Source organism: Cherax quadricarinatus, chromosome 77 (assembly GCF_038502225.1).
Source record: "Cherax quadricarinatus isolate ZL_2023a chromosome 77, ASM3850222v1, whole genome shotgun sequence".
NCBI classification, from domain to species: Eukaryota; Metazoa; Arthropoda; class Malacostraca; order Decapoda; family Parastacidae; genus Cherax; species Cherax quadricarinatus.
The window spans coordinates 16,985,249-17,262,748 of record NC_091368.1 but is presented as its reverse complement, the minus strand read 5'-3'; the positions used below and the strand labels follow the sequence as shown (position 1 = coordinate 17,262,748).

At 42.2% G+C, this 277,500-nt stretch overlaps 1 protein-coding gene across 6 annotated transcripts; it reads right to left on the bottom strand.

The window, feature by feature from the left end:
* Nucleotides 1-115,926: 115,926 nt before the first annotated feature.
* On the bottom strand, nt 115,927-266,753 carry LOC138854993 (gastrula zinc finger protein XlCGF57.1-like). Of its 6 annotated transcripts, none has more exons than XM_070101497.1 (3): nt 266,355-266,504; nt 134,728-142,076; nt 115,927-128,094 (listed from the first exon to the last, which is right to left on the bottom strand). In XM_070101497.1, the coding sequence occupies exon 3, from the start codon at nt 121,175-121,177 to the stop codon at nt 119,645-119,647; it is 1,533 nt and encodes a 510-aa protein (XP_069957598.1). In that variant the 5' UTR covers nt 121,178-128,094; nt 134,728-142,076; nt 266,355-266,504; the 3' UTR covers nt 115,927-119,644. The 6 variants fall into 5 exon arrangements, with proteins under 6 accessions (XP_069957598.1, XP_069957599.1, XP_069957596.1 ...); XM_070101495.1 differs by lacking the exons at nt 115,927-128,094; nt 266,355-266,504 and adding an exon at nt 266,649-266,753 and having other exon boundaries at nt 132,057-142,076; XM_070101494.1 differs by lacking the exons at nt 115,927-128,094; nt 266,355-266,504 and adding an exon at nt 266,545-266,644 and having other exon boundaries at nt 132,057-142,076.
* Between the last annotated feature and the right edge of the window lie 10,747 nt (nt 266,754-277,500).

Below are 277,500 nucleotides of genomic sequence, written 5' to 3'. Positions count from 1 at the left end.
GGGAACTGACAGGAAAACCAGTACAAGAAATGATGGACTATGTCGCAACAAAATGCAAGGAGGCAGAGGAGAGGTTTGTTCCCAAGGGAAGCAGAAATAATGGGAAGAACAGAACGAGTCCTTGGTTCACCCAAAGGTGTAGGGAGGCAAAAACTAGGTGTACTAGAGAATGGAAAAGGTACAGAAGACAGAGAACTCAGGAAAATAAAGAGATTAGCCGAAGAGCCAGAAACGAATATGCACAGATAAGAAGGGAGGCTCAGCGGCAATACGAAAATGACATAGCATCGAAAGTCAAGACTGACCCGAAGCTGTTGTACAGCCACATCAGGAGGAAAACAACAGTCAAGGACCAGGTAATCAGACTGAGGAAGGGTGATGGGGAATTCACAAGAAACGACCGGGAGGTATGTAAGGAGCTCAACACAAGATTTAAAGAAGTATTTACAGTGGAAACCAGTAGGACTCCAGGAAATCAGAGCAGGGGGGTGCACCAGCAAGTGCTGGATGAAGTACATATAACCAAGGAGGAGGTGAAGAAGCTGCTATGCGAACTTGACACCTCAAAGGCGGTGGGACCAGACAACATCTCTCCGTGGGTCCTTAAAGAGGGAGCAGAGATATTGTGTGTACCGTTAACAAAGATCTTCAACACATCATTTGAAACTGGGCAACTCCCCGAGGTATGGAAGATGGCAAATGTAGTCCCAATTTTTAAAAAGGGAGACAGACATGAGGCACTAAACTACAGACCTGTATCACTAACGTGTATAGTATGCAAGGTCATGGAGAAGATCATCAGGAGGAGAGTGGTGGAGCACCTGGAAAGAAACAAATGTATAATTGACAAACAGCATGGATTCAGGGAGGGAAAATCCTGTGTCACAAACCTACTAGAGTTTTATGACAAGGTGACAGAAGTAAGACAAGAGAGAGAGGGGTGGATCGACTGCATTTTTTTGGACTGCAAGAAGGCCTTCGACACAGTTCCTCACAAGAGGCTACTGCAAAAGCTAGAGGATCAGGCACACATAACAGGAAAGGCACTGCAATGGATCAGAGAATACCTGACAGGGAGACAACAACGAGTCATGGTACGTGACGAGGTGTCAGAGTGGGCGCCTGTGACAAGCGGGGTTCCACAGGGATCAGTCCTAGGACCTGTGCTGTTCTTGGTATATGTGAATGACATAACGGAAGGGATAGACTCAGAAGTGTCCTTGTTTGCGGACGATGTGAAGTTAATGAGAAGAATCAAATCGGTTGAGGATCAGGCAGGACTACAAAGAGACCTGGACAGGCTACAAGCCTGGTCCAGCAACTGGCTTCTTGAGTTTAACCCTGCCAAATGCAAAGTCATGAAGATTGGGGAAGGGCAAAGAAGACCGCAGACACAATACAGTTTAGACGGCCAAAGTCTGCAAACCTCACTCAAGGAAAAAGATCTGGGGGTGAGTATAACACCGAGCATATCTCCCGAGGCGCACATTAATCAGATAACTGCTGCAGCATACGGGCACCTGGCAAACCTACGGATAGCGTTCCGATACCTCAGTAAGGATTCGTTCAAGACTCTATACCATTTACGTCAGGCCCATACTGGAGTATGCAGCACCAGTTTGGAATCCACACCTAGTCAAGCACGTGAAGAAATTAGAGAAAGTGCAAAGGTTTGCAACAAGACTAGTCCCAGTGCTACGAGGATTGTCCTACGAAGAAAGGTTGAGAGAAATCGGCCTGACGACACTGGAGGCCAGGAGGGTCAGGGGAGACATGATAACGACATATAAAATACTGTGCGGAATAGACGAGGTGGACAAAGACGGGATGTTCCAGAGATGGGACACAGACACAAGAGGTCACAATTGGAAGGTGAAGACTCAGATGAATCAAAGGGATGTTAGGAAGTATTTCTTCAGTCATAGAGTAGTCAGGCCGTGGAATAGCCTAGAAAGTGAAGTAGTGGAGGCGGGAACCATACATAGTTTTAAGGCGAGGTATGATAAAGCTCATGGAGCAGGGAGAGAGAGGACCTAGTAGCAATCAGTGAAGAGGCGGGGCCAGGAGCTATGAATCGACCCCTGCAACCACAAATAGGTGAGTTCAAATAGGTGAGTACACACACACACACACACACACACACACACACACACACACACACACACACACACTAGTAACATACACAAACATGTGCACACATCTTCATACAGATACACTTTCTTACACAGCTGTTAAAAGGACATAAGGAAATTCCCAAGTATTAAATTTAAAAAAATTCTTTATAAACCTAATAGAGAAATGCAGTTAAATAGAATTTTCAGGCTATTAATTAATAATGAGAAATGTGGTGTAAATAAGTGACAAATGAGAGACGCTTGCATCAGATAAAACAAAGAAGACAATTGTAAATTATCTTACGAAATGTAAAGAGTTACCAGAAAAAAATATTATATATGAATCTCACTTTTTTCACATCTTAACTCCTCTAACATCTTCTGTATTATGAGAAAACATTGGTAACCAAATACTCACACACTCAGATATAACAATACAACTCTGATGAAAGTAAAATCTTCAAACATTAATCATTATTTTACACTTCCCATAACATTTTGTTGCCAAATTTCCAAGTTTGTATATTCAACTCCAACCTTTGTATTATCCTTTGTACCTGTGTACCTGTGTACCTGTGTACCTGTGTATCTGTGTACCTGTCTACCTGTCTACCATCTTACTATCATATTATAACCAAGACATTGCCATTGTTATTTTTTACTTATTATTCTTTTGGTACTTTAATTTGTGAATTTTATTTTGTCAATTTAACTCTAGTTATACTCTTGATCTTGTCAACAACCTATACCAGACTCTAGTGCAATTGAAAGTACCATTTCAATTTGTATTTTTATATTATAAGTTTATATTATAAGTCCTATTCTAAGATTGTTTTCATATCTTAGTGACTATGTTGTGTGCGCAATTAGTGTATATTTCAATTATATTATTGTTCAAGGCCCTTAACTATCTTTTGCTAACTAGTACCAACTACCTCATATATTTTTGTTTCTACTTTTTTTTATTATTTTGCTACCTTAACTTGCATATTTTATCTTGTCAATTTAAATCTAGTTATACTCTAATTCTTGTAAACAACTTATATAAGACCTTAGTGCAATTACAATTGAGAGTCTTGTGCCTTTTTTATATTATTATATTAAACTCAGTTGTACTATAGCTCATTCTAGCTCAATACATAGTCAATACCAAATTCATTATATTAGACCATAGTGTAATTACTAGTGAGAGTCTGGTGCTATTTTTAATTTGTATTTTTATATTATTAGAATAAACCTAGTTGTACTATAGCTCATTCTAGCTCAATACATAGTCAATACCAAATTCATTATATTAGACCATAGTGTAATTACTAGTGAGAGTCTGGTGCTATTTTTAATTTGTATTTTTATATTATTAGAATAAACCTAGTTGTACTATAGCTCATTCTAGCTCAATACATAGTCAATACCAAATTCATTATATTAGACCATAGTGTAATTACTAGTGAGAGTCTGGTGCTATTTTTAATTTGTATTTTTATATTATTAGAATAAACCTAGTTGTACTATAGCTCTTTCTAGCTCAATACATAGTCAATACCAAATTCATTATATTAGACCATAGTGTAATTACTAGTGAGAGTCTGGTGCTATTTTTAATTTGTATTTTTATATTATTAGAATAAACCTAGTTGTACTATAGCTCATTCTAGCTCAATACATAGACTATACCAAATTTATTACATTAGACCTTAGTGCAATTACAAGTGAGAGTCTTGTGCTATTTTTAATTTGTATTTTTATATTATTAGTTTATACCTAGTTGTACTTTAGCTCATTCCAGCACAACACATAGACAACACCAACTCTATTATGTGTATTAGTGACTATACTCTACATGACCAAAATGCTATAGCTATATACTTGTCCAAACTTCCCACCACTACAGATATCAGTACTAAAATTCAACCCACAACTCAGGATATAAATAACCATAATTTAAACCTAGAAGATGATTGATCCCGTTGACCCTGATCTAAACCTCCATAATCTGACACACAATCAAAACCTATTGGAAAGTAACTGCCTTTACTACACAGCATCACAAGCCAGCACTATCCTAAACAATGCTAAAAGTCTATCAGTACTTAACTACAACATCAGGTCCTTAAGCAAACACTATGATGACCTCCTGGCACTCCTTGAATCACTAAAGACACCCTTCTCCTGCATTATTCTTACTGAGACCTGGCTTAAGCAGGACATAATAGATATCTACCCTCTACCAGGATACACAGTAATCCACAACTGCAGACCATACCAAGTTGGGGGTGGTATTGCAATCTATTACTCTAACCAATTATCTTGTATTAGCGCCACTTGCTTTAGTGATGAATATGGAGAATACACTTTTGCTAATTTTACTGTAAAAAACCTTAAGGCGCCTATAACAATCGGTGCCATTTACCGGATACCCCACACAAACATCCCAAATTTCAGTGAGAAACTAAAGGCACTAATAACAAACAGACAAATGAATAAGCACCACCTTCTCTTAGCTAGAAACTTCAACATCAACCTTGGCCTACTAGATGATCAGCCTGTAACTGATTTCATCAACAATATGAACAACACACTTCTCATACCAACAATAACTAAACCAACCAGGCTCACTGAAACGAGTGCAACCATAAAAGACCACATATGGACCAATATACTAGCCCCCCCTTAAATCAGGGATAATCACAGATAGCACTACAGACCACTACCCTACCTTCCTCTTGACAAACATTAGTAAACCACCACTTGAATACAACAAAGTTTCATTTAGACTCCATGATGAGGCCTCAATAAGGAAGTTCACAGCTGACCTAGAGACTGTTGACTGGCCTACAGAATTCTCCAAGGCCAATGGTATTGACGACTGGACAGACATTTTTCTTAACAAATTACTTAGACTATACAACAAACATTGTCCTATAAAAACGAAACAGATCACAAACAAACGGCTTGGTTGCCCATGGCTAACCAGCACCATTCTGAAATCCATTGATAAGAAACACCAATATGAAAAGCAATATAGACAGGGCTTAATACACAAAGATATTCTTAAACACTATTCATCAGTCCTCACCAAAGTAATAAAGAAAGCCAAACAACTATACTACTCCAGTAGATTCACTGACACAAGAGGAGATATAAAAAAGACCTGGAAAACACTCTCTCAGATTCTAGGGACCCAAAAACTGAAAAAAAAACAAGAATATTGCCCTAACTAAACCTAATGAAACACCACTGCATCCCACTGACACAGCTAACAAGATAAACGACTTCTTCTCAACCATAGGTTCTAATCTCGCCAATAAAATCTCATGCACTAATGCCCATGCCGGGGACTACCTAGATGGGAATTTCCCAAATTCCTTCTATCTTGCTCCAACTGAGCCCATGGAAGTCACCGAGATTATAAAGTCACTTAAAAATAACTCAGGGAATCTGTCTCATGTCCCACCATTATTGTACAAGAGAGCGGCCCATGTCCTCTCGCATGCTATCTCATTACTTTTTAACAAGTCACTAGAAACTAGCACCTTCCCGAAACTACTCAAGATGGCAAGGGTTACATCAATACATAAAGGTGCTGACCCTACAGATTTAAACAACTATAGGCCAATATCAAACTTACCATTGCTATCCAAAATCTTTGAGAAACTCGTGCACAGGAGACTATATTCATTTATAATGGCACAAAACATACTCAACCCCTGCCAATTTGGATTCTGGAAAAATAAAAGCACTAACGATGCAATCATAAAAATGCTAGATCTGCTTTACACAGCATTGGAAAATAAGGAATATCCACTAGGAATTTTTATTGACCTAAGAAAAGCTTTTGATACAGTAGACCACGGCATCCTACTCCACAAACTTGACCATTATGGTATAAGAGGCCATGCGCTTGCATATTTCAAATCTTACCTTACTAATAGGTATCAGTATGTCACCATTAAAGACACAGCATCAACAACACAGCCACTTGATACTGGAGTTCCGCAGGGAAGTGTCCTTGGTCCCCTGCTCTTCCTCATACACATCAATGATCTTCCAAACGTATCTCAACACCTGAACCCCATTCTCTTTGCTGATGACACGACTTATGTCATCTCTCACCCTAATCTTGCCACCCTCAACACCATTGTGAAAATTTGTGTGGACTGCCTCCAAGTGAGTCGCCTACCCTGACAAACTCTGTTGACACCGAGCTCTGAGGTGGGTACCTCAGCCTCACAAGTGGCTTATAGAGCAGATTTTCACAAATGATTGTTATTGCAAGAAACCTCACCTGCATGCACGTATAAAGGACTAACTTACTTGGTGTTGCAGCATATATCCTGATCTTCAACTTCCTAAGCCTAGCTTTAGCCCCTTTGGACTTCCCCTTGGAAACCACGTGCAACCGGGAGCATTAATTCCTGCAATATTCAATCATAATTAGTGTCCTGCCTGCACCTCAGAAATTCCTATATCCCAGAGGGTATGTATCCCCTAGTATAACTATGCAGACTTAGACACTAGCTTCAGATGGCTCTGAGACACTGGTACTTACTGGGCATGCTCTCTCTGTAGCACGCCGAGCCCTCAGTTAACTCAACCCACAATCTCCTAAGACACTGGCCAGAACCTACGGGAAAAGGTGAATATCTCGTCTTACTGTATGGGCTGATGGAGGAGATCATCTACGGTACATCGAGGTGCCTCTACCAGATTTCCCCAGGTCTCAGATGTGAAGACACGTGGGGGCGCCGTCTGCTGTTCACGGCACGTCTTGTCCAGTCGGTGTCTATCGTAAGAAGGGCGCTATTCTGTCTTTGTGACCTGCGCCCCGCCATTCAAGCTAGGGCTGCCAGTTCTCCCTAGCTAACTTATCCTAGTGTTTGCCTACATTATCGGCCTATTACTACCTATGTTAAGGTCTTAGGTCTACTTTATCATTATCTACAGATGCCTTAGTAAACCTAATATTAGTGTACTACCAGTAAAACTACCTACTCCTTCCCTGAAGAGTAAATCTATAAATTAAATAAGCTTACCAACAACCGCCAACCAGAGAATGCCTTGTTTGGGAGGGTTTAAGGGCCGCTCGGCTCAGACGACCAGACGGCCATGCTGGATCTGAGCTGTGGAACTATTTGGACGAAATAAATTTCCACAACCATTGTTAATGAAGAGCTGATCAAAATATCGACTTGGATGACAGCCAATAAACTTACGCTTAACACTGACAAAACCTACTACATTATGTTTGGTAGCAGAGCAGGAGATGCGCAAATTAACATTAAGATCGACAACACTCTAATTGCCAGGCATAATGAGGGCAAATTCCTAGGCCTATACCTCGACAACAACCTGAACTTCAGCACCCATATCCAACACATAACCAAAAAAGTATCCAAAACGGTTGGGATCCTCTCCAAGATACGATACTACGTGCCGCAAACTGCCCTTCTCACACTATACCATTCACTTATATATCCATACCTCACCTATGCTATATGTGCTTGGGGTTCAACTGCAGCAACACACCTAAAGCCAATAATAACCCAACAAAAAGCCGCAGTAAGAATAATCACTAAATCCCATCCCTGGCAACACCCCCCTCCCTCCCCACTCTTCATAGATCTAAACTTACTCCCTGTTCAGTACATCCACACTTACTACTGTGCAATCTACATCTACAGGACCTTAAATTCCAATATTAACCTTGACCTAAAACGCTTTCTTGATAGTTGCGACAGAACCCACAGGCACAATACCAGACACAAACATCTCTGACATTCCCCGTGTCCGACTAAACCTTTACAAAAATTCAATGTATGTCAAAGGCCCTAAAATCTGGAACACCCTACCTGAAAATTCTAAAACTGCAGACACATTCATCACCTTCAAAACTACCATCAGAAAACATCTTATCTCCTTGATACACCCTGTCAACTAATTACACGAATACCACCTGGTGGTTAACACTTACACTCACTCACCCATTTGACCATAAACAGAAATATCAATCTCAGTCTCAAAATAATGAATCTTAACTAGTCATAAGTTGGCCTGTGATACTCCAATACTGAAACTATGTATAGTGCCAAAACAAAAACATTCACATTGCTAAACTCACAAACTAGTATTTAGTCACTTAGCTATAATACCAACTTACCTCATAATTTTGTAATATTTTAAACTTAAGATTTAATTTAAGTCTCCCCGAAATGCCTAGCCATGCTAGGTGTTCTAGTGGTACACTCTGTAATTATTATTTTACTACATGTAAACAATACAATAACCAAATTCTGTAAACTCAGCATTGTAATCCTTATAGAGAATAAACTTTGAATTTGAATTTGAATTTGAAACACAAAGACTCGACCTCCTGAGAAAAGGAATTTCAGCGACCATCTAATAACTTTGCTGGTAGGTCTTCTTAATGTCTTGTTCACTCATCTTATTATTTACTAGTATGTTTGTCTACTGTTTCAGTGTTTTATTTTATTGTTATTGTATGTTGTACGATACTTGAGTGTTGCTGTTCTGTTACTGTATTGTTCATATGTGTTACGGTACAATTCTCGTGTGTTGTTAATGTACTGTTTTTATGTATTACTGAATTGGTTTTTCATTTTACTGTATTATCTTGTGTTATTGTATTTTTAGAGTCATTGTACTTTTACATTACTGTATTGCTTCATTGTATTCCTGCTCTGTTATTGTGTGTACTTTTTTGAATCTTACCGTAATGTTCTTGCGAGTTTGTGTATAGTTCATTTGTGTTATTGTCTTGTTCTTCTGTGTTACTGTATTGTCTTTGTGGTTTACGGCGCCCTTTTTTATTTGTCACTGAAGTGTCCTTGCTTATTACTTTAATTTTCATGAATATTGCCATTCTTGTATACTGATGTAATGTTCTTTTATGTTCTTGTATTTTCCTATTACACCTCCCACAATCGTTTCTCCAACATTGGCATCCATGTCTTCCACAACAATTATGTTAACCCAAAATTCTCAGAACATTGACTAAACACTTCTCAGGATCCATGTTCCACTCTCCTCCACACTTGTCTTCTCTTAACCATACTAATACAAAGGCGCCGGTGACGAGCGGGGTCCCACAGGGGTCAGTCCTGGGACCAGTGCTATTCTTGGTATATGTGAAGGACATGACGGAAGGGATAGAAACAGAAGTGTCCCTGTTTGCAGATGACGTGAAGTTAATGAGGAGAATTAAATCAGACGCGGACCAGACAGGTCTACAAAGAGACCTGGACAGGCTGGATGCGTGGTCCAGAAACTGGCTCCTAGAATTTAACCCCGCCTAATGTAAAGTCATGAAGATCGGAGGAGGGCAAAGAAGACCTCAGACAGAGTACAGGCTAGGAGGCCAAAGGCTGCAAACCTCACTCAAGGAGAAAGACCTAGGAGTGAGTATAATACCGAGTACATCGCCAGAAGCACACATTAACCAGATAGCTGCTGCGGCGTATGAGCGCCTGGAAAACCTGAGAATAGCGTTCCGGTACCTCAGTAAGGAATCGTTCAAGACTTTATAGAGTGTGTACGTCAGGCCCATAGTGGAGTACGCAGCACCAGTTTGGAACCCATATCTGGTCAAACACGTCAAGAAATTAGAGAAAGTGCAAAGGTTTGCAACAAGGCTAGTTCCAGAACTAAGGGGAATATCCTGTGAAGAAAGATTAAGGGAAATCGGTCTGACAACACTGGAGGACAGGAGGGTCAGGGGAGACATGATAACTACATACAAAATACTGCATGGAATAGACAAGGTGGTCAGAGACAGGATGTTCCAGTGATGGGACACAGAAACAAGGGGCCTCAATTGGAAGCTGAAGACTCAGATGAGTCAAAGAGATGCTAGGAAGTATTTCTTCAGTCATAGAGTAGTTAGGAAGTGGAATAGACTGGTAAGCGATGTAGTGGAGGCAGGAACTATACATAGTTTTAAGACGACGTATGATAAAGCTCATGGAGCAGGGAGAGGGAGGACCTAGTAGCGGTCGGTGAAGAGACGGGGCCAGGAGCTGAGTCTCGACCCCTGCAACCACAATTAGGTGAGTACAAAAATAATCTCTCCCCAGTAATAAAGTTGATTATCATGGTAGTCTTGATCTCATGACAAAAAAAGATTTCATCTTGGCAAATTTGATTCAATACTTGTCTCTTACACCGCTGTTTATGAACTTGTAAGTTGCTGTCCTATATACTTGCAAAAACTAGCGACTACAAAAAATTCTTTGGCGCTTCTTTTTATGTTAAACTTGTGTTAAGTGATCCATACATCCTCTTCTCTTTATAGTGTTTGTGTTCTTCATTACTTAAACATTGTCTTCCACATCATTACTTAAACATTGTCTTCCACATCATTACTTAAACATTGTCTTCCACATCATTACTTAAACATTGTCTTCCACATCATTACTTAAACATTGTCTTCCACATCATTACTTAAACATGGTCTTCCACATCATTACTTAAACATTGTCTTCCACATCATTACTTAAACATTGTCTTCCACTTCATAACTTAAACATTGTCTTCCACATCATTACTTAAACGTTGTCTTCCACATCATTACTTAAACATGGTCTTCCACATCATTACTTAAACATTGTCTTCTACATCATTACTTAAACATTGTCTTCCACTTCATAACTTAAACATTGTCTTCCACATCATTAATTAAACGTTGTCTTCCACATCATTACTTAAACATTGTCTTCCACGTCGTTTACACATTTCCTGGTATAATCACTAGACAATACACAAATATCTGTTGAACATATTAAAAACTATTTTACAATAATAACATTGTGTCCGGGTGCTGTTGTACTGACCACTACCACACCCTTCCTGTACTCTCCCACAGCATTCCTACACCCTTCCTGTACTCTCCCACAGCATTCCTACACCCTTCCTGTACTCTCCCACAGCACTCCTACACCCTTCCTGTACTCTCCCACAGCACTCACACACCCTTCCAGTACTCTCCCACAGCACTCACACACCCTTCCAGTACTCTCCCACAGCACTCACACACCCTTCCTGTACTCTCCCACAGCACTCACACACCCTTCCTGTACTCTCCCACAGCACTCACACACCCTTCCTGTACTCTCCCACAGCACTCACACACCCTTCCTGTACTCTCCCACAGCACTCACACACCCTTCCAGTACTCTCCCACAGCACTCACACACCCTTCCTGTACTCTCCCACAGCACTCCTACACCCTTCCTGTACTCTCCCACAGCACTCACACACCCTTCCTGTACTCTCCCACAGCACTCCTACACCCTTCCTGTACTCTCCCACAGCACTCCTACACCCTTCCTGTACTCTCCCACAGCACTCCTACACCCTTCCTGTACTCTCCCACAGCACTCCTACACCCTTCCTGTACTATCCCACAGCACTCACACACCCTTCCTGTACTCTCCCACAGCACTCCTACACCCTTCCTGTACTCTCCCACAGCACTCCTACACCCTTCCTGTACTCTCCCACAGCACTCCTACACCCTTCCTGTACTCTCCCACAGCACTCCTACACCCTTCCTGTACTCTCCCACAGCACTCCTACACCCTTCCTGTACTCTCCCACAGCACTCCTACACCCTTCCTGTACTCTCCCACAGCACTCCTACACCCTTCCTGTAATCTCCCACAGCACTCACACACCCTTCCAGTACTCTCCCACAGCACTCCTACACCCTTCCTGTACTCTCCCACAGCACTCACGCACCCTTCCTGTACTCTCCCACAGCACTCCTACACCCTTCCTGTACTCTCCCACAGCACTCACGCACCCTTCCTGTACTCTCCCACAGCACTCCTACACCCTTCCTGTACTCTCCCACAGCACTCCTACACCCTTTCTGTACTCTCCCACAGCACTCCTACACCCTTCCTGTACTCTCCCACAGCACTCCTACACCCTTCCTGTACTCTCCCACAGCACTCCTACACCCTTCCTGTACTCTCCCACAGCACTCCTACACCCTTCCTGTACTCTCCCACAGCACTCCTACACCCTTCCTGTACTCTCCCACAGCACTCCTACACCCTTCCTGTACTCTCCCACAGGGTGAGAGGGAGTCAGGATCTCCACGTCAGGAGTGTCGCTCATGTATGACAGAGGGCGATTGTTTACCCGATTCTCTGCCTCCACCAATACTGCACTGAATTCCTCCAAATTAATTCTCTTCCTGTGTAGCACCTTACGAAGACATCTTTTCACTGTACCTATCATTCTTTCGTACAATCCTCCCTGCCAAGGGGCTCTGAGAGTAATAAATTTCCAGACACACTCTCGCTGGGTCAACAAAGATTGTACATCATCACTCTTATTTAATTCTATCAAGTGTTGAGCACCCGCTACAAAATTGGTGACATTATCTGAGATCATCAATCTTGGGCAGGATCTCCTAGCTGCAAATTTCCGGAACAGCTGTATGAACTGTTCTGCAGACAAGTACTGAGCCACTTCTAGATGAACAGCCCTAGTAGCTGTACAAGTAAATATACATACACCTTCAAAGGAACACCATCTGAAGTACCTGTTAAAATGATTGGCCCACTCTAGTCCACTCCTGTCACATCAAATGGTTTTACCAACTGCACACATTCCTTGGGCAATGGTGGAGGACCTGGGTACATGTAGGTTGTGGCATCCACCCGGCGACATATTACACACGACTTGATAACCCTTTTTACACTTTGCCGTCCTTGTGGAATCCAGAAGGTTTCCCGAATACAGTTTAAGGTATCCTGTACCCCACCATGCATCACGTTATTATGGGCATTAAATACAATCAAGGTTGTCAGGTGATGAGTTTTGGGCATATTCCCCCAATTCAGCATTTTGTAACCTGCCTCTGCACCTAATTACATCATCCTCTAAATACAGCCCCAGCTTTTCTATTATTGAGCCTTTCACAATTTTTCCTTCCATCATTAATTTAATCTCATCCCTGTAGGTCTCTTCTTGTACCCTCTGTAGCCAGTATTTCAGAGGATGGGGAAAATTATATGAGATATTCATCTTAATTATAAATTTAAACACTAACCTTGTCACGTTAATCAGCTTGGGTAAGGAAGAATACCTATTCATATCAATGGCTAAGGAAGGACTACTGACTGGCGCGGTGCTCACCGTAATTTCGACAGGAGCAATATGTGCCTTTTGCACCGGCCAGTTACTTTTGTCTACCAGCCAACTTGGCCCTTTAAACCACGATAAAGCACTCACAAATTTTTCATAAGTCAAGCCTCGAGACAAGATGTCAGCCGGATTCTCGTCACCAGGGATGTGATTAAAGGTTAACATATGCTGACCCAAACTACTATATTTCTCCTGCATTTGATTGATTTCAGCGACTCTGTTTTGTACGTACACAATCTTACTGTTACCATTACGAATCCATTGTAAGGATACCTCATTATCAGACCAAATTACGGTGTCACTGATATTTATCTCTCGCAATTTATTTTTTATATAATTGGCTAATTTGACACCTACATAAATGGCTGTTAATTCCAACTGAGGTAAGGTACGTGATTTGATTGGAGCCACCTTAGCCTTAGACATAACAAGAGAAATGACACTATTACATTGAAGTTAAGCGACTGCTCCATATGCCAATTTCGAAGCATCTCAAAAAATGTAGAGTACATTTTCTCCATCTTGACTGGCCACATTATGTGGGAACTTCAACATTGGTAATTTTACATATTCACTTATTAGTTCTTCCCACCTTTCAACAAATTCCTCAGGTAGGGTTTCATCCCAAGCACACTTAAACTTCCATGCTTCTTGTATCAACAGTTTTCCTCTTATTGTAAGTAAGACTCTCTTGGTTAATTTATTGTGCATGCTGTAGTTATTAGACTTTAACGACAACAAGTCTCTCTCTGTGTCACAAGTCAGTCCCAGCACATTACTACATTTAGACACTTCAACTCCACGGTTGTCTTTATTTATTTGAGCCCTTAAACTAGACGAATTACTGTTCCATTCCCTCAGGGGCATATTTGCACCTTGCATTATTTCATTAGCCCCTTCATATATGCTCATTAGTTCCTCTTCAGTAGACGTCACCCCCAGGAAATTGTCCACATAAAATTGTTTACCCATTACTCCACTCAGTGGACCACCCGTACGCTTAAGGTGTGCATTTATCGTTGCCTGGAGTAGGAACGGACTGGAGGTAGCACCAAACAATACACTCCTGAAGCGAAAAGTCTTCAGGGGACTAAGTTGGTCACTAGGATTCTCGGGACATAGGAACCTTGTGCAATCCCGGTCAGCCTCTTGCAGACCCACTCTCAGGAAAGCTTTACTTATGTCCGCTGTAAAGTCATAATTCTTAACCCTGAAGTTTAATAATATGTCTCCCAGTTTTTTCGTCAACGACGGACCTGTCATCAAACAGCCATTCAAACTAGGTACATTTTTGTTACTCCTGGCGCTACAATTAAACACAATCCTCAGAGGAGTGGTCTTAGAATCCTTCTTCGCTCCGTGATGTGGCAAATAGTGACCATAAATCTGGGCTTGCTAGGGAGGTACCTCCTCTATGAATTTATTATTTAACTGCTCATTAATTATATCATCGTAAGCAGCCAACAGTTCTGGTGTCTTGCTCAGTTCGCGGAGCTGAGCCTTTAATTGTCCATACGCCATCCTGTAATTAGTTGGTAGGTCTGGATGGTTCATCTTCCACGGGAGTCTCACCCAGTATTGTCCAGATTCAAATTTAACATCCTTCTGGTATTGTTCTTGAGTAAAGGAATCATCTGGACTTTCTTCATTTACATTGATCCCCATGCTGTCCAATTTCCATAATTTATACACAGGTTCAACTTCATCCTCTATTGAAGAATATTTACACTGGGGTGATATTTCATGAGTAAGACACACCGTAACTGTATTTATGGCTTCCTCCAGTCATTCATTATCAGTACGAGGAAGCCTGCCATATATCACGTGACCTCCTGCGGTCCTTAGAAGGGTGACTCCGCATTTCTTTGTCATACCCTTTACAAAGGTGGCATAATAGTCACTACCTATCAAAATATCTATTGGCCCCACAGAATCATTATTTGCACCTGAAGGTGCCAAATTTACCTTATATGAAAGCACGACAATCCTTTACATTATGATTTCCTAGACACCTGATACATCTAGCAAGCTCTTCCAATCTTTTCACTTTAACATCCCATGAATTATAGGCATTACAGTTCTTAGAGAAATGAGTACCGTTGCAAAAGATACACTCTCTCCTTTCTTTGCCTGACCTCTTATCAACTGGGCTACCCTTATTATGGTACTTACTCCTCTTGCTTTGATGTGAAGAACCACTATTACTGGCCCCTGTCAATTGATATGTGCCTACGTAACCCCTTTTAGTAGGTGAATTATGATTATTGATATTGGGATAAATTTTCCTTTTGTAGAACTTGACAGATGCACTGGGGTCTGTAGAGGTGGAATTCCAAGAGGTAATGGGTTGGCTGGTCTGCAGTTGGACAATTAGCTCCTGCAGGCCCACTTTTATTTCTTCCAACCCAAAGTAACCCTTGTGATATCTGTTAGATAGCCACTCTACTGTCTTGTAATTCAATTTATTCTGAATCAAGGCACTCAACAACCACTCTGCTCCCTCCAGATCATATTTATTACTCAAGGTCTTAAGAGTGCTTTCTAGTTTGATCCTAAATTGCTGTAAGCCATTACGGTTGTGATTTGGAGTCTTCAAACTAGCCAAAATAGCCACTAGATCCAGCCTACTTTGCTCCAAGTTACCATAAGTGACCTCCAACAAGTCAACTGCCTCACTATAGGAGTCATCTACATTTGGGAATGCTTGTATGAGAACATGCACATCTCCCCTTACTTGTCCTTTTAAATAGCATAATTTGGTAACACTTGCAAGATCACTCCTATCATGTACGACTGCTTTTAAAGATAGACCAAAACTCCTCCCAGTTTTCTCCCGGATTAAACACAGGCATGCATAATTCTGGGAGTTTTGGTAAACACCTCTGATTTTCCTTACTAGGTTGACCATCAACATTGTTTACACCCTTTACCTTCTCCAAAACCTTAGTTTTGAAGGACACGATGTTGTCCTCCACTTCATAATATTTATCCAGCAGCCGCTCCCTTTCAGCATCATCTGCACAATTCACCAGTAGATCTCTCTCACAGTCTTTATACCACAATTTATATGACTCATATCTATTTTCTAAGGCATCTAGGTGTAACTTTAATTCATCAGGGTTCATCGTTTCTTGTCCCATTAACTCCATACACTTGTTGTATGATTTAGTAACATGACCCTTCCGAGCTTGTAGTGATGCTTTCTTTACTTTGGCATCCATGGACTTGCTAGCCGCACTAACTTCCTCAGACCCAGCCATGGTTAGGGAATTAATAATCACCGATTATACAACTTAAGTAGACACCTTATGAGAGTAATTCTTGCACTTTACTCTTGTATAAATCCTAGCCACCCATGTGCTAGTAATTAATTGGGCAAATTATCATCCACCACACGACCGATTAAATTTGTGTACTCTATACCCACTTCCTTCAATCAGTCACTTAATTATTCAAGTAATTAATTCAATTAATTTTTTCACTGATTGCATCCGGTTCAGGAAGGACCAGCGGGCAGATATGGAAAATTTTATAGGGGTCACCTGTATGTACCTCAACATTATATACATACAAGTAATCTCATTGGGAGACAACAACCAAATTGTTTACAGTTGTGGAAAATTGCATTTAGCTGAATGTATCATTACATACATAACAGTAAATGAACAAAGATAATTATTATTCATCAGTTAGACAAGTAGGAATTTGGGACACCTAGGTCACAAAAAATGTCTCCCTTCGATACCTACCACTGTCATATCAACAAGTTGCTCTGGACCTATTAATTACAAATGAAATATGTATAACCAGGAATACTGGTAAATATATAAATTTTGTGGACTGTATATTAAAAATAATAAATGGTTATATATATACACAATTACATAACAGAAAGAAAATATATCTTAATATCACTCACCAATTTGACTGGATATTAAGTTGTATCATACTCAGAAAAACCTCACTAACTAAATTTATGAAAACACTGGCCAGAATTATACACAATTATAGAGAGCTTATCTGAGGTTCCTGGAGCTGTCTTGTCCAGTCGTCTGATATCTCAAGTTATGCAGGAAAGCATGTCCAACAATTTCGCCTCCTATTTGAGAGGTGTCAGCCCAATTTTAACCTCTAGAGCACGAAAATTCCTTCCCATTACACTAACGTTGTATCCAATTCAAAACCAAGATGGCGAGTCTCCTTCTGCGCAGACGCAGACTCTCCGTTTTCTATAACATAAATATTATTAAATACAGTATGGTCATCTATATACATATAAATACTGAATTTCTGGAAAATATATACAGTATTTTCCACACTGCTGCCGGCCGGAGTTCGTTGCTAAACGACTCAAATTGCTCATTTGACAATGGTGGAGGACCTGGGTACATATAGGATCTGGCATCCACATGGCGACATATTACACAACATTTAATCACCCTTTTTACACTTTGCCGTCCTTGTGGAATCCAGAAAGTTTCCCTAATACAATTTAAGGTATCTTGTACCCCACCATGCATTACATTTTTATGGGCATTTAGAACAATTAAATTTGTTAGATGATAAGTTTTGGGCAGTAAGATAGGGTGTTTAGCATAATCGCCCAATTCAGCATTTTGTAACCTACCTCTGCACCTAATTACATTGTTCTCTAAATACAGCCCCAATTTCTCTTTTATGGAACCTTTCACAATTTTTCTTTCCATCATCAATTTAATCTCATTTCCATAGATTTCCTCCTGTACCCTCTTTATCCAAAATTCAAGAGGATGTGAAAACTTATATGAAATATTCATCTTGTTTAGAAATTTAAACACCAACTTAGTTACATTGATTAGTTTGGGTAAAGAAGAATACCTATTTATATCAATGGCTAAGGAAGGACAAACTATTGGAGCGGTGGTCACAGTAATTTCAACAGGAGCAATATACGCCTTTTGTACAGGCCAATTAGCTTTATTTACCAACCAGCTTGGTCCTTTAAACCATGATACAGCATTTACAGATTTAGCATAAGATAAACCTCGAGACAAGAAATCAGCTGGATTCTCCTCACCAGGTATATGATTAAATGTTAACATTTGCTGACCCATACTATTATACACCTCTTGCATCTGATTAATTTCAGCGACTCTGTTTTGTACGTACACAATTTTACTGTTTCCATTACTAATCCATTATAAGGATACCTCATTATCAGACCAAATTACAGTGTCGCTAATATTTATCTCCTGCAACTTATTTCTTATATAATTAGCTAATTTGACACCTACATAAATGGCTGTTAATTCCAACTGAGGGAAGGTACGTGATTTAATTGGAGACACTTGAGCCTTAGACATAACAAGAGAAATAACACTATTACATTGAAGGTAAGCAACTGCTCCATATGCCAATTTTGAAGCATCACAAAAAATGTGGAGTTCATTTTTCCCATTTGGATTGACCACCTGGCGTGGGTACTCCAACATTGGATTTTTTTCATAATCACCAATTAATTCATCCCACCTGTTAATGAATTCCTCAGGTAGAATTTCATCCCAAGCACATTTAAGTTTCCAAGCTTCCTGAATTAATAATTTCCCTCTTATAGTAAGGGGTGACACTAAACCTAGTGGATCAAAACATTTGGAAACTTCAGCAAGCAAAACTCTCTTAGTTAATTTATTGGGCATACTGTAATTATTAGGTTTTAGCATTAACAAATCTCTCTCAGTATCCCAATTTAAACACAATACATTACTACATTTTGGCACTTCATCTCCAGGGTAATCTTTACTTATTTTGTCCTTCAATTTGGACGAATTACTATTCCATTCTCTCAGAGGCATATTTGCACTTTGCATTATTTTATTAGCCTCTCCATAAGTCATTAACAGTTCCTCTTCAGTTGACGTCACACCCAGGAAATTGTCCACATAAAATTGTTTGCTCATTACTTTACTCAATGGACTTCCCGTACATTTAAGGTGTGCATTTATCGTCGTTTGAAGTAGGAACGGACTGGATGTAGCACCAAATAATACGCTCCTAAAGCGAAAGGTTTTCAGAGGGCTAAGTGGGTCAATAGGATTCTCAGGCCATAAGAAGCGGGTACAATCCCGGTCAGCCTCTTGTAAACCCACTCTTAGGAAAGCTTTACTTATGTCAGCCGTAAAGGCATAATTTTTCATCCTGAAATTTAATAAGATATCTCCTAATTTTTCCGTCAACGACGGACCTGTCATCAGTCATTTAAACTAGGTACATTTTTGTTACTCCTGGCACTACAATTAAACACAATTCTCAGAGGAGTGGTCTTAGAATCCTTCTTCATTCCGTGATGTGGCAAATAGTGACCATAAATTTTGGCTTGCTCAGGAGGTACCTCTTCAATAAATTTATTATTTAACTGCTCAGCAATTATATCATTATAGGCAGTTAACAATTCTGGTGCCTTACTCAGTTCGTGGAGCTGAGCCTTTAAATACCCATATGCCATTCTGTAATTAGTGGGCAATTCTGGATGGTTCAGTCTCCACGGAAGTCGTACCCAGTATTGTCCAGATTCAAATTTTACGTCTCTCAGGTATTGTTCTTGAGTAAAAGAATCGTCTGGACTTTCTTCATTTACATTTATTCCAATGCTTTCTAATTCCCACAATTTATGCACTGGCTCATCACCATCCTCTATGAAAGAATTATGCTAGGGCACGACTTCATGAGTAAGACACACAGATATGGTATTTGTAGTTTCCTCTGGTCATGAATTATTATTACGAGGAATCCTACCATACATTACATGGCCTCCTGCAGTCTTCAAAAGGGTGACACCACATTTCTTTACCATACCCTTTACAAAGGAGACATAATAGTCACTACATATCAAAATATTTATTGGGCCTACAGAATCATCATTTACCCCAGAAGGTGCTAAATTTACATTATGTGAAAGTCTTTCTGTAGCTTTACTAAGCTCTACTGTAGATATTTTCTCTGGAAGTCTATCTACAATTACTGCATTAACACGTTTTTTCTCATTGCCCAACCTGACAGTTACATAAACAGTGTCATACAATTGAGCCCTTTTATCCGAGAGAAAACCAGATAATTTTAAAGTTGTGGGATCTCCCATCTGTACTTTCATACCATCAAGACATTTACGTTTTATAAAAGTACGCTGGGATCCCTGGTCCAATAATGCATTTACACTTTTAGATTTATGCCTTTTATCATCAACTTTTACCTGTAACACAGGTAAGGCTACTTCAGCAAAACCATCATTATTAACATTAGCAGCAATTTTTACATTAGCTACTGTTGTGTCAGGATTGTCAACATTGTCATTATTATCAACATTATCATATAGACCTTTACACATGACTATATGGTGTCTTCCTTTGTGACATTGATAACAGAAGTTTAATTTGGCATAACAATCCTTTACATTGTGATTACCCAAACATCTGATACATCTGTCAAGTTCCTCCAATCTTTCAACTTTATCATTCCATGAATTGTATGCATTGCAATTCTTAGAAAAATGAGTACCCTTGCGGAAAAGACAATCTCTCTTTTCTTTGACTGGTTTCCTATTAACTGTGCTACTCTTAGGAGGGTACTTATTCTTCTTACCTTGTGGAGAATCATTATTTCTGATTCCTGCTACTTGATATGCACCTATGCAACTCTTTTTAGGAAACGAATTTTGATTATTACTATTGGTATAATTTTTCCCTTTATGAAACTTGACAGATACCTCAGAGTTATTATGTGTTGCATCTTTAAAATGAGTTGGTTGGCTGGTCTGCAACTGAACAATTAATTCTTGTAGACCTAGTCTTATTTCTTCCAGACCAAAATAAACCTTGTGATATTTGTTTGAGAGTCATTCAAGTGTTTTACAGCTTAAATTATTCTGTACCATGGCACTCAATAACCAGTCTGATTCCTTCAGATTATATGTATTACTTAAAGTTTTGAGAGTGCTCTCCAGTTTAACTCTAAACTGCTGTAAACCTTTGTAAGTGTGATCTGGAGATTTTAAATTAACAATGATATTCACTAGATCCATCCTACTTTGTTCTATATTACCATAAGTGACCTTCAATAAGTCAACTGCTTCCTTGTAAGAGTCATCTACATTGGGAAAGGCTTGTATCAGTACGTGAGCATCTCCTCTTACCTGTCCTTTGAGGTAAAATAATTTAGTTACACAGGCTGGATCACTCTTATCATGCACAGCTGCTTTAAAAATTTACCAAAATTCCTCCCAATTTTCTCCAGGATTAAACACAAGTAAACATAGTTCTGGGAGTTTTGGCAAAGACATATTTGTTGGTGCAGACTGATTAACTGCCTGGTTCGCACATTTTAATTTATTCAAGGCCTGACTTTTACAAGAAAGAATCTTTTCCTCTAATTCATAATACTGATTAATCATAAGATCTACTTCACTCTCATCTACACAGTTTACTAACAAATCTCCTTCATATTTGTTGTAATATAATTTGTGTGAATCATATCTATTACCTAAAGCATCTAAATACAATTTTAAATCATCAATATTCACAGTTTCTTGATTCATTAATTCCAAACATTTATTGTATGCTTTTGTTACATGACTTTTTCTAGCTTGCAGTGATGCTTTCTTTGCTCTATATTCCATATGTTTGTCTTCTATATTAATTTCCTCATTTTCAGCCATGATGCAATGTATTAAATTCAACTTAATTAATAACACTGATTACAACTCACAACACTGACACAACCTACCTTTGAATAAATCCCAGCTACTTGAGCTCAGCAATTACATGTAAGGAAATAATATAAACTTCAAATGTACATTAATACAAACCTTTAGCCAGCCTTGGCTTATCAAAATTAATATTATACAAATTAACAAATCCTTGCCAGAATTTGGCATAGCAAAATTATTTTACACAATATAATCTTTAGACACACTTTTCTTATCAATTACACATACACTGATATAAATCTTGGCCAGAATTGCCTTATCAAATTAATATTATACAAATTAATATAAACTTAGCCAGACTTGACTTATCAAAATTAATATTGTAATAATTATAATCCACTACACATTAAGTAAATTTGTGAACTTAACATCCACCTCCTTCTGTTATTTCACATATAATTATTAAGTAATTAACTAATTAATGACTTCATTAATTACCTCCGGTTCAAGAAGGACCAACGGGCAAATTAAATTTGGAAAATTGCATTTAGGTGAATGTATCATTATATACATAACAGTAAATGAACAAAGATAATTATTATTTATCAGTTAGACAAGTAGGAATTTGGGATACCTAGGTCACGAAAAATGTCCCCCTTCGATACCTACCACTGTCATATCAACAAGTTGCTCTGGACCTATTAATTACAAATGAAATATGTATAACCAGGAATACTGGTAAATATATAAATTTTGTGGACTGTATATTAAAAATAATAAATGGTTATATATATACACAATTACATAACAGAAAGAAAATATATCTTAATATCACTCACCAATTTGACTGGATATTAAGTTGTATCATACTCAGAAAAACCTCACTAACTAAATTTATGAAAACTCTGGCCAGAATTATACACAAATCTAGAGAGCTTATCTGAGGTTCCTGGAGCTGTCTTGTCCAGTCGTCTGATATCTCAAGTTATGCAGGAATGCATGTCCAACAATTTCGCCTCCTATTTGAGAGGTGTCAGCCCAATTTTAACCTCTAGAGCACGAAAATTCCTTCCCATTACACTAACGTTGTATCCAATTCAAAACCAAGATGGCGAGTCTCCTTCTGCGCAGACGCAGACTCTCCGTTTTCTATGACATAAATATTATTAATACAGTATGGCCATCTATATACATATAAATACTGAATTTCTGGAAAATATATACAGTATTTTCCACAACCGTAGTCACCCCGTGTAGACATGTGAGAAAACTTAACCACCTCTGGTCTCTGCAGGTGGTTCCTTCGACCTGACAATCTTATCCATATCTATCCGAGACCAGTATGAATTGGATAGCACCCACAAGTACGGCGTTACTAATTAATTGCAGACTGTATAGATTATATTAGTTTAACTGAATGAAAGGCTGGAGGGTAGGTTGCACATGTATATATCCATCAAGAAAAAACACTTGTATATAATACCACCACTTACCAGATATTCTCTGGTGGTCACTTGATGTAGCTGGATCACCCCAACCTATCCAATTACTACATACCTAACTGACCAGTATCAGTCTGCTATAAATAGAAGGGTTACTTAACTGTGGGTGATTGATGCTCCTTATTTCCTCCATTCACTATCTCATTTCAATGTCCTGCTACACTGACACGGTTCTTATTCCAGCAGGACGAGGTATCCATTGGTTTGTCCCGGTTTAAAAGTCGTGACTCCATAAAAACTTCACTATCCTCGGGACAGGAACCACGAGGACTCCACGTATTCATTCAGAGTAAGGCGACTTATTTCACTTCACACATTCTCTTAACCTAGTGTTATTATCAGCGATTACATTACAATTCTCACGACGATTTAATGTCTCATAATTATTATGCACATTAGAGTCACTCCATTAAGATCTTAGACTGATGAGTGATGATTAAATCACAGGTATTTTCCCCTGGACACCCTCCATGGTGTCGCGCCAGTCACCACTGGTCCTACCATTATTCACTAATTTTACCACTTTATTACGGTGGTCCCATAAATCACGTTCCCTCACTCTTCACCAGAAACAGTTACTACACTTCCTATTATGAAGTGAGGCCTATATTAATCCTTAGGCCGCTGTGAACGCCAATTTCCGGGTCCCATGCTTTCCCAGCCTCTTAACTCCATTCAAAACACTCCCGCTCGTGATGCCCCGACTCGACCTCTCCCCTGCCCATCAGCGCAGGCGCAGAGCTTCCCTGTTGGTTCTAGTCCATTTTCAAATACATTTCCTGACCCACATCAACACATTAAACACCTATTAGGCACTAAAGCTTTGGAAATTAAATAATTTCCACAATCATCATCAACAAACATCTCAGTAACATCATCACCACCACTAAACATCTCAGTAACATCATCAACAAAAATCTCAGTAACATCATCACCACCACTAAACATCTCAATAACATCATCAACAAACATCTCAATGACATCAACAAACATCTCAGTAACATCATCACCATTAAACATCTCAGTAACATCATCAGCAAACATCTAAGTAACATCATCACCACAAGTAAACATCTCGGTAACATCATCAACAAACATCTCAGTAACAGCATCACCACTAAACATCTCAGTAACATCATCATCACTAAACATCTCAGTAACATCATCATCAATAAACATCTCAGTAACATCATCACCAATATAGATCTCAGTAACATCATCACCACTAAACATCTGAGTAACATCATCATCAACAAACATCTCAGTAACATCATCAATAATCTTCTCAGTAACATCATCACCACTAAATATCTCAGTAACATCATCACCACTGAACATCACAGTAACATCATCACCACTAAACATCTCAGTAACATCATCACCACTGTAGATCTCAGTAACATCATCACCACTAAACATCTCAGTAGCATCATCATCACTATACATCTCAGTAACATCATCATCAACAAACATCTCAGTGTAGACAGCCTGTACTGTCTGCCAGCTTAGTTCATATTTTGCGCCACCAAAGTGCTGCCCTCTGGGCCTGCTCCAGGTCTGTGAAAAGCTGGTCCCACACTCACTCACTCTCTCAGCGGCCTGGCAGCAAGACAGAAGGCCTACTAGTTCTCCTATCATGGGATGGCCCTCCTAGGCCATGGGCACAACACACTAGCCTGTGTACCCACCACGACATTACAAATAAAGTAAGAAGCCTCGGGAAGACACATCATTTGACTCCACGCCACTGCATCTCACCAAAATAATCTGGTTATAAATGGTGGGAAGCGGTGGTCGCAGCAGTTGTGTTTGCCCAGAGAGAGGAAGGGATGAAGTCATCTTCACTTCATCACCCTATACAAGAAGCATCCGTCTCTCAACGAGTTATCCTGATGTCGTGTCTGCACGTTTGAGCATCCAGACACAGGTACAAGCAGGATCCAGCCGAAATTTGCCAAATTTCTTCGAGAATTGTGACCCCACGCTACAGCGTCCCATGCTGTTTCTCAAGTCACGTGTTCAGCATCACTTGTATGTTGCTGTTGTTGTTCAGCTCAGCACAGCTGTTTCAGCAAGCCAGAGGTGAGTTTTGTGGTGATTTCTGCATCCAGTGTGTCTCCCTGTTTTGTGGGTGGGAGAGGAGGAAGTGGCTAAATCCTCCCTCGCCATACACTCACCCACGCTCGCCCTACTCACACCTCACCAGCCGACCACCACACTCCACCACTTCCCACTCCCTCTGCTGTGTTTTCTGCTCTTTTTCATTTGAATTCTTTGCCAGAGCTGTGTATCCGAGTGCCCGAGGCCACTCGAAGCTACGTGGATCAGCATGCCATGTAGATCACCAAGCCACGTGCATCAGCAAGCCATGTAGATCAGCAAGCCATGTGGATCAGCAAGCCACGTGGATCAGCAAGCCACATGGATCAGCATGCTACATAGATCAGCAAGCCCCGTGGATCAGCGAGCCACATGGTTTAGCATGCCACGTAGATCATGACGCCACGTGGATCCCGATGCCACATGGGGTGTGGGCGATGTCACGTGGATCTACAAGCCACGTGGGTTACCAAGCCAGATGTCCCAGGCCTCATGCTGTGATCTGTTGCCCGCATCACATTGACGTCACCCACGATGCTGCCCGACTTCATGACGTCATGATGTCTGCCTGACGTCACCTCGAGATGTCTGCTGACATCACAATGCTGCTGACATCACCTCACGACATCACGCCTGACATCACATGATGTCTCATCGGGTGTTTCAGTAAATATGTCAGTATTGTCGAGAAGATTGAGAGAAGATATATGTCGTGTGTTAATTAATTCCTCTCAGTCAATGTTCTCACATGTTAGTGTATGGCTTAGTGTCAGTTTTGTGCACAGAAAAGCATCTTTTGCTAGTTAAGCCATGTTGTACTGCATGTACCGCGGGTGTGTGTAAAGTTTTCTGTGTGTCCAGTGAGGTCTGCGGTCAGACCCTTGTGTAGCACCATTGTGTTAGTCACCCGGTGTGACCAGCATGTTTGACAGCTGATATCAGTCAGCCCCTGAGTGTATGAGCCCCCTTGTACAGAAAGCTCTTATGCTCGTTGTTTATAGATGTTCTGCAGAATTGTACCTGCTACGATTCCAATTGAGATTTGTTTCACTTCACCTCCAGACCTTCAGAGTGCAGTTATATGTAGAGAAACAAGTCTGGGGACGCTTAGACTAACCTCTGCTATAACTCCAACTGCCGAGAGAATGACACTCGTCAAGCCGCAGTTAGCCCTGTCAGCAGGCGCTGTGTCAGCCTCATGTCACAAGCTTCAGTGAGCAGCCTGCACAAAGATGTCACTTTGGCTGCTAGCTCGCTCACTGCAGTCTGGTGTATGATGTTACGACTCCCAGATGTTTCGCCCTGTCGTCTCTGCCACGACTTGCTCCACGACTTTCTCCACACTCGCCGGCAGTGACAGCCCAGTGGCAGTACCAGTCGAGAAGTGTCCTCCTGAGTCACTTGCCAGAAGAAGTCCTGCCCAGTTGCCGAGTTTTGTCGACGCCTCACTCGAGGGCACCAGTTTGTCGTGCCTCAGGTTGAGTGAAACCTGCAGTGACTCCTACGATAACTGCTTCACTGTTCTAGAGGAGACCGTACCCTGTTATGTCACAGCTCAGCCGCAGCAATGTCTCCTGTGTTGCAGTATCTGTCCAGACGCAGGAAGGCGTGCAGTGATGCGCTTCAATGTTCACTGCCTATGACCACGATGTTTAGCACACCCCACATGTTTTTTTCTTCCCTCCCTGTAGGATTTTTTTTCCATGTCCATATGTATATATGTTTTTTATTTTATGTTCTGTGCCCTGTTCCTATGAGAGAGAGACCGAGTTTTTTTTACCACCAGTATCGTCGCGTCGGGACAACGCGAGGTAGGTGGCTGAGCGAATGTAGACAGCCTGTACTGTCTGCCAGCTTAGTTCATATTTCGCACCACTAAAGTGCTGCCCTCTGGGCCTGCTCCAGATCTGTGGGAAGCTGGTCCCACACTCACTCACTCTCTCAGCGGCCTGGCAGCAAGACAGAAGGCCTACTAGTTCTCCTCTCGTGGGATGGCCCTCCTGGGCCATGGGCACAACACACAAGCCTGTGTACCCACCACGACATTACAAATAAAGTAAGAAGCCTCGGGAAGACGTATCATTTACTCCCCCGCTACCAGCTACACCAAATAATATCGTTATATCAGTAACATCATCATCAACAAACATCTCAGTAACATCATCAACAAATATCTCAGTAACATCATCAACAAACATCTCAGTAACATCATCAACAAATATCTCAGTAACATCATCAACAAACATCTCAGTAACATCATCAACAAACATCTCAGTAACATCATCAACAACCATCTTAGTAACATCATCAACAAACACCTCAGTAACATCATCAACAAACATCTCAGTAAAATCATCAACAAACATTGCAGAAACATCATCACCACTAAACATCTCAGTAACATCATCAACAAACATCTCAGTAACAACATCACCACTAAACATCTCAGTATCATCATCAACAAACATCTCAGTAACATCAACAAACATCTCAGTAACATCATCAACAAACATCTCAGTAACATCATCAACAAACATCTCAGTAACATCATCACCACTAAACATCTCAGTAATATCATCAACAAACATCTCAGTAACATCATCACCACTAAACATCTCAGTAACATCATCACCACTAAACATCTCAGTAACATCATCACCACTAAACATCTCAGTAACATCATCACCACTAAACATCTCAGTAATATCATCAACAAACATCTCAGTAACATAATCACCACTAAACATCTCAGTAACATCATCACCACTAAACATCTCAGTAATATCATCAACAAACATCTCAGTAACATCATCACCACTAAACATCTCAGTAACATCATCACCACTAAACATCTCAGTAACATCATCACCACTAAACATCTCAGTAATATCATCAACAAACATCTCAGTAACATAATCACCACTAAACATCTCAGTAACATCATCACCACTAAACATCTCAGTAACATCATCACCACTAAACATCTCAGTAACATCATCACCACTAAACATCTCAGTAACATCATCACCACTAAACATCTCAGTAACATCACCACCACTAAACATCTCAGTAACATCACAAAGCATCTCAGTAACATCACCACCACTAAACATCTCAGTAACATCACCACCACCAAACATCTCAGTAACATCACCACCACTAAACATCTCAGTAACATCACCACCACTAAACATCTCAGTAACATCATCACCACTAAACATCTCAGTAATATCATCAACAAACATCTCAGTAACATAATCACCACTAAACATCTCAGTAACATCATCACCACTAAACATCTCAGTAATATCAACAACAAACATCTCAGTAACATCATCACCACTAAACATCTCAGTAACATCATCACCACTAAACATCTCAGTAACATCATCACCACTAAACATCTCAGTAATATCATCAACAAACATCTCAGTAACATAATCACCACTAAACATCTCAGTAACATCATCACCACTAAACATCTCAGTAACATCATCACCACTAAACATCTCAGTAATATCATCAACAAACATCTCAGTAACATCAACAAACATCTCAGTAACATCATCAACAAACATCTTAGTAACATCATCAACAAACATCTCAGTAACATCATCAACAAACATCTCAGTAACATCATCAACAAACATCTTAGTAACATCATCAACAAACATCTTAGTAACATCATCAACAAACATCTCAGTAACATCATCAACAAACATCTTAGTAACATCATCAACAAACATCTTAGTAACATCATCAACAAACATCTCAGTAACATCATCAACAAACATCTCGGTAACATCATCAACAAACATCTCAGTAACATCATCAACAAATATCTCAGTAACATCATCAACAAACATCTCAGTAACATCATCAACAAATATCTCAGTAACATCAAGAAACATCTCAGTAACATCATCACCACTAAACATCTCAGTAACATCATTACCACTAAACATCTCAGTAACATCACCACTAAACATCTCAGTAGCATCATCATCAACAAACATCTCAGTAACATCATCAAAAAACATCTCAGTAACATCATCAAAAAATATCTCAGTAACATCATCAACAAACATCTAAGTAACATCATCAGCAAACATCTCAGTAACATCATCAACAAACATCTTAGTAACATCATCAACAAACATCTCAGTAACATCATCAACAAACATCTCAGTAACATCATCAACAAACATCTCAGTAAAATCATCAACAAACATCTTGGAATTTTCCTTCTGTAAGTCTTGTGACTGATAATCCGTTTAGCGTTATATTAATTGGATGATTTGCAGCTTTGTTTCCAAACTGAATGAAATATGTTTTATCAATATTCAGGGTAAATTTATTAGTCATCATCCAGGCAGATATTTTCTGCAATTCGGCATTGACAGTGTTGGCCAGTATGACTGGTTTTAGGTGGGAGATGACGTATATAGTGCCATCTGCAAACAATATGGGTTTGAGTAGCTGTGATGCATTCAGTAGATCATTGATGTAGATGGGAAAGAGGAGTGGTCCAAGAACACTTCCTTGTGGGACTCCTACTGTGATTGGTTGGGTGGAAGAGTTTGCACCATTTGTATACACATATTGTGCTCTGTTACAAAGGTATGACTTTAGGTAGTTGAGGGAGTGGCCTCTGATACCACAGTGCGTTAATCTGGAGTACAGCAGTTCGTGGTCGAATGTATCAAAAGGTTTACGTAAATCAATGAAAATGCCCAGTGGGAACTTTTTCTTTTTGAGTACGGTATATATTAGCTCTAGCATATGTATGATAGCATCATTTGTGCTTTTATTATTCCTGAATCCAAACTGACAATGGTTTAATATGTTGTGTGAGACGAGGTAGGAATAGATCCATCTATGAATTAATTTTTCAAAGATTTTAGAGAGCAGTGGTAAGTTAGATATTGGTCTATAGTTATTCAAGTCAGCTTGGTCACCTCTTTATGGAGTGGAGTGACCCTCACTATTTTGAGGATTGTTGGGAAGGTAGATGATTCAATGGATTTGTTAAAGAGTGTTGCAATAATTGGTGACAATACTTGAGAAGCTTTTTTGAACATATTATTATTATTATTATTATTATTATTATTATTATAATCAAGGGGGAAGCGCTAAACCCGGAGGATTATACAGCGCCTGGGGGGGGAGGGATGTGGAAGGCATTCAGGCTTAATTCGGGGAACTGGAGCACAGATCCAATTCCCTAAATCAAGAGCCCCTCACCAACATCAAGGAACCTTCCTTGAGGGGTTTTTGTACATAAAAGCAGGCAAGTTGTTTATGTCTCCTGCCGTGTTTTTAAGGGTGTTGATGATGAGCGAGACTTCTAGTGGGTTGGTTGGAGCTAGGAATAGCGTATTTGGGTAAGTACCTATGAGGTAGTCTGATGGACGGGTGTTTGAGCTAGATTTTTTCCTGTGGTGGAGAAGAAAACATTGAGTCTGTTTGCTGTTTCAGTTGGTGTGAGTACGGGTTCGTCTGATTTTGTTAGCTTGATTGTTTTGTTTTTGGATAACTTTTTAGTTCCAAGAATTTCAGATAGAGTTTTCCAGCTTTTTTCAAATTACCTTTGATGTTATGAAATCCATTTTCATAATACAAATTTTTAGATCTTCTTATCAGGCTGATAAGAGCTGGCGAGTAACGTTTAGACTGTTCTCTTAGTTATTTGACCAATTCTATACTGTTTTTCATATTTGTGCTTTGTGTTAATAGATTTGAGGATGCTGGGTGTTAGCCAGGGACTGTTCAGTCTCTTTTCTGTGATCTGTTTAGTTTTTTGGGGGCAATGTTCGTTGAAGAGGCATTGGGCTTTTTTTTTTTTTAGAAAATTACTTAAACATTCATTCATGTCTGTATATGTTTCAAGCTCATTTTGCCAATCGATGTTATTCATAGCTGCTATAAAGTTATTAACAGCTGTCTCGTTATGTAGTCTGAAGGTTACTTTAGTAATGTCTTGTGGCAATTTGCCCAGATTAGTTATGAGAAAGGTTGGGTAGTGGTCTGTAGTGTTATCTGTGATTATGCCTGATTTTAAAGGGGATATGGTGTTTGTCCAGATGTGGTCTATTAAGGAGATACTTCTCTCGGTGATTCTTGTAGGTTTATATATTGTTGGTAGCAACAGGCAGTTACTCACAGTGTTTGTGAATTCGGTTACTTGTGGGTCCTGGTCGTGTAGTATGTTTATGTTGAAATTACCTGTTAGTATCAGGTGGTCTTTATTCATGTGTGCATCAGTAATCATGTTTCCTAGCTTTTCACTAAAGTGGTAAATGTTTGACTGTGGTACTCTGTAGATGTTTATGACTGTGAGGGGTTTTTGCATTTCTTTTGATTTAAATTTGGCTATAATATATTCTCCATCTTCATCCCTTGTGCAAGATTTATTGATACATTCGAGTTGATTTGAGTAGTATATAGCTGTTCCTCCCCCTTGCTGGTCTGTTCTACAGTTGTGTACGGCCATGCAGCCAGGAATGGCATAGACATCTGTAATATCAGGCTTAAGCCAAGTTTTTGTGAGTGTGATGATTGATATATTGGAATGAAGGGAATTGAGTAATGCAGTAAGGTCGTCACAATGTGTGCTCAAGGTTCTGACATTGTAGTTAAAGATGGTTACGTTATTGTTTGCACTGAGTAATGTCTTTGCTTGGTCTGCTGTATAGTAATTACAGTTGCTGTTTAATTCGTGTAATTTATTTAGTAAAAAGTTTACATCAGGATCTATGCCTGTAATCATAAGATGAGAGTGATTTTACAAACTGGATTTTCTGAGTAAAATAATATAAGAGTTATATTGAATCTACAACAGACTTAGGAATAATACTATGTAAGTATTCAAAAACTTTTAAAAATATAAACGAACTAGGGATTATTATAGAATAGATAATTCAGTCATACACTTCGGCATCTAAATAGCACCTTAATTATTTTAACAAATGTGAGTTTATGAACTACATTAGATATTTACAGCTTAAATAAAGGAGCTAGTGAATATAATAATCAAAGAATGAATTAAAAAACAAAAACAGTAGCACCTGAGATAGTCAATAGCACCTGGAGTATTTTAATAAATGTGACTATATGGACAAGAGGGAAAAATATTATAACACCCACCTGAAAGTGGCCCTTTAATTTATTTATTTATTTATTTATTTATTTATTTGAACATGATACAGAGAACTACAAGGAATACAATTTTTAATGTGCAGCATGCCAAAGCCTCTTGTATGCAGAGCATTATGGGCAGGCTTAAAATTAACTTAAGATTACCTAAGCAATGATATATTCAGTGGTACAAAAATTATTGTAAAACAGATAACAATTTAGTACAAATGAGTATTATAAAGACAGGTCATATGGTCATTTACTGTGTTGCTGTGTAATCAGTAGAATGGAGTATTCTGTTAGGTAATGAAGTTAAATAGTAACAAAGTTTGATTGGGTCACAGGTTGACATTTATGAGATACAATAATGAGATACATATATGAGATACAATTTATGAGATACAATTATTCAGTATTTATTTAGTTGTGGGTGAGTAAGTGATTTTTGAGAAGAGACTTGAATTCATAAACAGTGTTTCTTTTATATTCACAGGTAATGAATTCCAGATTTTAGGGCCTTTTATGTGCATTGAGTTTTTGCATAGCGTGAGATGGACACGAGGAACATCAAAGAGTGATCTGTGCCTTGTGTTATGGTCATGTGTTCTGTTGAGGTTGGCAAGGAGATGTTTGAGGGGAGGGTTTATGTCAGAGTTAAGTGTTCTATGTATGTAGTAGGTGCAGTAATAAGTATGGATGTTTTGTATTGTGAGTAGGTTTAGAGTTTTGAATGTTGGTGGAGTGTGCTGTCTGTAGTGGGAATTTGTTATCATTCTGACTGCAGCCTTTTGTTGGGTGATTAGTGGTCTGAGATGGTTTATTGTTGTTGAGCCTCATGCACAAATTCCATAGGTGAGATAGGGGTAAATAAGTGAGTGATATAGTTCCAGGAGGGCTGACTGTGGAACATAGTACCGTATCTTCGATAGTATGCCTACGGTCCTGGAATTTTTTTTTTTTTGGAAATTTGTTGTATATGTGTTTGAAATTTGAGTCTATTTTCAAGGTGGATTCCTAAGAATTTTCCCTCTGTGAGTTTTGTGGTAGGTGATCCATTTATCATTATGTTAAGAGACACATCTGTAGCACTGTTACCAAACTGAATGTAGTAGGTTTTGTCAATGTTTAGAGTAAGTTTGTTGGTCCTCATCCAGGTTGATATTTTCTGTAATTCGGTATTTACAGTATTGGCTAGCATGACTGGGCTCGGGTGAGAGTAGGCGTATGTAGTGTCATCTGCAAATAGTGTGGGTTTGAGTAGTTGCGATGCATTTGGTAGGTCATTTATGTATATGAGAAAGAGAAGAGGGCCTAGGACACTTCCCTGTGGGACACCAACTGTAATTGGCTGTGCGGAAGAGTTTGCCCCATTTGTGTACACATATTGGCTTCTGTTGCTGAGGTATGACTTTAGGTAGTTGAGGGAGTGCCCTCTTATACCACAGTGCGACAATTTTATGTGGAGCAAGTCGTGGTCAACTATATCGAAAGCTTTACGTAAGTCAATGAAGATCCCCAGTGGGACTTCTTTTTTCTCTATTGCTGTATAAATATGCTCTATCATGTGGATAATGGCATCATTATCCACTAACTAAGAGTATTGTAATTACTAAATAAAGGGCGGTACAATGTATTGGTATATAGAGAATTATTTCAGGAGATACACAAATAACCCGTACATAGAAGAGAGGAGCTTACGACGGCGTTTCGGTCCGACTTGGACCATTTACAAAGTCACACTGACTTTGTAAATGGTATAAGTCGGACCGAAACGCCGTCGTAAGCTCCTCTCTTCTATGTGCGGGTTATTTGTGTATCGTTCCAGTCACGGTATTGTGCCTTTTTTTGTTATTTCAGGAGAAATGTAAAAAGGGGACTAAATTAAGTAGTGGTAAACAACCTTTAAAGGATAGATAGTCACTGTGACATAAGATTAATCTGAGAGTAGGATTTGCCTGATAGCATAAAGTTTGAGCAATTAATATTGCAAAAAGAATTATTATTTGAGATAGTTGATACTAGCTAGTGAAAGATGGTACAAGGAATTGCACAGTAGTGTAGTAGGAACATACACTAGTTGGTTATTTGTAGTTTTGGAGCAAAGGGAAATTTTGGTAAGATTATAAGAGAATTATAACAGTGCTTAAGTAGGAATGATTGGTAATACAAATATTATTAAAGAGTAAGTATCTTATTATCAAATAATAAATTGTGAATGGGAGATCTGGGAAGATAACACAAATTAGGTCACACAAGGAACTGTGTGGGACACATGAGATAATGAGGTAGTAAATACTATCCGGGAGGTGATAGTACAGGGTTTAGTTCAATAATGGCATAATAACATACACTAACGTAGTACAAAGATTTGGTCACTAATATCAGTCAGACTCTGCAATGTTTGCGTCTTGAAGGAAGTTTGCTAGTTCATTATTTGTAATATAGTACACACGGCCTGCATTTGTTTTTCTTACTAAAATTTGTCCATCACGTACAAAGCACTGGTGAATTTTATCATTATTCTCACGTTTCAGTTTTCTCACTCTGTACAGGAGCTTCTGTCGTTTACTTGTGAGACACTCATTTATGTATATATCTTTTTTTGCTTTAATAGATGAGCTTATTAGATCTTTTTTTCTGTCTTGTGTGTGAGATCTGACATAACACTTTTTCTCCCTTGGTTCCCTAGTAACCGTGATTCTTTTATTTCCGACACGGGCACATTAACCTGTAGGTGGTCACGTATGATCTGAAGAGTTGTAGATTTGCAGTTGGTATGGTTTAATTCACCAGGAAAGAGTGGACTGTTACTCACTACTGCATCGTCTAGCTTATCTTGCTCTGCCTTATCATCTTGGTAAGGAAAATAATTGTTCAATTGGGTATCCATATTTATTTTCCAGTCCTTGGCGGCATCTTCAACCTTCGTGTTTAGGGAAGTTATTTGATCTGTGTGACTGGCTATGACTGCTTGGAGGGTCTTGCCAAAATCAGTCATGCCAGTTGATGTTAGCAGTTGTTCAAGGCTTTTGATCTTATTCTCAGGGTGAAGTAATTTAGATTCATGGTTTACTATTGTTGCGCAAAGGGCCATATTTTCAGTACGAAGATTCAAGTTATCCACTGTTAGGGTGGTGATGTAATTGTTTAGAGTGTTAGGATCATTAGTCATTCCTGGGAGCGTATCAGATGGGTTAAATCCTATGAAGGTAGTAGAGGTAGAGAGGGAGTCAGTCAGTTGGTGTTGTAATCGAGTCGCCTTGGTTGGTGGGTGAGGGGGAGTCGGCCATGTTTGTTGTTGGTGATGCGTCGCTCTGGGTGGTAAGGGGGGTGGATGGGGCACCGGCGTCCTGTAAGTTTATTCAGGTATACACAAATACAGTTACATAGAATTATCTTACATAGCAGCATATGTGTAGGGAATATGGAATATGGAAGAGTCGATTTCTAGGTGCTGCCTTGTTGTTCTTAGTGCTGTTTCTTCTATGAGTTGGTCTCATAGTAGTACAGGAGTTGCTGTGGTTAGATGAAGAAACTAAATTAGTTAAGAGCTTGGAGTAGGTAGTCGTCTGGCAGCGGGGCTGTCTTGGAGTTTGAGGGGCAGTCTTCGCTTCAGTCGGTAATTTCTCGGTTTGTAGGTATCACTGTTGTTTATCTTGGGTCATGCTGGGTTCTATGTGCGCTAGTGCAGTTATGACTGCAATTAGGCCATCATAGAAGCGTTCATGGGCTCTGGCTGGTGAAAAAATGACAGAGCTTGCTGCCTCAGCTGCCGCTGCCGCTATGTCTTTGAGTACAGGCAACAGGTCCTACATTTATTCATCTTCAACAATGAAAAAAAAACCTTGGAAAATAAAGGAGAAAAACTAGTTCCGGTTTAACCTTGAGTACAAGTAATATCTCAAAGAATCTGATATTTCATTTCCTTGCTTCAATCCTGCAAAATCATCTATCACATCATCACAATTAATGATTTTCCCTATATAGGCATATTTGTACTTTGTAATAGGCTATGTAGAAACGAAGGATTTTTCTCTTAGGTTGCTGCAGCATGGTTTTGGTCATTAGTATTACCTTCTTTAGAGGCTCTATGGTGTCACCCCCTAAATAGTGTCACCCGGGGCGGACCGCCCCCCCCCTTACGATGCCTTTGCATATATGCAACATCTGGGTATCTTTATTATAGAAGTTTCGCCATCTTCTTAGGACTGAAGAAGCCACTCGTGGCGAAACGTTTCCTTTATTAAATGTCCTGAACTGTACAGGACGTGTCTAGTGTACTTTGTGTGGACTGAACCAAGATGCCCTCCATCGAGCAACTTTACCAGCAGCTTAAGGAGGAATTGAGAGTAGAAAGAAAGAGATACAGCGAATGACTGAGGAAAACAAGAGGATTCGTGTTGTCCTCCTGTTGAGAGTCCTCAGGTCATGAAGGGAACCTGGACAGTGGCTGGACAGCATGGAGCAAAGTTGAAGATCAAGAAGACGAATGAAAAGGTAGAAACGATGAAACTGTTGTGGAAACGTCTAATTCATTCTCTGTGCTACCCGACGAATGTGAGTCGACTACTGGGAACGTCACGACAGACACCAAGGAAGGTTAGAATATTGTTGTTGTTGGGGATAGCCAGGTTAGGTTTGGGCCTTCTGATTGAAGGACAGGAGTAGGAGACAGAGGGTTTGCTTTCCTGGGGCTGGGATGGAGGATATTGTTAGCCGGCTTGACAACATCATGAAAGGTAATGGGATCAATCCTATTATCTGCCTCAGTGCTGGAGGCAATGATGTAGGCAAGCATAGAAGTGAGGATTTAGTTAGAAGGTTCAGGACAGCAATAGACATAATTAGGAAGAAGGGAGGTGCCCTATTATATGTGGCATTTTGCCAAGAAGGGGTGTTGGAAATGAATGGTTGTCCAGAGCAATTGGTATTAATTGTTGGCTGGATAAACACCGTAAGGATAATGCAGTACCTTTCATTGACAACTGGGTCAACTTCTATGGCCAAAATGACATGTATGCCAGGGTTGGGGTTCACTTATCCAGGGCAGGTGTGGGTTTTCTTCCTAGCTCAGGTGAGGGGGTTGTTAGGACTTTAAAATGGGATTAGTTAGAGGTATGGGTTTAGAAATGAAAAATAATGAATACGAATATATTGACTTAGGCTTTGATATTATGAATCTTAATAATAACAGTCATGGAGTAAAGCTGGGTAATGATAATTTCAGAAATTGTGTAAAAGCAAAGGTGAATAGGAAATGATGTGCAGAATATTTAGATTTTGCCACTGAAGTGGCTAGTTTATTGTGGACCCCATATCAATCCTGTGGACAGTAGCGCAAGAGCAGTTCACTTATCTGTTACAAGGAAATTTAGGAAATTTGCTTAGTATATCTGGTGTCTTATTTTCATTAATAAGATATCTTGACATGTCACATAGGTTATTATACTGTCTGTCTCTGTATTCCTCAATAAGTGGACAATTAAGCACATAGTGTTCAAGACAGTGACCATATGCCTGATCAAATAATTTGTATTTAGTTTGATCATCATCTGTGTGTCTCCCAAACTGCCAAAAGTACTTGTAACCAAGCCTTAGCCTGGCCACTACAACATCAGTCAGTCTGTTCACATTGCACGTTGCTCCATAAACATACTTATCTACGCTCATGTTATCATAGTGGGTTAAAGATCTACTCAGGCTTCTAACTGCATTCCTATAACAATCATTTCCGTTATTTACTTCTCTCCTAATATTATTCCTAATGCTAGGCACAGATATACCAAAGTTATATTCTACATTCTCCTTCTGGGTACTCTTCTTGGCTAACATATCAACTTTATCATGAAGGAATAATCCAATGTGTGATGGGATCCATAGCAATTGTACATTAATCCCTGTGTCCCTGATTTTTGAGTATCTATACCTGGCTTCTCCAACGAGCATGTTGTTGGAGTCATTATATGAGTCAAGAGCCTTCAATGATAACATAGAATCAGTAATGATGATAGAGTCAAGCAGAAGAAAAAACACATGATGGTATTTTATACTAACAGTTGAAGTGCAAGAAATAAGATTAATGATTTAAAGAGTCGGGATACGAATGCTGAATGTAATATTAAAGGGTTTAAGTTGTTCCATGTGGATAGATGTAATGGGAAGGGGGAGGAGTTGCATTATATGTTCGAGAAAATATTAATTGTTGCATAAAAACAGTTATAAAAATAGATGGAATAGTAACAGAATCTGTTTGGGTAGAGTTTGTAGAAGGTCATGAAAAACTAATTCTAGGTGTAATATACCGACCTCCAGGCTTGGATCACGATAGAGGGAGACTTCTTTGAGACAAAATTGTTAGGGCTTCTAGACACACCAACGTAGTGATAGTAGGGGATTTTAACTTTAGTCAAATTGACTGGAATTCTTTGACCGGTAACCTGGAGTCTAGTGACTTTATGGAAACAGTTCAGGACTGTTTTCTGAAGCAGTGTGTAACAGAGCCTACCAGGGGTAATAATTTGCTCTATCTAGTCTTGTCAAATAAGGAAACACTCGTAAATAATCTGGAGATCATTGAAGAGCTTTGCACAAGCGATCACAAATCCAACACTTTTAGTTTTAACTGAGAATACAAGAATAATGATAATACGGTAAAAAATAAATCCCTGATTTTCGTTCTGCCGATTATAATGGACTTAGGGAACACCTGTCTAGTCTCGATTGGGGTTATGTAGCTAATGATTTTATTGACGTTGATCATACTTATGATTACGAAGGGATCCGCGTTTATGATTTTTTTTCCTTAATAATGTACACCGTGCCCAGAGTATATACATTCCCCAGAGAGAAATTAGATCTAATAATAACGATCCCAAATGGATTAACAGGAGGCTAAAGCATCTGTTAGGGAAGAAAAGGGGAATTTATAGGCGCATCAGAAGAGGAGAGGTTAACCTTACTGACCAATATGTCCAGCTTAAAAGAGAAGTAAAAAGGGGGATTAGAAAGGCTAAACGTGTAGACAACCTGTACTGTCAGAACAGACAGGCTAAGCCGTCTGCCACCTTAGTTCATATTTCACGGCATTTAAGTGCTGCCCTCTGTAGGCTCACCCAGGTCAGTGGGAGGCTGGGCCCATTCGCCCTCACTCCCCGGCCGACCGACTTGATAGGCACAAGTGCTCCCCCTCCACGGACTGGCTAGCGGTCATTCCCTCACATTGCCCATTGTGTACTCACTCCTATCCAATTAAAGCCAAACTAGTCCACGGCCGTATCATTGCTACCTATGCTACCTCCATCGGCACTAAACCGCTGTTCAACAGCAAGAACAGCAATAACAGTGGTGACAGCGGAGTCAACGGCATTGTGAGCCTACTCAGGGTGGAGGGGTCGACGCCCATCAACACCATCGGTCGACGCCAGTCAACATCATCCATCGTCATCCAACGCACCTGCTGGCCTAAAAAGTTATCTGTTACTCCCAGCATCTTGACGGGGCCTGAGATAGATCTTCGTCCTAGATTTTCCCACAAAATTTGGACATAGGCATCACGGCATCATCTCCAGCCTTAGCAGTCACGTGTTCACCTCATTACCCTCTCTACAGCCCTTCAACACTCTCCAACACCATTCTCCTGCCTCCTACAGCGTCCCTACGCCCTTCTCAGATACAAGAAGTAGAGGTGAGTTTGTTTAGTGTGTTGGCTTCGCGTGGCTTCATGCATGACCACGAGGCAGCTCTGAGGTTGGTTGATACCCTAGTCAGCGTGCAAACACACCCGCCTCCTCTACAACCTTCTCTGCTACACAACTACGTCCATCTCGCCGTCCGTGTGTGTTGTGTTCCTCCCAGTTTTCTCCAAGAAATTCTACCTGGCTTAACCACGTGGGGACCCAGTTGGCTTAGCCCCTAAGCCAGCCTAGTTCAGCCCCCATGCCGTCTACAGCAGCTCGTGACTCATCACTGTGTCTACAGCTACTCAGCGTCTACGTATCTTCAGCCAGTGCAGTTTTTTTTTTTGTGTTGCCCAGTTAAATTTTTCTTTTCCTTGCTGTTACATTCCCAGTTCATCACCAGTTTTGTTTTTCCCCAGTGAATAGTTACAGTAAAACCTCCTCGTACCAGTTCATAGCTTTACCTAAGTTTTTTTTTTTTCTAGCACGTTTTTGTAGTGCAGTAAATGTTTTGTTCTCTGTGTGCTGAAGCCACAGTCAGTCAGCGCGCCCAGACACGCTTGCCAGTGTAAACAAACCACGCACAGCTATGGATCACGCCGAGGTTGCCACATTTTCTCACTTGTTCTACCTTCACAGAGTTCTCCGGTCTTTCCTGTTCTTCCCAAGTCCATTCTGATAATTTTTCCTACGTCACTGAAGCCCCATAGCAGTGTACAAATGTTACGTGGCGTGTAGTGTTACCAGTGCATCGCTGAAAGTTTCAGCACTCAGTACCTTCGCCCATCTCCTGCACTCAAAGTTAAGTAAACAGTGACTTACCTAGCATTTCCTAATATTTTGTGACATTATTTAACTGTCCTGCACCAATACAGTTGTTGCTGAAGCCATACTTCAGTAAATTGTTCAGTTTTAGTCATCAGTGTACATTTTGTACATTTTGCCACTTACCTACAGCTTCTTAAATTTTGTACATTTATTTTGCACTCCTGCATTTTAAATTCCAGTATATTATTCTGCATCTTGCACCTCAGTTGTCATTGATTTAAATTGTTCAGTGTTAACCATTTATACAATTTACCTCTCACATACAGTTTGCAAGTAATTCCTGTGTGCTGTTATTTTGATAGTTGCACCTGCAAGTTAGCCACAGATTGTTGACAACCCTGCACTGTTTTGTTTGTTAGTGTGCATTTTTTTTTTAAAGTGTAATCTTCAAGTACTTAAGTATTAGTTTATTCTACCTGCAGTGATACAATCTGTGCCTAGCCCATTACACTTTTCTCCTGTGTCTCCATTTATTTGCTCTCCATATATTCTATGTTTTATCTGTGAATATTCACCAGTGTGCATTGCATTTTGCTATTGTGTACACCCAAGTCATTGAGTGCATTTTTGGGAACCTGCTTATTTACCATTAATTACCAAAATTACTTGTGAAGTTCATTAATTTTTATCCAGAGATTGTGTAATTTTTGCTTTTGTCAGTGTACACCCTGCTAACACCAGTTAACCTTTGCCCTATTATTGAATTTAATAATTTGCATTTTTATTAATTTTATTTTGTGTGCAGTATAGCATTTTTTGATACAGTGCATTTTTTTCTGTGATTTTTGGCACTATTCCATACTCTGATATCTTTGCTGTGTCAACTTCCCTTGGTGCAAGTGAATTACCTTTTTTGTACTCCAAATTGCAACTGCCAGCACCTGTAACCTTTTTCTGCATGTTGAGAAAGCTTGCAGCACAGTTTAGTGTTGTGTAACATGTGATTTATTTTGAATTTTGTGCCATTTTTGCTACAAGTGTTTACAGTTCAACTCCATTTTCATAAACTTTGTTGCCAGTCTCCTGGTGCATTTATTAAATACTCTTAGCATCATTTTGTGTACTCCCCTGTAGTTCATACATCTCTTATTTTGTGTTTCAGAGTGTACCACTATTTTTTTTGTTGTTGTTTTCGCTCAAATTATTTCCATCACTAAGCAGTTTACCTAGTACCGTGGTGCTGTGTTCTCTCTGACTCCGTGTTGAATTGTAGCCACTGCATACCATTTCTTGCTCTGACCTGTTTACCCTCTTCATGACCTGCTTTGCGTTTGAACAATTGACGTCATGACTAAGACGCGCAGTGGCTGTACCGCTACTCCAGTTCCTGCTGACGCTGGCAATGGTGCCTCAGCTGGCATGACCACGCGGCGGGAGGGCGACGCTTCTCTGACAGTCGGTCAAGTTGTGGCTCACTTCTCGACCACTAGTGGGTCGGCTAACCGTCCATAACCAACCCTTCTTTTTGACGGTCGTTCGAATAGGTTAGAGCCATGGCTGCAGTCAATCGAGACGACTGCTAAGGCCCAGTTTGATAGTCCCATGGATGCACAGTACATTCATGCTGCTGTTGCAGCAGTGGATCTCACTCGGGATGATATAAGCGCCTTTGTGCAGCTCGATCGCGTTTGTGAGATTCAGTCTTGGGTTGAGCTTAAGGAGGAATTTAGGCACTATTTTTGGCATAGTCGCCAACGCCATTACCTTGAGATCTTGACCAGCATCTTGGCTGAATGTCAGTATAGGCACGAAAGCCCCCTGGCTTGCATTTGCCGGTTTGAGCAAGCCACCAAAGATTTTACTGATGCCATACATTCCACCAAGTGGGTGACTGGTGATGACAGTATTAAAGTTAAAGACATCATCCCCATGCTAGCTGTAGGCATCATGTGGAGGGACGCCTCCCCTAATCTCCAGGGTGCCGTTGATGCACTAGCACTCGGCCCTGAGCACGAAGTCCTGGGTGCATACGATGCCATTGACACAATCAAGCCTCCTGCCAAGAAAGGCAAGGTTTGTCGCTTTGCAGATGATCCTATGCCTATCCTTCTGGCACCGTCCACAGTGATCCTGTGGGCACAGCCGGAAGTCACTTTCGCCACCGCTGTCAGACAGCCAGCCCTCAAAGTTTCCAACCCCAGTCCCGAGTAAAAATAATGACTACAGTAACAACAGTCAGTCCCATATAAAGAAACCATCACCGACTTCCTGGACCAAGGCAAAACATCGCCAGCACACACCTCCTCCAGTATCACCTGCTAAGCGCATGGTGACTTGTTTCAACTATGGCAAACGCGGGCACTACCGATCTGAATGTTACAAACCTAAGTCCCCGCGAGGTAACCGTCACCGTCCCCACATTCAGCATCATGGTAACCATCACCGTCCCCATGCTCAGTCTCGCGAGGGAGTCTGTCTACCACAACACTTCCAGTCATACCTCTAATGAATATAACAAGCTGCGAAGTATTCTGTCAGTGCAGCAATACAAGCAGTCGTCATGCAATGCACGTGCTAGTAGAAGCCCTTCCACTAGTTCGGGGGAAGAGGCGCGTCCAAGAAATCAGCGAAAGACACAGTGACCCTGTCGGAGTTGCTGTATTCCGTCCCTGTCCGCAATGCGTTCGCCGCCCTGGGCAGTGATATGCTTGCCGACATTGAGGAAACAGAGTCTTGACGTTGTTGCCGAGTCTCGTACCATACCTTCCAGGTCGAGCCTCACCATCAAGCATCGAGCCTCAAGCAGCTGTGACTCCAGGGATTTCGTCAGCCTGTCATGCCTTCATGTTTGGTATGACAACCTATGTGGACCGCTCGTCAAGTCCACTGTCCACCCTAAGCCTGTCCAGCTTTTCCTAGATACAGGTTCGGTGGCTAACATCGTCCGCTCCACTCTTTTCCGAGACATTGACCTTCACGCGGCCATGTTGACAGAGCCATCTATCATTCAGACCTTGAGAGGAGTCTCAGGTAGTTCGTTGACGGTTCGTGGTCATGCAGTGTTAGAATTTGTGGTCCAGGGCCACAAGCAGTCTGCAAAATTCATAGTCATAGATAATATTGTTTTTCCTGGTGACCTGCTCATAGGGTTCAAAACCATAGCAGACCTTAGGATCCACTTAGATCCAGCTGAGTGGAAAGCAGAATTCAACGGAGTGGATGTGCCCTTCTGGGGCATGCGCTTAGGATCCACTATGTGCTACTCTGTCTCAGAGTATGCACAGTGCATGGACTCGTTGGAAACCGGTGGTTTCCGTAGCACATTCTCCCCAGGGTCGGTCTCTTGTCCTGATCGACCTCGTAGTAGAGCTCATTGCCTGTCGCCTCCTGGACATCAGCGCTTAGTTACCAGTGAAATCCAGTCTGGGGATGCCCAGTCTAACCTTCACTCTAACTCTAGCACTGTTGTAGAGAACAGCAGTTGTCAAGCCAGAGTATCCCTGTCAGCAGGCGACTGTCTGACTCGTGTCATGGCGTCAGTGAGCAGAGTTACTGCTTGTACAAAGTATGACGTCACTTTGTCAGCTAACTCACTCACTCCTGTTATGGTGTACATGAGCAGAACTTTTGAAGGAGACCATGTGCTGGTTGACAACAACACGTGCTGACTCAAGGGCCTCTCCCTTGAACTGTCCTTGCACACAGTGCAACGTGGTAAGTTGCAAGCCCTTGTTGTCAACATGCACAGTCGAGAATTTCCCCTGCGGAAGAATACCTCACTTGTCGATCTTGTGAGATTCCCTCTCCCGGTGAGAGTAGAGGGTGAAGCTCCAGCTGACTTCCTCATAAGTGCAGTTCTCCCAGGCAAGTCTGCTGCTGACTCTTCCAACACCCAGCCAGTGCAGGAAGATGATCTAGCTTTGACAGACTATCCTGAAGGAGTCCCAAAACTTCTCCAGGTTCTCAATCGTGCACTTTCTGCAGTTGCGCTAGATGGTGAGTCAATGGGTTTGATGCCACTGATCTCTCACCGTATTCCACTTAACAAAGGTACTAAACCCATTTATGTACCTGCGTATCGCCAGCCACATGCACAAAGAGTCTTTGCCAAAGAACTCATTACATGGATGCTCCGTGATGGACTTATTAAGGAGTCCACTTCCCCGTGGAATGCTCCTCTCATTCTGGTCCCCAAGAAAGATGGAACCTGGTGCCCTGTTATCGATTACAGGAAACTGAATGAATGTACAATCCCAGACCGCTTTCCGTTGCCAGTTCTGAACGACCTGTTGCAGAACATCTGTGATAATAAGGTCTTTTCAACTCTTGATTTTCTTCAAGGGTTCTGGCAGATCCCCCTCGATGATGAGAGTAAAGAGTTGACAGCTTTCTCTATGCCAACCGGTCATTACCAGTTCAGGAGGATGCCCTTCGGCTTGCACAGAAGCCCAATCATGTTTAGTCGTTTGATGATGACAATTTTCCGTACCCTCCTAGGTGGCACGCTCATGGTCTACCTAGATGATCTCATAGTCATGTCACAAGATGTCCCGACACATCTCGAGAAACTTGACAGGGTATTGGACAGGCTAGCTCAGGCAAACTTTAAGGTAAAGCTCTCCAAATATCATGTCCTCTGGAAGGAAATAAAATTTCTGGGTCACGTAGTGACTCAGTATGGCATAAAGATGGACGAGTCTAAAATCTCGGCCATGCAGAAATTCCCCGGACCCATGATGGCAGATGCAGTCAAGTCCTTCATAGGCCTGGCGGGTTTCTACCGCACCTTTGTCGCAGGTTTCTCCACCATTGCTGCACCCCTGACACGCTTACTCAAGAAGGATGCCCCTTTTGAGTGGACGTGTGATCAAGAATGAGCTTTTGTCACTCTCAAGAACAAGTTAACATCAGCCCCAACCATCGGTGCAGTCTTGTCACAGGAATCTAATGGTAAGCAACAGCCTATTGCCTATGCTAGCCGTGTCCTTACTAAAGCGGAAGTCAATTATTCAGTGACAGAGCTAGAAGCTTTAGCCATTGTATGGGCCTTGAGCCATTTTTGGGATATCATCTACCATTATCCTATCAAGATTTACACAGATCATCTACCTTTATTGGCCCTTTTTGCTAATAAGAACCTCTCGGGAAAGCATGCTCGGTGGTCGCTCACGTTCAATGACTATAACCCTGAAATTTGCTATGTTTCAGGTAATCAAAATGTTGTAGCTGATGCCCTGTCGAGGCATATAGCATTTGTGAGTGTCGACAACTCTTTCTCTGTTGAGGATCTTGAGAGAGCCCAACGACAGGACCCTGTGTGGTCCCCAGTCCTTCGTTTCCTGACCAAGGAGGACGTTGACTTACAAGTCAAGTCTCCCATTCCACTGAAGGATTTGGTGGCCAGCCAAGGAGTACTGTGCCGTGTTGCACAGCTGGTGGACCCCGGCAGAACCATATACCAACTGGTGATATCGGAGTCCATGATACCAGCTACTCTTAGGTTGATCCATGATGTCCCAGGTGTAGCGCACCCCGGGAAGGACCACAGTATCAAACAGGCACGAATGAAATATTTCTGGCCTAAGATGGCAGTGGACATTGCCAAGCATGTACACCAGTGTGTTGTTTGCCTACAGCACAAGGGTACCATTACAGGTCCTAACCCCATTCTAAAGCATCCCATTACAAGGGAGCCCTGGGAGAGAACTTCTGTTGACCTGTTGACAAACTTCTCGACCTCGGAGAAGCGAAATAAGCACCTGCTTGTAATGGTAGATAACTTGACGCAGTACAGTGAATTAGTACCTGTTCCTGATAAAACCGCCAAAACGGTTGCTAATGCTTTCTGTGAGCATGTTCTCTGTCATACTTGCCCACGTGTCCTTCTGTCAGACAGTGGGTCTGAGTTCATAAATGCCATAATGCAGGATCTTTGCTCCAGATTTAACATTCACCAAGTGCCAGTAGCTCCACGCCACCCTGCGAGTAATGGACTTGCTGAACGTACAAATCGCAAAGTCCTGGAGGTGCTCAGGGTAACCGTTAACCCAGTTGTACTACATGGGATGAGGCTATCCCAGATGTTCAGTGTACATTAAACTCCTCCCTCAACAGCTCGATCAGTGAGACACCTCATTTCGCTTTGTATGGCTATGACAAGCACTTACCATATGAAATTCTGTTTGCTCCACCTCAACCTACTTACGATACTGATAACCCCAGTGTAGTAAAGATGCGGACAATGCAGCTTGTCTTCCAGCGGGTACGAGAGAACCTTATGAAAGCTACTGATAGGTTTACTTCTGAGCGCAATGCCCTCGCCAAGGAAAGCAAAGTGGAACCAGGTTGTAAAGTTATGTTGCTCAACCCAGCACAGACCCCAGGTATGCACAAACTTGTCCCAAAATTTGTGGGTCCTTACCGTGTCCTCTGACAACTCGGTGGCAATAAGTTTGAGGTGAGGGAGATTGCTACTGGAGCTATCAAAGAAGCCCACCTTGATCACATGAAGTACGTGGACCATGTGCAGGCCGAAGCAGAGCTGGAGTCATGTACGTTGCAACGCCACAATCAGACCAATGCTAGGGACAACCCGTCTACCCTTTCTCCCACTACTACTGTTACTGAAGAAGGCCCAGTAAGGCTCCATACTTATGGCCTGCGACCCAGGACAACAGTACATTTCTGTGACATTGACGTACCTACTGACTTGTCAGACTCCTACGCTAGTTATGCTAATTGTTTGCTTGCAGAAATGGGTATAAATGCGCACACATTGTATAGCTAGTTGATAATGGAGTCAGGGTGGACAACATCATGTAATTATGTAAATACTTTTAGAAGGGTACCCAGAGTATAATGAATCATGGATATAGTATTATTGTAGGTATTTTCACCCAGTGTCTTTTAAAAGCCTGTATTACGGTCAGGGCAGTGCTGCCCTCTGAGTCACATGTCACACCTTAGGAAATGCTACTGTCATTCATTGTTTGCAGATGTGAGGATGCAACAGTGTTCGTAGACAAGTGGTCAACTGATGTTCAGCCCTGCGGACCTGTATATAGAAGATTTTAGTTCCAGTGCTGACGTCTCCGGACTCTCTCCTCATTGAAACAGTGTGGGCAAGCCAGTTTTCTCTTCCCCTGGGTGGGAGAGTTTTCTTTTGCCTTTTGCATTTTTATGTCCATTTTTGATTTACAAGTGAGCAAAAGCCAGTCCCTCTCTGGGGTAGCTAGTGTAAGTAATTAAGTAATTCCTTTACACCTACGGGCCCACCAGTACTGTTGCATCGGGACGACGTGAGGTGCGTGGCCGAGCAAATGTAGACAGCCTGTACTGTCAGGACAGGCTAAGCCGTCTGCCAGCTTAGTTCATATTTCGCGGCATTTAAGTGCTGCCCTCTGTAGGCTTACCCAGGTCAGTGGGAGGCTGAGCCCATTCGCCCTCACTCCTCGGCCGACCGACTTGATAGGCACAAGTGCTCCCCTCCACAGACTGGCTAGCGGTCATTCCTTCACATTGCCCATTGTGTACTCACTCCTATCCAATTAAAGCCAAACTTGTCCACGGCTGTATCATTGCTACCTACGCTACCTCCATCGGCACTAAACCGCTATTCAACAGCAAGAACAGTAATAACAAACGTGACTATGAAATTAGAGTTGCTAATGAATCAAAGACCAATCCAAAGGGCTTCTTTCGAGTGTACAGGACGATGGTGAAGGAAAAAGTAGGACCTCTGAAAATTGGGAATGGACAGCTGATGGATAACAAACTGGAAATGTGTTCCCTATTTAATGATTATTTTTTGTCAGTTTTTACACAGGAAGACATAATTGACATTCCAGAAATTAACAATTACTCAGTTCCTGATGAACTGAAATTAACTAATATTGCTGTCAGGAGGTACATGGTTATTAAACAGACAGACAAACTGAAGCAAAATAAGTCCCAGGGACCCGATGAGTTGTTTTCCAGGGTACTTAAGGAATGCAAGATGGAACTTAGTCAGCCATTAACGAGTGTGTTTAATGCATCCATCCTTACCGGTGTTGTGCCAGAGTTGTGGAAGATGGTTAATGTGGTTCCTATATTCAAATCAGGGGATAAGTCCACTCCTTCAAATTACCGTCCAATAAGCCTGACATCTGTAGTGGGCAAGTTATTAGAATCGATTATAGCTGACATTATTAGAAGTCACCTTGAAGAGCATAACTTGATTAATGAATCTCAGCATGGATTCATGAGAGGTCGTTCCTGCCTGACAAATTTACTGACGTTCTTCAATAGAACATTTAAGGCAGTTGACAGTGATAAAGAATATGATACTGTTTATTTGGATTTTAGTAAAGCCTTCGATAAAGTACCTCACAAGAGACTCTTAACTCTTAAGAAAAGTGGCAGCTCATGGTATAGGAGATAAAGTTCTAGCATGGACAGAGGCATGACTTACCAATAGAAAGCAGAGAGTTACCATTAATGGGGTGAAATCTGAATGGGGATTAGTCACTAGTGGCATTCCAGAGGGATCAGTTTTAGGCCCTCTCTTGTTCATAATTTACATTAATGACCTTGATGAAGGGATTACGAGCGACATGAGTAAATTTGCTGATGATACAAAGATAGGCTGTATAATTCATTCTGAGGAGGATAGCAATGAACTCCAGGAGGATTTGGACAAAATAATGTCTTGGTCTGAAAAATGGCAGATAAAGTTCAATGTGGATAAGTGTAAGGTACTAGTCCTTGGTAATGAAAATAACCCTCGAAGCTATAATCTAGGTGAAGTAGAGCTTGATCATACAGAATGTGAAAAAGACTTGGGAGTCATGGTAAGCAGAAATCTAAAGCCAAGACAGCAGTGCTTTAGTGTGCGCAACAAGGTAACAAAAGTCCAAAAGTTATTTTACAGCTCTATACATCACTAGTGAGGCCTCATTTAGATTATCCTGCTCAGTTTTGGTCCCCTTACTACAGGAAGGATATAGACTCATTAGAATACATACAGAGAAGAATGACTTAGCTCAGTGGTGATGTGTACTTAGCTCTGTGAAGATCTGTTTGTGTGCTCTCTGTGAATCTGAACCAGGATGCCCTCTCTTGAGCAACTTTACCAGCAGCTGAAAGAAGAGCTTAGGGTTGCTAAGCTGGAGATACGGCGAGTAATGGAGAAGAACAAGAGAATTCATAGTAATCCTGTTGTTAGTCCCCAGGTTAAGAGGGGAACTTGGCCAGTGGCCAGGCAACATGGAACCAAGCTGAGGATCAAGAATGTTGGAAAGGTAGAAACAACGAGGAACCAGAAGACTACTGTGGAAACTTCCAATCCATTTTCGGTGCTACCTGACGAATGTGGGTGTTCTACTGGAAATGCCACAACAATCATCAAGGAAGCATTGGCAGACGTGAGTGAGACATCCCTAGAAACCTCAACGAAGACCATTGAGAACGTCTTGACGAATTCCACAACTTAAGGTGTAGTGTTACCTGATGAATGCGAGTCAACTACTGGGAACATCACGACAGACGATGACAAGGAAGGTAAAAACATTGTTGCTGTTGGGGATAGCCAGATTAGATACATGGATAGGGCATTCTGCTTGAAGGATAGGAGTAGGAGGCAGAGAGTGTGTTTTCCTAGGGCTGGGATGAAGGATATTGTTAACCATCTGAATGACATTATGAGAGGTAATGGGAGCAATCCTATTATCTGTCTCATTGCTGGAGGCAACAGCGTTGGCAGACGTAGGAGTGAGGACCTGATTAGCAGGTATAGGTCACCAATAGAGATAATTAGGAGGAAGGGTGGGAACCCTGTCATATGTGGTATTTTGCCAAGGAGAGGAGTTGGAAACGAATGGTTGTCCAGGGTAATTGGTGTCAATTGCTGGCTGGACAAATACTGTAAGGAAAATGCAACAACATTCATTGACAACTGGGACCTCTTCTATGGTAGAAATGACATGCCAGGGATGGGGAACACTTGGGTGGAAGCACTGGCAACTGCAGTGGAGGGAGCTGTTAGGGCTTTAAACTAGGAATAGTTAATGGTATGGGTTTTGGCGGGAAAACAGTGAAGTCCCAGTGGAGTAATTTTATGAGTTCTAGGTGACAAGGACAGTAATAGGTTTAGTAAAAAAAAACAGAAATGAGCAGGAGGGGTAAAGAGAAAGGAGGGTCTTTCAATGTATATTATGCTAATAGCCGTTGCAGTGATAACACCAGGAGGCAGCTCTGACGAGAACTCACACACGAGCTTTTAAATCTCTGCACAAAATTCAACTTAAACCAGCAAATAATAGAGCCTACTAGACTGGAGAATACACTAGACCTCATCTTCACTAACAAGCTGGCACTGGACAAGCACCTAAAGTCAGTTCCGGATCAGCCGGGCTGTGGCTCGTACGTTGGTTTGCGTGCAGCCAGCAGCAACAGCCTGGTTGATCAGGCTCTGATCCACCAGGAGGCCTGGTCACAGACCGGGCCGCGGGGGCGTTGACCCCCGGAACTCTCTCCAGGTAAACTCCAGGTAAACAATGATGATCTGATATGAAATGTCACCATATCAAAAACAATATACTCAGATCACAACATAATCGAGATTCAGACATGTATGCATGAAGCCCCAGAATGACAAAATGAGCTTAGTCACGAGGGAGCCTTCACCAAATTCAACTTCAATAACAAGAACATAAAGTGGGACCATGTAAATCAAGTCCTAAACGATATAAGCTGGGAAGATAGACTAAACAACACAGACCCCAACTTATGCCTAGAACAGATTAACTTGGTGGCACTCGATGTATACTCAAGGCTTATTCCTTTAAGAAAAAGGAGGAGTAGATGTAAAATAGAAAGAGACAGGCGCTCCCTTTACAGGCGACGGAAAAGAATAACAGAGCAGCTAAAAGAGGCCAATATATCTGAAATGCGTAGGAAGTCACTGGCCAGAGAAATAGCAAACATCGAACTTAAGCTAAAGGAATCTTGAACATTAAAATGGTATAAAATGCCGACAGGTTGTTAGGTAAAGGAATCTTATATGAGTCAGGAATCACAGGAAGAACTAAAAGCCATAAATGAAATCGAAAGAAACCCAAAGTATTTCTTTTCTTATGCCAAATCAAAGTCAAGAACAACATCCAGTATTGCGCCCCTACTTAAACAAGATGGGTTCTACACAGATGACAGCAAGGAAATGAGTGAGTTACTCAAGTCCCAATATGACTCAATTTTTAGCAAGCCGCTAACGAGACTGAGAGTCGTAGATCAAAATTAATTTTTTTATGAGAGAGCCAGAGAATTTGGTTAACACAAGCCTATCTGATATTATCCTGACACCAAATGACTTCGAACAGGCGATAAATGACATGCCCATGAACTCTGCCCCAGGGCCAGACTCATGGAACTCCTTGTTCATAAAGAACTGCAAGAAGCCCCTATCACGAGCTTTTACCATCCTATGGAGAGGGAGCATGGACACGGGGGTCGTCCCACAGTTACTAAAAACAGACATAGCCCCACTCCACAATACCTGGAGTTTACCTGGAGAGAGTTCCGGGGGTCAACGCCCCCGCGGCCCGGTCTGAGACCAGGCCTCCTGGTGGATCAGAGCCTGATCAACCAGGCTGTTGCTGCTGGCTGCACGCAAACCAACATACGAGCCACAGCCCGGCTGATCCGGAACTGACTTTAGGTGCTTGTCCAGTGCCAGCTTGAAGACTGCCAGGGGTCTGTTGGTAATCCCCCTTATGTGTGCTGGGAGGCAGTTGAACAGTCTCGGGCCCCTGACACTTATTGTATGGTCTCTTAACGTGCTAGTGACACCCCTGCTTTTCATTGGGGGGATGGTGCATCGTCTGCCAAGTCTTTTGCTTTCGTAGTGGGTGATTTTCGTGTGCAAGTTCGGTACTAGTCCCTCTAGGATTTTCCAGGTGTATATAATCATGTATCTCTCCCTCCTGCGTTCCAGGGAATACAGGTTTAGGAACCTCAAGCGCTCCCAATAATTGAGGTGTTTTATCTCCGTTATGCGCGCCGTGAAAGTTCTCTGTACATTTTCTAGGTCGGCAATTTCACCTGCCTTGAAAGGTGCTGTTAGTGTGCAGCAATATTCCAGCCTAGATAGAACAAGTGACCTGAAGAGTGTCATCATGGGCTTGGCCTCCCTAGTTTTGAAGGTTCTCATTATCCATCCTGTCATTTTTCTAGCAGATGCGATTGATACAATGTTATGGTCCTTGAAGGTGAGATCCTCCGACATGATCACTCCCAGGTCTTTGACATTGGTGTTTCGCTCTATTTTGTGGCCAGAATTTGTTTTGTACTCTGATGAAGATTTAATTTCCTCATGTTTACCATATCTGAGTAATTGAAATTTCTCATCGTTGAACTTCATATTGTTTTCTGCAGCCCACTGAAAGATTTGGTTGATGTCTGCCTGGAGCTTTGCAGTGTCTGCAATGGAAGACACTGTCATGCAGATTCGGGTGTCATCTGCAAAGGAAGACACGGTGCTGTGGCTGACATCCTTGTCTATGTCGGATATAAGGATGAGGAACAAGATGGGAGCGAGTACTGTGCCTTGTGGAACAGAGCTTTTCACCGTAGCTGCCTCGGACTTTACTCTGTTGACGACTACTCTCTGTGTTCTGTTAGTGAGGAAATTATAGATCCATCGACCGACTTTTCCTGTTATTCCTTTAGCACGCATTTTGTGCGCTATTACGCCATGGTCACACTTGTCGAAGGCTTTTGCAAAGTCTGTATATATTACATCTGCATTCTTTTTGTCTTCTAGTGCATTTAGGACCTTGTCGTAGTGGTCCAATAGTTGAGACAGACAGGAGCGACCTGTTCTAAACCCATGTTGCCCTGGGTTGTGTAACTGATGGGTTTCTAGATGCGTGGTGATCTTGCTTCTTAGGACCCTTTCAAAGATTTTTATGATATGGGATGTTAGTGCTATTGGTCTGTAGTTCTTTGCTGTTGCTTTACTGCCCCCTTTGTGGAGTGGGGCTATGTCTGTTGTTTTTAGTAACTGTGGGACGACCCCCGTGTCCATGCTCCCTCTCCATAGGATGGAAAAGGCTCGTGATAGGGGCTTCTTGCAGTTCTTGATGAACACAGAGTTCCATGAGTCTGGCCCTGGGGCAGAGTGCATGGGCATGTCATTTATCGCCTGTTCGAAGTCATTTGGCGTCAGGATAACATCGGATAGGCTTGTGTTAATCAAATTTTGTGGCTCTCTCATAAAAAATTCATTTTGATCTTCGACTCTCAGTCTGGTTAGCGGCTTGCTAAAAACTGAGTCATATTGGGACTTGAGTAGCTCACTCATTTCCTTGTTGTCATCTGTGTAGGACCCATCTTGTTTAAGTAGGGGCCCAATACTGGACGTTGTTCTCGATTTTGATTTGGCATAGGAGAAGAAATACTTTGGGTTTCTTTCGATTTCATTTATGGCTTTTAGTTCTTCCCGCGATTCCTGACTCCTAAAGGATTCTTTTAGCTTAAGTTCGATGCTTGCTATTTCTCTGACCAGTGTCTCCCTACGCATTTCAGATATATTGACCTCTTTTAGCCGCTCTGTTATTCTTTTCCGTCGCCTGTAAAGGGAGCGCCTGTCTCTTTCTGTTTTACATCTACTCCTCCTTTTTCTTAGAGGAATAAGCCTTGTGCATACATCGAGTGCTACCGAGTTAATCTGTTCTAGGCATAAGTTGGGGTCTGTGTTGCTTAGTATATCTTCCCAGCTTATATCGGTTAGGACTTGGTTTACTTGGTCCCACTTTATGTTTTTGTTATTGAAGTTGAATTTGGTGAATGCTCCCTCGTGACTAATCTCATTATGTCGGTCTGGGGCTCCGCGCATACATGACTGAACCTCAATTATGTTGTGATCTGAGTATATTGTTTTTGATATGGTGATATTTCTTATCAGATCATCATTGTTAGTGAAGATGAGGTCTAGTGTATTCTCCAGTCTAGTAGGCTCTATTATTTGCTGGTTTAAATTGAATTTTGTGCAGAGATTTAAAAGCTCGCGTGAGTGTGAGTTTTCATCAGAGCTGCCTCCTGGTGTTATTACTGCAACAATATTATTTGCTATATTCCTCCATTTTAGGTGCCTTAAGTTGAAATCCCCCAGGAGCAAGATGTTGGGTGCAGGAGCTGGAAGGTTTTCCAGACAGTGGTCAATTTTTAACAGCTGTTCCTGGAATTGCTGGGATGTTGCATCCGGAGGCTTGTAGACTATCACAATGACTAGGTTTTGGTTCTCGACCTTTACTGCTAAAACTTCCACTACATCATTTGAGGCATTTAGCAGTTCTGTGCAAACAAGTGACTCTGCAATGTACAGGCCAACCCCCCCCTTTTGCCTGTTCACTCTGTCACATCTGTATAGGTTGTAACCTGGGATCCATATTTCGTTGTCTAAGTGATCCTTTATGTGGGTCTCAGTGAAAGCCGCGAACATTGCCTTTGCCTCTGCAAGCAGTCCACGGATGAAAGGTATTTTGTTGTTTGTTGCTGGCTTTAGACCCTGTATATTTGCAAAGAAGAATGTTATCGGACTGGTGGTATTGTTGGTACTGGGGGGGGATTTTTTTTCCGGCATTAGTATCTGTATCTGTTGGTTTGGAGTGGAGGCCATCGACTGTGGTTCCACTCCAGGAATGACTGGATTTGGTGTACGATTTCTGCCATTTCCTGCCAGTTTTTTTTCCTTCCTGGCACTAAAAAACCTCTCCCTCTTGAGTGGCTGTGGCTACCCAGGTTTTCCCATGGCCTGGATGTTTTGTATCTTTTTGTCCCCTTTAGATGGTATGCCTGGCAATTTAAGTTATAGCACAGTCTTTCCTGTACTGAAGAGGTACACAGTTCAGGGTGAAAAAGCTTACAGGAAGGGAGTTTGCATTTTCCTGTTGTCATATGGGCATGGCATTTCCTAGGGTGGTCATAGTTGCACGTCCCATCTGTTTTTCCAGATTTCCCATGCCAGCAGATACCGAGTGCATAGTATGTGCACAGGCTTGGTTTCCGTTTGCCTTGGGTTTCTGTGACTGTATTCCCTGTTGGTGCATGTTTCCCTGTCTTACTTCTATCCTCCCTAGCACCAACAATGGAGCTCCCACCATTTGTTTTTGGTAATATATCCTCACTATTGCTAGTGGAGTCCTCTTGTTTGCTATTTCCTGCGGTATTTCTAGTTTGCAATATTGGTTTTATCTTATCTTTGACTACACTTGTTTCCCTACTATGGCTCCTGTCCCCTATGCGGTCATTCATATGTATTCCTTCCTGCATATAGTTCCCGACTACCTGGACAAAATCTCCAGCTTCACCATTACTGTCTCCCAGGACAGCATCTCCAGCTTCCCCATTACTGTCTCCCAGGACAGCATCTCCAGCTTCACCATTACTGTCTCCCAGGACAGCACCTCCAGCTTCACCATTACTGTCTCCCAGGACAGCACCTCCAGCTTCCCCATTACTGTCTCCCAGGACAGCACTATCAGCCCCCCATTTACTGACTACCAGGACATCATCTCCAGCCTTACAGTTTCTGACTACATGGCCAGTATCAAGGGCAGTACCATTCAGCCCGGACTTTTTATGTTCCCATCTGTTGTAGAAAGCTTCCAGGTTTTCTATGAAAGCAGCTTTGATGTTGACCTCTTTTAATACCCTTGTGATTTTAGTCCACAGATTTATCTCATTTGGGCATACCCAAAAACACTTCCCTGTTTTAATACTGCTTGTAGCTAGTTCTTGGATATCTGCACAAGGGGCGTGACACCAATTTCCACAGAAATGACAATTTATGCATGTGGAAGCCCGTTTGTTTGACTGACCACAGACTACACACAGCTTCATAATGATTTGAATGGTTTATTTACTGCAATTCTACTAGCAACCTCTTGAATATTCTATTAATAACCTGCTAGGTGGTGCACAACGAAACCGTTTGAAACCAGTCCAGGGTTCGGACCAGTCAAGGGTTCGGACCAGTCAAGGGTTCGGACCAGTCTATCTGATCTGATCAGTGGGTCACTTATTTAAACCATACTGGTCGGTGATTTGAGCTAACACATGAAGGATCTACTGGAAATTATCTACCCGAGTAATATGTGATTTGATTGATACAAAAGTATAACTTGCGTGTTGAAGAGCCGGTGACTGCTGGCACTCCTACAATGACGAACGGTCGAGCCTCCACCTTTGTTTATCAATCGCTGTATCTAGCTTCTCTATTTTTTTTTTTTTTTTTTCCGTCTCCACCACAATAAATGCTATATTATCACTATAGTTGACTGGTGCAAATTTTGGAGGAAGGGCGCTTTTTCTGTAGTAATAATTGCTTCTCGTTGTGTATATTGCGACCGCTGGTAACTACAGGTTATATGAAATTCACAGTAACGTCTGGTATTTCAAGAAAAAGAAACTAATGAAAGTCACTCCACTTCACTAAGTACCATTATAATACTGGTTAGTTGCTACTACAACACTGTATTCTGCTATTCACTGGTATCACTAGATTATATGCGAGTACACTAGCAAGCCAGGAAGATTTTTAAAAACAGCTGACCTGTGGTAAGTTTCTGGCGACTTCTGGCACCTGCCTCTATAGGCTTATCACTTCATTTACAAAATCACCTGTTTTCAAATGACACTTTAGCCTTTATCATCAATATACTAGGGAGCCACTGTAGTATACACTATACACTATGTATACTCAATGCTTTCAGGGAGACTTTCTTTCCTCTGATACAAAGTTCAATATTATTATTTTTCCACACGGGACAGGCCTATGATTCCCCTCTGGCAGTAAACTCTGCTAGGAAGTGCACACTAATTCTCCTTTTTTTACTCAGTATATAATGTTTTCCGCCCAAGATTGGTTCCAGGCGCTAGAGGGATGTATCGTATAGGATTGATGACACAAATTAAAGTTCTAGCACGTAAGAGCGACCGTGAAAACACCAGAAAAAACCGGGAGCACAACGAGCGTGAGCACGAGCGTGAGCACCAGCACAATGGGGGCAGTAAAGCAATAGCAAAGAACTACAGACCGATAGCACTAACATCCTATATAAAAATCTTTGAAAGGGTCCTAAGAAGCAAGAGGCCTAAGAAGCAAGGAGGCCTGGTCATGGACCGGGCCGCGGGGGCGTTGATCCCCCGAATAACCTCCAGGTAACCTCCAGGTAACCCATCTACATACCCTCGCTTCCCCATGGTGGCTAAAGCTCCAGCTTCACACACGGAGGGCCCGGGTTCGATTCCCGGCATGTGGAAACATTTCGACACGTTTCCTTACACTATTGTCCTGTTCACCTAGCAGCAAATAGGTACCTGGGTGTTAGTCGACTGGTGTGGGTCGCATCCTGGGGGACAAGATTGAGGACCCCAATGGAAATAAGTTAGACAGTCCTTGATGACGCACTGACTTTCTTGGGTTATCCTGGGTGGCTAACTCTCGGGGGTTAAAAATCCGAACGAAATCTTATCTCTTATCAAGAGAGTTTTCTATTTAAAATTTATGCCAGGAATACACTCATCCCCCCCCCCTCATCTGGCTGAGACCAATCCCATTCGACCATTACACCATTATTTCATGCAGCCTATGCACATTCATACCTCTATACTGAACTGGAAGTTCCATATCCCATCTCCTTCCATACACAACCTCATTCCTACAATTTGTTTTATAAAAATGCCCAGCTAAAGCTCGTATTCGCACTTCCCCCTCCACTTCCCTCATAGCCCACGATATATTAATATAATCCACTACCAAATACATGACCGCCCATCTCACACTATCACCCACACCCTCTATGTCCAAACTCAATGCTTTCAATACCATTAACCTACCTCCTCCAACCATATCCAAGACCCTATGAAGCCATAGACGTACCCTTGCGATACCCTCACAAAAATACACCATATGATATGCAGTCTCCACCTCCCCGCACAAAACACAACAATGGACTGCACAATGGACTGCACAACGCTCATCTGATACAAACGTACTTTAGTGGGTAATATCCCATGTAAAAACCTATACATAGTTTCCCGCACCATTGACTTTAAACATAACTTATGAAATGCATCCCAGATACCTGCCCAATTATATAAAAGAAAGACACTCTCCCCCTCCATCACCTCGTTACCCCTCACAGTCCTTCCCAAAACTCGCACCAACACTTTTCCCAGTATGCTAACCCTCAATAAAAATCTCAACATACACATACACTCCTCCAATTTCCTACCCCCCCCCCCCACCACTGCCGCATATCATCCATAACCTCACTCACCAAGGGTGCTAACTCTCTGGCAGACTTTGAGGAAAGAAACAAGGGACATAGATGGAGCCCCTGAGAAATACAGACCAAATGATTGCCTGTTTCATTGGCAACATCTAGTGGGTTTGCTATATCAACACCGGCAACCCGCAGAACAGGAGCCGGGTCAGGAGAATATTTACCACTCAGTTTTCGTACTTTTTTCCAGACTGCACTCATAGAAGAAGCAGAGGTGATGGTGGAGACATAATCTCGCCAGCAAGTGCGTTTAGCGTCACGGATGACATGGCGAGCGATTGCATGCTTCTGTTTAAAATCAAGAAGTCTCTCCATAGTTCTATTGTACCGGTACCTGCCCCACGCAGGGCATTTCAAACGTACTGCACGAGCGCAAGCAGGAGACCACCAACGCACGCATTTCTGAGAATGCCTGCTGGAAGTTTGGGGTATAGAATGAGAAGCTGCTGTTAAAACGGAGGACGAGAAGAGGTGTAAAAGCTCATCAATGGAGGACGAAGAAGGAACCTCACTAAAAACAGTTAGTTGTGAGTAAAGGTTCCAATTTGCCTGATCAAATTGCCAGCGTGGGATACGAAGAGGTGGTGAATATGAAGGGGAAGTAAGAATGATTGGGAAATGATCGCTGTCATGTAAACCCGGGAGAACAGACCAGGTGAAGTCTAATGTGGTGGAGGAAGAGCAGACTGAGAGATCCATGCAAGAGTGTGAGTCTGAGGATCAAAATGAGTGTGAGTACCTGTCTTTAAAACATGGAGGGGGTGGGTGGCAAGAAAAGCCTCTAACTGAATGCCACAGGAATCACAGTGAGACCCCACAGAGGAAATGATGGTCATTAAAATCGCCAAGTAACAGAATCGGTGGTGGTAATGACAAAACAAGAAAGGCAATATCCAGAATAGATAATGCCCGAGAAGGAGAGAGATATAAAGAACAGAGCGTATACCACCTATGCAAGTGGATACGAGCTGCTGTGTAAAGCAGCGAAGTACAAACAAATAGCTGATCATAAGGAACATCAGTGCATAGAAGAAGGGCACTTTCATTAAAGGTCCCATCAGGAAAAGGATCTGAAGAATACAATAAATTATAGCCTGAGATGGGAGAGATAACAGCAGAGTGTAATTTTGGTTCCTGTAAGCAAACATCAACAAGGGAAAACTGGGAGAATAACATCTGAAGCTCACCCCGATTACCCGTGAGGCCGTGTATATTCCAAAGTAAATAGGCCATGATTCGCAATGATAAAAATACCTGAAATCCACAGGTAAGGGTTCCTACAGACTAGAGGGGTTAGAAAAGTCCACATGCGGAGGCAGCGGAAAACGTTCAAGCAGCGAAGGAACGGTGTGCTGTGAAGAAAGGAGTTGTGCAGATGGAGGAGAGGAGAGAGAAGGAACAGAGGGTGGATCAGTGTCCATTGATGATTTGGTCTCGGCAATATATTCAGAGATTGCTTCAAGTGTTTCAGAATTCAGAGACGTCATTATGGGAGACAATATTGGAGATGGTAGGGGGAGGATGAGTAAAGATTGGAATTGTAATGGACTGTACCAAGGTAGGGGGGGGGCGAAAGGGTGGAGGGAACTGGAGAAGGGTGGAAGGGGACAGAAGAGGCAGAAAACTGGGAGGTGGCAGAAGAGGAAGAAACGTGGGAGGGGACAAGGGAGGAAGGTTTAGTACGAGGAGGAGGGTGAACCTCTGCACTTCTAACAGAGCCAGTGAGAGGGGAAGAACCTGGTACAGATACAGGGAAGGTAAAATCAGGAGGTGGAAGAAGGGAAGGAGGGATTAAAGGACCTTTTTTTGACTTCTGAGAAGTAGAGGGACGATTGGGAGGAGGTGTCGTACGAGATCTCGTCGATACTGAGGCTTGTGAGGGAGAACACGAAGAAGCAAGAACAGATTGAAGCGTTGAAGTAGGGACGTCTGAGCCTAGGACAGCAAAAGAATTAGATACAGGAGTGACTATGGGAAAGGTAACCACAGAGGGGGCTGCAGAAGATGAGACCCCAGAAGTTGGGGTGGCCCGGTGGCCTGGTGGTTAAAGCTCCCGCTTCACACACGGAGGGCCCGGGTTCGATTCCCGGCGGGTGGAAACATTTCGACACGTTTCCTTACACCTGTTGTCCTGTTCACCTAGCAGCAAATAGGTACCTGGGTGTTAGTCGACTGGTGTGGGTCGCATCCTGGGGGACAAGATTAAGGACCCCAATGGAAATAAGTTAGACAGTCCTCGGTGACGCACTGACTTTCTTGGGTTATCCTGGGTGGCTAACCCTCCGGGGTTAAAAATCCGAACGAAATCTTATCTTATCTTAAGTGGGGGGACGTTTTGAAGCATGGGAATAAGAAACACGATGTAGTCTCCCTTGGAGGCGGAGATGAGAAACTGCCATGGCATAAGGGAGACCTTCTACCTCTTTGAGGTAACGGATTTCCCGCTCATTTAAATAGACTTGGCAATGGCGAGAGTATGAAGTGTGAGCCTCATGACAATTAAGGCAAGAGGGAGGTCGATTGGAAGACATATTTGAATGGTCATCGGCACCACAGACTGGGCATTCGGCTATAGATCTGCAATATTTCGCTGGATGGCCAAATCGCCAGCAATTTCTACACTGTTGCAGTGTAGGGATCACCTTTTGAACTTGCAGCCGATGTCCTGCTATATAAACTGAGGATGGGAGTTAATGGCTGTCAAAAGTTTAACGAGCCACATTGCTAGGGTATCGTCTCCGCCTGTGGGTAGGAAGAACATAAGTGTCTACCTTGAGGATTGGGACATCGTGGAGTTCCAGCTGTTCGAGAATGTCATTGCCACATGTCTGGAAATTTTGTTGAACTATGATATGGGGCAGAATGACGGTACCACTACAAGAATTGAGGGAATGGTGTTTTTCAATAGTGACAGGAACAGTATCTATATGGGAAAGAAGAGAAAGTTCATGAGCTTGGGTAGCATTCTGTACAGTGATGATGCATGTACCACTCTTAAGAGCATGAAAAGAAATATCTTTACCAACATGGCATAGGAGTGCCTTGCCAATACCGTGGTCAGAAAGATACATGGTAGAGGAAGTCAGTCGTAAAGTGAAGAATTTAGTCCATTGTGCATTCTGAAACTGAGCGTGGAAAGGGAGTGCAGGACGTGTCGATCTTTTCTGAGAAGAACGAGAAGGTGGAGAAGTATCATCAGCAGGTAATTGTCATTGGTGTTTAGGTGTGGGACCAGAGTTAGTCTGACGTGGAACGGGCCGGCGATTCGAAAATTGCCACACCGTAGAGGGAGTGGCCGGAAGCATAGTCAAAGGAGAGCAAAGGTCAGATAAGTGGATGGAGTCACTCGAGACCTCAGTACCTGAAGCAGGTGAGGAAACAGCACTGGCAAGAGGTACAGAGGCATGAGGAGTGTCCGAAGAGTGGTCCAAAGATGAAGCAGGGTCAGAACGGGGTGTGGTATCAAGAAGGGGCCCGGGGGTAGCAAGTTCATGGATTGGGTTCTCCATGGTTAGGTTACTTCTTTCTTTTTGTTTTTAAGAAAAAAAAAGAAAGAAGAAAAGAAAAAAAGAAAAACAGAAAAAAAGGGGGGGGGGATCGGGGAGGGATAGTTCCTAGGAGGAATGAAAGGGCCAGAAATCTCCCTTTGCGCCCAAGAGGACCTCAGCACCACAAGTAGCGTAGATGCAGCATGGAACCCGTGCCATACGCTGCCCATCATGCCAGTAAACCAGCAATCCGGAACAGCAATCTCACATCTGCCGAGCTACCTCGGTGGACAAAAGAGAGGGCGGCCAGATATCTGCCACAAAGCATACCTCCTTCGGCCACCACCCCCGGAATCCGAAAAGTGGCTTCCAGAGATACACCTGACGCCCGAGAGACACCCAAAGCCACCCTCCGGGATACTGGAGAGGGATCGGGACATCCCCAGGCAATCCAGATTCCACAGCAAACTACACCACTGCCAAGAACCTCAACAGAATGGGATGGACCCCGGTACCCTTTCCCCTACCTAGGAACTAGCGTGCCTGTGGGAAAAAATCCCAAAGGCCAAAAAGGAAGGGCAAAAGGGAGGGGTGGGGAGGAGGAGGAGGAAAGGAAAAAGGGGAGGATGGGATTAGGGAAGGGGGGATTGGGGGTAATTAGGTTCGGTCTGAGGAAGGAGACCGACAGGTCTAATTCCTCAGACCAAGAGCCTCTTCACCACAACAAGGAGCCCCCCTTGAAGAGGAACATTTCTAATGCTATGTATTAATTTAGTCATTCTATGCTAAAAGTTTTCTAATGAATTATGTCCATTCTGTAATATGGAGACCAGAACTGAGCTGCATAATCTAGGTGAGGCCTTACTAATGATGTATAAACCTGCAATGTAATCTCTGAACTTCTGTTGCATACACTTCTTGATATGATTTAGAAAGACACGTAAGCAAACACTATGACATATTTATTAGAAAACGTTTCAGTCCTGGGACCTTGATCACTTTGGTCCCAGGACCGAAACGTTTCCTAACAAATATGTCATAGTGTTTGCTTACGTGTCTTTCTAAACCAACTTGTCGGTATTTATTACCAAGGTTTATACCAACTTCTTGGTATATATCCCAGTAATCTGTTTACCTTATTACATACACTTAGGCATTGCTGTCTTGGTTTAAGGTTACTGCTTATCATAACGTACTGTACTTAGCTAGTGGTGACCTGTACTTAGCTCTGTCAGTGGTGACCTGTACTTAGCTCTGTGAAGATCTGTCCAGTGTGTTCTCTGTGAATCTGCACAAGATGTCCTCTCTCGAGCAACTCTACCAGCTGCTAAAAGAGGAGCTTAGGGTTGCTAAGCTTGAGATACAGTGACTGACGGAGGAAAACAAGAGGATTCGAAGTAATCCTCCTGTTGCGAGTCCTCAGGTCAAGAGAGGAACCTGGTCAGTGGCTAGCCAAGATGGAATGAAGCTGAAAATCTAGACTGGTGGAGTGGCGGAAACAAAGAAGATCCAGAAGACTTCTGTGGAGACTTCCAACCCATTTGCAGTGCTACCCGGCAAATGTGTTGTCTACTGGAAACATCACAATGAGTACCAAGGAATCATTGTCAGAGGAGGGTGAGTCGACATCCCTTGAAACCCCAACAGAGACTATCGAGAACATCACTACGAACTCCACCAGTGAAGGTAAGAACATTGTTTTAGTTGGAGACAGTCAAGTGAAATTTATGGATACGGCATTTTGTCTTAGGGACAGGAAGAGGAGGCATATGGTATGTTTTCCTGGGGCTTGGATGGGGGATATTGTTAGCTATCTATATATCATGAAGGGTAATGGGAGCAATCCTATTATCTGCCTCAGTGTGGAAGGCAATGATGTTGGCAGATGCTGGAGTGAAGACCTGATTAGCAGGTATAGGACAGCAATAGAGATGATTAGGAAGAAGGGTGGGGATCCTGTGGTGAGTGGCATTTTGCCCAGGAGAGGAGTTGGAAATGAATGGTTGTCCAGGGCAATTGGTGTCAATTGCTGGCTGAACAAACACTGTAAGGAAAATGGCAGAAATGACAAGCCAGGGATGGGGTTCACTTATCTAGGTTTGGGGTGGGAGCACTGGCCAACACAGTGGAGGGAGCTGTTAGGTCTCTAAACTAGAAATAGATAGTGGTATGGGTTTTTGTGGAAAATCAATGTATTTTGAGTGTAGCAATAGTGTGAGTTTTAAGGAAACCAGTTATAGGCAGAATGAGGTAGTTATTAGTGAACATAGGAAAGCCAATGGCATTAGGTTATAAGGAGAGTAACAGGCACAGTGGAGGAACAGAAATCAGCAGGAAGAAAAAAGATGAGGGTTTCTAAAAATATATTATACTAACAGTCGTAGTGCGAGAAATAAGATAGACGAATTGAGATTAGTTGCAAGTGTGGGTAACATTGATGTTTTTGCCATAACTGAGACATGGTTTAATATGAAAAATAGGGACATGCCTGCTGAATGTCACATTCTGGGTTTTAAATTGTTCCAAGTAGACAGAAGTATTGGGAAAGGGGGGTGGGGTGGCACTCTATGTCCATGATCATTTAAATTGTTGTATAAAAATGGGTATGAAGTCTGAAACACATACCGAGTCTGTTAGAGTAGAATTTTAAAAGGGGCATGAAAAGTTGATTTTAGGAGTGGTATACCATCCCCCAAACTTGGATAGAGACTGAGGAAGACTACTCTGGTCAGGGCCGGATTACCACATAGGCAAACTAGGCATTTGCCTAGGGCCCCGCACATTTGGGGGCCCCGCGGTCCAAGGGGTTCAGGGGCTCATCCAAGACTGCGCACATGGTGCAAGTGCAAAGGGGTCCTTACCTAAAAAGTTCAAGTGTTTGGAGAGTAAAATTGATTTTTAAAAATTAATCAAAACAAAAATAAATAATGAAATAAAATAAAATAAAAATAAATAAACCTAACCATAGATGGCAACACTCAACACACCTTTGTTTACATCAGAACAGCTGTGTTTTCTCGCTAATGGGTGAGTATGGGAGATTCCTCTCCAATTTTCTGTAGTAATTACATGTTATCTAGACTTGTACTGTGACAAATTAACTGAAGTGTTGTTGATAGACATTGATGTGTATGGATAAATGTTTGTTTTCGCCTCTAAATGTTAAGGGAGGTACCTGATAGGGTTACTTGACCAGTAAAGACGCATGGACCAGTAAAGACGCATTTTTGGTAAAAATACTATAAAGAAAAACCTAAAAACGCAAACTGACTTCTGTTTGTAGGTTTTAAAAGCACTTTGTCCTGTCTTTAAGTCTTTATCATTTCAATAACAGATCTCAATTGATTGATGTTCTACATCACTTCCGTCTCAAATGCTTAGTTTTCAAGTTGCGACGGAAGTGATGTAGAACATCAATTAATTTACTACATATTTCCCCAGAAACACATAAGCCACATCAGAAAATCGTTGGTTGGGTGAAACTGAAAATTGTCCCTGCATTCTTTAATTCTCATGTCCTTATCTATGGTGGTAGGCCATATATCATGCAAAACATAATGATTAGTTTAGTTATGAAAATGGTAATATAAATACCATTGTGCATTGCTCTTGGACTAAGTATGATTTCTGTTTAAGTAAATTGGAGATCAAGGAGAATGAATTAGTAAAATATTCATAGCCCAAATCACTGACCTATTCTATGGTAAAAGTTCTGTATATGACTCCTTTCTGGTAACGTGTGGAAACTTATTTGGTACCTAAAGTTCCACAGGACAGATCCAGCATGGCCGTAATGGAATGGCTGAGCTGGGTGGCCCTTAAACCCTCCCAAATAAACACATTTCTCTCCCCGGGTTGGCGATTGATGGTAGGCACTTATTTATTTATAGATTTACCCATCAGGGAAGGAGTAGGTAGTTTTACTGTTAGTATATTAATATTAGGTTTACTAAGGCAACTGTAGATAATAATAATGTAGACCTAAGACCTTAACATAGGTAGTAATAGGCCGATAATGTAGGCAAACACTAGGATAAGTTAGCTAGGGAGAACTGGCAGCCCTAGTTTGAACGAAGAGACGAGGGTCTGGAAGAAAGACCAGCTCGTGCTTCTTAAGACAGACACAAACTGGACAAGACGTGCTGTGATCAGCAGACGGCGCCCCCCACGTGTCTTTACATTTGAGACCTGGGGAAATCTGGTAGAGGCACCTCGATGTACCGTAGATGACCTCCTCCATCAGACCCATACAGTAAGACAAGACCTCCACTTTATCTCATAGATTTCTGGCCAGTGTCTGGGGAGATTGTGAGTGAGTTGATCTGTGGGCCTGTGTTGCAGCTGGGAGTGCATGCCCAGTAAGTACCAGTGTCTCTCGTCTATGTAGAAGCTATTGTCCATGTCTGCATAGTTGTACTAGGGGATACACACCCTCTTGGATATAGGAATTTCTGAGGTGCAGGCAGGTTACTAATAACGATTGAATATTGCAGGAATTAAGGCTCCTGGTTGCACGTGATTTCTGAGGGGAAGTCCAAAGGGGCTAAGGCTAAGCTTAGGGAAGTTGAAGATCAGGATATATGCTGCAACACCAAGTAAGTTAGTCCTTTATACGTGCATGCAGGCGAGTTTCTTGCAACATCAATCATTTGTGAAAATTTGTACTATAAGCCACTTGTGAGGCTGAGGTACCCACCTCAGAGCTCGGTGTCAACAGAGTTTGCCAGGGTAGGCGACTCACTTGGAGGCAGTCCACACAAATTTTCACAAAAATGGTCCTTCGAAAACCGTGATGTGGAATAGCTAGGTTAAGCTATCATAGCTAGGCCACAGTTAGGAACCAGTTCACTTGTTCTATCTAGGCTGGAATATTGCTGCACTCTAACAGCACCTTTCAAGGCAGGTGAAATTGCCGACCTAGAAAATGTACAGAGAACTTTCACGGCGCGCATAACGGAGATAAAACACCTCAATTACTGGGAGCGCTTGAGGTTTCTAAACCTGTATTCCCTGGAACGCAGGAGGGAGAGATACATGATTATATACACCTGGAAAATCCTAGAGGGACTAGTACCGAACTTGCACACGAAAATCACTCACTACGAAAGCAAAAGACTTGGCAGACGATGCACCATCCCCCCAATGAAAAGCAGGGGTGTCACTAGCACGTTAAGAGACCATACAATAAGTGTCAGGGGCCCGAGACTGTTCAACTGCCTCCCAGCACACATAAGGGGGATTACCAACAGACCCCTGGCAGTCTTCAAGCTGGCACTGGACAAGCACCTAAAGTCAGTTCCTGATCAGCCGGGCTGTGGCTCATACGTTGGTTTGCGTGCAGCCAGCAGCAACAGCCTGGTTGATCAGGCGCTGATCCACCAGGAGGCCTGGTCACAGACCGGGCCGCGGGGGCGTTGACCCCCGAAACTCTCTCCAGGTAAACTCCAGTTAGGTTAAGTTAGCACACCTAGGCCCAAAGTTACACAGAGGCTAGGCCAAGCTGACTATACACAGAAGTTGTTATTTGCAGTAATTTACAGGCAGGCCAGGTAGGCTAGAGAAGCTTGTGAATTTAATTATTTACAGTGATTACAAGTAATCCAGAGTAGGAGACTTGTGTGTTAATTACTTACAGTGGATTTGCAAGGTAGCCACAGTTAGGCTAGGCTTGTGCAATATTTACAACAGTTATAGTAGCTAGGACAGATTTAACATAGTTATTATTTACAGGAATTTCTAAAGCTAGGTTAAATTAAGCTATAGCACACTAGTTAGTTTAGGATTTACCTTATCCAACCATCCATGCTAGACTGAGTATGCTAGGTCAAGCTGTTTACACATTATTTATTTACTGATTCACAAGTTGAATTGTTGAATTTACTTGTGCGAATCAAGTGATTTTAATTTGTATACTGCACTTTTTATTGTGTGATTTTCATTGTCTTTGATTCATGTTAATGTGGGAATTGTGAATCGTACCTGAGACTAGGTTAAGTCCTGTAATTATTTGCTGGCATTGTACAGGAAAGTGCTAGGTTAAGCTTTCACATCAAAACACATTTTGATTGGGATTTGAGAGCTAACGGTGTACATTTTTTAGTCAGAGTAGAGTCAATATAACAAAGGGAATTGTTAAGCTTGTTGAGAGGCCTTGAGACTCGTTCATTCTTACCTAACACCGTGACGTGCTGTGGGGTGGACTGGGTAAAGTACAGTTAGTGTCACACTCCTCATTAAACTTCGACAATGGCAGATGGGAGTTCAGGAGAGTCTGGTTCAGTGTTAACAAAATTAAAACGATCAGTGGCGGCATACAAAGGGCATCTGAACAGAACGCGTAACAGGTGCAAGGCTACTTGCCAACGCAGTAACGTAGACTGCGATGATTTGCAAGACTGCTTGAAGAGTTTGGGGGAAAAATGGGAAGCCTATTAACAAGCATTCTCAGCATATGAGCTACAGGCTATTGAGGATAATGAATCTCATGTTAGTCTTCAGCAGGCTCAGGACGAATTCACTAAGGATGATGTAGATTGTCATCATAGTACATTGCTTTCTGGGATCAGTTTAAAGCCCAGATAGATGACAGGAACGATTTGTCAGATGCCGTCAAATTGCAGTATTTGCAGTCACAGCTCAAGGGTAAAGCCTTAGATTTGGTCTGGCACTACCAGATTACTGACACTAATTACCAACATGCCAAAGACCAATTAGAAGACATGTTTGGCAACACTGAAGAGATAAAGGTAGCTATACTTTATTGGTTGTTGGATCTAGAGGCTTGCCGACATGATCGTCAAAGCCTAGAGAAGTTCCGTATTGAAATTATGAGCTTGACAAATAGTTTCAGAGATTTGCATGATGAGGATGATTCAGAATGGGTCCTTAGCCAGGTGATTCAGAGGAAACTGGCTAGCACTACAGTGCATGAGTTGCACTTAAAATATCAGACGAATAGGTTCACCATAAAACAAATTATTGAAGGGTTAGGGGATCTCATATCTCACCTGAGCGTAGGTCAGGGGGAGAAATTACCTACCAAGGAGAAGTTGGTCAACTTCCCCAGACATTCGAGAGATAGACCTAAACCACCTTCTACTAGGGTCGGCACGTATTATGCCCAGGGCGAGTCCTCCACCCACAGGGCCAAGGGAGAAGCCACTAAAGCGGCCAGTATGAGACGGTGCGTGTTTTGTGAAGAACATGCTAGGTCAGGGTGTCCGAGCTTCACCACCTATAACAAAAGGGTTCAGCGACTAAGGGAGTTGAGACTTTGTTTCAAGTGTTGTGGAGAACATTTTGCCAGGGACTGTAGCGCCCAACTCAATGAGTGTCGGGGCTGCCGGAAGGGTAGGCACCACAGTGCACTGTGTCCTAATGACACTAGATCAGCACAAGCTAAGGAGAGCAAACCGCAAGAAAGGGCGGAGAGCAAGGACGAGTCAGAAGCAGTGATGAGTGTGGTGAGTGTGGCACTGGGAATTTGTTCTGGGGAGCAGTTTCAAGGTTCGGTGGCCTTGCCCACCATAATGGCGGTGGTTACGAATGGAAAGAAGTCTGAAACGACCCGTTTGTTCTTCGACAGTGGGGCACAGAGATCCTTTATAACAGAGAGTCTAGCAATTAGGTTGAAGCTGAAGACAGGTGGTAATGCTGACATGAAGGTGGAAGGGTTTGGTGGGGAAGTCCCACGCAGGTCTTATCCAGTAGTCAATGTGACGGTCAGGTTAGCCGGGCATCGACGGGAAATTTCAGCCTTGATAGTGAAGCTGCCCAATATCATTACCACTAAGGAACTGGCCGCAGCAGTCAAACATTTGAGGGAGTTAGGTGTGAAGCTAATGGAACCAGACATTGCTACAGACAACATTAGTAATGTGGGAATCTTGGTAGGAGGAGATTACATAGACGAGTTCGTGTCTACGAGAAGGGTTATCAAGGAGGGTGTTGGCCTGTACAGGACTCCAGTGGGGTACATCGTAGGAGGCAGGGTACCAGCTCATTTCCCTGTGACCCCGGGAAAGGAGGGCTCCGGTATTACAGCGACTGAGGCTGTACTGGTGATGCAGATTGGGGTGCACGAAGGTCTGTCAGAGACGCAAGTTGGCATATCCGACAGTGAGCCAGTCCATAAACTATGGGACCTGGATGTAGTAGGGATTAAGGGTGACCAGCCGCCCCCCGAACACGAAGAGACGTATCGAGATTACTTGAACCATGTGCAGTTCAGGAACGGACAGTACTGGGTGCGACTCCCATGGAAACCGGGACACCCAACGCTGCCCACTAATTTCAAGAAGGCACGGGGTCAGTTGAATTCATTGGTGAACAGCCTGACCAAGAAGGGTCTGGTGGGGAAATATGATGATATTATTAAGGAACAGTTGGCCCTTGGGTTCATTGAGAAAGTGCCCAATGCCAGCCCTGGGGAAAACACCCATTATCTTCCACACATGGCAGTCACCAAGGAGTCAGCAACCACTCCCATCAGAGTAGTCTTCAACTGCAGCTCACAGGAGAGTCCCCGAGAGCCATCGTTGAACGACTGTCTGCTCACAGGGCCCTCCCTGATTGTGAAATTAGCAGGTGTTGTTGAGATTCAGGACAGAACAGTACTCCTATGCGGCAGACATTAGCAAAGCCTTCCTACGTGTTGGGTTGCAGCCACAAGACAGGGACTACACAAAGTTCTTGTGGTTGACTGACAGGGAGGTGCCTGAGCGAGGATATGATACCTACAGATTCAGGGCAGTATTGTTTGGTGCCACTAGTTCGCCATTCCTATTACAGGCCACCATAGACTACCACCTTGTGAACTGTAACAGCCCGCTTAAAGAATTACTGAAGACCCTATTTTATGTGGGCAACATGCAAGGTACCACCTCAGATGAAAGGCTGTTGATGGACATTTACCGAGAGTCTAATCAGGAGATGCTCTCGGCTAACATGCCATTGAGAGAATGGGTGATAAACAGTCCAACGTTGAGGGGCACGGTGGAATGTGACTATGCTGGCTATCCAGTACCTCCAGTACCTGAGGTAACATCGGTGTTGGGACTGGAGTGGGAAATCAAGGAAGACAGACTTAGGCTAAAGAGGAAACCTGATGGGGAAGGGAAGCTGACCAGGAGGTCTTTGCTGAGCAAAGTGCAGACTGCCTTCGATCCTTTGGGTTTGTTGACACCCATCATCATTCGAGGGAGGATGCTAGTGCAACAGACCTGGGAGCTGAACCTAGGTTGGGACGACCCACTGCCAGAAACAGTCTGCCAGGAGTGGGATCTGGTTAGCAAAGATCTAGCAGAATTGCATGAGTTCACATTCCCCAGGTCAATCGGGTGCACCGGGCGGGACTATGACTTGCATGTCTTCTGTGATGCCTCCTCCAGGGCCTATGGGGCAGTAGCGTATTTGGTGGCCGGGGACCAGGTCAGTCTGGCCACCAGTCGTGCGCGGGTGACACCCCTGAAGGATTGTTCGATCCCAAAGCTAGAGCTCATGGCGATGTTGCTGGGAGCAAGACTGGGTAAGTACATAGAGGAGGTGTTGAGTAATCTGAGGGTGACACACACCTATGTATGGACAGACTCGGAGGTGGCCTTACAGTGGGTCCAGAACGACAGGTCTAAGCCCCCCTATGTCAGGAATCGGGTAAAGGAGATACGGGAACTACAGTCAACGTCAACAATTCTGTACTTGCCTACAGATCAAAACCCAGCTGACCTGATAAGTCGAGGGGTGACACATAAAAAGCTGAGTAAAAGCGAGATTTGGTTCAAAGGCCCAGACTGGTTACTGGCAAGGGATTGCTGGCCGGAGCAGAAATTTGGGGAGACAACCACCAGCATAGTACACTTTGCAGGGGAACCCGACACTGAACTATTTGACCCCAGGCGCTACTCCTCTTGGAGGAAACTTATAGGAGTCACGGAAATGGTATTTTGATTTGTGAGGAAGCTGCATGACAAGGTAAGCCAAGGTCGACAGTTATCTCTCGTGGGTCCCAGAGAATATTGGATAAGGCAGTACCAAAGGGAGAGGTTTCCAGGAGTGCTGGCGACCAGGCAGCAGGTTATGGCGTCGGGACGTGTGTCCAACGACGACTCAGGGAACAGTAAATTGGTTCACTCTTTGGGATTGTTCCTAGATCATGCGGGGCTAATAAGATGCAGGGGACGAATACAAAACTCTGATCACAACATAATTGAGGTTCAGACATGTATGCGTGGAGCCTCAGACCGACAAAATGAGACTAGTCACGAGGGAGCATTCACCAAATTCAACTTCAATAACAAAAACATAAAGTGGGACCAAGTAAACCAAGTCCTAACCGATATAAGCTGGGAAGATATACTAAGCAACACAGACCCAAACTTATGCCTAGAACAGATTAACTCGGTGGCACTCGATGTATGCACAAGGCTTATTCCTCTAAGAAAAAGGAGGAGTAGATGTAAAATAGAAAGAGACAGGCGCTCCCTTTACAGGCGACGGAAAAGAATAACAGAGCGGCTAAAAGAGGTCAATATATCAGAAATGCGCAGGGAGACACTGGTCAGAGAAATAGCAAGCATCGAACTTAAGCTAAAAGAATCCTTTAGGAGTCAGGAATCGCGGGAAGAACTAAAAGCCATAAATGAAATCGAAAGAAACCCAAAGTATTTCTTCTCCTATGCCAAATCAAAATCGAGAACAACGTCCAGTATTGGGCCCCTACTTAAACAAGATGGGTCCTACACAGATGACAGCAAGGAAATGAGTGAGCTACTCAAGTCCCAATATGACTCAGTTTTTAGCAAGCCGCTAACCAGACTGAGAGTCGAAGATCAAAATGAATTTTTTATGAGAGAGCCACAAAATTTGATTAACACAAGCCTATCCGATGTTATCCTGACGCCAAATGACTTCGAACAGGCGATAAATGACATGCCCATGCACTCTGCCCCAGGGCCAGACTCATGGAACTCTGTGTTCATCAAGAACTGCAAGAAGCCCCTATCACGAGCCTTTTCCATCCTATGGAGAGGGAGCATGGACACGGGGGTCGTCCCTCAGTTACTAAAAACAACAGACATAGCCCCACTCCACAAAGGGGGCAGTAAAGCAACAGCAAAGAACTACAGACCAATAGCACTAACATCCCATATCATAAAAATCTTTGAAAGGGTCCTAAGAAGCAAGATCACCACCCATCTAGAAACCCATCAGTTACACAACCCAGGGCAACATGGGTTTAGAACAGGTCGCTCCTGTCTGTCTCAACTACTGGATCACTACGACAAGGTCCTAAATGCACTAGAAGACAAAAAGAATGCAGATGTAATATATACAGACTTTGCAAAAGCCTTCGACAAGTGTGACCATGGCGTAATAGCGCACAAAATGCGCGCTAAAGGAATAACAGGAAAAGTTGGTCGATGGATCTATAATTTCCTCACTAACAGAACACAGAGAGTAGTCGTCAACAGAGTAAAGTCCGAGGCAGCTACGGTGAAAAGCTCTGTTCCACAAGGCACAGTACTAGCTCCCATCTTGTTCCTCATCCTCATATCCGACATAGACAAGGATGTCAGCCACAGCACCGTGTCTTCCTTTGCAGATGACACCCGAATCTGCATGACAGTGTCTTCCATTGCAGACACTGCAAGGCTCCAGGCGGACATCAACCAAATCTTTCAGTGGGCTGCAGAAAACAATATGAAGTTCAACGATGAGAAATTTCAATTACTCAGATATGGTAAACATGAGGAAATTAAATCTTCATCAGAGTACAAAACAAATTCTGGCCACAAAATAGAGCGAAACACCAACGTCAAAGACCTGGGAGTGATTATGTCGGAGGATCTCACCTTCAAGGACCATAACATTGTATCAATCACATCTGCTAGAAAAATGACAGGATGGATAATGAGAACCTTCAAAACTAGGGAGGCCAAGCCCATGATGACACTCTTCAGGTCACTTGTTCTATCTAGGCTGGAATTTTGCTGCACTCTAACAGCACCTTTCAAGGCAGGTGAAATTGCCGACCTAGAAAATGTACAGAGAACTTTCACGGCGCGCATAACGGAGATAAAACACCTCAATTACTGGGAGCGCTTGAGGTTTCTAAACCTGTATTCCCTGGAACGCAGGAGGGAGAGATACATGATTATATACACCTGGAAAATCCTAGAGGGACTAGTACCGAACTTGCACACGAAAATCACTCACTACGAAAGCAAAAGACTTGGCAGACGATGCACCATCCCCCCAATGAAAAGCAGGGGTGTCACTAGCACGTTAAGAGACCATACAATAAGTGTCAGGGGACCGAGACTGTTCAACTGCCTCCCAGCACACATAAGGGGGATTACAAACAGACCCCTGGCAGTCTTCAAGCTGGCACTGGACAAGCACCTAAAGGCAGTTCCTGATCAGCCGGGCTGTGGCTCGTACGTTGGTTTGCGTGCAGCCAGCAGCAACAGCCTGGTTGATCAGGCGCTGATCCACCAGGAGGCCTGGTCACAGACCGGGCCGCGGGGGCGTTGACCCCCGAAACTCTCTCCAGGTAAACTCCAGATAGGGCCAAACATCCCGTGCTGCTGGGAAAGGAGGGATGGGCGTCAGAGCTATTGCTACAAGATGCCCATCAGAGGACATTACATGGGGGGTTTGGAGATACCCTCACCTGCCTACGTCAGAATTACTGGGTACTGAAGGGTCGAGCTGCCGTCAAAAGGGTGCTAAAGAGTTGAACGGTCTGCCGGCGGTACGATGGGAGGACCCTACCATAACCAGGTCCACCACTGCTGCCTCAGGAGCGGGTACATAGTGACAGGCCCTTTGAGACTGTGGGAATAGACTATACTGGTGCTATCACATTGAAGAACCCAGGAGACGATAGGGTGGGCCCTCAGAAAGTATATGTCTGCCTGTTTACTTGTGCCACTACTCGAGCTGTGCATTTGGAGTTGGCAGAAGATATGTCAACAGAGACTTTCGTGAAGTTGTTCAGGAGGTTTACAGCCAGATTCTCGTGCCCGCAATTGATTATCTCGGACAATGGTACAAGCTATAGGGCGGCCGATAAAGTTTTCAGGAATCTTGGGGACAACGGAGAAGTACGAGAACACCTGAAGAGAATAGAGTGGGAGTGGAGGTTCATAGCTCCCAGGGCGCCTTGGCAAGGGGGATTCTATGAATGTATGGTGGGCACAGTCAAAGGGTGCATTTGGAAGGTCTTGCACGGCAGGAAAGTGAGCTTTGATGAACTGAGGACAGTGTTAGCTGAGATAGAGGCAAGAGTCAATAACAGGCCTCTGACCTACGTGCAAAATGGGATTGACGACCAGGAAGCTCTCACCCCCAATCACTTGCTGTTTGGAAGGAGGATTGAGCCCTTCCCCGCAATTTTGAGTCAGTCTTCCAAGGAGCTGGATTATGGGCCAGATGGTATCCCCATCAATGAAGAACTGCACAGGAGTCACAACAGACTGGTGAACATCCTGGACAAATGGAACCAGGTGTGGCACAGGGATTACTTGACAACCCTGCGGGAACATTTCTATGGTGCCGATCCCGAGGCAAATAAGATGATGCTAAGTGAAGGGGACCTGGTGCTAGTAGAATCCAAGGCGCCCAGGGCATACTGGCCTCTTGGCCTGGTAGTGTCGACCCACCCAGACAAGGCTGGGCAGTTGAGAATGGTGAAGGTGAGAATGAATGGTGTCGAGACTATAAGACCCATCAACAGGCTTTTACCTCTTGAGGTCCATACGGTGGGGCTGGGACATGAGAAATTAGACCAGAGGCTGACCGAGCCTCTGTAGTAATTACACGTAGTAATTTCTGTAGTAATTACACGTTATCTAGACTTGTACTGTGACAAATTAACTGAAGTGTTGTTAATAGACATTGATGTGTATGGATAAATGTTTGTTTTTGCCTCTAAATGTTAAGGGAGGTACCTGATAGGGTTACTTGACCAGTAAAGATGCATGGACCAGTAAAGATGCATATTTGGTAAAAATACTATAAAGAAAAACCTAAAAACGCAAACTGACTTCCGTTTGTAGGTTTTAAAAGCACTTTGTCCTGTCTTTAAGTCTTTATCATTTCAATAACAGATCTCAATTGATTGATGTTCTACATCACTTCCGTCTCAAATGCTTAGTTTTCAAGTTGCGACGGAAGTGATGTAGAACATCAATTAATTTACTACATATTTCCTCAGAAACACATAAGCCACATCAGAAAATCGTTGGTTGGGTGAAACTGAAAATTGTCCCTGCATTCTTTAATTCTCATGTCCTTATCTATGGTGGTAGGCCATATATCATGCTAAACATAATGATTAGTTTAGTTATGAAAATGGTAATATAAATACCATTGTGCATTGCTCTTGGACTAAGTATGATTTCTGTTTAAGTAAATTGGAGATCAAGGAAGATTAATTAGTAAAATATTCATAGCCCAAATCACTAATCTATTCTATGGTAAAAGTTCTGTATATGACTCCTTTCTGGTAACGTGTGGAAACTTATTTGGTACATAAAGTTCCACAGGACAGATCCAGCATGGCCGTAATGGAATGGCTGAGCTGGGTGGCCCTTAAACCCTCCCAAATAAACACATTTCTCTCTCCGGGTTGGCGATTGATGGTAGGCACTTATTTATAGATTTACCCTTCAGGGAAGGAGTAGGTAGTTTTACTGTTAGTATATTAATATTAGGTTTATTAAGGCAACTGTAGATAATAATAATGTAGACCTAAGACCTTAACATAGGTAGTAATAGGCCAATAATGTAAGCAAACACTAGGATAAGTTAGCTAGGGAGATTATTATTATTATAATCAAGGAGGAAGCACTAAACCCGGAGGATTATACAGTGCCTGGGGGGGGATGTGGAAGGCATTCAGGCTTAATTCGGGGAACTGGAGCACAGATCCAATTCCCTAAATCAAGAGCCCCTCACCAACATCAAGGAACCTTCCTTGAGGGGTAGCTAGGGAGAACTGGCAGCCCTAGTTTGAACGAAGAGACAAGGGTCTGGAAGAGAGACCAGCTCGTGCTTCTTAAGACAGACACAAACTGGACAAGACGTGCCGTGATCAGCAGACGGCGCCCCCCACGTGTCTTTACATTTGAGACCTGGGGAAATCTGGTAGAGGCACCTCGATGTACCGTAGATGACCTCCTCCGTCAGACCCATACAGTAAGACAAGACCTCCACTTTATCTCATAGATTTCTGGCCAGTGTCTGGGGAGATTGTGAGTGAGTTGATCTGTGGGCCTGTGTTGCAGCTGGGAGTGCATCCCCAGTAAGTACCAGTGTCTCTCGTCTATGTAGAAGCTAGAGTCCGTGTCTGCATAGTTGTACTAGGGGATACACACCCTCTTGGATATAGGAATTTCTGAGGTGCAGGCAGGTCACTAATAATGATTGAATATTGCAGGAATTAAGGCTCCCGGTTGCACGTGGTTTCTGAGGGGAAGTCCAAAGGGGCTAAGGCTAAGCTTAAGGAAGTTGAAGATCAGGATATATGCTGTAACACCAAGTAAGTTAGTCCTTTATACGTGCATGCAGGCGAGTTTCTTGCAACATCAATCATTTGTGAAAATCTGTACTATAAGCCACTTGTGAGGCTGAGGTACCCACCTCAGCCTCGGTGTCAACAGAGTTTCTCAGGGTAGGCGACTCACTTGGAGGCAGTCCACACAAATTTTCACATGTTTTGAATTTTTAGATGTGCAGCCAGAGGAAAGGGGGCTACAAGGGCCATATCCCCCCAACTGACAGAAAAAAAAATTAATAATTAAAAAATTAATTGATAATGAAAAATTTGTATTTGCATGATTACAGACAGTGATACATCCTCATTATGGCATCTCGTGAACGTGATGTTGGACGTTCTTATGCGAGTGGGTCACAGAAAAGAAAGAAAATTCAAGAAGAAGAACAGAAAAAGAAAGATGTAGGAAGCTGCAGAAAGATCACAGACATGCTCACGAAAACAGTTTCTGATGTTACCAGTACAGTTGAATCTGCAGATACGTCAGATCATACATTATTATTATTATAATAAAAAAAGAAGCGCTAAGCATCAGATCATACAGGAAGCCCTCCCTCCATTATTTCTCAGCCAGCATCTACTTCTTTTGTGTTTCCTCTCAATGTCTCATTGGACATTTCATCCACAGGATTTGTCTTAAAAGATCCTGCCTCATGGCCAAATGTAATCCCAGATTCTCTACGTAATGCTTTCATTGCAGAAAACTTCAGTCAAACTCTGAACATTGACTTTAGGAAATCAGCAAGGATTTATGATGATGGAAGTCGTCTATGTTTTATAGGAAGCTTACAAATTCGGAAACTGTGAAAAGATCATGGATGGTATACTCTGAAAGCTCAGGAAAAGTGTACTGTTCAGCATGCAAGCTATTTTCTACCAAAGAAAATACCTTCACACAGGGGTTCAATGACTGGAAAAATTCCAAGCGTTTAGAGGAACATGAAAACAGCACCACTCACAGGAGCTGCATTTTAGCCAGTGTATTTCGTGCACAGAAAAAAGGCTTATTGGATTCTCATTTGGAAAATCAAATTGAAAAAGAGCACACTTATTGGAGAAAAGTTCTAGAAAGAGTTGTTGCTGTTGTAAAATTCTTAGCTCTAAGAGGACTTGCTTTCCGTGGAGAAAATGAGGTTTTTGGCTCGGAAAACAATGCAATTTCCTAGAGATCATAGAACTGTTAGCACAATTCGATCCATTCTTAGCAAATCATGTGTCACGCCTTGGGAATGCAGGAAGAGGCACTGTATCTTACATGTCATCTACTATATGCAATGAATTTATTGAACTGATGACTAAGAAGGTCCTCAATAACATCATAGCAGCTGTGAAAACTGCAAAATACTTTGCAATAAGTGTAGATTCAACATCAGATATTTCACATACAGATCAATTGACATTCATTGTTTGCTTTGTCGACTCCAGTGGTAAGCCTGTAGAGCGCTTTATAAAATTCATTCCTCTTTCAGGCCATGATGGAGAAACAATGATGAATGTAGTACTGGATTCAAATTCAAATTCAAAGTTTATTCTCTATTTACCTGGAGTTTACCTGGAGAGAGTTTCGGGGGTCAACGCCCCCGCGGCCCGGTCCGTGACCAGGCCTCCCGGTGGATCAGCGCCTGATCAACCAGGCTGTTGCTGCTGGCTGCACGCAAACCAACGTACGAGCCACAGCCCGGCTGATCGGGAACTGACTTTAGGTGCTTGTCCAGTGCCAGCTTGAAGACTGCCAGGGGTCTGTTGGTAATCCCCCTTATGTGTGCTGGGAGGCAGTTGAACAGTCTCGGGCCCCTGACACTTATTGTATGGTCTCTTAACGTGCTAGTGACACCCCTGCTTTTCATTGGGGGGATGGTGCATCGTCTGCCAAGTCTTTTGCTTTCGTAGTGAGTGATTTTCGTGTGAAAGTTCGGTACTAGTCCCTCTAGGATTTTCCAGGTGTATATAATCATGTATCTCTCCCTCCTGCGTTCCAGGGAATACAGGTTTAGAAACCTCAAGCGCTCCCAGTAATTGAGGTGTTTTATCTCCGTTATGCGCGCCGTGAAAGTTCTCTGTACATTTTCTAGGTCGGCAATTTCACCTGCCTTGAAAGGTGCTGTTAGAGTGCAGCAATATTCCAGCCTAGATAGAACAAGTGACCTGAAGAGTGTCATCATGGGCTTGGCCTCCCTAGTTTTGAAGGTTCTCATTATCCATCCTGTCATTTTTCTAGCAGATGCGATTGATACAATGTTATGGTCCTTGAAGGTGAGATCCTCCGACATAATCACTCCCAGGTCTTTGACGTTGGTGTTTCGCTCTATTTTGTGGCCAGAATTTTTGTACTCTGATGAAGATTTAATTTCCTCATGTTTACCATATCTGAGTAATTGAAATTTCTCATCGTTGAACTTCATATTGTTTTCTGCAGCCCACTGAAAGATTTGGTTGATGTCCGCCTGGAGCCTTGCAGTGTCTGCAATGGAAGACACTGTCATGCAGATTCGGGTGTCATCTGCAAAGGAAGACACGGTGCTGTGGCTGACATCCTTGTCTATGTCGGATATGAGGATGAGGAACAAGATGGGAGCTAGTACTGTGCCTTGTGGAACAGAGCTTTTCACCGTAGCTGCCTCGGACTTTACTCTGTTGACGACTACTCTCTGTGTTCTGTTAGTGAGGAAATTATAGATACATCGACCGACTTTTCCTGTTATTCCTTTAGCGCGCATTTTGTGCGCTATTACGCCATGGTCACACTTGTCGAAGGCTTTTGCAAAGTCTGTATATATTACATCTGCATTCTTTTTGTCTTCTAGTGCATTTAGGACCTTGTCGTAGTGATCCAGTAGTTGAGACAGACAGGAGCGACCTGTTCTAAACCCATGTTGCCCTGGGTTGTGTAACTGATGGGTTTCTAGATGGGTGGTGATCTTGCTTCTTAAGACCCTTTCAAAGATTTTTATGATATGGGATGTTAGTGCTATTGGTCTATAGTTCTTTGCTGTTGCTTTACTGCCCCCTTTGTGGAGTGGGGCTATGTCTGTTGTTTTTAGTAACTGAGGGACGACCCCCGTGTCCATGCTCCCTCTCCATAGGATGGAAAAGGCTCGTGATAGGGGCTTCTTGCAGTTCTTGATGAACACAGAGTTCCATGAGTCTGGCCCAATGAGTTAACAGAATTTGGTTATTGTGTGGTTTACATGTAGTAAAATAATAATTACAGAGTGTACCACTAGAACACCTAGCATGGCTAGGCATTTCGGGCAGACTTAAATTAAATCTTAAGTTTAAAATATTACAAAATTATGAGGTAAGTTGGTATTATGGCTATGTGACTAAATACTAGTTTGTGAGTTTAGCAATGTGAATGCTTTTGTTTTGGCACTATACATAGTTTCAGTATTGGAGTATCACAGGCCAACTTATGACTAGTTAAGATTCATTATTTTGAGATTGAGATTGATATTTCTGTTTATGGTCAAATGGGTGAGTGAGTGTAAGTGTTAACCACCAGGTGGTATTCGTGTAATTAGTTGACAGGGTGTATCAGGGAGATAAGATGTTTTCTGATGGTAGTTTTGAAGGTGATGAATGTGTCTGCAGTTTTAGAATTTTCAGGTAGGGTGTTCCAGATTTTAGGGCCTTTGACATACATTGAATTTTTGTAAAGGTTTAGTCGGACACGGGGAATGTCATCGAGATGTTTGTGTCTGGTATTGTGCCTGTGGGTTCTGTCACAACTATCAAGAAAGCATTTTAGGTCAAGGTTAATATTGGAATTTAAGGTCCTGTAGATGTAGATTGCACAGTAGTAAGTGTGGATGTACTGAACAGGGAGTAAGTTTAGATCTATGAAGAGTGGGGGGGGGTGTTGCCAGGGATGGGATTTAGTGATTATTCTTACTGCGGCTTTTTGTTGGGTTATTATTGGCTTTAGGTGTGTTGCTGCAGTTGAACCCCAAGCACAGATAGCATAGGTGAGGTATGGATATATAAGTGAATGGTATAGTGTGAGAAGGGCAGTTTGCGGCACGTAATATCGTATCTTGGAGAGGATCCCAACCGTTTTGGATACTTTTTTGGTTATGTGTTGGATATGGGTGCTGAAGTTTAGGTTGTTGTGGAGGTATAGGCCTAGGAATTTGCCCTCATAATGCCTGGCAATTAGAGTGTTGTCGATCTTAATGTTAATTTGCGCATCTCCTGCTCTGCTACCAAACATAATGTAGTAGGTTTTGTCAGTGTTAAGCGTAAGTTTATTGGCTGTCATCAAAGTCGATATTTTGATCAGCTCCTCATTAACAATGGTGTTGAGGGTGGCAAGATTAGGGTGAGAGATGACGTAAGTCGTGTCGTCAGCAAAGAGAATGGGGTTCAGGTGTTGAGATACGTTTGGAAGATCATTGATGCATATGAGGAAGAGCAGGGGACCAAGGACACTTCCCTGCGGAACTCCAGTATCAAGTGGCTGTGTTGTTGATGCTGTGTCTTTAATGGTGACATACTGATACCTATTAGTAAGGTAAGATTTGAAATATGCAAGCACATGGCCTCTTATACCATAATGGTCAAGTTTGTGGAGTAGGATGCCGTGGTCTACTGTGTCAAAAGCTTTTCTTAGGTCAATAAAAATTCCTAGTGGATATTCGTTATTTTCCAATGCTGTGTAAAGCAGATCTAGCAGATGATCTGATAAGAAATGTCACCATATCAAAAACAATATACTCAGATCACAACATAATTGAGGTTCAGACATGTATGCGAGGAGCCCCAGACCGACAAAATGAGACTAGTCACGAGGGAGCATTCACCAAATTCAACTTCAATAACAAAAACATAAAGTGGGACCAAGTAAACCAAGTCCTAACCGATATAAGCTGGGAAGATATACTAAGCAACACAGACCCAAACTTATGCCTAGAACAGATTAACTCGGTGGCACTCGATGTATGCACAAGGCTTATTCCTCTAAGAAAAAGGAGGAGTAGATGTAAAATAGAAAGAGACAGGCGCTCCCTTTACAGGCGACGGAAAAGAATAACAGAGCGGCTAAAAGAGGTCAATATATCTGAAATGCGCAGGGAGACACTGGTCAGAGAAATAGCAAGCATCGAACTTAAGCTAAAAGAATCCTTTAGGAGTCAGGAATCGCGGGAAGAACTAAAAGCTATAAATGAAATCGAAAGAAACCCAAAGTATTTCTTCTCCTATGCCAAATCAAAATCGAGAACAACGCCCAGTATTGGGCCCCTACTTAAACAAGATGGGTCCTACACAGATGACAGCAAGGAAATGAGTGAGCTACTCAAGTCCCAATATGACTCAGTTTTTAGCAAGCCGCTAACCAGACTGAGAGTCGAAGATCAAAATGAATTTTTTTATGAGAGAGCCACAAAATTTGATTAACACAAGCCTATCCGATGTTATCCTGACGCCAAATGACTTCGAACAGGCGATAAATGACATGCCCATGCACTCTGCCCCAGGGCCAGACTCATGGAACTCTGTGTTCATCAAGAACTGCAAGAAGCCCCTATCACGAGCCTTTTCCATCCTATGGAGAGGGAGCATGGACACGGGGGTCGTCCCTCAGTTACTAAAAACAACAGACATAGCCCCACTCCACAAAGGGGGCAGTAAAGCAACAGCAAAGAACTACAGACCAATAGCACTAACATCCCATATCATAAAAATCTTTGAAAGGGTCCTAAGAAGCAAGATCACCACCCATCTAGAAACCCATCAGTTACACAACCCAGGGCAACATGGATTTAGAACAGGTCGCTCCTGTCTGTCTCAACTACTGGATCACTACGACAAGGTCCTAAATGCACTAGAAGACAAAAAGAATGCAGATGTAATATATACAGACTTTGCAAAAGCCTTCGACAAGTGTGACCATGGCGTAATAGCGCACAAAATGCGCGCTAAAGGAATAACAGGAAAAGTCGGTCGATGGATCTATAATTTCCTCACTAACAGAACACAGAGAGTAGTCGTCAACAGAGTAAAGTCCGAGGCAGCTACGGTGAAAAGCTCTGTTCCACAAGGCACAGTACTAGCTCCCATCTTGTTCCTCATCCTCATATCCGACATAGACAAGGATGTCAGCCACAGCATCGTGTCTTCCTTTGCAGATGACACCCGAATCTGCATGACAGTGTCTTCCATTGCAGACACTGCAAGGCTCCAGGCGGACATCAACCAAATCTTTCAGTGGGCTGCAGAAAACAATATGAAGTTCAACGATGAGAAATTTCAATTACTCAGATATGGTAAACATGAGGAAATTAAATCTTCATCAGAGTACAAAACAAATTCTGGCCACAAAATAGAGCGAAACACCAACGTCAAAGACCTGGGAGTGATTATGTCGGAGGATCTCACCTTCAAGGACCATAACATTGTATCAATCGCATCTGCTAGAAAAATGACAGGATGGATAATGAGAACCTTCAAAACTAGGGAGGCCAAGCCCATGATGACACTCTTCAGGTCACTTGTTCTATCTAGGCTGGAATATTGCTGCACTCTAACAGCACCTTTCAAGGCAGGTGAAATTGCCGACCTAGAAAATGTACAGAGAACTTTCACGGCGCGCATAACGGAGATAAAACACCTCAATTACTGGGAGCGCTTGAGGTTTCTAAACCTGTATTCCCTGGAACGCAGGAGGGAGAGATACATGATTATATACACCTGGAAAATCCTAGAGGGACTAGTACCGAACTTGCACACGAAAATCACTCACTACGAAAGCAAAAGACTTGGCAGACGATGCACCATCCCCCCAATGAAAAGCAGGGGTGTCACTAGCACGTTAAGAGACCATACAATAAGTGTCAGGGGCCCGAGACTGTTCAACTGCCTCCTAGCACACATAAGGGGGATTACCAACAGACCCCTGGCAGTCTTCAAGCTGGCACTGGACAAACACCTAAAGTCAGTTCCTGATCAGCCGGGCTGTGGCTCGTACGTTGGTTTGCGTGCAGCCAGCAGCAACAGCCTGGTTGATCAGGCGCTGATCCACCAGGAGGCCTGGTCACAGACCGGGCCGCGGGGGCATTGACCCCCGAAACTCTCTCCAGGTCTCCAGGTAAACTGCTTGAACATGATCTCTCTATTATGGATTGCCGTGGCCAGAGCTACGACAATGCAAGTAACATGTCGGGTAAATATAATGGATTGCAAGCCCATATCAAGCAAATCAACCCACTTGCTGAATATGTGCCCTGCTCAGCACATTCTCTTAATCTTGTTGGGTCATGTGCTGCGGAGTGTTGTGTCGCTGCAGTTTCATTTTTTGGAATTTTATAAGCACTTTAATTTTTTCTCTGCTTCAACGCATCGGTGGAGTATACTCAAGTCAACCATTCATGGAGATGTCATCAAATCATTATCAACAAGGTGGTCAGCGCAGCATGATGCAACACATGCTTTGAAAGACAGCTTTGCTGAAATACATTCTGCTTTGATCCAAATAGCAGAGGATGAAGACCAGACAGCAAATACAAGAAGTGAAGCAGCCAGCTTAGCATCAAAATTGGAAGATTTTGAATTGGCCTTACTTTGTGTGCTTTGGGACTGTATACTGGAACTGTTAAATGCCACGAACAAGACACTTCAGAAAATTGAAATTGAAATGGCTACTTGTGCTAACCTCTATGCAGGCTTAGTGGAATTTGTAAGCTCACTTCGCAATGATGAATTATTATTATAATCAAAAAGAAGCGCTAAGCCACAAGGACTATACAGCTCGCAATGATGAAGCTTTTGAAATGTTTGAAGAGAAAGCTAAACAGCTGGTGAAAGACTACAGTTACCGGGCTGATCATCAGCGGTCAAGGAAGAGGAAACGCAATTTTGAAGAGCCAGACAATGAAATTGTGTTGCTACCAAGGCAGAAATGTAAGACAGCTACATACTTCGTCATTCTAGATTCACTGATTACAGAATTGGTGAAAAGAAATCTACCAGAATTTCAATGACAAGTTTGGATTTCTGTTCAAAATTACTACTATGCCAGATGCAGAATTGAGAGAAGCTGCATTAAAGTTGCAACAACACCTTTCAGCAGATGTTCAGGACACATTTGTTGAAGAAATAGTTCATTTTTCTGGGTATATGAATCAGATTAAAGCTCCACCTGAAAAATGTGCGCCCTCAGCTGCTTTGAAACATTTAAGAAATGCAGGCATCTCAGAAACCTTCCCTAATGTTGACATAGTGTATCGCCTTTACCTAACATTTCCAGCTACTAACTGTGAAGGAGAACGTTCATTTTCTGTTTTGAAAAGAGTGAAAAACCAGCTCCGTTCAACAATGAGCCGAGACAAATTGTGTAACCTAGCCTTGTTGACCACTGAGTCTGATCTAACAAGAAATATTAATTTTCAGAATATAATTGATGATTTTGCCAATATGAAATCCAGAAAAAAAGTTTATTTAAGAAGTGCCTGTGAATATAAACAATTCTTTACTTTCTTGAGTTTATATGATTTGATAGTTTTATGCATGATGCAATGATAACAATAATGGTCAGTGATTTATAAAGGGAATAATAGTGCTGTAGTGGTTATGCTGAATATAATAGGTACATGATGTCACTACTTTAATAGCCTAATCTTGTAATACTATGCTGTCTTGAGTTTATTCTCTTTAAAATGCATGATTTAACAAGATAGTTATAATGGCTGTTGGTAAATGGTTTTGGCTGTCTTGATGTACTTTCCCTATTAAATTTAATCTAAATAGCCAGAATGTATTTAATTAGACCTTAAACAGGCTCACACCGACCCCCCCCCAAGCTGGAAGGGGTCGCTTCGCTTACCTGTAACTCAAAGGGGCCCCGCCAATCTGAATAGCCTAGGGCCGGAGACTTTAATCCGGCCCTGACTCTGGGAGAAAATTGTTAAGGCCACAAGGCATGATAATGTTGTAATTCTAGGGGACTTTAACTTGAGTAATATTGATTGGAATTTTCTAACTGGGAATTTAGAGTCTAACAACTTTTTTAGAAGTAGTTCAGGATTGTTTTTTGAAAGAGTTTGTGACAGAACCTAGAAGGGTAAATAACCTGCTTGACTTGGTTCTGTCCTTTCTAAATCTAAATTTATCCAATTTAAATCCATTATTTCTCGTTCTTACCTGGTTTGACACCATCAGTACTTTATTAATATCTCCTTTGTTTATGCCCGTCATCCACTTACACACTTCAATATCTCCCCTCATTCTACGTCTCTCCAGAGGAGAGATATAAGTCCAAGTCTATCTTCATATAGGAGATTCCTTACACAGTAAATTTAGTAATTCTTCTCTGTATGTTCTCTAATGAGTCTATATCCATCCTGTAGTAAGACCAAAACTGAGCAGCATAATCTAAATGAGGCCTCACTACTGATGTATAGAGCTGTAAAATAACTTTTGGACTTCTGTTACTTATACTTCTTGAGATAAATCCAAGTAATCTGTTAGCCTTGTTGTGCACGCTTAGGCACTGCTGTCTTGGCTTTAGGTTTCTGCTTACCATGATTCCCAAGTCTTTTCACATTCTGTATGATCAAGCTCTACTTCACCTAGTTTATAGCTTCGAGGGTTATTTTCATTCCCAAGGACTAGTACCTTACACTTATCCACATTGAACTTCATCTGCCATTTTTCAGACCAAGACATTAATTTGCCCAAATCCTCCTGGAGTTCATAGCTATCCTCCACAGAATGAATCATACAGCCTATCTTTGTATCATCTGCAAATTTGCTCATGTCACTCGTAATCCCTTCATCAAGGTTATTAATGTAACTTAAGAAATCGTAATGACACGATTGCAAATAAACCATACCCCCGGCCGGGATTGAACTTGCATTTGTGGTCACAGAGGTGCCTGTGCTAACTTTCCTATGGTGTAGAAATATACCTAGTTGGATGAATCTTATTGTGGCTAGCTGGTCTAGTGGCTAACGCGACGGGCTGGAGTTTTGAGACTCTATGACCGCGGGTTCAATCCCGGCCGGGGGTATGGTTTATTAATGTAAATTATGAACAAGAGAGGACCTAAAACTGATCCTTGTGGAACACCACTAGTGACTAATCCCCATTTAGATTTGACCCCATTAATCGAAACTCTCTGCTTTCTATTGGTAAGCCATGCCTCTATCCATGCTAGAACTTTACCTCCTATACCATGCGCTGCCACTTTTCTTAAGTCTCTTGTGAGGTACTCTATCGAAAGCTTTACTAAAATCCAAATAAAAAATATCATATTCTTTATCACTGTCCACTGCCTCAAATGTTCTATTGAAGAACACAGCAGTGTCTGCCTGTTCATTGCCTTGTATGTCAACATGACTAGGGATCCAGCAGAAAAAATATCTCTGTGCTTGCAAGAGATATGGCGTAAGCAGAGTTGGATACGAATAACTAGGGGATGAGGTGTATCAAATTTCTGTATAGCCTGTAAAGCATTGAGTCTGAAATGACCACAAATGATGACATGGGCATAGATGCAATACGGATAAGTGCTACAAGAATGGCATACAATTCAGCCGTAAAAATACTAACTGAGGGTAATAAATGCCCTCGCACGACACTGTCCGGAAACACTGCTGCGAATTTGATGCCATCAGAAGACTTAGAACCATTGGTGCACACTGCAACAGCATGAGAATGAGAGCGATAGTGTTCAAGAAAGAGAGAGTGGGAAGACATTACAGGTAGCTCGGCTTTTGCGCATGTCAGTGGGAAAGAACAGACACAAAGAGCCAGAACTTCCCAAGAGGGCAGGGAAAAGTGAGAAACTACATGAACATAGAAAGGTGGTAACTGAAGAGAAGACAAGAGCGAATGTAGGCGGAGAGAAAAGGGATGTAGTAAACAGGGGTCACAAACAATTAAAGAATGTTTACTAACATCAGTGACTATCCTACATACAGAAGGATTGTAGAGGTCATGGGATTGAACTTAATAGCGAAGGCAATGAGCATCACGGCGATCAGACAAGGATGGAAAATTCGCCTCTGTATAGAGGCTCTCAACAGGGGACGAACAAAAGGCACTATGGCACAGGCGGAGACCTTGGTAATGAATAAGATCTAACTTATGAATAAGATCTAACTTAGAGTTGCGGGAGAAGCTGCAGAATAGATCTGGTCACCATAATCCAGCTTGGACAAGACTAGGGTGGAATGCAAACGGAGGAAAGTACGACGATCTGCTCCCCATGAATGATGTGCAAGAACCTTAAGGAGGTTTAGCTGACCATTGCAAGTTGTCTTTAATGGAGAAATGTGAGGTTTCCGCATCAGCCGAGGGTCGAAGAGCAGGCCCAGAAACCTGACCATATCACGTCGGAATATGTGAAACGTGTAGGTACAAGGGAGTATCCAGTATAAGATGTCTAGTGAAGGTAATGAATCGGGTTTTTGTACTGGAAAATTTAAAGTCAAGAGAAGTGGTCCAATAGGAGACTTGATCTATCACTCCCTGAGGGGAGGCCGCTACTAGTCAATAGTCAGCACCTAAGTTATAGCGAAGTCATCAACATAAAGTGATGACCAAATATGTGAAGGAAGAATGGAAAGTAGGTCATTTATAGCTAAGAGAGAAAGAATAGTACTGAGGACACAACTTTGTGGGACTCCTTCGGCTTGCACAAAGTCTGAGGAAAGCGAGGTGCCAATACGGACCCGAAAATAACTATTGGACAAGAAAGCAGCGATGAAATTTGGTCGATTACCATGGAGGCCTAAGGAGTGAGCTTGGGCTAGAATGTTATACCTCCAAGTGGTGTCATATGCCTTCTCTAGATCGAAAAACACTGCTAGGACAGAGTGGTTGTTAACAAAGGCATTTCGAATATATGTATCGAAGAGGAGCAAACCATACTGGTGAGGGAAAAGGCTATTGTGCATCTTTAAGAACCACATCAGACATCTATTCACCAATTGTTCCATCACCTTGCAGATCACACTGGTCAGGACAATGGGACAATAGTGAGAGGTGTCAAGCCCTGAGGTGCCAGGTTTGCAAAACAGTAGTACAAAGCTGATTTCCAGTGTTTTGGGAGAACCCCTCGCTCCCAAATTAGATTGAAAAGACGTGAAACAGGAAGGACCGTAGAATGGAGATGGTGTAGCATACTGATGTGGTCCCGGTGCCAACAGCCAACACATGGAAAGTGTGAACTCTAACTCTAGAATAGTAAAAGATGCATTATATGGCTCCAATCCATTGGAGGAGAAATCTAAGGGCAATTGCTCTCTGGTAGGTTTAAATGCAAGAAATGAGGGACAGAGGTTAGGCCCTCAGGAGATACGGGCAAGATAGTTCCCAATTTCCGTGGCAACTTCTAAAGGTTCTGCAACATCAACTCCAGCAACCTGCAAAACGGGAGCCAAGTCCAGAGCGTACTTAGCACACAATTTCCGCACCTTTTTCCAAATCGCGCACATAGGGGAAGACAAGGTAATGAAAGACATGTAAACTCACCAACAAGCGCATTTAGCATGGCATATAATGCGGCGAGCAACTGCCCTTGCCTGCTTAAAATACAATAGACGCTCTGCGGTATGGTTATATCGATAATGGCCCCATGCAGCACGTTTTAAATGCACTGCGTGGGTGCACGTAGGAGACCACCAAGGTATGCATGTCTGAGAATGCCTACCTGAGGTTTGGGAGATAGTCCTGACTGAGGTGATTCGTTCTAAGTTCAAAAATTGGCGCACCAGTTCATCAATAGACGATGAAAGGGGGTCCTCGCAACAGGTGGGGGGAAGGGGAAGTGATAAAATAAATAATGAAGGACCAGAAACATGAGACAGAAGAAAGACAACCCAGAGGAGAAAAAAGGAAAGAGGAAAGGGAAAGAGGGAGAAGAAAAAGGAGGAATCAGGTTAAGTCACGGGTATTCTCAAGTTTGGAGAATTTTACAATGTAGTGGGAGAGGAAGGCATCTACAGAGACGAAGCCAGGACTAAGATTCATACAAGGAAAGTCGTGTATTAGAGAGGATTCAACTAGACGGCGATTGTTAGAGTCGGACCGAAACGTCGTCGTAAGCTCCTCTCTTCTATGTGCGGGTTATTTGTGTATCGTTCATCACGGTATTGTGCCTTTTTTTGCTATTCAACGAATAATAACTTGTTGATACAGTATATCAACGCATACCAAGCCTGTGCACATACTATGCACTTGGTATCTACTGGCATGGGAAATCTGGAAAAACAGATGGGACATGCAACTATGACCATCCTAGAAAATGTCATGCCCATATGACAACAGGAAAATGCAAACTCCCTTCCTGTAAGCTTTTTCACCCTGAAATGTGTACCTCTTCAGTACAGGAAAGACTGTGCTATAACTTAAATTGCCAGGCATACCATCTAAAGGGGACAAAAAGATACAAAACATCCAGGCCATGGGAAAACCTGGGTAGCCACAGCCACTCAAGAGGGAGAGGTTTTTTAGTGCCAGGAAGGAAAAAAAACTGGCAGGAAATGGCAGAAATCGTACACCAAATCCAGTCATTCCTGGAGTGGAACCACAGTCGATGGCCTCCACTCCAAACCAACAGATACAGATACTAATGCCGGAAAAAAAATCCCCCCCCAGTACCAACAATACCACCAGTCAGATAACATTCTTCTTTGCAAATATACAGGGTCTAAAGCCAGCAACAAACAACAAAATACCTTTCATCCGTGGACTGCTTGCAGAGGCAAAGGCAATGTTCGCGGCTTTCACTGAGACCCACATAAAGGATCACTTGGACAACGAAATATGGATCCCAGGTTACAACCTATACAGATGTGACAGAGTGAACAGGCAAAAGGGGGGGTTGGCCTGTACATTGCAGAGTCACTTGTTTGCACAGAACTGCTTAATGCCTCAAATGACGTAGTGGAAGTTTTAGCAGTAAAGGTCGAGAACCAAAACCTAGTCATTGTGGTAGTCTACAAGCCTCCGGATGCAACATCCCAGCAATTCCAGGAACAGCTGTTAAAAATTGACCACTGTCTGGAAAATCTTCCAGCTCCTGCACCCAACATCTTGCTCCTGGGGGATTTCAACTTAAGGCACCTAAAATGGAGGAATATAGCAAATAATATTGTTGCAGTAATAACACCAGGAGGCAGCTCTGATGAAAACTCACACTCACACGAGCTTTTAAATCTCTGCACAAAATTCAATTTAAACCAGCAAATAATAGAGCCTACTAGACTGGAGAATACACTAGACCTCATCTTCACTAACAATGATGATCTGATAAGAAATGTCACCATATCAAAAACAATATACTCAGATCACAACATAATTGAGGTTCAGACATGTATGCGTGGAGCCCCAGACCGACAAAATGAGACTAGTCACGAGGGAGCATTCACCAAATTCAACTTCAATAACAAAAACATAAAGTGGGACCAAGTAAACCAAGTCCTAACCGATATAAGCTGGGAAGATATACTAAGCAACACAGACCCAAACTTATGCCTAGAACAGATTAACTCAGTGGCACTCGATGTATGCACAAGGCTTATTCCTCTAAGAAAAAGGAGGAGTAGATGTAAAATAGAAAGAGACAGGCGCTCCCTTTACAGGCGACGGAAAAGAATAACAGAGCGGCTAAAAGAGGTCAATATATCTGAAATGCGCAGGGAGACACTGGTCAGAGAAATAGCAAGCATCGAACTTAAGCTAAAAGAATCCTTTAGGAGTCAGGAATCGCGGGAAGAACTAAAAGCCATAAATGAAATCGAAAGAAACCCAAAGTATTTCTTCTCCTATGCCAAATCAAAATCGAGAACAACGTCCAGTATTGGCCCCCTACTTAAACAAGATGGGTCCTACACAGATGACAGCAAGGAAATGAGTGAGCTACTCAAGTCCCAATATGACTCAGTTTTTAGCAAGCCGCTAACCAGACTGAGAGTCGAAGATCAAAATGAATTTTTTATGAGAGAGCCACAAAATTTGATTAACACAAGCCTATCCGATGTTATCCTGACGCCAAATGACTTCGAACAGGCGATAAATGACATGCCCATGCACTCTGCCCCAGGGCCAGACTCATGGAACTCTGTGTTCATCAAGAACTGCAAGAAGCCCCTATCACGAGCCTTTTCCATCCTATGGAGAGGGAGCATGGACACGGGGGTCGTCCCTCAGTTACTAAAAACAACAGACATAGCCCCACTCCACAAAGGGGGCAGTAAAGCAACAGCAAAGAACTACAGACCAATAGCACTAACATCCCATATCATAAAAATCTTTGAAAGGGTCCTAAGAAGCAAGATCACCACCCATCTAGAAACCCATCAGTTACACAACCCAGGGCAACATGGGTTTAGAACAGGTCGCTCCTGTCTGTCTCAACTACTGGATCACTACGACAAGGTCCTAAATGCACTAGAAGACAAAAAGAATGCAGATGTAATATATACAGACTTTGCAAAAGTCTTCGACAAGTGTGACCATGGCGTAATAGCGCACAAAATGCGCGCTAAAGGAATAACAGGAAAAGTCGGTCGATGGATCTATAATTTCCTCACTAACAGAACACAGAGAGTAGTCGTCAACAGAGTAAAGTCCGAGGCAGCTACGGTGAAAAGCTCTGTTCCACAAGGCACAGTACTAGCTCCCATCTTGTTCCTCATCCTCATATCCGACATAGACAAGGATGTCAGCCACAGCACCGTGTCTTCCTTTGCAGATGACACCCGAATCTGCATGACAGTGTCTTCCATTGCAGACACTGCAAGGCTCCAGGCGGACATCAACCAAATCTTTCAGTGGGCTGCAGAAAACAATATGAAGTTCAACGATGAGAAATTTCAATTACTCAGATATGGTTAACATGAGGAAATTAAATCTTCATCAGAGTACAAAACAAATTCTGGCCACAAAATAGAGCGAAACACCAACGTCAAAGACCTGGGAGTGATTATGTCGGAGGATCTCACCTTCAAGGACCATAACATTGTATCAATCGCATCTGCTAGAAAAATGACAGGATGGATAATGAGAACCTTCAAAACTAGGGAGGCCAAGCCCATGATGACACTCTTCAGGTCACTTGTTCTATCTAGGCTGGAATATTGCTGCACTCTAACAGCACCTTTCAAGGCAGGTGAAATTGCCGACCTAGAAAATGTACAGAGAACTTTCACGGCGCGCATAACGGAGATAAAACACCTCAATTACTGGGAGCGCTTGAGGTTTCTAAACCTGTATTCCCTGGAACGCAGGAGGGAGAGATACATGATTATATACACCTGGAAAATCCTAGAGGGACTAGTACCGAACTTGCACACGAAAATCACTCACTACGAAAGCAAAAGACTTGGCAGACGATGCACCATCCCCCCAATGAAAAGCAGGGGTGTCACTAGCACGTTAAGAGACCATACAATAAGTGTCAGGGGCCCGAGACTGTTCAACTGCCTCCCAGCACACATAAGGGGGATTACCAACAGACCCCTGGCAGTCTTCAAGCTGGCACTGGACAAGCACCTAAAGTCAGTTCCTGATCAGCCGGGCTGTGGCTCGTACGTTGGTTTGCGTGCAGCCAGCAGCAACAGCCTGGTTGATCAGGCGCTGATCCACCAGGAGGCCTGGTCACAGACCGGGCTGCGGGGGCGTTGACCCCCGAAACTCTCTCCAGGTAAACTCCAGGTAATACAAGAAGTGCACTTTCATTAAAAGATTTGTCAGGTAAAGGATCTGAAGAATATAATAGCGCACAGCCCAAAATGGGGCGAATAACAGCAAAAACAAATTTTGGGCTCTTGCAGCCCAACACATACTGGGAACAACTGGGAGAGCATCACTTGGAGGTCTTGGCCTCCTGATTGCTCCTAAAGCCATAAATATTCCATTGTAAAAAAGACATTATGTAAGGAAATAAAATTCGCAACAATAAGAGACTATAAAACCTATGGGCTATTAGGGTCTGTAAAGTCAATGTGCGGGAGTAACGGTAAACATTTAAGGAAGAATGTGAATGTTGCAAAGGAATAGACTGTTGTGGGAGTCATGGAATAGGGGTAGAGGGAGTCCTAGTGTCCATCGGAGGTGTCTCCACAATATAGCTGGAAATAGCATCTAAGGTCTCAGTTGTTAAGGAAGCCGACGATGCTATGATGTCAGAGACAGGAGAGGTGTTAGAAGGAAAGATTGGAGGAACTATAGAGGCAACCAAAGAGGTCTGAGGGGGGCAGGGAGTATGAACCTGGAGAGATGTATTGGCTGGGGTATAAGAGGCCTGCAGTGTAACAGAAGAGGAAGGAGGTTGGAGGGTAACTATGGAGGAAGACAGGGGGAAGAACAGGAGAAGAGGGGATTACACCAGGGGAGGGTAAACGTCTACCTTCATGTGAGAGCTGGAAAGAGGGTGAGAACAAGGCTCCGAGGTAGGAGATATATTTTGTGCAGGTGATGGATGAGAAGAAAGTGCAGGTCTGCGAGGTTTCATAGATTGAGAAGCAAGCAAGTGAGATGAAGGAGTAAAATAAATAATAAAATTTATTTCTTTGTAAAGGTTACAATGTGTAATTACAATCATGATTTGCTAAGTACAAAGATAGCCACTATCATGCCAAGGCATTTCGGGCAAACTAATCCTAATACACAGTAACTAATTAAAACTAGATAATAGTACATAGTAATTATGCTTAAAACTAAACATGGAATAGTGGTTAGCTGTTTTACAATCTTATTTGAACTTAATAAATCTTATGTAAACTTAGTACAAAATCTAACTTACAAGTAATGGTGTAGATGGTAATATTTTATGGAATGGCAGAATTAAAAGCAAGGTCACATGATAAGACTAATTTGCAAATGTTTCAGCAGGTTTGGTTAATATTGAGAAACAAAATGATTTTATGGATTGGCAGAATTAAGAGCCTAGAGGTCACATGATAAAACTAGTTAGCAGATGTTTGGTTGATTTGGTTAACATTGTGAGATAAGATTATTTTTTAGCAAAGTCCTAAATTTATAAGCTGTCTGGGGATCCTTGACCTGCTCCGGTAGCGAGTTCCAGATCTTTGGGCCTTTTATGTGCACAGCGTTCTTGCATAGTGAGAGTCCTCTGACTGGAGGGATGTTGAAAAGTGCCTTATGCCTTGTATTGTGACTGTGGAGGAAGTGGTGCAGAGGTAGGAGTGTCAGAGGATAAAACTGCAAAAGAATTAGAAATTACTAGAAATGGGGGCAACCTCGGATGACACAGATGCAGAGGGATTGAGAGGCAGGAGGACTGTCGAGATTGGAGGTCTTCAGGCTACCCGAGCATACTGGACATGAGAGAGTTTAATTTGAAGGTGGAGCTGAGAAACATAGTGTAAGTGAGGCCCTCATGCTCCTTAAGATAACGGATCTCTCGTTCATTACGATAAACCTGGCAATGGCGTGAAAAGGAAGGATGAGGCTTTTTGCAATTAAGACAAGAGGGGGAAATACTACATGATGTATGGGAGTGATCTGCTGCACTGCAGACCAGGCATTCCACTGCAGATCTGCAGTGTTTAGCAAGGTGTCCAAAATGCCAGAAATTACGACATTGTTGGGGAGTGGGAACAACTTGACGGATCTCTAGACAATGGCCTGCAATACAGAGGACAAAACTGACTCACAAAATTGCAATGGCAGGATTGCAAACAAACCATACCATGGGCGGGGATAGAACCAGCGATCAAAGAGTCTCAAAACTCCAGACCGCCGCAACGGTCTGGTTTTTTGTTTTTTTTCAGAAAACAAAAGTTCACAGCAACTGAAGGTTAAATGAGCGATGTTACTAGGAAAGCGCCTACACCCATGAGCAGGCAGGATGTATGTATCTACCTTGAGGATAGGGAAGTTCTGAAGGGCTAATTGTTCTAAAATATCTTCGCCGCAAGACAAAAAATCACTCTGTGCAACGGTACACAGCAAGACCACAGTACCACTGTAAGAATTAAGAGTAGCGTGCTTACGAATGGTAATTGGCATGTTATCTATGGAAGTGATGCGGGAGAGGACATGAGCTTGCTCTGAATTCTGCACTGTTATGGCACGTGCACCGATTCGAAGAGCGTGGAAAGATATATTTTGGCAACATGCCATAAAAGAGCTTTACCAATTCCGTGATCAGAAAGATAATCAGTTTGAGATGTTGTTTGTAAAGAAAAGAACTTTGTCCATTACGTACTCGTTAGTACGGTATTGAAAGGTAGCGAGTGTCATGTAGGTTGTTTTTGAGTGGTCATTGATGAACTGTCATCAGTAGGTTGTTGTGGATGCTTAGGAGTCTACAGAACCTCGGGCAGTTTGACCTGAGGGAGGTGGGCGATCCGAGAACCGTCGCACTGTATTCATGGAAGCCAGATGCATTGTGAAAGTCTGGCTAGAAGCAGCGGCATGAACTGAAATGGGTGATGCTGCAGCACCTGAAGCAGGTGACGAAGTGTCACTGGCAGAAGGTACAGGGGTATGAGAAGAGAGGAAAATATGGTCTGATAACGAAGCCGGGTCAGAACAGGGTGTGGGATCAGAATGGAGCCTGGGAGGAGGAAGGGTTACACTGGTTGAAGATTCCATAATAATAGGTGGATCTTTCGTGATATCTCCTTTCTTGTTATTTTAAGAAAAAAAAGAAAGAACAAAAGAAAAAAGAGGGACAGCAGAGGAACAGTTGCTAGGAGGCATGGAGGGGCCAAAAGCTCCTCCCCTTATCTGAGAGGGCTTCAAGCCCACTGGCAGTGAAGATGCAGCATGGAATCCGTGCCATACCTTACCCTTCACACCAGTAAACCAGTGCTCCGGGATAGCCTCACATCTACTGAGCTACCTCGGCGGACAAAAGGAAGGATGGTCGGAAACCCACCACAAAGCATACCTCCTTCGGCTGCCACCCCCCACAACTGACAGGCAGCTTCTGGAGATACACCCATCATCCGAAGGGCACCCGGTCCACAACCCAGAAACTGGGAAGGGAGTAGGGCATCCTCAGACAATTTAGATTCCATGGTGAAGCACACCACCCCCGAGGGACCTCACAGAGGGGGACAAACCCCAGCATGCCACCCCCCACCTAGAAACTGCAATGCCAGAGGGAAGGATCCTAGAGGCTACAAACAGGATGGGGAAAAGGGGAGGGTTGGGAGAGGGAAGGGTAGGGAAAAAGGAAGGGTATAGGGAAGGGGGATTGGGGGGTAATTAGGTTCGGTAGGAGGAAGAAGACCAAGAGGTCCAATAGCCTCTTTACCATGACAAGGAGCCCCCCTTAATGCAGAACTATATGATTTCCTGGAATAATTAATGTTATTTGATGTGGGGATACATGGGGACATGTTTAGGAACAACTAATAGTGAGAGGAAGGTCAAAGTATGATTTTGAAAAATACATTGCCTTAATAAAGTCAAACAAGAAGAAATATAGGGTTAACTGTATTAAGTTAATAACTAAACACTTATTTAGATAAATGGACCAGAGAGAGATTACAGGACATATGTAAATCAGATTATGAAGTACATTTTATAGTCCTCTGAAAATTTCAGCAGTGGCAGAGGTTTGTTGAAATTTTAAGATACTGGTCAACATCTCAGTGATATAGAACTTGCAAATACATGACTAGTCAAGGAAGGGAAGGTATGGACGATACAGGTAAAGGAAGAGTAAGGAAGAAGTCGTGGGGACAATGGAGGACAAGGCTGACAGATTCACACCAGGAATGAGTTAGGTCATCCCTCCATCCTGAGCTTCTCCTTCAGCAGATTTATATGGATCAAGTCAAGGATCTACTCATACCCTTCAACATCCTTTTACAAACGTTTAATATGCTAATTGTGGGAAAACGAATTCAAATAGAGAAATTAGACGGTATGTTTATTCTGAGTCCCCAGCAATTTTATATACATGAGTAAAACATTGACTTACAAAGCCAGTACCACATTCTACATGAACTGGTAGTTCCTGGAAACAAGTTGTTTATTAAAGATAACTTTTGAAAAAATGCATATAGAGAAGAAAAATGAAATCATTATTAATGAGGATGATGTTGATGCTAATTTAATCTTCTATGCCAAAATTCATCATAATGATGCGATTAAATTCTGAGTCATCTACAAACTTTCCAGACAGTCAAGAACATGACAGAAGCTTGTAATAGAGACAAGTTCATAATAAATAATATCTATGCAATTACTGCTGGAGACTTTAATAATCTAAAATTTATCTGAAGCCACCTAACAGATGATTAAAAAGTTATTTATAATCATGGGAGATTAATAATCATAAGCATTGGCATATATATAAGCAATGACCTACACTATACTAAGCAATGTCTTGCTGCAAACAGCAAATACAATAGGATTATCATATTCTTTGGAAGAAATTTCAAGCACAAAGTTAATGTATAATGCTCCTGTTGGACACCAACATGAATATTCTTATAAAACATGTCAAGAAACTTGAGAGTGTTGCAAACAAGTATTTCTAAACTCATTTTCACTCAGTATATGGACACAACATGGTGACTCCCCACAAACTATCATGATAGTATCACGATGGAAGAATATAACTACAATACGTAAGACACAATATGCAGGATTTCCACTCTACTGTACTAATATGGTGTTACTGTAAAGATTTCACAATCATGGGGTAGGTCATACCTCATAGGAAAAAAAATAAGTTACAATGACAATTTATTCTAGTAAAAAACTTCAAGTACTGCTATATATTACGTACTCAAAATGGGTAGGAGCACCCATATTTAAAACATGAAGAGAATGAGAAGCAAGAAGAGTCTCCAACTAATCACCACGAGAGTCACAGTGGGGCCCTCCCCAGAGATAATGGCAAGTGTTAAAATCACCTAATAAGATGGGCAGCAGTAGAGAAGAGATCAAAAACTCAATATCTGAGATACAGAATGCAAACTGTATACCATCTGTGCAAAAAAAATATGAGCTGCAGTATAATGCAGCAGAGAATGAACAAAAACTTGTTGATACAGTATACAAACACGGACAAGATGTGTGCTCTCATTAAATGATTCACCAGAAAAGGGATCAGAAGAATGTAACAGCACATGGCCTGAAACGGGACGAATAACAGCTGAAGGAGTTTTGGGCTCTTGTAACCTGACACATAATGGGGAAAACTGGGAGAGCAACACTTCGAGTTCTCCCCAAGTACCACTGAGACCACGAATATTCCATTGTAAATAAGACATTTACAAAGACACATATGTCAACAAGAAGCAATAAAATCTATGGGCTATTAAGTTCAGTGAAGTCAACGTGTGGGGGCAATGGTAAACGTGTAAGCAAGGAGGAATCAGAATGCTGTGAACGAAAAGATTGTCACGAGGGTTGTGAAAAAGAAGGGGTAGAAGGAAGCGCATTGGTGTCCATCAAGGGTTTTGTTTCCACAATATAGTTGGAGATATTGTCAAGTGTCTCAGCAGATAAGGAAAATGTCAATACCATGATCTCAGAGACAGGTGAGGTAGAGCAAGTAGAGATCAGGGAGACTATGGAGGGAACCAGAGGTCTGAGAGGGGTGGGGAGTATGAACCTGGAGAGATGCACTGGTGGGGGCAGGAGAGTCCTGCAGTGGAATAGGAGAGGAAGGAGGTTGAAAAGTAACTAGGGAAGAAGACTAGGAGTGAACAGGAGAAGAGGGGACTACACGAGGGCAGGGGTGAACCACCACCCTCGTGCGAGAGTTAGAAAGGGGGTGAGAATTAGGCACCAAGGTAGAAGATAGATCAAACTTCACAGGTGATTGGTGCGAAGAAGGTGTTGGATTGTGAGGTCTTGCAGATTGAGAAACTAGCGAGCAAGATGAAGAAGTAGAAGTAGGAAGAGATATGGAGGTAGGAGTTCCAGAGGGTAAAACTGCAAAAGAATAAGAAATGGGAGAGACCCCAAAAGACATGGTAGCAGAGGAGCTGGTAGGTGGGAGGACCATCAAGGTTGGAGGTCTCCAATTATTATAATCAAAAAGAAACGCTAAGCCACAAGGGCTATACAGCGCTGCAGGGTATGAAAGGAAGCAAGGGTATTGGACGGTAGAAGGGAGGAGGGGCGATCAGTAGGTTACAGAAAACAGTGGGGCAGGGGACAGTGCAGGGTAGAGGGTAGCAAGAGATCGAGGTAGAAAGGGCTGAAGGTATCATCAGAGTTTGTGAAGTCAGTTGTTGTCAAAAAGTCAATGAGAGAGTCCGGATGAAAGGTGGGTCCATCAGCGAGAAGGGAAGGTAAAGAGAGAGCAGCGGAGCGAAGACGACGCTGGAGGTAAATTCTACATGCTCGTTGATAAAGTGGGCAGTCTAACAGAATGTGGCTGACCGATAATGGAACCTGACAATTCCCACAGAGGAGCAGGGTGCCTCTCCATGAGATATCCATGAGTAAGACGAGTATGGCCAATGCGGAGACGGGAGAGAGTAGTCTCCCAACCTCGACACTGGTGACAAGAAGACGGCCAGTAACCTATACTCAGTTTAATAGATTGAAGTTTGTTACCGAGTACAGTAGACCAATGTTGTTGCCAACGAGTGTGAAGGTGGGAAGCTATTGCAGTAAAATAGTCCATAAAATGAACACCTCTATATCAAACTGGTAGGTCATGTACTGCTGACCGCGCAGCAGTGTCTGCTTGTTCATTGCCCTGTATGTCAAGATGACCAGAGACCCAACAAAAAACAATATCTTTATGCTTGGTAGAGAAGCGGCGTAGCCAAAGATGGATACAGAGGACTAAGGGGAGAGGTGTATCAAATTTCTGTATAGCCTGTAAAGCACTAAGGGAGTCTGAGACAACCACAAATGATGACACAGGCATAGATGCAATACGGATAAGTGCTGCAAGAATGGCATACAATTCAGCAGTAAAGATACTAGCCGACGTTAGCAAATGCCCTCGTACGACGCTGTCCGGAAACACTGCTGCGACTCCTATGCCGTCAGAAGACTTAGAGCCATCTGTGTACACTGCAATGGCATGAGAATAAGAATGGAAGTGGTCAAGAAAAAGAGAGCGGGAAGCTACCTTAGACAGTTGGGCTTTCGAGCAATAGACTGACAAAGAACAGACTTGAACAGCTGAAACTTCCCAGGGGGGTAGGGAAAAGTGAGATGCTACATGAACATAGAAAGGTGGAAATTGAAGAGAAGACAAGAGCGAATGTAGGCGAAGAGAGAAGGGACGGAGTAAACAGGGACGGCGAACAAATGTCTACTAATATCGTTGACCATTCTATAAATGGAAGGATTGCGGAGATCATGAGAGCATACATAGTAGAGAAGACAATGGGCATCACGGCGATCAGATACGGATGGAACGTTCGCTTCTGCATAGAGGCTCTCAACAGGGGAAGAGCGAAAAGCACCAAGGCATAAATGTAATCCTTGGTGATGAATAGGGTTGAGGCTAGATAGAGTAGCAGGAGAGGCAGCTGAATAGATCTGGTCACCATAGTCAAGTTTTGATAAAATGAGGGTGGAATGTACGCGAAGGAGGGTTCGACGATCAGCTCCCCATGAAAGATGAACAAGGGTTTTAAGAAGGTTCAGCCGGCTGTGACAAGTTGTCTTCAGAGAGGTAATGTGAGGTTTCCAGGATAACCTACAGTCAAAGAGGAGGCCTAGAAACCTGACTGTATCACGTTCAGGGATACTGGTGCCATAGAGGTATAGAGGATGATTGGAGATGACAGAGCATCTAGTGAAAGTAATTTGGTGAGTTTTGGTACTGGAAAATTTAAATCCATGTGTGATGGTCCAATTGGAAACACAGTCGACCGCATGCTGGAGAGAAACTGTAATGAGGTGACAGTCAGCGCCTGCATAGGCAATAGCGAAGTCATCAACATAGAGTGATGACCAAATATTGGATGGAAGACTAGAGGCCAAATCATTTACAGCAAGGAGAAAAAGTGTTGTGTTCAGAACGCATCCCTGGGGGACACCTTCAGCTTGGATAAAGTCCGGGGAGAGCACATTATTAACCCAAACACGGAAATGTCTGTCAGTTAAAAAGTTCTTAAGGAAGGATGGTAGATTGCCTCGGAGGCCTAAGGAGTGGGCTTGGGCCAAAATATTATACCTCCAAGTTGTGTCATATGCCTTCTCAAGGTCAAAAAATATGGCAATAACTGAGTGGTTATTCGCAAAGGCATTAAGAACATACATATCCAAGCGCAGTAAGGGGTCTATGGTAGAACGTCCCTTACGAAAGCCAAATTGACGAGTGGAGTGACTGTTGTGTCTCTAAATACCACACTAAACGTCTATTTACCAGGCGTTCCATCACTTGGCAAACTGCACTGGTAAGAGCATGGGACGATAGTGGGAGGCTTCATGTCCCGTAGTGCCCGGTTTGCGGAAAGGGAGAACAATGGCAGATTTCCACAGCTGTGGAAGAACTCCTTGTGACCAAATAAGATTGAAAAGGCGTAATAGGACTGCAAGGGCTGACTGATGTAAATGTTGTAGCATACGAATATGAATGTCATCAGGCCCAGCTGCCGATGATCGGCAAGCTGAGAGTGTTATTATTATTATAATAAAAAAGAAGTGCTAAGCCACGAGGGCTATACAGCGCTGCAGGGTAGGGAAGGAAGCGAGGGTATTGGATGGCAGAAGGGAGGAGGGATGATCAGTAGGTTACAGAAAACAGTGGGGCAGGGGATAGTACGGGGGTAGAGGGTAGCAAGAGATTCAGGTAGAAAGGGCTGACGGTATCAGAATTTGTGAAGTCAGTCAGTTGTTGTCAAAAAGTCAATGAGAGTCCGGATAAAAGGTGGGTCCATCAGCGAGAAGGGAAGGTAAAGAGCAGCGGAGCGAAGATGACGACGGAGGTAAATTCTGCATGCTCGTTGATAAAGTGGGCAGTCCAACAGAATGTGGCTGACTGATAATGGAGCCTGACAATTCTCACAGAGAGAAGCAGGGCACCTCTCCATGAGATATCCATGAGTAAGACGAGAATGGCCAATGCGAAGATGGGAGAGAGTAGTCTCCCAACCTCGACACTGGTGATAAGAAGACGGCCAGTAACCTATACTCGGTTTAATAGATTGAAGTTTGTTACCGAGCATAGTAGACCAACGTTGTTGCCAACGGGTGTGAAGGTGGGAAGATATTGCAGCAAAATAGTCCGTAAATGGAATACCTCTATATGAAATTGGGAGGTCATGTACTGCTGACCGCACAGCAGTGTCTGCCTGTTCACTGCCCTGTACGTCAACATGACCAGGGACCCAACAAAAAAACAATATCTTTATGCTTGGTAAAGATGCGGCGTAGCCTAAGTTGGATACGGAGGACTAAGGGGTGAGGTGTATCATATTTCTGTGTAGCCTGTAAAGCGTTAAGGGAGTCTGAGACAACCACAAATGATGACACAGGCATAGATGCAATACGGTGTAAGTGCTGCAAGGATGGCATACAATTCAGCAGTAAAAATTGTAGCCAAAGATAGTAAATGCCCTCATACGAAGCTGTCCGGAAACACTGCTGTGAATCCTACGCCGTCAGAAGACTTAGAGCCATCTGTGTACACAGCAATGGCAAGAGAATGAGAGCAGAAGTGGTCAAGAAAAAGAGAGCAGGAAGCGACCATAGACAGTTGGGCTTTCGAGCAAGGGAGAGAGAAAGAACGGACTTGAACAGCTGGAACTTCCCAGGGGGGTAGGGAAAAGTGAGATGCTACATGAACATAGAAAGGTGGTAATTGAAGAGAAGACAAGAGCGAATGAAGGTGAAGAGAGAAGGGACGAAGTAAACAGGGGCGGCGAACATATAAAGAATGTCTACTAATATCAGTGACCATTCTATAAATGGAAGGATTGTGGAGATCATGAGAGCGTACATAGTAGCGAAGGCAATGGGCATCACGACGATCGGATAAGGATGGAACGTTCGCTTTTGCATAGAGGCTCTCAACAGGGGAAGAGCAAAAAGCACCAAGGCATAAACGTAATCCTTGGTGATGAATAGGGTTAAGGCTAGAGAGAGTAGCAGGAGATGCTGCTGAATAGATCTGGTCACCATAATCAAGTTTCAAAAAAATGAGGGTGGAATGTAGGTGAAAGAGGGTTCGATGATAAGCTCCCCATGAAAGATGAGCAAGGGTTTTAAGAAGGTTCAGCCGGCTGTGACAAGTTGCCTTCAGAGAGGTAACGTGAGGTTTCCAGGATAACCTACGGTCAAAGAGGAGGCCCAGAAACTTGACTGTATCACGTTCAGGAACACAGGAGCCATAGAGGTACAAAGGATGATTGGAGATGACAGAGCATCTAGTGAAAGTAATTTGGTGGGTTTTAGTGCTGGAAAATTTAAACCCATGTGTGGTGGCCCAATTGGAAACAAGGTGGACCACATGCTGGAGAGAAACTGTAATGAGGTGACAGTCAGCGCCTGCACAGGCAATAGCGAAGTCATCAACACAGAGTGATGACCAAATATTTGATGGAAGACTAGAGGCCAAATCATTAATAGCAAGGAGAAAGTGTTGTGCTCAGAACACATCCCTGGGGGACACCTTCAGCTTGGATAAAGTCCGAGGAGAGCACATTATTAACCCAAACATGGAAATGTCTATCAGTTAAAATGTTCTTAAGGAAGGATGGTAGATTGCCTCGGAGGCCTAAGGAGTGGGCTTGGGCCAAAATATTATACCTCCAAGTTGTGTCATATGCCTTCTCAAGGTCAAAAAATATGGCAATAACTGAGTGATTATTCACAAAGGCATTACAAAGATACGTATCCAAGAGTAGTAAGGGGTCTATGGTAGAACATCCATTACGAAAGCCATATTGACGAGTGGAGACACTGTTGTGTATCTCTAAATACCACACTAAACGTCTATTTACCAGGCGTTCCATCACTTGGCAAACTGCACTGGTAAGAGCAATGGGACGATAGTGGGAGGCTTCATGTCCCGTAGTGCCTGGTTTGCGGAAAGGGAGAACAATGGTAGATTTCCACAGCAGTGGAAGAACTCCTTGTGACCAAATAATATTGAAAAGGCGTAATAGGACTGCAAGGGCTGACCGATGTAAATGTTGTAGCATACGAATATGAATGTCGTCGGGCCCAGCTGCCGATGATCGGCAAGCTGAGAGTGTTGCTTCCAGTTCTTGAAGTGTAAAAGGCACATTATACTGTTCTTCACTGAGAGAAGAAAAGCCCAAGGGTGCTAACTCTCTGGCAGACTTTGAGGGAAGAAACGAGGGGCATAGTTGGAGAACCTGAGAAATACGGACCAGATGATTGCCAATTTCATTGGCAACATCTAATGGGTTTGCTATATCAACACCGGCAACCTGCAGAACAGTAGCCAGGTCAGGAGAATATTTACCACTCAGTTTTCATACTTTTTTTCCAGACTGCACTCATAGAGGAAGGAGAGGTGATCGTGGAGACATAATCTCGCCAGCAAGTGCATTTAGCGTCACGGATGACAGGGCGAGCGATCGCACGCTTCTGCTTAAAATCAAGAGGTCTCTCCGTGGTTCTATTGTACTGGTACCTGCCCCATGCAACGCGTTTCAAAAGTACTGCACGAGCACAAGCAGGAGAACACCAAGTCACGCATTTCTGAGAATGCCTGCCTAAAGTTTGGGGTATAGAATGAGAAGCTGTGGCTAGAACAGAGGACGAAGACGGAACCTCACTAAAAACAGTTAGTTGTGAGTAAAGGTTCCAATTTGCCTGATCAAATTGCCAGCGTGGGATACAAAGAGGTGGTGAATATGAAGGGGAAGTAAGAATGATTGGGAAATGATCGCTGTCATGTAAATCCGGGAGAACAGACCAGGTGAAGTCTAATGCGGCGGAGGAAGAGTAGACCGAGAGATCGATGCAAGAGTGTGAGTCCGAGGATCAAAATGGGTGTGAGTACCTGTATTTAAAACATGGAGGGGGTGGGTGGCAAGAAAAGCCTCTAACTGAATGCCACGGGAATCACAGTGAGACACCCCCAGAGGAAATGATGGGCATTAAAATCGCCAAGTAAGAGAATCGGTGGTGGTAATAAAAAGGCAATATCCGGAATAGATAATGGCCGAGGAGACATATAAAGAACAGAGAGTATACCACCTATGCAAGTGGATACGGGCTGCTGTGTAATGCAGCGAAGTACGAACAAATAGCTGATGGTACGGAATATCAGTGCATAGAAGGGCACTTTCATTAAAAGTCCAGTCAGGAAAAGGATCTGAAGAATACAATAAATTATAGCCTGAGATGGGAGAGATAACAGCAGAGTGTAATTTTGGTTCCTGTAAGCAAACACCAACAGGGGAAAACTGGGAGAGTAACATCTGAAGCTCACCCCGATTACAACTGAGGCCGCGTATATTCCACTGTAAATAGGCCATGATTGGCAATGATAAAGATACCTGAAATCTGCAGGTAAGGGATCCGACGGACTAGAGGGGTCAGAAAAGTCCACATCCGGAGGCAGCGGAAAACGTTCAAGCAGTGAAGGAACGGTGCGCTGTGAAGAAAGGAGTTGCACAGATGGAGGAGAGGAGAGAGAAGGAACAGAGGGTGGATCAGTGTCCATTCATGGTTTGGTCTCGGCAATATATTCAGAGATTGCTTCAAGTGTTTCAGAATTCAGAGACGTTGTATGGGAGACAATATTGGAGATGGTATGGGGAGGATGAGTAAAGATTGGAACTGAAATGGACTGTACCAAGGTAGGGGAGGTGAAAGGGTGGAGGGAACTGGAGAAGAAGCGTGGAAGGGGACAGAAGAGGCAGAAACCTGGGAAGTGGCAGAAGAGGGAGAAACTTGGGAGGGAACAGGGGAGGTAGGTATAGTACGAGGAGGAGGGTGAACCTCTACACTTGTAACAGCGCCAGTGAGAGGGGAAGAACCCGGTACACAGACAGGGAAAGTAAAATGAGGTGGAAAAAGGGAAGGAGGGGTTAAAGGACTTTTTTTTTGACTTCTGAGAAGTAGAGGGACGATTGGGAGGAGGTGTCGTACGAGGTCTTGTCGATACTGAGGCTTGTGAGGGAGAACACGAAGGGAGAACAGACTGAGGCATTGAAGTAGGGACGTCTGAGCCTAGGACAGCAAAAGAATTAGATACAGGAGTGATTATGGGAGAGATAACCACAGAGGTTGCAGAAGATGGGACCCCAGAAGTGGGGGGACGTTTTGAAACACGGGAATAAGAAACACAGGTAGTCTCCCTTGGAGGCGGAGATGAGAAACTGCCATGGCATAAGGGAGACCTTCTGCCTCTTTGAGGTAACGCATTTCCCGCTCATTTAAGTAGACTTGGCAATGGCGAGAGTACGAAGGGTGAGCCTCATGACAATTAAGGCAAGAAGGAGGTCGATTGCAAGACATATTAGAATGGTCATCAGCACCACAGACTGGGCATTCGGCAGTGGATCTGCAATATTTCGCTGGATGGCCAAATCGCCAGCAATTTCTACACTGTTGCGGTGTAGGGATCACCTTTCGAAATTGTAACGATGTCCTACTACATAAACTGAGGGAGTTCACGGCTGTCAAAAGTTAAACGAATCACATTGCTAGGGTATCGTCTCCGCCAGCGGGCAGGAAGAACATAAGTGTCTACCTTGAGGATTGGGAGATCTTGGAGTTCCAGCTGTTCAAGAATGTCATTGCCATGTCTGGAAATTTTGTTGAACTATGGTATGGGGCAGAATGACAGTACCACTACAAGAATTGAGGGAATGATGTTTTTCAATAGTGACAGGAACAGTATCTATATGGGAAAGAAGAGAAAGATCATGAGCTTGGGTAGCATTCTGTACCGTGATGATGCGCGTACCGCTCTTAAGAGCATGAAAAGAAATATCTTTACCAACATAGCATAGGAGTGCCTTGCCAGTACTGTGGTCGGAAAGATAAGCCGTAGAGGAAGTCGGTCGTAAAGTGAAGAATTTAGTCCATTGTGCAGTATGAAACTGAGCGTGGAAAGGGAGTGCAGGACATGTCAATCTTTTCGGAGAAGAACGAGAAGGTGGAGAAGTATCATCAGCAGGTAATTGTCGTTGGCATTTAGGCATGGGACCAGAGTTGGTCCGACGTGGAATGGGCCGGCGATTCAAAAATTGCCGCACCGTAGAGGGAGAGGCCGGAAGCATAGTCAAAGGAGAGCGGAGGTCAGATAAATCAAAGGAGTCAGTCGAGACCTCAGTACCTGAAGCGGGTGAGGAAACAGCACCAGCAAGAGGTACAGAGGCATGAGGAGTGTCCGAAGAGTGGTCCAAAGATGAGGCGGGGTCAGAATGGGGTGTGGTATCAAGAAGGGGCCCGGGGGTAGCAAGTTCATGGATTGGTTTCTCCATGGTTAGGTTATTTCTTTTTGTTTTTAAGAAAAAAAAAGAAAAAGAAAAAAGAATAAAAAAAGGGGGCACCGGGGAGGGATAGTTCCTAGGAGTAATGAAAGGGCCAGAAATGTCCCTCCGCGTCTAAGAGGACCTCAGCACTGCAAGTAGCGTAGATGCAGCATGGAACCCGTGCCATATCCTACCCATCATGCCAGTAAACCAGAAATCCGGGCTAGCAACCTCACATTTGCCGAGCTACCTCGGTGGACAAAAGAGAGGGCGGCCGGATATCCGCCACAAAGCATACCTCCTTCAGCCACAACCCCTGGAATCTGAAAGGTTGCTTCCAGAGACACACCCATCGCCCAAAAGACACCCAAAGCCACTCTCCGGGATACCGGAGAGGGATCAGGACATCCCCAGGCGATCCAGATTCCACGGCAAACTATGCCACCACCAAGAACCTCAACGGAATGGGATGGACCCTGGTACCCTTTCCCCTACCTAGGAACTAGCACGCATGTGGGAAAATCCCAAAGGCCAAAAAGAGGAAGGGCAAAAGGGAGGGGTGGGGAGGGGGAGGAGGAAAGGGAAAAGGGGAGGATGGGGAGGAGGAAAGGGAAAAGGGGAGGATGGGGAGGAGGAAAGGGAAAAGGGGAGGATGGGGAGGATGGGATTGCGAAGGGGGAATTGGGGGTAATTAGGTTCGGTCTGAGGAAGAAGGCCAACAGGTCTAATTCCTAAGACCATGAGCCTCTTCACCACGCCAAGGAGCCCCCCTTGAAGAGGAGCTGAGAGTGTTGCCTCCAGTTCTTGAAGTGTAAAAGGCACATTATACTGTTCTTCTCTGAGAGAAGAAAAGTCAAAGGGTGCTAACTCTCTGGCAGACTTCGAGGAAAGAAATGAGGGGTATAGATGGAGCCCCTGAGAAATACAGACCAGATGATTGCCATTTTCATTGGCAACATCTAGTGGGTTTGTTATATCAACACCGGCAACCTGCAGAACAGGAGCCAGGTCAGAATATTTACCATTCAGTTTTCATGCTTTTTTCCAGACTGCACTCATAGAGGAAACAGAGGTGATGGTGGAGACATAATCTCGCCAGCAAGTGCGTTTAGCGTCACTGATGACACGGCGAGGGATCGCATGCTTCTGCTTAAAATCAAGAAGTCTCTCCGTGGTTCTATTGTACTGGTACCTACCCCATGCAGAGCGTTTCAAACGTACTGCATAAGCACAAGCAGGAGACCACCAAGGCATGCATTTCTGAGAATGCCTGACCGAAGTTTGGGGTATAGAATGAGAAGCTGCGGTTAAAAGAGGACGAGAAGAGGTGTAAAACTCATCAATGGAGGATGAAGAAGGAACCTCACTAAAAACAGTTAGATGTGAGAAAAGGTTCCAATTGGCCTGATCAAATTGCTAGCGTGGGATACGAAGAGGTGGTGAATATGAAAGGGAAGTAAGAATGATTGGAAAATGATCCTGTCATGTAAATTCGGGAGAACAGACCAGGTGAAGCCTAATGCGGCGGAGGAAGAGCAGACTGAGCGATCAATGCGAGAGAGTGTGAGTCCGAGGATCAAAATGGGCATGAGTACCTGTATTTAAAACATGGAGGGGTGGGTAGCAAGAAAAGCCTCTAACTGAATGCCACGGGAATCACAGTGAGACCCCCCCAGAGGAAATGATGGGCATTAAAATTGCCAAGTAACAGAAGCGGTGGCGGTAGTGACGAAACAAGGCAATATCCGGAATAGATAATGCCCGAGGAGAGAGATATAAAGAGCAGAGCGTATACCACCTATGCTAGTGGATATGGGCTGCTGTGTAATGCATCAAAGTACAAATAGCTGATGGTACGGAATATCAGTGCGTAGAAGAAGGGCACTTTCATTAAAGGTTCCATCAGGAAAAGGATCTGAAGAATACAATAAATTATAGCCTGAGATGGGAGAGATAACACCAGAGTGTAATTTTGGTTCCTGGAAGCAAACGCCAACAGGGGAAAACTGGGAGAGTAACATCTGAAGCTCACCCCAATTACCCCTGAGGCCGCATATATTCCACAGTAAATAGGCCATGATTGGCAATGATAAAGATACCTGAAATCCGCAGGAAAGGGTTCCTATGGACTAGAGGGGTTAGAAAAGTCCACATGCAGAGGCAGCAGAAAACGTTTAAGCAGCGAAGGAACGGTGCGTTGTGAAGAAAGGAGTTGCGCAGATGGAGAAGAAGAAAGAGAAGGAACAGAGGGTGGATCATTGTCCATTGATGGTTTGGTCTCTGCAATATATTCAGAGATTGCTTCAAGTATTTCAGAGTTCAGAGACGTGGTATGAGAGACAATATTGGAGATGGAAGGAGGAGGAGTTTGAGTAAAGATCTGAACTGTAATGGACTGTACCAAGGTAGGGGGGGGGGCGAAATGGTGGAGGGAACTGGAGAAGTGTTGGAGGGGACAGAAGAGGCAGAAACCTGGGAGGTGGCAGAAGATGAAGAAACTTGGGAGGGGACAGGGGAGGAAGGCACAGTACGAGGAGGATGAACCTCCCCACTTGTAACAGAGCCAGTGAAAGGGGAAGACCCAGGTACAGAGACCGAGAAGGTAAAATGTGGAGGCGGATGAAGGGAAGGAGGGATTAAAGGAGATTTTTTGGACCTCTGAGAAGTAGAGGGACGATTGGGAGGAGGTGTCGTAGGAGGTCCTGTCGATACCGGGGTTTGTGAGGGAGAAAATTAAGAAGAGAGGACAGACTGAAGTGTTGAAGTAGGGACATCTGAGCCCAGGACAGCAAAAGAATTAGATATAGAAGTGACTATGGGACTGGCAACTGCAGAGGAGGCTGCAGAAGATGGGACACCAGAAGTGGGGGGGCATTTTGAAACACGAGAATAAGAAACACAGGGTAGTTTCCCTTGGAGGCGGAGATGAGAAACTGCCATGGCATAAGGGAGACCTTCTGCCTCTCTGAGGCAACGAATTTCCTGCTCATTTAACCCTTTGAGGGTTTTCGTCGTACTAGTACGTCTTACGCGTAGGGGTTTTTGACGTACTAGTACTCATAAATTCTAGTGACCTCAAATCTAGTGGGAGAAAGCTGGTAGGCCTTCATATGAAAGAATGGGTCTATGTGGTCAGTGTGCACAGTCTAAAAAAAATCCTGCAGCACACAGTGCATAATGAGAAAAAAATAACTTTTTCCATTTTTTTTTAATAAATCAGCGACTTTGCAGTGTATTTTCGTATGGTATTTATTGTTGTATTCTAGTTTTCTTGGTCTCATTTTATAGAATGGAAGACATATTACTGAAATTGAGATGATTTTGACTGGTTTTACAATGAAAGGTGCCTTGAAATTGAGCTCAAAGTAGCAGAAATGTTCGATTTTTACCAAACTTCAAAAGTAAACAAATCGTGCCAAGCGTGCAATACACGTCAACTGGTGAGTCTAATATTCTTTCACAAGTGCACCAATAATATTTATACCATTTTTTACACTAATGCAGTAGTCTGCATAACAGTAAATCTTATATTTTTTGTGAGAATAAAAATTCAAAGTGGAAAGCAAAAGAATATAAGAGGGGCCTTGAGACGTGACTAATGACTAGAGGAAATGTCATTTTAGTGCCAAGAATGTCTTTCTTGTTTATTCTGGACCCTATTCCGAAATTGGCATCTTTTGAAATTTGTGTGAAATTGGCAAAATTGCTAAATTATGACCACTGTACTGGATAGTTGAATTTATAAATGGGTGGTTTCTTGCACCCATTCGATAGAAAAAATGGAGTTCTAGCGAAATATTCATGTTTTTTGTCGACTAGTACAGTGAAATTGGCCGAAAATGGGGCTCAAAGTGGGCAAAATCGCCGATCCGTAAACATCGCCGAGACCGCTAACTTTGCGAGAGCATAATTCCGTAAGTTTTCTATCAAATTTCAAACTTTTGGTGTCGTTATGATCGGGAAAAGATTCTCTATCTTTTCATAAGAGAAAATAATTTTTTTTTTTTTTTAAATTTGGCCGACCCTGAGAACGAGTTTCGGAGAGGGCCTGTCGACCCTCAAAGGGTTAAGTAGACCTGGCAACAGCGAGAGTAGGGTGAGCCTCATGACAATTAAGGCAAGAGGGAGTTCGACTGCAAGACGTATTAGAATAGTCATTGGCACCACAGACTGGGCATTTGGCTATAGATCTGCAATATTTTGCTGGGTGGCTAAATTGCCAGCAATTCCTACACTGTTGAGGTGTAGGGATCACCTTCCGAACTTGTAACCGATGTCCTGCTACATAAACAGAGGGAGTTCACAGCTGTCAAAAGTTAAACCAGCCACATTGCAAGGGTATCGTCTTCGTCAGTGGGCAGGAAAAACATAAGTGTCTACTGTGAAAATTGGGAGATCTTGGAGTTCTAGCTGCTCGAGAATGTCATTGTCACATGCCTGAAAATTCTGTTGGACTATGGTATGGGGCAGGATAACAGTACCACTACAAGAATTGAGGGAATGATGTTTTTCGATAGTGATAGGAATAGTATCAATATGTGAAAGAGAAAGAAAGATCATGAGCTTGGGTAGAATTCTGGACTGTGATGATGCGTGTACCACTCTTAAGTGCATGAAAGGAAATATCTCTACCAATGTGGCATAGAAGCGCTTTGCCAATACTATGGTTGGAAAGATAGGCAGTAGAAGAAGTCGGTCTTAGAGTAAAGAATTTAGTCCATTGTGTGGTCCGAAACTGAGTGTGGAGAGGGAGTGCGTGACGTGTCCGTCTTTTCCGAGTAGAATGGGAAGGTAAAGAAGTAACATCATCAGGAGATTGTCACTGGCGTTTAGAAGTGGGACCAGAGTCAGTCTGACGTGGGACAGGCTGGCGATTCGAAATTTGCCCCACCATAGAGGGAGAGGCCGGAAGCATAGTCAAAAGAGAGAGGAGGTCAGACAAATCAAAGGAGTCAGTCGAAACCCCGGCACCTGAAGCGGGTGACGAAACAGCACCAGCAAGAGGTACAGGGGCCTTAGGAGTGTCCAAAGAGTGGCCAAAAGACAAGGCGAGGTCAGAACAGGGTGTGGTAACAATAAGGGGCCCGGGGCTAGCGGGGTCATGGATTTGGGACTCCATGGTTAGGTTACTTCTTTCTTTTTGTTTTTAAGAGAAAAAAAGAAAGAAAATAAAAATAAAAAGTATAAAAAAGGGGGGACCTGGAAGGGATAGTTCCTAGGAGGAATGAAAGGGTCAGAAATCTCCCTCCATGCCCAAGAGGACCTCAGCACCGCAAGTAGCGCAGATGCAGCATGGAACATGTTCCATACCCTAACCTTCATGCCAATAAACCAGCAATCCGGGATAGCAACCTCACATCTGCCGAGCTACCTCGGTGGACAAAAGAGAAGGCAGCCAGATATCCACCACAAAGCATACCTCCTTCGGCCACCACCCCTAGAATCCGAAAGGTGGCTTCCAGAGATATATCTGTCACCCGAAAGACACCCAAAGCCACCCTCCAGGATACCAGAGAGGGATCGGGACATCCCCAGGTGATCCAGATCCCACGGCAAACTATGCCACCGCCAAGAACCTCAACGGAATGGGATGGACCCTGGTACCCTTCCCCCTACCTATGAACTAGTGTGCCTGTGGGAAAAATCCCAAAGGCCAAAAAGAGGAAGGGCAAAAGGGAGGGGTGGGGAAGAGGAGGAGGAGGAAAGGAAAAAGGGGAGGATGGGGAGGATGGGATCGGGAAGAGGGTTAATTAGGTTCGGTCTGAGGAAGGAGACAGACAGGTCTAATTCCTCAGACCAAGAGCCTCTTCATCATGCCAAGGAGCCCCCCTCGAAGAAGAATGGGATGGGGAAATGGGAGAGTTGGGAGGGGAGGAAAGGGGAAAAAAGGGGGGATGGGGAGGATGAGATAGGGAAGGGAGGACTGGGGGGTACTTAGATTCTGTCTGAGGAATGATATCAAAGGGTTTAATTCTATACACCAATAGCATTTTTGCTGCATCAATGAGCCCCCTTTGAAGAGTAAAGGGGCTATTATTATTATTATTATTATAAAAACAGAAGTGCTAAGCCACCAGGGCTATACAGCGCTGCAGGGTAGGGAAGGAAGCGAGAGTATTGGGCGGTAGAATGGGGGAGGGATGATCAGTAGGTTACAGAAAACAGCGGGGCAGGAGATAGTGCGGGGGTATAGGGCAGCAAGAGATTGAGGTAGAAAGGGCTGAAGGTATCATCAGAGTTTGTGAAGTAAGTTGTTGTCAAAAAGTCAATGAGAGAGTCCGGATGAAAGGTGGGTCCATCAGCGATAAGGGAAGGTAAAGAGAGAGCAGCGGAGCAAAGACGACGATGGAGGTATATTCTGCATGCTCGTTGATAAAGTGGGCAGTCTAACAGAATGTGGTTAACCGATAATGGAACCTGACAATTCTCAGAGAGAGGAGCAGGGTGCCTCTCCATGAGATAACCATGAGTAAGATGAGTATGGCCAATGCCAAGACGGGAGAGAGTAGTCTCCCAACCTCGACACTGGTGACACAAAGATAGCCAGTAACCTATACTTGGTTTAATAGATTGAAGTTTGTTACCGAGCAGAGTATACCAACATTGTTGCCAATGGGTGTGAAGGTGGGTAGCTATTGCAGCAAAATAGTCCGTAAATGGAACACCTCTATATGAAACTGGTAGGTCATGTACTGCTGAGCACACAGCAGTGTCTGCCTGCTCATTGCCCTGTACGTCAACATGACCAGGGACCCAGCAAAAAACAATATCTTTATGCTTGGAAGAGATGCAGCATAGCCAAAGTTGGATATGGAGGACTAAGGGGTGAGGTGTATCAAATTTCTGTATAGCCTGTAAAGCACTAAGGGAGTCTGAGACAACCACAAATGATGACACAGACACAGATGCAATACGGATAAGTGCTGAAAGAATGGCATACAATTCAGAAGTAAAGATACTAGCCGAAGATAGTAAATGCCCTCATACGATGCTGTGCGGAAACACTGCTGCGAATCATACGCCATCAGAAGACTTAGAGCCATCTGTGTACACTACAATGGCATGAGAATGAGAGTGAAAGTGGTCAAGAAAAAGAGAGCGGGAAGCTACCATAGACAGTTGGGCTTTTGAGCAAGGGAGCGAGAGAAAACAGACTCGAACAGCTGGAACTTCCCAGGGGGGTAGGGAAAAGGGAGAACCTACGTGAACATGGAGAGGTGGTAATTGAAGAGAAGACAAGAGCGAATGTAGCCAAAGAGAGAAAGACGGAGCAAACAGGGGCGGCAAACAAATAAAGAATTTCCTAATATCGGTGACCATTCTATATATAGAAGGATTGGGGAGATCATGAGAGTGTACATAGAAGCGAAGGCAATGGGCATCACGGCAATCGGATAAGGATGGAACGTTAGCTTCTGCATAGAGGCTCTCAACAGGGGAAGAGCGAAAAGCACAAAGGCATAAACATAATCCTTGGTGATAAATGGGGTTAAGGCTAGAGTAGCAGGAGAGGCCGCTGAATAGATCTGGTCACCATAGTCAAGTTTCGACGATCAGCTCCCCATGAAAGATGAGCAAGGGTTTTAAGAAGGTTCAGCCGGCTGTGACAAGTTGCCTTCAGAGCGGTAATGTGAGGTTTCCAGGATAACCTACGGTCAAAGAGGCCTAGAAACCTGACTGTATCACGTTCAGGGATATGGGAGCCATAGAGATACAAAGGATGATCAGAGATGACAGAGCGTCTAGTGAAAGTAATCTGGCGAGTTTTGGTACTGGAAAATTTAAACCCATGTGTGGTGGCCCAATTGGAAACACGGTCGACCGCATGCTGGAGAGAAACTGCAATGAGGTGACAGTCAGCGCCTGCACAGGCAATAGCGAAGTCATCAACATAGAGTGATGACCAAATATTTGATGAAAGACTAAATGCCAAATCAGTTATTGCAAGGAGAAAAAGTATTGAGCTCAGAACCCTTACGAAAGCCATATTGATGCGTGGAGAGACTGTTGTGTGTCTCCAAATACCACACTAAACGTCTATTTACCAGGCGTTACATCACTTTGCAAACTGCACTGGTAAGAGCAATGAGACAATAGTGGGAGGCTTCATGTCCCGTAGTGCCCGGTTTGCGGAAAGGAAGAACAATGGCAGAATTCCACGGCTGTGGAAGAACTCCTTGTGACCAATTATGTTTGAAAAGGCGTAACAGGACTGCAAGGGCTGACTGATGTAAATGTTGTAGCATACAAATATAAATGTCGTCGGGCCCAGCTGCCGATGATCGGCAAGCCGAGTGTTGTGTCCAGTTCTTGAAGTGTAAAAGGCACATTATACTGTTCTTCTCTGAGAGAAGAAAAGTCCGAGGGTGCTAACTCTCTGGCAGACTTTGAGGAAAGAAATGAGGGGCATAGATGAAGCCCCTGAGAAATACGGACCAGATGATTGCCAATTTCATTGGCAACATCTAGTGGGTTTGCTATATCAACACTGGCAACCCGCAGAACATGAGCTGGGTCAGGAAAATATTTACGACTCAGTTTTCATGCTTTTTTCCAGACTGCACTCATAGAGGAAGCAGAGTTGATAGTAGAGACATAATCTCACCAGCAAGTGCGTTTAGCGTCACGGATGACACGGCGAGCGATCGCACGCTTCTTAAAATTAAGAAGTCTCTCTGTGGTTCTATTGTACCGGTACCTGCCCCATGCAGTGCGTTTCAAACGTACTGCACGAGCACAAGCAGGAGACCACCAAGGCACGCATTTCTGAGAACGCCTGCCCAAAGTTTGGGGTATAGAATGAGAAGCTGCGGTTAAAACGGAGGACGAGAAGAGGTGTAAAAGCTCATCAATGGGGGATGAAGAAGGTACCTCACTAAAAACAGTTAGTTGGGAGTAAAGGTTCCAATTTGCCTGATCAAATTGCCAGCGTGGGATACAAAGAGGTGGTTAATATGAAGGGGAAGAATGATTGGAAAATGATCGCTGTCATGTAAATCCGGGAGAACAGACCAGGTGAAGTCTAATGCGGCGGAGGAAGAGCAGACTGAGAGATCGATGCGAAAGAGAGTGTGAGTCCGAGGATCAAAATGGGTGTGAGTGCCTGTATTTAAAACATGGTGGGGGTGGGAAGCAAGAAAAGCCTCTAACTGAAAGCCACGGGAATCACAGTGAGACTCCCCCAGAGGAAATGATGGGCATTAAAATCACCAAGTAACAGAAGCAGTGGTGGTAATGATGAAACAATTAAGGCAATATCTGGAATAGATAATGCCCGAGAAGGAGAGAGATGTAAAGAACAGAGCGTATACCACCTATGCAAGTGGATACGGGCTGCTGTGCAATGCAGCGAAGTACGAACAAATAGCTGATGGTATGGAATATCAGTGCGTAGAAGGGCACTTTCATTAAAGGTCCCATCAGGAAGAGGATCTGAAGAATACAATAAATTATAGCCTGAGATGGGATTGATTACAGCAGAGTGTAATTTTCGTTCCTGTAAGCAAACACCAACAGGGGAAAACTGGGAGAGTAACATCTGAAGTTCACCTCGATTACCCCTGAGGCCATGTATATTCCACTGTAAATAGGCCATGATTGGCAACAATAAAGATACCTGAAATCCGCAGGTAAGGGTTCCTATGGACTAGAGGGGCTAGAAAAATCCACATGCGGAGGAAGCGGAAAATGTTCAAGCAGCGAAGGAACGGTGAGCTGTGAAGAAAGGAGTTGCGCAGATGGAGGAGAGGAAAGAGAAGGAACAGAGGGTGGATCAGTGTCCATTGATGGTTTGGTCTCTGCAATATATTCATAGATTGCTTCAAGTGTTTCGGAATTCAGAGACGTCGTATGGGAGACAATATTGGATATGGTAGGGGGAGGATGAGTAAGGATTGGAACTGTAATGGACTGTACCAAGGTTGGGGGGGAAAAGGGTGGAGGGAACTGGAGAAGAAGCGTGGAAGGGGACAGAAGAGGCAGAAACCTGGGAGGTGGCAGAAGAGGAAGAAACTTGGGAGGGAACAGGGGAGGAAGGTACAGTACGAGGAGGGTGAACCTCTACACTTGTAACAGAGCCAGTGAGAGGGGAAGAACCATTTACAAAGACAGGGAAGGTAAAATGAGGAGGTGGAAGAAGGGAAGGAGGGGTTAAAGGACCTTTTTTTGACCTCTGAGAAGAAGAGGGACAATTGGTAGGAGGTGTCGTACGATATCTTGTCCATACCGAGGCTTGTGAAGGACAACATGAAGAAGCGAGAACAGACTGAGGCGTTGAAGTAGGGACGTCTGAGCCCATGACAGCAAAAGAATTAGATACAGGAGTGACTATGGGAGAGGTAACCACAGAGGAGGCTGCAGAAGATGGGACCCCAGAAATGGGGAGACGTTTTGAAACACGGGAATAAGAAACACGTGGTAGTCTCCCTTGAAGGCAGACATGAGGAACTGCCATGGCATAAGGGAGATCTTCTGCCTCTTTGAGGTAACGCATTTCCCGCTCATTTAAGTAGACTTTGCAAAGGCGAGAGTATGAAGGGTGAGCCTCATGACAATTAAGGCAAGAGGGAGGTCGATTGCAAGACGTATTAGAATGGTCATCGGCACCACAGACTGGGCATTCAGCTATAGATCTGCAATATATCACTGGATGACCAAATCGCCAGCAATTTCTACACTGTTGCGGTGTAGGGATCACCTTTCGAACTTGTAACCGATGTCCTGCTACATAAACTGAGGATGGGAGTTCACGGCAGTTGAAAGTTAAAAGAGCCACATTGCCAGGGTATAGTCTCCGCCCGCGGGCAGGAAGAACATAAGTGTCTACCTTGAGGATTGGGAGATCTTGGAGTTCCAGCTCTTCAAGAATGTCATTGCCACATGTCTGGAAATTTTGTTGAACTATGGTATGGGGCAGAATGACGGTGCCACTACAAGGACTGAGGGAATGATGTTTTTCAATAGTGACAGGAACAGTATCGATATGGGAAAGAAGAGAAAGATCATGAGCTTGGGTAGCATTCTGTACAGTGATGATGTGCATACCACTCTTAAGAGCATGAAAAGAAATATCTTTACCAACATGGCGTAGGAGTGCCTTGCCAATACTATGGTTGAAAAGATAGGCAATAGAGGAAGTCGGTCGTAAAGTGAAGAATTTAGTCCATTGTGCATTCTGAAACTGAGCGTGGAAAGGGAGTGCAGGACATGTTGATCTTTTCTGAGAACAAGAAGGTGAAGTATCATCAGCAGGTAACTGTCCTTGGCGTTTAGGAGTAGGACCAGAGTTGGTCCGATGTGGAACGAGCCGGCGATTCGAAAATTGTCGCACCGCAGAGGGAGAGGCCGGAAGCATAGTCAAAGGAGAGCGGAGGTCAGATAAATCGAAGGAGTCAGTCGAGACCTCAGTACCTGAAGCAGGTGAGGAAACAGCACCGGCAAGAGGTACAGAGGCATTAGGAGTGTCTGAAGAGTGGTCCAAAGATGAGGCAGGGTCAGAACAGGGTGCGGTATCAAGAAGGTGCCCGCGGGTAGCAGGTTCATGGACTAGGGCTTCGATGGTTAGGTTACTTCTTTCTTTTTGTTTTTTTAGGAAAAAAAAGAATAAAAAAAGGGGGGACTGGGGAGGGATAGTTCCTGGGAGGAATGAGAGGGCCAGAAATCTCCCTCTGTGCCTAAGAGGACCTCAGCACCGCAAGTAGTGCAGATGCAGCATGGAACCCGTGCCATACCCTACCCATCATGCTACTAAACCAGCAATCCGGGATAGCAACCTCACATCTGCCGAGCTACCTCGGTGGACAAAAGAGAGGGCGGCCGGATATCCGCCACAAAGCATACCTCCTTTGGCCACCACCCCTGGAATCCGAAAGGAAATCTCCAGATACACCCGTCGCCCGAAAGATACCCAAAGCCACTCCCTGGGAGACCGGAGAGGGATTGGGACATCCCCAGGCGATTCAGATTCCACGGCAAACTACACCACCGCCAAGAACCTCAACGGAATGGGATGGACCATAGTACCCTTTCCCCTACCCAGAAACTAGTGTGCTTGTGGGAAAAAATCCCAAAGGCCAAAAAGGAAGGGCAAAAGGGAGGGGTGGGGAAGAGGAGGAGGAAAGGAAAAAGAGGAGGATGGGGAGGATGGGAGAGGGAAGGGGGGTAATAAGGTTCAGTCTGAGGAAGGAGACCGACAGGTCTAATTCCTCAGACCAAGAGCCTCTTCACCACGCCAAGAAGCCCCCCTTGAAGAGTTCGCTGTCATGTAAATCCGGGAGAACAGACCAGGTGAAGTCTAATGTGACGGAGGAAGAGCAGACTGAGAGATCGATGCAAGAGAGAGTATGAGTCCGAGGGTCAAAATAGGTGAGAGTACCTGTATTTAAAACATGGAGGGGGTGGGTAGCAAGAAAAGCCTCTAACTGAATGCCACGGGAATCACAGTAAGACCCACCCCAGAGGAAATGATGGGCATTAAAATCGCCAAGTAACAGAAGTGGTGGCGGTAATGACAAAACAAGAAAGGCAATATCTGGGATAGATAATGCCCGAGAAGGAGATACAAAGAACAGTGTATACCACCTATGCAAGTGGATACGGGCTACTGTGTAATGCAGCAAAGTACGAACAAATAGCTGATGGTATGGAATATCAGTGTGTAGAAGAAGGGCACTTTCATTAAAGGTCCCATCAGGAAAAGGATCTGAAGAATACAATAAATTATAGCCTGAGATAGGATAGATAACAGCAGAGTGTAATTTTGGTTCCTGTAAGCAAACACCAACAGGGGAAAACTGGGAGTAACATCTGAAGCTCACCCCGATTACCCCTGAGGCCACGAATATTCCACTGTAAATAGGCCATGATTGGCAATGATAAAGATACCTGAAATCCACAGGTAAGGGTACCTATGGACTAGAGGGGTTAGAAAAGTCCACATGCCGTGGCAAAGGAAAACATTCAAGCAGCGAAGGAATGGTGTGTTGTGAAGAAAGGAGTTGCACAGATGGAGAAGTGGAAAGAGAAGGAACAGAGGGTGGATCAGTGTCCATTGATGGTTTGGTCTCTGCAATATATTCAGAGATTGCTTCAAGTGTTTTGGGGTTCAGAGACGTCGTATGGGAGACAATATTGGAGATGGAAGGAGGAGGTGTTTGAGTAAAGATTGGAGCTGTAATGGACTGTACCAAGGTGGGGGGGGGCGAAAGGGTGGAGGGAACTGGAGAAGTGTGGGACGGGACAGAAGAGGCAGAAATCTGGGAGGTGGCAGAAGAGGAAGAAACGTGGGAGGGGACAGGGGAGGAAGGCACAGTACGAGGAGGAGGATGAACCTCCACACTTGTAACAGAGCCAGTGGAAGGGGAAGACTCAGGTACAGAGACCAGAAAGGTAAAATGTGGAGGTGGATGAAGAGAAGGAAGGGTTAAAGGAGATTTTTTTGGGCCTCTGAGAAGTAGAGGGACAACTGGGAGGTGTCATCATACGAGGTCTTGTCGATACCAGGGTTTGTGAGGGAGGACACGAAGTGAGGACAGACTGACGAGTTGAAGTAGGGACGTTTGAGCCCTGGACAGCAAAAGAATTAGATACAGGAGTGACTATGGGACTGGCAACTGCAGAGGAGGCTGCAGAAGATGTGACCCCAGAAGTGGGGGGGATGCTTTGGAACACGAGAATAAGAAACAAGGGGCAGTCTCCCTTGGAGGCGGAGATGAGAAACTGCCATAGCATAAGGGAGACCTTCTGCCTCTTTGAGGCAATGAATTTCCTGCTCATTTAAGTAGACTTGGCAACGGCGAGAGTATGAAGGGTGAGCCTCATGACAATTGAGGCAAGAGGGAGTTCGACTGCAAGATGTATTAGAATGGTCATCGGCACCACAGACTGGGCATTTGGCTATAGATCTGCAATATTTTGCTGGGTGGCCAAATCGCCAGCAATTCCTACACTGTTGAGGTGTAGGGATCACCTTCCGAACTTGTAACCGATGTCCTGCTACATAAACAGATGGGGGCTCACGGCTGTCAAAAGTTAAACGAGCCACCTTGCAAGGGTATCGTCTTCGCCCGCGGGCAGGAAGAACATAAGTGTCTACCTTGAGAATTGGGAGATCTTGGAGTTCCAGCTGTTCGAGAATGTCAATGCCACATGTCTGGAAATTCTGTTGGACTATGGTATGGGGCAGAATAACAATGCCACTACAAGAATTGAGGGAATGATGTTTTCGATAGTGATAGGAATAGTATCGATATGTGAAAGAAGAGAAAGATCATGAGCTTGAGTAGAATTCTGGACTGTGATGATGAGTTTACCACTCTTAAGAGCATGAAAGGAAATATCTCTACCAATGTGGTGTAGGAGCGCTTTGCCAATACTATGGTCGGAAAGATAGGCAGTAGAAGGTCTTAATGTAAAGAATTTAGTCCATTGTGTGGTCTGAAACTGAGTGTGGAGAGGGAGTGTGTGACGTATCCGTCTTTTCCGAGTAGAAAGGGAAGGTAACGAAGTAACATCATTAGGAGACTGTCACTGACATTTAGAAGTGGGACCAAAGTCGGTCCGACGTGGGATGGGCTGGCGATTCGAAAATCACCACACCATAGAGGGAGAAACCGGAAGCATAGTCGAAGGAAAGCGGAGGTCAGACAAATCGAAGGAGTCAGTGGAAGCCCTGGTACCTGAAACAGGTGAGGAAACAGCACCAGCAAGAGGTACAGGGGCCTTAGGAATGTCTGAAGAGTGGCCAAAAGACGAGACGAGGTCAAAACGGGGTGCGGTAACAATAAGGGGCCCGGGGGTAGCGGGGTCATGGATTGGGTACTCCATGGTTAGGTTACTTCTTTCTTTTTGTTTTTAAGAAAAAAAAAAGAAAGAAGAAAAGAAAATAAAAATAAAAGAATAAAAAAGGGTGGACCGGGGAGGGATAGTTCCTAGGAGGAATGAAAGGGCCAGAAATCTCCCTCCGCACCCAAGAGGACCTCAGCACCGCAAGTAGCGCAGATGCAGCATGGAACCTATGCCATACCCTACCCATCATGCCAGTAAACCAGCAATCTGAGATAGCAACCTCACATCTGCCTAGCTACCTCGGTGGACAAAAGAGAGGGCAGCTGGATATCAGCCACCACCCCCGGAATCCGGAAGGTTGTTTCCAGAGATACACCCGTCACCAGAAAGACACCCAAAGCCGCACTCCCGGATACTGGAGAGGGACCGGGACATCCCCAGGCGATCCAGATTCCATGGCAAACTACGCCACCGCCAAGAATCTCAACCGAATGGGATAGACCCTGGTACTCTTTCCCCTACCCAGGAACTGGCATACCTGTGGGAAAAATCCCAAAGGCCAAAAAAGGAAGGGCAAAAGGGAAGGGTGGGGAGGAGGAGGAGGAAAGGAAAAAGGAGAGGATGGGATAGGAAAGGGGGGATTGGGGGGTAATTAGGTTCGGTCTGAGGAAGGAGACCGACAAGTCTAATTCCTCAGACCAAGAGCCTCTTCACCACGCTAAGGAGCCCCCCTTGAAGAGGTACTATTATTATTATTAAAAAAAAAAGCGCTAAACCACAAGGGCCATACAGTGCTGTAGGGCAGGAAGGAAGCGGGGGTATCAGGTGGCAAAAGGAAGAGGGATAATTAGGTTACGGAGAACATTGGGGCAGTGGATAATACAGGGTTAGAAGATAGCAAGAGATTGAGGTAGAAAGAGCTGAGGGGAGTGCGAAAGGTATCGTCATCAGAGTTTGTAGAGTAAGTCAGTTGTTTTCAAGAAGTCAATGAGAGAGTCAGGATTAAAGAAGGGTCCATTAACAAGAAGGGAAGGTAAAGAGAGAGTAGTAGAGTGGAGACGATGTTGGAGGTAAATTCTGCATGCTCGTTGATAGAGAGGGCAGTCTAACAGGATGTGGCTAACTGATACTGGAACCTGACACACCTCACAGAGAGGAACAGGGTGCCTCTCCATGAGATACCCAAGAGTAAGATGAGTGTGGCCAATGCAAAGACGGGAGAAAGTAGTCTCCCAAGCTCGACATTGATGGCAAGAAGACAGCCAGTAACCTATACTCGGTTTAATAGAATGAAGTTTGTTACCAAGTAGATTAGACCAACATTGTTGCCAATGGGTGTGAAGGTGGGTAGCTATTACAGCAAAATAGTCCGTAAATAGAACACCTCTATATGAAACAGGTAGGTCATGTATTGCTGACAGCATAGCAGTGTCTGCCTGTTCATTGCCCTGTATGACAACATGACCAGGGACCCAACAAAAAACAATATCTTCATGCTTCGTAGAGATACAGTGTAGCCAAAGTTGGTTATGGAGGACTTGGGGGTGAGGTGTATCCAATTTTCGTATAGCCCGTAGAGCACTAAGGGAGTCTGAGACAACCACAAATGATAACACAGGCATAGATGCAATATGAATAAGTGCTGCAAGAATGGCATACAATTCAGCTGTAAAATGCTAGCCAAGGACAGTAAATGTCCTCGCACGACACTGTCCGGAAACACTGCTGCAAATCTGACGCCATCAGAAGACTCAGAGCCATCTGTGCACACTGCAATGGCATGAGAATGAGAGCAGAAGTGGTCAAGAAAGAGAAAGCAGGAAGCTACCATAGGCAGTTGGGCTTTCGGGCAAGGGAGTGAGAAAGAACAGACTCGAACAGTTGGAATTTCCCAGGGGGGTAGGGAAAAGTGAGATGCTACATGAACATAGAAAGGTGGTAACTGAAGGGAAGACAAGAGCGAATGTAGGCAAAGAGAAAAGGGATGGAGCAAACAGGGGCGACAAACAAATAAAGAACGTCTACTAACAATGGTGACTATTCTATATATGGAAGGATTGCGGAGATCATGAGAGCGAACACAGTAGTGAAGGCAATGGGCATCACGGCGATTAGACAAGGATGGAATATTCACTTCTGCATAGAGGCTCTTAACAGAGAAAGAGCAAAAAGCACCAAGGAACAAACATAATCCCTGGTGATGGATGGGATTAAGGCCCGAGAGAGTAGTATGAGAGGCCGCTGAATAGATCTGGTAACCATAATCTAGTTTCGATAAAATGAGGGCTAAATGTAGGCGAAGGAGAGTTCGACGATCAGCTCCCCATGAAAGATGAGCAAGGGTTTTAACCCTTTGAGGGGTCGACAGGCCCTCTCCGAAACTCGTTCTCAGGGTCGGCCAAATTTAAAAAAAAAAAAATTATTTTCTCTTATGAAAAGATAGAGAATCTTTTCCCGATCATAAAGACACCAAAAGTTTGAAATTTGATAGAAAACTTACGGAATTATGCTCTCGCAAAGTTAGCGGTCTCGGCGATGTTTACGCATCGGCGATTTTGCCCACTTTGAGCCCCATTTTCGGCCAATTTCACTGTACTAGTCGACAAAAAACATGAATATTCCGCTAGAACTCCATTTTTTCTATCGAATGAGTGCAAGAAACCACCCATTTATAAATTCAACTATCCAGTACATTGGTCAGAATTTAGCAATTTTGCCAATTTCACACAAATTTCAAAAGATGCCAATTTCCGAATAGGGTCCAGAATAAACAAGAAAGACATTCCTGGCACTAAAATGACATTTCCTCTAGTCATTAATCACGTCTCAAGGCCCCTCTTATATTCTTTTTCTTTCCACTTTGAATTTTTATTCTCACAAAAAATATAAGATTTACTGTTATGCAGACTACTGCATTAGTGTAAAAAAATGGTATAAATATTATTGGTGCACTTGTGAAAGAATATTAGACTCACCAGTTGACGTGTATTGCATGCTCGGCACGATTTGTTTACTTTTGAAGTTTGGTAAAAATCGAACATTTCTGCTACTTTGAGCTCAATTTCAAGGCACCTTTCATTGTAAAACCAGTCAAAATCATCTCAATTTCTGTAATATGTCTTCCATTCTATAAAATGAGACCAAGAAAACTAGAATACAACAATAAATACCATACGAAAATACACTGCAAAGTCGCTGATTTATTAAAAAAAAACGGTAAAAGTTTTTTTTTCTCATTATGCACTGTGTGCTGCAGGATTTTTTTTAGACTGTGCACACTGACCACATAGACCCATTCTTTCATATGAAGGCCTACCAGCTTTCTCCCAATAGATTTGAGGCCGCTAGAATTTATGAGTACTAGTATGTCAAAAACCCCTACGCGTAAGACGTACTAGTACGACCAAAACCCTCAAAGGGTTAAGAAGGTTCAGCCGGTTGTGACAAGTTGCCTTCAGAGAGGCAATGTGAGGTTTCCAGGATAACCTACAGTCAAATTATTATTATTATAATCAAAAAGAAGCGCTAAGCCACAAGGACTATACAGCGCTGCAGGGCAGGAAGGAAGCGAGGGCATCAGGTGGCAAAAGGGAGATGGATGAGCAACAGGTTATGGATAACAGCGGGGCAGTGGATGGTGAAAGGGTAAAGGGCAGCAAGAGACTGAACCAGAAAGGGCTGAGGGGAGTGCGAAAAGTATCATCAGAGTTTGTGGAGTAAATCAGTCGTTGTCAAGAAGTCAATGAGAGAGTCAGGATTAAAGGAGGGTCCATCAGCAAGAAGGGAAGGTAAAGAGAGAGTAGGAGAACGAAGACGACGTTGGAGGTAAATTCTGCGTGCTCGTTGATAGAGAGGGCAGTCTAACAGAATGTGGCTAATCGATACTGGAACTTGACACTGCTCACAGAGAGGAACAGGGTGCCTCTCCATGAGATACCCATGAGTAAGACGAGTGTGGCCAATGCGAAGGCGGGAGAGAGTGGTCTCCCAACCTCGGCACTGATGACAAGAAGACGGCCAGTAACCTATGCTCGGTTTAATAGAATGAAGTTTGTTACCGAGCAGAGTTGACCAACGTTGTTGCCAACGGGTGCGAAGGTGGGTAGCTATTGCAGCAAAATAGTCCAGAAATGGAACACCTCGATAGGAAATTGGTAGGTCATATACTGCTGACTGCGCAGCAGTGTCTGCCTGTTCATTGCCCTGTACGTCGACATGACCAGGGACCCAACAAAAAACAATATCTTTATGTTTGGTAGAAATACGGCGTAGCCAAAGTTGGATACGGAGAACTAGGGGATGAGATGTATCAAATTTTCGTATAGCCTGTAGAGCACTAAGGGAGTCTGAGACTACTACAAATGATGACACAGGCATAGATGCGATACGAATAAGTGCTGCAAGAATGGCATACAGTTCAGCAGTAAAAATGCTAGCTGAAGATAGTAAATGCCCTCGTACGACGCTGTCCGGAAACACTGCTGCGAATCCGACGCCGTCTGAAGACTTAGAGCCATCTGTGTACACAGCGGTGGCATGAGAATGGGAGTGGAAGTGATCAAGAAAAAGAGAGCGGGAAGCAACCGTAGGCAGTTGAGCTTTCGAGCAAGGGAGTGAGAAAGAACAGACCCGAACAGCTGGAACTTCCCAGGGGGGTAGGGAAAAGTGAGATGCTACATGAACATATAAAGGTGGTAACTGAAGGGAAGACAAGAGTGAAAGTAGGCGAAGAGAAAAGGGACGGAGCAAACAGGGGCGGCGAACGAATAAAGAATGTCTACTAATATCGGTGACCATTCTATAAATGGAAGGATTGTGTAGATCGTGAGAGTGTACATAGTAACGAAGGCAATGGGCATCACGGCGATCAGACAAGGATGGAACATTTGCTTCTGTATAGAGGCTCTCAACAGGGGAAGAGCGAAAAGCACCAAGGCACAAACGTAAGCCTTGGTGATGGATAGAGTTAAGGCTAGAGAGAGTAGCAGGAGAGGCCGCGGAATAAATCTGGTCACCATAATCGAGTTTCGATAAAACGAGGGCTGAATGTAGGCGAAGCAGAGTTCGACGATCAGCTCCCCAGGAAAGATGAGCAAGGGTTTTAAGAAGGTTTAGCCGGCTGTGACAAGTTGCCTTCAGAGAGGTAATGTGAGGTTTCCAGGTTAACCGACGGTCAAAGAGAAGGCCTAGAAACCTGACTGTATCACGTTCGGGGATACGGGAGCCATAGAGATACAAAGGATGATCGGAGATAACAGAGCGTCTAGTGAAAGTAATTTGGTGAGTTTTGGTACTTGAAAATTTAAACCCATGTGTGGTGGCCCAAGTGGAAACACGGTCGACCGCATGCTGGAGAGAAACTGCAATAAGGTGACAGTCAGCGCCTGCACAAGCAATAGCGAAGTCATCAACATAGAGTGATGACCAAATATTGGGTGGAAGAACAGAGGCCAAATCATTTATAGCAAGGAGAAAAAGTGTTGTGCTTAGAACACATCCCTGAGGGACACCTTCAGCTTGGACGAAGTCCGGGGAAAGAACATTATTGACTCGAACACGGAAATGTCTGTCAGTTAAAAAGTTCTTAAGGAAGGATGGTAGATTGCCTCGGAGGCCTAAGGAATGGGCCTGGGCCAAAATATTATACCTCCAAGTTGTGTCATATGCCTTCTCAAGGTCAAAAAATATGGCAATAACTGAGTGATTATTCGCAAAGGCATTACGAACATACGTATCCAAGCGTAGTAAGGGGTCTATGGTAGAACGACCCTTACGAAAGCCATATTGACTAGCGGAGAGACTGTTGTGAGTCTCTAAATACCACATTAAACGTCGATTTACGAGGCGTTCCATCACTTTGCAAACTGCACTTGTAAGAGCGATGGGGCGATAGTGGGAGGCATCATGTCCTGTAGTACCCGGTTTGCGGAAAGGGAGAACAATGGCAGATTTCCACAGCTGGGGAAGAACTCCTTGTGCCCAAATAAGATTGAAGAGGTGTAAGAGGACTACAAGGGCTGACCGATGTAAATGTTGTAACATACGAATATGAATGTCATCAGGCCCAGCTGCCGATGATCGGCAAGCTGAGAGCGTTGCCTCCAGTTCTTGAAGTGTAAAAGGCACATTATACTGTTCTTCTCCGAGAGAAGAAAAGTCCAAGGGTACTAACTCTCTGGCAGACTTTGAGGAAAGAAACGAGGGGCATAGATGGAGCCCTCGGGAAATACGGACCAGATGTGTGCCAAGTTCAATGGCAACGTCGAGAGGGTTTGCTATATCAACACCAGTGACCCGTAGAACAGGAGCCGGGTCAGGAGAGTATTTACCACTCAATTTCCTCACTTTTTTCCAGACTGCACTCATAGAAGAAGCAGAGGTGATGGTGGAAACATAGTCTCGCCAACAAGTGCGTTTAGCTTCACGGATGACACGGCGAGCGATCGCACGCTTCTGCTTAAAATCAACAAGTCTCTCAGCGGTTCTATTGTACCGGTACCTGCCCCATGCAGCACGTTTCAAACGTACTGCACGAGCACAAGCAGGAGACCACCAAGGCACGCACTTCTGAGAATGCCTGCCTGAGGTTTGGGGTATAGAATGAGAAGCTGCGGTATAAACTGATGTCGAGAAGATGTGTAGGAGCTCATCAATGGAGAATGAAGAAGGAACCTCACTAAAAGCAGTGAGGTGTGAGTAAAGATCCCAATTTGCCCGATCAAATTGCCAGCGAGGGCTACGGGAAGGTGGTGAATAGGAAGGAGAAGTAAGAATGATCGGAAAATGATCGCTGTCATGTAAGTCTGGTAGAACAGACCAGGTGAAGTCTAGTGCAGTGGAGGAAGAGCAGACTGATAGATCGATGCAAGAGAGAGTATGAGTACGAGGATCAAAATGGGTGGGAGTACCCGTATTTAAAACATGGAGGGGGTGAGAGGCAAGAAAAGCCTCCAACTGAATGCCACGTGAGTCACAATGAGACCCCCCCCAGAGGAAATGGTGGGCATTAAAATCACCAAGTAACAGAAGTGGTGGTGGTAAGGATGAAACAAGAAAGGCAAAGTCTGGGATAGAAAATGCTCGAGAAGGAGAGAGATATAAAGAACATATTGTAAACCACTTATTCAAGTGGATACGGGCTGCAGTGTAATGCAGCGAGGTATGGACAAATAGTTGACAGTACGGAATATCATTGCGTAGAAGAAGGGCACTTTCATTAAAGGTCCCATCTGAGAAAGGATCCGAAGAATACAATAAATTATAGCCTGAGATAGGTTGGAAAACAGCCGAGTGTAATTTTGGTTCTTGTAAGCAAGCACCAACAGGGGAAAACCTGGAAAGCAACATCTGAAGCTCACCCCGATTACCCCTGAGGCCGCGGATATTCCACTGTAAATAGGCCATGATTGGCGATGAAGAAAATATCAGGAATCTGTAGGTAAAGGCACCTACGGACTAGAGGGGTTAGAAAAGTCGACGTGTGGTGGCATTGGAAGATGTTCAAGTAGCGAAGGAACGGAGCGTTGCGAAGAATGGGGTTGTGAAGATGGAGGAGAGGGAAGAGAAGGAACAGGAAGTGAATCAGTGTCCATTGAAGGTTTAGTCTCTGCAATATATTCTGAAATGGCTTCAAGTGTTTCTGAATTCAAAGATGTATGGGAAACCATATTGGAGATAGGAGGAGGAGGGTGAGTAAAGATTGGGACAGTAATGGACTGTACCAAAGTAGAGGGGGAGGGAAAAGTGTAAGGGACTGGAGATGAAGTGTGGGGGGGGACAGAAGAGGTAGAAACCTGGGAGGTGACAGAAGAGGGAGAAACTTGGGAGGGGACGGGGGTGGAAGGCATAGTACGAGGAGGAGGGTGAATCTCCACACTTGTAATAGAGCCAGAGAGAGGGGAAGAACTAGGTACAGAGACTGGAAAGGTAACGTGTGGAGGTGGAAGAAGGGAAGGAAGGGGCAAAGAAGATTTGAGCAATGTGGATTTTTTGGACTTCTGAGTAGAGGGGCGATTGGTATTAGGTGTCGTACGAGGTCTTGTCGATACTGGGGCTTGTGAGGAAGGACGCGAAGATGTGAGAACAGACTGAGTTGTAGTCGGGACGTCAGAGCCAAGGACAGCAAAAGGATTAGATGCCGTAGTGGCTATGGGAGGGGTAACAACAGAGGAGGCTGCAGAAGATGGGACCCCAGAAGTGGGGGGACGTTTGGAAACATGAGAATAAGAAACACGGGGTAGTCTCCCTTGGAGGCGGAGATGAGTAACTGCCATAGCATAAGGGAGACCTTCTGCCTCTTTGAGGCAACGGATTTCACGTTCATTTAAGTAGACCTGGCAACGGCGGGAGTACGAAGGGTGAGCTTCATTACAATTAAGGCAAGATGGAGGTTGACTGCAAGATGTATTAGAATGGTTGTCGGCACCACAGACTGGGCATTCGGCCATAGATCTGCAATATTTCGCTGGGTGACCAAAACGCCAGCAATTTCTACATTGTTGCGGTGTAGGTATCACCTTTCGAACTTGTAACCGATGTCCCGCGACATATACAGAGGACGGGAGTTCTCGGCTGTCAAAAGTTAAACGAGCCACATTGCAAGGGTAACGTCTCCGCCCCCGGGCAGGAAGGACACAAGTGTCTACTTTGAGGATTGGGAGATCCTGGAGTTCCAGCTGTTCAAAAATGTCATTGCCACATGACTGGAAATTCTGTTGGACTATGGTATGGGGCAGAATGACAGTACCACTACAAGAATTGAGAGAAAGATGTTTTTCAATAGTGATAGGAGTAGTATCGATATTCGAAAGGAGAGAAAGATCATGAGCTTGGGTAGCATTCTGGACAGTGACGATGCGTGTACCGCTCTTGAGGGCGTGAAATGAAATATCTCTGCCAACATGACGCAGGAGCGCTTTGGCAATACTATGGTCAGAAAGGTAGGCAGAAGAAGTTGGTCTTAAAGTAAAGAATTTAGTCCATTGTGTGGTCCGAAACTGAGCGTGGAGAGGGAGTGCTTGACGTGTCGGTCGTTTCCGAGTAGAATGGGAAGGTAACGACGGAGCATCATCAGGAGATTGACGTTGGCGTTTAGGAGTAGGACCGGAGTTGGTCCGGCAGGAAATGGGTGGGCGATTCGAAAATTGCCGTACCGTAGAGGGAGAAGCCGGAAGCATAGTCAAAGGAGAGCGGAGTTCAGACAAATCGAAGGAGTCAGTCGAAGCCCCGGTACCTGAAGCGGGTGAGGAAACAGCACCAGCAAGAGGTACAGGGGCATCAGGAGTGTCCGAAGAGTGGTCTGAACACAAGGCAGGGTCAGAATGGGGTGCGGTATCAAGAAGGGGCCCGGGGGTAGTGGTTTCATGGACTAGGGCTGCCATGGTTAGGTTACTCCTTTGCTTTTTGTTTTTAAGAAAAAAAAAGAAAGAAGAAAAGAAAATAAAAATAAAAAAAAGAATAAAAAAAGGGGGGAGCGGGGAGGAATAGTTCCCAGGAGGAATGAAAGGGCCGGAAATCCCCCTCCGCGCCCAAGAGGACTCGACACCGCTAGTAGCGCAGATGCAGCATGGAACCCGTGCCATACCCTACCCTTCATGCCAGTAAACCAGCAATCTGGGATAGCAACCTCACATCTGCCGAGCTACCTCGGTGGACAAAAGAGAGGGCGGCCAGATATCCGCCACAAAGCATACCTCCTTCAGCCACCACCCCCGGAATCCGAAAGGTGGCTTCCAGAGATACACCCGTCGCCCAAAAGACACCCAAAGCCACTCCGGGATACCGGAGAGGGATCGGGACATCCCTAGGCAATCCAGATTCCACGGCAAACTACGCCACCGCCAAGAAACCTCAACGGAATGGGATGGACCCCGGTGTCCTTTCCCCTACCTAGGAACTAGCGCGCCTGTGGGAGAAATCACGAAGGCTAAAAAGAGGAAGGGCAAAAGGGAGGGGTGAGGAGGAGGAGGAGGAATGGAAAAAGGGGAGGATGGGGAGGATGGGATAGGGGAGGGGAGAATGGGGGGTAATTAGGTTCGGTCTGAGGAAGAAGACCGACAGGGCTAATTCCTCAGACCAAGAGCCTCTTCACCACGCCAAGGAGCCCCCCTTGAAGAGGACCTACAGTCAAAGATAAGGCCTAGAAACCTGACTGTATCACGTTCAGGGATATGTGAGCCATAGAGGTACAATGGATGATTGGAAATGACAGCATCTAGTGAAAGTAATTTGGTGAGTTTTGGTACTGGAAAATTTAAACCCATGTGTGGTGGCCCAATTGGAAACACATTCAACTGCATGCTGGAGAGAAACCTGTAATGAGGTGACAGTCAGCGCTACACAAGCTATAGCGAAGTCATCAATATAGTGATGACCAAGTATTGGATGGAAGACTAGAGGCCAAATCATTTATAGCAAGGAGAAAAAGTGTGCTCAGAACACATCCCTGGGGGACACCCTCAGCTTGGACAAAGTCCGGGGATAGTACATTATTAACCCGAACACGGAAATGTCTGTCAGTTAAAAAGTTTTAAAGGAAGGATGATGGATTGCCTTAGAGGCCTACGAAGTGAGCTTGGGCCAAAATATTATGCCTCCAAGTTGAATCATATGCCTTCTCAAGGTCAAAAACTATGGCAATAACTGAGCGGTTATTCGCAAAGCCAGTACGAACATACAACATACGTATCCAAGCATAGTAAGGGGTCTACAGTAGAACGGCCCTTACGAAAGCCATATTGACTAGTGGACTGTTGTGTCTCTAAATACCACATTAAACGTTGATTTACCAGGCGTTCCATCACTTTGCAAACTGCAGTGGTAAGAGCAATGGGACGATAGTGGGAGGCATCATGTCCCGTAGTACTTGGTTTGCGGAAAGGGAGAACAATGGCAGATTTCCACAGCTGGGGGAGAACTCCTTGTGACCAAATAAGATTGAAGAGGTGTAAGAGGCATACAAGGGCTGATTGATGTAAATGTTGTAACATCTGAATATGAATGTTGTCAGGCCCAGCTGCCGATGATTGGCAAGCTAAGAGTGTCACCTCCAGTTCCTGAGGTGTAAAAGGCACATTATACGGTTCTTGAATGAGAGAAGAAAAGTGCAAGGGTGCAAACTCTCTGGCAGACTTTGAGGAAAGAAACGAGGAGCACAGATGGAGCCCCAGAGAAATACGGACCAGATGATTGCCAATTTCAATGGCAACATCAAGAGGGTTTGCTATGTCAACACCAGTAACCTGCAGGAGAGTATTTACAACTCAGTTTCCATACTTTTCTCTAGACTGCACTCATAGAGGAAGCCGAGGTGATGGTGGAAACATAATCTCACCAGCAAGTGCCTTTAGCGTCATGGATGACATGGTGAGCAACCGCTCTTTTCTGCTTAAAATCAAGAAGTCTCTCTGTGGTTCTACTGTACCGGTACCTGCCCCACGCAGCGTGTTTCAAACATACTGCCTGAGCACAAGCAGGAGACCACATGGCACACACTTCTGAGAATGCCTGCCTGAGGTTTGGGGAATAGAATGAGAAGCTGCGATTAAAACTGATATTGAGAAGAGGTGTAAAACTCATCAATGAAGGATGAAGGAACCTCACTAAAAGCAGTAAGTTGCCAGTAAAGGTCCCAATTTGCCCGATCAAATTGCCAGTGAGGGCTACGAAGAGGTGGTGAATATGAAGGAGAAGTAAGAATGATTGGAAAGTGACTGCTATCATGTAAGTCCAGTAGAACAGACCAGGCGAAGTCTAGTGCAGTGGTGGAAGAGCAGACCGAGAGATCAATGCAAGAGAGTATGAGTACGAGGATCAAAATGGGTGGGAGTACCCGTATTTAAAACATGGAAGGGGCGAGAAGCGAGAAAAGCCTCCAACCAAATGCCACGTGAGTCACAATGAGATCCATCCCCAGAGGAAATGGTGGGCATTAAAATCGCCAAGTAACAGAAGTGGTGGCAGTAAGAATGAAACAAAGGCAAAATCTGGGATGGATAATGCCCAAGAAGGAGAGAGATACAAAGAACATATTGTAAACTACTTATTCAAGTGGATATGGGCTGCAGTGCAATGCAGCGAGGTATGAACAAATAGTTGACAGTACGGAATATCACTGCATAGAAGAAGGGCACTTTCATTAAAGGTCCCATCTGAAAAAGGATCCGAAGAATACAATAAATTATAGCCTGAGATGGGTTGGAAAACAGCTGAGTGTAATTTTGGTTCTTGCAAGCAAACACCAACAGGGGAAAACCAGGCCACGGATATTCCACTGTAAATAGGCCATGATTGGCAACAAGGAAAATACCAGCAATCCTCAGGTAGGGGCACCTACGGACTATAGGGGTTAGAAAAGTCTACGTGCAGTGGCATCGGAAAACGTTCAAGCAGCGAAGGAACAAAATGTTGTGAAGAACGGAGTTGTGGAGATGGAGGAGAGGGAAGAGAAGGAACAGGAGGTGGATCAGTGTCCATTGAAGGTTTAGTCCCTGCAATATATTCCGAAATAGCTTCAAGTGTTTCTGAATTCAAAGACGTGGTATGGGAGACAATATTGGAGATAGGAGGAGGAGGGTGAGTAAAGACTGAGACAGTAATGGACTGTACTAAAGTAGGGGGGGGTGAAAGCATGTTGGTAACTGGAGAAGTGTGGGAGGGGACAGAAGTGGCAGAAACCTGGGAGGCGGTAGAGGGAGAAACTTGGGAAGGGGCAGGGTAGGAAGGCACAGAAAGAGGAGGGTGAACCTCCACACCTGTAGTAGAGCCACTGAGAGGGGAAGAACCAGTTACAGAGACTGGAAAGGTAAAATGTGGAGGTGGAAGAAGGGAAGGAGGGGGCAAAGAAGATTTGAGCAAATTGGATTTTTTGGACTTCTGAGAACAGAACAGACTGAGGTGTTGAAGTAGGGACGTCTGAGCCCAGGACAGCAAAAGAATTAGATACAGGAGTGACTATGGGAGGGGTAACCACAGAGGAGGCTGCAGAAGATGGGACCCCAGAAGTGCAGGGACATTTTGAAACACGAGAATAAGAAACACGGGTAGTCTCCCTTGGAGGTGGAGATGAGAAACTGCCATAGCATAAGGGAGACCTTCTGCCTCTGAGGCAATGGATTTCACACTCATTTAAGTAGACCTGGCAACAGCGAGAGTACGAAGAGTGAGCCTCATGACAATTATGGCAAGAGGGAGGTAGACTGCAAGATGTATTAGAATGGTCATCGGCACCACAGACTGGGCATTCGGCTATAGATCTGCAATATTTCGCTGCATGACCAAATCGCCAGCAATTTCTACAATGTTGAGGTGTAGAGATCACCTTTCGAACTTGTAACCGATGTCCTGCTACATAAACAGAGGACGGGAGTTCACGGCTGTCAAAAGTTAATTGAGCCACATTGCAAGGGAATCATCTCTGCCCACGGGCAGGAAGGACATAAGTGTCTACCTTAAGGATTGGGAGATCTTGGAGTACCAGCTGTTCAAGAATGTCATTGCCACATGCCTGAAAATTCTGTTGGACTATGGTATGAGGCAGAATGACAGTACCACTACAAGAACTGAGGGAGCGATGTTTTTCGATAGTGACAGGAACAGTATCGATATATGAAAGAAGATAAAGATCATGAGCTTGGGTAGCATTCTGGACAGTGATGATGTGCGTACCGTTCTTCAGAGCATGAAAGGAAATATCTCTACCAACATGGCAGAGGAGCACCTTGCCAATACTATGGTCAGAAAGATAGGCAATGGAGGAAGTTGGTCGTAAAGTAAAGAATTTAGTCCATTGTGCATTCCGAAACTGAGTGTGAAAAGGGAGTGCTTGAAGTGTTGATCTTTTTTGAGAAGAATGAGGGGGTGGTGAAGTAGCATCATCAGGCAATTGTTGTTAGTGTTTAGGAGTGGGACCGCAGTTGGTCCGACGTGAAACAGGCTGGCGATTCGAAAATTGCCGCACTGTAGAGGGAAAGGCCAGAAGCATAGTCAAAGGAGAGCGGAGGTCAGACAAATTGAAGGGATCAGTTGAAACCCCGGTACCTGAAGCGGGTGAGGAAACAGCACCAGCAAGAGGTACAGGGGCATCAGGAGTGTCTGAAGAGATGTCAAAAAACAAGGCAGGGTCAGAATGGGGTGCGGTATCAAGAAGGGGCCAGGTGGTAGTAGGTTCATGGATTGGGCTCTCCATTGTTAGAAAGAAGAAAATAAAAATAATAAAAGAATAAAAAAAGGGGGGGAGCAGGGAAGAATAGTTCCTAGGAGGAATGAAAGGGCTGGAAATCTCCCTCTGCGCCCAAGAGAACCTCAGCACCGTAAGTGCAGATGCAGCATGGAACCCATGCCATATCCTACCTTTGATGCCAATAAACCAGAAATCCGGGATAGCAACCTCACATCTGCCGAGCTACCTCAGTGGACAAAAGAGAGGGCAGCTGGATATCCGCCACAAAGCACACCTCCTTTGGCCACCACCCCCGGAATCCGAAAGGTGGCTTCCAGAGATACACCCGTCACCCGAAAGACACCCAAAGCCACCTTCCGGGATACCGGAGAGGGATCAGGACATCCTCAGGCAATCCAGATTCCACAGCAAACTACGCCACCGCCAAGAACCTCAACAAAATGGGATGGACTCCGGTACCCTTTCCCCTACATAGGAACTAGTATGCCTGTGAGAAGAATCCTACAGGCCAAAAAGAGGAAGGGAATACAGAAGGGATGGGGAGGAGGAGGAAAGGGAAAAGGAAGGGTGGGGAGGATGGGATGGGGAAGGGGGGATTGGGGAGTAATTAGGATCGGTCTGAGGAAGGAGACCAACAGGTCTAATTCCTCAGACCAAGAGCCTCTTCACCATGCCAAGGAGCCCCCCTTGAAGAGGAAAGGGGTTACTAGCCCCTTGCTCCTTGCATTTTAGTTGCCTCTTATGACATGCATGGTTTATGGATGAAGAATTCTGTTCCACTTCCCCATGGAGATAAGTGGAAATAAAGAAGAACAAGAACTAGTAAGAAAAATAGATGAAAACCCAGAAGGGTGCGTACTGTGTATACAGTGGACCCCCGGTTAACGATATTTTTTCACTCCAGAAGTATGTTCAGGTGCCAGTACTGACCGAATTTGTTCCCATAAGGAATATTGTGAAGTAGATTAGTCCATTTCAGACCCCCAAACATACACGTACAAACGCACTTACATAATTACACTTACATAATTGGTCACATTCGGAGGTAATCGTTATGCGGGGGTCCACTGTATATATGCTTGTATGTGCATGTGTTGTGTGACCTAAATGTATGTAGAAGTAGCAAGATGCACCTGAAATCTTGCATGTTTATGAGACAGAAAAAAAGACACAAGCAATCCTACCATCATGTAAAACAATTACAGACTTTCATTTTCCACTCACTTGGTAGGATGGTAATACCTCCCTGGATGGTTGCTGTCTACCAACCTACTATTTAGGATGTATATATCTTCTTTCTTTCAATGGTGGAATGGATAAGGTGACACATATGTTGACATTAGAAACACATTAATGGTTTTTCTCCTGTACATATTTGCATATGTTTCACAAGAATACCTTTGAGTAAAACATTTCAGACATTCTGATCACTGAAATGTGTTATCTCCTGAATGCACTTGCATATGTTTCAAAAGACTGACTTTTTGAGTAAAACATTTCAGACACTCTGAACACTGAAATGCTTTATCTCCTGCATGTAGTCTAATGTGTTTCACAAGACTGCTTTTATGACTAAAACATTTCAGACACTCAAAACACTCAAATGGTTTATCTCCTGTATGAACTCGCATATGTATCACAAGATGGCCTTTATGAGTAAAACATTTCAGACACTCTGAACACTGAAATGGTTTATCTCCTGTATGTAGTCTAATGTGTTTCACAAGACTGCTTTTATGACTAAAACATTTCAGACACTCAAAACACTCAAATGGTTTATCTCCTGTATGTACTCGCATATGTATCACAAGATGGCCTTTATGAGCAAAACATTTCAGACATTCTGAACACTGAAATGGTTTATCTCCTGTATGTACTCGCATATGTGTCACAAGATGGCCTTTATGACTAAAACATTTCAGACATTCTGAACACTGAAATGGTTTATCTCCTGTATGTATTTGCATATGTCTCATAAGATTGCTTTTATGAGTAAAACATTTCAGACATTCTGAACACTGAAATGGTTTATCGCCTGTATGTACTCTCATGTGTCTCACAAGATTCTGTTTTGAACTAAAATATTTCAGACACTCTGAACACTGAAATGATTTATCTCCTGTATGTACTCGCATATGTGTCACAAGATGGTCTTTATGAGTAAAACATTTCAGACACTCTGAACACCGAAATGGTTTATCTCCTGTATGTATTCGCATATGTCTCACAAGACCGCATTTATGAGTAAAACATTTCAGACACTCTGAACACTGAAATGGTTTATCTCCTGTATGTACTCTAATATGTTTCACAAGATTGCTTTTTTCAGTAAAACATTTTTGACACTCTGAACACTGAAATGGTTTAACTCCTGTATGTACTCGCATATGTGTCACAAGATTGCCTTTTCTAATAAAATATTTCAGACACTCTGAACACTGATATGGCTTATATCCTTTGAGTTTGTTCATATTTTTCAAAACAAGTTATTTCATTCTAAAATATTTTAGTCATTCAACATTGATATAGTTAATCTTTCTAATGTACTCTCATGTGTATTTCAAGAACAAGTTTTTTTGGTAAACTATTTTGGACAGTGAACACAGTTAAGATTTGTTTTAGGCAAAACTATTTATACCTATGAACACTATTCAAGCTTATTTTGAATGCTGAAAGACTACCATGATTTTTTTTGTGTACTAGAAGACTGTATATAAACAGAAGAATATTTTTATTCCTTACACTTGAGCTTAAACACAGATTTTTTTTTAATTCTTTAATTACAGCATTTACAACTCTGTATTTTTGGATGAACTGTCATAAAATTTTCTGATGAAATTCCATTAATGAAAACGAACTTTTTTAATTAGTAATACCTGGCCAGTTAAAAATTCATAAGAATCACAAGTTGCCCTTCTTAAAGTGCTGAAGATATAGTGTCTGGTAAGATACAACCTAGTAGTCTTACACTGGTGCTTCTTGAGGTACTGTAGATATAGTGTCTGGTAAGATACAACCTGGTAGTCTTACACTGGTGCTTCTTGAGGTACTGTAGATATAGTGTCTGGAAAGATACAACCTGGTAGTCTTACACTGGTGCTTCTTGAGGTACTGAAGATATAGTGTCTGGAATGATACAACCTGGTAGTCTTACACTGGTGCTTCTTGAGGTACTGAAGATATAGTGTCTGGTAAGATACAACCTGGTAGTCTTACACTGGTGCTTCTTGAGGTACTGAAGATATAGTGTCTGGAAAGATACAACCTGGTAGTCTTCCACAAAATACTTCTGAAATAAAAAGATGAGTCTGTATATAGTACAATATTCCACCACTACCAACATATTGTACTAGAAATAATTTTTTCTCTATTATCACATGTTGCACAACATAAAATTATCCCATTTATATTTCTAACTACTTCAAGGTCTGTGCCATTGCTCAATGCCATGAGTTCAGCTCACTCAGATAAATTGTGAGCAGAAAATTTGGGCCTAGATATGAAAGAATAGGTCTAAGTGTTAAGTGTGCAACAAATAAAAAAAATCCTGCAGCTTGCAGTGCATAGAGAGAAAAAACTGCAACCGTATTTTTGGTTTAAAACAGTGACTTTGTGGTGTATTTTCTTATAGTTTTTATGGTTGCATACTTGGTTTCTTGGTCTCAATCAACAGAAAGGAAGATTTATTACAGAAATAGAGATGATTTCAACTGGTTTTAGGACAGAAAACAGCTTGAAATTGAGCTCAAAGTAGTAGACAGGTTCGATTTTTGCTGATGCTCAATTGTAAACAAATAATGTTATGCATCCAGTACAAGTCAACCGATGGTACAATATGCGCTCACAAATATGCTGATATTATTTATACAATTATTACAATATTGAATAACAGTAAATTTTTTGTGTGTGAATAAAAATAAAAATGAAATTCATATGTAAAGCCTGGAAAAGTCACTAATGAACAGAGGCAACGTTATTTTGGTGCCAGGAATGCCTGCACCATTTATTCTGCACCCCATTTTGAAATTGGAATATTATGAAATTTAAGTGATTTTCAGATTTTGCCACTGAAGCGGCTAGTTTATTGTGCACCCCATATCCATCCTGTGGACGGTAGCACAAGAGCATATGGATACACAAAAGGCCTAGGAACTAGGCCCTGAAAGGGTTAACTGGTGTACATATGGGTTTATATCTACATATCTACAGTTCACTTATCTGTTACAAGCAAATTTTGGAAATTTGCTTAGTATATCTGGCATCTTATTTTCATTAATAAGATATCTTGACATGTCACATAGGGTAATATACTGTCTCTGTATTCCTCAATAAGTGGACAATTAAGCACATAGTGTTCAAGACAGTAACCATATGCCTGATCACATAATTTGCATTTAATTTGATCATTATCTGTGTGTCTCCCAAACTGCCAGAAGTACTTGTAACCAAGCCTAAGCCTGGCCACTACAACATCAGTCAGTCTGTTCACGTCGCACGTTGCTCCATAAACATACTTATCTGCGTTCATGTTATCATAGTGGGTTATAGATCTACTCAGGCTTCTAACTGCACTCCTATAACAATAGTTTTTGTTATTTACTTCTCTCCTAATATTATTCCTAATGCTAGACACAGATATACCAAAGTTATATTCTACTTAACAGTGTGATGGGATCCATAGCAAATAGACCAAAACAAAAATTTCTGATAACTTTATTGAATAGTTAAAATAGTTGACTGTGCTATGTCTTGTGCTCAAGCAATAAAATAGAAGGTACAGTACCAAAATATCAAAGAATTTACTGAATTGAAACAATTGGCCTAAAATAGGCCTCAAAGTGGGCAAATTTGCTGATATGTAAATGTCACTGACACAGCAAAATTCATAATTCTATAAATTTTCCATCTAATTACATATTTCTTTTTTAATACCTCCAAAAAAAATTCTCTACTAATTCATAAAAAAAATATAAAAAACTGGGAGGGTTTACCTGGAGGTTTACCTGGAGGTTATTCCGGGGATCAACGCCCCCGCGGCCCGGTCCATGACCAGGCCAGGGATTGGGATAATTTTTTGGAGTGTGTAGAGAAGTTTAAGATTGGGGGTCTGGACCATGAAAAGGCTAAAGGCTAAAAGAAGCAGAGAAATTTTCAGTCATGGTATCGATTTATTTATTTATTTATTTAATGTCTTTGCAAACAGTACATTGAGATTGTGTTTATACAATAGTGGGTTGCAATGCAAAGAGAGCCTCTATTATGCCTTGGCATTATGGGCCAACTTAACATTATTGGCTTACATTCTACTTAATACTAAGGAGTAGTATATCATAGTTGTACAGTAGGAAAGTAATTATTTCATAGTTGTACAGTAGAATATTAATTATAAATGAATCAAAATTTGTATAATACATTATAAACGTATTTATATTCTAAAATGCTTTTGTGAAAAACAATGATTCAATTATATTCCTGTCAACAATGGATAAAAGGTTCAATGTGATTGTTTCAGTTATGATGTGGGAGTACACTGGTGAGTAAATGTATACTGAGTACTTAGCATTTAGTCTAGGGTGATTAAGTGGCTTTTGAGAAGAGTCTTAAATTGATTTTCAGACTGGGTTACTTTAATATCTTCTGGTAATGAATTCCATATTTTGGGGTTCTTTATGTGCATAGAGTTTTTACAGTGTGATATGGACACGAGGTATATCAAAAAGAGATCTGTGTCCTGTGTTGTGGTCATGTGTCCTGTTTAGGTTGGTGAGGAAAAGTTTGAGTGGGGGGTTTATATTTGCATGTATTGTTCTGTGTATGTATTAGGCATATGTTCTAAATGGTAAGCAGATTCAGACTTTTGAAAATTGGTGGAGTATGCTGGTGGGAGTGGGAATTTGTTATCATTCTTACTGCTGCCTTCTGCTGGGTTATTAGGGGTTTTAGGTGATTGGATGTTGTTGATCCCCATGCACAATTCCATATGTAAGATAAGGGTATATGAGTGAATGGTACAGTGCCAGGAGAGCTGATTGTGGAACGTAGTACCTTATCTTTGATAGTATGCCTACAGTCTTGGAGATTTTCTTGGTGATTTGTTGTATGTGTTTCCGGAACTTAAGGCTGCTGTCAAGGTGGGTACCTAGGAATTTTCCCTCTGTGAGTCTTGTGACTGATGATCCATTTAGCGTAATGTTAATTGGATCATTTGCAGCTTTGTTTCCAAACTGAATGAAATAGGTTTTATCAGTGTTCAGGGTAAGTTTGTTAGTCATCATCCAGGCAGATATTCTCTGTAATTCAGCACTGACTGTGTTTGCTAGTATGACTGCGTTTGGGTGGGAAAATACATATGTAGTGTCATCTGCAAATAATATGGGTATGAGTAGCTGTGATGCATTCGGTAGATCATAAATGTAGATGAGAAAGAGGAGTGGTCCAAGGACACTTCCTTGTGGGACTCTACTGTGATTGGTTGGGTGGAGGAGTTTCCATCATTTGCATACACAAATTGAGTTCTGTTACTAAGGTATGACTTTAGGTAGTTGAGGGAGTGGCCTCTGATACCATAGTGCATTAATTTGGAGTACAGTAGTTCATGGTCAACTGTATCGAAAGCTTTACGTAGATCAATGAAAATGCCCAGCGAGACTTCTTTCTCTTCAAGTGCGGTACAGGTCCTCCATCACAAATCCGGCATCGTTGGGACCTGTAGTGTGCTGGATTACTGAGTTTGCCGAATTACAGAGTGGTTAGGTTAGAATACACTTAATAAAATTAACCAACTTGACTTACACAGTTCATTGAACATCGGCAAAAATCGAACATTTCCGCTACTTTGAGCTCAATTTCAAGGTACTTTTCGTTAAGAAAGTAATCAAAATCATGTCTATTTCTGTAATATATCTTCCATTCTATCAAACGAGTCCAAAAAATGAGAATACAACCATAAAAACCATACGAAAATATACTGCAAAGAGGTGGCTAATGGCTGAGAAGTGAACTCCCTCATTTATCGTCCGTCTTTTTTATTTTTGTTCTACGTTAAGAAGCATCTTTCCATCAAACATTGCCCAGGTTTCAATGAGATAGCCCAACAAACAACCGAGAAAAAAATTTTTTTACCGAAAAACATATATGGCAAGCCCAAGCCAGGTACAGGAAATAAGTCACTTTGTCTGACTTTTCTGGGTTATCCTAGGTTCTCTATACATACACTGCTATGTATGATAATCTATGTAACTGTATTTGTGTATACCTGAATAAACTTATTTACTTCTAGTCTGTCAACCGAGTACAAGAAACCGCCCATTGACATATTTCAACTACCCAATAAAGTGGTCAGAAATTGGCAATTTGGCTGATTTCACACAAATTTCAACAGATGCCAATTTCAAAATAGGGTCCAGAATAAACAATGCAGACATTCCTGGGACTAAAATAACATTTTCTCTGTTCATTAGTCATGGCTACAGGCCCCTCTTATATTACTCTTGCTTACCATTTGGAATTTTTATTCACAAAAAAAAAATAGAAGATTTACTGTTATGCAGACTACTGGATTACTGTAATAATTGTATAAATAATGCCAATCCATTCTTGACTCCGTACTGGAATTTAGACTGGCAGGCGGACAGGTATTGGACGATGACGTCATTTGTTTACTCTTGATCTTCGCTAAAGAATAGAACATTTTCGCTACTGTGAGCGCAATTTCAAGGTACTTTTCATCATGAAAGCAATCAAAATCATATCTATTTCTGTAATATATCTTTCATTCTATCAAATGAGACCGAAAAAATGAGAATATAACCATAACAACCATACAAAAATATACCGCTAAGCGGCCGCTAATGGCTGAGAAGTGAACTCCGCTATTTATGGTCTGATTTCTTTCATTTTTGGCGTACTTGAAGAAGTATCTTTCCATCATACATTGCCCAAGTTTGAATAAGATAACCCAACAAACAACTGAGAAAATAATAATAATAACATAAGATAAGATAAAACCAATATTGCAAACTAGAAATACCGCAGGAAATAGCAAACAAGAGGACTCCAATAGCAATAGTGAGGATAAATTACCAAAAACAACTGGTGGGAGCTCCATTGTTGGTGCTAGGGAGGATAGAAGTAAGACAGGGAAACATGCACCAACAGGGAATACAGTCACAGAAACCCAAGGCAAGCGGAAACCAAGCCTGTGCACATACAGACATAGCCCCACTCCACAAAGGGGGCAGTAAAGCAACAGCAAAGAACTACAGACCAATAGCACTAACATCCCATATCATAAAAATCTTTGAAAGGGTCTTAAGAAGCAAGATCACCACCCATCTAGAAACCCATCAGTTACACAACCCAGGGCAACATGGGTTTAGAACAGGTTGCTCCTGTCTGTCTCAACTACTGGATCACTACGACAAGGTCCTAAATGCACTAGAAGACAAAAAGAATGCAGATGTAATATATACAGACTTTGCAAAAGCCTTCGACAAGTGTGACCATGGCGTAATAGCGCACAAAATGCGCGCTAAAGGAATAACAGGAAAAGTCGGTCGATGGATCTATAATTTCCTCACTAACAGAACACAGAGAGTAGTCGTCAACAGAGTAAAGTCCGAGGCAGCTACGGTGAAAAGCTCTGTTCCACAAGGCACAGTACTAGCTCCCATCTTGTTCCTCATCCTCATATCCGACATAGACAAGGATGTCAGCCACAGCACCGTGTCTTCCTTTGCAGATGACACCCGAATCTGCATGACAGTGTCTTCCATTGCAGACACTGCAAGGCTCCAGGCGGACATCAACCAAATCTTTCAGTGGGCTGCAGAAAACAATATGAAGTTCAACGATGAGAAATTTCAATTACTCAGATATGGTAAACATGAGGAAATTAAATCTTCATCAGAGTACAAAACAAATTCTGGCCACAAAATAGAGCGAAACACCAACGTCAAAGACCTGGGAGTGATTATGTCGGAGGATCTCACCTTCAAGGACCATAACATTGTATCAATCGCATCTGCTAGAAAAATGACAGGATGGATAATGAGAACCTTCAAAACTAGGGAGGCCAAGCCCATGATGACACTCTTCAGGTCACTTGTTCTATCTAGGCTGGAATATTGCTGCACTCTAACAGCACCTTTCAAGGCAGGCGAAATTGCCGACCTAGAAAATGTACAGAGAACTTTCACGGCGCGCATAACGGAGATAAAACACCTCAATTACTGGGAGCGCTTGAGGTTTCTAAACCTGTATTCCCTGGAACGCAGGAGGGAGAGATACATGATTATATACACCTGGAAAATCCTAGAGGGACTAGTACCGAACTTGCACACGAAAATCACTCACTACGAAAGCAAAAGACTTGGCAGACGATGCACCATCCCCCCAATGAAAAGCAGGGGTGTCACTAGCACGTTAAGAGACCATACAATAAGTGTCAGGGGCCCGAGACTGTTCAACTGCCTCCCAGCACACATAAGGGGGATTACCAACAGACCCCTGGCAGTCTTCAAGCTGGCACTGGACAAGCACCTAAAGTCAGTTCCTGATCAGCCGGGCTGTGGCTCGTACGTTGGTTTGCGTGCAGCCAGCAGCAACAGCCTGGTTGATCAGGCGCTGATCCACCAGGAGGCCTGGTCACAGACCGGGCCGCGGGGGCGTTGACCCCCGAAACTCTCTCCAGGTAAACTCCAGGTAATAATAATAATAATAATAATACTATCTTTATTTACTACACGTACATGTACAAGGTATACAGGCCTAGCTGACATCAGTGACATACTACTGTATAGAAAGGTGCTTGTTATGCTGAGTATTTCAAGAAAATTAGGTCAGTGTCCCAGGATAACACCCACACTAGTCGACTAACACCCAGGTACCCATTTACTGATGGGTAAACATAGACAACAGGTGTAAAGAAACACGCCTAATGTTTCTACCCTGGCTGGGAATCGAATATTTACCAAAAATCATATATGGCTAACCCAAGCCAGGTACTAAAAATAAGCCACATTGAATTTTTTGGGATTATCCTAGGTTCTCTACATGTATGCTGCTATATGTGATACTCTATAGAGAGAAAATAACTTTTTTGTTTCATGTTTATGGTGGAGTATGAGTATACAGTGGACCCCCGCTTAACGATCACCTCCAAATGCGACCAATTATGTAAGTGTATTTATGTAAGTGCGTTTGTACGTGTATGTTTGGGGGTCTGAAATGGACTAATCTACTTCACAATATTCCTTATGGGAAAAAATTCGGTCAGTACTGGCACCTGAACATACTACTGGAATGAAAAAAGTTCGTTAACCGGGGGTCCACTGTATATAGTTAGCCCTGTGCTATACTCCGTTTTCTCAAATATAAGCCCCCAAGACAAGGATAAGAGAATGGTATTTGTTTACCATATCCTCTCCATAACTCTGTCGAACTGCTCGGTATTTAAAATGTTTTATGATATTTATATTGTTTCTTATGTCATATTAGATCAATTGTGATAGACAAATAAGCTGTAGTTGATATGAGCGCAATAATAAATCATATTCTCCTGCTTCATGAGACTGAGCTCATGCCAACTGACAGTGGCTTCAAAGCCACCTTATCTTTAACTCTTTCAGGGTCCAAGGCCAAAATCTGAAGTGGTGCTCCAGTGTCCAAGAAATTTTGAAAAAAAAAAAAAAAAAATATTTTTTCTTACAGAATTAAAGAGCATATTTTTGTGAAGGTAATAAGACAAAAAAAAAAAAATCTGATCAGTACTTACCGAGATACAGTGCCAAGAAGTTTGTCAAAAATGATGTGGTGGCGGCAACATCGACGAATTCCACATACGCACATTACATTATTTTGTGGTTTTAGTTGTTTTTTCTTTTCTTTTCCAATTTTTTTCTATTCCTACTAACATTTGGGGCCTGAGAGACCAATACTGTATATAATGTATATATATAAACTCACTGTATTGAACACAATAACCGCACTAAAGTTATTATCATATTATTGTTTACCACTGTTGTTTATTACAATAAACATGCACAAATATTGTATGATACTAATGTTCTATCATATATTTACATATTTACAATCACTGGACATGGTTTTAAAACTGCTGGAGCTTGTGGAACTCCTTGAAACAAGGCACCATGCACAGAGGCACCTTACATTCCTCACACATAAACCGAGTGTCTTTGCGTCTTTGTTGCCGTCGTTTTGTTTGTGCACAGACAATGCATCTCTTCTGAGCAAATTTCTTCTGAGTTGAAGGAAGCTGTATTATGAAATGATCACCTTCTCTCCTCAAACGCTTGGGTATATCCTGAGGAATTCGAGGACCATGTTGTATAGCAGGTGTTGTTACCTGGTACTTCATTATGAGTTGTCTGACAACAGACAAACAAAATTCACCATACAGTGGTCTGTTGCCAGTCTTTATTTGGTACATATTATATGCATTGAGCATTGAAATGTCCATGAGATGGAAGAAAAGTTTCATGTACCACTTGTAACTCTTACGAACATAGTCAACAAAACCAATCTGCATGTCACACTTGTCAACCAAGCGCATGTTTTGTGTATAATCAATCACTGACACTGGTTTTCGAATACGTTCATTAGTCACTCGATCAACTTTGCCACTGTCTTGCATTTCATTACGGTGAATGGTTGTCAACAATGTGACATCTCGTTTGTCATGCTACCGTAATGCCATGATGTCATTGGCAGTAAACACCTGCACGTCATCACCACGAGCACCTGCATTGAGCCTGGGCATATGTTTACGATTAGGACGCACTGTGCCACACACATCTGTCTTATTCACTAGCATGAAATCACTGAGTAATGGGCTTGTGTACCAGTTATCGGTATATAATGTATGCCCCTTACCAAGATAAGGTGCCATCATGTTTCTCACTACGTCACTTGAGATACCCAATAACATCTTGGTATCCTTCAATGTTTTACTACCCGTGTATACAACAATATCCAACACCAGGCCACTGTCACAATCACAGAGTACAATCACAGAGTACCAAAGCGTTTCCTCTTGCTCGGTATATACTGCTTGAATGACAGTCTACCTTTGAACAAAATCAAAGACTCGTCAATTACAAGATTCTTGAATGGATAAAAGTATATCCTGAACTTTTGTTTGAGATACATGAAAACATTTCTAATCTTGTATAACCTGTCACTTCTGTCAGGCCTGGTTTTGTCAGAGAAGTGCAACATACGTAAGAGTAAGATAAACCTGTTCACTGGTATGATTTCACTGAAGACCGGGATAGAAATTAGCCGATCTGTGGACCAGTATGCTTTTATATTATGCTTATAGATGTGAAGCATAAGCATTATTGTTGCAAAAAGCAAATACATTTCTGCAACAGTCGTCTCTTTCCATCTGTGTAGTCTTGACTGTGGTGATAAGATCCTATTTGCCATGGTGTACTCAAAATACTTATTACTTTCCCTGACAATAATTTTCATCAATGGCTGGTCAAAGAATAATTCAAAGAATTCCAGTTCATTGGCCGTGGTTCCAAGGGGACAAGTAGGTAGAATTCCACTTTGAGAATCATCAAAGTGATGAGGCTTAGGAACAAAATTGGGATTTTGCTGCCAATCCCACATACGGTTTGCTGGTGGATACTGGACATCATAGGCTGGTTGTGCGGGTGGTTGTGGTTGTGGTGGGCTGGTGGCTGGTGCTCCGTTTTGTCCTTGAACTGACGAGTCAGCAGCGTGGGTCCCAGTGTGGCCTGGTGAGTCACGCATGGCGGTGCCACTACCATCACCACTAACACCATCCACTGATGCCTGTGGTCTATCCATGCCAAGTGTAGCCACATCATCCTCACTATCACTACCTAAAACTGGTGTTGGGCCACGGGATGTACTCCGGGATGTATTCCGGGATGTACTCCGGGATGTACTCCGGGATGTACTCCGTCCCCTGGGCACAGCATAGGGTACACTACCCGAGCGCATGCGGCGGCGAACATACCGACGCTTCACTGGTGAATATGATTCCTCACTATCACTACTCGATTGATCGTCGAGCGCAATAAAATCACAGTCCACGTCACTATCATCATCATTACTGAAGTCAGAGGCCTGGCCACGCGAAAATATTAGTTTTCTCTTGCGATGAGGAACAACCGACCGTGAGTCACGAGTGCCCACACCAGAGGTAGAAGGTTGAGGATCGTCAGGGTTTTCTGCACTATTATCAATATCCTGGTCATTCTTTTCGGTCACTAACTAATCAAAGCCGTAGAATTCGTCTTCATTTCCACTTCCATCAGTGTCAGAACTATCAGATAGGAAGAGGAGAGTCCCAATTTTCCGGGGAGTGAGAGCTGACTTGCGACGAGGCATGGTGAACAAGGGTAACTGAGCCGGCGTTCCCACAATGCTATGCGGGCACCTAGATTTTTTGTTTATGGTGCACACCCACCACGCAGACCCGTTCTCTCACATGTAGGCCTATGAGCGTTTTCGCGCTAAATTTGACGGCGCTAGAATTTTGGCGTAGATCTACGGTTTGGACACTCAACGTAAAGCCGTTGATCTACGGGACGGACCCTGAAAGGGTTAATGGATAATGTACTGTGTAGGTGCTTTACATAATGAGAAGCATTTCTTTTATTCATTGGAACCATGGCTAGGGCTAAAATAAGCAGGTTAAAACAATAAATAGAGAAAAAGAAATTGGAATGACTTATGCAGCAAGTAGCGCCACCAAACAGTACTAGCAGGTTGGTGTGGCGACCCTGGAAATTTGAAATTATGCTAGCCAAAATTTGTGCCGAATAACTGAAGGAACCGAATAACTGATTGCCGGATTTGTGATGGCGGACCTGTATATATTAGTTCTAGCATATGTATGATAGCGTCATTTGTGCTTTTATTATTTCTGAATCCAAAATGACAAGGGTTTAATATGTTGTGTGAAACGAGGTAGGAATAGATCCGTCTATGAATTAATTTTTCAAAGATTTTAGAGAGCAGTGGTAAGTTAGATATTGGTCTATAGTTATTCAAGTCAGCTTGGTCACCTCCTTTATGGATCCGAGTGACCCTCGCTATTTTGAGGATTGTTGGGAAGGTAGATGATTCAATGGATTTGTTAAAGAGCGTTGCATTATTATTATAATAAAAAAAGAAGTGCTAAGCCACAAGGGTTATACAGCGCTGCAGGGCAGGAAGGAAGCAAGGGCATCAGGTGGCAAAAGGGAGATGGATGAGTAATAGGTTACAGATAACAGCGGGGGCAGTGGATGGTGAAAGGGTAAAGGGCAGCAAGAGACTGAACTAGAAAGGGCTGAGGGGAGTGCGAAAGGTATCATCATCAGAGTTTGTGGAGTAAATCAGTCATTGTCAAGAAGTCAATGAGAGAGTCAGGATTAAAGGAGGGTCCATCAGCAAGAAGGGAAGGTAAAGAGAGAGTAGTAGAACGAAGACGACATTGGAGGTAAATTCTGCGTGCTCGTTGATAGAGAGGGCAGTCTAACAGAATGTGGCTAATCGATACTGGAACTTGACACTGCTCACAGAGAGGAACAGGGTGCCTCTCCATGAGATACCCATGAGTAAGACGAGTGTGGCCAATGCGAAGGCGGGAGAGAGTGGTCTCCCAACCTCGGCGCTGATGACAAGAAGACGGCCAGTAACCTATGCTCGGTTTAAAAGAATGAAGTTTGTTACCGAGCAGAGTTGACCAAAGTTGTTGCCAACGGGTGTGAAGGTGGGTAGATATTGCAGCAAAATAGTCCAGAAATGGAACACCTCTATAGGAAATTCGTAGGTCATGTACTGCTGACCGCACAGCAGTGTCTGCCTGTTCATTGCCCTGTACGTCAACATGACCAGGGACCCAACAAAAAACAATATCTTTATGCTTGGTAGAGATACGGAATAGCCAAAGTTGGATACGGAGAACTAGGGAGTGAGATGTATCAAATTTTCGTACAGCCTGTAGAGCACTAAGGGAGTCTGAGACTACCACAAATTATGACACAGGCACAGATGCGATACGAATAAGTGCTGCAAGAATGGCATACAATTCAGCAGTAAAAATGCTAGCCGAAGATAGTAAATGCCCTCGCACGACGCTGTCCGGAAACACTGCTGCGAATCCGACACCGTCTGAAGACTTAGAGCCATCTGTGTACACAGCAATGGCATGAGAATGAGAGTGGACGTGATCAAGAAAAAGAGAGCGGGAAGCCACCATAGGCAGTTGGGCTTTCGAGCAAGGGAGTGAGAAAGAACAGACCCGAACAGCTGGAGCTTCCCAGGGGGGTAGGGAAAAGTGAGATGCTACATGAACATATAAAGATGGTAACTGAAGGGAAGACAAGAGCGAATGTAGGCGAAGAGAAAAGGGACGGAGCAAACAGGGGCGGCGAACAAATAAAGAATGTCTACTAATATCGGTGACCATTCTATAAATGGATTGTGGAGATCGTGAGAGCGTACATAGTAGCGAAGGCAATGGGCATCACGGCGATCAGACAAGGATGGAACATTCGCTTCTGCATAGAGGCTCTCAACAGGGAAAGAGCAAAAAGCACCAAGGCATAAACGTAATCCTTAGTGATGGATGGGGTTAAGGCTAGAGAGAGAGTAGCAGGAGAGGCCGCTGAATAAATCTGGTCACCATAATCGAGTTTCGATAAAACGAGGGCTGAATGTAGGCGATCAGCTCCCCAGGAAAGATGAGCAAGGGTTTTAAGAAGGTTTAGCCAGCTGTGACAAGTTGCCTTCAGAGAGGTAATGTGAGGTTTCCAGGATAACCTACGGTCAAAGAGAAAGCCTAGAAACCTGACTGTATCACGTTCGGGGATACGAGAGCCATAGAGATACAAAGGATGATCGGAGATGACAGAACGTCTAGTGAAAATAATTTGGTGAGTTTTGGTACTGGAAAATTTAAACCCATACGTGGTGGCCCAAGTGGAAACAAACACGGTCGACCGCATGCTGGAGAGAAACTGCAATGAGATGACAGTCAGCGCCTGCACAAGCAATAGCGAAGTCATCAACATAGAGTGATGACCAAATATTGGGTGGAAGAACAGAGGCCAAATCATTTATAGCAAGGAGAAAAAGTGTTGTGCTCAGAACACATCCCTGAGGGACACCTTCAGCTTGGACAAAGTCCGGGGAAAGCACATTATTGACTCGAACACGGAAGTGTCTGTCAGTTAAAAAGTTCTTAAGGAAGGATGGTAGATAGCCTCGGAGGCCTAAGGAGTGGGCTTGGGCCAAAATATTATACCTCCAAGTTGTGTCATATGCCTTCTCAAGGTCAAAAAATATGGCAATAACTGAGTGATTATTTGCAAAGGCATTATGAACATACGTATCCAAGTGTAGTAAGGGGTCTATGGTAGAACGGCTCTTACGAAAGCCATATTGACTAGCGGAGAGACTGTTGTGTGTCTCTAAATACCACATTAAACGGCGATTTACCAGATGTTACATCACTTTGCAAACTGCACTAGTAAGAGCAATGGGACGATAGTGGGAGGCATCATGTCCTGTAGTACCCGGCTTGCGGAAAGGGAGAACAATGGCAGATTTCCACAGCTGGGGAAGAACTCCTTGTGCGCAAATAAGATTGAAGAGGTGTAAGGGGACTACAAGGGCTGACTGATGTAAATGTTGTAACATACGAATATGAATGTCGTCAGGTCCAGCTGCCGATGATCGGCAAGCTGAGAGTGTTGCCTCCAGTTCCTGAAGTGTAAAAGGGTACTAACTCTCTGGCAGATTTTGAGGAAAGAAACGAGGGGCATAGATGGAGTCCTCAGGAAATACGGACCAGATGAGTGCCAATTTCAATGGCAACGTCAAGAGGGTTTGCTACATCAATACCGGTGACCCGTAGGACAGGAGCCGGATCAGGAGAGTATTTACCACTCAATTTCCTCACTTTTTTCCAGACTGCACTCATAGAGGAAGCAGAGGTGATGGTGGAAACATAGTCTCGCCAGCAAGTGTGTTTAGCATCACAGATGACACGGCGAGCGATCGCACGCTTCTGCTTAAAATCAAGAAGTCTCTAATTGGTTCTATTGTATCGGGACCTGCCGCATGCAGCGCATTTCAAACATACTGCACGAGCACAAGCAGGAGACCACCAAGGCACGCACTTCTGAGAATGCTTGCCTGAGGTTTGGGGTATAGAATGAGAAGCTGCGGTATAAACTGACGTCGAGAAGAGGTGTAGGAGCTCATTAATGGAGGATGAAGAAGGAACCTCACTAAAATCAGTGAGCTGTGAGTAAAGGTCCCAATTTGCCCGATCAAATTGCCAGCGAGGGCTACGGAAAGGTGGTGAATATGAAGAAGTAAGAATGATTGGAAAATGATCGCTGTCATGTAAGTCCGGTAGAACAGACCAGGTGAAGTCTAGTGCAGTGGAGGAAGAGCAGACTGATAGATCGATGCAAGAGAGAGTATGAGTACGAGGATCAAAATGGGTGGGAGTACCCATATTTAAAACATGGAGGGGGTGAGAGGCGAGAAAAGCCTCCAACCGGATGCCACGTGAGTCACAACGAGACCCCCCCCCAGAGGAAATGGTGGGCGTTAAAATCACCAAGTAACAGAAGTGGTGGTGGTAAGGATGAAACAAGAAAGGCAAAGTCTGGGATAGAAAATGCTCGAGAAGGAGAGAGATATAAAGAACATATTGTAAACCACTTATTCAAGTGGATACGGGCTGCAGTGTAATGCAGCGAGGTATGGACAAATAGTTGACAGTACGGAATATCATTGCGTAGAAGAAGGGCATTTTCATTAAAGGTCCCATCTGAGAAAGGATCTGAAGAATACAATAAATTATAGCCTGAGATAGGTTGGAAAACAGCTGAGTGTAATTTTGGTTCTTGTAAGCAAGCACCAACAGGGGAAAACCTGGAAAGCAACATCTGAAGCTCACCCCGATTACCCCTGAGGCCGCGGATATTCCACTGTAAATAGGCCATGATTGGCGATGAAGAAAATACCAGGAATCCATAGGGAAAGGCACCTACGGACTAGAGGGGTTAGAAAAGTCAACGTGTGGTGGCATTGGAAGACGTTCAAGCAGCGAAGGAACGGAGCGTTGCGAAGAATGGGGTTGTGAAGATGGAGGAGAGGGAAGAGAAGGAACAGGAAGTGAATCAGTGTCCATTGAAGGTTTAGTCTCTGCAATATATTCTGAAATGGCTTCAAGTGTTTCTGAATTCAAAGATGTATGGGAGGCCATACTGGAGGTAGAAGGGGGAGGGTGAGTAAAGACTGGGACAGTAATGGACTGTACCAAAGTAGAGGGGGACAAAAAAGTGTAAGGGACTGGAGATGAAGTGTGGGGGGGGGACAGTATGAGGAGGAGGGTGAATCTCCACACTTGTAATAGAGCCAGAGAGAGGGGAAGAACTAGGCACAGAGACTGGAAAGGTAAAGTGTGGAGGTGGAAGAAGGGAAGGAAGAGGCAAAGAAGATTTGAGCAATGTGGATTTTTTGGACTTCTGAGAAGTAGAGGGGCGATTGGTATAAGGTGTCGTACGAGGTCTTGTCGATACTAGGGCTTGTGAGGAAGGACGCGAAGATGTGAGAACAGACTGAGTTGTAGTCGGGACGTCAGAGCCAAGGACAGCAAAAGGATTAGATGCCGGAGTGGCTATGGGAGGGGTAACAACAGAGGAGGCTGCAGAAGATGGGACCCCAGAAGTGGGGGGATGTTTTGAAACACGAGAATAAGAAACACGGGGTAGTTTCCCTTGGATGCGGAGATAAGCAACTGCCATAGCATACCTGGAGTTTACCTGGAGAGAGTTCCGGGGGTCAACGCCCCCGCGGCCCGGTCTGAGACCAGGCCTCCTGGTGGATCAGAGCCTGATCAACCAGGCTGTTGCTGCTGGCTGCACGCAAACCAACGTACGAGCCACAGCCCGGCTGATCCGGAACTGACTTTAGGTGCTTGTCCAGTGCCAGCTTGAAGACTGCCAGGGGTCTGTTGGTAATCCCCCTTATGTGTGCTGGGAGGCAGTTGAACAGTCTTGGGCCCCTGACACTTATTGTATGGTCTCTTAACGTGCTAGTGACACCCCTGCTTTTCATTGGGGGGATGGTGCATCGTCTGCCAAGTCTTTTGCTTTCGTAGTGAGTGATTTTCGTGTGCAAGTTCGGTACTAGTCCCTCTAGGATTTTCCAGGTGTATATAATCATGTATCTTTCCCTCCTGCGTTCCAGGGAATACAGGTTTAGGAACCTCAAGCGCTCCCAATAATTGAGGTGTTTTATCTCCGTTATGCGCGCCGTGAAAGTTCTCTGTACATTTTCTAGGTCGGCAATTTCACCTGCCTTGAAAGGTGCTGTTAGTGTGCAGCAATATTCCAGCCTAGATAGAACAAGTGACCTGAAGAGTGTCATCATGGGCTTGGCCTCCCTAGTTTTGAAGGTTCTCATTATCCATCCTGTCATTTTTCTAGCAGATGCGATTGATACAATGTTATGGTCCTTGAAGGTGAGATCCTCCGACATGATCACTCCCAGGTCTTTGACGTTGGTGTTTCGCCTCTTTGAGGCAACGGATTTCACGTTCATTTAAGTAGACTAGGGTGAGCTTCATTACAATTAAGGCAAGATGGAGGTTGACTGCAAGATGTATTAGAATGGTCGTTGGCACCACAGACTGGGCATTCGGCTATAGATCTGCAATATATCGCTGGGTGACCAAAACGCCAGCAATTTCTACACTGTTGCGGTGTAGGTATCACCTTTCGAACTTGTAACCGATGTCCTGTGACATATACAGAGGACAGGAGTTCTCGGCTGTCAAAAGTTAAACGAGCCACATTGCAAGGGTAACGTCTCCGCCCACGGGCAGGAAGGATACAAGTGTCTACTTTGAGGATTGGGAGATCCTGGAGTTCCAGCTGTTCAAGAATGTCATTGCCACATGACTGGAAATTCTGTTGGACTATGGTATGGGGCAGAATGACAGTACCACTACAAGAATTGAGAGAAAGATGATTTTCAATAGTGATAGGAGTAGTATCGATATTCGAAAGGAGAGAAAGATCATGAGCTTGGGTAGCATTCTGGGCAGTGACAATGCACGTACGTACTGCTCTTGAGAGCATGAAATGAAATATCTCTACCAACATGATGCAGGAGCGCTTTGCCAATACTATGGTCAGAAAGATCGGCAGAAGAAGAAGTCGGTCTTAAAGTAAAGAATTTAGGCCATTGTGTGGTTCGAAACTGAGCGTGGAGAGGGAGTGCATGATGTGTCGGTCTTTTCCGAGTAGAATTCGAAGGTAACGAAGGAGCATCATCAGGAGATTGATGTTGGCGTTTAGGAGTAGGACCGGAGTTGGTCCGGCGTGAAATGGGCTGGTGCTTCGAAAATTGCCGTACCATAGAGGGAGAGGCCGGAAGCATAGTCAAAGGAGAGCGGAGGTCAGACAAATCGAAGGAGTCAGTCGAAGCCCCAGTACCGGAAGCGGGTGAGGAAGCAGCACCAGCAAGAGGTACAGGGGCATCAGGAGTGTCCAAAGAGTGGTCTAAAAACAAGGCAGGGTCAAAATGGGGTGCGGTATCAAGAAGGGGCCCGGGGGTAGTGGGTTCGTGGATTGGGTTCTCCATGGTTAGGTTACTCCTTTGCTTTTTTTTTTTTTTTTTATTTTATTATCACACTGGCCGATTCCCACCAAGGCAGGGTGGCCCGAAAAAGAAAAAACTTTCACCATCATTCACTCCATCACTGTCTTGCCAGAAGGGTGCTTTACACTACAGTTTTTAAACTGCAACATTAACACCCCTCCTTCAGAGTGCAGGCACTGTACTTCCCATCTCCAGGACTCAAGTCTGGCCTGCCGGTTTCCCTGAATCCCTTCATAAATGTTACTTTGCTCACACTCCAACAGCACGTCAAGTATTAAAAACCATTTGTCTCCATTCACTCCTATCAAACACGCTCATGCATGCCTGCTGGAAGTCCAAGCCCCTCGCACACAAAACCTCCTTTACCCCCTCCCTCCAACCTTTCCTAGGCCGACCCCTACCCCACCTTCCTTCCACTACAGACTGATACACTCTTGAAGTCATTCTGTTTTTAAGAAAAAAAAAAGAAAGAAATAAAAAAATGAATAAAAAAAGGGGGGAGTGGGGAGGAATAGTTCCCAGGAGGAATGAAAGGGCCGGAAATCTCCCTCCGCGCCCAAGAGGACCTCAGCACCGCTAGTAGCGCAGATGCAGCATGGAACCCATGCCATACCCTACCCTTCATGCCAGTAAACCAGCAATCCGGGATAGCAACCTCACATCTGCCGAGCTACCTCGGTGGACAAAAGAGAGGGCGGCTGGATATCCGCCACAAAGCATACCTCCTTCGGCCACCACCCCTGGAATCTGAAAGGTGGCTCCCAGAGATACACCCGTCGCCCGAAAGACACCCAAAGCTACACCGGGATACAGGAGAGGGATCGGGACATCCCCAGGCGATCCAGATTCCACGGCAAACTACGCCACCGCCAAGAACCTCAACGGAATGGGATGGACCCTGGTATCCTTTCCCCTACCTAGGAACTAGCGCGCCTGTGGGAGAAATCCCAAAGGCCAAAAAGAGGAAGGGCAAAAGGGAGGGGTGGTGAGGAGGAGGAGGAAAGGAAAAAGGGGAGGATGGGATAGGGAGGGGGAGATTGGGGGGTAATTAGGTTCGGTCTGAGGAAGGAGACCGACAGGTCTGATTCCTCAGACCAAGAGCCTCTTCACCACAACAAGGAGCCCCCCTTGAAGAGGAAAGAGCATTGTAATAATTGGTGACAATACTTGAGAAGCTTTTTTGTACATAAAAGCAGGCAAGTTTTTTTATGTCTCCTGCCTTGTTTTTAAAGGTGTTTATGATGAGCATAACTTCAGTGGGGTTGGTTGGAGCTAGGAATAGCGTATTTGGGTAGGTTCCTTTGAGGTAGTCTGATGGATGGGCATTTGTGCTTGGTATTTTGTTTGCTAGATATTTTCTAATGATGGAGAAGAAAACATTAAGTCTGCTTGCTGTTTCGGTTGGAGTGAGTAGGGGTTCGTCTGATTTTGTTAGTTTGATTGCTTTGTTCTTGGATAACTTTTTAGTTCCAAGAATTTCAGATAGAGTTTTCCAGGTTTTTTTTCATATCACCTTTGATGTTATATAATCTATTTTCATAATACAATTTTTTTGACCTTCTTATCAGGCTGGTAAGTGCTGACGAGTAATTTCTCGACTGTTCTCTAGTTATTTGACCCATTCTATACTGTTTTTCATATTTGTGCTTTGTGTTAATGGATTTGAGGATGCTTAGTGTTAGCCAGGGATTACTCAGTCTCTTTGCTGTGATCTGTTTAGCTTTTCTGGGGCAATGTCTGTTGTAGAGGCATTGGGGCTTTTTTAGAAAATTATTTATACATTCATTCATAACTGTATATGTTTCAAGCTCATTTTGCCAATCGATGTTATTCATAGCTGCTATAAAGTTATTAACAGCTGTCTCGTTATGTAGTCTGAAGGTTACTTTAGTAATGTCTTGTGGTAGTTTGCCCAGATAAAATACAGATAAACTAAGTTTATCTGTAAAGGTCTTACAAATATATCACAAGTTGAATTTAACAATTATTTAATCAACTATTGATTGTGTAAACATTATGTCTCTGAACATAAACATCTTAAACTTTGATATTCATGGAGAATAATAATGTAACTAAACTAAGCACCTAACATGAAGGGTCATACAGCACTGCAGGATAAGTTCTGCTCAAGAAGGAATATACAGAGACCAGTGTGTTGTAGGAGAGTGCAAGAAGTAGACGTAACGAGGGTAGTAGTGTGTGTGTTGTAGGAGAGTGTAAGAAGTAGAGTTAACAAGTGTAGCAGAGTATTGTAGGAGAGTGTAAGAAGTAGAGTTAACAAGTGTAGTAGTGTGTGTGTTGTAGGAGAGTGCAAGAAGTAGAGTTAACAAGGGTAGAAGAGAAAGCTAAAAATAAAATATATGCCAAAGTGATGTAAAAAGTTAGTTTTCATAATAAAGTTAAAGTGGGATTCTAACCCTTTCAGGGTCCAGAGGCCAAATTTCAAAGTGTGCACCAGTGTCCTAGAATTTTCAAAAAAAAAAAAAAATTATTTTTCTTATGAAATGGTAGAGAATCTTTTTCTGAAGGTAATAAAACAAAAAGTACGAAATTTGATGGAAAAATTGACGAAATTATGCTCTCGCAAATTTTGATGTGTCAGCGATATTTATGAATCGGCAATTTTGCTGACTTTGACTCCCATTTTAGGCCAATTACATTATTCCAGTCAACCAAATTCTTAGCTAGTTCACTAGTATTCCTCCTATTCTATCGACTGAGCACAAGAAATCACCCAGTCAACTGTTTGAACTACAAAATAAAGTGATCGGAAATTGGTAATTTCCAATTTAACACAAAGTTCAAAATACAGTGGACCCCCATTTTACGATCAGCTCCCAATGCCACCAATTATGTAAGTGTATTTATGTAAGTGCTTTTGTACATGTATGTTTGGGGGTCTGAAATGGACTAATCTAATTCACAATATTCCTTATGGGAACAAATTCGTTCAGTAATGGCACCTGAACATACTTCTGGAATGAAATAATATCGTAAGGCGGGGGTCCACGGTATTCCAATTTCAAAATAGGGTCCAGAATAAACAATGCAGGCATTCCTGGCACTAAACTAACATTTCCTCTGCTCATTAGTTATGTTTTCAGGCTTTACAAATGAATTCCATTTTGATTTTTTATTCACATAATGAGTTTTTATTCAAATCAAAAAATAGAAGATTTACTGTTAGGCAATATTGTAATAATTGTATAAATATCATCATCACATTTGTGAATGTATATCAGACCCACCAGCTGGCGTGTATTAGACGTGTGAGGTTGTTTGTTTACTCTTGAACATCAACAAAAATTTAACATTTCCGCTATTTTGACCTCAGTTTCAAGCCATTTCCAGTAATAAAACCAATCAAAATCATCTCTACTTCTGTAATATATCTTCCATTCTATCAAATGAGACCAAGAAATCGCAAAAACAACTATAAAGAACATACGAAAAAACACTGCAAAGTCACTGTTTTAACAGAAAATCATGGTCTCAGTTTTTGTTCTCTCATTATATGCTGTGTGCTGCAGGATTTGTTTTATGTAGCGCACACATACCACATAGATGTATTCTCTCATATCTAGGCACAAATTTATTGCTCACAGCTTATCAGAGTGAGCTGAGCTCATGGCGTAGATCTACGGTTTGGACCCTGAACGTAAAGCCGTAGATCTATGGCACGGACCCTGAAAGGGTTAAACAACTCTATGTTAAGTTTAATGAAATAAAAAAAAATATAAGAACATAAGAAAGAAGGAACACTGCAGCAGGCCTAATGGCCTATTTGAGGCAGGTCCAAGTCTCCTAATGGCTTGAGCCAATGCCCCAACCTAGTCAGGTCAGGTCACATTCACGTAAGGAAGGAGCATCGGACCTGACTAGCAGAAGCTAGTCAGGTCCAACTCACACCCACTTGCACCCACTCATGTATTTATCTAACCTATTTTTAAAACTACAAAACATTTTAGCCTCTATAGCTATACAGTGGACCCCCGCATAGTGACTTTAATCCATGCAAGAGGGCTCATTGTTATGCGAAATGATCGGTATGCGAATGAATTTTCCCCATAAGAAATAATGGAAATCAAATTAATCCGTGCAAGACACCCAAAAGTATGAAAAAAAATTTTTACCACATGAAATATACATTTTCCTACACACAAAGAGAAGGATACATGTACAATAGTAGAGTAGTACATGCACAATATATATTGTGCATGTACTACTCTACTAAATGAAGAATAAATGACACTTACCTTTATTGAAGATGCAGCAATGACTGATGAGACACTGTGTCCTGGGAGTGCCTTTTCCTCCTGAGTACTGTAGGTCCTGTTTGGCATTTTCTTCCAGAACAGGCCTTATCACACTGTGTATGCCACTACGATTCTTAAATCTCTCAAACCAACCTTTGCTGGCTTTAAATTCACCAATATGAGCACTAGTTCCAGGCATTTTTCCCTGTTCACCTGGGTGTTAGTCGACTGGTGTGGGTTGCATCCTGGGAGACAAGATTAAGGACCCCAATGGAAATAAGTTAGACAGTCTTCGATGACACTGACTTTTTTGGGTTATCCTGGGTGGCAAATCCTCTGGGGTTAATTGTTTCTTGGTATTCTCAATAAGCCACACCAACAACAGTGCTACAGCAGCAGCAGCAGCAGCAGCAGCTGACAGTGCTACAGCAGCAGCAGACGATGCTACAGCAGCAGCAGACGGTACTACAGCAGCAGCTGGCAGTGGTACAGCAGCAGCAGCAGCTGACAGTGCAGCAGCAGCAGCTGACAGTGCTACAGCAGCAGCAGCAGCTGACAGTGCTACAGCAGCAGCAGACGATGCTACAGCAGCAGCAGACGGTACTACAGCAGCAGCTGACGGTGGTACAGCAGCAGCAGCAGCTGACAGTGCAGCAGCAGCAGCAGCAGCTGACGGTGGTACAGCAGCAGCAGCAGCTGTACCACCAATAGTAGCGATGGTTGATTGGGGTTTATTATACAACCTGGCCAGCTCAGAGACACGCACTCCACTTTCATACTTATCAATGATCTTTTTCTTCATCTCTATAGTAATTCTCACCCTTATTGCTGTAGGGTTGGCACTAGAAGCTTTCTTGGGGCCCATGGTCACTTATTTTGCAGATAAAATCACCAAAAACACTGCAATAATACGAAATGTTCCGATTGTATGCTTGGATGTTACCGCGGAGGCTGGCTGGTAAACAATGCCACCGGCGGCACATGTGAGGCTGGCTAAGGGCGCACATTGGACGCGTCTCGGACGAAGAGCGGTGAGCGGGTTTTTGAGCGGTATGCGAGGCAAAATTTTTGCGATAAAAACGAGCGGTATGCGGATTGAACGTTATGTGATGCGTACGGTATGCGGGGGTCCACTGTACTCAGGAGTTTGTTCCACTCATCCACAACTCTATTACCAAACCAGTGCTTTCCTATATCCTTCCTGAATCTGAAATTTTCCATCTTAAAGCCATTGCTGTGAGTCCTGTCTAGGCTAGATATTTTTAGTATGCTATTTTCATCCCCTTTATTTATTCCTGTCTTCTATTTATACACCTCAATCATATCCCCGCTAACACTACACCTTTCTAAAGAGTGCAGATTCAGGGCTCTCAGTCTATCCTCATAGGGAACATTTCTGATACATGGGATCAATTTTGTCATCCTCTTTTGTACGTTCTTCAGAGCATTTATATCCATTCTGTAAAACGGTGACCAAAACTGTGCAGCATAATCTAGATGAGGCCTAACCAAGGATATACAGAGTTGAAGGACAACCTGAGGACTCCTATTATTTAAGCTTCTTGATATGAAACCAAGGATTCTGTTCACTTTATTGCAAACACTTATGCATTGTTGTCTTGGTTTTAGATTACAGCTAACCAGAACTCCCAAATCCTTTTCCCAATCTGTAATATTAAGATCTACATTACAGTGGAGCCTTGACTTATGAGTTTAATCCGTTCTAGGAGCTAGCTCGTAACTCAATTTACTCGTATATCAAATTAATTTTCCTCATTTAAATTAACTGTAAAGCCATTAACCTGCTCCTGCACTCCCGAGAGACGAAAAAAAATACTTGAATATGACGCTATTATGAAATGAATGGCTTATTTATCTATCACAATTCATTTAATATGACATAATAAAAGTATAATTAGCACAGAAACGTGATATATACTCTAGAATGAATAAAATAGGCCATAATATGGTGGCAGAGGCAGTGGCAGAAGCGTCCACCAATTCTGTCCCAATTTGACTACAGTACCTTCCCAAGTTCTTACTGTGAGAGATAACAGAGTATTTTTGAGGCTAACTGCAGTAGATCACTAGTTTTCTAAGGAAAACACTGAAACAATGTACAATAGGGCCCCGCTTTACGGCGTTTCGCTTTACGGCATTCCGCTAATACGGTCACTTCAAATTATGACCAAAACTTGCTATACGGCTCCCCCCACCTGACTTTCTAATATGGTCACTGCGCCCCACCTGGTTTGTTTACATTCTCTGTGAGATCCGTAAGCACTAAGTCTCTCCATTATGTCTGGAAACTCCAAAATTTCAAGTGTTTTTAAAAGTTATTTCATATTCTATATATACTCTGATTATACTTATGTATACCTGTACCAAAATAAACTTACATACTGTGCTGGCTTGCAGGTACACATTAAAATCGGTAAGAGTGTCTTATATCTTGAGACGTCATATTAGTAATGATAATAATAATCACTGAGTCTCATTTAAATGTCGTATATTACGTTAATATACACATTTTCATTAATCCATCCACATTTTTTTCAAAATTATATAATAAACACGATGCATAACATATAAAAATGATAAATACACCCCACAGTAGAATAAATAAACAAAAATATGAGATGTGGTAGCAGACAACTTGCACAAATGACACCATATTACAAATAATAATAGTAATAATCACCGAGTCTCATTAAATGTCGTATATTACGTTAATATACACATTTTTATTAATCCATCCATGATATTTTTTTTCAAAATTATGTAATAAACACGTTACATAACACATAAAGTTGATAAATACACCCCACAATAGAATAAATAAACATAAATATGAGATGTCGTAGCCAGATAACTTGTACAAGTGACGGCAAGAATAACATTTTCTCTAGTCTAACATAAGAGAAAATGTGTTACTGGGGGGTAACTGTAGAAAATTATTCCTTTTGTATGTATGTAAGTTTATTCAGGTATACACAAATACAGTTACATAGATTACCATACATACATAACAGCATATGTGTAGAGAACCTAGGATAACCCAGAAAAAGTCACACACAGTGACTTATTTCCATTGCCTTCACTCAGAGCGTCATTTCTTCTAAAAATGGTGTTACATGAGAATGGCAGTGTTCTTTATTTATTCTACCGTATCAATGTAGAGACAACTTGTACACAATATAACTTGTACACAAACCAGACATGTACATTTTATTTGATTACAAAATTTACTTTCGCCTGGTTTGTTTACATAACTCTACGCCTGTCCTCCCTCATGTACTCATTCTCTCTCTCTCTCATTTATTTGTTTTATCTCGTTTACTCACCCCAACCCTACTTTAACCCTTAAACTGTCCAAGCAGATCTACGTTCATATGCATAGTGCTCCAAAAGTAGATCTACTTTTTTATATATATTTTTAAATATAACAAAAAAAAGTAGATCAAAGTTTTTTTACACGTTTTCAAATGTAAAAAAAAAAAAAAAAGATCTACTTTTTTTACATACTTTCAAATGTTGAAAAAACGTAGATCTATGTTTGGACAGTTTAAGGGTTAAGACTATGTTGTGATAGAAACACAGGCCTTATCTCTAGGCTTTATTGAACATAGAATCTTCATAGTACTTCTGCAACAACAAAATATAATGACTAGTACATCTAATAATGGCTTCTACAGGGATGGTGATGTTTTGCATATGTCAAGAGAAAAGTTATAACTACAGGCCACATATTTAAACTCACCATGTAATCTGCATCGCTGATAAATGGATAAAGTAGGAGAGAATCACACACCATGTGTTGGTGCCCATGACACACCAAACTGTTGTTGTTGTTAAGGGCCCCTAGAGGTGGTGCAGTATTATCCTGCTGCTGCTCCCCACCGGACCAGTATCACTACAATCTCCCCCTTCTAAAATATCAGAGACAGTAATCTCCCAAACTGTTAGGTGGGCGACGTACACGTCCCGACCTTCGTAGCCCTTGAGCCTCTTCACCAGGTTCGATATTTTCCAGCGGGGTTTGATTAACTGCTGGAGCAGAATCCTCTATTTCCATAGGGGTAGTCTCAAGGGGCTTTCCAGGAGAAAACGAAGCATCTTTCACATCTATTGGTGTATCTTGAGATTCCACACTAATAGGGATTTCAACTGGGGCTAAATGTCTTGTAGATACTGTAGTCTCTTCACCATTTTGGTAGCGAATGTGGGCGTAATGTGGATTAGCTTGCAGGAGCTCTACCTCTTCCACTAAAGGATTCGTCTTGTTCATCCTACGGTGACTCTTCAGGAGAACGGGTCCAGGATGACATAACCAAGTGGGCACGGAGGCTCCCGTAGAGGAACGACGTGAATAGTTGAGGAGTCTTTCATGAGGGGTTGCATTAGTAGCTGTGCACAGCAGTGATCTAATAGAGTGAAGAGCATCAGGTAGGACAGTTTGCCAGTGTTGAACAGGTAGACTGCGCGACTTTAATGTCATTGTAACTGCCTTCCATATAGTACCATTGAACCGCTCCACTTGACCATTGCCTTGAGGGTTGTAGCTTGTTGTTCTGCTGCAGGCAATACCTTTGCTAGCCAAAAACTCCTGAAGTTCGTTACTCATGAACGAGGATCCCCTGTCTGAATGGATATAAGCTGGCATACCAAAAATAGAGAACAACTGTGAAAGACAACTAATAACAGTTGAAGCAGCCATATTTGCACAGGGGAATACAAAGGGAAACCTTGAATATTCATCTACTATGTTAAGGAAATACCTATTCTGATTTGTGCTTGGTAGAGGTCCTTTGAAATCTACATTCAATCTTTCGAAAGGCTGGGTGGATTTTATGAGATGAGTCTTCTCTGGCTGATGAAAGTTTGGCTTGCACTCTGCACATACTCTGCATGCTCTGATCACTTGTCGCACATCTTCCACTGAGTAGGGCATGTTCTTTGATTTGACAAAATGGTACAGGCGTGTAACTCCTGGGTGACACAAAGCCTTGTGGAGAGCTGAGAGTGATTGCAAATCATGACATGCTGCTCCACAGTGGGACCTAGAGAATGCATCAGGTGAGATGTTCTCTTGACCCGGTCGGTACAGAATATCAAAGTCATAACACGATAGTTCCATCCTCCAGCGTAATATCTTGTCATTCTTTATCCTACTTTTGTGCCTCTTGTCGAACATATACATCACGGACCGTTGGTCAGTCCTTATGGTGAAATGTCTACCAGTTAAATAATGCCTCCAGTGGCGAACTGCTTCTATGATGGCCTGGGCTTCCTTTTCTACAGCAGCATAACATTTCTCTGATCCTTGAAAAGTTCTCGAAAAGAAGGCTACTGGTCGTCCTGCCTGAGATAAGACTGCAGCAATGGCAATGTCAGATGCATCTGTTTCCACTTCGAATGGTAGGGACTCATCAATGGCTTGAACTACTGAGTTTTCAATGTCCTGTTTGAGAGTATGGAAAGCGGCTTCTGCTTCCTTTGTCACAGGAAATGTGGTAGCACTCAATGGGCGGACTTTACTTGAATAGTTGTAGATCCATTGTGAGTAATAAGCAAAGAGACCAAGAGTTCTTCGGAGTGACTTTTTGTCTTGAGGCATTGGAAGTTCCCGTAGAGGTCGTAGTCATTCAGGGTCTGGGAATATTGAACCTCCTTCCACTACATAACCAAGGATGCTAAGCCTTTTAGTTGAAAAAGTGCACTTTTCCTCATTGTAACTGATATTTTTCTTCTTGGCGGCTTCCAAAAACTTATCAAGGTTTGCATCATGTTCCTCCTGGGTCTTGCCACAAATGGTAACATTATCTAAATACGCGTAGGTTCCCATGAGTTGCTCTTCCTGAATGAGTGAATCCATAATTCGTTGGAAGCAGGCTACCCCATTGGTGACTCCAAAAGGGACTCTGGTAAACTGATACAGGCCATCACTAGCCTGAAACGCTGTGTATGGTTTATCTTCATTCCTTATAGGGACTTGATGATAGGCACTCTGCAGATCAATTGTGCTAAACACGTAGTACTGAGCAATTTTGTTCACTGTATCGTCAATTCGAGGTAGAGGGTACCCATCAAGAAGTGTAAATTTGTTGATTGTCTCAGAGTAATCGATAGCCAGTCTCCGTTTCCTATAACCATCTTTAACAACAACAACCTGTGCACGCCAAGGGTTATCACTCGGTTCTATAATACCCTCCTTCAGCAGCCTCTGAGTTTCTTTCTCAATGAACATCCGATCCTCATAAGAATAGCGGCGTGACTTAGCTGATATAGGATGGCAATCCGCGGTAAGATTTGCAAACAGCTTTGGTGGGTCTACCCTTAAAGTGCTAAGTCCACAGACAACAAGAGGAGGCAGTTCACCTCCATATGTTAAGGTGACACTACCATGCAGCTTCTGAAAGTCCTGACCAAGGATAACATCAGAGCACAGTTGTGGCAGAATAGCTAAATGTACATCTTGATAATCCTTTCCATTAACTCTGAGATTTACCTTACAAAACCCTAAGGTCTGAATAGAGAGAGATGTCGATGCCATGGAAACGGTACCTGATGAGTGATGTAGAGTCAAGGAGAGCCGTTTAACTAAGTCAAGGTTGATGAAACTCTCTGAGCTGCCACTATCAATAAGACCATCTACTTCTGTTCCTTTGATGAATACTTTCACAACTGCCTTTGACAGTGAATTTGGAGTAGCCGCAGAAGTCACTGTTGCTAGAGTCGCATGATCACTGGAATGTGTGGAGGCACTAGCTCTTGTTGCTGCATTAGCACGACATACTTTAGCAAAGTGACCTTTCTTGTGGCATTTATGGCACATTGCTTCACGAGCAGGACACTTTGGACGTGGATGTCTTGAAAAACCACAAAAGAAACACACTGTACCTGCTGCTGCTGTCACTGAGGCAGGTTCCCCAGTAACTTCATTGCAAGAGTCTTGGTCAGGAATTGCAGCACTTACCACTCGAGAAGGCTGAGTGGTACTGTATACTTCAGAATTCTTCTGGGCTGAATCTAGAGCTCTTGCCTGGTCAAAGGCAGCGGCTAAGTCGAGAGTTTTATTCTCCAATAAACGCTGCCTTATTATTGGTGATTGCAGGCCACTGATAAAAGCATTCCTGATGGACTCTTCACAATACTGAGCAGCTCTCACTGCTTGGAAGTGACAGTCCTTACCTAAAATTTTCAGTGCTTGAAAGTATTCCTCTAAGGACTCATCAATCTGCTGGCGGCGAGTTGCAAGGCGATAGCGTGCAAAGATTTCATTTGTAGGTTTAATATACTGAGACTTGAGGGTTTTGATAGCATCTTCGTAGGTATTACACTCAGAAATAGCCTCATATATCTTAGGTGACACAAAATTGATGAGCAGACTTAGTTTATCTAGATCTTCTTTAGGAAGGGCTCCCAAGAAGTTTTCGAAAGTCTTAAACCAGTGCTTCCATTCCTGAGCAGCCGTTGATAAGCTGGGGTCACAGTCTAGCCTCTCAGGTTTCAGTAAACGCTCCATGTTGTGATGTAGTCTAGCGCAGGATCACCACCAGGTAGCCCAGGATTCTATGTTCAATAAATTGTTGTGATAGAAACACAGGCCTTATCTCTAGGCTTTATTGAACATAGAATCTTCATAGTACTTCTGCAACAACAAAATATAATGACTAGTACATCTAATAATGGCTTCTACAGGGATGGTGATGTCTTGCATATGTCAAGAGAAAAGTTATAACTACAGGCCACATATTTAAACTCACCATGTAATCTGCATCGCTGATAAATGGATAAAGTAGGAGAGAATCACACACCATGTGTTGGTGCCCATGACACACCAAACTGTTGTTGTTGTTAAGGGCCCCTAGAGGTGGTGCAGTATTATCCTGCTGCTGCTCCCCACCGGACCAGTATCACTACAGACTACAAATATTTTAAGGTAAGTAATGAGTGAACTGTATTGCATTTTATCGCTCTGGGATGCTTAAATATCACAGAATAGTATGAGTGTGGGTGGAATGGCCTGGTAAGTAAGTTTATTCAGGTATACACAAATACAGTTACTTAGAATTATCATACATAGCATTTATTTATTTATTTATTTAGTAATTTAAGCATACAGGAAGGCCCCGCTTTACGGCGTTTCACTTTACGGCGTTCCGCTAATACGGACATTTCAAATTACGACCAAAACTCGCTATACGGCTCCCCCCACCTGACTTTCTAATACGGTCACCGTGCCCCACCCTGTTTGTTTACATTCTCCATGAGCTCAGTAAGCACTAAGTCTCTCCATTTTGTCTGGAAACTCCAAAATTTCAAATGTTTTTAAAAGTTATTTCATATTTTATATATACTCTGATAATTATACTTATGTATACCTGTACCTAAATAAACTTACATACTGTGCTGGCATGCAGGTACACATTAAAATTGGTAAGTGTCTTATGTCTCCAGACGTCATATTAGTAATGATAATAATAATCATCGAGTCATTTAAATGTCGTATATTACGTTAATATACACATTTTCATTAATCCATCCATGATATTTTTTTCAAAATTATATAATAAACACGATGCATAACATATAAATAAGATAAATACACCCCACAGTAGAATAAATAAACATAAATGTGAGATGTGGTAGCAGACGACTTGCGCAAGTGACGCCATATTAGAAATGATAATAATAATAACAATACTCACCGAGTCTCATTAAATGTCGTATATTACGTTAATATACACATTTTCATTAATCCATCCATGATATTTTTTTTCAAAATTATATAATAAACACGATACATAACATAAAAAGATGATAAATACACCCCACAATAGAATAAATAAACATAAATATAAGATGTGGGAGCCACATAACTTGTACAAGTGATGGCAAGAATAACATTTTCTCTAATCTAACATAAGAGAAAATGTGTTACTGGGGGTAACTGTAGAAAATTATTCCTTTCGTATGTATGTAAGTTTATTCAGGTATACACAAATACAGTTACATAGATTATCATACATAACAACATACGTGTAGAGAACCTAGGATAACCCAAAAAAGTCAGTGTGACTTATTTCCATTGCCTTCACTCAGAGCTTCATTTCTTCTCAAAATGATGTTACATGAGAATGGGAGTGTTCTTTATTAATTCTACCGTATCAATGTAGAGACAACCTGTACACAATGTAACTTGTACACAAACCAGACGTGTACACTTCGTTTGTTTACAAAACTTACGTTCGCCTGGTTTGTTTACATAACTCTGCGCCTGTCCTCTCTCATGTACTCATTCTTTCTCTCTCTCATTTATTCGTTTTATCTCATTTACTTACTCCTGACCCTACATTAAGACTACAAATATTTTAAGGTAAGTAATGAGTGAACTGTATATACATTTTATCGCTCTGGGATGCTTAAATATCATAGAATAGTATGTGTGGGTGGGGTGGCCTGGTAAGGTAGCCTGGCTATTACCATACATACCACACTTGATTTCTTACAATAAATACTACTTGTCTCACCCTAGATTAAGACTATAAATATTTTAAGGTAAGTAATGAGTGCACTATGTGTGTATTGTACTTTTTTATTGTTTTTTGATGCCTGGTTCTATTGCTAACTTAATATATGTTAGTGTAAACTTGTTATCTAGTGTTTGTATGCATTTATAAGTGGAAAAAAAGGGTGTTCCACTTTACGGCGGTTTCCGCTTTACGGCGGTAGCCTGGAACCTAACCTGCCGTATAAGTGGGGCCCTCCTGTACAAACAGAGGTACACAAAATACAGGTAAGAGCAGCATGCCAAAGCCACTTATATGCATAGCATTACGGGCTGGCTTAAAATTAACTTAAGATTAACTAAGCAATGATGAAATCAGTGATAAAACATTATTGTAAACAGATAACTATAAAGCACAAATGAGTATTACAAAGACAGGTCATATGGTTGCTTGCATTGCTGTACATTCAGTCGAATGGAGTATTCTGTTAGGTAGTGTATTTAAAAAAATAATAAAGTTAGATTGGGTCCTAGGTTTAACATTTGTGTGATATAATTGTGAGTAACATATAGGATATACAATTTATAAGGTTCAGTTATTCAGTATTTATTTGGTTTTGAGTGAGTAAGTGATCTTTGAGAAGAGACTTGAATTTATAAACAGGTAGTGTTTCTTTTATATTTACAGGTAATGAATTCCAGATTTTAGGGCCTTTTATGTGCATTGAGTTTTTGCATAGCGTGAGATGGACACGAGGAACATCAAAGAGTGATCTGTGCCTTGTGTTATGGTCATGTGTTCTGTTGAGGTTGGCAAGATGTTTGAGGGGAGGGTTAATATCAGAGTTAAGTGATAATGTTTTTTTTTTTTTTTTTTCAACAAGTCGGTCGTCTCCCACCGAGGCAGGGTGACCCAAAAAAGAAAGAAAATCCCCAAAAAGAAAATACTTTCATCATCATTCAACACTTTCACCACACTCACACATTATCACTGCTTTTGCAGAGGTGCTCAGAATACAACAGCTTAGAAGCATATACGTATAAAGATACACAACATATCCCTCCAAAACTGCCAATATCCCAAACCCCTCCTTTAAAGTGCAGGCATTGTACTTCCCATTTCCAGGACTCAAGTCCGACTATATGAAAATAACCGGTTTCCCTGAATCCCTTCACTAAATATTACCCTGCTCACACTCCAACAGATCCAGGTTATTCATGTCCTCTAAGAAATATTACTGCAACATCATGCTCACACATCTTGTCAACAGATCGTCAGGTCCCAAGTATCATTCGTCTCCATTCACTCCTATCTAACACGCTCATGCACGCTTGCTGGAAGTCCAAGCCCCTCGCCCACAAAACCTCCTTTACCCCCTCTTTCCAACCCTTTCGAGGACGACCCCTACCCCTCTTTCCTTCCCCTATAGATTTATATGCTTTCCATGTCATTCTACTTTGATCCATTCTCTCTAAATGACCAAACCACCTCAACAACCCCTCTTGTGCCCTCTGACTAATGCTTTTATTAACTCCACACCTTCTCCTAATTTCCACACTCCGAATTTTCTGCATAATATTTACACCACACATTGCCCTTAGACAGGACATCTCCACTGCCTCCAACCGTCTCCTCGCTGCTGCATTTACCACCCAAGCTTCACATCCATATAAGAGTGTTGGTACTATACTATACTTTCATACATTCCCTTCTTTGCCTCCATAGATAACGTTTTTTGACTCCACATATACCTCAACGCACCACTCACCTTTTTTCCCTCATCAATTCTATGATTAACCTCATCCTTCATAAATCCATCCGCCGACACGTCAACTCCCAAGTATCTGAAAACATTCACTTCTTCCATACTCCTCCTCCCCAATTTGATATCCATTTTTTCTTTATCTAAATCATTTGATACCCTCATCACCTTACTCTTTTCTATGTTCACTTTCAACTTTCTACCTTTACACACATTCTCAAACTCATCCACTAACCTTTGCAATTTTTCTTTAGAATCTCCCATAAGCACAGTATCATCAGCAAAAAGTAACTGTGTCAATTCCCATTTTGAATTTGATTCCCCATAATTTAATCCCACCCCTCTCCCAAACACCCTAGCATTTACTTCTTTTACAACCCCATCTATAAATATATTAAACAACCATGGTGACATTACACATCCCTGTCTAAGACCTACTTTTACTGGGAAGTATTCTCCCTCTCTTCTACACACCCTAACCTGAGCCTCACTATCCTCATAAAAGCTCTTTACAGCATTTAGTAACTTACCACCTATTCCATAAACTTGCAACATCTGCCACATTGCTCCTCTATCCACTCTATCATATGCCTTTTCTAAATCCATAAATGCAATAAAAACTTCCCTACCTTTATCTAAATACTGTTCACATATATGCTTCAATGTAAACACTTGATCTACACATCCTCTACCCACTCTGAAGCCTCCTTGCTCATCCGCAATTCAACATTCTGTCTTACCTCTAATTCTTTCAATTATAACTCTACCATATACTTTTCCTGGTATACTCAGTAAACTTATTCCTCTATAATTTTTACAATCTCTTTTGTCCCCTTTCCCTTTATATAAAGGGACTATACATGCTCTCCGCCAATCCCTAGGTACCTTCCCCTCTTTCATACATTTATTAAACAAAAGTACCAACCACTCCAACACTATATCCCCCCCTGCTTTTAACATTTCTATCATGATCCCATCAGTTCCAGCTGCTTTACCCCCTTTCATTCTACGTAATGCCTCACGTACCTCCACCACACTTACATTCTGCTCTTCTTCACTCCTAAAAGATGGTATACCTCCCTGGCCAGTGCATGAAATTACCGCCTCCCTTTCTTCCTCAACATTTAAAAGTTCCTCAAAATATTCTCGCCATCTACCTAATACTTCCCTCTCCCCATCTACTAACTCCCCTACTCTGTTTTTAACGGACAAATCCATACTTTCCCTAGGCTTTCTTAACTTGTTTAACTCACTCCAAAAATTTTTCTTATTTTCATTAAAATTTCTTGACAGTGCCTCTCCCACTCTTTCATCTGCTCTCCTTTTGCACTCTCTCACCACTCTCTTTACCTTTCTTTTACTCTCCATATACTCTGCTCTTCTTATAACACTTCTGCTTTGTAAAAACCTCTCGTAAGCTACCTTTTTCTCTTTTATCACACCCTTTACTTCATCATTCCACCAATCACTCCTCTTTCCTCCTGCCCCCACCCTCCTATAACCACAAACTTCTGCCCCACTTTCTAATACTGCATTTTTAAAACTATTCCAACCCTCTTCAACCCCCGCACTACTCATCTTTGCACTAGCCCACCTTTCTGCCAATAGTTGCTTATATCTCGCCCGAACTTCCTCCTCCCTTAGTTTATACACTTTCACCTCCCTGTTACTTGTTGTTGCCAAATTCCTCTTTTCCCATCTACCTCTTACTCTAACTGTAGCTACAACTAAATAATGATCTGACATATCAGTTGCCCCTCTATAAACATGTACATCCTGGAGCCTACCCATCAACCTTTTATCCACCAATACATAATCTAACAAACTACTTTCATTACGTGCTACATCATACCTTGTATATTTATTTATCCTCTTTTTCATAAAATATGTATTACTTATTACCAAATTTCTTTCTACACATAGCTCAATTAAAGGCTCCCCATTTACATTTACCCCTGGCACCCCAAATTTACCTACTACTCCCTCCATAACATTTTTACCCACTTTAGCATTGAAATCCCCAACCACCATTACTCTCACACTTGATTCAAAACTCCCCACGCATTCACTCAACATTTCCCAGAATCTCTCTCTCTCCTATCCTCTCTCTATCCTAGGTTCTTTTGGGTTATCCTAGGTTCTCTACACATATGCTGCTATGTATGATAATTCTATGTAACTGTATTGTGTATACCTGAATAAATTTACTTACTTACTTACTTACCTCTACACTTCTTTCTTCTCCAGGTGCATACACGCTTACTATAACCCACTTTTCACATCCAATCTTTATTTTACTCCACATAATCCTTGAATTTATGCATTTGTAGTCCCTCTTTTCCTGCCATAGCTTATCCTTCAACATTATTGCTACTCCTTCTTTAGCTCTAACTCTATTTGAAACCCCTGACCTAATCCCATTTATTCCTCTCCATTGAAACTCTCCCACCCCCTTCAGCTTTGTTTCACTTAAAGCCAGGACATCCAGTTTCTTCTCATTCATAACATCCACAATCATCTCTTTCTTATCATTTGCACAACATCCACGCACATTCAGACTTCCCACTTTGACAATTTTCTTCTTATTCTTTTTAGTAATCTTTACAGGAAAAGGGGTTACTAGCCCATTGTTCCCGGCATTTTAGTTGACTTTTACAACACGCATGGCTTACGGAGGAAAGATTCTTATTCCACTTCCCCATGGATATAAAAGGAAAAGTAATAAGACCAAGAACTATTAAGATAAAATCAAAGAAAACTCAGATGAGTGTGTATAAATAAACATGTACATGTATGTGTAGTGTGACCTAAGTGTAAGTAGAAGTAGCAAGACGTACCTGTAATCTTGCATATTTATGAGACAGACAAAGGACACCAGCAATCCTACCATCATGTAAAACAATTACAGGCTTTCGTTTTACACTCACTTGGCAGGACGGTAGTACCTCCCTGGGTGGTTGCTGTCTACCAACCTACTACCTATGTATGTATGTATGTAATAGGTGCAATAATAAGTATGGATGTTTTGTATGGTGAGTAGGTTGAGTGTTTTGAATATTGGTGGAGTGTGTTGCCTGTAGTGAGAATTTGTTATTCTAACTGCAGCCTTTTGTTGGGTAATTAGTGGTCTGAGATGGTTAATTGTTGTTGAGCCCCATGCACAAATTCCATAGGTGAGATAGGGGTAAATAAGAGAGTGATAAAGGGCCAGGAGGGCTGACTGTGGAACATAGTACCGTATCTTCGATAGTATGCCTACAGTCTTGGAGATTTTCTTAGAAATTTGTTGTATATGTGTATGAAATTTGAGTCTATTATCGAGGTGGATTCCTAGGAATTTTCCCTCTGTTAGCTTTGTGATAGGTGATCCGTTTATTGTTATGTTAAGAGGTACATCTGTAGCTCTGTTACCAAACTGAATGAAGTAGGTTTTGTCAATGTTTAGTGTAAGTTTGTTAGTCCTCATCCAGGTAGATATTTTCTGTAATTCGGTGTTTACAGTATTGGCTAGCGTGACTGGGCTTGGGTGAGAGAAGACGTATGTAGTGTCATCTGCAAAAAGTGTGGGTTTGAGTAATTGCGAAGCATTTGGAAGGTCATTTATGTATAGGAGAAAGAGAAGAGGGCCAAGGACACTGCCCTCTGGGACACCAACTGTAATTGGTTGTGCGGAAGAGCTTGCCCCATTTGCGTACACATATTGGCTTCTGTTGCTGAGGTAAGACTTGAGGTAGTTGAGGGAGTGCCCTCTAATACCATAGTGTGACAATTTTACGTGGAGCAAGTCATGGTCAATTGTATCAAAAGCTTTACGTAAGTCAATGAAGATCCCCAGTGGGACTTCTTTTTTCTCTATTGCAGTGTATATATGTTCTAGCATGTGTATAATAGCATCATTAGTATTTTTATTAGGCCTGAATCCAAATTGGCAGGGGTTGAGAATGTTTTGGGAGATGAGGTAGGAGTAGATTCGTTTATGAATTAATTTTTCGAAGATTTTTGAGAGAGGGTGTAAATTGGATATTGGCCTATAGTTATTCAACTCTGTTTGGTCTCCTCCTTTATGGATTGGGGTGACCCTTGCTATTTTGAGAACTGTAGGGAAGGTGGAGGATTCAATGGATTTGTTAAAGAGTGTTGCAATGATTGGTGATAGTACTTATGACACTTTTTTGTATATAAAGGGTGGCAAGGTATTTAAATCTCCTGCCTTGTTTTTCAGTGCGTTGATAATAAGGGAGACTTCGTATGGGTTAGTCGGAGCTAGGAACAGTGTGTTCGGGTAGTTGCCAGTGAGGTAGTCATTTGGTGGGGTATCTGAGCTTGGGATTTTATTGGCAAGGTTTTGACCTATAGTGGAGAAGAAATCATTGAGTCTGTTTGCTGTTTCTGTTGGTGGGAGTTGGGGTTCATCTGATTTTGCTAATTTTATTTCGCTATGTCGTGATATCTTTTTTGTTCCCAGAATTTCTGATAGGGTCTTCCAGGTCTTTTTTATATCACCTCGTAAGTTGGATAATCTGTTCTCATAATACAATTTTTTTTGCCCTTCTTATCAGGCTGGTTAGGATTGACGAGTAACGTTTTGTTTGGTCTCTGGTTATGTGACCCATTCTGTACTGTTTTTCATATCGGTGTTTTGTATTTATGGATTTGAGAATGCTGGGTGTTAGCCAGGGACTGTTCAGTCTCTTAGCTGTCATCTGTTTAGTTTTTTTAGGGCAGTGCTTGTTATAAAGGTATTGGGTCTTTTTTAGAAAATTATTAAAACATTCGTCAATATCTGTATAGATTTCTAGCTCAGTGTGCCAGTCAATGTTTGTTACTGCTGTTGTGAAGTTATTAATGGCTGCCTCATTGTGAAGTCTGAAGGTGACTTTAGTAGTGTCTTGGGGTATTTTACCAAGAGTTGTTATGAGGAAAGTAGGGTAGTGGTCTGTGGTATTATCTGTAATTATGCCTGATTTTAAAGGGGATATGGTGTTGGTCCAGATATGGTCAAGTAGGGAAACACTAGTCTCTGTAACTCTTGTAGGTTTTGTTACTGTTGGTAGCAACATGCAGTTACTCATTGTGTTTGTGAATTCAGTAACGTGTGGGTCCTGGTCTTGCAGGAGATTTATATTGAAGTCACCTGAGAGTAGTAAGTGATCTTTGTTCATGCGTGCATCAGTTATCATACTTCCTAGGTTTTGACTAAATTGGCTAATGTTTGATTGTGGAACTCTGTAGATGTTTATCACTGTGAGAGGTTTTTGTAGGTATTTGGATTTGAATTTGGCTATTATATATTCCCCATGTTCATCCCTTGTGCAAGTATTAGTGATACATTCTAGTTGGTCTGAGTAGTATATAGCAGTGCCACCCCCTTGTTGGTCTGGCCTACAGTTGTGTATGGCTGTGTAACCAGGAATGGCATAGACATCTGTAGTATCAGGCTTTAGCCAGGTTTCAGTTAGTGTAATGATGGACATATTGGCATGCAAGGAATTTAGTAATGCTAGGAGGTCATCATAATGCTTGCTTAAAGATCTGATATTGTAGTTAAAGATAGTTATGTTGTTGTTAGCTCTGAGAAGTGCCTTTGATTGTTCTGCTGTGTAGTAATTACAGTAACTGTTTGAATCATTTAAGTCATTAAATAAGAGGTTGGTATCAGGATCAATGCTTGTAATCATAAGATTTGTAGTGAATCTATAGTTAGAATTAAGTAAAAAATAAAGTAAATATTCTAAAGCTAAAAAAAAAAATAGCACCTGAATTATTTAACAAATGTAAAAATAATGAGCTAAGGTAGTTTTTTAAAGCTAAAAAAGGAGACAATATAAAAGGGACTAAAATAATTTGTGGTGAACAAATAAAGTGATGATCAAATAATGGAGCTTGGGAATATGATAGTAGGTAGTACTTTAAAGGTAATTCTTTAAAGTTAGAATTATAATATAAAATTATAATATAAAAGGGACTAATATAAGTTGTGGTGAACAATAAAGTGGTAATCAAATAATTGCACTAAGGTCTAATATAATGACTTTTGTGGAGTCTATGTTTTGAGCTAGAATGAGCTATAGTACAACTAGATTTAATCTAATAATATAACAATACAAATTAAAAATAGCACCAGTCTCTCACTAGTAATTGCAATATGGTCTAATATAATGAATTTGGTATTGACTATAGTACAACTGAGTTTAATCTAATAATATAAAAAAGGCACAAGACTCTCAATTGTAATTGCACTAAGGTGTTATATAAGTTGTTTACAAGAATTAGAGTATAACTAGATTTAAATTGACAAGATAAAATATGCAAGTTAAGGTAGCAAAAGAATAAAAAAAAGTAGAAAAAAAAAATATATGAGGTAGTTGGTACTAGTTAGCAAAAGATAGTTAAGGGCCTTGAACAATAATATAATTGAAAAATACACTAATTGCACACACAATATAGTCACTAAGATATGAAAACAATCTTAGAGTAGGAATTATAATACAAACTTATAATATAAAAATACAAATTGAAATGGTACTTGCAATTGCACTAGAGTCTGGTATAGGTTGTTGACAAGATCAGGAGTATAACTAAATTTAAATTGACAAAATATAATTCACAATTAAAGTACCAAAAGAATAATAGTAAAAAAATAACAAGGGTAATGTCTTGGTTATAATATGATAGTAAGATGGTAGACAGGTACACAGGTACACAGGTACAAAGGATAATATAAAGGTTGGAGTTGAATATACAAACTTGAAAATTTGGCAACAAAATGTTATGGGAAGTATAAAATAATGTTTAATGTACAAAAGTAAAATTGACTGGTAGTAAATATGGTGTTTAATAAAATTTTAGTAAGTAATAATGATTACAAAAAAGTGAAAAAGTAATGTTTATTTCATTCAATATTGCACTGGTAGTTATACTAGAGGTTATATGGCAGCACAAGGTAATTAAGAGTACTCTAAGATAGTAAATGTGGTATTAAAACAGGTAAAGGTAATTAGACAAGTAATGGTTATTAAATGTCAAAAATGTTAAGAGTAAATTGAAATTATAGTAAAAATGATAATTATTAATTTTAGTAAGTAATATCAATTGATAGTATTTAAAAAATATGAGGTAATAATATGGACAGAGAAAGTATCAATTCAGCTAATGTTTAAGCAAACAATAGTAAATAAGAAAATTACATAAGGTGACTTATGCTTACTAGTAAAATCACAAGATGAGGTAGTTGATTATTTAATTACTAAGAGATTGTACAATGAAATTTGAACAATAATGGAGCAAAACATTCACTACACTACGTAGGCTTTTAGGTTGGACATTGTTTAGTTATTCTCTGTAAGATTAGTATCCCTGAGAGATCGTGATAGATCATTCTCGTTCGTTATTGTGTACAGTTGACCTACATTTGTTTTCCTAACAAGAATTTTCCCATCTCGTGTGAAGCATTGGTGTATTGTGTCATTATTCTCTCGCTTAAGTTTTCTGACTCTATAAAGGAGGTTCTGACGTTTTTTGGTAAGACACTCGTTTATGTATACCTCTTTCTTTACTTTAATAGATGCAATAATTAAGTCTTTTTTCCTGTCATGTGAGTGGAATCTAAGCATAACAGTTTTTCTACCATGGGATCCTAGTAACCTGGCTTCTTTTATTTCTGACTCTGGTACAATAACACTTGTTTGGTCCTTTATGATCTGCAGAGTAATTTCTTTACTGTTTTTTTGGTTCATATCACTGGGAAAAAGTGGACTATTAACTATTACTGCGTCTGATAGTTTATCTTGCTCAGTTTTATCTTCTTGGAGAGCAAAGTAGTCACTGAACTGGTTATCTAAGTTGTTCTTCCATTCTTTTACTGCTTCTTCAACCTTTGTATTAAGAGATATTATTTGTTGGGTATGGCTATCTATGACTGCTTGGATGGTCTTGTCACAGTTAGTCATTCCTGGTGTTGATAACTTTTGTTCAAGACTGAGGATTTTGTTCTCGAGTTGTGTCATCCTGGAGTCTTGTTTTGTTAGCGTCTCTCGAAGATTCATATTTTCAATAACTAAGTTGGAGATGTATGTTTTTAGGGTATCTGGATCGTTGGTCATACCTGAGAGACTACTTGGTAGGTTGAATCTGGGGAAGAGAGGGGAGGATGGGCTGGTGGCAGCCATGTTTGTTGTTATTGTTGTGGTGTTGCCTTGAGCGGTGGTGAGTGGGGTGGTTGCTGGGCCGGCGTCCTCCTGACTACACTTGTTGAATAGTTGATTTTTCAGTGTTTTCTTGCTGGCCTTGGTGCTGTTTCCTCTTAGATTGCGCCTCATAATACTACAGGAATTGTTGTAGTTAAGAAGAAGTTGTAGTTATACAAAGCTTAGGGTTACGTTGTTCGGCTGGCAGCGGGGTGTTTCTTTCGGTTTGTGGGCAGTCTTCCTTTGATCTCTATTATTTTTGATTTGTAGGTTTCACTGTTGGTAATCTTTGGTCATTCTGGGTGCTACGTTGGGTAGTGCAGTTTTGCTTGTAACTAGGTCATCATAGGAGCATTGGTAGCTCTGATTGTTGGAGAAAAGTACGGAGCTTGGAAGTCGCTGCTGCCACTGCCGCTGCCGTGTGACCTAGGATAACCCAAAAAAGTCAGACAGAGCGACTTATTTCCATTGGGGTCCATTGGTATGGTAGCCCGGCTGACTACCATATATACCACACTTGATTTCTTACAATAAATACACCTACCATCCGACTTACGACCGAATTTGGTTCCGAGAAACTGGTCATAAGTCGAAATGGTTGTAAGTCGAACTTTACTACTGAATATCAACAAAACATTTTTGTAATGACTTTATTTTATTGTTTTATTTTGGTATTTCATGTTGTACTTTACTTTTTATGTTGTTAGTACTGTATTTTATACTGTAAGGTTTAGGATAAACACTGTGTACAACACAAATAGTTGTTTATTTCCCAGAAATTTGGCATAAAAAACATGGTCGTAAATCGAGTGGTCGTAAGTCGAGCAGGTCGTAAGTCGGATGGTAGGTGTACTACTTGTCTCACCCTAGATTAAGACTACGAATATTTTAAGGTAAGTAATGAGTGCACTATGTGTACATTGTACTTTTTTATTGTTTTTTGATGCCTAGTTTTATTGCTAACTTAATATATGTTAGTGTAAACTTGTTATCTAGTAGTATTTATATGCATTTATAAGGGAAAAAAAGGGTATTCCATTTTATGGTGATTTCCACTTTACGGCGGTAGCCTGGAACCTAACCTGCCGTATAACTGTAGGCCAGACCAACAAGGGGGTGGCACAGCCATATACTACTCAGACCAACTAGAATGTATCACTAATACTTGCACAAGAGATGAACATGGGGAATATATAATAGCCAAATTCAAATCCAAATACCTACAAAAACCTCTCACATTGATAAACATCTACAGAGTTCCACAGTCAAACATTAGCCAATTTAGTCAAAACCTAGGAAGTATGATAACTGATGCACGCATGAACAAAGATCACTTACTACTCTCAGGTGACTTCAATATAAATCTCCTGCAAGACCAGGACCCACACGTTACTGAATTCACAAACACAATGAGTAACTGTATGTTGCTACCAACAGTAACAAAACCTACAAGAGTTACAGAGACTAGTGTTTCCCTACTTGACCACATCTGGACCAACACCATATCCCCTTTAAAATCAGGCATAATTACAGATAATACCACAGACCACTACCCTACTTTCCTCATAACAACTCTTGGTAAATTACCCCAAGACACTACTAAAGTCACCTTCAGACTTCACAATGAGGCAGCCATTAATAACTTCACAACAGCATTAGCAAACATTGATTGGCACACTGAGCTAGAAATCAATACAGATATTGACGAATGTATTAATAATTTTCTAAAAAAGACTCAATACCTCTATAACAAGCACTGCCCTAAAAAAACTAAGCAGATGACAGCTAAGAGACTGAACAGTCCCTGGCTAACACCCAGCATTCTCAAATCCATAAATACAAAACACCAATATGAAAAACAGTACAGAATGGGTCACATAACCAGAGACCAAACAAAACGTTACTCGTCAATCCTAACCAGCCTGATAAGAAGGGCAAAAAAATTGTATTATGAGAACAGATTATCCAACTTACGAGGTGATATAAAAAAGACCTGGAAAACCCTATCAGAAATTCTGGGAACAAAAAAGATATCACGAAATAGCGAAATAAAATTAGCAAAATCAGATGAACCCCAACTCCCACCAACAGAAACAGCAAACAGACTCAATGATTTCTTCTCCACTATAGGACAAAACCTTGCCAATAAAATCCCAAGCTCAGATACCCCACCAAATGACTACCTCACCGGCAACTACCCGAACACACTGTTCCTAGCTCCGACTAACCCATACGAAGTCTCCCTTATTATCAACGCACTAAAAAACAAGGCAGGAGATTTAAATACCTTACCACCCTTTATATACAAAAAAGTGTCACAAGTGCTATCACCAATCATTGCAACACTCTTTAACAAATCCATTGAATCCTCCACCTTCCCTACAGTACTCAAAATAGCAAGGGTCACCCCGATCCACAAAGGAGGAGACCAAACAGAGTTGAATAACTATAGGCCAATATCCAACTTACACCCTCTCTCAAAAATCTTCGAAAAATTAATTCATAAACGAATCTACTCCTACCTTATCTCCCAAAACATACTCAACCCCTGCCAATTTGGATTCAGGCCTAATAAAAATACTAATGATGCTATTATACACATGCTAGAACATATATACACTGCAATAGAGAAAAAAGAAGTCCCACTGGGGATCTTCATTGACTTACGTAAAGCTTTTGATACAGTTGACCATGACTTGCTCCACGTAAAATTATCACACTATGGTATAAGAGGGCACTCCCTCAACTACCTCAAGTCATACCTCAGCAACAGAAGCCAATATGTGTACGCAAATGGGGCAAACTCTTCTGCACAACCAATTACAGTTGGTGTCCCACAGGGAAGTGTCCTTGGCCCTCTTCTCTTTCTCCTATACATAAATGACCTACCAAATGCTTCTCAATTACTCAAACCCACACTATTTGCTGATGACACAACATACGTCTTCTCCCACCCGAGCCCAGTCACGCTAGCCAATACTGTAAATACCGAATTACAGAAAATATCTACCTGGATGAGTACTAACAAACTTACACTAAACATTGACAAAACCTACTTCATTCAGTTTGGTAACAGAGCTACAGATGTCCCTCTTAACATAATGATAAACGGATCACCTATCACAAAGCTAACAGAGGGAAAATTCTTAGGAATCCACCTTGATAATAGACTCAAATTTCATACACATATACAACAAATTTCTAAGAAAATTTCCAAGACTGTAGGCATACTATCGAAGATACGGTACTATGCTCCACAGTCAGCCCTCCTGGCCCTATATCACTCTCTTATTTACCCCTATCTCACCTATGGAATTTGTGCATGGGGCTCAACAACAAGTAACCATCTCAGACCACTAATTACCCAACAAAAGGCTGCAGTTAGAATGATAACAAATTCTCACTACAGGCAGCACACTCCACCAATATTCAATACACTCAACCTACTCACCATACAAAACATCCATACTTATTACTGCACCTATTACATACATAGAACACTCAACTCTGATATTAACCCTCCCCTCAAACATCTCCTTGCCAACCTCAACAGAACACATGACCATAACACAAGGCACAGATCACTCTTTGATATTCCTCGTGTCCATCTCACGCTATGCAAAAACTCAATGCACATAAAAGGCCCTAAAATCTGGAATTCATTACCTGTTAATATAAAAGAAACACTACCTGTTTATAAATTCAAGTCTCTTCTCAAAGATCACTTACTCACCCAAAACCAAATAAATACTGAATAACTGAACCTTATAAATTGTATATCTTAAATGTTTCTCACAATTATATCACATAAATGTTAAACCTAAAACCCAATCTAACTTTATTATTTTTTAAATTCACTACCTAACAGAATACTCCATTCTACTGAATTTACAACAATGCATGCAACCATATGACCTGTCTTTGTAATACTCACTTGTGCTTTATAGTAATCAGTTTACATTAATGTTTTTCACTGATTTCATCATTGCTTAGTTAATCTTAAGTTAATTTTAAGCCAGCCCGTAATGCTATGCATAGTATAAGTGGCTTTGGCATGCTGCTCTTATCTGTATTTTTTTTTTTGTACCTCTGTAAGTGTGCTCAAATTATAAATAAATAAAAATAAAAATTGGGGTCTTACTGTATTTATAAATAAGAAATATCATATAAAAACTGTTTATATAAAGTGTGGGTGGGGATGTTGAGGGTGGGGGATGAGGGTGGGGGATGCTGAGGGTGAGGGATGCTGAGGGTCAGGGATGTTGAGGGTGCGGTATATGATGTATTGCTTGGTTAAGTCCATCGAAATCATCGTCCTTTTCTTCTCAGCACTGTCCTTTGCCCTTATTTTCTTAGGACCCATGGTTAGAAAAAAGAAATTTGGCCAAATGACTGTAAAAAATGCAAACAAGCATATGATGAATTATTATTATTATTAGTTTAGGGAAATGAAGCTCTATTATTATAATTATTATTATTAATTTAGGGAACTGAAGCTCTATTGTTATTATAATAATACAGTAGACCGTCATTTAGCACTAGTTTATTTGGCATAATTTGGGTATTGCACGATTGAAGAATTATGGCACAATTTTATTTAACACGTTGAATAATTAATTTAACTTGGTTCAGTTTGTGGGAAGGAAAAAAAAAATTCTCTTTTGCTCAAGCACCCGCCTTGTTGTGGAGCAGCTGGGGAGCCATCCCGTCACTCCCAGACACCACCCCACCATCCCAGCGTTCGTAATTCATACGTGTCCAGCCCAGTCTTTCTCTGCTACAAGGCAGCTGTGTTTGTGAATTGTGCTGTGAAATTTTAATTACTATATCTTGTATCTGCCAAGCAATCATGACACCCAGTAGCCATACCAGAATTGCTGAAAGTGGCACGAAGAGGTATAACCACTTAAGTCTTAGAATTAACAAAAGAAACAAAGACATTAGACAAGAGATAACCTGTAGTCATAATGAAGTGTTATTTAGTACACAGAAAAAGAGGCTAACATGAGTTTGTGTGACTGACTTACTGAATGACGTAACTGACTTACTGAATGACATGACTGACTTACTGAGTGACTTGACTGACTTAGTGAATGACTTGACTGACTTAGTGAATGACTTGACTGACTTAGTGAATGACTTGACTGACTTACTGAGTGACTTGACTGACTTACTGAGTGACTTGACTGTAATATTATACTATTATTATTATTACATGTATTATGATTATTATTATTATTAATTTAGGGAACTGAACCTCTACTGTTATTATTATTATTGTTATATTATTATTATTATTATTAATTTAGGGAACTGAAGCTCTATCGTATGTGTTAAAAATTCCACACATTTCCTTATCACTGTCCATGAGCTGACTCGAGTAACTTTTGAGTGGGCCTATCTTGTCCCTAATCTTACTTCTGTATACCTGAAAGAATCCTTTTGGATTAGTCATCGATTCTCTTGCAACTTTAACCTCATAACCTCTTTTTGCTTTTCTTATTCCCTTTTCATTTCTCTCTTTAACTGAATACAGTGGACCCCCGGCTTACGATATTATTTCATTCCAGAAGTATGTTCAGGTGCCATTACTGAACGAATTTGTTCCCATAAGGAATATTGTGAATTAGAATAGTCCATTACAGATCCCCAAACATACACGTACAAACGCACTTACATAAATACACTTACATAATTGGTCGCATTGGGAGCTGATCGTAAAGCGGGGGTCCACTGTATATTGATTTCTTAATTGCCCCTCTCATCTTTTGATTTGCCTATACAGTGGTACCTTGGGATATGAACAGCTCAAAATGTGAACAATTATGTAAGTGTGTTTATGTAATTGCTTTTGCAAGTGTATTTTTGGGGGGTCTGAAATGGATTAATCTAATTTACATTATTTCTTATGGGAACAAATTCGTTGGGTATCAGCACTCAAACAGCCTTCTAGAACAAAAAAAAAGTTTGTATCCCGAGGTATCACTGTATATGCCTCTCTTTTGACCAGTGAAATGTTTTAATCTACTGTTCATCCATTTAGGACCATTTTTGTTTGATCTGATTCCCCTATTAGGAATATAAGCTGTCTGAGCAGCTAGAACTATGCTCTGGAAAATGTCATATCAGCAACCATCGCCACCCACCCAACCCATAGTCAGGTTATTTCAGTTCAGTTCACTCAGATAATTTTTCAGTCCTATGAAATCAGCCAAGTGGAAGTCATGGAAACTTGATTGCTATTAGTAGGGTAATTCCATGATATAATGAAAGTGAGTGATTTGTGATCACTTTCCCCAAAGCTCATCATTAATCTCAAGAATATTAATTAGAGATTCCCTGCTGGTAATTATTATTATAATCAAAAAGAAGCGCTGAACCACAAGGGCTATACAGCGCTGCAGGGCAGTGAAGGAAGCGAGGGTATCAGGCAGCAGAAGGGGGGAGGGATGATTAGTAGGTTACAGAAAACAGCGGAGCAGGGGATTGTGCGGGGGTAGAGGGTAGCAAGAGATTGAAGAAGAATGGGATGAAAGTATCATCAGAGTTTGTGAAGTAAGTCAGTTGTTGTCAAAAAGTCAATGAGAGAGTCCAGATGAAAGGTGGGTCCATCAGCAAGAAGGGAAAGTAAAGAGAGAGCAGCAGAGCAAAGATGACGTTGGAGGTAAATTCTGCATGCTCGTTGATAAAGTGGGCAGTCTAACAGAATGTGGCTGACAGATACTGGAACCTGACAATTCTCACAGAGAAGAGCAGGGCACCTCTCCACGAGATATCCATGAGTAAGACGAGTGTGGCTAATGCGAAGGCAGGAGAGAGTAGTCTCCCAACCTCAACACTGATGACAAGAAGACGGCCAGTAACCTATACTCGGTTTAAGAACAAAGTTTGTTACTGAGCAGAGCAGACTAACGTTGTTGCCAACGGGTGTGAAGGTGGGTAGCTATAATAGCAAAATAGTCTGTGAATGGAACACCTCTACATGAAACTGGAAGGTCATGTACTGTTGACTGCACAGCAGTGTCTGCCTGTTCATTGCCCTGTATGTCAACATGACCAGGGACCCAACAAAAAACAATATATCTGTATGTTTGGTAGAGATACAGCGTAACCAAAGTTGGATACGGAGAACTAGGGGGAGAGGTGTATCAAATTTTTGCATAGCCTGTAAAGCACTAAGGGAGTCTGAAACAACTGCAAATGATGACACAGGCAAAGATGCAATAAGGATAAGTGCTGCAAGAATGGCATACAATTCAGCAGTAAAAATGCTAGCTGAAGACATTAAATACCGTCACACGATGCTGTCCGGAAACACTGCTGCGAATCGGACACCGTCAGAAGGTTTAGAGCCATCTGTGTACACTGCGATGGCATGAGAATGAGAGTGGAAGTGGTCAAGAAAAAGAGAGTGGGAAGCTACCGTAGGCAGTTGGGCTTTTGAGCAAGGGAGTGAGAAAGAACAGACTCAAACAGCTGGAACTTCCCAGGGGGGTAGGGAAAAGTGAGATGCTACATGAACATAGAAAGGAGGCAATTGAAGGGAAGACAAGAGCGAATGTAGGCGAAGAGAAAAGGGACGGAGCAAACAGGGGCGGCAAACAAATAAATAATGCCTATTAATATCAGTAACTATTCTATAAATGGAAGGATTGCGATCATGTGAGCATACATAGTAGCGAAAGCAATGGGCATCACGGCGATCGGACAAGGATGGAACATTCGCTTCTGCATAGAGGCTCTCAACAAGGGAAGAGCAAAACCACCAAGGCATAAATGTAATCCCTGATAATGGATAGAATTAAGGCTAGAGAGAGCAGCAGGAGAGGCCGCTGAATAGATCTGGTCACCATAATCGAGTTTTGATAAAATGAGGGCTGAATGTAGGCGAAGGAGAGTTCGACGAAAGATGAGCAAGGGTTTTAACCCTTAAACTGTCCAAGCAGATCTACATTCACATGCGTAGTGCTCCAAAAGTAGATCTATGTTTTTTTACATATTTTCAAATATAACAAAAAAAAAAAAACGTAGATCAAAGTCCTTTTACACTTTTTCAAATGTAAAAAAAAAGATCTACTTTTTTTTACATACCTTCAAATGTTGAAAAAACGTAGATCTACGTTTGGACAGTTTAAGGGTTAAGAAGGTTCAGCCGGCTGTGACAAGTTGCCTTCAGAGAGGTAATGTGAGGTTTCCAGGAAACCAGCAATCTGGGATAGCAACCTCACATCTGCTGAGCTACCTCGGTGGACAAAAGAGAGGGCGGCCGGATATCCACCACAAAGCATACCTCCTTCGGCCACCACCCCCGGAATCCAAAAGGTGGCTTCCAGAGATACACCCGTCGCCCGAAAGGCACCCAAAGCCACCCACCGGGATACCGGAGAGAGATCAGGACATCCCCAGGCGATGCAGATTCCACGGCAAACTACGCCACTGCCAAGAACCTCAATGGAATGAGATGGACCCCGGTACCCTTTCCCCTACCTAGGAACTAACACACCTGTGGGAAAAGTCCCAAAGGTTAAAAAGAGGAAGGGCAAAAGGGAGGGGTGGAGAGGAGGAAGAGGAAAGGAAAAATGGGAGGATGGCGAGGATGGGATAGGGAAGGGGGGATTGGGGGGTAATTAGGTTTGGTCTGAGGAAGGAGACCGACAGGTCTAATTCCTCAGACCAAGAGCCTCTTCACTACGCCAAGGAGCACCCCTTGAAGAGGCCCTGCTGGTAAGAACCAATTCAAGCAGGTTATTTCCTCTAATCTAGTTGGATCTGTCACAAACTGTTTTAAAAAACAATCTTGAATCGTATCAATAAAGTTACTTGACTCTATATTCCCTGTCAAATTGCTCCAGTCATTAGCACAACATTTTCATATGTAGAGGCCTTACCAGTTTCGTCTCATAGATGTTTACTGCACTCCTTATCAAGAGATGGAGGTCTGTAAATCACACCCAAGATTAGTTTTTCATGGCTCTTGAGAAGCTGTAACCAAACACATTCAGTGGCTAACAACAATTTAGATTGTCTCTGACATACATCGCTACTCAACTACCCTTCCTGTTGGCCCTATCAGTGTGGAATAATTTACAGAATTGTATGCGACATTCAGAAGGTATCTCTCTTTCAGATTGAACCAGGTCTCTGTTATAACAATAATATCTATGTTCCTGCACTTGCAATTAATCTTAGCTCATCTATCTTATTCCTTACATCTCTGCTGTCTCCCTTTGTTTGCTGATTTGATCCACTGTCTTTATATATAACTTTCTGATTAATGTCTTTTATACATTAACTGTTTTCAACCCTAGTGTTGCAACCTGACTGTTTCCCACACACACACCCATATCTCTATCTCCTATCAGTTCAAAATCCTAGACATGTCAGCAATGGCCCTCTCAAATGAGTTCGTAAGTACTACCACCCCTGCCCCAGAGATGTACCCCATCCCCTGCATACATATCATGTTTGCCATAAAAGTTGTCCCAGTTGTTAATGAATGGGATTACAAGTTCCTTACAGTATCTGTCTAGCCAACAATTTACACCAATTGTATTATGAGTTAATTGGTGGTACTTAGTAGCAGGAAGTAATGATAAGGCTTCAGTGGCTTATTTTATTTGCAGAAATTTATCAAACACAAAAAAAAAAGCATTTAATCAAACCACATATCTGACATACACACTGGTGTACCACTGACAATCTTCATGTATGATACCGACAATCTCCAGGTGTGTCACTGACAGTCTCCATGTGTGCCACTGACAGTCTCCATGTGTGCCACTGACAGTGTCCAGGTATGTCTATATATATATATATATATATATATATATATATATATATATATATATATATATATATATATATATACAGTGGACCCCCGCATAGCGAACGCCTTGCATAGCGAACAATCCGCATAGCGAACGCTTTGTTCGCTAAAATTTTGCCCCGCATAGTGGACAAAAACCCGCTCAGCGACCTTCGTCCGAGACGCGTCCAATGTGCGCCCTCAGCCAGCCTCATATGTGCCGCCCGTCCCATTGTTTACCAGCCAGCCTCCGCGGTAACATTCAAGCATACACTCGGAATATTTCGTATTATTACAGTGTTTTCGGTGCTGTTTGTGGAAAATAAGTGACCATGGGCCCCAAGAAAGCTTCTAGTGCCAACCCTACACCTCAAAGGGTAAGAATACAAATTGAAATTAAGAAAGAGATCATTGATAAGTATGAAAGTGGAGTACGTATCACCGACCTGGTCAGGTTGTACAAGAAACCAAAATCAACCATCGCTTCTATTGTGGGCAAGAAAACGGCAATCAAGGAAGCTGTTGTTGCCAAAGGTTTAACTGTGTTTTCGAAACAAAGATCGCAAGTGATGGAAGATGTTGAGAGACTCTTATTGGTGTGGATAAATGAAAAACAGCTAGCAGGAGATAGCGTCTCTCAAGCGATCATATGTGAAAAGGCTAGGAAGTTGCATGACGATTTAATTAAAAAAATGCCTGCAACTAGTGATGATGTGAGTGAATTTAAGGCCAGCAAAGGTTGGTTTGAGAGATTTAAGAAGCGTAGTGGCATCCATAGTGTGATACGGCATGGTGAGGCTGCCAGTTCGGACCACAAAGCGGCTGAAAAATATGTGCATGAATTCAAGGAGTACATAGAAACTGAAGGACTGGAACCTGAACAAGTGTTTAATTGTGATGAAACAGGCCTGTTCTGGAAGAAAATGCCAAGCAGGACCTACATTACTCAGGAGGAAAAGGCACTCCCAGGACATAAGCCTATGAAAGACAGGCTTACTTTGTTGATGTGTGCCAATGCTAGTGGTGATTGCAAAGTTAAGCCTTTATTAGTGTATCACTCTGAAACTCCCAGAGCGTTCAGGCAAAAGAATGTCCTCAAGGATAATTTGTGTGTGCTGTGGAGGGCAAACAGTAAGGCATGGGTCACTAGGGAATTTTTCTATAACTGGTTACACCATGCATTTGCCCCCAATGTGAAAGATTACCTAACTGAAAAGAAATTAGACCTTAAGTGCCTCCTGGTGTTAGACAATGCCCCTGGTCATCCTACAGACGTGGCAGAGCGACTTTATGGGGACATGAGCTTCATTAAGGTGAAGTTTTTGCCTCCTAATACCACTCCTCTCCTGCAGCCCATGGACCAGCAGGTCATTTCCAACTTCAAGAAACTGTACACAAAAGCTCTGTTTCAAAAGTGCTTTGAAGTGACCACAGACACTGGATTGACTCTAAAAGAGTTTTGGAAGGATCACTTTAATATCCTCAGTTGTGTAAACCTTATAGGTAAGGCTTGGGAGGGAGTGACTAAGAGAACCTTGAACTCTGCTTGGAAGAAACTGTGGCCAGAATGTGTAGACAAAAGGGATTTTGAAGGGTTTGAGGCTAACCCTGAGAGGAGTAGTATACCAGTTGAGGAATCAATTGTGGAATTGGGGAAGTCCTTGGGGTTGGAGGTTAGTGGGGAGGATGTGGAAGAGTTGGTGGAGGAGGACAATGAAGAACTAACCACTGATGAGCTGATAGATCAACTTCAAGAGCAAGAGGCCAGACCTGGGGAAACTGGTTCAAAGGAGGGGAGAGAGAAATTGAAGGAATTGCCTACTTCAAAGATTAAGGAAATGTGTGCAAAATGGCTTGAAGTGCAAACCTTTTTTGATGAAAATCACCCTCACACAGCTATTGCAAGCCGTGCTGGTGACTGTTACAATGACACTGTTGTGAACCACTTTAGACAAATCATAAAGGAACGAGAGGTACAGGCCACTATGGACAGATATGTTGTGCGAAAGAAGTCCAGTGACTCTGAAGCTGGTCCTAGTGGCATTAAAAGAAGAAGGGAAGTAACCCCAGAAAAGGACTTGCTACCTCAAGTCCTAATGGAAGGGGATTCCCCTTCTAAACACTAACACTCTCTCTCCCCTCCTCCCATCCCATCAATCATCACCAGATCTTCAATAAAAGTAAGTGTCATGTAATTGTGCATGCCTTTTTCAGTTTGTGTGTACTAAAATTAACATTTTTTTGTGGTAAAAAAATTTTTTTTTCATACTTTTGGGTGTCTTGCACGGATTAATTTTATTTCCATTATTTCTTATGGGGAAAATTAATTCGCATAGCGAACATTTCGCATAACGACCAGCCCTCTTGCACGGATTAAGTTCGCTATGCGGGGGTCCACTGTATATATATAATATATATATAATATATATATATAATATATATATATAATATATATATAATATATATATATAATATATATATATAATATATATATATATATATATATATATATGTATGTATGTGTATGTATATATATGTATGTATATATGTATATATATGTATATATATGTATGTATATATATGTATGTATATATATACACAGTGGACCCTCGACCAACGATGGCATCGATTAACGATAAATCCGACTAGCGATACATTTTAACGCAAAATTTTTGCCTCAACTAGCGCTAAAAAACTCGACCAACACTATTTGTTCCGTCAGACGCGTCCACTTCTGGCCAGTGTTTACAAGCCAGCCAGCCACCGTGGTCGCTTCCAAGCATACAATCGGAACATTTCATGTTATCAGAGCCTTTTTAGTGATTGCACCTGCAAAATAAGTCACCATGGGCCCCAAGAAATCTTCTAGTGCCAACCCTACAGCAAAAAGGGTGAGAATTACTATGGATATGAAGAAAGAGATCATTGCTAAGTATGAAAGTGGAGTGCATTTCTCCGAGCTGGCCAGGTTGTACACAAAACCCCAATCAACCATCGCTACTATTGAGGCCAAGAAAACGGCAATCAAGGAAGCTGTTCTTGCCAAAGGTGCAATTATGTTTTCGAAACTGAGATCGCAAGTACTTGAAGATGTTGAGAGACTGTTATTGGTGTAGATAAAAGAAAAACAGATAGTAGGAGATAGCATCTCTCAAGCGATCATATGTGAAAAGGCTAGGAAGTTGCATGACGATTTAATGAAAAAAATGCCAACAACTAGTGGTGATGTGAGTGAATTTAAGGCCAGCAAAGGTTGGTTTGAGAGATTTAAAGGGAAGGGAAGTAACCCCGGAAAAGGACTTGCCACCTCAAGTCCTAATGGAAGGGGATTCCCCTTCTAAACACTAAGACCATCAACACTTTCCCCTCCTCCCATCCCAACAATCATCACCAGATCTTCAATAAAGGTAAGTGTCATGTAACTGTGCATGTCTTCTTCAGTTTGTGTATATTAAAATTAATATTTCATGTGGTAAAAACAATTTTTTTTTCATACTTTGGGGTGTCCTAAACCCCATATTTCTTATGGGGAAAATTAACTTGACTAACGATAATTTTGACTAAAGATGAGCTCTCAGGAACGGATTAATAGCGTTAGTCGAGGGTACACTGTAGGGTGCTTTACACTACATACTGCAACATTAACACCCCTCCTTCAGAGTGCAGGCACTGTACTTCCCATCTCCAGGACTCAAGTCCGGCCTGCCGGTTTCCCTGAATCCCTTCATAAATGTTACTTTGCTCACACTCCAACAGCACGTCAAGTATTAAAAACCATTTGTCTCCATTCACTCCTATCAAACACGCTCACGCATAAGTCATTCTGTTTCGCTCCATTCTCTCTACATGTCCGAACCACCTCAACAACCCTTCCTCAGCCCTCTGGACAACAGTTTTGGTAATCCCGCACCTCCTCCTAACTTCCAAACTACGAATTCTCTGCATTATATTCACACCACACATTGGCCTCAGACATGACATCTCCACTGCCTCCAGCCTTCTCCTCGCTGCAACATTCATCACCCACGCTTCACACCCATATAAGAGCGTTGGTAAAACTATACTCTCATACATTCCCCTCTTTGCCTCCAAGGACAAAGTTCTTTGTCTCCACAGACTCCTAAGTGCACCACTCACTCTTTTTCCCTCATCAATTCTATGATTCACCTCATCTTTCATAGACCCATCCGCTGACACGTCCACTCCCAAATATCTGAATACGTTCACCTCCTCCATACTCTCTCCCTCCAATCTGATATTCAATCTTTCATCACCTAATCTTTTTGTTATCCTCATAACCTTACTCTTTCCTGTATTCACCTTTAATTTTCTTCTTTTGCACACCCTACCAAATTCATCCACCAATCTCTGCAACTTCTCTTCAGAATCTCCCAAGAGCACAGTGTCATCGGCAAAGAGCAGCTGTGACAACTCCCACTTTGTGTGTGATTCTTTATCTTTTAACTCCACGCCTCTTGCCAAGACCCTCGCATTTACTTCTCTTACAACCCCATCTATAAATATATTAAACAACCACGGTGACATCACACATCCTTGTCTAAGGCCTACTTTTACTGGGAAAAAATTTCCCTCTTTCCTACATACTCTAACTTGAGCCTCACTATCCTCGTAAAAACTCTTCACTGCTTTCAGTAACCTACCTCCTACACCATACACTTGCAACATCTGCCACATTGCCCCCCTATCCACCCTGTCATACGCCTTTTCCAAATCCATAAATGCCACAAAGACCTCTTTAGCCTTATCTAAATACTGTTCACTTATATGTTTCACTGTAAACACCTGGTCCACACACCCCCTACCTTTCCTAAAGCCTCCTTGTTCATCTGCTATCCTATTCTCCGTCTTACTCTTAATTCTTTCAATTATAACTCTACCATACACTTTACCAGGTACACTCAACAGACTTATCCCCCTATAATTTTTGCACTCTCTTTTATCCCCTTTGCCTTTATACAAAGGAACTATGCATGCTCTCTGCCAATCCCTAGGTACCTTACCCTCTTCCATACATTTATTAAATAATTGCACCAACCACTCCAAAACTATATCCCCACCTGCTTTTAACATTTCTATCTTTATCCCATCAATCCCGGCTGCCTTACCCCCTTTCATTTTACCTACTGCCTCACGAACTTCCCCCACACTCACAACTGGCTCTTCCTCACTCCTACAAGATGTTATTCCTCCTTGCCCTATACACGAAATCACAGCTTCCCTATCTTCATCAACATTTAACAATTCCTCAAAATATTCCTTCCATCTTCCCAATACCTCTACCTCTCCATTTAATAACTCTCCTCTCCTATTTTTAACTGACAAATCCATTTGTTCTCTAGGCTTTCTTAACTTGTTAATCTCACTCCAAAACTTTTTCTTATTTTCAACAAAATTTGTTGATAACATCTCACCCACTCTCTCATTTGCTCTCTTTTTACATTGCTTCACCACTCTCTTAACTTCTCTCTTTTTCTCCATATACTCTTCCCTCCTTGCATCACTTCTACTTTGTAAAAACTTCTCATATGCTAACTTTTTCTCCCTTACTACTCTCTTTACATCATCATTCCACCAATCGCTCCTCTTCCCTCCTGCACCCACTTTCCTGTAACCACAAACTTCTGCTGAACACTCTAACACTACATTTTTAAACCTACCCCATACCTCTTCGACCCCATTGCCTATGCTCTCATTAGCCCATCTATCCTCCAATAGCTGTTTATATCTTACCCTAACTGCCTCCTCTTTTAGTTTATAAACCTTCACCTCTCTCTTCCCTGATGCTTCTATTCTCCTTGTATCCCATCTACCTTTTACTCTCAGTGTAGCTACAACTAGAAAGTGATCTGATATATCTGTGGCCCCTCTATAAACATGTACATCCTGAAGTCTACTCAACAGTCTTTTATCTACCAATACATAATCCAACAAACTACTGTCATTTCGCCCTACATCATATCGTGTATACTTATTTATCCTCTTTTTCTTAAAATATGTATTACCTATAACTAAACCCCTTTCTATACAAAGTTCAATCAAAGGGCTCCCATTATCATTTACACCTGGCACCCCAAACTTACCTACCACACCCTCTCTAAAAGTTTCTCCTACTTTAGCATTCAAGTCCCCTACCACAATTACTCTCTCACTTGGTTCAAAGGCTCCTATACATTCACTTAACATCTCCCAAAATCTCTCTCTCTCCTCTGCATTCCTCTCTTCTCCAGGTGCATACACGCTTATTATGACCCACTTCTCGCATCCAACCTTTACTTTAATCCACATAATTCTTGAATTTACACATTCATATTCTCTTTTCTCCTTCCATAACTGATCATTTAACATTACTGCTACCCCTTCCTTTGCTCTAACTCTCTCAGATACTCCAGATTTAATCCCATTTATTTCCCCCCACTGAAACTCTCCTACCCCCTTCAGCTTTGTTTCGCATAGCGAACTTAATCCGTGCAAGAGGGCTGGTCGTTATGCGAAATGTTCGCTATGCGAATTAATTTTCCCCATAAGAAATAATGGAAATAAAATTAATCCGTGCAAGACACCCAAAAGTATGAAAAAAAATTTTTTTTACCACAAAAAAATGTTAATTTTAGTACACACAAACTGAAAAAGGCATGCACAATTACATGACACTTACTTTTATTGAAGATCTGGTGATGATTGATGGGATGGGAGGAGGGGAGAGAGAGTGTTAGTGTTTAGAAGGGGAATCCCCTTCCATTAGGACTTGAGGTAGCAAGTCCTTTTCTGGGGTTACTTCCCTTCTTCTTTTAATGCCACTAGGACCAGCTTCAGAGTCACTGGACTTCTTTCGCACAACATATCTGTCCATAGTGGCCTGTACCTCTCGTTCCTTTATGATTTGTCTAAAGTGGTTCACAACAGTGTCATTGTAACAGTCACCAGCACGGCTTGCAATAGCTGTGTGAGGGTGATTTTCATCAAAAAAGGTTTGCACTTCAAGCCATTTTGCACACATTTCCTTAATCTTTGAAGTAGGCAATTCCTTCAATTTCTCTCTCCCCTCCTTTGAACCAGTTTCCCCAGGTCTGGCCTCTTGCTCTTGAAGTTGATCTATCAGCTCATCAGTGGTTAGTTCTTCATTGTCCTCCTCCACCAACTCTTCCACATCCTCCCCACTAACCTCCAACCCCAAGGACTTCCCCAATTCCACAATTGATTCCTCAACTGGTATACTACTCCTCTCAGGGTTAGCCTCAAACCCTTCAAAATCCCTTTTGTCTACACATTCTGGCCACAGTTTCTTCCAAGCAGAGTTCAAGGTTCTCTTAGTCACTCCCTCCCAAGCCTTACCTATAAGGTTTACACAATTGAGGATATTAAAGTGATCCTTCCAAAACTCTTTTAGAGTCAATCGAGTGTCTGTGGTCACTTCAAAGCACTTTTGAAACAGAGCTTTTGTGTACAGTTTCTTGAAGTTGGAAATGACCTGCTGATCCATGGGCTGCAGGAGAGGAGTGGTATTAGGAGGCAAAAACTTCACCTTAATGAAGCTCATGTCCCCATAAAGTCGCTCTGCCACGTCTGTAGGATGACCAGGGGCATTGTCTAACACCAGGAGGCACTTAAGGTCTAATTTCTTTTCAGTTAGGTAATCTTTCACATTGGGGGCAAATGCATGGTGTAACCAGTTATAGAAAAATTCCCTAGTGACCCATGCCTTACTGTTTGCCCTCCACAGCACACACAAATTATCCTTGAGGACATTCTTTTGCCTGAACGCTCTGGGAGTTTCAGAGTGATACACTAATAAAGGCTTAACTTTGCAATCACCACTAGCATTGGCACACATCAACAAAGTAAGCCTGTCTTTCATAGGCTTATGTCCTGGGAGTGCCTTTTCCTCCTGAGTAATGTAGGTCCTGCTTGGCATTTTCTTCCAGAACAGGCCTGTTTCATCACAATTAAACACTTGTTCAGGTTCCAGTCCTTCAGTTTCTATGTACTCCTTGAATTCATGCACATATTTTTCAGCCGCTTTGTGGTCCGAACTGGCAGCCTCACCATGCCGTATCACACTATGGATGCCACTACGCTTCTTAAATCTCTCAAACCAACCTTTGCTGGCCTTAAATTCACTCACATCATCACTAGTTGCAGGCATTTTTTTAATTAAATCGTCATGCAACTTCCTAGCCTTTTCACATATGATCGCTTGAGAGACGCTATCTCCTGCTAGCTGTTTTTCATTTATCCACACCAATAAGAGTCTCTCAACATCTTCCATCACTTGTGATCTTTGTTTCGAAAACACAGTTAAACCTTTGGCAACAACAGCTTCCTTGATTGCCGTTTTCTTGCCCACAATAGGTAGTAGGTTGGTAGACAGCAACCACCCAGGGAAGTACTACCGTCCTGCCAGATGACTGTGAAACAAAAACCTGTAATTGTTTTGCATGATGGTAGGATTGCTGGTTTCTTTTTCTGTCTCATAAACACGCTAAGATAACAGGGATATCTTGCTACTCCTACTAACACTTTGGTCACACTTCACAGACACGCACATGCATATATATATATACATACATCTAGGTTTTTCTCCTTTTTCTAAATAGCTCTTGTTCTTTTTTATTTCTTCTATTGTCCATGGGGAAGTGGAAAAGAATCTTTCCTCCGTAAGCCATGCGTGTCGTATGAGGCGACTAAAATGCCGGGAGCAATGGGCTAGTAACCCCTTCTCCTGTATACAATTACTAAAAAAGAGAAGAAGAAAAACTTTATAAAACTGGGTTGCTTAAATGTGCGTGGATGTAGTGCGGATGACAAGAAACAGATGATTGCTGATGTTATGAATGAAAAGAAGTTGGATGTCCTGGCCCTAAGCGAAACAAAGCTGAAGGGGGTAGGAGAGTTTCAGTGGGGGGAAATAAATGGGATTAAATCTGGAGTATCTGAGAGAGTTAGAGCAAAGGAAGGGGTAGCAGTAATGTTAAATGATCAGTTATGGAAGGAGAAAAGAGAATATGAATGTGTAAATTCAAGAATTATGTGGATTAAAGTAAAGGTTGGATGCGAGAAGTGGGTCATAATAAGCGTGTATGCACCTGGAGAAGAGAGGAATGCAGAGGAGAGAGAGAGATTTTGGGAGATGTTAAGTGAATGTATAGGAGGCTTTGAACCAAGTGAGAGAGTAATTGTGGTAGGGGACCTGAATGCTAAAGTAGGAGAAACTTTTAGAGAGGGTGTGGTAGGTAAGTTTGGGGTGCCAGGTGTAAATGATAATGGGAGCCCTTTGATTGAACTTTGTATAGAAAGGGGTTTAGTTATAGGTAATACATATTTTAAGAAAAAGAGGATAAATAAGTATACACGATATGATGTAGGGCGAAATGACAGTAGTTTGTTGGATTATGTATTGGTAGATAAAAGACTGTTGAGTAGACTTCAGGATGTACATGTTTATAGAGGGGCCACAGATATATCAGATCACTTTCTAGTTGTAGCTACACTGAGAGTAAAAGGTAGATGGGATACAAGGAGAATAGAAGCATCAGGGAAGAGAGAGGTGAAGGTTTATAAACTAAAAGAGGAGGCAGTTAGGGTAAGATATAAACAGCTATTGGAGGATAGATGGGCTAATGAGAGCATAGGCAATGGGGTCGAAGAGGTATGGGGTAGGTTTAAAAATGTAGTGTTAGAGTCTTCAGCAGAAGTTTGTGGTTACAGGAAAGTGGGTGCAGGAGGGAAGAGGAGCGATTGGTGGAATGATGATGTAAAGAGAGTAGTAAGGGAGAAAAAGTTAGCATATGAGAAGTTTTTACAAAGTAGAAGTGATGCAAGGAGGGAAGAGTATATGGAGAAAAAGAGAGAGGTTAAGAGAGTGGTGAAGCAATGTAAAAAGAGAGCAAATGAGAGAGTGGGTGAGATGTTATCAACAAATTTTGTTGAAAATAAGAAAAAGTTTTGGAGTGAGATTAACAAGTTAAGAAAGCCTAGAGAACAAATGGATTTGTCAGTTAAAAATAGGAGAGGAGAGTTATTAAATGGAGAGTTAGAGGTATTGGGAAGATGGAAGGAATATTTTGAGGAATTGTTAAATGTTGATGAAGATAGGGAAGCTGTGATTTCGTGTATAGGGCAAGGAGGAATAACATCTTGTAGGAGTGAGGAAGAGCCAGTTGTGAGTGTGGGGGAAGTTCGTGAGGCAGTAGGTAAAATGAAAGGGGGTAAGGCAGCCGGGATTGATGGGATAAAGATAGAAATGTTAAAAGCAGGTGGGGATATAGTTTTGGAGTGGTTGGTGCAATTGTTTAATAAATGTATGGAAGAGGGTAAGGTACCTAGGGATTGGCAGAGAGCATGCATAGTTCCTTTGTATAAAGGCAAAGGGGATAAAAGAGAGTGCAAAAATTATAGGGGGATAAGTCTGTTGAGTGTACCTGGTAAAGTGTATGGTAGAGTTATAATTGAAAGAATTAAGAGTAAGACGGAGAATAGGATAGCAGATGAACAAGGAGGCTTTAGGAAAGGTAGGGGGTGTGTGGACCAGGTGTTTACAGTGAAACATATAAGTGAACAGTATTTAGATAAGGCTAAAGAGGTCTTTGTGGCATTTATGGATTTGGAAAAGGCGTATGACAGGGTGGATAGGGGGGCAATGTGGCAGATGTTGCAAGTGTATGGTGTAGGAGGTAGGTTACTGAAAGCAGTGAAGAGTTTTTACGAGGATAGTGAGGCTCAAGTTAGAGTATGTAGGAAAGAGGGAAATTTTTTCCCAGTAAAAGTAGGCCTTAGACAAGGATGTGTGATGTCACCGTGGTTGTTTAATATATTTATAGATGGGGTTGTAAGAGAAGTAAATGCGAGGGTCTTGGCAAGAGGCGTGGAGTTAAAAGATAAAGAATCACACACAAAGTGGGAGTTGTCACAGCTGCTCTTTGCTGATGACACTGTGCTCTTGGGAGATTCTGAAGAGAAGTTGCAGAGATTGGTGGATGAATTTGGTAGGGTGTGCAAAAGAAGAAAATTAAAGGTGAATACAGGAAAGAGTAAGGTTATGAGGATAACAAAAAGATTAGGTGATGAAAGATTGAATATCAGATTGGAGGGAGAGAGTATGGAGGAGGTGAACGTATTCAGATATTTGGGAGTGGACGTGTCAGCGGATGGGTCTATGAAAGATGAGGTGAATCATAGAATTGATGAGGGAAAAAGAGTGAGTGGTGCACTTAGGAGTCTGTGGAGACAAAGAACTTTGTCCTTGGAGGCAAAGAGGGGAATGTATGAGAGTATAGTTTTACCAACGCTCTTATATGGGTGTGAAGCGTGGGTGATGAATGTTGCAGCGAGGAGAAGGCTGGAGGCAGTGGAGATGTCATGTCTGAGGGCAATGTGTGGTGTGAATATAATGCAGAGAATTCGTAGTTTGGAAGTTAGGAGGAGGTGCGGGATTACCAAAACTGTTGTCCAGAGGGCTGAGGAAGGGTTGTTGAGGTGGTTCGGACATGTAGAGAGAATGGAGCGAAACAGAATGACTTCAAGAGTGTATCAGTCTGTAGTGGAAGGAAGGCGGGGTAGGGGTCGGCCAAGGAAGGGTTGGAGGGAGGGGGTAAAGGAGGTTTTGTGTGCGAGGGGCTTGGACTTCCAGCAGGCATGCTTGAGCGTGTTTGATAGGAGTGAATGGAGACAAATGGTTTTTAATACTTGACGTGCTGTTGGAGTGTGAGCAAAGTAACATTTATGAAGGGATTCAGGGAAACCGGCAGGCCGGACTTGAGTCCTGGAGATGGGAAGTACAGTGCCTGCACTCTGAAGGAGGGGTGTTAATGTTGCAGTTTAAAAACTGTAGTGTAAAGCACCCTTCTGGCAAGACAGTGATGGAGTGAATGATGGTGAAAGTTTTTCTTTTTCGGGCCACCCTGCCTTGGTGGGAATCGGCCGGTGTGATAAAAAAAAAAAAAAAAAAAAAAAAAAAAATAGAAGAGATGGTTGATTTTGGTTTCTTGTACAACCTGACCAGGTCGGTGATACGTACTCCACTTTCATACTTATCAATGATCTCTTTCTTCATTTCAATGGGTATTCTTACCCTTTGAGGTGTAGGGTTGGCACTAGAAGCTTTCTTGGGGCCCATGGTCACTTATTTTCCAGAAACAGCACCGAAAACACTGTAATAATACGAAATATTCCGAGTGTATGTTTGAATGTTACCGCGGAGGCTGGCTGGTAAACAATGGGACGGGCGGCACATGTGAGGCTGGCTGAGGGCGCACATTGGACGCGTCTCGGACGAAGGCCGCTGAGCGGGTTTTTGTCCACTATGCGGGGCAAAATTTTAGTGAACAAAGCGTCCGCTATGCGGATTGTTCGCTATGCAAGGCGTTCGCTATGCGGGGGTCCACTGTATATATATATATATATATATATATAAAATGTGTGTATAAATATTTTACATAAGTCTACTCCAGCCAGCCAAGCCGAAAGAACTAGTAAAGACAACTGAATACAGTAGATCAACGTTTAACACGTTAGTTACATTCTTGTTGTTAGGTAAGACACATATGCAACAGTTAGGAATCTTTATTTCAAAACGTTTTGCCTACACAGTAGGCTTCTTCACTCGAGTACAGAAACGTTGATAGAAGAGACGTGAAGATGATGTAATCAGTCCATCACCTTTGAAGCTTTGAGGTGGTCAGTCCCTCAGTCTGAAGAAGAGTATCGTTCCATAGTCTGAAACAGTATGGAGTTGAAGTGACAGGATGGAGCCTAATATACCACCAGGAGGAGAGATGAAGGCCACTAGTAGAGGTAAGAATGTGGTCGTTGGGAGGTCATGTCCCTCTCAAATCCAGCCATTCTCACTAGTAGAAGTCATCTAAGTTGTTTTCTATTCTGTACCAAGCTACCATAGTGTTGCAGTGTCTGACAGAGTAGATATTAAAATGGTATTAAATGCCGACAGGTTGTTAGGTAAGACACACATGCAACAGTTAGGAATCTTTATTTCGAAAAGTTTCACCTACAGAGTAGGCTTCCTTAGTCGAGTACAGAAAAGTTGATAGAAGAGACGTGAAGATGATGTAATCAGTCCATCACCCTTGAAGTTTTGAGGTGGTCAGTCCCTCAGTCTGGAAAAGAGTATCGTTCCATAGTCTGAAACAATATGGAGTTGAAGTGACAGGATGGAGCCTTATATACCGCCAGGAGGAGAGATGAAGTCCACTAGTAGAGGTAAGAATGTGGTCCTTGGGAGGTCACGTCCCTCTCAAATTCAGCCATTCTCACTAGTAGAAGTTGTACAAGTTGTTTTCTATTCTGTTCTGAGAGAGCCACAGAATTTGGTAAACACAAGCCTATCTGATGTTATCCTGATGCCAAATGACTTCAAACAGACAATAAATGACATTCCCATGCACTCTACTGCAGGGTCAGACTCATGGAACTCCGTGTTCATCAAGAACTGCAAGAACCCCCTATCACGTGCTTTTACCATCCTATGGAGAGGGAACATGGACACTGGGGTTGTCCCACAGTTTCTAAAATCAACAGACATAACCCCACTCCACAAAGGGGGCAATAAAGCAATAGCAAAGAACTACAGACCGATAGCACTAACATCCCATATCATAAAAATCTTTGAAAGGGTCCTAAGAAGCAAGATTGTCATCCATCTAGATACCCATTAATTACACAACCTAGGGCAACATGGGTTTAGAGCAGGTCGCTCCTATCTATCCCAACTACTGGATCACTATGGCAAGGTCCTAGATGCACTAGAAGACAAAAAGAATGCAGATGTAATATATACAGACTTTGCAAAAGCCTTCAACAAGTGTGACCATGGCATAATAGCGCACAAAATGCGTGCTAAAGGAATAACAGGAAGAGTTGGTAGATAGATCTATAATTTCCTCACAAACAGAACACAAAGAGTAGTAGTCAACAGAATAAAGTCTGAGACAGCTACAGTGAAACGCTCTGTTCCACAAGGCACAGTACTCGCTCCCATCTTGTTTCTCATCCTCATATCTGACATAGACAAGGATGTCAGCCACAGCACCTTGTCTTCCTTTGCAGATGACACCCAAATCTGCATGACAGTGTCTTCCATTGCAGACACTGCAAGGCTCCAGGCGGACATCAACCAAATCTTTCAATGGGCTGCAGAAAACAATATGAAGTTCAACGATGAGAAATTTCAATTACTCACATATGGTAAACATGAGGAAATTAAAACTTCATCAAAGTACAAAACAAATTCCAGCCACAAAATAGAGCAAAAAACCAACATCAAAGACCTGGGAGTGATCATGTTGGAGGATCTCACCTTCAAGGACAATAACATTGTATCAATCGCATCTGCTAGAAAAATTACAGGATGTATAATGAGAACCTTCAAAACTAGGAATGCCAAACCCATGATGACACCCTTCAGGTCACTTGTTCTGTCTAGACTGGAATATTGCTGCACACTAACAGCACCTTTCAAGGCAGGTGAAATTGATGACCTAGAAAATATAGAGAACCTTCACGGTGCGCATAACGGAGATAAAACACCTCAATTACTGGGAGCGCTTGAAGTTCCTGAACCTGTACTCCCTGGAATGCAGGTGGGAGAGATACATGATTATATACACCTGGAAAATAATAGAAGGACTAGTACCGAACTTGCACACGAAAATCACTCACAACGAAAAGAAAAGACTCGGCAGACGATGCAACATCCCCCCAATGAAAAGCAGGGGTGTCACTAGCATGTTAAGAGACAATACAATAAGTGTTAGAGGCCCGAGACTGTTCAACTGCCTCCCAGCATACATAAGAGGGATTACCAATAGACCCCTGGCTGTCTTCAAGCAGGCACTAGACAAGCACCTAAAGTCAGTATGTGACCAGCCGGGCTGTGGCTCGTACGTTGGATTGCATGCAGCCAGCAGTAACAGCCTGGTTGATCAGGCTCTGATCCATCATGAAGCCTGGTCACAGACCGGGCCATGGGGGCGTTGACCCTTGAACTCTCTCCAGGTACCAAGATACCATAGTGTTGCGGTGTCTGACAGAGTAGATATTAAAATGGTATTAAATACCGACAGGTTGTTAGGTAAGACACATATGCAACAGTTAAGAATCTTTATTTCAAAACATTTTGCCTACACAGTAGACTTCTTCAGTTGAGTACAGGAAAGTTGATAGAAGAGACGTGAAGACGATGTAATCAGTCCATCACCCTTGAAGTTTTGAGGTGGTCAGTCCCTCAGTCTGGAGAAGAGTATCGTTCCATAGTCTGAAACAATATGGAGTTGAAGTGACAGGATGGAGCCTTATATACCACCAAGAGGAGAGATGAAGGCCATTAGTAGAGGTAAGAATGTGGTCGTTGGGAGGTCATGTCCCTCTCAAATCCAGCCATTCTCAAATAAATAACAAAAAAAGGCACAATACCGTGACTGGACTGATACACAAATAACCTGCACATAAAAGAGAGAAGCTTACGACGACGTTTCGGTCTGACTTGGACCATTTACAAAGTTACACTAACCAGAAGTGGAGCAGGACGGCTATATATAGGCAGGAAGAGGTGGAGGTAGTAATAGTAGTAGTACAAGAATGGTATATAATACCGACAAGATGAAATTAAGACACATGTGCACCACCTGGGCATCTCTATCGTAGACGTTTTGCCATCCAGTGGCTGGCTGGATGGTGAAACGTCCACAAAAAAGACACCCAGACACCGCACATGTGTCTTAATTTCATCAGTAGCAGTAGTAGTAGAAGTAGTAGTAGTAGTGGTAGTGGTAGAAGTGGGGAATAAGGAGGAAGAGCCAGTCAAATACAAAGGAAGGGGAGCACTGCAAGGGAGCTAGGTGCCCACAGAGGGAGAGCAAGCGCACAGAGGTGCGTGAAAGGGGAAGTGGTGAAATAAATGAAGAAGGAACAGAAACACGAGACAGAAGAGAGAAAGACAACCCAGAGGAGAAAAAGGAAAGAGGAAAGGGGAAGAGGGAGAAGAAGAAAAAGAAAAAGAAAAAATGAGGAGTCAGGTTAAGTCACGGGTGTTCTGAAGTTTGGAGCATTTTACAATGTAGTGGGAGAGGAAGGCATCTACAGAGACGAAGCCAGGGCTAAGATTCATACAAGGAAAGTTGTGTATTAGAGAGGATTCAACTAGATGGCGACAGTTCGAGTTGGAAGTAGGGAAGACAGTTTTAGCAGAAGACCAGTCAATAGGATGGCTATGATCTCTGACGTGACAGAAAAGAGCATTGTTAGTGTCGGCAAGCCTAACACTATTTTTGTGCTCCCTAAGTCTGTCAGAAAGAGATCGACCAGTTTCTCCAAAGTATTGAAGAAGACAGGAGGAGCAAGAAATAGAGTAGACACCAGGAACATCTGTAGAGGGAGGAGAGGTATGAACGAGATTAGTGCGAAGAGTGTTAGTCTGGCGGAAGGTAAGCTTGATGTCTAAGGGACGGAGAGAATTGTTGAGATTATAAAGACCGGAAATGTAGGGAAGGCAGAGGATAGAAGAGTTCCCAGGAGTAGAGAGTTTGGGAGAGAAGAAATTACGTTTAGCACATGAGAGGGCAGAGTCTATGAAATGGGAAGGGTAGCCAAGACGGGAAAACGAATTATGAAGAGTGGAAATTTCTGCTGGAAGGAACTGAGGATCACAGATGCGGAGCGCACGGAGAAAGAGGGAGATAAGAACACTTTTCTTGACAGGGGAAGCATGATAGGAAAAGTAGTGAATGTACATGCCACTGTGCATAGGTTTTTGGTAAACGGAAAAGGAAAAACCTGTATCTGAGCGGTGGACATGGACATCAAGGAAAGGAAGCAAGGAATTAGATTCCCATTCAGCTTTAAACTTAATGAAAGGGGTAAGATTATTAAGAGCTTCAAGAAAAGGTTGGAAGAGACTGGAGTCATGAGGCCACAGAGCAAAGATGTCATCCACATAGCGGAGCCTGAGTGAAGGTTGCACATCAAGGGTAGGAAGAACAGTCTCAAAGTATTCCATGTAAAGATTAGCAAGGACAGGAGAGAGAGGAGAGCCCACAGCGACACCGAAGGTTTGAGAACAATATTTCCATTGGAAGGAAAAGGAATTAGAGTCCACACAGAGGCAGATAAGATCAAGAAAGACATCAGTAGGTATAGGGAGATGTAGAAACCCTTCATGGGCCTTCTCTCTAAGGAAATGAAGGACATCAAGAGGGACATTGGTGAAGAGGGACTCAACGTCAAGACTAAGCATCTTACAGGTTGGGAGAGAGCGAACCTGTTCAATGAAGTCTTGAGAGTGACAGAGGTGGGCTAAAACTGTCTTCCCTACTTCCAACTCAAACAGTCGCCATCTAGTTGAATCCTCTCTAATACACAACTTTCCTTGTATGAATCTTAGCCCTGGCTTCGTCTCTGTAGATGCCTTCCTCTCCCACTACATTGTAAAATGCTCCAAACTTCAGAACACCCGTGACTTAACCTGACTCCTCATTTTTTCTTTTTCTTTTTCTTCTTCTCCCTCTTCCCCTTTCCTCTTTCCTTTTTCTCCTCTGGATTGTCTTTCTCTCTTCTGTCTCGAGTTTCTGTTCCTTCTTCATTTATTTCACCACTTCCCCTTTCACGCACCTCTGTGCGCTTGCTCTCCCTCTGTGGGCACCTAGCTCCCTTGCAGTGCTCCCCTTCCTTTGTATTTGACTGGCTCGTCCTCCTTATTCCCCACTTCTACCACTACCACTACTACTACCTCTTCTACTACTACTGATGAAATTAAGACACGTGCGGCGTCTGGGTGTCTTTGTTGAGGACGTTTCGCCATCCAGTGGCTGGCTGGATGGCGAAACGTCTACGATAGAGATGCCCGGGTGGTACGCAGGTGTCTTAATTTCATCTTGTCGGCATTATATACCATTCTTGTACTACTACTACTACTACCTCCACCTCTTCCTGCCTATATATAGCCGTCCTGCTCCACTTCTGGTTAGTGTGACTTTGTAAATGGTCCAAGTCGGACCGAAACGCAGCCATTCTCACTAGTAGAAGTCGTCCAAGTTGTTTTCTGTTCTGTACCAAGATATCATAGTGTTGCAGTGTCTGACAGAGTGGATATTAAAATGGTATTAAATACTGACAGGTTGTTAGGTAAGATATATGCAACAGTTAGGAATCTTTATTTCGAAACGTTTCGCCTACACAGTAGGCTTCTTCAGTCGAGTACAGAAAAGTTGATAGAAGAGACGTGAAGACGATGTAATCAGTCCATCACCCTTGAAGTTTTGATTTGGTAAGTCCCTCAGTCTGGAGAAGTGTATCGTTCCATAGTCTGAAACAATATGGAATTGAAGTGACAGGATGGAGCCTCTACTAGTGGCCTTCATCTCTCCTCTTGGCTGTTTCAGACTATGGAACAATACTCTCCTCCAGACTGAGAGACTGACCACCTCAAAACTTCAAGGGTGGTGGAGTGATTACATTGTCTTCACGTCTCTTCTATCAACTTTTCTGTACTCGATTGAAGAAGCCTACTGTGTAGGCGAAACGTTTCGAAATAAAGATTCCTAACTGTTGCATATGTGTCTTACCTAACAACCTGTCGGTATTTAATACCATTTTAATAGTTATGTTCTTGAAAAAGCTGTGGTAGTTACAACCGTGTTAGGCAAACATAAGAACTTATGGGAAAAATAGGGTGACATTCCTGGCCTCCAAGAAGCCAAACAACTTTTTTTTTAGACCAACAGATCTTACAAAAATAAAAGTGAATATGCAACTGTAGTTTATTGCTGTGATGTATTATGCTGCTTTTACTGCTGAAGATTACAACTGTAACAGAAATAATAGCATTTCTTACCTTAAATTGTGAGTACTGGTGTTTGTGGATGACTGTGGAGAGTGAAGAGTTATGCTGTGGCCCTACTGGACTGAGGTGGATGGTAGAGGTTATCGATAGTTGTACTGGAGTGTACATGAATCAGTCAAGTCAGTAAGTCACTTAGTCAGTCAAGGAAGTTAGTAAGTCAGTTAAATTAGTCAGTAAATCAATCATTATACAGTGGTCCCTCGTTTATCGTCTTTAATCCGTTCCTGGAATTGCGATGATTATTGAAATAGACAATTTTCGAATCAATTTTCCCCATTCCCCATAAAAAATAATGTAAATACAACTGATCTGTTCCTGACACCCAGAAGTATTAAAACAAAATTTTTTTTACATGAAATAAAGATGTAGTACATAAATAATGCAATGGGACATGATGAATGAAACATTAACAGCATAACACTTACCTTTATTGGAGATTCTTCTTAGTGTATGGAAGACTGGAGGAGGAGAGATATTGGATTAGTTACTGTTTGGAAGGGGAATCCCCTTCCATATGAAAAAATGGGTCTATGTGGTCAGTATGCACAGTATAAAAAATCCTGCAACACACAGTGCGTAATGAGAAAAAAACTTTGATCGTGTTTTTGGATTAAAACAGCGACTTTGCACTGTATTTTCGTATGGTATTTATTGTTGTATTCTAGTTTTCCTGGTCTCATTTTATAGAATGGAAGACATATTACAGAAATTGAGATGATTTTGACTGGTTTTACAATGAAAAGTATCTTGAAATTGAGCTCAAATTTGCAGAAATGTTCGATTTATGCCAAAGTTTAAAAGTAAACAAATCATGCTATGCGTCCAATACACATCAACTGGTGAGTCTAATATTCTTTCACAAGTAGTAGGTAGTAGGTTGGTACACAGCAACCACCCAGGGAAGTACTACCATCCTGCCAGACGACTGTGAAACAGAAACCTGTAACTGTTTTGCATGATGGTAGGATTGCTGGTGTCTTTTTCTGTCTCATAAACACGCGAGATAACAGGGATATCTTGCTACTCCAACTTACACTTTGGTCACACTTCACAGACATGCACATGCATATATATATACATACATCTAGGTTTTTCTCCTTTTTCTACATAGCTCTTGTTCTTCTTTATTTCTTCTATTGTCCATGGGGAAGTGGAAAAGAATCTTTCTTCCGTAAGCCATGCGTGTCGTATGAGGCGACTAAAATGCCGGGAGCAATGGGCTAGTAACCCCTTCTCCTGTAGACATTTACTAAAAAAGAGAAGAAAAACTTTATAAAACTGGGATGCTTGAATGTGCGTGGATGTAGTGCAGATGACAAGAAACAGATGATTGCTGATGTTATGAATGAAAAGAAGTTGGATGTCCTGGCCCTAAGCGAAACAAAGCTGAAGGGGGTAGGGGAGTTTCGGTGGGGGGAAATAAATGGGATTAAATCTGGAGTATCTGAGAGAGTTAGAGCAAAGGAAGGGGTAGCAGTAATGTTGAATGATCAGTTATGGAAGGAGAAAAGAGAATATGAATGTGTAAATGCAAGAATTATGTGGATTAAAGTAAAAGTTGGATGCGAGAAGTGGGTCATAATAAGCGTGTATGCACCTGGAGAAGAGAGGAATGCAGAGGAGAGAAATTTTGGGGGATTTTAAGTGAATGTATAGGAGCCTTTGAACCAAGTGAGAGAGTAATTGTGGTAGGGGACCTGAATGCTAAAGTAGGAGAAACTTTTAGAGAGGGTGTGGTAGGTAAGTTTGGGGTGCCAGGTGTAAATGATAATGGGAGCCCTTTGATTGAACTTTGTATAGAAAGGGGTTTAGTTATAGGTAATACATATTTTAAGAAAAAGAGGATAAATAAGTATACAAGATATGATGTAGGGCAAAATAACAGTAGTTTGTTGGATTATGTATTGGTAGATAAAAGACTGTTGAGTAGACTTCAGGATGTACATGTTTATAGAGGGGCCACAGATATATCAGATCACTTTCTAGTTGTAGCTACACTGAAAGTAAAAGGTAGATGGGATACAAGGAGAATAGAAGCATCAGGGAAGAGAGAGGTGAAGGTTTATAAACTAAAAGAGGAGGCAGTTAGGGAAAGATATAAACAGCTATTGGAGGATAGATGGGCTAATGAGAGCATAGGCAATGGGGTCGAAGAGGTATGGGGTAGGTTTAAAAATGTAGTGTTAGAGTGTTCAGCAGAAGTTTGTGGTTACAGGAAAGTGGGTGCGGGAGGGAAGAGGAGCGATTGGTGGAATGATGATGTAAAGAGAGTAGTAAGGGAGAAAAAGTTAGCATATGAGAAGTTTTTACAAAGCAGAAGTGATGCAAGGAGGGAAGAGTATATGGAGAAAAAGAGAGAGGTTAAGAGAGTGGTGAAGCAATGTAAAAAGAGAGCAAATGAGAGAGTGGGTGAGATGTTATCAACAAATTTTGTTGAAAATAAGAAAAAGTTTTGGAGTGAGATTAACAAGTTAAGGAAACCTAGAGAACAAATGGATTTGTCAGTTAAAAATAGGAGAGGAGAGTTATTAAATGGAGAGTTAGAGGTATTGGGAAGATGGAGGGAATATTTTGAGGAATTGTTAAATGTTGATGAAGATAGGGAAGCTGTGATTTCGTGTATAGGGCAAGGAGGAATAACATCTTGTAGGAGTGAGGAAGAGCCAGTTGTGAGTGTGGGGGAAGTTCGTGAGGCAGTAGGTAAAATGAAAGGGGGTAAGGCAGCTGGGATTGATGGGATAAAGATAGAAATGTTAAAAGCAGGTGGGGATATAGTTTTGGAGTGGTTGGTGCAATTATTTAATAAATGTATGGAAGAGGGTAAGGTACCTAGGGATTGGCAGAGAGAATGCATAGTTCCTTTGTATAAAGGCAAAGGGGACAAAAGAGAGTGCAAAAATTATAGGGGGATAAGTCTGTTGAGTATACCTGGTAAAGTGTATGGTAGAGTTATTATTGAAAGAATTAAAAGTAAGACTGAGAATAGGATAGCAGATGAACAAGGAGGCTTTAGGAAAGGTAGGGCGTGTGTGGACCAGGTGTTTACAGTGAAACATATAAGTGAACAGTATTTAGATAAGGCTAAAGAGGTCTTTGTGGCATTTATGGATTTGGAAAAGGCGTATGACAGGGTGGATAGGGGGGCAATGTGGCAGATGTTGCAGGTGTATGGTGAAGGAGGTAGGTTACTGAAAGCAGTGAAGAGTTTTTACGAGAATAGTGAGGCTAGTTAGAGTACATAGGAAAGAGGGAAATTATTTCCCAGTAAAAGTAGGCCTTAGACAAGGATGTGTGATGTCACCGTGGTTGTTTAATATATTTATAGATGGGGTTGTAAGAGAAGTAAATGCGAGGGTCTTGACAAGAAGCGTGGAGTTAAAAGATAAAGAATCACACATAATGTGGGAGTTGTCACAGTTGCTCTTTGCTGATGACACTGTGCTCTTGGGAGATTCTGAAGAGAAGTTGCAGAGATTGGTGGATGAATTTGGTAGGGTGTGCAAAAGAAGAAAATTAAAAGTGAATACAGGAAAGAGTAAGGTTATGAGGATAACAAAAATATTAGGTGATGAAAGATTGGATATCAGATTGGAGGAAGAGAGTATGGAGGAGGTGAATGTATTCAGATATTTGGGAGTGGACGTGTCAGCGGATGGGTCTATGAAGGATGAGGTGAATCATAGAATTGATGAAGGGAAAAGGGTGAGTGGTGCACTTAGGAGTCTGTGGAGACAAAGAACTTTGTCCTTGGAGGCAAAGAGGGGAATGTATGAGAGTATAGTTTTACCAACACTCTTATATGGGTGTGAAGCATGGGTGATGAATGTTGCAGCGAGGAGAAGGCTGGAGGCAGTGGAGATGTCATGTCTGAGGGCAATGTGTGGTGTGAATATAATGCAGAGAATTCGTAGTTTGGAAGTTAGAAGGAGGTGCGGGATTACCAAAATTGTTGTCCAGAGGGCTGAGGAAGGGTTGTTGAGGTGGTTCGGACATGTAGAGAGAATGGAGCGAAACAGAATGACTTCAAAAGTGTATCAGTCTGTAGTGGAAGGAAGGCGGGGTAGGGGTCGGCCTAGGAAAGGTTGGAGGGAGGGGGTAAAGGAGGTTTTGTGTGCGAGGGGCTTGGACTTCCAGCAGGCGTGCTTGAGCGTGTTTGATAGGAGTGAATGGAGACAAATGGTTTTTAATACTTGACGTGCTGTTGGAGTGTGAGCAAAGTAACATTTATGAAGGGGTTCAGGGAAACCGGCAGGCCGGACTTGAGTCCTGGAGATGGGAAGTACAGTGCCTGCACTCTGAAGGAGGGGTGTTAATGTTGCAGTTTAAAAACTGTAGTGTAAAGCACTCTTCTGGCAAGACAGTGATGGAGTGAATGATGGTGAAAGTTTTTCTTTTTCGGGCCACCCTGCCTTGGTGGGAATCGGCCAGTGTGATAATAAAAAATAATAAAAATAAAGTGTGCTGATATTATTTATACCATTTCTACACTAATGCAGTAGTCTGCATAACAGTAAATCTTCTATTTTTTGCTAGAATAAAAATTCAAAGTGGAAAGCAAAAGAATATAAGAGGGGCGTGGGGACGTGACTAATGAACAGAGGAAATGTTACTTTAGTGCCAGGAATGTCTTTCTTGTTTATTCTGGACCCTATTCGGAAATTGGCATCTTTTGGAATTTGCGTGAAATTGGCAAAATTGCTAAATTCTGACCACTGTATTGGATAGTTGAACTCAGTAAATGGGTGGTTTCTTGTACTCATTCAATATAAAAAATGGAGTTCTAGCGAAATAGTTATGATTTTTGTCGACTAGTACACTGGAATTGGCTGAAAATAGGGCTCAAAGTGGGCAAAATCGCAGATGCGCAAACATCGTCGAGACCACTAACTTCACGAGAGCGTAATTCTCTAAGTTTTTCATCAAATTTCATACTTTTGGTGTCATTATGATTGGGAAAAGATTCTCTATCTTTTCGTAAGAAATTTTTTTTTTTTTAAATTTAGACAACCTTGAGAACAAGTCTCGGAGAGGGCCTGGGGACCCTGAAAGGGTTAATGAAAGTGGACCCTCAGTTAACGATGCCATCAGAGAGAATGATAAAATTGGATACCGATACATTTTTGCATCAAAATACTGGCTCAGCTAATGATAAAAAACTCGGTTAACCCTTTGACTGTCACAACCCCAAATCCTGAAGTGTCTCCTGGTGTCAAAAAATTTTTGGAAAAAGAAAAAAAAAATCCTATGACATGATAGAGAATCTTTTCTTGATGGTAATGACACCAAAAGTACGAAATTTGATCGAAAACTTACAGAATTACGCTCCTGCAAAGTTAGTGATCTCGGTGATAGGCGATTTCGCCAACTTTGAGCCCATTTTGGGCCAATTCCATTGTTCCAGTCAACAAAACTCTTAGGTATTTCTTCAGAACTCCATTTTTTCTATCAACTGAGTACAAGAAACCGCCCAGTTACCAATTTCAACTATCCAATAAAATGGTCAGAAATTGGCAATTTGGCCAATTTCACGCAAATTAAAACAAGATGCCAATTTCAAAATAGGATCCAGAATAAACAATGCAGATATTCTTGGCACTAAAATAACATATCCTCTGTTCATCAGTCACATTATTGTATAAATGGTATAAATAATATCAGTGCACTAGTGAAAGAATATTAGACTCTCCAGTTGACATGTATTGGACTTGTGGTGTGATTTACTTACTCCTGAACATTGGTAAAAATCGAACATTTCTGGAACTTTGTGCTCAGTTTCAAGCTTGTTTTCATCGTGAATCTAATCAAAATTATTCTATTTCTGTAATATGTTTTCCATTCTATCAAATGAGACCAAGAAAACAAGACTAAAACCATAAATACTATCGGGGTTTTAATCCAAAAACATGGTCAGAGTTTTTTTTCCCTCATTATGCACTGCATGCTGCAGGATTTGTTTTGTACAGTGCTCACTGACCACACAGACCCATTCTCTAACATGTGGGCCTACCAGCTTTCTCCTGCTTGATTTGAAGCCACTAGAATTATCGAGTATGTATATACGTCCAAAACACTGGCTCATGAGACGTATATATACGGCAAAAACAGTCAAAGGGTTAAGGACATTTGTCCAGAATGTGTCCGCGCAGCCTGAGCCACCCGGCCACTCCTGTGTGGCTAGTATGCCATTGTTTACAAGCCACTGTGGATTATTCCACACGTACATGCGATACATTTTGTATTACAGTGGACCCTCGGGTAACGGCAGCATTGGCTAATGCCAAAATCGGATAGTGGCACGTTTTTGCTTTAAAATATTGGCTCAACTAACGCCCAAGAACTCGGCTAATGTGGAAAAATTTTCTCCAGGAGGGGGGGTATCAGCCCCTTTCAGCCCTCTTCAACCCTGAGGGGCCCAGCCCTCTCAGAAGGGGCAAACATCTTGTTTACTGTTATATCAAGTAATTGATCCCAGATGAAGTACGAGCATGTGACATGGTCACACGGCTCCTTGCAAGAGGCCAATGTTGCAAGTAGTTTAGTTTAATTAGAGACAGTCCATCTCTTACCTCAGCAGGACAATTAAGGAAAATCCTGCTCCCACTTTATTACCAAGGTAAAGATAGTGTACATTGTTGTCTATGCTTAAGACAGCAAGAATCAAGCATTCTGCTTTGCTTCCTAGTGGAAGTTTGGCAAGGAAGCAAAATGTACTAGGTCATTGTTTCCTTTATACTGGGGACAAGCGAGGTACGGTGAGACGCTGTGAGGTCAAATTACTTATGACCCTGCTGGGACTCACACTGACACCAGGATAACCAACAAAGAACACTACTCCTCACGTTAGTGTGTACAAAGTGTCTCACAAAACACAATAAACACTTACAGAGAAGTGTGATCAACTTCTTTAGTGATAAGATTGTGAATAAATAAACAAATCTTGATGAACAGTGTAACAACGAGTGTTGTGATCCAACAGAGTGCAGTGCGACATTCTTCAAAGAACACTATTCTTCAATCAAGTCAACGGATATCTGGGTGCAACTACGGGACAGCTACAAATACCCAGGTACGTTTAATGAATGTAGCATTGATAGGTCAGCTGCGCAGCAGATATCATATTGTGTTTATTAAACTACCAATACCCTGTAAATTACAGGCCATCGAGCCTACAAAAGTAAGTTTTCCAATCAGCAATCAGTTACTGATATATGCTGACATAATACCCCATAGGGGTAATTTATTTCCATAATATATTTTTTTTACAGCCCGTGGAGATGCGGATACGACAGCTTCTCAAGCCATCACCTACAGGGACGGCTGTGTAGGCAAAAGCTGTGTATCAAGCTAAGTTTCCCCTATATTTAAGCTTTAAATTAGCTTTTGTACCACATTTCTCAACAGTTAAGGACATTCGTCCCGAACGTATCCGTGCGGCCTGAGCCCACGTAAAGCCAGTGTGCCATTGTTTACAAGCCAGAGAGGATGATTCCATGCGTGCATGCGATATATTTTGTATTATTCCATTGTTTTAAGTGCTTGTAACTGCTAAATAAGCCACCATGGGCCCAAAGAAAGCTTCTAGTGCCAGCCCTGTGGTGAAGAAGGAAAGAAGCACAATAGAATTCAAGAAAACACTCGAAGCAAAGTACCAAAGTGGAGGAGGAAGAGAAAAGGGTGAATGTGTCTTTTGCAGTGATATGTACGAAACTAAAGCAGCAGGTATCGATAAAGGTTATAGTGCCAGCCAGCAATAAAGTGTAGAATTAACAGTGTAGGAAGTAAGTTAAGTGAGTAAGCGATAGAAAAATGACACGAAAGTAACTCTCCAATGTTGTTGGAATGTGCATCGGGTCACTGAACATACACCGCCCTGCTACATATCTTCCACCACCCTAAACCTCTGCCAGCATCTCCTCCATCAAACTAATTAAACTAACATCTCCTCCATGGTAAGTGTATATATAAAAGTGTAAGTATAAAAGTAAATATAAGAGTAAATATAAAAGGACCCCAATGGAAATACGCAAGCCACTGACTTTTTTGGGTTATCCTAGGTACTTTACACATATGCTATGTATGAAAATCTATGTATGTAACTGTATCTGTGTATAACTGAATAAACTTACTTATTTATAAATTAAAATGTAAATATTTCTTCTTAATAAATTACACACATTGTTTAACCCTTTGATTGTCGAGGTCGTATATATACGTCTTACGAGGTACCATGTTTGACTTATACTCAAATTCTAGCGACTTCAAATCAAGCTGGAGAAAGCTGGTAGGCCCACATGTGAGAGAATGGGTCTGTGTGATCAGTGTGCACCATATAAAAAAAATCCTGAAGTGCATAATGAGAAAAAAAAAATCCGACCTTTTTTTTTTAATTAAAATGCCGACTTTGTGGTCTATTTTCGTATAGTATTTATGGGTGTATTCTCGTTTTCTTGGTCTCATTTGATAGAATGGAAAACATTGATTTTACTATAAAAAGAACATGGAAATGGAGCTCAAAGTAGGGGAAATGTTTGATTTTTGCCGATGTTCAAAAGTAAACAAATGATGTCATTGTCCAATAAATGTCCAACTAGCCATTCTAACATGCAGTATTGAATGGGTTGATGTTATTTATACAATTATTACAGTATTGCAGAAGTCTGCATAACAGTAAATCTTCTATTTTTTGTTTGAATAAAAATTCAAAATAGAAAGCAAGAGTAATATCAGAGGGGCCTGGAGACATGACTGACGAACAAAGAAAATGTTATTTTAGAGCCAGGAATGTCTGCATTGTTCATTCTGGACCTTATTTTGAAGTTGTCATATTTTTTAATTTTCATGAAATTGGCCAAATTGCAAATTTCTGACCACGTTATTGGGTAGTTAAATCGGTAAGTGGGTGGTTTCTTGTACCCAATTGATAGAAAAAACGGAGTTCTAAAGAAATAGCTATGAGTTTGGCCGACTGGAACAATGGAATTAGCCGAAAATAGGGCTCAAAGTGGGTGAAATCGCCGATTTGTAAATATCGCCGAGGTTGCTAACTTTGCGAGAGCGTAATTCCGTCAGTTTTCCATCAAATTTCGTTTTTTTGGTGTCATTACAATCGGGAAAAGATTCTCTATCATTTCAGAAGAAAAAATAATTTTTTTTTTAAATTCTGCAACAGCAGGAGACACCTCAGGATTGGGGGTTGCGACAGTCAAAGGGTTAAATGTGATAGTGATTGTGGGTTCTGTTGGTACCTCCACCACCACCATAATAATGGAGTTCACTTCTCAGCAATTAGCCTCCCTTTAGCGGTATTTTGGTATGGTTTTTATGGTTGTATTCTCGTTTTTTTGGTCTCTTTTGATAGAATGGAAGACATATTACAGAAACAGATATGATTTTGAATGGTTTCATGATGAGAAGTACCTTGAAAATAAGCTCAAAGTAGCAGAAATGTTCTATTTTTGCCAATGTTCAATAGTAAACAAATGACATCACCTCCATTCCAATATGCAGTCATGAATGGATTGACATTATTTATACAATTATTACAATAATGCAGTAGTCTGCTTAACAGTAAGTCTTCCATTTTGTGTGTGAATGAAAATTCCAAATTATTTAAATAATAATAATAATAATAATAATAATAATAATAATAATAATAATAATATAATAATATAATATAATAATAATAATAATAATACATATATAATAATTATGTACTATATAAAAATAATTATAATAACAGACAGCTTCAAAAGGCTATCACTAGATGGCAGCGTTTACCACAACGATGCTGGAGAGGTTATAGCTGCCTCCACTTGTCACATAATGGCATATTTTATTCATTCTAGAGTATATATAAGATTTGAATGTTATTTATATTGTTTATGTCATATTAAATGAATTGTGATAGATAAATAAGCCATAGAGTTGATGATAGTGAAATATTCTAGGAGTATTTTGTCCTGTCTTCAGATAAACTCTTGTCAGCCGCTGATGTCGCCGCCACATATATAATGACATATTTTATTCATTCTAGAGTATATATCAGGTTTCTATGTTATTTATATTGTTTATTATGTCATATTAGATGAATTTTGTTAGATAAATAAGCCATAGAGTTGGCATTAGGGAAATTATTGAAGCATTTTATGATGCTGGGAATTCCACTGGAATGAATTAATTCCATTTCATTTAATTTAAATGAGGAAAATTGACTCTGCAAACGAGCAAATCCAGATGCGGGCAAGGTCACAGAATGGATTAAACTCCTAAGTAGAGGTTCCACTGTACATATAGAAAAAATGACAAATAAATACAGTGGACCCCCGCATACCGTTGGCATCACATAACGTTAAATCCGCATACCGATACATTTTATCGCTAAGATTTTGCCTCGCATACCGCTAAAAAACTCGCTCAACGCTATTCGTCCGAGACGCGTCTAATGTGCGGCCTGAGCCAGCCTCACATGTTCCGCCGGTGCCATTGTTTACCAGCCAGCCTCTGCGGCAACATCTAAGCATACAATCGGAACATTTCGTATTATTACAGCGTTTTTGGTGATTTTATCTGCAAAATAAGTGACCATGGGCCCCAAGAAAGCTTCTAGTGCCAACCCTACAGGAATAAAGGTGAGAATTACTATAGAGATGAAGAAAGAGATCATTGCTAAGTATGAAAGTGGAGTACGTGTCTCCGAGCTGGCCAGGTTGTATAGTAAACCCCAATCAACCATCGCTACTATTGTGTCCAAGAAAAGGGCAATCAAGGAATCTGTTCTTGCCAAAGGTTCAACTGCGTTTTTGAAACAGACCGCAAGTGATAGAAGATGTTGAGAGACTCTTATTGGTGTGGATAAACGAAAAACAGATAGCAGGAGATAGCATCTCTCAAGCGATCATAAGTGAAAAGGCTAGGAAGTTGCATCAGGATTTAATTAAAAAAATGCCTGCAACTAGTGATGATGTGAGTGAATTTGAGGCCAGCAAAGGTTGGTTTGAGAGACTTAACCCTTTGACTGTTTCCGACGTATAAATACGTCTTACGAGCCAATGTTTCTGACGTATTTATACGCACAAATTCTAGCGGCTTCAAATCGCGCGCCAAAGGCCTGGTAGGCCTACACGGGAGAGAATGGGTCTCAGTGGTCGGTGTGCACCCTGTGAAAAAAATCTGGGACCTAGCGGTGCATTGTGGGAATGCCATGTTGTCAGTCCATTTTCACCATGCCTCTCGGTAAGAAGTTCCTCACTCCTCGGCGGATTGGAGGTCTTTTGTTCCCAAGTGATAGCTCTAACAGCGATGAAAATGTCAGTGACAGTGAATTCAAGGGTTTTCAAGTGAGTGTTACCGAAAAAAGTGCCCAGGATAACGTAAATAGTGACGAAAACCCAGATGACCCACAACCTTCGACCTCTGGTGCTGTGCCGGCTTGTTCACATTCACCTTCGCCTGTACCAGGACGAAAGAGGAAACTATTTGGTCGTGTACAACACCCTGATGATAGCAGTGATAGTGATAGTGATAGTGATTTCAAGGTCATTGAAAGCAGTTCTAGTGACAGTGAGAGTGAATATTCCCCAGTGAAGCGCCAGTATGTACGACGTAGCATGCGGTCTGGTAGTGTTTCATATGTTGTTCCAAGGGGAAGGAGAAACTCTGGGAGCACATCCCGTGGCCCAACACCACGACCTGAAAGTGAAGATGACGATATTGTAACGATGGGTATGAATGGTGACAGTGAGGGAGGAGGCAGTGGTGGTGATAGTGAGGTTGGCACGGCCCATGTGGCACCATCACCGGGCCACGCTACTAGCCACGCGGCTGACTCAGCAGAACAACCAGCCTCACCCTACTCCACACTGCCACAACCTGCACCACCACAACCTGCACAGCCACAACCACGGTACAATATCCAGACCCCACCAGCAGACCGCATCTGGGATTGGCAGGACGGTGACGAGTTTGTTCCCAGTCCCCATGACTTTGATGAAACACAAAGTGGAATAAAGCCATCTTGTCCACTTGGGAACAATGCCAGTGAACTGGACTGCTTTGAGTTATTCTTCGATGAACCCCTGATGGACATCATTGTCAGGGAAACCAACACATACTGTGAATACACCATGGCAAATACAATTCTCTCACCAAAATCACGGCTACACAAGTGGAAGGAGACAACTGTGGCAGAGATGTACCTGTTTTTTGCCACAATAATGCTTATGCCACATGTGTATAAGCACACTGTCACCACATACTGGACAACAGATCGCCTGATTTCAACTCCAGGTTTTAGTGACATTATAGGTGTCAATCGTTTCCTGATACTGTTGCGTATGTTACACTTTTCAGACAAAACCAGGCCTGACAGAAGCGACAGGTTATATAAGATAAGAAATGTGTTTATGTACCTGAAACAAAAGTGCTGCATGTATTTTTATCCCTTCAGGAAGCTTGTTATTGATGAGTCCTTGATTTTATTCAAAGGAAGACTCTCATTCAAGCAATATATACCAAGCAAGAGGAAACGCTTTGGTATAAAGCTATTTGTACTGTGTGATTGCAGAAGTGGTCTTGTTTTAGATATTATTGTGTACACTGGCAGTAATACTTTGAGAGATACCATGAAGTTATTGGGTATCTCTGGTGATGTGGTTCGAACAATGATGGAACCATATCTTGGTAAGGGGCATATGTTATTTACTGATAACTGGTACACAAGCCCCTTACTCAGTGATTTCTTGCGAGTGAACTTGACAGACGTGTGTGGCACAGTGCGTGGTAATCGCAAACATATGCCAAGGTTCGACGCTGGCACTCGCAGAGGTGAGGTGCAAGCCTTTGCTGCCAATGACATCATGGCATTTCGGTGGCATGACAAACGTGATGTCACATTGTTGACATCAGTTCACACAAACGAAATGGTACCCAGTGGCAGGGACAACAGAGAGACCAATGAACCCATTCTAAAGCCTGCAGCTGTCATGGACTACAACCTCAATATGCGCTTAGTGGACAAATGTGACATGCAGATTGGGTTTGCAGACTGTGTACGCAAGAGTTATAAGTGGTATATCAAACTTTTTTTCCATCTTGTTGATATCTCTATGCTAAATGCTTATAACATATACAAGTTGAAGACCAACAAAACACCAAAATATGGTGAATTTTGCCTGTCAGTAATCAGACAAATAATTGCAAAGTACAAAGGAGCAACTCCTGCAATAGACCAGCGCCCACAGACGTCATCTCGTTTGAGGCCTGGTGATCACTACCCCATACAACTGCCTCCTACTACTGCCAAGAAAAATGCTCAGAAGAGGTGTTATGTATGTATGCATACCACAAAACGCCCACAAACACGCAGAGACACTCGTTTTATGTGTGAGGAGTGTGAAGTGCCCCTCTGCATATACCCATGTTTCAAAGAGTTCCACAAGCTGCAGCAGTTCTAGGAACGTGGTTAGTGACTGTACATATGTATATATATTATGGAACAATAGTAATAAACATTGTTTTGTATTGTTTGTTTGTGTAAACAAAGTGTATACACAAACTAATAGTGATAAAGTTTGTTCTGTTATTGTGTTGTAAATAATGAGTGTATATTTGAACAATGCACCTTACATTGGTCTCACAGGCCACATAAGTTACCTGGAAAAGAAAAATATTGAAAAATGCAAGAAACCTTTGAATTAGAGTAAATAAAAGAATACCGGGTGGGCGGCAGTCGCCGCTGTTGCCATACGCACGTCAATTTCTGCAAACTTTGTGGCTCTATATCTCGGTAAGTACTGATGGCAAAAATTTTTTTTTAGGCTTAAAACACTAGTAAAAATATTCCTAACATTTTCATAAGAAAAAATAATTTTTTTTTTTTTCGAATATTTGGCGACATAGAATGACAGTTTCAGAGAGGGCCCTGAAACAGTCAAAGGGTTAAGAAGCGTAGTGGCATACATAGTGTGATAAGGCATGGTGAGGCTGCCAGTTTGGACCACAAAGCAGCTAAAAAATATGTGCAGGAATTCAAGGAGTACATAGACAGTGAAGGACTGAAACCTGAACAAGTGTTTAATTGTGACGAAACAGGCCTGTTTTGGAAGAAAATGCCAAGCAGGACCTACATTACTCAGGAGGAAAAGGCACTCCCAGGACATAAGCCTATGAAAGACAGGCTTACTCTTCTCATGTGTGCCAATGCTAGTGATGATTCCAAAGTGAAGCCTTTATTAGTGTATCACTCTGAAACTCCCAGAGCGTTCAGGCAAAAGAATATCCTCAAGGCTAATTTGTGTGTGCTGTGGAGGGCAAACAGTAAGGCATGGGTCACTAGGGAATTTTTCTATGACTGGTTACACCAAGCATTTGCCCCCAATGTGAAAAATTACCTAACTGAAAAGAAATTAGACCTTAAGTGCCTCCTGGTGTTAGACAATGCCCCTGGTCATCCTACAGACTTGGCAGAGCGACTTTGAGGGGACATGAGCTTCATTAACCCTTAAATGGTTCAAACGTATAAATACGTTTTTTCAACATCTGAAAGTATGTAAAAAAATGTAGATCTTTTTGGTTTTACATTTGAAAACGTGTAAAAAAAAACTTTTATCTACATTTTTTTTTTTGTTATATTTGAAAATATGTAAAAAAAAGTAGATCTACTTTTGTAGCACTACGAATTTGAACGTCGATCTCTTTGGACCGCTTAAGGGTTAAGGTCAAGTTTTTGCCTCCTAATACCACTCCTCTCCTGCAGCCCATGGACCAGCAGGTTATTGCAAACTTCAAAAAACTGTACACGAAAGCTGTGTTTGAAAGATGCTTTGTAGTGACCTCAGAAACTCAATTGACTCTAAGAGAGTTTTGGAGAGATCACTTTAAAATCCTCAATTGTGTAAACCTTATAGGTAAGGCTTGGGAGGGAGTGACTAAGAGGACCTTGAACTCTGGTTGGAAGAAACTGTGGCCAGAATGTGTAGACAAAAGGGATTTTGAAGGGTTTGAGGCTAACCCTGGGAATCCTATGCCAGCTGAGGAATCCATTGTGGCATTGGGAAAGTCCTTGGGGTTGGAGGTTAGTGGGGATGATGTGGAAGAGTTGGTAGAGGAGGACAATGAAGAACTAACCACTGAGGAGCTGCTAGATCATCTTCATCAGCATGAGGCCAGACCTGAGGAAACTGCTTCAGAGGGGAGAGAGAAATTGAAGAAGTTGCCTACTTCAAAGATTAAGGAAATCTGTGCAATATGGCTTAAAGCGCAAACCTTCATGGATGAAAATCACCTTCACACAGCTATTGCAAGCCGTGCTGGTGATTATTACACTGACAATGTTGTGAGCCACTTTAGGAAAGTCATAAAGGAACGAGAGGTACAGACCTCTATGGACAGATATGTTGTGCGACAGAAGTCCAGTGACTCTGAAGCTGGTCCTAGTGGCATTAAAAGTAGAAGGGAAGTAACCCCAGAAAAGGACTTGACACCAAGTCTTAATGGAAGGGGATTCCCCTTCTAAACACTAAGACCATCAACGCTCTCCCCTCCTCCCATCCCATCAATCATCACCAGATCTTCAATAAAGGTAAGTGTCATGTAACTGTGCATGTCTTCTTCAGTTTGTGTGTATTAAAATTAATATTTCATGTGGTAAAAAAAAAAAATTTTCATACTTTTGGGTGTCAGGAACGGATTAATTTGATTTCCAGGTAAGACACATATGCAACAGTTAGTTACCTTTATTTCGAAAAGTTTTGCATACACAGTAGGCTTCTTCAGTCGAGTACAGAAAAGTTGATAGAAGCAGGAGATACTTGAAGACGATGTAATCAGTCCATCACCCTTGAAGTTTTGAGGTGGTCAGTCCCTCAGTCTGGAGAAGAGTATTGTTCCATAGTCTGAAACAATATTGTTTCAGACTATGGAACATCGAGACCGCTAACTTCGCGAGAGCATAATTCAGTAAGTTTTCCATCAAATTTCATACTTTTGGTGTCATTATGATCGGGAAAAGATTCTCTATCTTTTCATAAGAAAAAAATAAATTTTTTTTTTTTTTGAAATTTGGGGGACCCTGAGAACAAGTCTCTGAGAGGGCCTGTGGACCGTGAAAGGGTTAATACTACACTTTGTCACTGAAGTTAACTGCTTTAAACTTCACATCTTGCGCCTGTGCTGGTGTGCAGGTACATATTAAAATCACTAAGAGTGTGTTATTAGTCTTGAAGATGCCATATTAATAATGATAATAATAACACAATAATAAGCACTCTGAGGTGCATTAAATGTTGTATAAAACGTTAATACAGTGGACTCTCAGGTAACGATTTTAATCCGCTCCAGAGAGCTTGTCTTTAACCGATTTTATCATTAGCCGAATTAATTTTCCCCATAAGAAATAATGGAAATCCAATTAATCTGTTCCAGGCACCCAAAAGTATTAAAAAAAAAAAAATTTCACGTGAAATATACAATTTCCTACACAGAAAACAATGATACATGAAGAATAAACACTACATGAAGAATGACACTTACCTTTACTGAAGATTTATTGATGAGTGATGAGATGGGAGGAGGGGAGATGATGGAGGTGTATTATTGTTTGGAAGGGGAATCCCCTTCCATAAGGATTTTAGGTACCAAGTCCTTTTTTGGGGTTACTTCCCTTCTTTTTTTAATGCCACTGGGAACAACTTGACAGTCACTGGACCTATGTCACACCAAAAATCTGTCACAACATTGTCATTGTAAAAGTCACCAGCACAGCTTACAATAGCTGTGTCAGGGTGATGTTCATCCATAATGGCTTGCACCTTTGTCCACAATGTACAAATGTCCTTAATCATTGAAGAAGGCAACTTCTTCCATCTCTCTCTCCCCTCCTCTGAAGCAATTTCCTCAGTTATGGTCTCTTGCTGTTGCATATGTTCTTGCAGCTCATCAGTGGTTAGCTCTTCATTGTCATCCTCTGCCAACTCTTCCACAACCTCTCAACTAACCTCTAACCACATGGACTTCCCCAATGACATAATAGATTCCACAACCGGTATAGGCTCCTCAGGGTTAGCCCCAAACCCTTCAAAATCCCTCTCTTGTACATATTGTGGCCACAATTTCCTCCAAGCAGCACTCAAAGTCCTGCAAGTCACTCCCTCAAGCCTTACCTATAAGGTTTATGCAACTGAGGATACTAAAGTAATCTTTCCAAAACTCTCCATGGGTCAATTCAGTGCCTGAGGTCACTTCAAAGCACTTTTGAAATGCTGCTTTGGTGTACAGTTTTTTGAAATTTGAAATGACCTGCTGGTCCATGGGCTGGAGGACAGGAGTGGTGTTAGGAAGCAAAAATTTCACTTTTATGAAACTCAATATTTTTTTTATTAACCCTTTCAGGGTCCAAGGTCAAAATCTGAAGGGGTGCCCCAGTGTCCAAGAAATTTTGAAAAAAAAAAAATTCTTACAGAATTAACCCTTTCAGGGTCCATCCCGTAGATCTACGGCTTTACGTTCAGGGTCCAAACCGTAGATCTACGCCATGAGCTCAGCTCACTCTGATAAACTGTGAGTGGTACATTTGGGCCTAGATATGAGAGAATACATCTATGTGGTATGTGTGCACCACATAAAACAGATCCTGCAGCACACTGTGTATAATGAGAGAAAAAAAAAGAAATCATGATTTTTCGATTAAAACAGCAACTTTGCATTGTTTTTTCGTATGTTTTTTATAGTTGTATTTGCGATTTCTTGGTCTCATTTGATAGAATGGAAGACATATTACAGAAATAGAGATGATTTTGATTGGTTTTAGCACTGGAAATGGCTTGAAACTGAGCTCAAAGTAGCAGAAATGTTAAATTTTTGCCGATATTCAAGAGTAAACAAACGACCTCATACGTCTAATACACGTCAGCTGGTGGGTCTAATATACATTCACAAATATGGTGATGATATTTATACAATTATTACAGTATTTCATAACAGTAAATCTTCTATTTTTTGGTGTGAATAAAAATTCATAATGTGAATAAAAAATCAAAATGGAATTTATTTGTAAAGCCTCAAAACATAACTAATGAACAGAGGAAATGTTAGTTTAGTGCCAGGAATGCCTACATTGTTCATTCTGGACCCTATTTTGAAATTGGAATATTTTGAACTTTGTGTTAAATTGGCCAAATTAACAATTTCCGATCACTTTATTTTGTAATTGAAACAGTTGACTTGGCGATTTCTTGTGCTCAATCGATAGAATAGAAGTAATACTAGTGAAATAGCTAAGAATATGGTTGATTGGAATAATGTAATTGGCCTAAAATGGGAGTCAAAGTCGGCAAAATCGCCGATTCGTAAATATCGCTGACACATCAAAATTCGCGAGAGCATAATTTCGTCAATTTTCCACCAAATTTCGTACTTTTTGTTTTATTACCTTCACAAAAACATTCTCTACGATTTCATAAGAAAAAATAACAAATTTTTTTTTTTTAAATTCTTGGACACTGGTGCGTGACTCCAGATTTGGGCCTTGAACCCTGAAAGGGTTAAAGATAACATTTTTGTGAAGGTAATAAAATAAAAAAAAAATTCTGATCAGTACTTGCCGAGATACAATGGCGGAAAGTTGACCCAAAATGACCGGGTGGCGGCAACATCAGTGACTTCCGCAAAATCGCATTTTTTTATTTTACGTTTTTTATACTTTTTCTTTTCTTTTTTAATTTTTTTTCTTTTTCCAGTAACATTTGTGGCCTGTGAGCCCAATATAATGTATATTGTATAAGTGTACACTCATTGTATTAAACACAATAACTGCACTAATTTGTTTAGCATTATATTGCTTACAAAACTTGTTTACAAGTTTATTGTAAACAAAATGATGAAAATATTAGTGCGGTTACTGTGTTGAATACAATGGTACCATATAGTACCATATGGTACAATGGTGCAATAGTACCATATAGTACAATTGTACCATATGGTACAATATGGTATAATGGCACATGATGCAATGGTACCATATGGTGCAATGGTACCTTATGGTACCATATGGTGCAATGGTACCTTATAGTACCATATGGTGCAATGGTACCATATGGCACACTGTACCATACAGTACAATGATACCATATGGTTCATTGTACCATATGGTACTATATAGTACTGTTGTATTCAACACAAACACACTTATATTTTCATCATTATTTTGTTTACAATAATTGTTTACAACAAAAATATGCAAAAATGTTGTATATTAGTAATGTTCTATTATATATTTACAAATGTACAGGAACTCGACATGTTCCTTGAGGTGGATGACAAAGTGCCTTGTCTTTGAAACTGCTGAGTCAGTAGCTAGCTTGTATTGCCACTCACTCAGTCTTGGCTGGTGTCTCCTGCCACCAACACATCCTATTGACCATATGGTACACGGTATCATATGTTACAGAGTACCATATGGTACATTGTACTATATGGTATAGGGTACCATACAGTACAGGATACCATATGGTGCAGAGTGCCATATTGTGCAGGGTACCATATGGTACAGGGTACCATAGGGCACAGTGTACCATTTGGCACAGGGTACCATACAGTACAGGACACCATATGGTACAGATACAAGGATCCCTATGGAAATAAGTCACCCTGACTTTTCTGGGTTATCCTAGGATTTTATACATATGTTATGTATAATAATCCACATAATTGTATTTCTGTACACCTGAAGAAACTTACTCAAGCGCATATGGCATCGTAATTAAGTTTATTTAGGTATACACAAATAAAGTTACATAGAATATCATACTTAGCAGCATATGTTTGGAGAACCTAGGATAACCCAAAAAAGTCAGACAGACTTATTTGCATTAGGGTCCCTGTACCATATGGTACAATGTACCATATGGCATGTTGCACCATATGATACCATTGTATGACATGGCACCAATGTACCATATGGTACAATGGTGCCATGTCATACAATGGTATATGGTACAATGGTACCATATGGTACAATGTACCATATGGTACAATGTACCATATGGTACAATGTACCATATGGTACAATGTACCATACAGTACATTGTACCATATGGTACCCTGCCCCATATGGTACACTGTACCATATGGGGCAGGGTACAGGGACCCTAATGGAAATAAGTCTGTCTGACTTTTTTGGGTTATCCTAGGTTCTCCAAACATATGCTGCTATGTATGATAATCTATGTAACTGTATTTGTGTATACCTGAATAAACTTGCTCAAGCACATGTGGCATCGTAAGTAAGTTTATTTAGGTATACACAAATACAGTTACATAGATTATCATACATAGCAGCATATGTACAAATCCTAGGATAACCCAAAAAAGTCAGGGTGACTTATTTCCATAGGGATCCCTGTATCTGCACCATATGGTGTCCTGTACCATATGGTGCCCTGCACCATATGGTGCCCTGCACCATATGGTGCCCTGCACAATATGGTACCCTGCACCATATGGTACCCTACACCATATGGCACTGTGCACCATATGGTATCCTGTACTGTATGGCACCCTATACCATATAGTACAATGTACCGTATGGTATGCTGTAACATATGATACCATGTACCATATGGTCAGTTGGAGATGTTGATGCCACAAGGCATCAGCCAAGACTGAATGAGTGGCGACGCAAGTTAGCTAGCGACTCCGAGGTCTCCAAGACAAAGTGCTTTGTCATCCACCTCGAGGAACATGTCGAGTGGCTGTACATTTGTAAATACGTATATACTAATTGAACATTACTAATATACAACATTTTTGCATATTTTTGTTGTAAACAATTACTGTAAACAAAACAATGATGAAAATATTAGTGTCTTTATTGTGATGAATACAACAGTACCATATAGTACAATGAACCATATGGTATCATTGTACCATATGGTACAATGTACCATATGGTACCATTGTGCCATATGGTACCATAAGGTACCATTGTGCCATATGGTACCATAAGGTACCATTGCACCACATGGTACCATTGTATCATATTGTACCATTGTACCAAATGGTGCCATTGTACCATATGGTACCATTGTATCATATGGTGCCATTGTACCATATGGTACTGCTGTACCATATGGTACCATTGTACCATATAGTACCATATGGTACCATTGTATTCAACACAATAACCACACTAATATTTTCATCATTTTGTTTACAGTAAACTTGTAAACAAGTTTTATAAACAATATAATGATAAACAAATTAGTGCAGTTATTGTGTTGAATACAAAGAGCGTACACTTATACAATATACATTATATTGGGCTCCCAGGCCACAAATGTTATTAGAAAAGGAAAAAAAAAGTATAAAAAACATAAAAAAAAATGCAATTTTGTGGAAGTCGCTGATGTTGCCGCCACCTGGTCATTTTGGGTCAACTTCCCACCGCTGTATCTCGGTAAGTACTGATCAGAAATTTTTTTTTTGTTTTATTACCTTCACAAAAATATTTTCTTTAATTCTGTAGGAAAAGATAATTTTTTTTTTTTTTCAAAATTTCTTGGACACTGGGGCACCCCTTCAGATTTTGGCCTTGGACCCTGAAAGGGTTAATTATTATTATTATTACAGTTAGATTTTTTGCCGAAGGTCAAGAGTAAACAAATGATGTCATTGTCCAATGTGTGTCCAACTGGCCAGTCTAATAATGGGTTGACATTATTTATACAATTATTACAATAATGCAGTAGTCTGCATAACAATAAATCTTCTATTATTAAAGAATAAGCACGTATTAATTAAAAATAATAATGCGTAATAATAATTATATGTATAATAATAAAAATAATAATAATAATAATAATAATACAGTGGACCCCCGCATAACGATGGCATCACATAGCGATTATTTCGCATACCGCTTACTTTAATTGCAAAAATTTTGCCTCGCATACCGCTTAAAAACCCGCTTACCGATTTTCGTCCGAGACGCTTCCAATGTGCGGCCTGAGCCACGCTCACATGTTCCGCCGGTGGCATTGTTTACCAGCCAGCCTCCGCAATAACATCCAAGCATACAATCGGAATATTTCGTATTATTACAGTGTTTTCGGTGCTGTTTCTGGAAAATAAGTGACCATGGGCCCCAAGAAAGCTTCTAGTGCCAACCCTGTGGTAAAAAGGGTGAGAATTAGTATGGAAATTAAGAAAGATTTTGAAGGGTTTGGGGCTAACCCTGAGAAGCCTATGCCAGTTGTGGAATCCATTGTGCCTACTTCAAAAATTAAGGAAATGTGTGCACAGTGGGTTGAACTGCAAACCTTTATGGATGAAAATCACCCTGACACAGGTGTTGCAAGCCGTGCTGGTGACTATTTCAATGACAATGTTGTGGCCCATTTTAGACAAATCGTAAAGGAACGGGAGGTACAGAGCTCTATGGACAGATTTGTTGTGCGACAGAGGTCCAGTGACTCTCAAGCTGGTCCTAGTGGCATTAAAAGAAGAAGGGAAGTAACCCCGGAAAAGGACTTGCTACCTCAAGTCCTAATGGAAGGGGATTCCCCTTCTAAACAGTAAGAAGATAATGCTCTCCCCTCCTCCCATCCCATCAGTCATCACCAGATCTTCAATAAAAGTAAGTGTCATGTAAGTGTGCATGCCTTTTTCAGTTTGTGTGTATTAAAATTAACATTTCATGTGGTAAAAAAATTTTTTTTTCATACTTTTGGGTGTCTTGCACGGATTAATTTTATTTCCATTATTTCTTATGGGGAAAATTCATTCACATAACGATTATTTCGCATAACGATTACCCCTCTTGCACGGATTAAAATCGTTAACCGGGGGTCCACTGTACGTATTATACAGGTCCGCCATCACAAATCAAGCAATCAGTTATTCGGTTCCTTCAGTTATTTGGCACTAATTTTGGCTAGCATAATCTCAAATTTCCAGGGTCGACACACCAACCTGCTGGTACTGTTTGGTGGCACTACTTGATGCATAAGTCATTCCAATTTCTTTTTCTCCATTTATTGTTTTAATCTGCTTACTTTTAGCCCTAGCCATGGTTCCAATGAATAAAAGAAATGCTTCTCATTATGTAAAGCACCTACACAGTACATTATCCATTAAAGATAAGGTGGCTTTGAAGCCACTGTCGGTTGCTATGAGCTCAGTCTCATGAAGCAGGGGAATATGCTTTATTATTACGCTAATATCAACACTACAGCTTATTTGCCTATCACAATTGATCTAATATGACATAAGAAACAATATAAATAACATAAAACATGTTAAATACTCCAGAATGAATAATATTTGGCATAATACCGAGCAAACCATACCCCCGGCCGGGATTGAACCCGCGGTCATAGAGTCTCAAAACTCCAGCCCGTCGCGTTAGCCACTAGACCAGCTAGCCACAATAAGATTCATCCAACTAGGTATATTTCTACACCATAGGAAGGTTAGCACAGGCACCACTGTGACCACAAATGCAAGTTTTTACAGACGAATCTCCAGCTAGCGTGGCCATGACGAACTCTAGCTCAAGTCCCTTCACTGCCGTCAACATGACTCAAGAAATCGTAATGATACGATTGCAAACAAACCATGGTTTGTTTGCAATGCTGGGTGTTAGCCAGGGACTGTTCAGTCTCCTAGCTGTCATCTGTTTAGTTTTTTTAGGGCAGTGCTTGTTATAAGAGGTATTGGGTCTTTTTTAGAAAATTACTAATACATTCGTCAATATCTGTATAGATTTCTAGCGCAGTGTGCCAGTCAATGTTTGTTACTGCTGTTGTGAAGTTAGTAATGGCTGCCTCATTGTGAAGTCTGAAGGTTACTTTAGTAGTGTCTTGGGGTAATTTACCAAGAGTTGTTATGAGGAAAGTAGGGTAGTGGTCTGTGGTATTATCTGTGATTATGCCTGATTTTAAAGGGGATATGGTGTTGTTCCAGATGTGGTCAAGTAGGGAAACACTAGCCTCTGTAACTCTTGTAGGTTTTGTTACTGTTGGTTGCAACATGCAGTTATTCATTGTGTTTGTGAATTCAGTAACGTGTGGGTCTTGGTCTTGCAGGAGATTTATATTGAAGTCACCTGAGAGTAGTAAGTGATCTTTGTTCATGCGTGCATCAGTTATCATACTTCCTAGGTTTTGACTAAATCGGCTAATGTTTGATTGTGGAACTCTGTAGATGTTTATCAATGTGATAGGTTTTTGTAGGTATTTGGATTTGAATTTAGCTATTATATATTAACCATGTTCATCCCTTGTGCAAGTATTAGTGATACATTCTAGTTGGTCTGAGTAGTATATAGCTGTGCCACCCCCTTGTTGGTCTGGCCTACAGTTGTGTATGGCTGTATAACAAAGAATGGCATAGACATCTGTAGTATCAGGCTTTAGCCAGGTTTCAGTTAGTGTAATGATGGACATATTGGCATGCAGGGAATTTAGTAATGTTATGAGGTCATCGTAATGCTTGCTTAAAGATCTGATATTGTAGTTTAAGATAGTTACGTTGTTGTTGGCTCTGAGGAGTGCCTTTGATTGTTCTGCTGTGTAGTAATTACAGTAACTGTTTGATTCATTAAAGTCATTAAATAAGAGGTTGGTATCAGGATCAATGCTTGTAATCATAAGATTTGTAGTGAATCTATAGTTAGAATTAAGTATAAAACAAAGTAAATATTATAAAACTAAAAAATAGCACCTGAATTATTTAACAAATGTAAAAAAATGAGCTAAGGTAATTTTTTAAAGCTAAAATAATGGAGACAAAATAAAAGGGACTAAAATAATTTGTGGTGAACAAATAAAGTGATGATCAAATAATGGAGCTTGGGAATATGATAGTAGGTAGTAAACCATACCCCGGCCGGGATAGAACCCGCGGTCAGAGAGTCTCAAATCGTGTCATTACGATTTCGTGAGTCATATATCATGTTTCTATGTTATTAGTATTGTTTATTACGTCATATTAGATGAACTGTGATGGATAAATAAGCTGTATAGATGATATTAGTAAAATATTGAAGTATCCTGTTAGCCTCCTGAGAGCCGGGAACGGATTAATTGCATTTCAGTTAATTTAAATGAGGAAAATTGACTCTGCAAACGAGCAAATCCAGTTGCGAGCAAGGTCATGGAACGGATTAAACTCACAAGTAGAAGTTCCACTGTATCTCTCTCGCCTGCGTTCAAGGGAATACAGATCAAGGACCTTCAACCACTCCCAGTAGTTTAGGTGACTTATCGTACTTATGTGTGCCGTGAAAGTTCTTTGTAAACTTTCCAGGTCTGCAATGTCGCCAGCCTTGAAGGAGGCCATTAGTGTACAGCAGTATTCCAGCCTAGAAAGCAAAAGCGATTTGAAGAGAATCATCATGGGCTTGGTGTCCCTAGTTTTGAAGGTTCTCAATATCAATCCTATCATTTTCCTAGTGGATGAGGTAGATACACTGTTGAGGTCTTTGAAGGCAAGATCCTCTGACATTATCACTCCCAGGTCCTTTGCATTACTTTTCCACTCTATTATATGGTTAGAATTTGTTGTATACCCTGACACATTTTTAATTTCTTCAAGTTTCCCATATCTGGGTAGTTGAAATTTCTCCTCGTTGAACTTCATATTGTTTTGAGTGGCCCATTTGAAGATTTGGTTGATGTCTACTTGGAGTCTCACGGTGTCTTCGATGGAGGTCACTGTCATGGTAATCCGGGTGTCATCCACAAAGGAAGACATGGAGCTATGGCTTACATCTCTATGTCAGAAATGAGGATGAGGAATAGAATGGGAGTGAGTACTGTGCATTGTGGAACAGAGGTTTACCCCATGGCTGCCTGGGACTTTACTCTACTTGCTATTACTCTCTGTGTTCTATTTGTCAGGAAGTTGTAGATCCATCTACCAACTTTCCCAGTTATTCTTTTATCATGCATTTTGTGTTCTATTACACCATGGTCACACTTGTCGATAGCTTTTGCAAAGTCTATGTATACTACATCTGTATTTTGTTTATCCTCTACAGCATCCAGGACCTTGTCATAGTGGTCCAGTAGCTGGGACAGGCAGGAAAGACCTGCTCTAAACCCATGTTGCCCTGGGTTGTGTAACTGATGGGTATCTAGGTGGTTGGCTATCTTGCTTCTTAGAACCCTCTCAAAGATTATGATGTGGGATGTTAGTGCTATCGCTTTAGTGTCACTTTTGTGGAGTGGGGCTATGTCTGTTGTTTTTAGTGTGTGTGGGATGACCCCGGTGTCCATGCTCCCTCTCTATAAAATGCTGAAGGCACGCGATAGGGGCTTCTTGCAATTCTTGATGAACATGGAGTTCCATGAGTCTGGGCCTGGGAAGATTGCATGGGCATGTCATTAATTGCCTCTTCAAAGTCTTGTGGAGTTAGAATAATATCTGAGATTTTGGGATGACCAAATTTTGGGTTTCATTCATAAAGAATTCATTTGGATTGTCAACCCTTAGTCTGGGCAGTGGCTCGCTGAACACTGAGTCATATTGGGACTTTAGTATCTCACTCATTTCTTCGATATCATCTGTGTATGTCCCATCTCACCTAAGCAGGGGTCCAATACTGGATGTTATTTTTCCTTTAGATTTGGTATAAGAGAAGAAGTATTTTGGGTTTTTTTTCAATTTCCTTTATGGCTTTTAGTTCTTCCTGTGATTCTTGTCTCCTAAAAGATTCCTCTACCACTACCACCATTGCTACCACCTTCTACCACCACCACTTTCGCATTTTTCTTTGGGCCCATGGTGGCTTATTTAGCATTCACACACAATAAACAAGTGCCAGAAACAACGGATTATTATGAAATATTTGGTATGATTTGACAGGATATGTTCACTCACCGAGAAACAATGCTACACTGGCTGAGAATGCGTGTGGGAGGCGGCTTTGTCTGTGCGCTGGGCACTGAACAGGTTCCGTACAATCAACAAAAACGGAGGTAATTGACGAAAACAGAAGCCAAAAAATCAATGAAAAAAGTCGGCCAAAACCGAAATCGGTGATAACAGAGATTGACGAAAACAGAGGGTCCACTATATTATAAGTACAGTGGACCCTCGCATACCGTTGGCATCACAAAACGTTAAATCCTCATACCGATACATTTTATCACTAAAATTTTGCCTCGCATACCGCTAAAAAACTCGCTCAACGCTATTCGTCCGAGACGCTTCTAATGTGCGGCCTGAGCCAGCTTCACATGTTCCGCCGGTGGCATTGTTTACAAGCCAGCCTCCGCGGTAACATCCAAGCATACAATCGGAACATTTCGTATTATTACAGCGTTTTTTATTTCATCTGCAAAATAAAGTGACCATGGGCCCCAAGAAAGCCTCTAGTGCTAACCCAGTGGTAAAAAGGGTGAGAAATACTATCATACCACAGTCAGCTGCTGCTGCACCATGGTCAGCTGTTGCTTGACCAGTCAGCTGTTGCTGGATCAGTCAGCTGCTGTTGCACCTCGATCAGCTGTTGCTGGACCAGTCAGCTGTTGCTGGATCAGTCAGCTGCTTCTGCACCACGATCAGCTGTTGCTGGACCAGTCAGCTGTTGCTGAATCAGTCAGCTGCTGCTGCACCACGATCAGCTGTTGCTGGATCAGTCAGCTGTTGCTGGATCAGTCAGCTGTTGCTGGACCAGTCAGCTGTTGCTGGATCAATCAACTGTTGCTGGACCAGTCAGCTGTTGCTGGACCAGTCAGCTGTTGCTGGATCAGTCAGCTGTTGCTGGATCAGTCAGCTGTTGCTGGATCAGTCAGCTGTTGCTGGATCAGTCAGCTGTTGCTGGACCAGTCAGCTGTTGCTGGATCAGTCAGCTGCTGCTGCACCACGGTCAGCTGCTGTTGCACCATCAGATGTTTCTGAACATGACTCGTCCCGAATCTGTCCTGAACCTGTCCGTCCAGCCTGAGCGCCTGCCTTGCCGTCATTGTTTACAAGCCAGGGTGGCCGGTTGCATGCATACATTCGATACATTTTGTATTATTCTATTATTTATAGTGCTTGTAACTGCTAAATAAGCCACCATGGGCCCAAAGAAAGCTTCTAGTGCCAACCCTGTGGTAAAAAGGGTGATAAATACTATCGTACCACAGTCAGCTGCTGCTGCACCACGGTCAGCTGATAAATTGGACCAGTCAGCTGTTGTTGCACCACAGCTGCTGCTGCACCACAGCTGCTGCTGCACCACAGCTGCACCATGGTCAGCTGTTGCTGCACCACTGCTGCAGCTGCACCATGGTCAGCTGCACCACAGCTGTTGTTGTTGCTGCACCACTATCAGCTGTATTACTCGAAGATGTGGAGAGAGTGTTGTTGGTGTGGCTTAACGTGAAACAATTACCGAGAAACGATTAACCCCGGAGGGTTAGCCACCCAGGATAACCCAAGAAAGTCAGTACATCATCGAGGACTCTCTAACTTATTTCCATTGGGGTCCTTAATCTTGTTTCCCAGGATGCAACCCACACCAGTCGACTAACACCCAGGTGAACAGGGAAAAACGCCTGGAACTAGTGCTCATATTGGTGAATTTAAAGCCAGCAAAGGTTAGTTTGAGAGATTTAAGAATCGTAGTGGCATACATAGTGTGATAAGGCCTGTTCTGGAAGAAAATGCCAAACAGGACCTACAGTACTCAGGAGGAAAAGGCACTCCCAGGACACAGTGTCTCATCAGTCATTGCAGCATCTTCAATAAAGGTAAGTGTCATTTATTCTTCATTTAGTAGAGTAGTACATGCACAATATATACACTATGCATATACTACTCTACTATTGTGCATGTATCCTTCTCTTTGTGTGTAGGAAAAAGTATATTTCATGTGGTAAAAATTTTTTTTTTCATACTTTTGGGTGTCTTGCACGGATTAATTTGATTTCCATTATTTCTTATGGGGAAAATTCATTCGCATAACGATAATTTCGCATAACAATGAGCTCTCTTGCACGGATTAATATCGTTATGCGGGGGTCCACTGTATTATTATTATTATTATTATTATTATTATTATTATTACATATTATCATTAATTAGTAATTATGCATTCTTATAATAATAACTCTTGCTTACCATTTTGAATTTTTATTCACACAAAAAACAGATTTACTGTTATGCAGACTACATTATCGTAATAATTGTATAAATGATGTTAACGCATTCATAGCTGCATATTAGACTGGCCAGTGACATCATTTGTTTACTCTGGAACATCGGCAAAATCAGACTTTACCACTACTTTGAGCTCAATTTCAAGGTACTTTTTGTTGTGAAAGCAATCAAAATCATATCTATTTCTGTAAAATATCTTCCTTTCTATCAATGAGACCAAATAAATGAGAATACAGTGGTCCCTCGATAATCGTAGTTCTCGGGAATCGTAGATTTTGGAAATCATAGGGATATTTTCGTATAAACATGGGCTCGCTAACATTAGGTTGACTCGCGAATAGTAGGGCGTCCGGGACGCGTACGCACGGTGTCAGCCGGGGCGGCTTCCCTACCCAGCCAGTGTGGCATTGTTTACCAATGAGCGAAGGTCCCCTCATGTGCTCCTACAAAATATTTCATAATATTCCACCCATTTTAGTGCTTGCAAGTACTAAATAAGCTACCATGGCTCCAAAGAAAGCTCCTAGTAAGCCTGTGGTAAAGAAGAGCTCACCACTGAGGAGCTGCAAGAGCTTCAGCAGGAACAGCAACAGATCGCAGCTCAGAATCTTGCTGCAGAGGAGGAGGAAGAGAGATGGAAGAAGGTGCCTTCTTCAGAAATTGAAGAGATTTTTGCTATGTGGGGTAAGATGGAAAGATTTATGGAGAAACATCACCCTGACAAGGCTGTTGCAAGCCATGTTGGCAACATGTACAGTGACAAAGTCTTGGGCCATTTTTGGGAAGTGTTAAAGAGACGCCAGAAACAGAGCTCTCTCCACAGTTATTTTGCGAGACAGGGCTCCAGTGACTCTTAAGCTGGTCCTAGTGGCATTAAGAAACAGAGAAGAGATTGGTACCCTCCTCCAGTCTCCCATACACTAAGAAGAATCTCCAATAAAGGTAAGTGTTATGCTGTTAATGTTTCATTCATCATTTTCCATTGTATTCTTTATGTACTACATCTATATTTCATGTAAAAAAAATTTTGTTTTAATACTTCTAGGTGTCAGGAACGGATTAATTGTATTTACACATTATTTCTTATGGGGAAAATTTATTTGAAAATCGTAGATTTCAATAATAGTAGCAACTCCAGGAACGGATTAACTACGAAAAACAAGGGACCACTGTACAACCATAAAAACCATACGAAAATATACCGCTAATGGGTGGCTAATAGATAAGTGAACTCCATTATTTATGGTCTGATTTCTTTCAATTTTGGTGTATGTTAAGAAGCATCTTTCCATCATACATTTCCCAAGTTTCAATAAGATAGTCCAACAAACAAATGAGATCCGATTCCCTAGATCAAGAGCAAGAGCCCGTCACCAGAGTCAAGGAACCTCCCTTGAGGCCCACTCGCATCTGGAAGCTTCCCTCGCGTCTGGAAGCAAACAATTGACCGAGTAACTGCTCGTATCTGGAAAAACTCGCATGTGGATGCACTCATTAGCAGAGTTTCCACTGTATAATCAAAAGAAGCACCCTATGTTAAGACCATGAAGACTACAAATATTTTAAGGTAAGTATTGAGTATACACTATTATTATTACATATTATTATCATTATTATTATTATTATTATTATTATTATTATTATTATTATTATTATTATTATTATGTACTACCAACTACCTCATATTACTTTTACTGTTTATAGTACAATAAATTGCTCAACTTATTATATATAACAAATCAGATATTACTCCCAAATCAATATCATATCATAGTGACTATCTGCCAATTTAACTTTATTTACCATTACTTAATTTAGTCCTTTATATATTTTCTCCTTTATTTTAGCTTTATTTTAGCTTTACATAACAACCTTAGTTCATATATTCACAATTGTTAAAATAATCAAGGTGTTATTCTCAGGTGCTAAAGTGTAATAAGTTCACTATTTTGCCATTACAGTGGACCCCCGCATAACGATGGCATCACATAGCGATTATTTCGCATACCGCTTACTTTAATTGCAAAAATTTTGCCTCGCATACCGCTTAAAAACCCGCTTACCGATTTTCGTCCGAGACGCTTCCAATGTGCGGCCTGAGCCACGCTCACATGTTCCGCCGGTGGCATTGTTTACCAGCCAGCCTCCGCAATAACATCCAAGCATACAATCGGAATATTTCGTATTATTACAGTGTTTTCGGTGCTGTTTCTGGAAAATAAGTGACCATGGGCCCCAAGAAAGCTTCTAGTGCCAACCCTGTGGTAAAAAGGGTGAGAATTAGTATGGAAATTAAGAAAGATTTTGAAGGGTTTGGGGCTAACCCTGAGAAGCCTATGCCAGTTGTGGAATCCATTGTGCCTACTTCAAAAATTAAGGAAATGTGTGCACAGTGGGTTGAACTGCAAACCTTTATGGATGAAAATCACCCTGACACAGGTGTTGCAAGCCGTGCTGGTGACTATTTCAATGACAATGTTGTGGCCCATTTTAGACAAATCATAAAGGAACGGGAGGTACAGAGCTCTATGGACAGATTTGTTGTGCGACAGAGGTCCAGTGACTCTCAAGCTGGTCCTAGTGGCATTAAAAGAAGAAGGGAAGTAACCCCGGAAAAGGACTTGCTACCTCAAGTCCTAATGGAAGGGGATTCCCCTTCTAAACAGTAAGAAGATAATGCTCTCCCCTCCTCCCATCCCATCAGTCATCACCAGATCTTCAATAAAAGTAAGTGTCATGTAAGTGTGCATGCCTTTTTCAGTTTGTGTGTATTAAAATTAACATTTCATGTGGTAAAAAAATTTTTTTTTCATACTTTTGGGTGTCTTGCACGGATAAATTTTATTTCCATTATTTCTTATGGGGAAAATTCATTCACATAACGATTATTTCGCATAACGATTACCCCTCTTGCACGGATTAAAATCGTTAACCGGGGGTCCACTGTATATTCCCTAGCTCATTTATTTGATTACCACTTTATTGTTCAATACAAATCTTTTTTAGTCCCTTTTATATTGTCTCCTTTATATTAGCTTTAAAGAGCTACCTTAGCTCAAATTCTTACATTTGTTAAAATATTTCAGGTGCTATTTTATAGCTTTAGAATATTTACTTTGTCTTATACTTAATTCTAACTATATATTCACTATAAATCTTATGATAACAAGCATTGATCCTGATACCAACCTCTTATTGAACGACTTAAATAAATCAAACAGTAACTGTAATTACATCGTACATCGCAGAGTCACTCGTTTGCACAGAACTGCTTAATGCCTCAAATTATGTAGTGGAAGTTTTAGCAGTAAAGATCGAGAACCAAAACCTAGTCATTGTGGTAGTCTACAAGCCTCAGGATGCAACGTACCAGCAATTCCAGGAACAGCTGCTAAAAATTGGCCACTGTCTGGAAAATCTGCCAGCTCCTGCCCCCAACATCTTGCTCCTGGGGGATTTCAACTTAAGGCACCTAAAATGGAGGAATATAGCAAATAATGTTGTTGCAGTAATAACACCAGGAGGCAGCTCTGACGAGAACTCACACACACACGAGCTTTTAAATCTCTGCACAAAATTCAATTTCAACCAGCAAATAATAGAGCCTACTAGACTGGAGAATACACTAGACCTCATCTTCACTAACAATGATGATCTGATACGAAATGTCACCATATCAAAAACAATATACTCAGATCACAACATAATTGAGGTTCAGACATGTATGCGCGGAGCCCCAGACCGACATAATGAGATTAGTCACGAGGGAGCATTCACCAAATTCAACTTCAATAACAAAAACAAAGTGGGACCAAGTAAACCAAGTCCTAACCGATATAAGCTGGGAAGATAGACTAAGCAACACAGACCCCCAACTTATGCCTAGAACAGATTAACTCGGTGGCACTCGATGTATGCACAAGGCATATTCCTCTAAGAAAAAGGAGTAGATGTAAAATAGAAAGAGACAGGCGCTCCCTTTACAGGCAATGGAAAAGAATAACAGAGCGGCTAAAAGAGGCCAATACATCTGAAATGCTAAAGGAATCTTATAGGAGTCAGGAATCGCGGGAAAAACTAAAAGCCATAAATGAAATCGAAAGAAACCCAAAGTATTTCTTTTCCTATGCCAAATCAAAGTCGAGAACAACGTCCAGTATTGGGCCCCTACTTAAACAAGATGGGTCCTACACAGATGACAGCAAGGAAATGAGTGAGCTACTCAAGTCCCAATATGACTCAGTTTTTAGTAAGCCGCTAACCAGACTGAGAGTCGAAGATCAAAATGAATTTTTTGAGAGAGCCACAGAACTTGGTTAACACAAGCCTATCTGATGTTATCATGACGCCAAATGACTTCGAACAGGCGATAAATGACATGCCCATGCACTCTGCCCCAGGGCCAGACTCATGGAACTCCGTGTTCATCAAGAACTGCAAGAGACCCCTATCACGTGCTTTTACCATCCTTTGGAGAGGTAGAATGGACACGGGGGTCGTCCCACAGTTATTAAAAACAACAGACATAGCCCCACCCCACAAAGGGGGCAGTAAAGCAATAGCAAAGAGCTACAGACCGATAGCACTAACATTTTTATTTTTTTTTTTATTATCACACCGGCCGATTCCCACCAAGGCAGGGTGGCCCGAAAAAGAAAAACTTTCACCATCATTCACTCCATCACTGTCTTGCCAGAAGGGTGCTTTACACTACAGTTTTTAAACTGCAACATTAACACCCCTCCTTCAGAGTGCAGGCACTGTACTTCCCATCTCCAGGACTCAAGTCCGGCCTGCCGGTTTCCCTGAATCCCTTCATAAATGTTACTTTGCTCACACTCCAACAGCATGTCAAGTATTAAAAACCATTTGTCTCCATTCACTCCTATCAAACACGCTCACGCATGCCTGCTGTAAGTCCAAGCCCCTCGCACACAAAACCTCCTTTACCCCCTCCCTCCAACCCTTCCTAGGCCGACCCCTACCCCGCCTTCCTTCCACTACAGACTGATACACTTTTGAAGTCATTCCGTTTCGCTCCATTCTCTCTACATGTCCGAACCACCTCAACAACCCTTCCTCAGCCCTCTGGACAACAGTTTTGGTAATCCCGCACCTCCTCCTAACTTCCAAACTACGAATTCTCTGCATTATATTCACACCACACATTGCCCTCAGACATGACATCTCCACTGCCTCCAGCCTTCTCCTCGCTGCAACATTCATCACCCACGCTTCACACCCATATAAGAGCGTTGGTAAAACTATACTCTCATACATTCCCCTCTTTGCCTAAAAGGACAAAGTTCTTTGTCTCCACAGACTCCTAAGTGCACCACTCACTCTTTTTCCCTCATCAATTCTATGATTCACCTCATCTTTCATAGACCCATCCGCTGACACGTCCACTCCCAAATATCTTAATACGTTCACCTCCTCCATACTCTCTCCCTCCAATCTGATATTCAATCTTTCATCACCTAATCTTTTTGTTATCCTCATTACCTTACTCTTTCCTGTATTCACCTTTAATTTTCTTCTTTTGCACACCCTACCAAATTCATCCACCAATCTCTGCAACTTCTCTTCAGAATCTCCCAAGAGCACAGTGTCATCAGCAAAGAGCAGCTGTGACAACTCCCACTTTGTGTGTGATTCTTTATCTTTTAACTCCACGCCTCTTGCCAAGACCCTCGCATTTACTTCTCTTACAACCCCATCTATAAATATATTAAACAACCACGGTGACATCACACATCCTTGTCTAAGGCCTACTTTTACTGGGAAAAAATTTCCCTCTTTCCTACATACTCTAACTTGAGCCTCACTATCCTCGTAAAAACTCTTCACTGCTTTCAGTAACCTACCTCCTACACCATACACTTGCAACATCTGCCACATTGCCCCCCTATCCACCCTGTCATACGCCTTTTCCAAATCCATAAATGCCACAAAGACCTCTTTAGCCTTATCTAAATACTGTTCACTTATATGTTTCACTGTAAACACCTGGTCCACACACCCCCTACCTTTCCTAAAGCCTCCTTGTTCATCTGCTATCCTATTCTCCGTCTTACTCTTAATTCTTTCAATTATAACTCTACCATACACTTTACCAGGTACACTCAACAGACTTATCCCCATATCATAAAAATCTTTGAAAGGGTCCTAAGAAGCAAGATCGCCACCCATCTAGAAACTAATCAATTACACAACCCAGGGAAACATGGGTTTAGAACAGGTCGCTCCTGTCTGTCTCAACTATTGGATCACTACGACAAGGTCCTAAATGCACTAGAAGACAAAAAGAATGCAGATGTAATATATACAGACTTTGCAAAAGCCTTCGACACATGTGACCATGGCGTAATAGCGCACAAAATGCGTGCTAAAATAACAACAGGAAAAGTTGGCCGATGGATCTATAATTTCCTCACAAACAGAACACAAAGAGTAGTTGTCAACAGAGTAAAGTCCGAGGCAGCTACGGTGAAAAGCTCTGTTCCACAAGGCACAGCACTCGCTCCCATCTTGTTCCTCATCCTCATGTCTGACATAGACAAGGATGTCAGCCACAGCACCGTGTCTTCCTTTGCAGATGACACCCAAATCTGCATGACAGTGTCTTCCATTGCAGACACTGCAAGGCTCCAGGCGGACATCAACCAAATCTTTCAGTGAGCTGCAGAAAACAATATGAAGTTCAACGATGAGAAATTTCAATTACTCACATATGGTAAACGCCAGAAGGGTGCTTTACACTACAGTTTTTAAACTGCAACATTAACACCTCTCCTTCAGAGTGCAGGCACTGTACTTCCCATCTCCAGGACTCAAGTCCGGCCTGCCGGTTTCCCTGAATCCCTTCATAAATGTTACTTTGCTCACACTCCAACAGCACGTCAAGTATTAAAAACCATTTGTCTCCATTCACTCCTATCAAACACGCTCACGCATGCCTGCTGGAAGTCCAAGCCCCTCGCACACAAAACCTCCTTTACCCCCTCCCTCCAACCCTTCCTAGGCCGACCCCTACCCCGCCTTCCTTCCACTACAGACTGATACACTCTTGAAGTCATTCTGTTTCGCTCCATTCTCTCTACATGTCCGAACCACCTCAACAACCCTTCCTCAGCCCTCTGGACAACAGTTTTGGTAATCCCGCACCTCCTCCTAACTTCCAAACTACGAATTCTCTGCATTATATTCACACCACACATTGCCCTCAGACATGACATCTCCACTGCCTCCAGCCTTCTCCTCGCTGCAACATTCATCACCCACGCTTCACACCCATATAAGAGCGTTGGTAAAACTATACTCTCATACATTCCCCTCTTTGCCTCCAAGGACAAAGTTCTTTGTCTCCACAGACTCCTAAGTGCACCACTCACTCTTTTTCCCTCATCAATTCTATGATTCACCTCATCTTTCATAGACCCATCCGCTGACACGTCCACTCCCAAATATCTGAATACGTTCACCTCCTCCATACTCTCTCCCTCCAATCTGATATTCAATCTTTCATCACCTAATCTTTTTGTTATCCTCATAACCTTACTCTTTCCTGTATTCACCTTTAATTTTCTTCTTTTGCACACCCTACCAAATTCATCCACCAATCTCTGCAACTTCTCTTCAGAATCTCCCAAGAGCACAGTGTCATCGGCAAAGAGCAGCTGTGACAACTCCCACTTTGTGTGTGATTCTTTATCTTTTAACTCCACGCCTCTTGCCAAGACCCTCGCATTTACTTCTCTTACAACCCCATCTATAAATATATTAAACAACCACGGTGACATCACACATCCTTGTCTAAGGCCTACTTTTACTGGGAAAAAATTTCCCTCTTTCCTACATACTCTAACTTGAGCCTCACTATCCTCGTAAAAACTCTTCACTGCTTTCAGTAACCTACCTCCTACACCATACACTTGCAACATCTGCCACATTGCCCCCCTATCCACCCTGTCATACGCCTTTTCCAAATCCATAAATGCCACAAAGACCTCTTTAGCCTTATCTAAATACTGTTCACTTATATGTTTCACTGTAAACACCTGGTCCACACACCCCCTACCTTTCCTAAAGCCTCCTTGTTCATCTGCTATCCTATTCTCCGTCTTACTCTTAATTCTTTCAATTATAACTCTACCATACACTTTACCAGGTACACTCAACAGACTTATCCCCCTATAATTTTTGCACTCTCTTTTATCCCCTTTGCCTTTATACAAAGGAACTATGCATGCTCTCTGCCAATCCCTAGGTACCTTACCCTCTTCCATACATTTATTAAATAATTGCACCAACCACTCCAAAACTATATCCCCACCTGCTTTTAACATTTCTATCTTTATCCCATCAATCCCGGCTGCCTTACCCCCTTTCATTTTACCTACTGCCTCACGAACTTCCCCCACACTCACAACTGGCTCTTCCTCACTCCTACAAGATGTTATTCCTCCTTGCCCTATACACGAAATCACAGCTTCCCTATCTTCATCAACATTTAACAATTCCTCAAAATATTCCTTCCATCTTCCCAATACCTCTACCTCTCCATTTAATAACTCTCCTCTCCTATTTTTAACTGACAAATCCATTTGTTCTCTAGGCTTTCTTAACTTGTTAATCTCACTCCAAAACTTTTTCTTATTTTCAACAAAATTTGTTGATAACATCTCACCCACTCTCTCATTTGCTCTCTTTTTACATTGCTTCACCACTCTCTTAACTTCTCTCTTTTTCTCCATATACTCTTCCCTCCTTGCATCACTTCTACTTTGTAAAAACTTCTCATATGCTAACTTTTTCTCCCTTACTACTCTCTTTACATCATCATTCCACCAATCGCTCCTCTTCCCTCCTGCACCCACTTTCCTGTAACCACAAACTTCTGCTGAACACTCTAACACTACATTTTTAAACCTACCCCATACCTCTTCGACCCCATTGCCTATGCTCTCATTAGCCCATCTATCCTCCAATAGCTGTTTATATCTTACCCTAACTGCCTCCTCTTTTAGTTTATAAACCTTCACCTCTCTCTTCCCTGATGCTTCTATTCTCCTTGTATCCCATCTACCTTTTACTCTCAGTGTAGCTACAACTAGAAAGTGATCTGATATATCTGTGGCCCCTCTATAAACATGTACATCCTGAAGTCTACTCAACAGTCTTTTATCTACCAATACATAATCCAACAAACTACTGTCATTTCGCCCTACATCATATCGTGTATACTTATTTATCCTCTTTTTCTTAAAATATGTATTACCTATAACTAAACCCCTTTCTATACAAAGTTCAATCAAAGGGCTCCCATTATCATTTACACCTGGCACCCCAAACTTACCTACCACACCCTCTCTAAAAGTTTCTCCTACTTTAGCATTCAAGTCCCCTACCACAATTACTCTCTCACTTGGTTCAAAGGCTCCTATACATTCACTTAACATCTCCCAAAATCTCTCTCTCTCCTCTGCATTCCTCTCTTCTCCAGGTGCATACACGCTTATTATGACCCACTTCTCGCATCCAACCTTTACTTTAATCCACATAATTCTTGAATTTACACATTCATATTCTCTTTTCTCCTTCCATAACTGATCATTTAACATTACTGCTACCCCTTCCTTTGCTCTAACTCTCTCAGATACTCCAGATTTAATCCCATTTATTTCCCCCCACTGAAACTCTCCTACCCCCTTCAGCTTTGTTTCGCTTAGGGCCAGGACATCCAACTTCTTTTCATTCATAACATCAGCAATCATCTGTTTCTTGTCATCCGCACTACATCCACGCACATTTAAGCAACCCAGTTTTATAAAGTTTTTCTTCTTCTCTTTTTTAGTAATTGTATACAGGAGAAGGGGTTACTAGCCCATTGCTCCCGGCATTTTAGTCGCCTCATACGACACGCATGGCTTACGGAGGAAAGATTCTTTTCCACTTCCCCATGGACAATAGAAGAAATAAAAAAGAACAAGAGCTATTTAGAAAAAGGAGAAAAACCTAGATGTATGTATATATATATATGCATGTGCGTGTCTGAAGAGGAAATTAAATCCTCATAAGAGTACATAACAAATTCTGGCCACAAAACAGAGCGAAACACCAACATCAAAGACCTGGGAGTGATCATGTCGGAGGATCTCACCTTCAAGGACCATAACATGGTATCAATCGCATCTGCTAGAAAAATGACAGGATGGATAATGAGAACCTTCAAAACTAGGGATGCCAAGCCCATGATGACACTCTTCAGGTCACTTGTTCTATCTAGGCTGGAATATTGCTGCACACTAACAGCACCTTTCAAGGCAGGTGAAATTGCTGACCTACAAAATGTACAGAGAACCTTCACGGCGCGCATAACGGAGATAAAACACCTCAATTACTGGGAGCACTTGAGGTTCCTGAACCTGTATTCCCTGGAATGCAGGCAGGAGAGATACATGATTATATACACCTGGAAAATCTTGGAGGGACTAGTACCGAACTTGCACACGAAAATCACTCGCTACGAAAGCAAAAGACTTGGCAGACGATGCAACATCCCCCCAATGAAAAGCAGGGGTGTCACTAACATGTTAAGAGACCATACAATAAGTGTCAGGGGCCCCGAGACTGTTCAACTGCCTCCCAGCATACATAAGAGGGATTACCAATAGACCCCTGGCAGTCTTCAAGCTGGCACTGGACAAGCACCTAAAGTCGGTACCTGACCAGCCGGGCCGTGGCTCGTACGTTGGTTTGCATGCAGCCAGCAGTAACAGCCTGGTTGATCAGGCTCTCATCCACCAGGAGGCCTGGTCAACGCCCCCGGGCCACGGGGGCGTTGACCCCCGGAACTCTCTCCAGGTAAACTCCAGGTACTACACTGCAGAACCATCAAAAGCACTGCTCAGAGCTAACAACAACATAACTGTTTTCAACTACAATATCAGATCTTTAAGTAAGCATTACGATGACCTCATAGCATTACTAAATTCCCTGCATGCCAGTATATCCATCATTACTCTCACCGAAACCTGGCTAAAGCCTGATACTACAGATGTCGATGCCATTCCTGGTTACACAGCCATACACAACTGTAGGCCAGATCAACAAAGGGGTGGCACAGCTATATACTACTCAGACCAACTAGAATGTATCACTAATACTTGCACAAGGGATGAACATGGGGAATGTATAATAGCTAAATTCAAATCCAAATAGTTACAAAAACCTCTAACAGTGATAAACATCTACAGAGTACCACAATCAAACATTAGCCATTTTAGTGAAAACCTAGGAAGTATAACTGATGCAAGCATGAACAAAGATCACTTACTATCAGGTGACTTCAATATAAATCTCCTGCAAGACCAGGACCCACAAGTTACTGAATTCACGAACACTATGAGTAACTGCATGTTGCTACCAACAGTAACAAAACCTACAAGAGTTACAGAGACTAGTGTTTCCCTACTAGACCACATCTGGACCAACACCATATCCCCTTAAAAATCAGGCATAATCACAGATAATACCACAGATCACTACCCTGCCTTCCTCATAACAAATCTTGGCAATTTACCCCAAGACACTACTAAAGTCACTTTCAGACTTCGCAATGAGGCAGCTATCAATAACTTCACAGCAGCAGTGACAAACATTAGCTGGCACACTGAGCTAGAAATCTATACAGATATTGACGAATGTATTAATAATTTTCTAAAAAAGACCCAATACCTCTATAACAAGTACTGCCACAAAAAAACTAAACAGATGACAGCTAAGAGACTGAATAGTCCCTGGCTAACACCCAGCATCCTCAAATCCATAAATATAAACCACCTTTACGAAAAACAGTACAGAATGGGTCACATAACCAAAGACCAAACAAAACGTTACTCGTCAATCCTAACCAGCCTCATAAGAAGGGCTAAAAAATTGTATTACGAGAACAGATTATCCAACTTACGAGGTGATATAAAAAAGATCTGGAAAACCCTATCAGAAATTCTAGGAACAAAAAAATATCACGAAATAGCGAAATTGAATTAACAAAACCAGATGAACCCCAACTCCAACCAACTGAAACAGCAGACTCAATAATTTCTTCTCCACTATAGGAAAAAACCTTGCCAATAAAATCCCAAGCTCAGATACCCCACCCAATGACTACCTCACTGGCAACTACCCAAACACACTATTCCTAGCTCCTACTAACCCTACTGAAGTCTCCCTTATTATCAACACACTAAAAAACAAGACAGGAGATTTAAATACCTTACCACCCTTTATATACAAAAAAGCATCATAAGTGCTATCACCAATCATTGCAACACTCTTTAACAAATCTATAGAATCCTCTACCTTCCTTACAGTTTTCAAAATAGCAAGGGTCACCCCGATCCATAAAGGAGGAGACCAAACAGACTTGAATAGCTATAGGGCAATATCCAACTTACACGCTCTCACTAAAATCTTCGAAAAATTAATTCATAAGCGAATCTATTCCTACCTCATCTCCCACAACATACTCAACCCCTGTCAATTTGGGTTCAGGCCTAATAAAAATACTAATGATGCTATAATACACATGCTAGAACACATATACACTGCAACAGAGAAAAAAGAAGTCCCACTGGGGATCTTCATTGACTTACATAAAGCTTTTGATACAGTTGACCATGACTTGCTCCATATAAAATTGTCGCACTCCCTCAACTACCTAAAGTCTTACCTAAGCAACAGAAGCCAATATGTGTACTGTACACAAATGGGGCAAACTCTTCTGCACAGCCAATTACAGTTGGAGTCACACAGTGAAGTATCCTAGGTCCTCTTCTCTTTCTCATATACATAAATGACCTACCAAATGCATCACAGCTACTCAAACCCACACTATTTGCAGATGACACTACATACGTCTTCTCTCACCCAAGCCCAGTCACGCTAGCCAATACTGTAAATACCGAATTACAGAAAATATCTACCTGGCTGAGGACTAACAAACCTACTCTAAACATTGACAAAACCTACTTCATTCAGTTTGGTAACAGAGCTAGAGACGTCCCTCTTAACATAATGATAAACGGATCACCTATCACAAAACTCACAGAGGGAAAATTCTTAGGAATCCACCTTGATAATAGACTCAAATTTCAAACACATATACAACAAATTTCTCAAAAAATTTCCAAGACCATAGGCATACTATCGAAGATACGGTACTATGTTCCACAGTCAGCCCTCCTAGCCCTATATCACTCACTTATTTACCCCTATCTCACCTATGGAATTTGTGCATGGGGCTCAACAACAATAAACCATCTCAGACCATTAATTACCCAACAAAAGGCTGCAGGCTGTGGCCCGGTGGCCTGGTGGCTAAAGCTCCCGCTTCACACACGGAGGGCCCGGGTTCGATTCCCGGCGGGTGGAAACATTTCGACACGTTTCCTTACACCTGTTGTCCTGTTCACCTAGCAGCAAATAGTTACCTGGGTGTTAGTTGACTGGTGTGGGTCGCATCCTGGGGGACAAGATTAAGGACCCCAATGAAAATAAGTTAGACAGTCCTCGATGACGCACTTACTTTCTTGGGTTATCCTGGGTGGCTAACCCTCCGGGGTTAAAAATCCAAATGAAATCTTATCTTATCTTATCTTAACAAATTCCCACTACAGGCAGCACACTCCACCAATATTCAAAACTCTAAACCTACTCACCATACAAAACATCCATACTTATTACTGCACCTACTACATACATAGAACACTTAACTCTGATATAAATCCTCCCCTCAAACGTCTCCTTACCAACCTCAACAGAGCACATGACCATAACACAAGGCACAGATCACTCTTTGATGTTCCTCGTGTCCACCTCACACTATTCAAAAATTCAATGCACGTAAAAGGCCCTAAAATCTGGAATATAAAATAAACACTGTTTATAAATTCAAGTCTCTTCTCAAAAATCGCTTACTCACCCACAACTAAATAAATACTGAATAATTGTATCTCGTAAATTGTATCTCATAAATGTTTCTCATTATTGTATCTCATAAATGTCTAACCTGTGACCCAATCAAACTTTGTTATTTTTTAAATTACATTACCTAACAGAATACTCCATTCTAATGAATGCACAGCAACACAGTAAATGACCATATGACCTGTCTTTGTAATACTCATTTGTGCTAAATTGTTATCTGTTTACAATAATGTTTTTACCACTGAATATATCATTGCTTAGTTAATCTTAAGTTAATTTTAAGCCTGCCCATAATGCTCTGCATACAAGGGGCTTTGGCATGTTGCACTTTAACCCTCTGACTGTCGCGGCCGTATATATACGTCTTACGAGGTACCGTGTTTGACGTATATATACTCATAAATTCTAGCGGCTTCAAATCAAGCAGGAGAAAGCTGGTAGGCCCACAGGTGAGAGAATGGGTCTGTGTGGTCAGTGTGCACCATATAAAAAAAATCCTGGAGCATACAGTGCATAACGAGAAAAAAAAAACTCCGACCATTTTTTTAATTAAAATGCCGACTTTGTGGTCTATTTTCGTATAGTATTTATGGGTGTATTCTCGTTTTCTTGGTCTCATTTGATAGAATGGAAAACATATTATAGAAAAAGAGATGATTTTGATTGATTTTACTATAAAAAAAACTGGAAATGGAGCTCAAAGTAAGGGAAATGTTTGATTTTTGCCAATGTTCAAAAATAAACTAATGACATCATTGTCCTAAATGTCCAACTAGCCATTCTAATATGCAGTCATGAATGGGTTGATGTTATTTATACAATTATTACAGTATTGCAGTAGTCTGCATAATAGTAAGTCTTCTATTTTTTGTTTGAATAAAAATTCAAAATAGAAAGCAAGAGTAATATCAGAGAGGCCTGGAGACATGACTGATGAACAAAAAAAATGTTATTTTAGATCCAGGAATGTCTGCACTGTTCATTCTGGACCTTATTTTGAAATTGTCATATTTTTTAATTTTCGTGAAATTGGCCAAATTGCAAATTTCTGACCACATTATTGGGTAGTTGAAATCGGTAAATGGGCAGTTTCTTGTACTCAATCGATAGAAAAAATGAAGTTCTAAAGAAATAGCTATGAGTTTGGTCGACTGGAACAACGGAATTAGCCGAAAATAGGGCTCAAAGTGGGCGAAATCGCCGATTTGTAAATATCGCCGAGGTCGCTAGCTTCACGAGAGCATAATTCCATCATTTTCCATCAAATTTCGTTTTTTTTGGTGTCATTACAATCGGGAAAAGATTCTCTATCATTTCATAAGAATTTTTTTTTTTTTTTAAATTTTGCGACACCAGGAGACACCTCAGGATTGGGGGCTGCGACAGTCAAGGGGTTAATAACTGTATTCCTTTGTACTTCTCTGTATCATGTTCAAATTAATAAATAAATAAATAAATAAATTATTATTAATTTAGGGAACTGGAGCACAAATCCAATTCTCTAGATCAAGAGCCCCTCCCCAAGGAACCTCCCACGATAGGGAATTTAGCATCCTGAAATCTCATTCGTATCCAGATGCGAAAAATCAACCGAATGATTGTTCATATCCTGGAAAATTCGCATGGTGTTGCGTTCATAAGCAGAGGTTCCATTGTGCTTGAATATGATGCTAATATCGACTCTACAGCTTATTTATCTATCAAAATTCATGTAATATGACATAAATAATATTAATAATATAGAAACATGATATATACTCTATAATGAATTAACCCCTTGACTGTCGCAACCCCCAACCCTGAGGTGTCTCGAGCTGTCGCAAAATTTAAAAAAAAAAAAAAAAAAATCTTATGAAATGATAGAGAATCTTTTCCCAATTGTAATGACACCAAAAAAAAAAACGAAATTTGATGAAAAACTGATGGAATTACACTCCTGTGAAGTTAGCGACCTTGGAGATATTTACAAATCGGCGATTTCGCCCACTTTGAGCCCTATTTAAGGCTAATTCCATTATTCCAGTGGACCAAACTCATAGCTATGTCTTTAGAACTCCGTTTTTTCTATCGATTGAGTACAAGAAACTGCCCATTTACCAACTTCAACTACCCAATAACGTGGTCAGAAATTTGCAATTTGGCCAATTTCACAAAAATTAAAAAATATGACAATTTCAAAATAAGGTCCAGAATGAACAATGCAGACATTCCTGGCTCTAAAATAACATTTTCTTTGTTCATCAGTCACGTCTCCAGGCCCCTCTGATATTACTCTTGCTTTCTATTATGAATTTTTATTCAAATACAGTGGACCCCCAGTTTACGATATTATTTCATTCCAGAAGTATGTTCAGGTGCCAGTACTGACCGAATTTGTTCCCATAAGGAATATTGTGAATTAGATTAGTCCATTTCAGACCCCCAAACATACACATACAAACTCACTTACATAAATACACTTACATAATTGGTCACATTGGGAGCTGATCGTAAACCGGGGGTCCACTGTATAAAATAGAAGATTTACTGTTGTGCAGACTACTGCAATACTGTAATAATTGTACAAATAACGTCAACCCATTCATGACTGCATATAAGAATGGCTAGTTGGACATTTATTGGACAATGACATCATTTGTTTACTTTTGAGCATCGGCAAAAATCAAACATTTCCCCTACTTTGCGCTCCATTTCCAGGTTCTTTTTATAGTAAAACCAATCAAACTCACCTCTATTTATATAATATGTTTTCCTTTCTATCAAATGAGACCAAGAAAATGAGAATACAACCATAAATACTATACGAAAATAGACCACAAATTCGGCATTTTAATTAAAAAAAAACAGTTTTTTTTTTTCTCATTATGCACTGTGTGCTCCAGGATTTTTTTTATATGGTGCACACTGACCACACAGACCCATTCTCTCACCTGTGGGCCTACCAGCTTTCTCCTGCTTGATTTGCAGCAGCTAGAATTCATGAGTACAGTAAACCCTTGCCTAACGAACGCATCGCATAACGTTAAATCTGCCTAGTGATACATTTTAATGCAAAAATTTTGCCTCGGCTAGCGCTAAAAAACTTGCTCAACGCGATTCGTTCGAGACGCGTCCACGTGCGGCCTGAGCCCGCCTCACTTGTTCCGTGGGTGTTCCGTGCCAGTGTTTACAAGCCAGCCAACGCGGTCGCTTCCAAGTACACAATCGGAAAATTTCATATTATCACAGCCTTTTTAGTGATTGCACCTGCAAAATAATATGTCACCATGGGCCCCAAGAAAGCTTCTAGTGCCAACCCTACAGGAAAAAGGGTGAGAATTACTAGGGATATGAAGAAAGTGATCATTGCTAAGTATGAAAGTGGAGTGCGTGACTCCGAGCTGGCTAGGTTGTACACAAAACCCCAATCAACCATTGCTACTATTGTGGCCAAGAAAATGGCAATCAAGGAAGCTGTTCTTGCCAAAGGTGCAACTTTGTTTTCAAAACAGAGATCGCAAGTGATAGAAGATGTTGAAAGACTGTTATTGGTGTGGATAAACGAAAAACAGATAGCAGGAGACAGCATCTCTCAAGTGATCATATGTGAAAAGGCTAGGAAGTTGCATGAGGATTTAATTAGAAAAATGCCTGCAACTAGTGGTGATGTGAGTGAATTTAAGGCCAGCAAAGGTTGGTTTGAGAGATTTAAGAATCGTAGTGGCATACACAGTGTGATAAGGCACGGCGAGGCTGCCAGTTCGGACCATAAAGCAGCTGAAAAATATGTGCAGGAATTCAAGGAGTACAGAGACAGTGAAGAACTGAAACCTGAACAAGTGTTTAATTGTGACGAAACAGGCCTGTTTTGGAAGAAAATGCCAAGCAGAACCTACATTACTCAGGAGGAAAAGGCACTCCCAGGACATAAGCCTATGAAAGACAGGCTTACTCTGTTGATGTGTGCTAATGCTAGTGGTGATTGCAAAGTGAAGCCTTCATTGGTGTATCACTCTGAAACTCCCAGAGTGTTCAGGAAAAACAATGTCCTCAAGGCTAATTTGTGTGTGCTGTGGAGGGCAAACAGTAAGGCATGGGTCACTAGGGACTTTTTCTATGACTGGTTACACCATGCATTTGCCCCACTGTGAAAAATTACCTCCTGGAAAATAAATTGGACCTTAAGTGCCTCCTGGTATTAGACAATGCTCCTGGTCATCCTTCAGACGTGACAGAGCGACTTTCTGCGGAAATGAGCTTCATTAAGGTCAAGTTTTTGCCTCCTAATACCACTCCTCTCCTGCAGCCCATGGGCCAGCAGGTCATTTCCAACTTCAAGAAACTGTACACAAAAGCTATGTTTGAAAGGTGCTTTGTAGTCACCTCAGAAACTCAACTGACTCTAAGAGAGTTTTGGAGAGATCACTTTAGCATCCTCAATTGTGTAAATATTACAGGTAAGGCTTGGGAGGAAGTGACTAAGAGAACATTGTACTCTGCTTGGAAGAAACTGTGGCCAGAATGTGTAGACAAAAGGGATTTTGAGGGGTTTGAAGCTAACCCTGGGAATCCTATGCCAGTTGAGGAATACATTGTGGCATTGGGGAAGTCCTTGGGGTTGGAGGTTAGTGGGGAGGATGTGGAAGAGTTGGTGGAGGAGGACAATGATTAACTAACCATTGATGAGCTGCTAGATCATCTTCAACAGCAAGAGGCCAGACCTGAGGAAACTGCTCCGGAGGAGGGGATAGAGAAATTGAAGTTGTCTACTTCAAAGATTAAGGAAATGTGTGCAATGTGGCTTAAAGTGCAAACCTTTTTTTATTAAAATCACCTTCACACAGCTATTGCAAGCCGTGCTTGTGACTATTACACTGACAATGTTGTGAAACACTTTAGGAATGTCATAAAGGAAAGGGGGAGGTACAGGCCTCTATGGACAGATATGTTGTACGACAGAGGTCCATTGACTCTCAAGCTGGTCCTAGTGGTATTAAAAGAAGAAGGGAAGTAACCCCAGAAAAGGACTTGCCACCTCAAGTCCTAATGGAAGGGGATTCCCCTTCAAAACATTAACACCATCCACACTCTCCCCTCCTCCCATCACATCAATCATCACCAGATCTTCAATAAAGGTAAGTGTCATGTAACTGTGCATGTCTTCTTCAGTTTGTGTGTATTAAAATTAATATTTCATGTGGTAATTTCTTTTTTTTTTTCATACCTTGGGGTGTCAGGAACGGATTAATTTGATTTCCATTATTTCTTATGGGGAAAATTAATTCGGCTAACGATAATTTCGCCTAACGTTGAGCTCTCAGGAACGGATTAATATCGTTAGACGAGGGTCCACTGTATATATATGTCAAACACGGTACCTCGCAAGACGTATATATACGACCAAAACAGTCAAAGGGTTAAATATGTCATGTATGTGATTAGTGGTGGCTGTGGCAGCTGCCATTCTCTTTCCTTCTGTGACCACACGTCTTCCCATTATTATATGAGAAAACGGAGTGTTTGTGAGGCTAACTGCAGCACATCACAGTTTCATAAGGAAAACACTGAAACAATGTATGTAATTTATAAATAAGAAATATTGCATAAAAACATAATAGAGAATGTAAAGAAATAAAGTGGTTATTTTATGTATACTATAGCACACACTTACCTTGGAGGAGATGATGGCAGAGGTTTAGGGTGATGGAAGATAGAGCAGGGCAGCATATGTTATCAGTGGCCCAATAAACCTCCAACAACATTGGTACAACATTGCTACAATCTTAATGCTACACTTTATTGCTGGCAGGAGCTATATATAGCCTTTATCGACTTCTGCCAATTTGGATTCAGGCCTAATAAAAATACTAATGATGCTATTATACACATGCTAGAACATACATACACTGCAATAGAGAAAAAAGAAGTCCCACTGGGGATCTTCATTGACTTACGTAAAGCTTTTGATACAGTTAACCATGACTTGCTCCACGTAAAATTGTCACACTATGGTATAAGAGGGCACTCCCTCAACTACCTCAAGTCATACCTCAGCAACAGAAGCCAATATGTGTATGCAAATGGGGCAAACTCTTCTGCACAACCAATTACAGTTGGTGTCCCACAGGGAAGTGTCCTTGGCCCTCTTCTCTTTCTCCTATACATAAATGACCTACCAAATGCTTCGCAATTACTCAAACCCACACTATTTGCAGATGACACTACATACGTATTCTCCCACCCGAGCCCAGTCACGCTAGCCAATACTGTAAATACCAAATTACAGAAAATATCTACCTGGATGAGGACTAACAAACTTACACTAAACATTGACAAAACCTACTTCATTCAGTTTGGTAACAGAGCTACAGATGTCCCTCTTAACATAATGATAAACGGATCACCTATCACAAAGCTAACAGAGGGAAAATTCTTAGGAATCCACCTTGATAATAGACTCAAATTTCATACACATATACAACAAATTTCTAAGAAAATTTCCAAGACTGTAGGCATACTATCGAAGATACGGTACTATGCTCCACAGTCAGCCCTCCTGGCCCTATATCACTCTCTTATTTACCCCTATCTCACCTATGGAATTTGTGCATGGGGCTCAACAACAAGTAACCATCTCAGACCACTAATTACCCAACATAAGGCTGCAGTTAGAATGATAAATTCTCACTATAGGCAGCACACTCCACCAATATTCAATACACTAAACCTACTCACCATACAAAACATCCATACTTATTACTGCACCTATTACATACATAGAACACTTAACTCTGATATTAACCCTCCCCTCAAACATCTCCTTGCCAACCTCAACAGAACACATGACCATAACACAAGGCACAGATCACTCTTTGATGTTCCTCGTGTCCATCTCACACTATGCAAAAACTCAATGCACATAAAAGGCCCTAAAATCTGGAATTCATTACCTGTAAATATAAAAGAAACACTACCTGTTTATAAATTCAAGTCTCTTCTCAAAGATCACTTACTCACCCAAAACCAAATAAATACTGAATAACTGAACCTTATAAATTGTATATCTTAAATGTTTCTCACAATTATATCACATAAATGTTAAACCTAAAACCCAATCTAACTTTATTATTTTTTAAATACACTACCTAACAGAATACTCCATTCTACTGAATGTACAACAATGCATACAACCATATGACCTGTCTTTGTAATACTCACTTGTGCTTTATAGTTATCTGTTTACATTAAAGTTTTATCACTGATTTCATCATTGCTTAGTTAATCTTAAGTTAATTTTAAGCCAGCCCGTAATGCTATGCATAGTATAAGTGGCTTTGGCATGCTGCTCTTATCTGTATTTTTTGTACCTCTGTATGTGTGCTCAAATTTTAAATAAATAAATAAATAAATAAATTGTAGAATCACTGAAGAATTCTATCATGTTTCTTGCCTTCTTTATCAAAGGGCTGGCACTCTGAACTTTCTTTGGGCTCATGGTGGCTTATGTCACAGTTGCAATCAATAAACAAGCACAAAAATTGTGAAATGTTTCAGATAAATGCTCACTCAACCAGTGACAGAGCCAGACTCAGACAGGTACACATGACAGTGGCAGACTCCTACGATTTCTGGATGGAGGTACGAAATGAGACCAAAATTTCACCCAAAAAACTGTTTTAAATCCAAATTCTACGATATTCAGACCACATGAAAACCGGAGTTCCACTGTACCTGCTTGTTAGACAACTCTCATAAGGTTGTATCCTGAGGAAGAATAAAGTTCACCAACAGAAATAAGCCATTACGATGAAAGTGACTTTGCTGGGTTATCCTGGGTTAGTAACACACTGGGTTATCCTGGGTTAGTAATGCTCTGGGTTATCCTGGGTTAGTAACACACTGGGTTATGCTGGGTTAGTAACACTGGGTTATCCTGGGTTAGTAACACTGGGTTATCCTGGGTTAGTAACACTCTGGGCTATCCTGGGTTAGTAACACTCTGGGTTATCCTGGGTTAGTAACACTCTGGGTTATCCTGGGTTAGTAACACTCTGGGTTATCCTGGGTTAGTAACACTCTGGGTTATCCTGGGTTAGTAACACACTGGGTTATCCTGGGTTAGTAACACTCTGGGTTATCCTGGGTTAGTAACACTCTGGGTTATCCTGGGTTAGTAACACTGGGTTATCCTGGGTTAGTAACACTCTGGGTTATCCTGGGTTAATAACACACTGGGTTATCCTGGGTTAGTAACACTCTGGGTTATCCTGGGTTAGTAACACTCTGGGTTATCCTGGGTTAGTAACACTCTGGGTTATCCTGGGTTAGTAACACTCTGGGTTATCCTGGGTTAGTAACTCTGGGTTATCCTGGGTTAGTAACACTCTGGGTTATCCTGGGTGAGTAACACTGGGTTATCCTGGGTTAATAACACACTCGGTTATCCTGGGTTAGTAACACTGGGTTATCCTGGGTTAGTAACACTCTGGGTTATCCTGGGTTAATAACACTCTGGGTTATCCTGGGTTAGTAATATCATGTGGGAGTTCGAACACGTGGATTGGGTAAAGAAATACTCACGTAGGCTGGTAGTACGTATAATTACAGATAATGTGGAGAGCGCCCTTACAGCCGTACCTTGTCTCCTTGCTCCTCTCGTAACACTGACCGGCCGCCCACAGTACCCATATGTGAGGGGGTCTTTGAAAAGTGCTAGGTCAGCACAATATGAGTTCAGACAGTGACTCAGGCAGAGACGGTTGGCAGTGAGTCAACCACCGACTGGTTACTGGTAACTGGTTACTACTACTGAGAGTAACACTCTGGGTTATCCTGGGTTAGTAACACTCTGGGTTATCCTGGGTTAGTAACACTCTGGGTTATCCTGGGTTAGTAACACTCTGGGTTATCCTGGGTTAGTAACACTCTGGGTTATCCTGGGTTAGTAACACTGTGGGTTATCCTGGGTTAGTAACACTCTGGGCTATCCTGGGTTAGTAACACTCTGGGTTATCCTGGGTTAGTAACACTCTGGGTTATCCTGGGTTAGTAACACTCTGGGTTATCCTGGGTTAGTAACACTCTGGGTTATCCTGGGTTAGTAACACACTGGGTTATCCTGGGTTAGTAACACTCTGGGTTATCCTGGGTTAGTAACACTCTGGGTTATCCTGGGTTAGTAACACTGGGTTATCCTGGGTTAGTAACACTCTGGGTTATCCTGGGTTAATAACACACTGGGTTATCCTGGGTTAGTAACACTCTGGGTTATCCTGGGTTAGTAACACTCTGGGTTATCCTGGGTTAGTAACACTCTGGGTTATCCTGGGTTAGTAACTCTGGGTTATCCTGGGTTAGTAACACTCTGGGTTATCCTGGGTTAGTAACACTGGGTTATCCTGGGTTAATAACACACTTGGTTATCCTGGGTTAGTAACACTGGGTTATCCTGGGTTAGTAACACTCTGGGTTATCCTGGGTTAATAACACTCTGGGTTATCCTGGGTTAGTAATATCATGTGGGAGTTCGAACACGTGGATTGGGTAAAGAAATACTCACGTAGGCTGGTAGTACGTATAATTACAGATAATGTGGAGAGCGCCCTTACAGCCGTACCTTGTCTCCTTGCTCCTCTCGTAACACTGACCGGCCGCCCACAGTACCCATATGTGAGGGGGTCTTTGAAAAGTGCTAGGTCAGCACAATATGAGTTCAGACAGTGACTCAGGCAGAGACGGTTGGCAGTGAGTCAACCACCGACTGGTTACTGGTAACTGGTTACTACTACTGAGAGTAACACTCTGGGTTATCCTGGGTTAGTAACACTCTGGGTTATCCTGGGTTAGTAACACTCTGGGTTATCCTGGGTTAGTAACACTCTGGGTTATCCTGGGTTAGTAACACTCTGGGTTATCCTGGGTTAATAACACACTCGGTTATCCTGGGTTAGTAACACTGGGTTATCCTGGGTTAGTAACACTCTGGGTTATCCTGGGTTAATAACACTCTGGGTTATCCTGGGTTAGTAATATCATGTGGGAGTTCGAACACGTGGATTGGGTAAAGAAATACTCACGTAGGCTGGTAGTACGTATAATTACAGATAATGTGGAGAGCGCCCTTACAGCCGTACCTTGTCTCCTTGCTCCTCTCGTAACACTGACCGGCCGCCCACAGTACCCATATGTGAGGGGGTCTTTGAAAAGTGCTAGGTCAGCACAATATGAGTTCAGACAGTGACTCAGGCAGAGACGGTTGGCAGTGAGTCAACCACCGACTGGTTACTGGTAACTGGTTACTACTACTGAGATTAACACTCTGGGTTATCCTGGGTTAGTAACACTCTGGGTTATCCTGGGTTAGTAACACTCTGGGTTATCCTGGGTTAGTAACACTGTGGGTTATCCTGGGTTAGTAACACTGTGGGTTATCCTGGGTTAGTAACACTGTGGGTTATCCTGGGTTAGTAACACTCTGGGTTATCCTGGGTTAGTAACACTCTGGGTTATCCTGGGTTAGTAACACTCTGGGTTATCCTGGGTTAGTAACACTCTGGGTTATCCTGGGTTAGTAACACTCTGGGTTATCCTGGGTTAGTAACACTCTGGGTTATCCTGGGTTAGTAACACTATGGGTTATCCTCGGTAACACTCTGGGTTATCCTGGGTTAGTAACTCTGGGTTATCCTGGGTTAGTAACACTCTGGGTTATCCTGGGTTAGTAACACTGGGTTATCCTGGGTTAGTAACACTCTGGGTTATCCTGGGTTAATAACACTCTGGGTTATCCTGGGTTAGTAACACTCTGGTTTATCCTGGGTTAGTAACACTCTGGGTTATCCTGGGTTAGTAACACTGGGTTATCCTGGGTTAGTAACACTCTGGGTTATCCTGGGTTAATAACACTCTGGGTTATCCTGGGTTAGTAACACTCTGGGTTATCCTGGGTTAGTAACACTCTGGGTTATCCTGGGTTAGTAACACTCTGGGTTATCCTGGGTAACACTCTGGGTTATCCTGGGTTAGTAACTCTGGGTTATCCTGGGTTAGTAACACTCTGGGTTATCCTGGGTTAGTAACACTCTGGGTTATCCTGGGTAACACTCTGGGTTATCCTGGGTTAGTAACACTGGGTTATCCTGGGTTAGTAAAACTCTGGGTTATCCTGGGTTAGTAACACTGGGTTATCCTGGGTTAGTAACACTGGGTTATCCTGGGTTAGTAACAAACTGGAGTAATAAACCAAATAAAATCATCATTGTTAGTAACCAGACTAACAACAACGTTGTCAGTCAAGTTTGTTAATATAGTAATGGTGAGGCAGCTGATAAACTGTTTCTTCCCTCCCTCCCCTCACATTTATCATATTATCTCAATATATATTAATATTCCTACTTACCTCATAAATCAATCTTTCACTGATTGTTACTACAACACTATATTGACCAGAATTGACAAAAAATGTCCAATAATTCTCTCCTGAACCCGGCACTCTTGTTGTTGTTGAGGTTCTGAGGCCGCCACACATTACACCGTATAATGTCGCACTCAAATCAAATCATTCGCTGCCTGACCACGGTAGAGTTTACCTGGAGTTTACCTGGAGAGAGTTCCGGGGGTCAACGCCCCCGCGGCCCGGTCTGTGACCAGGCCACCCCTCTGCTGTTTGTAGGCGAACTCCCTTGTCAGTTACCTGGCTAGTGGTGTGAAGTGGTGCTGTCACACCTCGGCTACAACATAGGTGCACGGTGATTGTCAAGATGGCTGTTAGTCTGAGACGACAGATAAATACTGTAGGCATTGAGCTACTTAAAGGAACGATAACGCCCAGTTCTGCGCAAGTCTTATTGCCAAAGATCATCCGGGAGACATATGGCGTACAAGATAGTGACTTGTATGGTGTAGCATTGAACGGAGGACAACGAATTTTCGTCAAACTGCTATCAGCAACGGTTTATGAATCGTTAGTCACCAGGTTTCAGGACGTGAGTCTTAACATCACACCAGCTGTCAGTGTAAGAATGATGGATGTTTCACGGCATTATACGTGGATCAAGCTACGCAACGTTCCCTTTGAGGCGGACGAGGCGGATATAAGGAAAGTTTTTGAGGAGTATGGGACGGTGCATTATGCTCAACGTGGTACATGGGCGGCAGGTGCCTATGCTGGTTTTCCAGAGGGTTCTTTCAACCTCAAAATGACTTTGAGGCACCCAATACCGTCATACGTGTATCTACAAGATTTCAGGACGCAGGTAATGGTAATGTACCCAGGAAAACGACGTACGTGCCGCCTATGTGGTGAGTATGATCACATAGCGGCGACCTGTGACAAACGAAGACATGTGCCTGGACCTGTGGTGGACGTCGCAGCCCCTGCTTCAAGGGTGGCAGGTGAGGAACAAACATCGGATGGAGGGCGTGGTGTTTTGTGGAGCGAGATAGTGGATCGGGCACACAGGACTGGCGGTGAGTTGGAGTCCCGCCCCAAGCTGCCTGATCAGGTGTCGTCTCCTGTGGATAAGGAGGAGCAGCAATTACAGGAGAAGGTTCTTGAGATTGAGGAGGAATTGGTGGAGGTGTTGAAGACTTTGTCACCGCCAGAGAAGGACGTTACATCTGAGCGTGGTGTCATCGGAGAATCGTCGCTTCCAGAAAGTCTGAGACATGATAATTTGGGACGTGATGGTGGTTTGGAGTCGTCCATTGAATCATTAAACCATTCTCAGGTGGAGGTGGAGGTGGAGGTTCATCGAGAGGTAACATCTGACCAAGACATGTGTAACATGACTGTCACGAGAAAGAGGGCGGCTACATCAGATTCTGATGACGTCCTTACGCCTACACAAAGGCCTGGGAAACAGACTGAGGTGAAGTGGTGGCCCGGTGGTCTAGGTGGTGGTAGCCATGATAGGAGGCACCGGAAGAAGGGGGGAGGGAAAGAGAGCACTCTGAAGGTGTTGAACGTAAATTCAAGCTCTGGAGTTGTAAAGAGTGATGAGAGGAAGCAGGGGTGGAAACTTTAATAGGCCTTAGGTGTATGTCTGTAAATGTTAATGGGTTATGTAGCGGTATGAAGAGAGATTGGTTTCGTAATTTTCTGAATAAATCTAGAGTGGATGTTGTGTTCCTGCAGGAGCACAATTTCAAAGAGGGTAGGGTGTTGGAGGTGGCAGGATTTCGGGTAGTTACCCTGCCATCTCCCCGTCTAAAAGGTGGTGTGGGAATTTTAATAAGGGAGACAAGCCCGTTTGTTTTGCAGAGAAGCGAGGGAGGAGGGGGAGGGAGGGTGTTGCGTGTGGATGGGTGGTGGATGGGTAAGCGTGTGTCTTTTGTGAGTGTGTTTACCTGGAGTTTACCTGGAGAGAGTTTCGGGGGTCAACGCCCCCGCGGCCCGGTCTGTGACCAGGCCTCCTGGTGGATCAGCGCCTGATCAACCAGGCTGTTGCTGCTGGCTGCACGCAAACCAACGTACGAGCCACAGCCCGGCTGATCAGGAACTGACTTTAGGTGCTTGTCCAGTGCCAGCTTGAAGACTGCCAGGGGTCTGTTGGTAATCCCCCTTATGTGTGCTGGGAGGCAGTTGAACAGTCTCGGGCCCCTGACACTTATTGTATGGTCTCTTAACGTGCTAGTGACACCCCTGCTTTTCATTGGGGGGATGGTGCATCGTCTGCCAAGTCTTTTGCTTTCGTAGTGAGTGATTTTCGTGTGCAAGTTCGGTACTAGTCCCTCTAGGATTTTCCAGGTGTATATAATCATGTATCTCTCCCTCCTGCGTTCCAGGGAATACAGGTTTAGAAACCTCAAGCGCTCCCAGTAATTGAGGTGTTTTATCTCCGTTATGCGCGCCGTGAAAGTTCTCTGTACATTTTCTAGGTCGGCAATTTCACCTGCCTTGAAAGGTGCTGTTAGAGTGCAGCAACATTCCAGCCTAGATAGAACAAGTGACCTGAAGAGTGTCATCATGGGCTTGGCCTCCCTAGTTTTGAAGGTTCTCATTATCCATCCTGTCATTTTTCTAGCAGATGCGATTGATACAATGTTATGGTCCTTGAAGGTGAGATCCTCCGACATAATCACTCCCAGGTCTTTGACGTTGGTGTTTCGCTCTATTTTGTGGCCAGAATTTGTTTCGTACTCTGATGAAGATTTAATTTCCTCATGTTTACCATATCTGAGTAATTGAAATTTCTCATCGTTGAACTTCATATTGTTTTCTGCAGCCCACTGAAAGATTTGGTTGATGTCCGCCTGGAGCCTTGCAGTGTCTGCAATGGAAGACACTGTCATGCAGATTCGGGTGTCATCTGCAAAGGAAGACACGGTGCTGTGGCTGACATCCTTGTCTATGTCGGATATGAGGATGAGGAACAAGATGGGAGCTAGTACTGTGCCTTGTGGAACAGAGCTTTTCACCATAGCTGCCTCGGACTTTACTCTGTTGACGACTACTCTCTGTGTTCTGTTAGTGAGGAAATTATAGATCCATCGACCGACTTTTCCTGTTATTCCTTTAGCGCGCATTTTGTGCGCTATTACGCCATGGTCACACTTGTCGAAGGCTTTTGCAAAGTCTGTATATATTACATCTGCATTCTTTTTGTCTTCTAGTGCATTTAGGACCTTGTCGTAGTGATCCATTAGTTGAGACAGACAGGAGCGACCTGTTCTAAACCCATGTTGCCCTGGGTTGTGTAACTGATGGGTTTCTAGATGGGTGGTGATCTTGCTTCTTAGGACCCTTTCAAAGATTTTTATGATATGGGATGTTAGTGCTATTGGTCTGTAGTTCTTTGCTGTTGCTTTACTGCCCCCTTTGTGGAGTGGGGCTATGTCTGTTGTTTTTAGTAACTGAGGGACGACCCCCGTGTCCATGCTCCCTCTCCATAGGATGGAAAAGGCTCGTGATAGGGGCTTCTTGCAGTTCTTGATGAACACAGAGTTCCATGAGTCTGGCCCTGGGGCAGAGTGCATGGGCATGTCATTTATCGCCTGTTCGAAGTCATTTGGCGTCAGGATAACATCGGATAGGCTTGTGTTAATCAAATTTTGTGGCTCTCTCATAAAAAATTCATTTTGATCTTCGACTCTCAGTCTGGTTAGCGGCTTGCTAAAAACTGAGTCATATTGGGACTTGAGTAGCTCACTCATTTCCTTGTTGTCATCTGTGTAGGACCCATCTTGTTTAAGTAGGGGCCCAATACTGGACGTTGTTCTCGATTTTGATTTGGCATAGGAGAAGAAATACTTTGGGTTTCTTTCGATTTCATTTATGGCTTTTAGTTCTTCCCGCGATTCCTGACTCCTAAAGGATTCTTTTAGCTTAAGTTCGATGCTTGCTATTTCTCTGACCAGTGTCTCCCTGCGCATTTCAGATATATTGACCTCTTTTAGCCGCTCTGTTATTCTTTTCCGTCGCCTGTAAAGGGAGCGCCTGTCTCTTTCTATTTTACATCTACTCGTTCTTTTTCTTAGAGGAATAAGCCTTGTGAATACATCGAGTGCCACCGAGTTAATCTGTTCTAGGCATAAGTTTGGGTCTGTGTTGCTTAGTATATCTTCCCAGCTTATATCGGTTAGGACTTGGTTTACTTGGTCCCACTTTATGTTTTTGTTATTGAAGTTGAATTTGGTGAATGCTCCCTCGTGACTAGTCTCATTTTGTCGGTCTGGGGCTCCACGCATACATGTCTGAACCTCAATTATGTTGTGATCTGAGTATATTGTTTTTGATATGGTGACATTTCTTATCAGATCATCATTGTTAGTGAAGATGAGGTTTAGTGTATTCTCCATTCTAGTAGGCTCTATTATTTGCTGGTTTAAATTGAATTTTGTGCAGAGATTTAAAAGCTCGTGTGAGTGTGAGTTTTCATCAGAGCTGCCTCCTGGTGTTATTACTGCAACAATATTATTTGCTATATTCCTCCATTTTAGGTGCCTTAAGTTGAAATCCCCCAGGAGCAAGATGTTGGGTGCAGGAGCTGGAAGATTTTCCAGACAGTGGTCAATTTTTAACAGCTGTTCCTGGAATTGCTGGGATGTTGCATCCGGAGGCTTGTAGACTACCACAATGACTAGGTTTTGGTTCTCGACCTTTACTGCTAAAACTTCCACTACGTCATTTGAGGCATTAAGCAGTTCTGTGCAAACAAGTGACTCTGCAATGTACAGGCCAACCCCCCCCCTTTTGCCTGTTCACTCTGTCACATCTGTATAGGTTGTAACCTGGGATCCATATTTCGTTGTCCAAGTGATCCTTTATGTGGGTCTCAGTGAAAGCCGCGAACATTGCCTTTGCCTCTGCAAGCAGTCCACGGATGAAAGGTATTTTGTTGTTTGTTGCTGGCTTTAGACCCTGTATATTTGCAAAGAAGAATGTTATCGGACTTGTGGTATTGTTGGTACTGGGGGGGGATTTTTTTCCGGCATTAGTATCTGTATCTGTTGGTTTGGAGTGGAGGCCATCGACTGTGGTTCCACTCCAGGAATGACTGGATTTGGTGTACGATTTCTGCCATTTCCTGCCAGTTTTTTTTCCTTCCTGGCACTAAAAAACCTCTCCCTCTTGAGTGGCTGTGGCTACCCAGGTTTTCCCATGGCCTGGATGTTTTGTATCTTTTTTTCCCCTTTAGATGGTATGCCTGGCAATTTAAGTTATAGCACAGTCTTTCCTGTACTGAAGAGGTACACATTTCAGGGTGAAAAAGCTTACAGGAAGGGAGTTTGCATTTTCCTGTTGTCATATGGGCATGACATTTTCTAGGGTGGTCATAGTTGCATGTCCCATCTGTTTTTCCAGATTTCCCATGCCAGCAGATACCAAGTGCATAGTATGTGCACAGGCTTGGTTTCCGTTTGCCTTGGGTTTCTGTGACTGTATTCCCTGTTGGTGCATGTTTCCCTGTCTTACTCCTATCCTCCCTAGCACCAACAATGGAGCTCCCACCAGTTGTTTTTGGTAATTTATCCTCACTATTGCTATTGGAGTCCTCTTGTTTGCTATTTCCTGCGGTATTTCTAGTTTGCAATATTGGTTTTATCTTATCTTTGACTACACTTGTTTCCCTACTATGGCTCCTGTCCTCTATGAGGTCATTTATATGTATTCCTTCCTGCGTGTATGCACCGGCTGAAAATAACATAAAGGTAAAGAATGATTTTGTGTGTGAGGATCTTGTGTTTTTCTTAAGTGCACTGCCAGAGGTGGCGATAGTTGGTGGGGACTGGAATAGTGTAATCAGGGTGACTGATGTGGACCCAAAAGGGGCTGGATATGTCTGTGGCTCTTAGGGAGTTATTAAGGGATGTTAGGTTACGTGATGCCTTTGGGGGGGTCGGTGTGGGAGACTGAATATACGTTTGTTAGGAGTGGATATGCTGCGAGACTAGATAGTGTACCTTTCTCAGGGAGTGGATGTGAAATCTTTCAGTACTGTTGAGGCTACAATGTCAGATCATAGGGCAGTGGTGGTGGAGGTTGGGTGGGGGACACTCGCGAACATATATAGAAGTTACTGGAAATTAAATATAAGTGTGTTAGGTGATGAGGAGGGGTTGGAGGGGTTTTCAGTCCTATGGAGGGAGCTTAGTGTGGAAGAACAGGGAGGGGATGACATTGTGACATGGTGGGATAGTGTCGCAAAGGAAAGGATTAGAAAGTTTTATGTGAGAGAGGGAAAACGTATTAATAATTTAAAATATGGACTGGCTAACTATTTAGAGGATAGGTTAAGAGGTTGCTATGGGAAGGGGGTGGGTGGGAATAATTTTCCTATGGATGAAATAGCTGAAATAAAGGGAAGGTTGAGGGTGTTGCAAAATGAAAGGTTTCAAGCTGTAAGGGTGCAGGCATGGGTGGAGGAAGTGCTTTAGGGCGACAAGCCGTCAGCGTGTGTTTTGCTGCATCAAAAGCAAAGGCAGGCGGTGACAGCTATACCATGTTTAGAGGTAACGGAGATGGTTGGAAATTATAGAGCAGGGCAGGAGATACGAACCACGAAGGGGATGTGTGCGTATGCGGAGGCTTGGTACGAGAAGTACTGGAACAGTGGGGGGGGGTGACGTGGCATTGGGCAAGGTGTGTAAGTATGTGACGTGTAATTTAGGAAATAGTGATAGAAAGGCTTTAGGTGGGACTATTACGGCAGAGGAAATAGAGAATGCGTTAAGGGGAATGAGGAAGGGGAAAGCTCCTGGTATTGACGGTCTCCCAGTAGAATTTTATTTACAACATTGGACGTTGATAAAGGAATTTATAGTAAGGTTATTTAATCGTATGATGGAGAAGGGTAAGTTGGGGGAGAAGCAGGTAACAGCAGTTGTAGTGTTGGTCCCGAAGGTCAAGGGGCAGCCCACCCTTCGGGAGTACCGAGCCATATCACTGATGTGTGCAGACTATAAGGTGTTCGCAAAAATTTTAGGTAATAGGTTCAAATGTGTTGTGGGGAGGGTGGTGTCAAAATCTCAGTTTGGGTTGCCGGGAAGGTCGATGATTGAAGGACATGGGATACTGAGAAGTTTTGTGGAAGCTAAGTGTGGGGGTGGAGGGGCGGCTTTGTTGGCTCTAGATTGGCAGGGAGCATATGATAGAGTGCAAAGGGGAGCTTTGCAGGTTATACTTAGGAGACAGGGTTTTGGGGAGGAAATAGCAGAGTGGGTAAATATGTTGTACAAGGGGGCGAAAATGAGGATACAGATTAATGGGTGTATGAGGAGGGAAATTGCAATGGGTAGAGGCCTTAGACAGGGATGCCCCATGTCCCAAATATTGTTTGCGTGTTTCCAGGACCCCTTTTATAGAATGGTTGACCGTAGCTTATGTACGCCATGTGGAGGAAGTGTGGGGGGTGGGAGGGCCTGGCCGGGTTTAATTGGATATGTTGACGACACCACTGTGCTCATTCGTGAAGGGATGTCAATGGGAGTGTTGGACGAGGTGGTGCAAATATTTGGAAGTGCCACGGGTATGCAGGTAAATAGTGCGAAGTCAAGGTGCATGGGGTTGGGTTCTTGGGTGGGGGGTGTGGGGGGAGATGTAATGTTGTTAAAGAATGGGAGGTGTCTTTAAAGATTTGTGGTATTATTTATAAGGATGACATGGTTGCGGCGCAGGAGGAAAACTCGGATAGGTTATTGGAAAGGATCGTGGGGCGTCTAGGTGTTCTGAGACCCCAGCACCTAACTCTGATACAGCGAGTGATAGTCGTGAACATTTTATTGTATAGTAAGGTTTGGCATGTTGCAGCTGTGTTCCCAATTACAGGGACAGCGATTGCGGGGATTCTAAGACGGGTGTACAAATTTTTGTGGGGTTCACGTTGTGATTGGTTACGGAGGGAAGTTGTAATGCTACCTGTAAGGCAGGGTGGGTTGGGGTTGATGGATTTGAGATGGAGGGCTAAATGTGTGTTTATTAAATGGGAAGTGTTGCGTGAGGGTGTGAACGCGGGGCGTTTGGGAAGGATACACGACAGGCTGGGTATGTGGTATCGAGGAATGGAGTTGAGGGAATGTGAAATAGTTTTGAGGGCTGTGATGTTGGTTAGAGAACTGAGAAAGGTTCGTATAAGGGTTTTGTGTAGGCTACTTGTAGGTAGGTGCGTTGTCCCAGTTGAGGGTTTGTTCCCCATGTATGCGTGGAGGAGTATTTGGTTTAGATTTAGTAAAATGAAGTTAAACCCTCGGGCGCGTGAGGTGATGTTTCGATTTCTGCATGGGATCCTTCCGTCTGGTGAGATATTACAAAACAGACAGGTTGTAGAGGGTGGGGTGTGTGATAAGATAAGATAAGATTTCGTTCGGATTTTTAACCCCGGAGGGTTAGCCACCCAGGATAACCCAAGAAAGTCAGTGCGTCATCGAGGACTGTCTAACTTATTTCCATTGGGGTCCTTAATCTTGTCCCCCAGGATGCGACCCACACCAGTCGACTAACACCCAGGTACCTATTTGCTGCTAGGTGAACAGGACAACAGGTGTAAGGAAACACGTCGAAATGTCTCCACCCGCCGGGAATCGAACCCGGGCCCTCCGTGTGTGAAGCGGGAGCTTTAGCCACCAGGCCACCGGGCCACCCACCTGTGGAGGGGATGAGACAGCGTTCCATGTAGTTTACTTTTGTGAAGGGCTAGAGGAGGTTAGGTGCTGGTTAAGTAGGTTGGTACAGAGGGTGGGGGGCCGTGGGATGTCGGTTTTGCGTGCTTTAAGTCTAGATATGGGTGGGTTAGACGAGGGTGTCATAAGAGCTTTAGATTATATCATGGTAGATTATATATATATATGTCGTGGGTGATGAGGGGGAGAGGGGATAGTGAAGAGCGAAGGAAGGCTCTTGCGGTAACATTCTATTGTACGATGTGCCATAGGTTGGAGGGAGTCAGGGGGTCACAGCGGGCTCGCCTCCTTTGGGGGGGGGGGTCGTGAGAGTGTTGTGAATGTGGATTTGGAATGGTTTCCTGGTTTTCATTGAGACTTTATGGCAGCCAAGTGTGGATGTAGAGCTCAAGGTCTCGTTATGTTAGATATAACACTTTTCAGAATGTAGGTATAATATAGTAGATTTTTTATGTATAATTTTGATGTGTATCAGTCTTGTACGACATGATTCTTGAGTAATAAGTTACTTGCGACATGAAGTGTGTTTTAGTTTGTATTTATGTTACGTGCTGGGGTTTTGCATGATGAGATATACTTATATACTGTTTAGCTTTGTGCATACAGTGCATCTGGAGTTTACCTGGAGAGAGTTTCGGGGGTCAACGCCCCCGCGGCCCGGTCTGTGACCAGGCCTCCTGGTGGATCAGCGCCTGATCAACCAGGCTGTTACTGCTGGCTGCACGCAAACCAACGTACGAGCCACAGCCCGGCTGATCAGGAACTGACTTTAGGTGCTTGTCCAGTGCCAGCTTGAAGACTGCCAGGGGTCTGTTGGTAATCCCCCTTATGTGTGCTGGGAGGCAGTTGAACAGTCTCGGGCCCCTGACACTTATTGTATGGTCTCTTAACGTGCTAGTGACACCCCTGCTTTTCATTGGGGGGATGGTGCATCGTCTGCCAAGTCTTTTGCTTTCGTAGTGAGTGATTTTCGTGTGCAAGTTCGGTACTAGTCCCTCTAGGATTTTCCAGGTGTATATAATCATGTATCTCTCCCTCCTGCGTTCCAGGGAATACAGGTTTAGAAACCTCAAGCGCTCCCAGTAATTGAGGTGTTTTATCTCCGTTATGCACGCCGTGAAAGTTCTCTGTACATTTTCTAGGTCGGCAATTTCACCTGCCTTGAAAGGTGCTGTTAGAGTGCAGCAATATTCCAGCCTAGATAGAACAAGTGACCTGAAGAGTGTCATCATGGGCTTGGCCTCCCTAGTTTTGAAGGTTCTCATTATCCATCCTGTCATTTTTCTAGCAGATGCGATTGATACAATGTTATGGTCCTTGAAGGTGAGATCCTCCGACATAATCACTCCCAGGTCTTTGACGTTGGTGTTTCGCTCTATTTTGTGGCCAGAATTTGTTTTGTACTCTGATGAAGATTTAATTTCCTCATGTTTACCATATCTGAGTAATTGAAATTTCTCATCGTTGAACTTCATATTGTTTTCTGCAGCTCACTGAAAGATTTGGTTGATGTCCGCCTGGAGCCTTGCAGTGTCTGCAATGGAAGACACTGTCATGCAGATTCGGGTGTCATCTGCAAAGGAAGACACGGTGCTGTGGCTGACATCCTTGTCTATGTCGGATATGAGGATGAGGAACAAGATGGGAGCTAGTACTGTGCCTTGTGGTTAGTTAGTTTAATATGTTTATTATGCACCCCATACCCATCCTGTGGGCGGTAGTCAAAAGATTACAGAGGTACATAATTGGTCCAGGGACTGGACTCCAAAGTTTTGATAGCTGAGCAAGTTACAGAGGTAATGAACTCACAATTTACAAAGGTAATGAACTCACAATTTACAAAGGTAATGAACTCACAATTTACAAAGGTAATGAACTCCAGGTAAGTCTGGTCACAATCATGACAAGTTACAAAGGTATTTACAGATTACAGAGGTACGTAATGGGTCCAGGGACTGGGCCCCCAAAGTTTTGATAGCTGAACTAGGTACAGAGGTAATGAGCTCACAAGTTACAAAGGTAATGAATTCTGTAGAATGGTTACTTACGTTTATACTTTGGCTACGTGGAACAGAGCTTTTCACCGTAGCTGCCTCGGACTTTACTCTGTTGACGACTACTCCCTGTGTTCTGTTAGTGAGGAAATTATAGATCCATCGACCGACTTTTCCTGTTATTCCTTTAGCGCGCATTTTGTGCGCTATTACGCCATGGTCACACTTGTCGAAGGCTTTTGCAAAGTCTGTATATATTACATCTGCATTCTTTTTGTCTTCTAGTGCATTTAGGACCTTGTCGTAGTGATCCAGTAGTTGAGACAGACAGGAGCGACCTGTTCTAAACCCATGTTGCCCTGGGTTGTGTAACTGATGGGTTTCTAGATGGGTGGTGATCTTGCTTCTTAGGACCCTTTCAAAGATTTTTAT

What these genes read in the sequence shown, in the direction of transcription:
- LOC138854993 (XM_070101495.1), bottom strand. Translation starts at nt 134,189, where the DNA reads ATGGCACGGGTTCCATGCTGCATCTGCGCTACTAGCGGTGTCGAGTCC.